Below are 277,130 nucleotides of genomic sequence, written 5' to 3' on the forward strand. Positions count from 1 at the left end.
GCTAGCCTGGCTTGGGTCATGGCTCACCCTTTCTGTACAAAGAAACTGCGCTATTGGGTTACATTCATTTGGTTTGGGTGTTTCTTCGTCCCAAACCGAGCTTATTCATTTTCAATAAAGGTATCATAATATCCTGGAGGGCTGTTGTCATTGCTGTGCTAAAGTACCATGACCAAAAGCAACCTGGGGAGGAAAGGGTTTATTCTGCGTATGTTTCCGCATCACAGTTCATCACTGAAGGATGTCAGGACCTGACCCCTGGAGGAGCGCTGCTTACTGGCTTTCTACCCATGGCTTGCTCAGCCTGCTTCATATAGCACCCAGGAACACCCGACCAGGGATGACTCCACCCACACTGGGCTGACCCTCCCCTATCGCTAACTAAGACTTGTCTACAGCTTGATCGTAGGGGCGCAGTTTCTCAGCTGATGGTCCTTTCCTTCAGACAACTATAGCATGTGTCAGGCTGACATAAAACTAGCCAGCACAGCTGATGTTTCCATTTTAGAGATGAGGAAACTGGGGGTTCTGAGATATTAATGTCACACCGGAGATCGTAAACCAGAGGAGAAAACCTAACGGTGAAAACCCACATCTCCCCATGCCGAAGGCTGCCACTTCACCAGGCAAGGCTTCAGCCCTAGGAGAGGTGACAACAGATGGCAGGGAGCACGAGCCCAGAAACTGTGCAGATGCCAGCTGAGCCTGGTGGCACAGACCTGCAACCCCAGCACTAAGGCAAGTGGATCACAAGTCCAAGACCTTTTTCTGGGCCTCTCGAGAAAGTGGGTTCAAGGTCAGCCTGGGTAACTTAGTGAGATTCTGTCTCAAAGTGGGAGGTAAAAGAGGAAAGGTTGGAGGCATAGTTCATAGGTACAGCATCTGCCTAGCCTTGTAGGGTCCTAGACTCAACCCCCAGGGCCATTGAAAACATTGCCCAGATCCCAAATTACCTTTAAAAGGAGATGGTGGGGGCTCTCCCCTTTTCACTTCGTGTGATCCTGTAGAGCCCTCCAGTAGGGAAATGTGGTTTTATGTCTCTGGTCCAACTCTGTTCTTCCAACCCCTGCTTGCAGTAAACATCCCTATTTACCTGGCAATCACGTATAATAACATGGAAAGTATTTGCCGTGAGGACTCTGAATAAACAGGCTAAATGGAGAGGAAAGTGAGCGAGGGGATCGGGTGACAGTGGGAAGTCAATTTCTTGGGGTCCATTGTTCCACTAGTCTGATAGCCAAAGTGAAGGGCACAGGTGTCACTTATGATAGCCTCATTTCTGTCAGGCCATTCACAATACCCAAGGGCTTGGCTGTGGCTCTGTCTCTGGAAGGGAAAGAGTATCCCGCCGGGTCATGCGCAGTTCATGGGACACACTTAGGCTCACCGTCATTCGCTCCCTCATCAACTCCCAGGGTCTCCATCACACACCTTACAGGTGAAGAAAGCAAAACCCACAGGGAGGTGTGGTCACAAGGGCAGCTATCGGCCAAGCCTGGGTCCCACTGACGCTGTGCCAGATTCATTCCGTTTATACATCCTCTCTATGGTGGATGTCTGAAAGATCATTTGTCCTCTGCCTGACCCATGGCTTCAAAGAACTCAGGCAAGCACAAGGAGAAACAGAGATGCTGCCTGCAATCAGCAGAGCTACCTGGTGAGCCCCATAGCCTTTGCTGAGGCCCTCCAGCGACTCCATTCCCTGAACCGTGAGTGTCGCCTGTCACACACTCAGCCACCATGTGGTCATGCACATTAGCTTCTTACTGACACCCATCTCAGGATGTCATTTGGGCTGCATAAGGAAAACAGGCACTTAAAGACTCTTCCCAGCTCTGTGTTTACCTTTGAAGTCGCAGCTGTGAGCATCAAGGTCTGAGACCAGCTCCGAGGGTTTTATGTTACTGGGAGAGATATATCTGGGGAATGGAGGCACCCTAATGGCCATTCCTCCTTCTCTGAAATTGTATGAGATCAGTGTGGCTGTCTGAATGAAAATGGCCCCATAGACTCATCAAAAATGGCAGTACTGAAGGTGTGGCCTTGTTGGAGTAGGTGTGGGCTTGGAGGAAGTGTGTCACTAGGGGGCAGGCTTGAGAAGCTCAAGCCAGGCCTAGTGGCTCACTCTCTCTTCCTGCTGCCTTCGGATCCAGATACAGAACTCTCAGCTACTTCTCCAGCACGGTGTTTGCCTGCATGCCACCATGGTTCCTGCCATGCTAACAATGGCTAAAACTCTGAACTGTAAGCTAGCCTCCAATTCAATGTTTTCTTTTGTAAGAGTTGCTGTGGCCATGGTGTCTCTTTACAGCAACAGAAACCCTGACTAAGACAGTCAGTAAATTCTACTCTGCCGACGTGTATCCATCCCTTGGTTCCAACCTAGAGATGGGCTTGTTTGTGTTTCACAAATCGGGTGGTGCATGCCTTTAATCCCAGTACTCAGGACACAGGGGTAGGTGATCTCTGTGAGTTCAAGGCCAGCCTGGACTACAAGAGCTAGTTCCAGGACAGCTAGGGCTGTTACACAGAGAAACCCTGTCTCAAAACAAAACAAGCAAATCTCAATGGTGAAAGGTTACCTTGTGAGGCCCACAGAGGCTCCTCAGGTTTGTTACGAAAGTTCTGGAGTTTGCTGTTACAATATCAGTGATGCTGACCCATCAAGAGCTGAAATCTCACTAATGATAAACTGGCTGTCGCCCAGCCACATCTGCCTGGATCTGACCATGTAACCGGGGCAGTTTCTTTGTGGCTCCAGGCTTGTTTCTAGCCACCAATTCCTGTCCCTTCCATTGCTCAGGAGCCAGGCTCATCACTCTGCCCTGCTCCTCTCTGTCCCACTGTCCCCTTCTTTCTTAGTCTCCATCTTCCTGACGGTTCTCTACAATGGTCCTGGTAAAGACATGGATGTGAGCTATGTACCCTGGAGATGCAACCCACACCCTCTCCCTGGTCCCTTGAGGAAGCACACTTCATCTCTGGAGACCAAATGCCCAACATCTTCCTCAGCTGTGTTCTCAGTTTACAAGAAGTTGCTGTCTGTGTAGACGGTGACCGAGACCTCCCAGAAAGCCCACAGGCAGAGAGGAGTGTGATGAATAAATTCACAATAGCTGGTGTCAACTAGAGCATTCCTTTACGTTCACCCACTCTAGAACATTCTGTGTTATTTCTCTCCTTACCAAATCCCCTACAAGAGGAACCTAAAAGAGGATTTCCTTTACGGGAGAATTGTCTGTATTCTGTCAATCATATTTTAATAAAATGCTGATCGGCCAGGCAGGCAGTATAGGCGGGAAAGCCAGACAGGAAATAGGGGTGGAGCAAAGAGACTGGGAGTACTCTGGGAAAACAGGAAGCTCCCTCCGCAGTTCTGCCCAGACCACGGGAGAGGAAAGATGTAAGCTGCCCCGCTGGAAAAGGTACGGAGCCATGTGCTAACATAGATAATGATAATGGATTAATGTAAGTTACAAGGACTAATAAGGAGCCTGACCTAATGGGCCAATCAGTTTATAACCTTATGGAGTCCTGTGTGTGATTTTCTTTGGAACTTGCCAGCTGTGGGGTACTGGGCAGGATGGATACCCCAACAAGCTGGCCCTCATACTACACCTTTACCTCATGAATTGAGTGCACACAGCATGTCGTGGTAGGAAGGATACCGCATGGGGGCAGCTTGTGCCCGTGGCAGCAAGAATATGGGGCACTTGTTCACATCCCGGCTTGGAAAACCAAGAAGTATAGAATACACAGAAGCAAGACCAGAAGAAAACCCCCAGTAACCCATTCCCCCTACATAGGAAGGGTCCACAGCTTCTTCAGTCAGTGCCACTGGGGATCGAATAGTCAAACACAAGCATCCACCCGACCATATTCATATTCAAACGATAACAGAGCCAAACTCTCAGAATCAAAGCTAGTCTCTGGGGAACTCACATCCCAAACGGCTCTGCCCCTTCTAACCCAGTTAGAGACTCTTTGGAGTTGGCAGCAGAGAGTGAACCACTTGGAAATACAAACTCTGGAATGAGGGATTTCATCTGACTCACGGCCCTAGGCACTGCTCAGCCAGCAGGGCTCAGGCCTCAGCATGGAGGACTGGGCAGGAAGGTAAATGGAAGCAGGAGCACTCCAGAGGAGGGAAAGGCTCGCTCTCGGGGTGGCGGGGGGGCGCACAGGATGCCCCTACTCCAGTCACTCATCACTGCCAGGTGGCCCCTTGGAGGTCATCTAATGCTCCAAAAACCAATCAACAAACATGCATTAAGCACCAACTGTAGTTCCAGACCCGTCCTTGGCAGAGTGGGACCCAGAAGGAAAATGCAGGGCCTGATCAAACAGCACTTCCCAGCAACCAGCATGGACACAAAACTGCTGCAGCATTTGGGCCCGGTAAGAGACTTGTAAGATAAAAAGGGCCGTAAGGAGGGAAGACTGCCTGGCCCCAGGAGTCCTGTTATAATCCTGCCTCTGGCCCAGCCTCTAACCTATTGTTCCGTGGGCAGCGATTCTCTTGCCTGAACCCATCTGCCTGCCTGCCTGCCTGCAGGTTTTTGCCATCTGACGCCCGAACAATTAACTGCTTCTTAAGCATCTTCAGATGGCAGAGTGCCTGGAAGTCTTGGTCCTTTTTGGAGCACACCAGGAGCTACTTGTCTGTGTAGTTCTAATAAACAAATTACGAAGCGTTTTGCAAGCAGGAAGCATGTCACTGCTCCGCTCAGACGGACGTGCAGTTCAGAATCAGAGCCACAGGCCCACAGATCCAAGGAGAAGAACGGGCTATTGAACTTAGCATGCCATTACTTGCTGTTTTCTCCCCGCTCATTTGTTTCTTCTGGGGGTATGGTGACAAATACATTGCTTCGGGCATCAGAGATTCAAGAAAATTTGATTGCAGGAAGTTTTTAATTGGAGAATTATGTTGGATTTTCTCTTCTTCTGAGACCCAGGGAAGACGCCTGCCATTCCCTTTCTGCTGCTGTGGTAAAGCACTCCATCCAAAAGCCACATGGGGGGTGGGGGAGGATTTGCTTCAGCTTACACTCTGAGGCCACAGTTCATCACTGAGGGAGGACAAGGCAGGGACCACAGAGGACCACTGCTTGCTGGCTCAACTCTCTCTTCCTTATATAGCCCTGGACCACCTAGGGATGATACCGCTCACAGTGAACTAGGCCCTCCTACATCAATTAATAAGCAAAACAGTCTCACACAGATATGCCCACAGGTCAGTCTGATCAGCAACTCCCCAACCCAGGCTTCCCTCTCTGATGTCTCTAGACTGTGTCAGGTTGACAATTTAGGCTGATGAGGCCAAATATTTGTTATTTGATTTGATTTGAATGCTCTCGCTTACTTAGTCCATCCCTCCTCTAGGGACAAATCTGAAAGCCACTCACTGTGGTACTCTCAGAAGTCACAGGGACAACTAGGCAGAACAATAAAGATACGCTGTTTCTGAAAGGAGGTTTCCTACACTGCCTGAAGCCTTTATAGCTTTGTCTGCTAGGGATGGAGAGAAGATAAGCACCCCCAGGACCATCAGAGACTTCAGCTTAGAACTGATGAGGGAAAATCGTGGCTCTAGAAACTTAGAGGGGTTCCCCCACTCCCCCGCATGTCAGGGGCAGCAGCAATTACCTTCCTCAGGGAGGATCTACACGCTGAAGTTCCTGCCTGTAACTTAACTTTGTTTCCTGTGACTGTATTAAAACACCCGACAAATCATCTCCAGTGTGGAAAGAATTCACTTTAGTTCCCAGTTCCAGGCTCCAGTCTGTCACAGCGGGAAGTCAAGGCGTCAGGGACGTGAAGCAGCTAGTCACTTCACGCCCATGGTCAAGAGCAGACAGCAATGAATGAACGCGTGCATGCACACTAGTTTTCACCCTTAAACAACCCAGAATCCTCAGCCCATGGAATGGTGCCAAACACAGTGAGCGAGGTCTTCCATACCAATGGCATAATCCCCCCATGGACATTCTTACAGACCTTTCTTTCAGATGACTCTACACTGTGTCAAGCTGATAGTTAAAACTAAACATCACACTTTCCCAGCCCCACACTCCCAGTTTATGCTAGTTGAAGGAAATGAATATCTTATTTGAAAGCTGTCTGCTTGCTCCCAAACCCCTTCTGGGGCTGAAAAAGACCCACACATGATTTCAAAGCAGTACTTCAGGAAGAAACAAATCCTGCCTTCCAAGGGTCCTGGCCAAACATGGAATCCAGGCAGATATCTACTGAGACTTCAAAAGTATAAGACATCAGGTGCCGTGTGAGACAGTAGATGCTATGACTTCCCAAAGAGCCACAAAGAGCAGTGAGATTTCCCAGAAGGACAGCCAGATCTCCTGAACCCTTCCTGATCAAACTACTCTCAGGAACAGAACCCAACCCCACCCACAGCCCCACCCCTAAACTCTTGAGTGAAGGATGGAGCAGCCAATGAAGGGATTTTCCTGAGCCCGCCTCCCTGTGGCTACTTGCTTCTCACCTCTCCTGTCCAGTCGTCTCTAATAAATCCCAGTGCTCACTTCCTCAGCCCCCAGGCTTCTCAGTGGCTCTGGCTTATAGGTCAGAGCTCTGGCTCTTCTCTTCTCCACCATTTAAGTAGCTTGCCTGCTGTTAAATATTCCCACCTCCCACGAGCATCCTCGGGTACCAGTGAGAAGATGAGATGCCTTGACTGGGTTCTGTTTATCTTTGAGATACGGTCTCCTGTACCTTAGACTGACTTCAAACTTGCCATGTGGCTTGGGATGACCTCCTGACCCACCTGAGAGTACAGATGTGAACCACCACGCTTGATATTTCTGTGATGCTGGAGACTGAACGCAGGCCTTGCACCTGCTAAGCAAGCTCACAATTAACTGAGCTCCTAGTTAGGCTTTAATAGTTAGCATTTGCTGAACCAGACCTCCCTACCCAATCCTTTAGTTTCTGCCCCAGACCACTGATAGACGCTGATAGTACTGTGGACACAGGCAAGGCCGTGGGGCTACGTGAGAGAATGAGAAGTGATGAGTTTGGTTCTGAGCATGCTCAGCTTGAGGCTGAAGAACCCGAATAGAGATCTGACATCTAGGACTCACAGAGACCTCTGAGTTGGAAACAGATACTGCGTAAGAAATAGTTGTCATGTGACTGAAATGAATTTGTTCTGCAAACACCCATTTAAACAAGTAGAGACATGAATCTAATTTAAGTCTCCCCATTGGTGAGAAACGTACCTGGTGTCGGATAAGAGAGAAGCCTTCGCCCCTCTCTTTTTCTGCTTCCTATTTCCACCCTTCTTGTTACAGACTGAATTGTGTTGCCCTCCCCAGATTTATCCGTTTTCATTCAAGCCACAAATGTGAATATTTGGGGATAGAACCTTTCATCCTAAGGATGGGGGCCTGATCTAATGGGACCAGCATCATTGTAAGAAGGAGAGAAACCTGGGATGCACACATGCAGATGGGGGGGGCATAGAGATGGAGGGAGAGAAAGAGGGGGAGAGGGAGGGATAGAGGGGGAGGGAGAGGAAGAGGGGGAGAAGGAGGGGGAGAGGAAGACAAGGCCATGAGAGGACAGAACAAGGCAGCCACCCATAAGCCAAGGAGAGATGCCTTGAAGAAACCCACACAACCAAGACCTTGCTTGATTTAGACTTTCAACCTCCAGACTGTGAGAAAACAAAATTCTAAGGTTAAGTGTGCCCAAGTGGTGCCTTTTGTTATATCAGCACCAGCAGAACCATATACTTACTCAGGAACAAGGTGGGGAGTTCTCCCATCCTCTCCTCGTGGTGTCCTGGCTATGAAATAATCATAAAGCCATCTCTTTTGCCCTTACACTATGTAGGGAGGAGCAACAAACTGGGGATCAATCAGAAAAAGGGGAGTTTTCCTCTGTCCATGTTTCTCTAAGTTACTGGGGTCACAGGGAACAGAAGCACGGAAGGAGATAGCTCAGTGGGTAAGAGCTCAAGTTCTGCAAGCACGAGAACTTGAGTTCAAATCCCCAGCACCCACATAAACAAAAAAACAAAACAAAAAGATCCAGGCACAGCTACACATTCCTGTAACTGTAGCATTAGTAGACTGAAACAGATTTTGAGAGCTCCTGGGCTAGTCAGACTGGTCAAAAAGGCAAGCTACCATTTAGATAGGAAGTCTGTCTCAAGGCAGTAAAGGAAGTAGAGGAAGACTCTCTGATTTCCTGCACACGCACACACCACCACCACCACCACCACCATCAACAAAAACTCATGTAGTTAATAATACAGACTTAGTTAACGCTGAGAGCTTTATAACCCGGAAGCAGAAACTATCCTTTCTCTTCAAGCTACCAAGAGAATAGACATGACACTTGCCTGTACAGAGAAATTTAAAAATCCCCTAGATTAAAAATAATCCTCAGACCCAAGTGCCACAGAATAAATATTGATGACAAAGCCATAAAACAAAAGATTCTGCTTCCCAGAAGTGCTATAATTTTCACCCAGATGAAAGAGGAAATGAAGCCAAGCAAATGGGTAATGTCTGTGGAGGCTGGGGCGGGGGTTGGTGAATGGGGGGGGCATCTGGAATGAATTAGAGAGAGGAAAACATCACAGCCTTAAATAAACGGTAAACAGGAAAAGACACTAGCAGATGAATTAAGTATCCAAATGAAGATGTTACTAAAAGAGTAAACAGACTTCAGGAACGCACAAGGGCAGAATTAATCAAGATCAAAGGCGACAGTCCTACATCAGCAAAGCCAGCGAACAGAAACCAGAGTATGGCGCGGGAGTGAGCTGAGGTGAGAGGAAGTGTAGACAGGGAGCGAAAACAAGCTTTCAAAAAAGCCTAGCTGTGAAAGACACGGGGTAGCAGCTAAAAGTGGATGAGGCTTTGACAGAGAAACACTAAATATTTTGACAGGAAAGGGAAAAGCAAGGACGGGTGCCAAAACAAGTCAAATTTGTGAGGAGATGCAGGAAACGGCATTCACAGTTGGAGATGATGTTTTTCCTGAAAGTAGGGATGGGAAGGGGCAGGTAGTCAGGATGTGAGGTGAGAACCCTGTTGCCAGAGAGGGGCAACGAGCCACAGTGCAGCCGGCTGTGTCTAGACCCACAGGTGTTAGGAGCATTTGCAGGGGAAAGTGTTGGACGGAGCATGTATAGACTTTTTTGCTGGTCACCGTGTCCACTATTTTGTATAGCGTTTACCACATGTCACCGTATGTAGGCTAGAGAATACTGAAAGTACAACGGGGAGGGCTGGAGGGATGGCTCTGTGGTTAAGAGCAAGTACTGCTCTCCCGGCCCTCCCAAGTTTGGTTGGTGCCTAGAATCCACATTGGGCAGCTCACACCCACCTGTACCTCCAGTTCAAGGAACTCAAACGCCCTCCGCTGGACGTCCGCACTCATGTGTACAAACCCACAGACGACACACAGGCACATACACATAATTTAAAAATCTTTTTTAAAAAAAAAACCGTTTAAAATTATTCTTTTCAAAAATACCCTGGAAACTGTCTGGGTTCTGTGCAGACAACCATTTTATAAGAGAGATTTGAGCACCCGTGGAGTGTGGGATCCTGGAAGACCTTCCTGGAATCCACGGCCCACAGGGAAAAAAAGGAACAAATGTGTCCGATATTGTGACTCAGCAGGAGCCCAGTCGGCCAAAGGCCATGTTCTCCAGCATGCTCTACGGTCCGGGTGAGGGAGAGAGGTACATTCTGGATCAATGTAAGTTTGGCATTTTCTCAAGCAGGTGCATCAGGTTAAGGGGTACGGAGGTTGTTCTTCCTTGGCAACAGCCACCCAGGAGAGAAACCTCGGACTGAGCCTGTGAGGCGTTTCCCAAGAAGACCGAGGAGGGGAGATTCACCTTGGATGTGTCCTGTGCTATTCCGTGAGTTAGCGTCCTGGACCAAATAAAAAAAGAAGAAAGAAAGGGAAGCCAACATCCCTTTGTCGGCTTCCTGTCTCTGTACAATGTGGCCAGTCTGGCTGACCCCGCCTTTCCACCATGAGACCAAGTTTCACGCTTGCTGTCCCACCTTCTCCACCAGAGGGCACTGCACCCTCAAACTGAGAGCTGAAATAACCCTTCCTCCCCTACTTTGCTTTTGTCTGGTATTTTGTCATGGTAACAACACAGTAACTAATGCACCACAAAGTATACAATGGGCCACAAAGGTGGAAGAGATGGGGAGCGATCTGCACATCCATATTTAGTGCACCCACGGAGTTCCCACTACTGTAAGATACTCAAGAAGGCAGAGTCTGCAGCTGAACTGCCTAGATTCAGAATATGATTTGACCGTCTACATGATCCGGGTGTTTGAATAAATGGTTTGGTTTCTTTTTGTCTCCATTTTCTTCTTATTTATAAAACATGCGGATATAATATATCTTTTAGTGTTGCAAAGCTGTAGTTTGGATCCTAGACACGCCCCAAAGGCCATGTGTTGAAGGCTTTGTTCCCAGCCCGTGGTGTTATGGAGAGGTGGTGAAGCCTTTAAGAGGTGGGGCCTCGTGGAAAGAAGTCAGCTCACAAGGGACGTGCCTGTGAAGAGAACTGGGATGTCAGTCTATTTCTTTCTCTCTTTGCTTCCAAGACCCGTGAGGAAGCAGCTTTCCCCTGTCACACTCCCTGCCCCTGACGTGAATAGAATAAAGCCTCACCTCAGGCCCTAAAGCTAAGCAACCAATTCACCATGGAATAAACTCTCGGGAGGCAGGAGAGATGGCTCAGCTGTCAAGAACAGAGGATCTGAGTTCAGTTCCCAGCACCCAAGGCAGGCAGCTCATAACCAACTGTAACGCCAGCTCCAAAGACTCTAACATCCCCTTCTGACCTCTGTAGGTGCAAGAGAGTGTGCGTGTCTGTACGTGTGTGTGTTTGTGTGGATGTGTGTGCATGTGTGTAACAATGAATTCATATGGAGATCAGAAGAGAACTGTGTCTCTCTGCCGCTTTCAGTCTCGTTCTCCTGAGACAAGGTCTCTCCCTAAACCCGTAGCTTGACGTTTTTTCTCTTCGGCTGGCAGTCACCATACCCCTGTAGCCGCCCCCCCCCCCCACCCCGTCTTTGAAGCTCTCAGTCAGCAATGGGGTTACAGGTGCAAGCAGCCACGCCTGGCTCTTTATGTGCTTCTGGAAATCTGAATTCAGGTCTTTATGTTTGCACATTGTGCTGGATAGCTTTTGTCAACTTGACACGAATTAGGGTCATCTGGGAAGAAGGAACCTCAGTTAGGGAATTAGCGCCATCAAACTGGCCTGTGGGCTTGATTAATGGTGAACGTAACGGCGGCGGACCCCTTACACTGCAAGCGGCACCACCCCCGAGAAGATGGTTCTGGGCTGTATAGCAAGTCGACCAAGCCAGTAAGCAATATTCCCCCATGGTTTCTACTTCATGTCCTGCATCAAGCTCCTGCCTTGGCCTCCCTCAATGATGGACTATAACTTGTAAACCAAATAAATTCTTTACTCCCCCAAGTTGCTTCTGGTCATGGTGCTTTAGCCCAGCAAAGGAAAGCCAACTAAAACATATACCGAATGCGTTTACTTGCTCAGCCATCACCCCAGCTCCTGGATTCTAGTTTGCTTTCTGTTTTTGTGATGAAAACGCTGACCCAGAATGGCTTTGGAAATGAAAGAGGTTGTTACACCTAATGGGTTGATGGGTTAATGGTCTGGGTTAACAACCCAAACTTTCTACACCATGTCACCGGCCATTCCCAGCCTCCAGGAGAAAAATGCTAAAGATGTCAAGAAATAGGAAAACGTTGTCTGTAAAATGACAAGGTGTCAATGGAAACAGACTTCTAGGTGCTAAAATGAATGGAGCAGGACTTCAAAGTCATTGTGCATGTGTTCAGGGAGTTAAAGAAAAGGTGATTTGAAGGAACCACAAAAAGAAAACCTTGACAGAGAAAGTTTCTTTTTTTTTCTTTTATTTTAAAGGAGTTATGGATTGAAAACTCAATGTTCAATGTCTGAAATAAAAAGTTCGCAATATGGCATTAACAGCAGGCTGAGGCTTCAAAAATAAGAATCCATAAACTTGGAAACAGATATAGAAATTATCCAAGCAGGGGGATAAAAAATGTGAAACACACAGCTATGAAGTTTTACTCAGTTACACTGAAGACAGAAATGGTGCCGTTTTCTGAGAAAGAGAGGGAGTAGAGATCATCATATTTAGCCAATAAGCCAGACTCAGAAAGATAAATACGCTGCTTTCTCTCATACACGAAATCTAGACTTTAAAATACAGATGACATCAGAGTAGAAAGGGGGAGGGGAGTGGAAGTACACTGTGGGGAGAAGAAGATGGAGCAAAAGAATATGATGGGAAAGAGACAAATATCACATCTTTTTACCCATATGAAGTCTAGATTTAAATATATATCTTCAAATATACTAAATGCGCATATAAAAGCAGAACGAGAAGCAATAGAGAGAGGGGAGACATGCGAAGGAAAATGGGGGGGCAAATGTGAGCAAAGTATGATGATCATGTATGGTCATGTATGAAATGTAATGCAGTGTGCTAAGAGGATTAATAACAAAAGGAATTATCCAATTAGCGAAGAGGGAAAAATTGTACCAAAGCACAATGAGCGGCGTCAGTAACCTGTGGGAAAAGTAAATAGTGGGCAGCACACTTAGAGATCGATTACCTAAAGTAAGGAAGGGGGCCCGGCAAACACAAGACCAGATCATCAGAAGTTCCTAAGAGTCGGTGGGACACACGAACAGCCCACAGACCCAGGAAGCTCAGTCAGACTCCAGCTAAGGAGGCTCACACCCGAGCACATCAGAATTCAATTTTTGAAAAATGTGAACTCAACCTGTAGGCAGGAGTTTCAGCCTGCTAGCCAGCTCCCCAAATAGCCATGCAGAAACTTATTATTAATTATAAATGCCCAGTTGATAGCTCAGGCTTGCTACTAACTAGCTCTTACATTTTAAATTAACCCATATTTCTTATCTACACTTTACCATGTGGTGGTACATTTCTTTTTTTAACACAGCATGTTCTTTTTGCTTCTCTCCGAGTCTCCTGGTGGCTCTGCTCTTCTTTTCCCCCGTGTTCTCTTTTGTTCACAAGTCCTGCCTGACCTCTACCTGCCCACTAATAGCCAGTCAGCTCTTTATTAGCCAATGGAAGTAAATTATATTCACCATGTACAAAAATATTGCTCCACAGCACTCAGATAGAAAGGACATGGTCTTGTGGGAGAGGAAAATGACGGGCATCGTGGCTGAGTTCCCATCAGACACAGTGGAACCTGGGAGACAAAAGTGGATACGCTAGACAAAATCAAACGGCAACAGAAATTGTCAGCTCAGAATCCCACATCCAACGAGAACACCCTTCAGAGTTGAGAGAAAAATAAATTTTCAGGTGAATAAAAACTGAGGCCGTATGTTCTGAATAAACCTACATGATGAGGAATACTAAAGGAAGTGTTTCCAGAAGGGGTGGAAGCAGAGATCTCCAGAAAGGAGTAAAGAGCCAGGGAGGGGGGTAGAGTGGGATGGGGGGCTGTGCACTGCAGATTCCATCTTCCTTACCTGAGTTCACAGCTGCTTCCTTCAGATCCTTGATCTCGTCTTCTCCCCTTGCCATTTAAGATGCCCATTAGGAAATGCCAATGTCCTGAGCCCAAGAGATCTAAGATAGTCACAGGAGGAACAGAAAATGTGGTCCTCACGCAACTCTGCCTGCGAAGTTACTTGCTTGCCTTCTCCATAGTTAAGTTAGGAAAGGCTCAGGGCAGGGTACAGAATAAAAATTCAACCCATCTGTGATAGTTGCTCTTCATCGTCAGCTTCGATGAATTTAGAATCACCAGGTAAACATATCTCTGAGTGCATCTGTGAGGGCGTTTCCAGAAATGTTTAGCTGGGAAAGGAAGACCCATCCTGAATGTAGGCCGCACTATCCCTTGGACTGGAGCCCCAGACAGACAGAAAACTGAGCTGAGTACCTGGTTGTCTCCCTTTGCTTCCTGACTGTAGATACAATGTGTCCATGTTTCCACCTCCATGACTTCCCCACTGTAATGAACCATATCCCCCGAAACTATAAGCCAAAATAGACCCTTCCTTCCTTCCTTGAGCTGCTTTTGTAGGCATTTCGTGGCAGCAGTGACAAAGTAACTAATACAGGAACACAAAAATGTGTTCTGCTGTGTTTTGAACCAGCAGGACAAAAACTCTGTGAGCTTTGTGGCACAGCTGGTCTGGGAACCAGACTAAGTGGTGCATGGAGCCTGACCCTCTCCCAGCAAGCTCCAAAGGATGCAGATAAAGAGGCACACTTGTAAACAAGAGGGAGGGTTGTACAGATGTTCTGGCCATCTGGGAGAAGCTAGCCGAAGAACTGAGACGAGAGGTGCAATTAGCTGTTCTCTTAACTATTGCCTCGATGATGGCATACAGGGAGCTAGGCCACTGGCTATTTCAAAGCTCTTGAGCTTCTTCCAGAGGCCCAGTCGTCTCCACTCTGCTGACTTAAAGCTGGGTCAACCAGATGAGTGCCTTCCACAGGATCTCCCCAACCCAGCCCCGGTGCAGGCTCTCATAATCTCACACCTGTCCTCAGAAAATTAACAGCTCAGGAAACAAGACTTCAAGAAATACATAGACCAACACAAATAAAACTTAATAAAACAAATAAACTTCAACAAGTTGTTAGGGTTTAGTTACATTTATGTGCATGAATACTTGTCTGCATGTGTGAATGTGCAGTGGGTATGCAGTGCCCACAGAGGCCAGAAGAGGGCATCGGACCACTTGGAACTAGAGTTACCATCAGTTGTAGGCCACACGTGGACGCTAAGAATGGAACCTAGACTGTCTAGCCAAGCCCTTAGCTGCTAAGAATGGAACCTAGACTGTCTAGCCAATGCCCTTAGCCGCTAAGAATGGAACCTAGACTGTCTAGCCAGTACCCTTAGCCTTCCCTCCAGCCCCTCCTTTCTAATCTTTAAAGGTGTCCAAACGACATTGCCATTAGAGAAGAAAGTTTTTGTTTCTTTCTTTTTCTCTCAGACATTGTCTCACTGTGTGGCTGTAAAACTTACCATATGAACGAGACTGGCCTTGAATTCATTGAGATCTATTTGCCTCTGCTTCCTCAGTGATGAGATTAAAGGCTCCATGTTCAGCTGAAAACTCATTATAAAAACAAATATATGAAAGTATATAGAAGCAAAATGACATGGTGACCAGGATAGTTAAGCACATGAGCTCATGCGTGCACGTGCACGCACGCGCACACACACATACACACACACACACACACACTACAAAAAAATGACAAAAACAGAGAAAGATGGAACAGGGTTGACAAAAATCTTTGTTAGTTTGAATCTAGATGATGGGTTTTATGAAGTGTCGATATTTTATTCTCTTAGTTTCTGAGTACCATTGAAAGTGTTCATTTTTAAAATGCTTCCAATAAAGGCCTGAAACAAGAGAAGGTAATGGGATGGGGGATATGATCAAAGCATATGATGGTTAAATCTTCATTGTCATCTTAATGAACTTCGGAATCACCATGGAAACACACCTCCTGGTACACGTCTAAGAGGTGTTTTCGCAAAGGTTTAGCTGAGCAGGGAAGACTCATACTGAACACAGGCAGCAACGTCTCACGGACTGGGGTCCCCGGACAGAATGCAAAGAAGAAAAAAAGCTGAGCGCCTCGTTTATCTGCCTCTCCTTGACTACGGTTGCCATGTGACCATCTGTCCCACACACCTGCCACTGCGACCTCCGCACCATGATGGACTGCGCCCTCAAACCACAAGTCAAAATAAACACTGCCTTTTTGTAAAGTTGCCTTTGCTGGGTATTTTATCAAAGCAAGAAAAATAACTAACACAAGCTATAATATATACATGCAGAACCGTCCTAGTAGAACCCATTACTTTGTACAATTCTGTGCAATTTTTACATCCATTTATTTGTGTACTTGGTGTGGGGGATGGAGTCAAAGGACATCTTGTGGGAGTAGGCTCTCGTCTTTCACCTGTGGGTCCACGGAGCTGAACTTAGGTCATCAAGGTTTGGCCGCAGGCACCCTTATCTAATGTGTTCACACACTCTCTCTCTGTACACTTAAAATAAAATACTCTAATGAGAAAAAGTCAAAGACCTAAGACAGCGTACGACACACAATGGTATAGGATAAATATCAGCATTGGTTGTAATACCAATGGAGTGGCAAGCACATTTTGTAACTAAGCATATGGTGGCAACAAGGCCAGCAGGGCTGTGAACACAAGAGGAGCATGCCATGTGGTGGTATATGTTATGAAAAGCCCGTTTGGGGTGGTAGGTCAGGCGTAAGTGAGCTGAGACCTGAAATGAATGTGAAGGGGGGAGCCATACGTAGGTCGGTGGGGTCAGGGAAATCTCGGCAAAGGGGAAAAGGAAAGCCTTCATCCAAAGACTTGCCCTGTCCTTGGAACAGGTGGGAGGCAGTGGAGCTGTGCACGGAGGTGACAGGAAGAAAGTGTTTCAGAGAGGTAGACCATGGCCACACTGTTTAGGGCCTTTCCTGGCATCCTCTGCACAGTTTAAGAAAAGCTATCATCTATCGTGGTAAGGAAGACATGGGGGTGGGATCAGGAAGCAACAGTTTACATTAGGGCTGCAGTCAGGAAGTGGAGAGTGGGCGGGCAGAGGGGCTGGAATATGAGATCTCAAAGCCTTCTCTCACCTGTGCCTTTCTCCCTCTGTCCCGCTGACTCCCTTCCTTCCCAAGTGCCTAGTGGTTAGGTCTTCTGGCCAGCCTGACAGCCATGTGTGCATTTCCAGTTCTGTCCACCTGGTGTCACTGGAAGCTCGCTGTATCCGGAAGACATCCTCCATCAGGTGAGAGTTAAAAATCCAAGGGCGGTTTTAAAAGAAAAGGGAAAAAAGCCAACAGGTGATGTGGAGCCACTGATTTTCTCTAAGGCTGTGTAGACTAACCAGAGCCTTAGGCTAGAAATGCAGTATTGGGAGGGGTCTTCTAACCGTTCTAATGCGACTAAGGTGACCAGAGGTGCCAAGGGACAAAGGGAAAGAGACACGGCCTATCATCTGAGGATCCAGGTATCCAAGTGAGGGAGAGACACTGTCTTGGAGAACTGAGATCTATCCTGCCAGAGACGGGCAGGAGAAGATGGGGCAGAGATGGGGGAATGCACTAGGCTTACCCACTGCCCTGGAAGAAGAGTCCTGCCAAGGCTTCAGTCACTTCATTTTTATTCTAGGTTTTCTGAAGATTCTGGAACACAGGACATAGTTTGCTGTCCTCATACACAGTCTCCTGTCATCATCTCTTATCAGCTAGCCTGGAGTTGATCGGTACCATTGGCTAGCCTGGGGTTGATCGGTCCCGTTGGCTAGCCTGAGGTTGATCGGTTCTGTTGGCTAGCCTGGGGTTGATCGGTTCTGTAGGCTAGCCTGGGGTTGATAGGTTCTGTAGGCTAGCCAGGGGTTGATTGGTTCTGTTGGCTAGCCTGGGGTTGATCGGTTCTGTTGGCTAGCCTGGGGTTGATTGGTTCTGTTGGCTAGCCTGGGGTTGATCGGATCTGTTGGCCTGCCTGGGTCTTTCTTGGTAGAAAAGCCTTGAGGACCAGAAGTTCATCTGAATCTGGACTCCCCCTCAGTGTGAGGTGAGGGCTAAATATGAATTAGTGTTTTGGGCAGGAGAAGAGTAGGATCTAGACAGTCAACAGGTTAATGGGAGGAAAGATGGAAGAAAAAGTCAAGAGTGAAGAAAGAGTGACTCCGGAGGACTTCCAGAAAGATCCCTCTGTACCCCCACCTCACCCTTACCAAGTTATGTCCTTTTCCTGATGTGAGCATAAATCATAGTTCCTGCTTTACCCATTGTTCCTCTTGGCCTATATATTATTAGGGGACCCATAGAAACCAGGGCAGGTTCAATAATATCCCAGTTACTGTCCAGATTGTCCGGGCAGCAGAAGGAACTTCAGGCACTATCCAGTAGGTGGAGACAGAGTCCTAGTTTTGCTTCTAGCCAGACATTGTGGTGGTCTTCAGCACTAGGATCTTCCGGTCTAGGAAGCAACCCCTAAGCCTCCAGCTCCCCTTTCAGGCCATCTCATGCCTTCCCTGTCCCCATATAGCTTACAATGTCATGGGTGTCTTTAGAAAGCTGACCTGGGAGTCTTTCTCCAGTTGTCAGAACAAGTGCGCTGAGAGTAGCTGGGCTAAAACTTTGCTGTCCCATCTCACAGTTGAAAAGAGAGGCCCTTGGAGAGTCTTCGTATGCAATCAAAGCCATACAGCGCATAACAGGGCTGGCCTGAAACACAGGGTCCTTTTGACTTTGAATATCAGGTTCTTCTTGTCAACCCAGTTGTCCCTTTTCCTCAGCCGTGCCCTGTGTGACAGCCACCAAGCTAGTCTGAATCATAGTGAAGGCTGGATGGTTGGTTCCGTAGGTCCTATTGGTGCCATTCTGCTCTTCGGAATATTTCTGTCTCGTGACTAGAACCCAGGATTGCCTAGAGGATGTGGGCACATCAGAGAAGCTGGCAGGGACCGTGCACGCACAGCTGTAAACCCACTGAGTCACAGAGCGGGAAAGAGGCAAGGCACCATGTCACAGATAGTGTAGCTTCCCCAGGTATGTGAGAGGCCAGGATAGTGAGACTTAACTCAGGCATGCCCTGGAATGTCTCTTGGGAATGTCCCCTGGTTCCAGCAAATTCTGGCCAAGTACATGCATGGGACCGTGAACACTGAGAGTCTGTGGGGTTTGATTCAGTCCATTAAGGAATTCCTCCATGGTGACAACGGGTTGGTGCTGTGGGAGCAGGCATCATGATGAAGACTGTCAACCCTGAGAGAGTGAGAATAGAGAGGAGGCTACGCCCTTAACAGGGCACACTGGAAAAAAGAAAGGGAAAGCATCCCAGCCTCTATTTAGTCCCCTGTAAGAGGAAACCAATGGCCGATACCTCTTCACAAGAGCCGTGAGGCTAATAGGAAGCTTGTTTATGGCATGCCCAGTAAATGAAAGGTGCTCCCACCCTCTGCCCCACGCACCCCTCCAGCTGGGGAGCTCTGGCTACTATCTCTCCCAAAAATCAGACAGAGAAGGCGCTCAGCATGTCAGAAGCAGGGTCTGGACAAAACTGAATTCTCATAGTCTGGCTTCCAGGGTTGGGTTAGGGTGGTGAGCTTGGGAGTCTATGTCAGGCATAGAGAAGCAGGGTAGCAGGGAACAGTCCACAGTCACAGTCAGGAGAAGCTGACAGCCGCTTGTCTTTGCTATTAATGTAGTCAGTAAATAAATAAAGGAGGGCTTAAGCTTAGTGTACAGCAATCAGTTTGGAACTGCAGGGTAATTAGCTCTGCAGGGGGCTGCAGGGCTGCAGAGTCAGGTTTAAATGAGCCAGTTCACTTTCTCTGAGGCACCCCCTGGGGCGCAAAACTACCAGCCCAGGGGAGTCGGCACTCTGGGTGGGGAGAGCTTTAGTTCTGGGCCTGGAAGCATAGAGAGAGCTGGGCCCTCCCTACAGGGCAAAGACCTGGGGTCTACATGAGAAGATGCCCATCCTGGACAGGCCAGAGCCAGGTAGTCCCCAGCTATAAAATGCCACCATCCTGAGTTTGCCACACCTTCTGCTTTCTTCCACCTGGCCTTAGGGACAAATACAGGTACAAGAACAAGGCAGCAGAAGCCCACACTGAGCCCCACCTAGCCTGCATACTGGTCCTTGATGTCATGGGGAGGTGCCTAGATGGGCATGTTAGCAGCTTCTTCCTATGACCTTCATTTCCCTCAGGCTTGACAACTGCATCCTCAGTTCCAGGGAGCTAATTGCCTCGCTTCTTCCCTCCATCTTTTTTTCCATCCGTGTATTCAACAAAGATTTATTGAGCACCTGCCAAGTGCAGTGTTAGGCTCCGGGAACATGAAGACACAGAACACATGGTTCCTAACCTCAGGGAAGTTGATGTCTGAAGATGGGGACAACGGGGAGCTGAGGTGACTCTAATGCACTGTGCCAAACGGTAGGGCGTAGGGTCTGCATGACAGGGCACCTAATTCAGTCGCAGGCAGCTAGGAGCTAGGCAGTGTGTTTGAGATGCAGGAACAACACGGGGAAGCTGAGAGGATCAGGTGGGGAGCGGGGAGCTTGCTCTGCGCTGTTTTCGGCTGGCGAAACAGTACAACACAGGACAGAGACCCTAAAACCATCCTGGTGATCAGGATGACCACGGCAAGGTGGGAGTGGGTCTGGAGGACAGATGGGGGTGTCAAGCAGGGACTGCCACTAAGGATCTCACTGGGAAGCTTGGGCCCTATCCTAGGGTAATGAAGAACCACCAGGCACTCTTCAAAGCAATGATAAGCTATTTGTATTGGGGAAGGGGCTTGTTACGTTCCCTGCAGGCAAAGTACAGGATAGAAGAGGGAAGAGATGTACAGGACACAGGCAGATGTGTATAGTTGCTCCCACTTCTAGATTCTGGGGCAGCCAGGCGGAAGGGAGTATGGCTGCAGAAAGCCCAGTGGAAAGGTGGGTGCTAATTGGTGGGTGGAGCCCTTGGATTTGCCCATCTTTGTTTCACCTGCCACACTCATGTGAGTTGTCTTCAGACTTCTGTTAGCGATGGGCTTCAGCTCGGCACACCCAGAGCCATTGGATGGGTCTCCATCAAGGGTGTACCCAAACTTAGGCAGTAGTGACAGGGAGCTCTGGACAGGAAGGAATAGCACGGGTGTGTGTGTGTGTGTGTGTGTGTGTGTGTGTGTAGGACTTCCAGTCAACCACCCCAAAGAACACAAATGAGAAGATACCTATCTGCCCAACCTGGTGCTGTATCTTTCCAGCGCTGCTGCCTGTCCCCTCTTCTGACCTCAGCCTCGTGCCCCACCCCACCCCCACCTCGGGCGAAGCCTGCCCTGGAGGAGGTTGCCCATGCTGTGGGCTGGGGCAGAGGGCAGCTGCTGCCCGCTGCCCAGCGAGGGAGGAGGGGCTGCAGCAGGCCTCAGAGGAGCGTTCTCAGGCTGGCCTGACCAGGCCCCTTTCTCTCCATGAGATCATATCTGGGTCAAAGAGCATGTAAAGCAGGCAGACCCCGGCAGTCACACAAAGCCCATTCAGCCAGCCCCTATTCACTCACCTCCTCTCCCCCAGAGCCCGCGCCGCCAGGACCCCAGTGCAGCGCCTAAGCCCCAGCTTTGATGTCCAAGAACAGAAAACGGCGATTAAATGTTGTTTTAAAGAGGGAGTGCCCACTGCCCTCCCATCTGTCAAAGAAAGCTGAGGCCTGAGGGAGGGGCGGGGTGCAGGGGGGAAGGGCGGGGGCTGGTCAAGAGGGGCAAGGGTTGAGGGGAGCAGATCCCAATCAAAACATACACATCTTTGGCCAAGTACTGTTTTCCTAGAGGGGGAACCTTGACATGGGACCGAGGTAGAGGGCAAAAGAAATCTCCCAGAAATGAGAGACAGAGTGAGGGATAGGAGAGAAGGAAGCAGAGGAATGAAGAAGAGATGCAAACCTGGGTGGAAGATCAGGGGAAAGAGGAGGGAAGGAAGGCAGAACAGAGCAGAGGACAGAAAGGCTCTGGAGGATGGGGGGCTGCCTGTCCTGAGCTGGACCTCTCCCTGGGAGGGTTAGGGTTAGTGTGACTTAAGTGTCTCTCAGCTCAACAATTGCAGAGCTAGCCAAACCCAGGCAGGACCTGGGAGAATAGGAACTGAAATACACACACACACACACACACACACACACACACACACACACACACACACACGAGAGAGAGAGAGAGAGAGAGAGAGAGAGAGAGAGAGAGAGAGAAAGACACAGAGAGAGACACAAAGAGAGAGACACAGAGAGAGATTTTCTCTAAATTACATGGCAGGGGAAGCGCAGGGACACGGGCTGGTGACTCAAAGTCAGCTGTGGGCCAGGTCGATGCTCACCACTGTTAGCACTGCAGTGACCCATTGTGGCGACCATGGTCTGAGTCCCATCTGGGTTTCAGTGGGAAGGTAGATGATGCTGGAGGAGAAAGGCTGAAATGCTGGACTATGCATCCAGGATTTAAGCAGAACTAAGTGTAGGGCCAAAGATGAGCTGGGTGGGGCTTCCATCTGCAGCAGAGGAAGGAATGGAACCACAGACTTGGTACATGTCAGGTGGGCGCTGTATCATTGAGCAAAACGTCCAGCTTTGCAATAGCCCTTGGCTGCCACAGAATGAAACTGATGACCTTCAACTGGGTGGAAGCTTTGTGTTGAGGCAACTGTGAAGTATACTTAACTTTGAGGGTGACTAAAGACCCTCTGGAGCCTGGGAAAAATAACCTGCCCTGGTATCTGATCTGGATGTAAAGTTTCATCACCAGTTGCCAGTGCATGGTCCTGAGCAATCACCACACACTTTGAAACTCTGTGAGTGTTGTTTCCTGAATTCCCAGTGCTTCTTGAACCCCACCCCCAAAAGCAAGGTGGTAGGGCTGGTAAGGGAGCTCAATTCCCAAGACTCACATGGTAAACAGAGAACTGACCCCCAAAAGTTGCATTCTGGGACGGAGAGATGGTTAAGTGGTTAAGAGCACTTGTTCTTGCTGAGGACCCAGGTTTGATTCCCAGCACCCACACGATGGCTCACGACCATTTCTAACCTTGGCTTCAGGGGATCCGAGGTTCTCTTCTCACCTCAGAAGACCAGGCACACATATGGCGCACATACATACAGACAAAACACTCATACACAAAATAAAACAGTTCTTCAACTATTTTAGAGTTGTCTTCTGACCTCTATGCATGTGTTTGGCATTTGTACGTATAGACACACAATAAATAAAATGTAACAACAAAAAAAAAAGGGTTTAAGGCAAGCACGGGGGCCAGTAAAATGCTGCCAGGCCTGATGTTACCAGGGATGTTACATCCCTGGGTATGTGACTTACACACGTAGCATTAAAGTGTATGTAATTAAGGCTGAATGTGTGGTTGCTGAGATGGCTTACTGTGAAAGGAACTTGCCACTCGAGGATTTGAGTGTGATTCCCCAAGCCCTATATGGTGGACAGAGAGAACTGTACATCATAGCAGGTGTCTGTGTGGATACCCATGTCCACATCCATGCACAGACATCTTATGCCAAATCATAAGAATGCAAAAGAAATCGAGACTTAATGTTAACACATAACTTCCTCTTCATCTCCAGGCAGAAATCCCAGCTGTGTTCCCACCCAAGACAGAAAAAAAAAAGAGGCACATTTTTTAAAAGGACACTTGGAGCCAGAGACAACTGAATTAACTTTATTCTCTTCTAACTGCAGATTCAAGGTATACAACTGAACATCGCTATTTTTCTTATGAGACTTATAAATAAAAATACAAAAAATGTTCACTACAAAAAAATCTACTGTTAGTAGGATGTAAAAAATATTCTCTTTGCTATAGAAGGCACAAACTTCACTTAGTGACACATGAAGAAAAAAACCTGCAGCAGGAAAGTCATCTTTTTCCTTATTTTTTTTTTAAATCTTGTCAGAAACACTGAAGTTACAAAGAAACGCATCAATCTACACGAAACGAAGGCAGGTGTGGGTAAGCGGCAACTGGGAGCAGACTTCGAGCGGGCAGAAAGAACTGGCAATCTGGGCTGGGGGAAAGTGAGGCAAGGGGAGGTCGAGATGGGGCTGACAGGAGGGAGGGGGACCTGAGGGAAAGAGAGGGTGGGTGAGGAGAGAGACAAGGATCGGGAGAGTGAGGAAAGGAAGGAGGAGGAAGAGATCAGGGTGGGGAGATTGATTTGTACAACCATGAAAAGAACCAAGAAAGCCAAAGAAACAAAATTGGGCAACCTCCCAGAATTAGGCTAAGAGGAGGTGCTGAGGTAGACATTAACTAGAACATTGATGAATTAAAAACCACGATTCTGTGATACAAAGCAATTGGGCTGGCACTTGTGCTCTCACATCAGACAAGCAAAAAAAAAAAAAAAAAAAAGGAACAAAACATAACACCCAAACCAAAAGGCTTAGTTTTGCTTGGTCCAGCAGGGCCACAGGGCCCTCAGTGCTATAACTTACATACATATATATATATATATTTATCTTTATATATAGGGCGATGGCATGGTGCATCATGACGGTTCTTCACCTTACAAGGATGCATGCATAACACTATGTCAACAAATACTATGATACACGTGGGGAGGAGGGACCCTGTCTGCAAAGTGGGCCACCCAGGAGCCGAGGACTCAGAGCTGCTGGCAGGCAGGCTTGCTGGGGCTTCTACTCCTTTTTCTTCATCCTTTCCCCTGATCCCATCTATTCTGTTTGCCCTGCACCCTTCTTTTAGGCATCTCTTTCCCCTACCCTCCACTCATGAGTTCTGCTGTTAGTCCTCCTACGGGCATCTTCAGATAAGTCGCGGCCACAGGAGCCAAGCCGGAAGTTCCAGGAGAGGGGGAGACCGGATGGAAGGGGGTGGCAAAACAAGCAGAAGGAAAAATAAACCAATAGAACCCCAGCTCTTCATGCATCTGTCTTACGTATCAGTGTCCCCAGTGTCCACCCTAGTGTGGCTTGCTAGAGGACTGGCCGAAAGTCTACCCACTCTACTCCCCCCCAATGGCCCAAGACCAAAAGTGCTTCCTGCTTGCTCCCCTCTAAGAAAGGGCCCTGGCCCTCTCACCTAGTCGCACCCATTGCATCTGGAAGCGTACCATACACTTGTAAAAATTTGCAGCAGTTTTTTTTCTTTTTTTTTTTCTAAACATGAAAAAAACTGTTCAGGCACAAAGATTTAAATAAGCCCGTGCGGCATCCCTGGATTGTACTGAATCACTGGGTTCCCCCAGCCTTCCGACCCACCCTTGTACCCAGATCTGCCTTCCTCTTCTTCATGTAAAGCAGCCGAGCAGCAATGTCGTTTTTTTATTTTATATCTCTCTTGCTATATCTCTCTCTTTCTATCTATCTATATATATATATTTGTCTATCCCATATACACATAGGATTTTAATGCTTTAAATGTGTAAAGGAGCGAGGAGGGGAGGAACACTGAGGGAAGAATCAAGGTCACCAAAAGCATTAAGGATTCATTCGTAGAAGCTGGGCAAGGGGAGGGACCAGTGAGCAGCTTGGATTTGCTAGGCAGGAGAAGGTCACAGAGCCAGATAAGGCAGTAGCAAGTTGGGGTTCGGTAAGAATATGACCAAAGGCAGAGAGTGACAAACCCGAAGTCTCAAAAAGGAGTGGAATAAATACAGTTCCAGTTTCCCTGGGAAGGAAAGTGCCACCACCTTCTTAGCTTCCCCAATGGCGGGGGCTCCAGAAAGCTTCCCAACAGCCCCCTACCTGCCCAGTGGCCATCAAGCCCAGCAGAAAAGGCCCTAGCAACCTGAAAACCGTTTCCTCTTTGTGAGTGGGAGCTGGGGGAGAGGCATGCTGGAACATTTTGGGGTCTGGGCTGTAAGGGAAACAAGGAAAGTGTCCTTTCTAAGCTGTCCCGGCCTCCACTAGGATCCCCAGAATCCTCAGGGACAGACAGGGCAGGTAGGTGCTGAGTGAGTACCATCCAACACTGAGACAGCAGCACAGACAACGCAGCATGGATTCACCTCGAGGTGCACAAGCGCGCGCACACATAAACACAGGACACAACACAAGCACGCACACACACACACACACACACAACACAAGCACATACACACATATACACATGCACATACGTACAAAGGGATATTTTGCTATTGATGGTGGTGATTTTTTTTTTTTACTTTTTCTCTTTTTAAATCTTTTTTTTCCTATTCACATTACAAAAGGAAAGAGCAAGGTCCTGCAGAACTGAAGAAGGAGTTAACCAATACTACAAAAATACTACAGTTTGCAAAGAGCTGCTCAACCGTCTCAAACTTTTATGATTGGGCAGAAGGAAGGGTGGGAGGAGTGGGAGGGGCAGGCTGAGTGGGAAGGTCTGGGAAGCAAGGATCAGTCAGTTCTACGGAACAGTTGGCTATTTTTCCCTCCTCCACCAATTCTGAATGGCATCTTACTGCTAAAAATACTGTTTTCTGAGATTTACAGAGCCCCCAAAGGTCAGCAGCTCCCACTTTACCCCCCTGGTCTGGGGGAGGAAGCCACAGTGCAGAAGAATTTTTACAGATAGCTCTTCCCTAGAAAGTATCTCTTTTCACATTATAAACATGACAACGGTTCTGGTCACATGTTTCAAGTTTAAACTTTTTGCCTCCCCAAAGCACTAAGTCATTGCTAACTATAGTTCTGAAATAGTGCCCCCTGTACTTTACCATCCCTACTTCACACTGGAGGGGCAAGCAGCCGCAGACCACACCCTCCCAACACACAATGTTTAAGGCCTTCAGATATGGCAGATGAGGCTGAAGGGGAAGATGGGAGGGATAGGGGTTGGGCCGAGGGACAGAGGGAGTGGTTACAGCAGCGCCCATCCCTCGGATTCTGCTATTCTTCATGGGCCTTTACCCCTGCCGATGGCTTTCCTAAACCACTTTTTAAACCCTAAGATCAAAACACAGCTATGACTTTCTCAGAGAAAGAGGAGGAGGAGGAGGAGGAGGAGGAGGAGGAGGAGGAGGAGGAGGAAAGCAACAGTTATCTTATACGTAGAGCATGAAATGAAAGGGAGGGCTCATCCCAAAGCAAAAGGGATTATTGCAAATGTGCTTTCCAAAATTCAGGGTGGGGAGGCTAGAGGGTGGGAGGAGGCTGAACTGCAGAAGGAACGAAAGACTGGACAAACAGAAGAGGTAGCTTTTAGAAAAACAATCCCCCACCCAGCACAAAAAACAAAAACAAAGCAAAAACAAAAACCCAAAACAGGCTGATCTGCTCCTTACATACATACCAGCCATGAAAATATACCAATTTTGGCAGTGGTAACAGCACAAGGAGGGGACTGTGTGGTTGTATAGATCTTAATAACAGCCCACCCTCCGCCCCACCAAGCCTGAACAGCCCAGATAATTCTACGACCAGTGGGACTTTCCTCTAAAGTGTTTCAGGCTGACCTAAAGCTGGGCACTGATAATCTGAGCCCTGGACGGCGCCAAGAATGACCTGTAAGTGACACTACAGGGGCCCAAGAACCCACCCAGTTCTCTCCATCCCGACACCTCCTCAGCCCTCCTGGCCTTCCATTCAGATCCTGAGTGGTCCACTTTTTCTGACAGCTCCCCGCCAGAGAAGGGGAGGTTTTCTACCAGGTCAGATTCAAAGCCAACTATTAACTTCTGCTGGAATAGAAAGACACACTCTCCCCATTCCTTCAACAACCCTCCCCACCCAACCAAAGGGGGGAAAAAGAGATAGGGGGTTAAAAAGCTCATGAGGTCACAAAAAATAAAAACTGAGGTAATTCAAGTACAATGTGCTAAAAGCAAACGTAACAAGAGGCCAAAGCGCATTTGGCTCCTCCTCCCTGCTCCCTGGAGACTGCAGGGACCCAAGCCAGGAGTTCAGTGCTAATTTCCAGATCTGGGGTTAAAAGATCCTCACTGTGATAGTAACCCCACCACCACCACGCCCGGTGGCTAGTCCTTCTGCCATGCTCTGTCAGGACATCCATTCCCTCCTGCAGGTAAGGTTCACCTGCAGGAGAGCATCCACTCCTTCTCCTGGCAATGGGGCCTTTCACTAGGATGATGGCATTCCTTCCCCTAGGGGCCGAAGTGGGGTTGCGGTGATGTGTGCTTGTTTGGATGGTGGGATGGAATATATTTAGTTGGTTTTTGTTTTGTTTCCTTTTTGCAAGCGGAAAGCAGGTCAGCAGGGATCTTGCACATGAGGGGGTTTGGCTGGGGTTCAGTGCGGATTTATTTTGTTCTGTGTTCTCTGAAAGCTAAGGGAAAGAAGGAAGGGGTTTTGGAATCTGACACAGTTTTCCCCAGGAGAGACCTAAGAAAGACATAGTCCAGATCCACACAGAGAGTGAGCCCCTTGTGACCAGAGGACAGCCATCAAGCAGGTGCAAGGGGCTGAAGGGTGAGGAGAGCCATGGGGCTCTCGGAGACCATGAGGGGCACCAGGCAGGGCAGGAAGCCCCTTCCCTTCCCAGTCTGCCCCCAGTCTGCCAGAGCCACCACACTGAGCGTCAACAGAGACACCACCTCTCACCGCCTCCAGGTGCCCTCTCTACCTCCTTCCTGCCCTCTTTCGAGGAGGGGAAGGAAGAGTGAGGGCAGAGGCTCTGACCCGAGGACCTCGCACTTGCTTTTTGGTCTCCATTTCTGGACACAAGAGGAAGGTCTAGGTTGCGGAGAGGAAAAAATTTTGCCACTGTGTGAATGAGCAAAACCACCCCACCCACCCAAGAGAACCAAGTTGGGTAGAAACCCCAAGGAAGGGGCAGCGATATGACAGCCAGGTTGCCTAGAATCCCAGAAGGAATCCAAGGCCAAGCAACTACTTAGTTTCCTTCTCCTTTTCTCTCTCTCTCTCTTTTTCTTTTCTATTCCCCCGTTTTTTCTCTGCACAGTCTTTCCACTTTATCTTTCTCTAACTCGTCTTTGCAGGCTCCTGCCCCTGCTCTATTCTATGTTGGGGGGGGGTCCCCGCTTCACACATAACACAGGTAGAGGTACGTCTTCTCGATCCTCCAGTCGGGTGGGATCTCCTCCGGCTTGTGGCCTTTCATGTGCTTTTGCATGGAGGAGAGGCTGGGGCAGTACTCCGTGCAGATGGTGCACTGGTAGGGAGAGGCACCGTTGTGCGTTCTCAGGTGCTTGATCATGGCCGAGTAGTCTCGGGAGCGCTGGTGGCAGAGTTTGCACTCGAAGGGCTTCTCACCTGTGGAGGAGACAAGACAGGACAGGGGAATGTGAGGACCTAGAGGGCCATGGGTCATCCTTAGGCTTGCTGGAGAATGTCCATCTGACTAGCCTTGCCGTCTCATCCAACTTCCCATTCAACATGGTAGCCACTGATCATACAGGGCTACTGGTATGGTTATAAGGTTATATAGTATGGTTATTGGCTAATGTGGCTAGTAACTGGCAGCTAGAAATGATCTATGGAGCTCTGGCCCCTTGTCACATTATTTCTAGGCAGGGAGTTTCCCTTCTAATTAAGGAAACATACATGGACTGAGAAAGGAGGTAGTAAGTCTCAGAAGTCCTTTGGGATGCTTCTTCATAGCAAAGCTCATTCATAGGAAATGGGAATGGGTGGAGTCCTTTTAGAGCTACAGATAGTAAGGAGGGGTAGGGGCAATCCAAGGAACCCAGTCCTTCAAACACATCCCACCTGGGGCCATCTACCCAATAAGGCTCTAAAGCCCTCTCCTAGACTTCACCTCCCATTCTAGGGCTGGTGGGGAGGGGCTGTACAGAGAACCTAGGAGTGTACAATGACACCCTAGTCTGCTTTCCAGATCTCCCTTCCACTAGAGTGCCCTGGAGCTGAGCAGAGATGTAAGGGAACCTTGTTTCAATACAGTAATTAACTGGTCAGCTATCTAGCTATCGATACTCCTCCGTGCTGAGGCCCCGGCAAATAATGAAGTAATGAACAGCCAAAGTGATCTAACTATCGACCAGCTATTTACAATAGTCACTGCCAATGCATTTAATGATCTGCCCACTAGGTCACATCCCACAACAAGGGACTGAGGAAACCCCGGGACTCTGGGATATTCCCTGGGCTACAGATGCTGTCAGCAATGAACATCCCCTCCTCTCCTGGGGCTCTGAGCTAGGGGCAAGAAAAACAGAGCTCAGGAGAGAAGACAAAGTTCTGAGAACAGGTCTGCCTTCTGCTGGTTGCCCACCCCTCCCCAGGCTATGCCCTCCTCTGGACTGGGTGCTGTCCCCACTGTTCAGGAAGGGCATCTTTCTTTGCTCTGTTGTACCCTCAGCCTCACAGAAAATGCTACCTCCCCTCAGCTGGCAGACTGCAGGGGGTGGGTATTTAACAGCCAGCTCTCCAAAGACACATAGCTCTATTGCTATGTGGTCAATACTCCCACTGGGGCCCCTTTTAAGCAACCAAGGTGATGTCATTGAACTTGAAATGGGGAAGAAATAGGTTTTCCAGTTAAGTAGATGCCAGCTCTAGCTGCCTCCAACTCTAAACCCTGTCTGCCTGTCTGTCTGTCCTGAGACCCCAGTGGAAATGAAACTCACATTTATTCTATGTGGAAAGGAATGGGGATTCTCCTGTCAGAGACATGGGCTCCTTTCTTTTCAGAACAGACCAGAACCAATGTCACAATTTCTGACCCTTATCATAACTTAATGCCCTCTAATTCTGCCTCCAATCATGAATGGAACAAAATAAAACCACTCAAATTTCACTTTTCACTAATCTGGCCGACTTAATCTTAATTTAGGCTTTGGAATAAGCATCATATTGCCTGGCACTCCTGGACGGCTTTTTGGTGTGATTACTCCGGGGGACTGCCTGGGCCCATGAGACACATGCTGCAATTGATTACTATTATCTGCCACGCCTGATTAGTAATGCCTGCCTTGGCCTTGAGAGAAGGGTCATGGTACATGGTACCCAGAACACGATAATCTCTCTCTCTCTCTCTCTCTCTCTCTCTCTCTCTCTCTCTCTCTTTAAATATTCTTATTTATGTGCGTGTGTGCATGTGTGCACATGAATGTGATGCCCTCTGAGGCAAGCAGAGGGTTCCGGGAACCAAACTCTGGTCCTCTGGAAGAACAGGAAGCACTGTTGAACCACCACGCCATCACTCCCGTCTCCATATTATCCCCTTTCTCTCTGGTTGAACCTTGAACCATGTTTACCCGGGCTTCTTCTCTCAGAACCACCCACTTCCAGTCACCACCCCGGGTCCCAGAGCCAGCCTGGGGCCCATGCCCAGCCCTCGGTACCTGTGTGAACCCTGTAGTGCGTCTCCAGCTGGTGCTTGAGGCTGAATTTCTTGCCACATCCGTTGCACTCGTAGGGCTTCTCCCCAGTGTGGATGCGCTTGTGGCTCTTGAGTGTGCTCTCGTCCCGGAAGCAGCTGCCACAGAACTCACACTCGTATGGGTGGTCACCTGTGAGGACAGGGAGCTGACTCAGATCCTTGCTTCCTCCTGCCTCTGTTTCAGGGACAGCAGGGTACTCTCGGTGTCCTGAGACTGCCTCTGCTTCTAAGGTGATTTGGTGAGCCCCCACCGCACCAACAGAGTGTTGTGTTCCTGTGTTCGCACCCGGATTTTACTGTGGCCCCAAAGTCGTTCACGGGATAACAGCCAGTCTCAGGAAAAGAAAACCCGCGTAGCTCAGCAAAGAGCTGCAACCCTCAGAAAACAGGGTCCCGTGAGCGTGGAACAGAGCTGGGCTTTCAGACCTTACCTCACACTTCCGCTTTCTTCTCCCTTTCCTCCAGCTCAGAGCCAAGGGCCACCCCAGCCTGGCTTCCCCACCCTCAAAACGATCCCTCCAACTCAGAGAACTTCTCCTGCTCCCCAAATGTCATCTGCTCCTTTTCCTACTCTGCCAGTTAACCACTATTCTTGCTGCCTTGTTTCCACATCTTTCCCTGGTGAACCCCTAGTCATCCTTCAAAGTCCAGCTCATCCATTGCCGCCATTTGGATGCTCCCCTTCAATGCTCCCCTTCAGTGCTCCACGCAGACTAAGCTACTCTGCTTTCTCTGTCCCCAAAGAGAAGAATATTGAACGCTTTTGGGCCTTTATTCATGGAAAACTAATAAGATTTTTAAAAGAATTCTTTCCCATTTAATGGCCCGTATTTGCCGTATTCTTACTGCTATGCTGAGGAACTCATGGAGATGATGTCACATGGTCATGGAAACTATCTGAGGAAAAATACGCTAATTTCACAAATAAGGGGGAATAGAGGGTTACTTAGAGATATTTAACCACTGTCCCAAGGCCACCTAGCTAGAAGCAGCTAGACTGGAACTCAGGCTATGGTCTCGTCCCAGGGTCTGGACACTGGTCACTTACCACATGGCTAAATGACATATTGTATTGTACTGACTAACGGGGCCACCAAGAAGCCTTTCCACCCTTATCCCCTCAGTGCTTGCCTAGGAATAACTCAGAACCAACTCTTGGAGAATTCTGGGTATTGGGCTGGGAAGAACAGCCCTTCCTGAGTCTAGAATCATGCCCATTAACTTACCATTCTCTCCCCGGGACACTCTACTCTTCAATCTCTGTGGACTGGGCGTGGGGGGGGGCATTTGGGAGTGGGGTTAACCACCTTGCATTTTTGTAACCGAGGTGTCAAGCTTGGGGGATGAAAGGTGAGGACTTGAGCTACTTATTTATTACAGGAGTGAAAGCGCAGACAATAAAGATAGATTGATCACCCCAGACTTCGTTCATGAATATTTAAATATCGCTGATTCGTCTTGTCACTGTAATTACAATCTCTCTGGGCTGCATCTCCAACAACCACAGTTTATGGTAAAGAATGGCCCACTGTATTTCACTTGTTCCTCTGCAGATGTGCGAGGCTGCCAACCGTGTAATGTCCTCTGCATTTCATACATTCTCTTCAGCTGCTGAAGGCTTAAGTCATCCACAATGACCTACGTTTTTTCATTATCCCCATGTCAAACTGTGCTCGTGCCTGGGCATAAATTGTCCCTCTCCTTATAGACTCGCGGGCCTGGGCCTTCACTTCCTCTTTAAAAGGGTATTTTACTCTCTCTGCCTTCTCCCATCCGGGGGCTGATAACCGAACATCCTACTTCCCGAATGCAGGCCCCTGCCCCCACATAAATTCTCACCTCCTCTGATGACTCGGAACAGTTCCTGTGCCTCTGGGGAGTGGCTGCTGGGGCCTGTTCACTGGCCGACTCTCTCCGAGGGTGAAAGATGTACAAAAAGCACCGAGGGCATGGGGGTGGGTGGGTCTCCATCAAAGAAGCACAAAGAGCCATCTCTATCCTCACCATCTAAGGGGCAATGTCCTGGCCCAGGGGCCTGGCTGGCCAGTGATCTAGAGATGGACTGAGTCCTGGAATTCTGAACTGGGGAAACCAACCCTTGTCTCTCACTACTGGACCTATACCAAGGAACGGTTCCCAGTCCTGTCAAAGCCAAGAAGAAGCTAGCCTTCACTAATACTGGTACTAATTGGCTATGGGTCTACCATAGTAGGGGGCAGTTTATTTATGAGACTCTCTCTCTCTCTCTCTCTCTCTCTTTCTCTCTCTCTCTCTCTCCCTCTCTCTCTCTCTCTCTCTCTCTCTCTCTCTCTCTCTCTCTCTCTCTCTCTCTGCACACGTGGCCCTGTCTGGTCTGACATTCAGCTCCCCCTCCTTCCTGAATCGGCAACGATTACGACTTTAATCAAAGATTCAGTATCCTCATTAAGATATAAATAAATAAATAAAGCAAGGGCCACATGAGACTTCAGCTGAAGCCGGTAATTAAAATGTACATCGGCAGTCACCCAGCCTCCCCCCACCCCGCACAGGAAGAGGGGGCATCAGTGAGGGAGGGCTGGCTGACTGCCTGTGTGTGCTTCTTGCTTCCAGAGGGGGGCCCTAAGAGTTTAACAAACAGCAGAGGGGCTTGTTTGATCAGATTTTTATGAATTTAATTACGAAGTGGATCACATGTTAAATGAGTTTAAATAGGAACTCTCTTGAGTCTTCCCAGGGAAAGAATAAAAAGCATTCATGGAATGAGAGGGGGATAAAATGACAAGTCACCAAGTCACCAAGACACCCCACCCTCACCCCACTCAGGTTTCACAGCCCAGTGACCACCAAACCTACAGCCCTCGCCCTGGGAACTAATCGCGTCAGGCCAGGCTGGCCATAATGTACATAGAACTGGTGACAGAAGTAAAAATCCAATTTGTGGTATGTTGATTAACTCTGTAGACGTGTTAATGAGCTTGACATTAAGTGCAGGACAAACGAGACTAATTAGAGCCCCTCTGGCCTGCCCAAGGCACCTGTGACCCTCCTTCTTCCCCAGTTTGTCATTACCTAGTGGCTTTCTTAGCTCCGGCCAAGCCCAGTGTCATCCTTCCCACCCCCCATCCCAGCCCCTGGGCTCCTTCGAGCCCTTTCTCTTGGCCCCTCCCTTCAGTGCAGCTGAGAGTTTATTCTATGATGAGCCATGTGAATCAAGGATCCATCAATGCCAAGAGCACGGCTGGACTAACGTACCAAACACAGCTGCTGATGCTAAACACCGGCCCCAGCAGCCAATGGGCCAAGAACAACAGAATATTAATGAGGCATTGTGTCGGGGGTGTGCAGAGCCTGTGCTGAGCTGGTGTGAAAATCAATGGGTGCCTGAATGTGTGTGTGCAAGGGGCACACATGTCTGTGTTTCTAGAATAAGCAAGGGTTTCTCCCAAACTGTCCTTGCAGGGGATCTGACGCATGGCTGACAGGGTAGAACAGGGCTGACAAGGGCTGACTGAACTCTGAGAAGGTGGCAAGGACAATGTAAGTTACATCCTGGGTGGACCCAGTAGGGCCCAAATCATCATGCCATGTGAAGGCAAGGGACCTGACCCAGTGGCATACCTGGAAGTGGCTAATGGAGGCTCACCATCTTCCCGAAGACTGAACTTAGGGACCTACTGAGGGAGATTGAGGGAGACATTGACAGATGGTGTCTACATCTTACTGGGAGATCCTTATGCAGACACTGTAGTGTCCTTGAGCAAATACCCCTTTCTCTTTGCTGGACCTTAGCCGCTAAGACCTCCTCCTTTCTACTGAGCAGCCTTAGGCAGTCTTAAGCATCTGGTGAGCCATTCACATTTGGTAATGATACGGCATTGTGCTCCTCTGACTAGGATGAGATCCAGAACCTAGAGCCAAATCAGGCTTCTTGGTGAGAATGCCTACAACTGGCAAGACAGTCCAGTGGAGCCCCTGAGAGGAAAACTTCCTTACTCAGCAGCGCCTGCCACCCATGTAAGGACCAGGCACATATTCCATCCGTGAGTTATGAAAAAGGCTCGGAAGAATGAGAAATTCTTCTGACCCTCTATGAAGCACGCAGGGCATTTACGCCTTCTCTAGCAGGCCTGTGTATGTATGCACTCTACTACATCCTTAAGAGATGTAATCCCAGCTTCCTCCCCACCCCCAGCCCCCAAGAAACAGATCAGGAACATACACACAGACAGACATACAATTCAGAAACTGGCACTCTTTCACCAAGGGACAGTAAGAGATGATCTCATTTTGCTTTAGGGCAGAGAAAGGAATCAAGTCATCGATTCCTCTGCTAGGAGAAGACCAAGGGCTCCTTCAAAGCCCTCTGACACTGGGTGGCCTATCCCCTAAAGCTAGCAGGTAGTGGCAGGGATAGGCCTGGACTAGGCAACTAGCCCTGCCTCCTTGACTCACACATGCCCCATCTTTCACGCCATCGTGTGAACCGGCCAAGCAGGGCTGTCTCAGGAGCTGACTGCTCAAACGCTCTCATTGTCTTCCCTAGACCGCAGTAAGGCCAAGGCAGAAGCCTCCTGTCTCTGCGGTGAAGGCGGGACGAGTTCTTCAGCATGCCCTCTGGAGCCCTGAGCCGACTTCTGTGCTCTTCTTGGAAGGACTGGGCAAGTGGTGGGACCGTAATCACGTTAGGTCAGTTATTCTCCAAATGCACTTTCGTATGTCCTTCCCCCTCCCCACCCCGCATCAGAATCCCTTAGGGATCCTTCCTAGTGGTGTGATCTAGAGCCCACCCTGGACCCCTGAATCAAAGTTTCTGAGAGTAGAACTCAAGGGTATGGTGTGGTTTTTTTTTTTTTTTTTGAAATGACTATTTTCTGCGCTGTGTATGGAAAGACTGAAAACAGGTGTGAGGTGGGTGGTGGATTGGGAGAACTGTCAACATTTAAACACTCTACAGGAGCTCTTCAATGTACAACTTCAAGCAGAGAAAGGCTGTAAACATCTGAACCTGGAACTGCCCCCCCCCTCGCCCCGCAACACACACCTTCTATTTTTGGAGGTTAAGCCCAGATATAAGGTCTGGAACTGCCCCCCCCCCCCCGCACACCCCTGGGACCAGCTTACCTGTGTGTGAGCGAAGGTGGCGCTTGAGAGCTGTGTGACTGGGAAAGGTGCGGTTGCACTCGCTGCAGATGTAGCTGCGCACGCCTGCGTGGACCTCCATGTGCTGCTGGAGCGCGCTCTGTGCCTGGAAGCGCTTCCCACACAGGAGACAGAAAACAGCCATGTCCGTGCCTGTGGGAGACAGCAGCGGGAAAGTCAGCAAGGTGGAGACTGAAGGCCAGAACTTCACCCCTGAAAGCTGGAGTAGGAGGCAGCACTGGGGCTAGAAATCCTCCCCCGCCACACACACACACATTAGGACAAATGCAGGGGCAGCCCAGGTCATGCAATGTTGACTGAGCACCCTGAATGTAGCTAAGTGGTGTCCAGCCTCCATGAGACCTAAAGATTAGTGGAGAAAGGCATAAAACCACACGAACAGTCAAATGCATTTCTGCAAGCGTCTTGAGTCCAGTCCAGGAGAAAGTGGGTGACTCGGGGGGGGGAGGGTCTATAATCACAGGGAATTTACAGAGTTTGAGGCAACGGTGGGAAGATGGGTAGAACCTGTGAAAGCCAACAATGACCTGGATCCTACGGACTAACTACTGTTGTTAATATAACTCTTAAAACCGCAAACCACACGAGAAGAGGAGGGAAGCCCAAGAGACCAACTCATCCCAATCTCCATGGAGTTCATAGATGGGAGCAGCAGAGGGATTCATTCATTCATTTCCTGAGCTTAGCTTGAGCCCACATTCTCTGTTCTTTTCTTTTCATCTTCCCTCCCTCCCTTCCTCCCTTCTTTATTTCCTTTGTTTTTAAAACAAGGCTTCTCTGTATAGTCCTGGATGTCCTGGAACTAGCTCTGTAGACAAGGCTGGCCTCAAACACAGATTCTCCTGCCTCTGCTTCCCAAGTGCTGGGATTAAAGGTGTGTGCCACCATGCTTGGCAGATACTCTTATAACCACTTTCCCACTTTGCAAATTATGAATTCTGAGGGTCACTTCATTCCACAAATACTATCGTGATACTTTCCACAAGAAAGGCTCTCTCTGAGGTTCCGGGGATGGGACAATGGAAACACCTACCGGTACCTGTTCTAATTTCAATACCACCTAGCACACAGTGTTCAAGAGAACATTCAAGAGCATGAATGGAGTCTGTAAACACTCAGGGGTGGCAAAACCAAGTGGAGTAGAATGAAAAGTCCTAACTGTGGAAACAGGGAGAAGGGTGAGAAGGGGACTGAAGAGGAGCTGAGAGCCAGATCATGTAGCCTGACCAACATGCTACGAGCTCTGGGTTTCATTGTAAGACCAATGGGAAGTGGCCAAAGGATTTCAACCTAGCGAGTCACAGGAGACATTCGTTCAGTTCTGCGCTGCCATTCAGTTGGCTGGCCCAGCAGATCAGATGCCCCATTGAATCCCACAAAGGTGGATTGCTATTTTCTCTTCATCAACCCCTTCCTGATGCCACACCAGATCCATAGCCTTCCAGCTCAGTCTCAGTTCATAGCTCCTTGTCTGCCATTTTGGACTTTATCTCCCCAAGACATTAGTCCTGACACAAGCCCATCTGCTTGTCTCTCTGCCAATGTCCGCGCAGCACTGCCTGAGCTCAGTCCCACAATGTTGTCCCTTGTATGAGGGACATAAACAGAAAAGGTGGTCAGGTCCGTCAGTTTAGTCCAAAATGGAGGAAGTGCCAGAGCATTTGGGCTCCTGAAAGTCATGGGCTCTTCAGTGTGCTATGAGGAAGCTTCCAGGGGCAGGCGAGAGAGGAAGGGAGGGGGCGATGAAGAGCCTTGCTGCCTCCCTGACTGGAAATGGTGATAGCGAATTGGAGGTTGGTTCCTGCCTCCTCAGGACCATACATGGCTCAGCTTGGAGTAAAAGGCAGGGATCAGCACTGGCCCACCATCCTCTCTCTTCTCACTATTACCCGTGTGCCCTCTCTTTGCAGACACTGAAGTCTAGGTATTTGCAGCCATGTTTTATCTCCCAATAACTAGGAGGGCTGCGTGTAGGAAGAAGATGTCCTCCAAATCTCCAAGAGCAGGATGGATGAAGGGCTAATAAAGGCCATTTTAGCTGGGTGCTTTATCTGTGCTGCCATCTTATTTAAAACGTTCATCCCTACAGGGTGAGCGTTCACTGCCACCTTCTCACGAAGAGAAAAACAGCGATTAAATAGCTTGCCTAAGGTCACACAGTAAGCAAGAGGGGCAGAACCAGGAATCTAGAAATGTTTTGATCTGTTTGATTCCAGAAATCACAGATTGAACCCTCTCTTTTTATTTTTTAGTGTGTGGGCGTGGGCGTGGGCGTGTGCGTGTGCGTGTGTGTGTGTGTGTGTGTGTGTGTATGGTGTACCTTTTGGGAAAGCAGACCTTGTGTGTGTGTGGAGGGGGATGGTGTTTGGAGGTTTGGAGGTTGACATCAGGATGACTCTCCATCCATTTCATCAAGACAGGATCTCTCACTGAACAACCTCTACGGCTTTCTATCTCACTTCATTAAGACAGAATCTTTCATTGAACAGTTTTGGCTAGGCTAACTGGCCAGAGAGCCATGGGCCTGGGTTGGGATTACAGGTATGCACAGCCACGCCTAGCTGTTATGTGGGTGAGGGGCATCCAAATGCAGGTCCTCATGCTTGCTCAGCAACCACTTTACCCATGGACCCACCTCCCTAGCCTCTGAACCCCATCTTACCTCTGGACTAAAAACACATGTCTGTCTGGGATTTCCCCAAAAGAGATGCAGTCAAGGCAATAAAGAGCAAGCACCAAGCATGTGAGGAGCACTCCAGCAATGGTCTGGGAGCGCAGGCAGCTGGTCACAGGCAAAGCTCTCTGAAGCCTCCCAAACCCAAGCCCAACAGGAAGGAGTCAATAAGATCTCTGGGAGAGATCTCAAGTCCTCAGCCCCATCTGATAAAGGACGATGCGCTGAAAGAAACAGTTTGTCTGGGCAGAAGCCACTGCAAACACTGACACTGAGTCCTTCACGCCACTGGGAGCAGTGACACTGTCCCTCAGTGCCCTGTCAAGCCTGGTAAACAAACAGAGGCTGTCCACAACACATTCTAACACACAGCACAGCAGTCCGAGATTCTTCAAGCGGAGGGTTCCCAGCACCTGCACCCTCTTTACCCTGAACTCTACCCCACAGAAAGTCCCAATTAGGCCAGGTGTTCAAACAGCTGCCTGAAATCAGCCTGAGGGAGCTTCCTGAACAGTCATGCCTCTTACCAGTCAAAACGTCTTGTCCTTATATCCCCAGGATGGAAGGTAAATGAATGGTAACCCCAAGAGGAAACCCCAAAAGGTGCTACCTAGCAGAGTAGACTGAGTTTCCTGGGGCATTCGGTCCCCTTGCTGTCTTAAGATGCCTGGAAGCTGCTCTCCTGGGTCACCTCCACCGGTGTCCATTCTTCTGTCTCATGCCATTCCCTGGTGATCACGAACAGGCTGGGATGAGACAGGGAATCTGGGCACCAAGTCTAGGGGGTGGAGGGCACTGGTCCTGAAAGACCACCCAGAGCAGGGACAAGTCCAGGGTGAATCTGCGAGTGCCTCAGGGGAGACTGTGAGTTCTGCTCTGAGAAACGGAATGGTATCTGAGAAGCCAAGGTAGGAAACGGGGCACCCGTCCCTGGCTAAGGAAACACCGCAGACGGATTTCAGAGCAGGTAGCATAGAGGATGGAGAGAAGTCTTCAAAACCAGGGAGGTCAGATCACAGAGGACCAGATGTGCCAGGAGGGACAGCTCAGATGCCATCCTACAGGCAAAAACGGGGCCACAGAACGACTGGAGGAGGACAAAGGTCTAGATGTGTGTGCCCCCTCTCCCAGTCCAAAATGAGTATGTTAAAATCATTGTCCTCTAAGTGGGGGGTATCAGCAGGTGGAGGCTTCACCAAGTCTGATTACAGGAGTGGAGCCCTTCTCAACACTATTACTGTCCTTATAAAGAGAGTCCCTTCTCATAGTCAGAACACAGGACACAGAAGTCTACAGTCTGCAACTAGGAAGAGGGGCCTCCTGGGAACCCAGCCACACTGGGATCCCTATTTCAGACTGCCCAGCCTTCGGGACTGAGACATTATTTTCTAGATACGAATCCTCCACTCTACGATCACATGTTACAGCCACTCAAAAAGCATGAAGACAGGTACAAGTGTCCAACAGCCTGATGGGCAGAGCCTCTGGAGGTGGCAAAGGTGTGGATGGTCCCAAGTGGCTGGAAGCAGGGAGAGATTAACAGCTTTTGTGCTGCTCCAGAAAGAAGGTAGAGACAAGATGATGCCCGGGGCTCTGTGGACAGGGAGAGAGCACCCTGATTGGAACTGTGATCTGGTCGGGAAAAGCGGTACCCGTGAAATTCCAAATGGCCAGCTCTGCACACTGTTGACAGACTTAAGGTTCCATGATTATTAGTTAAGAAGAAATAGTATTATGACCACAGCTGTCTTTCTCTCCTTCCTAGGCTCTCACACAAGCATAAGTAAGCTCCCTCCTTGGCCACTTAACCACCAGCCAAGACTCAGGGTGAGAAGACGGTTTAGAGGGTTTGTGTCTACTTTTGCCACTCTTCTGCTTGAAAACCAACATTCACGGTCAAAGAAAAAGACTTCAAAAAGAAAAAAGAAAGAAAGAAAAAAGAAAATCAGGGAAGGGTTGAAGAGTGAATGAGACACAAGGAAAACTATCAGTGCGTGCAAGTTAAAAATCTAAAGACTAGATGTGAGTTATTAAACAATTTGCTGTCGTTTCTGCCTAGCTGATTGTCTGCACGTATGATGAGTCAGGGCCGATTCTATTACACTGGGAGATTAAGCAAATAAATGCTAGCTTTTGGAAACACATTAAAATGTGGGGCTATGGAAATAAAATTATCTAGAAAATTGTATTAGCAATTCATTAGCTGCGGTGAGATGTGTGGCATGGCAAGGGACCCGCTGCGTTGGCACACTCTGCTCTCTGCAATGCCTGAGTTCTGCCCTCCACCGAGGCGACGATCAGAAGCAGAGGCAGTCCCATCAGGAAGGAGGTAGACTCGGACTGTCAGAAGATAGTCTTCAGAAGTCACGGGCCGAGAGATGGAGAGAGGAAAAAGGAGCAGGGATTCTGGTCCTGCCATTTCCATTACCCTGGGGTCCCACGCAAGCCCCTTAACTTCCCTGGATTGGGGTGTTCCCATCCTTTTCCATATTGCTGTGGTTGCTAAGAACAACAGATGAGATTCCTACTTGAGAACTCTTCACAGAGTGGTTTAGTTGTAGAGCTAATGCCAGCCTAAATGATGCCTTTTTCTAAACTTGAAAAGCCTGTCTCCTCCCTCTTGGTAGACATCAGATCTCATTGTTGGCTAGTAAGAGAGAGCTAGATTTTAATCTCCACCTCTTCCTCAGCTAGACGCCTTGTGCCACGAACAACCTGGATGGTGACTCATGGAAGCCCTGAACAATGACAAGCATACGTTGCTTTATTGACTCTGGGTTGCCTCTTCTAGGAAGCTGACCCTAGCAGTGGTATCTTGGATGACTTGTACTATTTTAGACTTGGTGCCAAGGACACCATCTTCCTCTGAGCACTCATTGTTACAACACATGAAACCCTTTATTGGGCTTACTTTTGACGTTCAGTCCTGCCTATGAGCCTAAACTGCCAAAGCAGGAACCAGAGCAGTCATCTCTATCTCTCCCCAACACACAGCACAGGGCTCATGCCAGTAGGCCCTAGATAACTGTATGCTGCGGTGACAATACTGAGGGACTGTGGGATGATGACAAAAACAGATGTGTGCGCGGGAGGGGGGTCAATAGGTCATGGTACAGAGATAGACAGCTTGGGTTGGTGAGACCTCAGAACTGAGTCTATAAGCAAGGCCACTACCAAAAGACTCCCACACTGTCCTGCACTATCTCTTTGGCAACCACTAATGCCAGGTGACACACAGATGTCAAACTCACTGGGGCCCTGGGCTGGATAGTTTTATATTAACTTGTCACAAGATAGAACTGTAGGCAAGACTGTAGAGCATTTTCTTAATTAGTGATGGATACAAGGTCAAAGGCAGCCCATTGAGGGTAGGGCCACCCCTGGGCTGGTGATCCTGGGTGCTGTAAGAGAGCAGGCCGAACAAGCCATGGGGGCAAGTCAATAAGCAGTGCTCCTCCATGGCCTCTGCATCAGCTCCTGCCACCAGGTTCCTGCCCTGTTTGAGTTCCTGCTCTTCCTGCTTTTGATAATGAGCTATTATATGGAATTGTGAGTGAAATAAACCCTTTCCTCCCCAAGTCCCTTTTGGTCATGAAGTTTCATCACTAAGACACCCCTACCACACCTGCCATACTACACCACTGTCTGAGCTTTACTTCTCAGAAGCAAGACCTCTGACCATTGAAGTCACTCCACATCATATTGTAAAATAGTACAAAGGCCCTACACTTCTGGTCCGGAAGTGTGGCTTTTCTCAGCTTTGTGATCCTGGGGCGGGCAACTACTACCCTTGCTGTAGTCAGAGACTGGATCAGAAATGTTCTCCTGTGACATGGGCCAAGGTTTACTGCCCAATCTGGGCAGAGGTGGAAAGTCTCAGAAGGAGGTCTTCTGGTCACTGCAGAATACCCTTGAAAGTGAGAGGTGGACTTCCATCTTTCTGTTGTCTCCCTCACTTCCTGTCCAGGCAGAGATGAGAAAGTTTTGGTCCTTCTCATGCTCCATGCCAGGGTATGGTGCGTCATCACATGCCCAAGGATAATAAGGGACCGTGAGCTACAGCTTTTGAAACTGTAAAGTGAGCTAAACCTTTCCTACCCACAGGTTCATTACCTGTTGTTCGATGCACTGAAGACACAAACTTCATAACCAATCTGTAAGCAGAGACTGCGCCTTCATTTTCCAGTCACCGAGCCCCAAATAATCACACAGAAACTTTATTAATTACAACACTATTTTGCCAATGGCTCAGGCATATTCCTAGCTAGCTCTTATATCTTTAACTAATCCATTTCTACTAATCTATGTATCACTATGAGACTGTAGCCTATTGGTAAGGTTCCAGCATCTTTCTCCTTCGGCGGCTACATGACGTCTGCCTGACTTTGCCTTCTTTCTCCCTGCCTTCAGTTTAATTTTCCCACCTAGCTCTATTCTGCCCTGCTATAGGCCAAAGCAGCTTCTTTATTAATCAATGGTAATAAAACATATTCACAGCATACAAAGGGGGAACCCACATCACCAACCTGTGCTTCCAACATTCACTTCCTAGTGTTGTCCCGAGACAACTGACAGACACTGTCAAGCTTATGCCACAAACGCATTGTTTTCTACAATTTAGGAATCCCATTATGAATCAGATTTGAAACTTAGCCTTGATTTAAAGAGAATTACTTCACCAGAAAAAAGGACCCAACAACCCCTCCCCCCATGTTTCTGGAGAATGAGAAGATGTGGCTTATTCTAGACTCTGTAAATACTTGCCCAAGGGGATTTGAACTAGAAAGAAGAATGGTAAGGATAAATTTAGAATGTGGGTTGAGGCAACATGGGTAGGCTCCCAGCGAATACCTGGGACCTGTGTGCATAAACCCTACTGAGGCAGAAAAGAAGGGGAAAATTAAGGGGACACGGGAAGAGGCAGGAGCCCCTCAACTCATGTATGTAGCTAAAGTCTCTTGGGGGTTAAGGGTCAATAGTTCTAGCACAGAGGCTGGAAAGACAGTGTTGCGGTTGGGAACTCTTGTTGATCTTGTAGAGGATCCAGCTTTGGTTCTCAGCACCCACCTGGGGGTTCACAACCATCCATAACTCCAGTTCCAGTGGAACCAACGGCCTTCTCCAGCCTCCACAGGCAATAGGCACACACATGATGGACAGACACGCATGCAGACAAACATACACATAAAGTTTTTTTCTAAAGAAAGAATTCCAGCATCATTTGCTGTGAATGGGTGTCAATATTCCTTCTCTGTGACATGTCTTAAGTGTTTATGACCAGCCATGCCATCTTTTCCTTTCCCAACTACAAACCAACATTTTTCTAGGAGCCTCTCAAGCAAAATTAGAAACTCCATTTACAACGAAAAGCGTGTCCAAACTCCCTCGTGAAGCTTTAATGACCCAATGGTCTCATCTTACCAGATTGTAATCCTGTCCAGTGCACCTCGGAAATCATCCTATGATCTCGTTTGTGGGGCATTGCTGTTATCAACCCTTGTGAGACATAACCTCAGGAGACACCAAAATCACATACTGGCTGCCATGAAAACATCTAAGTTCAATTCCCTCTCGAGACGCTCACATCCATATGTGGGTAGTAGGTTCCTTTCCCGAAGCATGTCTCATTCCATTAACACTCAGACTTAAATTTATGTTAAAACCTTTTCTTCAAAAACCTCCAGCTTTGCTTCATACCGACCTCTCCTGAAATTCTTTTCTGAAGAATTTGAAACTCTTGGCTCTATCTGAGTAGAGACCTCTGAGAGGAACCCAGGATGCTGCAGGCAGCTACAGGCAGCAGCAGGGAGCTACGCCAAGCCGCTATCACAGGAGAAAGGAAGTCGTACCATGTCCCCTAAGGGCAGCACAACCAGTCTGGGGTACAACGTAGGCACAACTTACAGGTTCCTGATTTTAAAACAAGTATAATTTTAGCAAAAATTGGGAGGAAGCCAGGCTGGGGTGGAACAGGAGGCAGGAGGGATGGCGCAGGTCTCAGGCCTTTATCTTGTCCAGGTGACGATGGGGACTGAAATCAGGAGACACAAAAGCCTTGTGTTTACACCGGTGCCATTTCCATGCCAATTAGCTCTTGAATGGAAAGGAAGGAACACGATCGGAGGGGCACACAGCTGGCGAAGGCGCTCAGGTGCTACACTTTCTTGGAGCAAGGCTCTTATTATCTCCCTAGACAAGCAGTTTCTTAATCAAAGGAGCAGAGGAAGCTAAATATACTTCCATTTCTTTTGGTAAGCACGCTAGGACTGCTCCATGTGGGGTGTACATGTAGTGGTGTGTGTGTGTGTGTGTGTGTGTGTGTGTGTGTGTGTGTGTGTGTGTGAACACAGGTGGGTTTCTGGTGTCCAATCCCGCTCAGCAAAGAAGAGCCATCTCTCCTGCTACCTAGAGCAGCTGCTTCCCCGGATGGGAATGAATATCAAATTGGGGATAAGTAAAAAAAAAAAAAACCTCATTTAAACTGGAAACACTTGTATCTCCATTCCCTTCTTCTAACCCTGCAAGGAGGTTCTACCGCTGCCTCTGACCCCTGGGGATAATCTTTCATGAGACGCCAGAGTCATCAGTTAAATCGTTACCTCTACCTTCCTTTCCCCAGCTTTCTCCTTCCACGTATATGTGCCTCCAGGTTGTTGTTGAAGAAGGTACAGAGATGCATCACCCACTGCGCCAGAGACAGACAGACACAGCAGCACAGCTGACTCACACCAAAGGCAGGAGGTTCTGTCTGCATCTTAAGAGACCGAAAAGACGCAGGAGTGTGGATGCAGGAGGCAGACAGAATGGAAACAAATGCCCAGAGCCTCACATCTGCTGAACTTCTCTTTGACTTCTCCACGGGAGGAAGGACCACAAGCTGCCCATGCACGTCTCCGATACCTCTCTGGGTGCTGAGTGGCAGGAACCTCTGCCATAAGAATCCAGTTCACCTGGCTTCTCTCACCAGCACTTCTCAGTCTGCCTGACCCTTAGGTACCATCATCTACCATCGATAAGTCCACTCAACCACTTTCTGCCTGGGACTGCCCACCCGGTAACACCTTGGAAGCACTGCCTCCAGCCAAATTTGCATCAAACTAAATTAGCATGGGTATTTGTATCTTACCCATCACTTACCGCTGGCCATATTTTCTCCAACCTACGCAGGAAGCCCAAACCTTAGCCTCTAGCCTTCCTGTCCCTTTCGACCTTGTCAACCCAGTCCTTCCTCCCTCTTCCTACTTTTCTTCTTACAATCTTAGAACCCTGGGAGGTACCTCTACATTTCTCTTACCCTCTACGATTTCTACGACAGGGAGAAGGGACGTTAGGGTTTGGTACCGTCAAAGGAATAGAAATTACTCAATGAGTAACATAAAAGGGGGAGGGTTCAGACGGCGGAATGAAATTTGTTTTAAAACTAAGCAGCGGATGGGTGAGTGGCTGCATTTTTCAAAACACAAGTACACACCCCGGTGTCAGCCTCTTGGGGAACGCGGGCGGCTGCTTGGTCAGGCTGTGGCAGCTAGCAGAGCCGGCTGCCTCCCTCCCGGAAACCGTGTATTTGTTTAGCAGTGAAGCCCAGACACAGCGCATTTCATTACCCAGCACCTCCAGCTACAGTAAACAAATTTGTCAGCTCACTAGCTCATTAAGGTGTGCCCCGGACACTCGGGATTTATTGAGACCTGCACAATAAAAGTAACATGAATGGATTTACTAATTTTGTCAATCACTCCAACAAACCTACCCAAGAGGGGGAGAATATGTGGGAGGGGACTACAGAAAAAGGGTGGAAAAGAAACGGGGGGGGGGGTAAGGGAAGGCACGAGAAGTGTTGGTTTACAAGAGAGAATAAAGGGTGACAATGGGACCATTGCTGTCAGCCCACTTCACCTACGCCAAGTTCCCTTTCCTAGGGGACAGGGACCCCGACACCACACATTTTGGTTCCCTGTGGATTACTCTGCATCTCCCACTTGTACATAAGACTTGGAACTCATGAACTTGAGGAACCGAATACACGTCCAGAGAAGCAGCAGCCTCAGCAAGGAGGAGTTGCCTCTTGTGTTCTCTCCACCTGCTCCAGCGGCCCCTGTCCTTTTGGCTTCCCAGGCTACTTATTGGACCCTTTCAGACATTCCAAGATGAACTTAAAACCTCTACAGTCAGAGCAGGGGGGAGCCAGAGGGGAAGTGGGAAGGGGGGTTATGGAAAGGGGGATCAGGATGGAAAGTAAATCCGGAGAAGTATGCAGTCCTCTGGTCTGTAACTTTCAAAATGACAGCAGGACTGGGGCAAAGGTCAGGGAGTCCAAGGCCTTAGCACCTCAGCCAGCTGTGGCAGGGAAGCCTGGAGCCCGCAGGACGCCTGCCCGTATAAATCAACAGTAAGCAGGGCCTGCTGGAGAGGGGGACAATGGGCCCACACGGGGGTGGGAAGCAGGACAATGGGGCCTGGCCAGTGCGCAGGCCTGGAACAAATGTGCCCTGGCACCACGGGGGCCCCCATTTGTGAAACTAATTGGCCCACGATTGAAAAACTGGACCAACTTCAACAGTCCTGGAAGGAAGAGCAGGCATCCACAGGCGCCTCACCTAGCCTTCCTCTGGCCCAGTCCTGTGGGTGTGAGGCAAAGGCCTCTAGGGGACTTCGTTCTGTCAGGGAGGTGCCTTGGTGACCTAGTCGGTCTGGAGGAAGGCGTGGAGCCTGGCACTGATGGATGGCATGCCAACTTCTCTCAGGACCTAGAGGAAAAACCACCTTTTTGTTTCCCTACTGGACTTGTTCCACTGGAGTAAGGCTTCAAGGTGAGAGACTGCCAACTCTGAGTTTTCAGAACCTGAGAGTTCCTACAGCCCTCATCTAGGGTAACTCAGTTCCTCCCTAAGTTCATCTGCATCACGGATCTTCAGGTCTGCCACCACCATGGACAGTGGGTGCCAATGTTACTCTCTGTAAGGCTGCCTGGGGACTGGAAGAAAATTGGGAGTCCAGTTCATGTGATCTTGGGGGCCTCGGGGAAGAGAGGCTTCAGAAGTGCGTGGTGGAGTCAGGATGGCATGGGACAGGCGGGACCAGGCCATTTACGCCAGTTTTTGTCATCTTGCCCCAATCCTCCAGTGACCTTCATTGTAGACACCCCATCTAAGAGGCTGGACAGAACAGAGAGCAGTAGCAGCCTCGGCTAGAAGGCCTGCCTGGCTCAAGGATACACTATGCACTCCTGGCTAGATGCCAAAGGCTCTTGGGAAAATGATGGGAAAAACGAAATATCTTTGAAGAATTTATCCATCTCTAATATCCAGGGTTCTAGGCCCAGGAAGGACAGTGTTGAGTGCTTCTGAGTGAATTCTGTTGTCCTTCCAAAATGAACACAACAGCTTTTTACTTCGGGAGAATCAGTAGACTTCAATGGGAGTCATCGTCACAGGCTGACACAGTCATAGGCATGGCAGAGAAAGGACCTGACGTTGACTAGGTACCGCTAGGTGACAATCCAGGTCTTAAGGACCCCGTGAGATAGGAGTTCTTAGCAAGAGAAAGAAGCAAGGCCTTAATGGAGCCACTCCTAGAGACCTAATGAGCTACTCCTAGGACTGGCTGTGCATGTGATAAGCCCGAGGATCTCTCCGAGTTAGTCCTTTCTGAGTTAGGCAAGGGCTTGGCTGATTGGGTGAGATTATAGCAAAGCAGGGCTAGAAAGTCCCACATCCCCGCATCAGGATGATAGCAAAGTGCCCAGAGACTACACAGAGGACAGGGTGAGCGGGGCCCTCTGAAGACAGTGGCCTCGTGTTCTCAGCCAGGTCCCAGTGCACAGTAGGACCCCTGCATTCTCAGCAGAACATCCAGAGCTTGGCAAAGAGCATGAAGCTTCCAGTTAACGATGGGACTAACTTCTGTACCACTATAGAAAATAATTCCTAGGTAATTCTTCATGTACATAGGACATTTTCCATGGATGCCATTTCTCTAGTACCCATAGGGTCATCACCTGAGTCCTTCAGAAAGGGATGGGGTCCAGAAGTGGCATCTTTTGGGAGAAAATTATACTTGGGCACAAAAACCAAGTAGAAGAAGAAAGGGATACAGGAAAGAGACAAAAGAAAGCCCCAGGGGGACAGAGTGGAGGAGAGGGAGCAGGGGAGATGGGAACAAGAAGTGGGTGAAAAACTGATTAGTTGAGAGCATTTGCAATATCTGACAAACACTGGCAGGGGGAAGAAAAAAAATCCCCTGTAAATAAACAAAGCAAAACCAAAAAAAAAAAAAATAGAATGAGAAGATGTATTTATTTTACTGACATTTTAATGGTTCCTTTCCTTCTCCCCAGAAGATGATTACAAATTAAGCAGCATTTAAATGCTTTTTACTGTCAACAATTAAAAAGAGGACTGTAGGCCCGAGAGCATGGCAGGCCATTCATTCCCACGGTAACCAGGCTATCAGAGACACCGCGAGGCTTCGTGTACTGTACAGCACACAATGGGCCAAAAGGGAAAAGCCTGTGTGTTGATGCTGCAGGACATTCAAAAGCAAATTAACACATAAAAAGCGCCAGGCACAAAGACAGACACCAAGAGTGAGGGCAGAATGGATGAAACTCGGGACAAAAGTCTCAGAAATGGCAGAGTTTAAGTACAGTCTGATTACACCCCACTCAACACGCCCGGCGTTTATTTCTTGTGGTGCACGAGCACGTGCCTCCTCTCTCTCTCTCTCTCTCTCTCTCTCTCTCTCTCTGTCAATTTTTTTCTTTCTTTTTTTGGTGTGTGTAGCTCGTGGAGTGTGTGGGTGTGGGTGTGTGTAGGTGTGTGTGTGTGGAGTGTAAATGTGTTTGTGGGGGTGTGCGCGTGTGTGGAGTGTGTGCGTGTGTACATATATGTGTGCCTGGAAGAACCAGAGACAGACACTGATTTGCTGCCTTAAAAACAAAGGCAGAAAGAAGTAAGTGGCAGAGCACTTGGGCAGGCAGACCCTAGAAGCAGCCAATCGGGGGCAGAATCCTCACCACACCCAGCCCACCTGTAACCGCAGCAGGTCCTGCTCTGCTGGACCACAGGTCTTAGAGGCCCCGTGATCCTTGTTTCACTTTGTTCAGAGTGAAGGATGTCGGTCATTGCAGCAGGGACCGACATAATGCATGTACATTTTTAGAAAATCTCTTCCATCGCCGTTGAACCCATGGTAACCGAATGGAGGGCCAACCTCTCCCCCCTCCAGCGCACTGCGACCACTACTGACATCACTGTGTTGGAGCGTCTTCTTGTGGAACCCTCCCAGCTAAGTCAGTACAGTTTCTATCCCGATCATCTCAAGGAAATTTGAAAATTCCTCTGAAAATCACAAAAGAAAAAATAATAGAAGAAAATTCAAGTCTAATATAAAGGGGAGAGAGAAAGGGACTAAAAGGAAAGCGGGCGCAGGGTGAGGAACCACAGACTGTAGCACCCACCATTTTCCTCTCATCTCAGACACAAGTGGGGCTACTCGGGGAGAGAATGAGAGGCCGCCTCGAGTAGCTGCCCGGTCCATGTCTGTGCTGTAAAAGTTTAATATGCAAGGGGGGTAACGGTGAAATGAAAGAGACACGTCCCCTTTAAAAGGAAATATAATTTACAGTGTGCAGCCAGGCGGCCCATAGTTTCAATCTCGTTTACTATAGAGAAAACTCAGCTAGCTGCTCTCTATCCCACAAATCCGATTTAATCAGACAAGCCAGCCAGCGTGGCTTGGAGTAAAAACGGATAATTAGTAAACAGAGAGCTACTCCAGCGCTTCATTGGCATTCGAGTTGGGCTACTGTGTCGCATTTAAAATGCAGTCTGATGAAGTTTACAAAATCAAACCATTTGTTACTCCTATTGAAGAGGCTTCAGGCCACTTGCAATTAAATTGGAATTAGTGCTCGGAATGAGACACAGCAAATTCATACTAAAAAGGATCTGACTTTGAGACATTTGACTTCACTTCAACTGTTTTCTGTGTGGGCGTGGGTGTGGGTGCTACCGAGACACTTCTCACCCTGACTCCAAAGGGCTCCCCGATTCTGTGAGCTTGCTGCCCCCCAACAACAACTTGATTCTCCCCAGGCTAGTGTGGGGAGGGGCAGTGGGGGGAGGGGAGGGGCAGCTGACTCTGGGGCACTAGGTCCCACATTCACACCAGGAAGATACTGTACCCAGGGAAAATGTGTCCACAAAGGGCCATATGGCTCCCTTCTGCATGAGGCCTTTGGACAAGGGGGTGGGAGGGGGGCGGAGGAGCTGCCAGAAGGCACACTTCTAGAGGGCACTGGCCCCACCCCTCTCAGACAGCAGGCTGGCTTCCTCTAGGGAAGAATGGGGCACTTTTCCTGTTGGCTGGTCTCCTGTGATGCTGGGCATGAGGAGGGCTCCATTTGCCACAGCCTGCTCATCGGTGTGTGCCCCCCACCTTCTGCTCTGCCCCTGCGGGCAGGGCAAACTCAAGTCTCAGCAACCCTTCTGAGGAAGAAGTCTGTGAAACTCCCCAACTGTCAGGGCTAGAATTCAGGATGTTGGTGAACTTGGATGGAGAAATAGGGCATCTTAATTTTCACTAAGAAAATTTGCAGTTCTTTGAACTAGGGATGCTAGCAGCAAAGCAGTGGATTCATGGTGCCTGGTGCACCTTTGTCATGGGTCGCTATTTTCATGCCACACTGGAAATATTATTTATGAAAGCCACACCGACAAAAATATGACAGTTATGTAAAACCATGTCTTGTTAGTTCATAGGATAACAATGAATAACAAATGTTATTGTATTAAACATGATTTTTTCCAGAGAAGGTTTTTCTATTTAGTCCAGCCTTGCCTCAAACTCATTATGTAGCCCAGGCTAGCCTCCAAACTCATTATATATATCCTAGGATGGCCTTGGGCTAGCAATCCTGCTTCAGCTCCTGCATACAGGGATCAACGATGTTTGCTACTGCACCCAGCCTACAAATGATTTTTCAAAAAGTATTTGACACCTATAATTTAGGTTTCTATTAAAAGTCTTATGTATTTTACTTTATACATTCATAGACATCGTTTTTTCTTTCTTTTTTCTTGTCTCTAATAGTATTCGGGATTGAGCCCAGGACCTCACGTATGCTAGGCAAGCACTGTAGTATTCTGCTCTATCCCCACTTCGCACAAACGTCATTCTGAGGATGTGTTCAGAGGTGCTCGCCTTTCTGAGGAGTCCCAGGGTATCAGTGTTCAAGGGGTTGGAAATGGGGGTGTGTGAAGGTAGGGTATACTGTACACAGTTTCAGTTCTGCAGGATGATCAGAGTCCTGGCGATGGATGCCGGTGATTATTATGGAACAGTGAAGATGTGTTAGTACCACCAAGGGGTACTCTTATTACCAAATTACCAAAATTAAAATAATAATAATTAAAAGCCATGGCCCAGGCTTTTTTAAAGTTCCCTATACTCTCCAACCCCTCTACTGCCAAGAAGCATTCAATCCAAAACCTGGGTTCCTTTCTTTTTAAACCTTCTCACCCGCCACAAAGAACAGAAGAGATTCTCAGTTTACCGCCCAGAAGAGCTGTGGCATGAGGCTCCTTCAACAACACTGAGTGAGGACTAAGTTTGCTTCTCAGCTCAGACATCACTGGGTCCTAAAATCTGAGGCTGTTTCTCCCTTCCCTGTCAGATGATTGCTACTTGAGAGTGGAGTTTGTTTCTCTTACACACCGGTGTATCACTTGGTCCCAACAATTGATCAATGAAATTTTACAGGATGGCAAAGAAGACCAAGCAGTTGAATGAAAGACTAACCAAGCGAATTTCTCTCTCTCTCTCTGGACTGCTACAAAATAAAGAAACTAGGCTGCGACCCTGTAAAGCTTCGTCTCTCCTGTGGGGCAGGATGTCTTTGAGATCTTCCCTACTACCGACCTCATTCCCTCCATCCCTCTGCTGTATGCGGAGCCCCAGAATTAAGCAGAGGATGTGAGCACACAGCACGAGGGTTAGGAAGGGCACACCAAATGTGGGATGCCAGCGGTGGCAGGCTACTGTCCTCTGGGGCCCCAGGACTTTCCTGGGTGTTTCAGTCCTGCCCTGTGTTATATACATTCCCTTCTGTTATCTTTGGAGGATTCCAAGGACTCTCACTTGGCCTCTGTCCTAGTGAGGAACTGAGCAGGAACCATGGGGATGGGTGAGCATGATGCTGGGCCAGAGGATAGTCAATCTAAAGGTTCACTGTGCAGAACAATGGAGAGGCAGCTTTGGAAGCCCGAACAAGTGACTCTAGTGCCGTGTCTGGGTCATGCATGGACTTTAAAGCCTGGGGAGAGGAAACCATCTATTTTGCATTTCAGAAGGGTAGGAGAGGAATTGGATTATAGACGAGAAACACATGCACACACCCACACACCATACTGCCCCTTACAACTTCCCCGATTAGAGCCATCCCAGGAAAAGGAGGTTGGATGGCTGGCACATTCTGCAGACAACTGGTGTGTAATATGCTCCTCCATGCCGCATCCTACGGCCTGCACACTCAGGATGCTACAGAGAGGGGCCTGGAGGGAACCCAGCCTCAGCTCCTAACACTGGAAAGGAAAATACAATCGCCAAACCGCAAGTGCTGCTGCACACCTGAAATCTTAGTACTAGGAGGGCTGAGGCAGGAGGACGCACACAAGTAAAAGACTAGCCTGGACTGCACAGTGAGCCCTAGCTTAGCCCGGGTTACAGAGTGACATCGTACCTCAAGCAAAACAAAAACAGAGAAACAGAAGGCAGCGTGAGCATCAAGCTCTGAGACCACAACGCCAATAAAGCATTCCCTGTCCCCAAGAAGCTCACAGGCTGAGAAGAGCAGAGTACAGAGCCTCCGCTCTCCAGGCCTATGCTCTTCAGGCAGACCAAGCCTAGGCAGACACCTGTCATTTATTTCCGGGTTATAGGATCATGTGTAAGTGACCTAATGTCTCTGAACGTCAGCTTCTTCTTTGTTAGCGTTGGTCACATTACCCAGCAGGCAAGGCTGCTGAGTCAGATCACATATGGAAGCATCTCTCATGATGACATACAGTAAAGGTTGAACAGTAGCTGCTTAGATCACAGATCCAGCGGGCTGCATGAGGGTGTTATGGGGAGGAGGGCAGTTAGGCACATCATAGATTGTGATGTTCTAACTTAGGTATTACAAGGATCTGAATGTGCCCTCCCCACGCCAATCGGCTGTGTTAGGAGGTGGGGCATAATGATGAGTTGTGCTTCTTGGTCTTATTTCCTCCACACCACTCACTAGCCTGACTGTGTGTGCCATGGGATAACCCAGTGAGAAAGCCCTCAACAGATGTTGGCACTTTAGTGTGGGCTTTCCCAGCCTCCTAAATCATGAGGAAATATATTTGTGTGTTTTTTTTTATTTATTTATCAAAGACTTAGTGTCAGGAACACTGCTGCAAATGCGTCAACAGACTTAAGTCTAACACACTGAATTAGTCAGGGTGCCCCAGGAGGTACTTCAAGGAACATTCCAGGCTTTCCATCATGAAAGGGGCAGCTTCTCTTTTGTTCAGTTTAAATCTACTGACATGTTCTCCGGTCCACTTCCTCCCACCAGAATGGCTCTTGGACTTTCCAACACCTCTCTTTTGTTCCCTTGTTTCTTGTTGGGTCTACACTCCAAGCCTCTGGAACAGTCATCCTCCGACTGCTGGCCAATCCCTGCACTTCCCTGTCCACTATCCTCCTATTGTGCCCACCCCACCACCCTGACCGTTGTCAGCTTAACCCCCCTTTGCCCTAGAGCCATTCACACACATGCTACCTCTGCCTCCCTCCGTGCACTCCTCAGTCCGGCACCGTTATCTGCCTGCCTCTGTCTTCCCACCCACACCATATGTGCCCACCTCTGACAACCAGTGGTCGCCATGCCACTGCATTCAACAGACCTATCTCGTCCCTCTCAGGGGGCTTCTGGGCAGTATTTAAAGCTGGCAGCCTCTTTCGTTACCAGCAACAGCATCCCTTACAGTAAGTGTTTCTAGTTTCTACCGTTTTGTGTTCTCTCCTCCCCCCACCCCCAGATGCCTTTTCAACCCCTGACTCTGTGTCTAGTCTTAACTTGCCTTGGAAGGGCTGATGTCTTGTCTCTTTCTATACAGTCTCATTATGTAAAATTTCCTACTTCCAGGGCTCTGGACAATCATTTATATGCTGATGAGTCCAGAATAGTCAAGCCTTTCCTTTGTCAACCTCTCCACATCCAAATGGCTCAAGTCTTGCTGTTATAATACCCAAACTCTTCATTATCTTAACAATGAATCCCCCTTCACCTCCATTTCTGTTTCCAACTCCACCATCACTCAATGACGCAAGAAAAATGAAATCAGGCACGCGCTTAGGTTTTCTCTCATCTCTCACTGCAAATCAGCCACCCTTCTCGAGCTTCCTACGGGCTTCTCAGGCACTTCTGCCCACCTCTGCTGCAACTATCTGAGCTCATGCTTATTACCATTCTCTTGCCTAGACGATGTCAATCTCATCCTACATAATCTCTCTGCCCGTGGCAAAAGTCTTCAATCTACTCCTGCCTGGCCCTTTAAGTAACTGTCCTTGCTATCATGTAGTATCATAGCCTTCATTATGACTCCTAATAGCTCCCTCCTGTCCCTAGAATGAGGGCAGCACACTTACGATGGTCTGGAGGAGGCTTTCACCATGGAGTGCTCGTTTTCCTCTCTAATGGTGAACCTTAGCTCTCTCCCCATGGCCACTTTCAGTTCCGTGAACTTGCTCTAACTCTCCCACCCTTGGACACATGCCCATGTTGTCCCTCGGTCTACCATTTTTCTCTTTCTCCCACTACCCAACAGTCTCAACCAAATACTCTTCATTCTTCTGTTGAAACCACCCTCGGTAGACCCCCCCCCGCCCAAAGCTCTATCCATAAGCAGGGAGTCCCTCAAACATAATCTTTGACATTAAGCATCACAACGCTACAGTATTTACATGGTTCACCTAACGGTTTAGCTGTTTTCACATGAAGACAGGGACTCTTGTTTTTCACGTCACGAAAGTCCCAGAACCTAATAAACTACTTGCTACATCTCAGGTACTCAGGGGATTAACATACAAATGGATGCATGAACAAATGAACATAGTACTATTTCTCTGTGAGCAGGAGCCAGAGTTGCTACTTACGATTTCCAGAGCCCAAGCCATTAGTTTAGTACTTGACTCTCACTGTCCTCAAGCAAACATGCCTTCCTACCCTTTCCAGCCACCTAGCCTAATCCCCTGTGAGCTGCAAGCTTCTGGGCTCATACATCCCTTAACACATTTGGCTTGTATTCATTGACCTATAGCAAGACATTACAACATAGGCTCATTTGAGCCTAGACAGGAGTCCTCCAAAGTCTTCCAAATCCCCAGGATCATGGTGGGAAACAAGAACGAAAAAATCTGTCATCCAAAGATGCCTGTATGAAAAAAATCCATCTACACAGCCCTCACCTTGGGCTGCCTGGCCTCATGCAGTACCTTTTATTAAGGAAACACGGAGCTGCAGTGAGCAGTCCACACTGTCACCTTGATCAGATTCAGAGTCACCTGGGAGACTGGTTAGGCACACGCTATGGGGGTTTCCAGTGAAGATTTAATTGAGAGGAAGGATCCACTCTGACAAGAGGTGTCACAGTCCCAGGGACACTGACGGAGTAAAGCTGGGAAGGGAGACAGCGAGTGGGGGCGCTGGCGTGCACTTCTCTCTGCTCTCCGCCCATCCAGAAGTGAAGACTGGCCTCACGTGGGCCCAGAAGTATTCGTTGGCACTGAACTGCCAGGGGCTTCTCTGTGATGGACAGCGGCTGATACCAGTTTAACAACAGGGGGTGGGGTAGCACAGCCGCAGGACTGGCAGCCTCTAAGACTTATCCATGGTCGCACCTGCAGGTTGTAGTGGTGGAGCACCAGACTTTGGGGCCTGACGTCAAACCTGGTAATTCTCCTTGACTCCTGGTGGGAAAAGGTCCAGAAGCTGTATCTCTCCTTACTGCACGGTACTAACTGCTTTTTTTTCCCTTCCTGCAAGAGCTGTCTTGAGCTAACCCCAGACACACACTTGGCCTCAATGTCCAACTCCACTCAACTAGGGCACTAAACCTCCAAGTTCCATCTTTGGTGGGTTTTCCTCCCTCCTCACATAGTGATTATGTAAAATATATAGTTTCTAAAATTCAATTTCTACTGCAGAAACAAGAAACAAGGCTGGTAAATGGAAACGCCAAAAACCATGCAATTAACATGCACATAAATTATAACCTCCGGTACCATCCTGCTGGGGGAATAAAGATTGATATATGTATTTTAAAGAACTGATCAAGCTTTTGTCAGATTTGAGTTGTTGCTTCGGATGAAGACCCCACAAAGCATCCTGTGGATTGAGAGACCTGTCAGCTGTGAACACAATGCTAGCTGTGAACATGCCAGCTACGCTTGTGAGCAAATGGGACAAGCCAAGCAACCTCCAGAGATGTGCTGGTTCCCAGGCAAGGTGTGGCCCATATCTTTCCGCTTCCTTCCAAGTTCAAAGAACTCTTGAAAGCGAGGCAAGGAGGTATAGATCTTATCATCTTTACTCCTGTTTCCTAATATATCCTCCTCTTTCAGGGAAGGAGTGGACGTTTAAAGCTTCTTGCCCCCCCCCAAAAAAATAAAGAACCAGAAAGCATAAACGGCTTCTTCTGTTCAGTCAGATCGGAGTAATTATGGATTTGAATGATCTGTGCAATGATCATTGAAAGGCATGCGTCTGATAAACCTTCAGAACCTTGGCAGTTGAGCCTACATGGAGACACCCCCGAGTTTTCCAGTCCCCAGATCCATGAGAAATGTGAACGAAGGAACCCATCATCCACAGAGTCCTATATGAAAAATCCCTCCACACAGCTCTCACGCAAGACCAATTTGTTTCATGAAGCATATTTTATGAAGGAAGTAATGCAGCGGTAGTTGGGAATCTGCACTGTCACCATGATTGAACTTAAGAATCACCTGGGAGACTGGTTAGGCACACTCCATGGAAGTTTTCAGCAAAGATTAACTGAGTGAGGGGGGTATTCACTCAGATAATAGGTGTCACAATCCCGTGGATTGAGGACACTGACAGAGTAAAAGAGAAAAGCAGACAGCAAGTGAAAGAACTGGCATGAACTTCTCTCTGCTTTTTATCCATCTAGAAGTGAAGCTCGGCCTCAAGCCTCTGCCATACACTCCTGCCTCCGTGATGCTCTGTCCCAACACATGGGGCAATGTGATCCCAGGCTGGACCTTTACCACCGAGAGCCAGAATAGCTACATCCTCCTCCTTATGTTGTTCTATCAAGTATTTGGTGACAAAGTATTTAGCACAAGAATCAAAGCACGAGTCATGGCCAGCAGTCCTTTTATCACTCCTTGGCACCTCCACTTCCAAACATCCTGAGAATACACAGCAAACCCACCTCCATCCCCTCTCATTCTCCAGCCTTGCGCTATTCAGTAGCAGTTGCTAGCTGAACGACAGCTTGGTGAGGTGTCCTCGGGTAAATCCAGCTGCCAGAGAATGCTAATATGACTGCCATCCCACCCTCCCAGCCCCACTCCACCCCTTTCTCCAGGGCCCCTAGGGAAGAAAGCATTCCTGAGACAGCCCTCAGGACTCTGCAAGGTCTTAGGTATGGATGGGAGAGGAAAACACCCCCCACTAGACACGGTGGCAAGCTAAGCTTTGGGTCTTCTGGAATATCACGAGGTTGGTGGAAACCAGAATGGAGTGAAAGAAGGTGAGAGACGAAGGCGGGGGTGGCGGGTGCCCATGGGGTATGGGTAGAATTCATCTCAGCTGCAAGTCAGCCTGGGAGGTCTTTATCCACTTCCTCTGTGCACTCAGTTTTACACTGTAAGACAAAACCACTTACTTAACCTCTAAACAGGTAAGATTTGGCTTGACTCTCTTAAGGAGCTACATGCGAACGGATGAAGACTCCAGGAATACAGCTTGAGCAGAGCTGAATTCTCAGCTGTACGCAATCTGTTCGGAATGGATGCCTTAGAATGTGAGGCTAGTACGTTTATATTAATTAACATCTTCATGGGAAGAAAAGCCTCTCAAGGGAGAATCCATCTGATCACTGGTGTTTGCTCAATGCTCTTACGGCTTAGCTACTGCCCTATGTGCTCTTACTGCCTAGCTACTGCCCTATGCTCACTCTTAAGCAGCCCTATGTGGATTCTTGCAAAGGAAAAGGAATTGCCACAACCTCCGGAGAGAGATCACAGGCAAACAAGGGGAAATAGACACTCCGGTTTCGCCTCTTGGTTTCCTTGTTGACAATACAGCCAGAGGGCATGATGCTTGCACCCAGTTTGTGTTCTGCAGAAGCCTGCATATGTCTCCAAGTAGGGACCATAGTGAAGACACCTACAAGGAGACATGTTCACAGTGACACCACCTGTGTGATGACTATAGTGAGTGTCTCTACCCTACCTCACCTAGTCCTCAACACCTTAAGGTGGGCGCCATGTAAGATGTAGCAAATAATTACCGATCCACTCATTTACTTAGGTACAAATGGATTGGTGGAGGGTGGAATACAAGCACCTGTGCTTTGACCATTTTCATTCCTCTGGCACCTCTTGTGACCTGTCCCTGTACAGGTAGGGCCTAGGAACACAGATAAAGGAGACTCCCACAGGTCTTGCCCTCAGAGGGCTCTCCTTTGCTGAGACAAAGGGGAACAAGCAGCCGCTTATAAACCTCTCAGTATTGGGCTCCAAGTTAAAAACTTCCCTATGTTCCTCACCCCATAAACACCCACACTTGCCTGTGAGAATGAGAGGCTATAAAAGGACATGTTTATATGCACCATACGCACGCACGTGCACACACACATCCTCTCTTTCTGACACCCTTCGTAGAGAAATGAATGGCTGCCATTCAGGGCCAGGGGCCTGGGTTGTGTCACTGAGCAATGGCAGGCGAGCCCCTGCTCCAACTTCCTTGTACTGGAAGTCTGCTTCTGCCGGGGCTGATTTATTCCAAGGACCATCTGGGCCCGGAGAACAATGTATTCTCCTTTCTCAGTGACCTCGAGTTAGTCATACCCTCGTTACTCGACCTCTCTGTCCCCTGATCGTCACACTTTCCTTCATTCTCTTTGATGGAGGCCAAGGCCCACTCCTTCCTGCCCTCTTCCTGGGCTAGAGAAACTCATCACGGACAAAACGCTCTCGCCTCATGCCTGTGGGTCCAGGAGTCAGACCCACAAACAGGCCTGCGTGGTCTCCACTTCCCTCTTCCCTCTTCCAGCCCCACAGCTCTGTTCAGACGTGGGGGGTAAATTTACCTCACCCATCAGCACTTCCAGGTCCCAAGCCAGATGAACTGTGTAAAGAGCCCAAGGCAACCCAGGTTCTGAGGAAAGCCACCACTGGCTCCTGACAATACTGCATACAGCTTGGGTCGCACCAACACAGCCCTATGAACTGTTACCCTAAACTGTCTTTTATATTGTTAATGGAGGGCATTATTTTTAATTAAAATATGTATTTTATTATTGTGTGTGTGTGTGTGTGTGTGTGTGTGTTTGTATGCATGTATGTGTGTCAGAAGAGGGTCTCCAATTCCCCAGAGATGGATATAAGTGATTGTGAGCTGCCTAATGTGGGTGCTGGGAACTGAGTCCAGGTCCTCTGCAAATGCAGCAGGTGCTCTTAATCACTGAGCCATCTCTTTAGTTTAGTCTCTTTCTCTCACACACACACACACACACACACACACACACACGAGAGAGAGAGAGAGAGAGAGAGAGAGAGAAAGAGAGAGAGAGAGCTCCTCCAGAGCAGGGATGAGAAAAACTATCTACTTTTAATCTTCCTTACTGCCTAGAACCTAGCTAGGCCCAGAATCACAAATCTATTTTGCAGCAAGAATGAATGACCCTGATACAGAAACTCAATCTTCTGGCTAGGAAAGCCAGGCGGTGTGGCATTTTCAATCGCACACATACACACATGAGTGCACACACACGCGAACACACACATACATGCAGGCATTCATATGCACACACACACACACACATACACATGCAAAAGACACATGCACACAGAGGCATACACACGCTCCGAGCTCTCGCTTTATGCCTCGCTTTGTAGCAAGACAGAATTGATGGTGATGAGCAGAGGAGACAGGAAAAAACCAGAGCAGGCGATTAGCTGGGCTAGGTTTATGGCAACAGGCAACAGACTCATTCATTTCATGTTTTGCAGAACAGAAAAGCTTTGCACCATTTTAATTTTAAATTCTTATCATTGAATTTACTGCTTTTTCTCTCGCAATGATTTGTGTTGCTTTTTAATTTTTACAGTCTCTACAGAAGCCAGATGCTACCGCCTGAGGACAAAATAATAAAAACCCACTGCAGTCATGAGTTACAGAGCAAAAAAGAAACAAGCAGTTGACAGAAGTTAATATCTCAATTTAACAGTGCTGCTTTGCTAATGATCCTTTGATATGTGTTTATTTAGAAAGGTCTGATCTTGACCTTGAAGGCAAACTCAACCACAAAGTCTTTATGAGAAAAGAAAAAGACTTTATTTATAGATTGGCTTTATGTCAATCACTCTGGCAGCTGGTCCCCAAGTGCCACGCCACTGAGGGAAGGGTCTGGACACACATCCCAAATGAAGTGCTCATCTTAGGATCTGGTGTGGGAAGTGGGGACCTAAGAACATACAGACTGTTTGAGGAGCGGCCCAGGGATCCTGTTTCTCTGCTTCCTTTGGAAGGAACCTGAGTGTGTATAGCCCCTCCCAATAATGAGATGGAACCAAACCTAGACCATCTGAGAACAGAAACGCATGTATATGGGGATGAGGCAACAGAGCCACTGTGAGGCTTCACCTGGACTAGACTGCCCAGGAAGGCAAGAACAATAGTGTAGGTAGGTTCTTCTCTGAGAACTTACCAGCTGCAATATGGAGGACAGAGTGTTCAATCCCTTGGTGCCAGAAGCATAAACCTGCAGTCCCTAGAGGCCCCAGGGGTTCTGATGGCTCACCTTTCCGGTTTCTTTTCTTCAGTAGGGTCAGATAGACAGATACCCAGGCGGGAGCTGGGCCAGCAGGGGGCCTCCTCACTGGTAGCCACTTCTAGCCACGCCCTGAGGATGCCAGCACCAATTCACTCCTCCAGACCCCTTCAATCAGGAGCCCCTTTTCACCTTCCTAAACCCCGAGACGTCCCATCTCTGCTGAGCACTATCCTCCACCCCCACGCACAACCATACTGTGCTTGGTCTTTGATTCAGAGGTTTCATCCCCACATCTGTGTCAGGAGAACTCAATTCTCACGGCCTCAGTGAACACTGGGAAGTTAATAACTGCAGCTTAGACGTCTCTTTTGAGAGCAAAATCCACAAATCCATGTGTTCTCTGGACGGTTCCCCATCTAGGGTTAACATTCAATCGTGAGATCTCTGATTTTGTCTCTCAGACCTTTGCCTAGGTTGTGGTTTGCGGTGCTGACAGCCCTCCGTTGCCCACCTAAGACACCCTGTTGTAGCCTCTGCATTATCCCATCCTCCTCATCCAGGCACCCAGCACTTCTCTCTCTCTTCCTCCTCACTCCTGACAGACACCAGCCAATCAATCCCGAGCCACCTGTACCCCCCTCCGGAATCCAGCCCACTCCACCCCAGACTCCTCAGCACAATGCCGAGTGTGTGTCAATCTATGCATCAGCACCAGAGGGAGCTGGGGTAAAGAGCGCACCCTGTTTAAGAGTTTCCAGGACTTCTATGGATACAACGTGGTTTGTCCGTGTCGCCTCTAGCCACATGGAGTCTCCACCACGACAAGGAAGCCTCCTTCTAGCAACAGTTTTCAAATATATGTGATTCCATGTAGCTCTCTGCCTCACCTCCTCAACTCCAGTTAACGCCTGCTGTTTCTTTATAACCTCACGGTCTCTCCTTTCCCGGAAGCCTTACCTGTCTCTTGGGTGTCTGCACCCTTCCTCTGGCCCTCACAATCTTCTGTGCACCTTTGTCTACCTTAGGGAGCTTGGCACTTGGCATGAATGTGACCCATCCTCATGTCTGTCACCCCCCACAGCTGAGAGCTCTGGATCAGGAGACCAGATGTAGTCAGCAGTTCGACCCCCCCCCCCCCCCCAGCCCAGGTAAACCTGGAACAGAGAAACAATAAAGGCCTGGGTCCTCTAAAAACTCGAGGAAACAGGGCTCATTCAGTGACATGCTGACTCACTGAAAATCTTGTGTGTGTGTGTGTGTGGGGGGATGGGTAGCTTCTTATTTCCCATGGTCCCCAGCCTTGCAACAGACAGGAGAACTGTGTGCAAGGCTCAGGCCGCCTCCCCTATGGGAATTTTGGGCAAATGGCCAGAAGTCTTGACAGAGGGTCTCCTCAAGTCTCTAACTAGTTGGCTGAGCATTTCTCTGGCAAAGGTTATCAGTCTCCACATGTCAAGATTCAGCAACAACCCTCTCTCTCTGTTACCCGGTTTCATTCTGACCCCAACAGCAGCTCGCTGCCTGGGGAGGAAGGGGAAAGGGGAAAGCAGACCAGCAGGCAGGCTGGGCGTAAGAGCAGAGGCCAAGTCTCATTCCCAACCCACAGCTGTGCATCTAGATGGGGTGGGGGGAACTTGCCCCAACCAACAGCCTTCAGAGGGACGGTGAACACCAGGAAAAGAGGGGCCAGAGCCCCTAAAACTGTTTGCTATCCTCACAGCGCAATAGCCTGGGGAAAGGTTCACTCGGGCCACAGGGCCTGTTCTCACAAGTGGAGACAGTGACAAACGGTGACCACAGCTTTGCCCTACCAGCACTCCCAGCCTGCAAACCTGGACACTCTATCCAAGGGCTTCCGCCTGTCCAAAGCCTGCCTGTCTGCTTCCCAGGCAGCACCATGGACCCACTGGATCCAAGCCCCTGCGCTGACTATGTAATATAGAAAATAGAAACAGACCGCCCTTCTTAAATGACATTCATGGAGAAGACTGGAATTCTAGAGCCAACCTGTGCTATTTTTAAAGATTTGTGATCATGGGTCTGGCGGGACGGCTCAGTGGTTAAAAGCTCAGAGGACTCAGATTCAGTTCCCACCGCCCACACCAAGAACTCACAACCACCTGGAACTCCAGTTGGTGTGGGGAGGGGGACTGGATGCCCCCCTCTCCTCAGGCTCTGCACCCCCGTGCGCAAATCCACACACCTATACACAACGTTTAAAAATAAAATCTTTCAAAAAGCAATTCAAAGTGAACTTTCAAAACAGGCAGGCTGATAAAACACTCTAAGAAGCTAAGGACATATGCGTGCCCACACAACACAAGCGGGGACATCTTTGCAACTCAGAAAGTTCTCACCCGTGCCTCACCTAAGCAGTTGCTCCTGTTCTCTGTTCTCGCTCTCTCTCTTTCTCCTTTCTCCCTCTCTCCCTGCCCTCCCTCCCCCATATCCCTCTTCTCTTCCCCTCCCTCTGGTTTTCCTCTCATTGTTGGATAAAGATGAAAGGAGTCACACTCTCGGTTTCTAGTCTCCCGCTGAGCACACTAGATAACCTATTCATAGCATCAATACCTTCCACCAGACATCTGATACTGTGCCGCATTTTCCCCCTCTCATCCCCTTCTCAGTGAGAACCAATTCGGAGCCTCAAGTTCTTGGTCATATGTGTTGTCAGGCCAAGTGGCTCCTTCTTCACTGCCCCCATCACGGTCAGTCTTCATTTTCAGCCTGACTAGGTTTGGAATCACCTAGGGGACACATCTGATCACGTCTGTGATCACATCTGTGAGGGTGTGTCTAGAGAAATGAAGCTGAGACGGAAGACTCACTCGCGAGTGGGCGGTGTCATCCGACAGGCGTGAATAAAGAAGAAAACAGGAGGAAGTCAGGTGAGCTCCAGCAGTGATCTCTCTCTGCTTCCTGGTTGCTGACACCACGCGCTCCTCACCCTGACGGACTATAGCACTTCCTAAACCTTGAGCCAAATTAATTCTTCCTTCTTTTAGTTGCTTTTATAAGTTCTTCAGTGCATCAATGAGAGTAATACCACAACCTCCCCCAAATGAGGAACCCCAGCTTTATGATCCACCAGAAAGAGCAGTGTTGGAACACCTGAATCTAGAGCTTTCAAGTCCAGTGCCAGGTCGCTTGGCTTCGAGCAGCCAGCGCAGGGCCAGGCTGAGTTATGTGTTCTTTGTGCTGAACCGGTACTAGTTTTCAGGTAAGGTCATAAAGGATCATTCATAAAATTAGATTCACCACTTATTTTTATAGCGCTCATTAAGGGGCATAAAAGACCATTCTTTCTGGCATTTGGGGGCTGAATTATCAATTCAATCAACCGGACACAGTTAACTTCACAGATCCAGAAATCCTTCTATCCAAGAGGCGACTCCCAGCTAGGAGCATGAAAGACCAGCTCATGCGGGCAGCTTGCATGGCACGTGCCCACGGCCCTCGATTACTTTGGCCATTGTGCCTCCACTCCTGCTTCCTGTCATTTAGAGAAAAGGAAAGGATTCTGTAATCAGAAAAACATACCTATTTTTATATTTTAATTTTGTTTATTCCCTCTCTTTCTTTCTGTGTGTGTGTGTGTGTGTGTGTGTGTGTGCACGTGTTCTATAGCTATGCAGGTTCCATGGCATGCAAGTGGAGGTCAAAGGACAACATGTGGGAGTCAATTTTGTCCTACTGTGTAGGTACCAGGAATTAAACCCAGGCCATCAGGCTAGGTGGTAACTGCCTTTAGTTGCCGAGCCACTCTCCTAGCCCACCTTTTTCTTTTTTTAAATAGAAAAATAATCTTTTGATAAGCCTAAAGGCTTTGACTCCTTTAACAAGACACAGGCACCTCTCTAAGCCTCAGTTTACCTTGAGGATATTAAGATCCACAGGGATGCTGGAGGAACCCCTGGGATCTGGTAAACACGCAATAAGAGATGAATCAATAGTATCATCAAGAACACAGTCAGTTCGAACTCCTAATTAGATCTTTCTTAGTCATTTCATCCTCATGTTATCAGCCCTGAGATGGCCAAGGGATGGAGGATGGGTAAGACATTGCTCTTGGGCTGGAGATGTGGCTCAGTGAGTAAGGGCACTTGTCACCAAGTTTGGAGTCCTGTGTTTGATGTCTGGAACCTCCACGGTGGGAAAGAAAGCTGACCACAGTCGATAGTCCCTTGACCTCATGTTTGCACAAGCATGTGCACACACACACACATACACACACACACACACACATACACATACACGGGGGGGGGATAAATGAATGCAATGGAAAAATAATATTAAAAGAAGATACTGACCTCCTACTATGGGAGTCCCAGAGAGAAGCCTGAATACCTGGTCTTGCTCCACATTCCTTCCCCCACACCACCCAGGTTGGTGTGTAACTTCACAGTGACCTGTTGCTGGTCCCTGGCTGATTTATATGTGTCTCTGTGTAGTGTCTCCCAGCAAATGGATGTCAGGATAGTGAGGAAAAACACAGCTACAGCTGAGAACCAGCCTCAGAAAGCCCACGGTTCCCATCTTGTTTGCATCATTCACTGTGAATCAGATCCACCGACCCCTTTCACTCCCCCCACCCCCACCCCTGCTCTAACCCTTGCTGTTATTGTGTGACTGTGACCTGGAGGAAGTTGCCTGACTCCTCCGTGCCTGTCTCGTCTTCAGAAAAACAACAATAACAGTAACTATCTTGCAGGGATTTTTAAGTAACTCCAAAGAGAGGGTGTGTTGGAAGTGTCTGTTCCTACTTAGCATAAAGCACATTGCGATATTAGCTATGCTGGTCATTATATGACCCCAAGGAAGGCTACTTGCATTCAGTCTGAGTTTTTGGTGCTTAGACACAAGAATGTTTACCTTGCCCAGTGGAGATGAGACTAAGAAAATAATCCAAGTCAGGCATTCAGATGGCAGAGGGCACAGGGCTCTGGGTGACACTGGCAAGAACGTGGACTGCCGTCGCTTGGTCCTTTCCTGAGCAGGAGCCAGAACCCCAGCTTCCTCACAGTGTGTCCCATCAACCCAAATTAGCATGCACTAATTTAAAGCGAATGGGAAATGGAGGAAATAGAAGGGACTTGGCATTTCTAAAGCTATTCGGTAGACAACAACTCTTTGTTGTGGAGGATGGTGTGTGGGTGGTAGAGAAAGGACACAACTCTGCACTCCGAGGACATCAAATGTTACAGCAAATTCATAGCTAGCTCCACGCAGCTGAGCTGATCCCTCTGCTTGGCTTTGCATGGAGGATTAATAAGCTGTGTGGCAGACAGAACGTCCCAGAAGGCCTCACACTTCACCATCATGGGTACCCCAAAGCCAGGAGCCTGGCTGAGTTTCAGCCGCTGATACTTCCTCACAGCAGCAAGGCCACTATGGAATAGCACCCCCCATACTGGTGTTCTGGCCTGTCACGACTCTCGAAGGTTCCCTAAAGGTCCAGGGGCAATAGAGATGAATTCTTCTGTGGCTGAACTTCAGCAGAAGGAGATAAGTCAACGGGTATCCTGACTTTTCTAATGACCCAGGCTGGAAAGGGTACTAGTCCCTCCTACAAAGTTGGGGAAATTACTCTGAGCTACAAACACACACCACTGGCTCTCAGAGGCACAGAAGGGAAGCAGTAGCCCCTAGGGACCCCTCCAACACAAGGAAGAAGCGAGTGGTTTCCAAGATCCAGATACCTGAACTGAATAACAACCGCGCTGACATGATGTTTATCTCCAGGTGGCCCAAAGCTTTGAGTGATGAGAAAACACTGGGGAAGGGGTCAGAAGGAGACCCCAGGGCCAGGCTGCTGCCTCTAGGTGACAATGCTTACATATCCAACTCAGGGTCTCCATCCCAAGCAAGAAAAAGCCATATAGACCATATAGACAACAAACACCAATGTAACCCTGCTTGGCAATGTGAATAAAAATGGCCTTCTTGTCTAAGACAGGATCCATATAGCTCAGCAAGTGAAAGTGACGTCAGGGGACTCTGAAAATGTTTGGAGGAGGAAGACACCAAACTTCTTACTCAGTTTCTTTCCTTTTTTTTTTTTTTTTTGTCACTCAGCTTTCTTGGGACACAAAAGTATCTATTAAGGTGAGTTAAACCCTTCTAAGATGAATTTTCCTGCTACTTTTAATTAAATGCTCTTTAGAATTAAAAGGGCACATTCAGAAAAGGTTGAAAAAATTTTTCATTGACGCCCCCCACTCCCCTCCCCCTTTTCCCAAGGAAAAGAAAAAGCTGTTTTGTGCCCAGTGAACCCGGCCCACACTGTACAAAAGGGGGTGGGATGGCGGCAAGACACACGAGATGACCCCGTGACCCCAGACCGCTGACAAGTCCTCAATGGCATAAATACCAGATAATCAATCACATGCCAGGAGGGCAAGTCCCCCTGCCCTCGCCCTGGCGTTGGGGTTTATGAGACATACACTGTAAATAGATACTCGCTTCTTGAGAGAGGCCCCTCAGCATTCCAGGGCTGGCCTTAATCCCGAGCCATGGCCGGCCAGACCCTTGACCGTCTTGCTTTACGGCTTTCATCACGAGTTTATAAAGAAAGTGCTTTCCCCTCCCAATCCTGCCGGGCAAGTTTCCCTGGTATGAAAGAAAGTCAAACTTTAAACTCCATTCAGGAAGGCTAGGTGTCTCTTTAAACAGCTCCCCACACGAAAAAAAAGGAGGAGAGAGGAAAAATAGGAAGCAAGAAGTTCAAGAAAACAAACCAACAAGCAAACAAACAAAAAAAACAGTGAGGCAGGACAACCTGAAGAGGAGCCAATGGGGACCTAGGGGCTGTGGCTTGGATACTGGTAACAACAGGATAATTATACTGACAATGAAAGATAATATTCACTAAGTACTGAAAAGTATCTCATGGTTATCGAACCTCTGATACAGCCCCGGGAGGTCTTACAGTCACTGTGTTGTTTCAGAGAGGAAGGTGGAAAGTGGGGTTCAACTGGCCCAGGTCATGATGACAGTCAATAACAGAGACCATGAGGTTTGAACCCAGGAGTAAGTGACGTCTAGCCATGCCTCCACCTGCAAAGGGACTGGACTGCAGGATGGACAGAGGGATGGATGGAGAAGGTGCTGGAAACCAGTCCTTAAGATCAACTCATGATTTGAACTCAAATGGCCGTTGAGTGTACATGGCTGTTAAAAATTCTGAAAATATGGCTCTAAAATTCAAGAGATCATCTTAATAGGGCCGATCTTCGATGTCAGAAACAAGGCTGATTTCAGAGCAAACTTTAAAGCCCAATCCGCACATGAGCACAAGACCCCTGCTCTGTCCTTTAGCCCACATTAGACAGTCTCCAGAGTCCAGGCTGTGAATGAAAAGACCCTGAATGTCTCCAAGGCAACCATGGCCTTCGAAACCTTTGCTCCTGCTCTGAAGCTTACCGAGATCCTAGTCAAGCCCTGCAAACAGGGAAGTTGGGGCAGAGAGTAGAAGACGGACTCTCTTAGTAACTAATTTTGATGATGCCTTTGTCTCAGGGTCAAAGGTTAAATATGGCCACACTAATCCACTTCTTTCAGAATTAGAGCACAAGAGAGAGAGAGAGAGAGATTTCTGTAGTTAACGAGCTACTTTTTTCTCTTTCCTGGAGAAATGGTACTGACCCAGCCCATTGAATGTGGCTGCCTGGTGGCTGGCAAGACAGACTTGAGTTTATTTGGGCTAACTGGCTCCTGGCTAGCCATGCAGTTAAGAGTTACTGAGACCAAGGTGAAAGGCATGCAAAGAGGTGCTTGAGAGTTTAAAGGGCTCTCTTTCCCACCCCACCTGTTTTTGAATCATGCTTTTAAAAGGGCCTAGATGAGACAGGGGGATGGAAAAGCTTGGGAACTCCATCCTCCCAGTAAGAATAATACTCACCAGATACTAGCCTGGGCTTTAAGGGAAGCCATCAATAACCCACGTATGCATTTGCCAAGCACTCTGCTGTGCGCCAGGCCCTCCCTGACACAAACTTCTATTTGTGCTTCACAGTAGGCCCATTAGGCAAGTAGCTTATTTGACCCTCTTCTGCCAAAGAGCAAACCCAACCTCTGAAAGGACAAATGACTTCCCTGAAGACGTGCTCCTCACAAGCAGCAGCAACAGGGCTAGGCAGCTCTTTGTTCCCGTGACTGCAGAGGACAGACACAGAGATCCTTCATGAAGAAATGTGGGGGACCTCACACAAGTGAGACTCACAAAAGAAAGGCTCCTCCTGAGCCATTTTCCTGTCATGTACTACTGGGTTCCAAGAGGCTGTGGCGGGGACTCACGCGGCTGCACTGGTAGACTGGGAAGCTGCCCCCGGGACCTGAAACCGGGTCCTCCCCTTCTTCTCTCCTTCTCTGACGGAGAGATAATTTCCTTCCTGTCCAGCTTCTCTTGCCTTCCTGATTGGGAAAAGTCACCACCCCAATACAGAGAGAGAGAGAGAGAGAGAGAGAGAGAGAGAGAGAGAGAGAGCGCACTGGGGCGGGAAGGAGAGAGGGGAGGCCTGTGATTTGCAAGAAATGATTGTCCATGTGTCAACAACCTGCTGCTTCCCAGAGCCTCAGGGTCAGAGGTCAGAAGGGAGCACAATGGCTTTTGGAGCTGAAGGGTCTCGGGAGAGGGGCCTCTGGGGATCTCCGGAATGTGGGAGGCTGAATCCAGGCACCAGGGTCTCCTGCCTTACCCTTTTATACCCATCCTCCCTCCACAAATCCCAGACACTCCTAACCTCAAAAACCAAGGAAGGGGATTAGTAAAAGTCTGTACACACACACAGACAGAGAGAGAGAGAAAGAGAGAGAGAGAGAGAGAGAGAGAGAGAGAGAGAGAGGTCCACACCCTAAGAGACGGCCTGTAAAATAAGAAAAAATTCTATTTGAGCACACCCTATTATCAGCCCTGCTTGTTTGTCCCATTTGGGTTGGGTGCCCACCCTTTTTACACTCACCTTGTGCAGTCTCCCACAGGGCACCTCCGGCCCAGCCTTTCATCATGCTTGCCAGCTCCTGGAAAGCCAGCAAGGTGCCAATGTTTGGTGCTCAAACCGCATCTGATAGAGGAAAGACTTGCAGGTGTGAGCAATCTCTTTAGGCACTCAACCTAGCAGAGAATGCGGGGCCGTCTCATGCGGCCATTCAGATGACAAAGGGTCACGGTCCGAGGAAACCTCTCCTCCTAACTTCTGTCCCCCACCTGACACTGGCTTCTTCAGTCTTGAATGGCTTAGCCTATTTCCCTCATTATTTTCCTCACCATTCAGAACATAATAGTGGTTGGATTTGCCTTTGTACAGCCTTCATCCTATGTACGGGGCAGAGCGTGGCAGGTGCAGGAAGTGGGCCACAGGAAAGAAAGGAGCAGAGGGTTGGGATGGGAGGGCGCGTGCAGGGCACTAGCACCGCAGAGCACATGGAAGCCAAAGCCCCTGGAAATCCTGAGAAGAGACAGCATGGTTGCCACTTCGAACCTGAACTGTGTTTTACCACCTACGAACAGTCTACTTTGTTCTGAGGTAATATTGGTCCTCACGTCACTCTCTTTGAGGTTTAAGTGTTGTGCTCCAAGTATGGCATCCTATTTGTGCATGTGTGTATGCGTGTGTGTGTGTGTGTGTGTGTGTGTGTGTGTGTGTGTGTATACAGGGAGTTCAGAAGTCAACATGGGGTATCATCCTCAATTGCATTCCACCTTTTTTTTTTCTTTGCTTTTCCAGACAGAATTTCTCTGTGTAACAGTCCTGGCTGTCCTGGAACTGGCTTCCTGGCTTCCTGGAACTGGCTTTGTAGACCAGGCTGACCTCGAACTCACAGAGATCCACCTGCCTCTGCCTCACGAGGACTGGGATTAAAGTCTCGTCTGCCACCACCTAGTTATTCACGTTATTTATTTATTTATTTATTTATTTATTTATTTATTTATTTATTTATTTATTTTGAGATAAAGTCAGACAGAACTCACCCCTCAGCTAGGCTAGCTGTCCATCAAGCCCAAGTAATCCTCCTGTCCCAAGCCCCACCCTCTGTGATGTCCCTGGACTTTACATGGGGGCTGAGATTCTCATGCTTGCACGACAAGTTCTTTACTGACTGGCCAATCTCCCTTGACCCTGGCGTTCCCATTTCTCATTTAAAGATTCTGAGACTTGTGAAGGCCGAGTGACTTGTCCAAGGCCCTTCAGTTAGCAAGAAGGAAGGTGAAGTCTAAATCCAGACAGAAGAATCTTCCCACCAGGAAATGTGACTCATTGCCTTTGGTTAAGCACACAGCAAGTCTCTACTGAGTGACTACCTGAAATAAGACGGCCAAAGGGTTAGGATGCCAAATGGTCTATATATCACCCTCAATTTGCAGGGAGGAAACAGAGGCAAAAATTCCATGAAGGTGCATTACAGAATGGCAAAAGATGAGGCCAAGGACTAACTGGGGGTGGGGGGCTTTCCCGACCACAGAGTGAAGTCCGATCTTAGCCCTCTCAGAAGTTCTGAACTCTGGGGACATATAAGAATCTTTTAAGGATCTATGAAAATAACTGGTGTAGATCCTGATTCTCAAGACTCTCTTACTATCATCAATCAGCAGCAGCAGCAGCAGCAGCATCGATCACCAGTGTGTACGATGTTTGTGTGGGTAGGTGTGTGCCTTTTCTCTTACGTGGATTCCGGGACGAGCTCTTTATCTACTGAGCCATCTTGCTAGCTGTCCTCACAAGATTCTGGCAGGTACATGGGATGAGACCGGGGGATACTTTGAAGGAGAGAAGTCAAAGGTGAGAGAGGAAGCACGTACCATGGATGCCGACATTCTTTACATCCAGAACTCGGCCTGTGATGCCACACACCCACCAAAGCTTCACGTCGACTCCTCCACTGACACCAACCTCTAATAGAGATGAAGCTGGCATTCAGAGGTTACTGGGCAAGCTAGTGTACTGGATGGAGCACGAGGGGCAAGCTCTAACCTAGGTTCCTCTTAGGCTTCAGATCAATAAACCATAAAAACATACATCTATCAGAGAAGTAACACAGGAGGTGCTGCATGTAAGAATGTGGGTTTCTGGCCATCGCAAGAAGGACCGCAGGCAAACTGAGAGAACATGGAAAATACGCCCCTCGATCACTAGATCATGCATCACATCCAATAGCCTTATTCTGTGGCGTGTTGTTTCAAACATATGTGTGTGCTTTTCTCACTAGCAAAGGTCGGCTTTCTGAGGGTGGGGTTGTTTAAGGTTGAAGCCTGGCTTTCCTAGTTTGAAAAAAATGCCCAGGACTTAGGACAACAGCTAAAGGACAGAGCGCGGGTTTCACTGAGTTGCAGAGTGTCAATGTCACGCTTGTTATGGGTCCCCGGAGACCCTCAAAGCTCCTCAGGCTCTGTGAAGCCCCTCATCCTCCAAAAGTGACTGTGGAGGGTGTCTACTGCTGTTATGAAACATGGCAATCAGAAGCGACTTGGGGAAGAAAGGGTTTATTTCCGTTACACTTCCACATCACAGCCCATCTTCAGAGGAAGTCAAGGTGAGAACCTGGAAGCAGGACCTGATACAGAGGCCATGGAAGACATTCTTCCGGGTTTGCTCTTTATAGGAGAACTCGGCTTGCTTTCCTATACAACTCAGCTAAGGGGTGGCTTCACCCACAGTGAGCTGGGCCCTCAAACATCAATCATGAATCAAGAAAATGTCCCTTGGGCTTGTCCACAGGCCAATCTGATGGGGACATTTTCTCAACTGAGGTACCCTCTTCCCAAATGACTCTAGTCTGTGTCACACTGACAAAAAACTAACCAAGATAGACAGCACACAGGACAGAATTCTCTACCCTGGAAAATCGCAGGCAAGCGGGGAAAAGCACTGTTTGTTTGTTTGTTCGTTTGTTTGGTGGTTGCAGATACATTAAAAGACAGGGCGAGCGCTCTAAGACCGGGGATTTCTGCCCCGAGCACAGAGTGTGTCTGTCTGACTTGCTGTGTGATCATGGGAAAATCACAGACCATCTTTAAGGCTCGGAGGTACATTCTCTAAACCCCCTGCTCCAGGTCTATGACTTAGGAGTGTATAGATAGATTTTAGAATCCTAGGACAACTGATATCTCCCAATTGAGTATACCCTAAAGCCAGGCCAGGTATATACAAATGCTAATTCCAGGCCCCACTTTTGGGAGGTGGGGCATGAAGCACCATAGTGCCCTTTAAGGAGGCAAGTCTTCTTTCTAAGTAATAGCCAAGTCCCCTCTGGACATTCAGGAGCATTCGGGGACCAGGAACGTAAGCTGAAGAGTCAGACAAGGTCAGCACCAAGCCCTCACCTTTGAGACCAGCTCTCTGGAGGCGGGGGACCTATGAGGCATTTCAAATTCAAAACCTCTTGCTACTGATTCATTTGTCAAAAACATTTCACCACGTTCCCCAGAGAGATGTCACCGTGACTCCAGGGCCCAAGGGGCAACTTACAGATGTCATCTCCCCCTTTTCAATTCCTGTAACTAAAATGAATATGGAAAAGATAATTACCTTTAAAACATACTTAATACTCGAACACATTCTCTCTACCTGCAGAAAACGAATGTTATCTGATAGAATCTTCCCCATAAGCTTAATCAAATTGCTATCTTAAAACTCTCTGGAGTCCCGTGAAACAGTAATAGAAAATCAAGGCAGAAGCTGGAAGCATTTTATATTTGTTTGGCTGAAGGGAAGGCACAGCCCATCTGACAACGGGCTCTTAGAGACAAAGTCATTTCCAATCTGTAATGGATCTTCTCCTGGTACGGACAGGGAACATTTCATCTGACCCAAACTCACAATCGCTCTGTGAGAAAACTTTCCCCTAATGATCACAAGAAAACATTCTAGAACAAAAGCCTTTTGTTATCCCCCAACCCCTTATCACCTGCCTGGAGTTTATCAGCCCTATACACTTTTTTCCCCTAGTTGGGCCTTGGGTATGTATGGAAATGCTTAATTTTGCTACTTAACTACAGATTTTAAGTTCGCAAATAAATGGATGCTTGGGTGTTCCTCCATTTGCCCAGCCTTGGGGCAGTGTCATTTGTTAGGTGCGGAGAAGACATAAATCACCTGCCTAAATCCTGCCCAGGGCGAGTGGCCATTTGCAAGGCTGAAGAATACAGAAGGAAACAGCTTCAAGAAAGATTGAAGGTGGGGACGAGATGCGTTCCCAGCATCCTGAGCCTGCCTGGAACGGCCGATGGAGAGCAGCCACAGCATTGCCCAGTTTGCCCAGTTTGTCTTCTTGACAGCAGCCGGGATAGGGAAGCAACGACAGCCTGGTTTCTGCTACCTACTGTTTCCACCGTTCCAGAAAGAGCATTTGGGTGGGGAATATGGCCCCTCTCTGTCCAGGTAAGGCACACCGGGTTTTCGGAAGAAAATAGATGGGGCCGGGGGAATGTGAGGAAGCCACCCGAACAGCCGTTCAGGCACAGGTTGGTTACTAAGCAGCATGCCTTGCCTCTCACCACCCTACCTGTGCTTAAACGAAGGATGGGAAGAAGCAGGAGGGACTGAGGAGCACAGTCCTGGTTTCAGTGGGTTTTCTAATTTCTCCCACGTTTGAAGCCATATTATCGATGGGATTTATTCATGTCCTGTCCTTGACAGGTGACTCCTCCAAGGCCAGAGGTGGGCTGACTTTCCTGCTCCAGGTCTTCCCAGCACACAACTGCCCGATCTCCTGACTTTGTGGCTATGGTACCCATCCAAAGGCACTGAAATAGAGGAGTGGGGGCAGCAAAGAGGCATCCCTGGGTCATCTTGCCCTCCAAACAGAGACAGTCTGCTTGGCCACAGTCTCCTGCATTCCCTAAGTGTTTCTATAAGACAAGTGCTACCTGTCTAGTCAGTCCTGTAATAGAGCAGAAATGTGAGATTATGATGTCTCTTTAAAAGGGACACTTGAAGCTGCCTTTTATTTTAGTTCAGATGTAATTCACATACCCCAAAATATCTGCCCTTAGTTGAGATGTAATTCACCCCCCCCAAATTTTGCCCTATTAATGGTTCTTAATGAATCCAGCAAAGTTGAAACCCCTCACCACCACTAATTCCAGAGTGCTTTGATCCTCTCTCAGAGCAAACTCACAGCCATTGAGTAGTCACTCACCCCTAAGTCTCTCCTCGCTCCAGCCCCCGGCTCTAGTAGCTCATTCCCTCTGGGGCCTTCCCTATTCTGCACATTTCAAATCAAGGGGATCGCATGACATATAGTTGTTTTTGTTTGCATTCTTTCATTTAGATGTCTTTCATGGAGCATGTAGCCGTACTTCACATTTTTATGGGTGAATCCTATTCCATTTTATGCCTATACCATAACGTATTTATCCATTCACCCACAGATGGAAATTGGATCGTTCCCTCCTTTGGCCTGTGAGGCTGCTGCTATGAAGTCTCTTACGAGTTTTTGTGTGAGCATATGCTTTTCAATGCCCTTTGGTTGAAGCTGCTTTTGGAATAAATTCTTAGTGATAGGAGGGAATGGCTCAGCACTTAAGAGTATTTGCTGCTCTTCTGGACTCTGGTTCCCAGGACCTATGTTAGGAAGTTCACAACTGCCTGGAACCCCAGGTCCAGCAGCTTAAGTGGTCTCTTTTGAACTACACAGGCACATAACATACACATGGCATTCGCTTACACACACACACACACACACACACACACACACACACATTTTAGAAAATAAATTCTTGCTATTATTCCATCGTTTGCTTCTCTTTCATATTAGAAACTAGCAGTGTTGTGTGTTTAAGACACAACTTTTTTCCAGTTGGAAACGAATTCAAAACTCCAAAATTACCTACAATCCTTTACTTGGGTCATAGGAGGTGATAGCTGGCTATCTTTTACCAAGCTCCAGCCTTCTATTTTTTTATTGAATCCCTGCTGCCCTCCTTTCTGGCCTCCACGGAACCCTCATCCTCAACCTGCAGGCCTCAGCAACCGGCTTCATCATTTAGGCAGAAACCGACATTGCATCATATAAAATATTTAAGTTGTTTTTCTAAAAATATGCATTATTTAGCTTACAATCTATAAGATATTTATATTGTTTATCCTCTTACCCCCAAATACCTACATTATCTACAATAAAGTTGGGGAAATAGTAAACTGTTGGTGTTTGTTTGTTTGTTTGTTTTCCTCTTTTCTCTGTCACCTGGATACACATAGGCTGACCCAGACAATGGTGGGGCTCCTCTTGCCCCCGCACAGTGTAGGCTCTGGTAATACAGGACATGACAGGCTATTCAAAGCTAGAGACATACAGTCACAACTTCCCTGCTTTAGGTCCTTCTGATACCAGCAGGTTTACCCCATTTCTGAGGGGTACTTCTACATTCTTGTCTTACTGCCCTACTATTATTGCTGTGGGGCTTGTTCCCATAGTCCCTGACCTTTTGAGGCTGGCACAGGCCCATGACAGGTTGTTGAGTTTTCCATTTGGCATCTGTCTTTGCAGTGAGGAAACTGAGGCACCTGTCGCGGTGACCAGGGTGTTTATATCTCTCAGGACTTTCTCTTAGCAATCTCCCTCAACTGGAAGCATGTGATGGAGAAGTGAAATTTTCCTAATTTATAAAGTGATTTTAGAGTTTCAGCATTATCTAGGTGATAAATGTCTAATCACAAAAATTACTAAAACATAGAGACAAGACAGAAAATAAAATGACCTCTAATCCTGTTTCTAAAAATACTCTCTGTTAATATAGAGCATTCCAGACTATTACATCATAGCTCCTGTTTATATTAAGGCAGGTTTTCAGGTGGATGTTTGGAATCGTTGAACTTAAGACACTCATGCTTAGGCAACAAAAGCACTTTACAGACTGAACCATCCCCGAGGCCTCTTCAAAATTTTTTTTTAAATCTGCTAAAAAAAAAAAAAAAACCTTCAAAACATCACAGACATAATTCCAGGTCAGGTATCATAGTCAACAGATTCTACAGCCATTTAATTCATTCACAATGCTTTGTAGTTACAAGTAATGGTGCATTCAGATTTCCTGACAATGTTGGAAAATCAGTCCTCGGTCCATAAAAGCCAAAGTTGGGGGACAAAGCACCAAAGACATCTGAGCATTTGCCACCCTGTCCCAGGGGTCAGCGAACAGCAGGCCTGACTGTCACGGCAGTATGGTTGAGGAGGCGACCTGCAGGGAAAACCGAAGGCCTATCTGTGCGGCACACACCTCCATAACTCAGGCACCTCGGACGACACAGCAGCGTGTGTGATCGATTCCCTCATCTCCCGTGATCTAACTCCAAAGAGGTCCCCTCTTCCTCCTCCTCCCCCACCTCCACTCCCCTTGGATACCTCTACTTACCCTGCCTCTGTTTTGAATCTCTAAAATAATGTGACAAGTTAATGATTGTACAATTATCTAAATGTTTAACAGACATGTTATCTAAGTGAGTCGGATTGAGATTCCATCCCGCTGACAATAAACATCAATGGCGGAGCAGCAAGCGATAGGCAAATTATAGCGAACCCTGCAATTTCGATGCTATTAAATTTGGAGGAATAACAGCCTTGAGGCCTGTAAACTCTGAATAAAATAGGCCCTTGTGTTTGTCCAACTATTAAATCAAAATGCTACCAACACTCTAGAAAAAACAAGGCGATTTATGGCTTTTCAAGTTTCGGTTACACATAGGTTTCTACTAACTCCTTTCTGTCAGCAACAGCAGGGGTGACATGGGGGAGGGGGCAGGTGTCAGAAAGGAACGAGCAAGAGCAGAGAGTGGCCATGGGAAGGGGCAGAGAAGCGTGGGAGGACTAAGGCTAGCCACAAGCACTCCGGACGGTGGGGCAATCTGCATGGAAACTCTGGGCAGAAAGGACACGGGTAATCTCCAATACCATCTTATTCACTGCTGGGAATCCACCTGCATCTGGCTTTGCCACCTGATCAGTCAGATTATTTAAACTTCCTGGGACCTGCGCTCTCCCCCAGCAGTGATGCAGATGTGCTGAAGATGGAAAACCCACAGAGCGGCGACTGTTTCACTTCCCGTTCAGCTCCTAGCGCAGTTTTTAAATGGCAGAAGGTCTTCTTTCTAGTCTCCTGTGCAGACGTGGTATGAGTTTAACGCAAAGCTACGAAATAAAGCAAACGCGATCTACAGTTGAGGGAAAGAAGCTGCAGACCTCAAAGTAGAAGCAGCAGCAGCCACTCCAAGACACATACTGTTCTCCAGTAGTTCTGAGCCAAGCATTTTCCAGATACTGTTTTATTACTTACAACAAATGTCTATTAATACACACATATTATCATTATTATATTACATAGTATATATTATGTAGCCCAGGCTGGTCCCAAACTCACCATATAGATAGCTGAAGGTGACCTTGAAATTCTGATCCTTCTGCCTCTACTTGAGTGCTGGGATTACAGGCTTGTATTACTATGCGCATTTTATGCAATGCTGGGGATTGAGCCCAGGGTTATGCAATGTCAGGGATTGAATCCAGGCTTTGTGCACATCAGACAAACAGACAAACTGGGCTACACCCCCAGTGCCGTTTACATATTTCTAAACATAGTTTTTAAATATGAAGACAGGCTGAGAGAAATTCACACTGAAAACAGGATCAGATCTTAGGCTCTGCCCTGGATCACAGAATCCCTAAACAGCGATTTTTTCTTGCCCAGTTCCCACACCCTACATGTGAGAGTCAAAGAAATGAAGTCATTTTTTTTTCTGTGTCATAAGGTTTGTCTGTGGCAGAAATGGGATAAAAACCTAGTTTTCCTTTCTCCTAAGTTATTGTCCCTTTCAAGTATCCTGCTGTCTCCCTCCATGCCAACAACAGTGTCCAACATCATTTCTGTCATGGTAGGAGGTGAGGGACAAGGAGGCCCCTGTGGGTCCTGCCCACTGCTACTTCTCTACCCCAGAATCCCAAGCAGAATGTCTGTCACAGAGTGGTTATTCAAGGTGAGCCTCAAGTCGAGAAGCTTGAGACTTCTCCAAGCTGTCTGGCTCAAGCCTTATTACCAATAATCAAATCCCACTGATTGGTTTCAAACACTGCCCAAGACAGAGATGCTTCACAGAACAGTGTGGGGATCCAAATGTGGAGGTTTACACCCGCACTACTAGTACTGGGGAGGTAGAGGCAGGAGGGACCAGAAACTGAAAGCCAGACTCAGCAAACATAGGTGGATTTGAGACCAGTGTGGACTAAGTGAGGGAGGGGACAGAGGGAGGGGGAGAAAGGGAGGGAGAGAAAGGAAAGAAGAAAAGAATCATTGAGGTTGTCAAGATGGCTTGTCAGGTAAACGTGATTGCTGCACTAGCCTGCCAACTTGGGTTCCCAGTCCCAGGGTGTGGGAACATAGCTTAGTGGTAGAGCACTTAACGCAGCACACACGAGACCTCAGGTTCAGCGTCCAGTGTCACACAAACAAAACCCAATCTTTACAAAGGCAAAAAAAAAAAACCAGAAAAGAGAAGTACTTGGGGTGGGGGTGGGGCTGGAGAGCTGACTGACTCAGCAGTCAAGGGGCGGGGCTGGAGAGCTGACTCAGCAGTCAAGGGGCGGGGCTAGAGAGTTGACTCAGCAGTCAAGGGGCAGGGCTAGAGAGTTGACTCAGTAATCAAGGGGCGGGGCTAGAGAGTTGACTCAGCAGTCAAGGGGCGGGGCTGGAGAGTTGACTCAGCAGTCAAGGGGCGGGGCTGGAGAGTTGACTCAGCAGTCAAGGGGCGGGGCTGGAGAGTTGACTCAGCAGTCAAGGGGCGGGGCTGGAGAGCTGACTGACTCAGCAGTCAAGAGCATGGTTTGCTCTTGCAGCAGACCTGACTTCAGTTCCCAGCTCCGGCACCTGCCTTTTACTCCAGTTCCAGGGACCTGACACATATTCTGGCCTCCTCAGACACATGCACTCCTGTGGAATACCCCCCCACACTTGCAGGCTACCCACAAAAGTTTACATTTACATAATGTAAAGTAACTCTCTAAACGTATTGGGGAGATGAGAGGGGAACAAAACCACTCCGTATGGTGGACACATGTCATTATATACATCTCTAAGCCTACGACGCGACCCATACCGAGGCTGCACCGAATATCAACTATGGACCATGAAGTGACATGCTTAGTTCACGTAGGTCCACCGGGCTGGGGTGGGGTGGGTGACAAATGAGCCATGACCCTGTAGGATGCTGACAGCACCGGAGGCTGTGACGGGTGAGGACAAGGGCTTCCTGGAAAGTCTATCCCTTTTAGGCAATTTTGTTTCCAGCCTAAAATTGCTCTAATAAAGAGCATTAAAGCTGGGTTAAAAATCAGTTGTAGGTGGTACCTCCAGAAGGTGGTTGGAGGGACCCCGGGAGCACACAGGGCAGAAGGCAGCTTGTATAGACCAGCAAGTGACAGCTGGGTGGCCCCTCCCGGCTCTACAGCAGGCAGCTTCCGCAGAGCAGAGAGATCTGTGCTTGGAAAATAAAACTCTATATTAGGCATCAAGCATGCCTTTATAGTAACAGCATGAAATTAGGTCAAGAGTAAATCTATGCTGGAGCACTGACTGTACAAACAGCAGCACATGACCTCCCTCCCAAAGTGCCTATGACGTTCTGTGGCCATTCTGGGGTTTGAGCTTCCTCGTGTTAAATTCCTTGGCACGGCATGTGAAACGCTATACGAATCACCTCTGATATTTATAAAAGTCAAATGCTATTATGCTTTCAATGATGAGGGCCTGCCAACCAGCCCGGAGTCTGCCTGTCCTTCTGATGACTCACTGTCCTGCCCTCCCCACTACCTTCCACCTTGGGCAGGGGCCTGAGGCCCTTTCTTCCTTTTTTTTATTTCATGTAAAGTATCAGGGAGATCAAGGTCATTTCTCGTCATCTGTTTTCTCCTGTCTCTCTCCTGCCTCCTCTGGGGCTGGGCCCTGGAAGACAGAGACAGTGCCTGAGGCCTGGATCCTGCCACCCTGACATGGCTTCTAGGTGTCCAAAATGTCCTCTAGCCAAGCTCAGGTCGGCAGATAAACAAGGCTGGCTGGCAATGGTCCTGAGGGAAGGACATGTCGGTTTTACTCTCTTGACTCTGCCTCTACTTATTCTTGCTTTCCTCCCACAGCCAGCCTCCACGAGGAGCCCTTCAAACAAGAGCTTTCCCTTCCCACCTGGAGATCAGTCAAGGGCACGCCTCGTTCTTTGTTAAGTGTCATTGGCATGTTAAAGGTGAGACACGGGCCAACACACAAAGATGGAGTCACCGTTTGCAACACCCAAGGAGTCAGACAGCTGCTGGGCACGTATAAACCTCTGGGATGGTTAATCTCAATTGTCGACTTGAATGGGACTGGAATAACTCAGAAGACACACCTCTGGGCCTGGGTTTGATGGCATCTCTAGAGAGGATCAACTAAAGGAAGATTTGCCCCAAAAGTAGGCAACATTATCTTCTGAGCTGAAGTCTTGAGGGCAAAAAGGGGAGGGAAAGGTGAAAAACATATGAGTACCTCGTTCCTATATGTCTGCTTCCTATTTCACTAAGATGCCAGGAAGCAAAGAGTGCCAGCCCCACATTCCTGCCAACAGGAAGAGCCACCTGATGTCATGCCTTCCCCACCATGACGAACTGTCTGCCCTTCAACTGTGAGCCAGACTCAGTCCTTCCTGCCATCGTGGCGCTTCTTGCCAGGTATTTATTTGGTCACAACAATGAGAAAAGTGGCTGACAGAACCTTCTTCCTAAGACAGGATGTGCCCTTTGGGCCAGTGTCCCCTAGCGCTCACTCCCTGGTGGAAGGGAAGGGCAGAGTCCATAGTGCAGCCATTGCTGTTGGGTATATGTCTCAATCCATGATCCCCGGATTGACAAACCTGCTTGAAGCCAGTTTTAAGTCCATGAAAAGTACTGTCTAAACATTTGAGTCTGGTTGAGTGGCCTCCCCTAACACACAGCAACGTGGAAACTAAACAGTTTTTTTTTTCTAGGTCAATGAAAGAAAGTCCTTCTTATGTAGTCAGAGGGGAGGGAAGCTTGGGCAGAACATGAAATCATGTGAGTTCTAATTCTAGTTTGGAATTTTTGCTCTTGACTGACTACCTTTTCCAAACATGGATTGTATGCCTCTGGCATGCGTATCAGATTCAATGCCCATACCACACAGGAAGAGAAGACAGTGCTTAACGAAGGGGCTCTGGGAGAACCACGGGACACTCATTCCAGCTCTGTCCTGGACTGGTGCTTCCCCACCCCCTAGGTCTCGGCATTCTTCACCAGAGCCGAGGGAGAACTAATGCCTGCCTTAGTCCCAAAGAGCTGCCAACTACCCATGAAGGCCAGCTTGTCAAGTGTCCACATCTAAGGCCAAGTTCAACTTCCATACTCGTGTCCTTCAAGTACTGTGACCTTCAGGAAAGTAGGATCCAAGTGTAGTCACCATTGTGAGTGACATCCACCCAGCACCTGCCATATCAAGGATGGCGCTCCAAAAACTCAGCGTGAATAAATGAATAATGGGACACACCGCTGGATAACCTCTTCCGATAGACAGCAAATGAGACTGTCAACATGGAGGATCTTTTGGAGCAGGCTGTGGTAGGGGCAAGTTCCTGGTCTAGTTCCGGGTACCCAGGGAAGGCAAACCCCAGGAATGATCTCCAGCCACCTTTTGTCTGTGTTTCTTTCATTATGGGAATGGGGAAAGAGTGGGAGGGGGTAGAAAATCTGATGAGAAGGCGGGAGACTCTGAACATCTAGGTGTCTGATAGTGGCAGATGTGAGAGCCCACTGGCAAACTCTTGTCCTCCTGTGCCCTCCATGGCCCTGGCCTCTTCTAAGATGTGACGGGGACACGCCTGGCGCTGCTTGAGGCTGGAACACCAGCTTAACCCTGGCCCTGGGGTCTGCAGTGGTTCAGTCATATTTAGCTATGGCAGGGCAATGGCAGTGTGGGACATTCCAGGCCCTCGCCTCTTCATATCTATCAAACCTGCCACCTGAGTTTGTTCAGAGCACAGAACCTTTTGTGTACTTTCTACCCTCAAGTGCACCTGAAGGGCTAAGGTGATTGTGGGCTTGGCAGGCATGTTAGAGTTGATGTTTCGACTGGAGGACAGAAGTGGGATCCCAGAAGCCCCTACCCCCCAATTTGGGAAGCCAGCTGGATGTAGTTAGGGTCCATATCACCATCACCGTGGACACGGCCCTTCCATTATCCACCTACCCAGTGAGGGGATGAGGGCTCTCTGTCTCCAATAAGGCTTGGAGGATGCAATAACAGTGCCTATAAACCATTTCCTGAACTCATGCTTCGCACAAGGCCTATCTATGCCTAGGGCTTCCATGGATTATCAGATCAAATCCGTATGACACCCCATACACCCAGGCACCACACGTTTCTGATACTGTGGTGAGCAAACTGACTTGAAGTTAAACAATCCGACCTAGATGATAAAATAGACAAAGCTAAGATTGTGTGACACCAGTTCCCAAGTTCTGGGCCATGATACACTGGTACCCAGGACTCTACACTCTCGACTTAAGGTTCCTGGGGTCCAGAGGCTCCCTTTCCTTTGCAGTGTGCTACATAACCCTAAGTCATTCCACTAGGACCCACTTTGTAAGGAAGCAATTTTTTTTTCAGAGATCAACCCACCCACTTCTCTGCTTCTAGAATCTTGATTCTCCCTCAATGGCCACGAGCATGTGTGCCCATGTCCACCCCTTCTGCTCCCCGACGCTGTCTCTCAGCCCGACTGCCACACAGACCAGCCTTGACCTTAATTCTCCCATAATCACAATAAAATAAGCAGTTGCCCAGAGTTCCATATGGATGGCCAGATCTGACGGTTCCCACGTGGGACTCTTCAGGGCCTCCTTAGTGTGCCTGCCTTCTCCTTGGGACGTGATGAAGACTGTCCCAGCCACTCCCCTGGAGCCCAGCAGCCAAGACAGTTCCTCTGCCCTCGGACTGCCGCCATCCGGCACCGTCTGCTGCCCCTAGGCCTGTTCAAGCCTCAAGAGGGAATGTACAGTGGCTTGAACAACATTATGATTTGTAAAACCCACTCCTAATTAGTTTGACTTTGAATAAAGAGGGTAATTATTTTTAAATTTATTAACTGCTGCCTGGCCAGAGAAGTTTCCAGATCAAATGACAGGAGAGGCTATTTCTGCTCAGTGATGTAGCAATTTATATTACTGATCGGTCATTAAAACCTCGGGCATAAAACCACTTGCGTTTCTTGAGCCAAGATAGTGTCCGTGTGTCAAATTTCAAACCCAGAGTATAAATTAAGCCATTAATGGTATTTATCAGTTTATCTGGACTTAAAGAACTACTTATTAATTTAAGATGGCCCTGCTACTGAAGCCAGGAGGTGCCCTGGGTGTGCACAGGCATGTGCGCCACACATGCCTGTGTTTTCTCACTCGGGTTTGACTGAACAGAGTAAAAAAGGAAGGAAAAAAAACCCTTCTGATGTGTAAATGAAGCACGAGCCTCTCAGAGCTGCCTGGCTGTTAATTCCTCGCTGCTCTGCAACCCAAACATTTTGGAAGCAGCAGTGTTCTGCAGTATGTATCTGTCATAATATAAAAGGTGTAAAATGATCTCTGTTTATCTCCTCAAAGTCTTTGCTGTACCCAAACAGAAAACCCGAATGTGACAACAAAGCCAGAGCCCAGCCCCGCCATAAGGATGGCCTCCCTGAAACGCCAGCCTGAGCCCATGGAGATCTCGGGGAGGCCTGGGGGGGGGGGCGGGTGGCATGTGCACCAGGATAGAAATCCAGGCTAAGTGGAGTCAAAGGGGGAAGAGGTGATGGTGCCATCTGCTTAGCTGATACGGGAATCGCAGCTATCTCCTACTAGATTCAGTTGGGGGCTCAATAATAACCTGCAAGACAGCACCTCTCCCATCCCGTGTAGTGTCCTGTGCTAGATGTTACCGTCCCGTGTGGAGCCCTGGGTCAGGGAATGCCAACCTGAATCAGGGAAATTATATCTTTGTCCAAGATGAAGATGTGGGCATCAGGGTGTTGGGAATCCTTAGTTAAGTGGGTCATGAGGATTGCCAGGACAGGGCCATGAGTTAAATGACAGCACAGGCTCTCTCTCACCTCTCCAGTCCACAGGCTCACAGACAGTGTGGCAGGCCACGATGTGGGCAGCTGAGGAGTTATGGGGAGAGCACTGAAGTAGGAGTTGGGTCAGGTTTTAGTTCTGCACTTTCTGATGGGTACCTTCTAGGCCTCCACCTTCTTGTGTGTAAAATGGGTCTGCTAAGGTAGGTGATTGATAAATGATGTATCAAAAGTATCAAATAGTACCAGGAGGACTCTACTCTCCTCACGGTCTCCATTTCTTCTCTCCAGATCTCTTCTCTGTTCTGTTAGCTTTCTGGTGACACCTGCCACCTCACTTGGCTTGTCTGTCTCTGGTGGCATTATCATTATTATTATCATCATTATTGTTATTATTAATTATTATGACAGGGTCTCTCTATGAAGTCCTAATTGTCCTGAAACTCACTATGTAGACCAGGCTGGCCTTGAACTCACAGAGATCCACCATGTGTGCCACCACGCCCAGTCAGTATTATTTTTAATGTTCCCTGGAACCCCTCTCATGGGGGTGTGTGTGTGTGTGTATGTGTTTGTCTGTGACAGGGCCTTGTGTACTACAGGCTGACCTCAAATTTAGTTAAGTAGTTGGAAATGATCCTAAATTTCGGATCCACCTGTTTCTACCTCTGGAGATGCTTGGATTATAGACAGGTACCACCATGCTCTATGTAGGCCATGTTGGGTGGGGATGGAACCCAAGAATTCTCACTGCCAGTAGGCACTCCAGCAACTGAGGCCCAACAGAGATGGGGAATGGAGTTTGCAGGGTCTTTCACTGACATTAGGGCAGCCTGAGGGGTACAACGGGTTTTTCAGGAAGTACCACCCCTAGTGATGCAGGAGTCCTGCTGTGCATCAGGAGGATGCTCTGGAGCAAAGCAGGCTGCCTCACTGAGTGCCCCTTCTGTTCTAGTAGGCAGCTGATGCTGTTCTGGGGTAGTTTTGCCAGGCCCTACACCCAGCTTCTACCCTGGCCTTTTATTCTATTTTTTCCACTCTTCACCTTTGCCAGATCTTAGTTTTTCTCAATCTCTACCAAGAAAGTCACATCTGGTCCTACTAAGCACCCACCACTTTATCTCCACATAGGCGACTTCTCTCAGACCAAGCCTCTCTCTGTTGCTAGAAAGTCACACGGTCTCTGAGAGAAAGTGAAGTTCACAGACCAGACATGGGTCCCCAGTGTTCTTGGAACATGGCTATGCTGTTATCACCTCCCAGACACAAGGCAAAGACCCAGTAGGTAATCAGTAAGCACCTGGGTCTGTCTCAGAGCAACCAGCCTGATGCTTCCCCTCAAGACTTCCTCAGCCTCTGGCTTAGAAGGAAGTTTGCTTCCCACTGTTTCAAATTTTGTCCAGATGGACAGAGTGAAGCTACCTGACAAAGTTGGCTCAAAATTCCCCTCAGTCACCCCAGGTCAGAATTCCCAGAGTGGGATTCCTGAGTCTGTGTGGTCTAGCAATCAGAAAATGGTACCACAATCCCACTCAGTCTCCCCTCGATCCTCCAGGCTCTGTCGCTGCTTGTGTCCAAGATGGCTGCTACCAATCTCTCTTTTCCTATAGGTTCTCACCACTTACCCACTGAGAAGGGAAGTCTGGGTTTCTACTCCTTTAAATCTGGGTCTGACCTGTGACAATGTTGAACAGTAAAATAGAGCAGAGGCAAGACCATATGTTTAGAGTTGTCTTCCCAGCTTGTAATGGGACTGGCATCCTATGCTTCCTGGCTCCTGTAGCCTGAGGTATTGTCTTCTATAGAAACAGGCAGAGGCTGCTGGACTGCTGAGGAGGAGTTCCCAGTCAGGTGTGTGAGTGGAGAAGTCACCAGACACACACCCCAGTGGACTATTCAGAAGGTGCCAGCCCCAGCTATGGGTCAACGACAGCCACAGGGGAGTCCAAGTGAAACCCACTGCTGGAGCCATGTTTCACACAGCAGCTAACAGTTGAAACATTCTCTATGGACAGCTCCCAACACAAGTGTTCTTCCCCAATCCTCCAGTGGAGCTTGGGGGTTTAGCTCAGTGGTGGAGTGCACACAGAGCAAGCGCATGGCCCTGGATTTAACCTCTAGAGTTTTCCCTAAGCCTCTCCCAATGGACTGTTTTCCCCTTCTCTATACGTTTGTGTGTATACAGATTACATGTATTTATAGATCTGTATTTATCTATCTATGAAAATGCATGAGGTGGCATATGTGGACGACCAGTTTAGTCTTCCTGACAATGACAGATCACATACGCACATGCTTACATATTCACTCAGCTTTGAAAGCTATGATACACATGACATACAACATATCTATCCATACTTTCAAAGTATACAGTTTAATGGATTTTAGTATAACTGTGCTATAATCACCACAATCTAGTCTAGAACATGTGTGTCTCCCCCCAAAGAAACTTTGTATCCTCCAGCTGTCAATCCCTATGTAACCCCAATATCTTCAGCTTCTGTTATCTACTACTATACTCCAGGCCTGTACAGATTTGCCCATTCTGGACATTACATATGAACGGAGGCCATATAACACATGTCTGGCTTCTGTCAGTGATTGTTTTTTTTTTAAGCTTTAGCCGTGCTATAGTATGTGTCAATACTTAAGTCCCCCTTTTTTTTTTTTTTTGCAACCAAACCCTACTCATTGCCCTTGTGTACCTAGTATTTTGCTTGTCTGTTCATTGATGGACACTGGCTTACTTCCACTTGACTGATGCTATGGATAGCCACATTCAAGTTTCTGTATGGACACGCATTTTTATCTCTCTTGGTAGAGCTGGTGATTCTATGTTTAAATGTCTCAAGAGCTTCCAGGGGGTTCTCTGAAGTGGCTCTGCCCCCCCCCCCACCTTCCCACTGGTAACATTTGACGATTTTGGTTTTTCCGCATCCTCAGCAACATTTTGCCACTACCTCTCTTTGTGAAGAGTCACATCCTGGTGGGTGAGTGGTATCTCACTGGGGTTCGATCTGCATCTCTCTGGTGGTTAACGGCATGGAGCATCTTTTTATGTGCACTTTGGCTGTGTCTATTATTGGAGTTATGTGACATTCCCTTCACTTATGTTCCACTTTAGCTGTCTGTATTGTATTTCCAGCTTGTAAAAGCTCTTTATGTTTTCTAGCTATAAATTTAACATGTGATCTGCAGATATGTCCTCGCTCCCTGTGATAGTTAATCTTCAGTGTCGACAGAACTAGACCTGCAGTCCCCTGGGAGACACACCTCTGACTGGTCTGAGAAGGTGTGTCCAAAGAAGTTTAACTGAGGAGGGAGGTGCCAGACTGGTAACCTCAAACAGTGAGCCAAAACCAACCCTTCCGTCCTTAACCTGCCTGCTGTCACAGTGGTAAAATCAAACAACTGACCTGTGCCTCGGAAGTCCTCTTAGCAAACACAAAATAAGGTCACAAGCTAGGGCTGAGAGACCTGCCTTGTTTTCATGCTCCTCGGCCACTTTACTCTCTGTTCTGTCCATGCTCTTCGGAACTTACGAGGCCCCACCTGGCCTCAAGACCTTCCAAGTGCAGGTTCCTCTGCCCAGGCTCTCCCCCCAGGGGCATCTGAGTGGCTCACCCTTCCCTTCAGGCTTCTCAAAGAAACCTTCGTCCATGACCATTTTATCCAAAATCCTACTTTCTCCCTCTCATTTTCTCCCGCCTAGCTGCTTTGGTTTTCTTTGGCTGCCACTGTTGCCTACACTGTGGCTCATACTATGTCCCAGCAACAACCTCAGTTCCATGAGAGTCAGAATTGTCTGTCTCATATGCTACTATGTCCTAAATGCCCCCAGCAGCCTGGACGCACTGCAGGAAAGCAATAAATGTTTGTTAAATTGTATCAATCAACTACTATTCATTAAATGCTTACTATGAGTCACTCTGTAAAGCGCTTCAGGTAAAATATTTTTATTTAATCACCACAAAGCACTGTTTGACAGATCCATACTATCATTCCTACACTTTCCTAATCGATGGGGAAACCCAAATGGAAAGAGATTAAGTAATTAATCCACTGTCCCACTCAGGATGAAACCTGGGCAGTCCTGCCTCTAAACTGTCACACTTAGCCCTGCTTCTGACTTCAGTAGGCTCCTGCTCTCTTTATGACTCCCTTTCTTCATTTGTGACTTAAGAGTAGCTTACGGGGTTCCTAAAAGAAGAGGGATCGTGGAAAGCAAAGAGAATAAGCTTGGCTCCAAGTGAGCAACCAACCAGTATGAACCCTGGCCAGGATGGCAACAAGGCTGTCAATCATGGTCATGAGTTGATGTTGATACTGTGTGATCTGCACTATGGAATCCAACAGAGCTCTATCTCTGTCAGTTAATATTGTTCAAATACATTCCTGCGTGTAGATGGATGTGTTAGAGATGATGACTCAACCTGTTACGGCAGGGAGGATCAGACACTGTGGCGACACCAGAAAATCCGAATTTCACCAGAGAGAGGGTGAAGAGGTTTCTGGTCATCAGCTAGGGGAATGGGTGCTTAGGCAACACCCCAGACTCCTAAAGGCTTCAGCAAGAGCACAAAGACACCTGGAGAAGATGGAGGCTCAGTGACTTGTTATGGACAGAATCTTGGCCTAACTCAGAAGAGCTGTTCTCATGGGGACTGTCCTAGCTGCAACCCATGTCCAGCCCCACAGACAGGAATCTACACAAGACCATTCCTAGGCACAAAGACCCTGGACATGATGATACCGTTGCCGAGGGATCAAATTCCCTGGACCTCCTTTGTACTAAAATACTTGTTAGTCTGGGAAATGGATTCAGGGACACTCACCAGTATGGGTTTGTCTGTGTGTCTCCAGAGCATCCTCCTTTGAGAACTGGGCACCACACTGATCACACACAAAGGCTTTGGCACCCGCTGAAAGAAAGAAAAGACGGTTAATGTTAGAACCATAGTTCATAGGGTGGGAAGCATCCTGGTACTAGGAGAGTGGCTGGGATAGAAGGTTCTGACCCAGTATGTGCAAAATTAACTCCTCAGTGATCTCCTTACTGCCTCTTGTATCTGGCCACTTAACACCCTTGTGGAATTTCCCAGTACTTTAAAGATTATGTCCAAACCTCTTCTTAGTACACTCGGCTCTTGTTGGTGTGCTGTCTCTCATGCTTCATTTTTCCACACCTACTCCTGCAGAGTAGGCTGCTGTGGCTCCCCCAAGGGGCCGCCTTCCATCCCATTACTGCCCATTCTTCTACACCTCCTCTGCCTCTCTGCATCCTTAGACCCTCAATCCATAGTCATCACTAGGGCCTCTGCTTTGATATCCGTGTCTTCATGACTGGGCAAGGTGACTCGTCTTTCTTTGGCCACACCATTCCTTCCGTGAGCCTGACTCCCTGACCCTTATCATCTTGTCTACAGCGTTATCTGCCAGACTCATGGTGGAAGCCTATGAAAACCCAAACTCTATCAGTATTCTTAGAGCCAGCATGAGCAACACAGTCACCAGGTCAATGTAAAACAACATCACCCCACTGACTCAATTGTCTTCTGCATCTCATCTCAGGGTCATCACTCTCAAGTCTAGGTGCTTTTTCTTCAAAATGTCTTCACTATGCATCTCTCCATTGTGTAGGGGAAATCTTCACCTACCCTGACCTTTGCAGTATTATGCTTGGAACACTGGACGACTCAAGGTTGGATTTAGGTTGTCTGATCCTCCCTGGAAGGCCATATAACCCCTTAGACATTTTATGTAAGAGACTTGTAATCTGTATCAGTTCTCAATTCCTTCATTTTACCTCTGGATCTTCCATAACCTGATCCAGCAAGTCAAACAACTCCTTAGCCAGACTGTCCCTCAGCACCTTCTTGAGGCACTGTCCAGCTCCCCAGGTATGTCTGTCCCAGGCTCACTCCTGTTTATTCTGTGCCATTTCATGTTCAAGACCATGCACCAAGGCCACACCCTCCAGCCCTCACTGCTCTGCCCCTTCCAACCTGCTCTGGGCCATCAGTGGGTCTGAGCTCTTCTCTATTTGAGTCTGGGCACCTTACCAGTACCTCATAGGCACAGAAATGTCAGACGATGTTTTGCACATTTGTAGCCCCTACTGCTATTTTCAGTCCACCTAGGATTTCCCATAGATTTACTACATATCAGGGACGGTGCTAAATGCTGACTATGCATTACTTCGTCAAGTCCTAACAATAACATTTGGAGTACACACCCCTACTACCCTCCACTGAGCAGATGGATAACCACCGGCTCAGAGAGGTTACGAATGTGCCAGCTGCCACACAGATGGAAATCTCAAGAGCCTGACTCCAGAACTCTAAGCCTCCCTACTTTCAGCTTTTTCGGGGTTCCATCTGCAAAGACGCCTTACGGATCGCTAGGCAAGCTCCCCTCTTCCTTCCAACGACTCCACAAAACCAAATCCAGTTTCCCATCTTATGTATCAGGACTTCGTGTCAGACTGCATTTAGAAAAATCAGTCGAGGACTTGTTTTTAAAAAACTTGAGGGTGGATATGACTGTGCACAGCTGTAAGCCCAGTTACCCAAGGAAAACGAAACAGAAGGATCACAAGTTCAAGACCGGCCTAGGCTACATGGTAGGTCCCAGGTCAGCCTGGGCTACAAAGGAAGACCTGGTCTCAAAAAAAAAGTAAGTTTGAAAATCGGTGCCTCAAGGAATACAGATCAAAATACAAAGACTTAAACACCAAAAAAGAGTGTTTATCAATAAAGAGTGTGAGGACTGCAGAACTCGAGGACCCCAGCCTCACTGACACCTATAATCTCAATGGCGAGCAGGCTACATAAACCCTAGTGTATGTTCAGAACAGGAGCTGGCTGAATGAACGGGAGGGAAAGCACTCCAGGGCAGATATGCTTTTGATATGAAATCGCTTTTCCTGAAGAGACTTCAAAATAATTAGTCATCTGCCTCTAGTGACTGGGGCTGAGTTTCACCTGGAGGCGGGAGGAAGCCCGCGACAACCTCGGGGTGTCCCTGAAAGCCACAGGATATCCTCAGGCCAAGCACCTGGCCCATGACTTACAGGGCTTTGAAAGTGAAGCCAAGAAAAACTCTACGGGGATGGTGGCAAAGCGATGTCTGTGTGTTTGGAGGTGACAGCTAGGACCACTTTCATCCCTGTTCAGGAGAAGGGGTACACAGGAAATGCTTCACAAAGCAGAGCAGGTCAGGATTGGGGGAGGAGCTGGGCTGGATGCAGTTCCAGCTCCCTCACAATGAGCAACTTCCCCTTGGCCTGAATCATTAACCAGCAATGATTTCCGGTGGATTTGCGAGGGATCTGATTCTCTTTGGTTCTATCTGTTCTCTCAGCTTCCCAAAGAAGACTGGGAGGGGGTAGGTACCTCACGGGCTCCAACACTGCTTTGGAGTCCTGTAATCATGATCGAGTTAGGACCCCAATGGTGCTGTGAGCTTCAAAGGGATGTGGTGTGGAGAGGTTCTTAGAAACAGCCATCAGTGAGGCTTGCGAGTAGCATCTCACTTTCATGGCAGATGAGCGTGTAAAGGGAGGAGGGAGGAAATGAAGGGCGAACATACATCATCACCCGGGGTTCAGCAAAAGATAAAAACAGAGCAGCAAACACCATCTACCAAAAGACTGCTTCCTTAGTCCCAGCCTGACCACATCTGGTGGCCTTCAATGTCACCTTCACTCCACACATGCTGAAGTCACGACATTAAGCTCAGTGTGTGAAAAGTCTCTCTCCCCAAAGGACTCTGGGTCAACAGCCTCCGTGTTCCACTTGGCTCCCACGCCTGACTCCCATTCACCAATCCCCGGTATTCCTTCCACGCCTGCCCAGAGACACACACATCCTCAGCCTCTGCAGGGCGAGGAACCAAGAGCAGAGCAGACACCAGATGAAATCCCCTCTCTCAAGAAGGGCATACATTACACCGTCTCTGGAATGGCTGGCTCAGAGGCAGAAATATTTGGCAGCCCTGAAATTAAAAGTGATAAATTTCCTCGCCAAGCTTTGGTCGATAATAGAGGCCTCATCTGTTAATCAATAAGACAGCCTCTGCCTGTTTACTGTGCATGCGTTGTTCACTGTCGCCTTCGGGATGTTACGTTTGCATTCAAAGCAACTCAGATGTGTATCAACCACACAGCCACTCCTGAAAGGGATGGCTGTGACATCATCCAGCCCCTGAGACATCTAGGAAGCATTAGTGGAAAGGCTTTGGGGTGAAATGTCAAAGGTGGCCATGCCACCTGAAAGAGGGTGGGTGTATATGGGCCTGGCAGAAACAGTGACTCACACAAAATGTCCTGGGGCTCACCACAGAGCCAAAAAACAAAGCTCCAGGGACATAGCTTCAAGATGATTATGACTGTCCCAGTCTTCCCACATGAGGCTGTTTCGTGGGTACCCATCAATAGAGTCAAGAGGCGATGACACCGTCCACATGGAGCTTATAACCAAGATACAAAGGGAGTTGTATTTTTAAACCCAAACAAAACAAGCCAGGCAGTCGTGTGAGGTAGAGAGACAAGCTGGTGAGGAGGGACAAAGGGCGGGGCTGCTGGTTTAGGTGGGGCCAGAGGAGTGGCCTCCGATGAGCCGGCATCTTTGTGGAGAAGACGGAAGAGAGGAGGCAGAAAGAAACAAGACCACTGTCACGGAATATTCTCTTGGCAAAGTAGGAATAAGGAAACCAGGGTGGATAGAAACAGGGGGCAGTGGGAGGAGCCGCAGACAAGAGTTGAAAAAGAGACCACTTGGAGACAGAGATGTTAAGCCGAAGAGGGAGGGGAACAGGAGGGAAGGAGTGGGAGTCTGCCTCATCCAATCCTTTCTGTCAATCACAGTGATCCAAGGAGAACTGGGGCCCAGGCCTAAGTCAGACACTGGATGCTGTAGACATCACACAAGACTCAGGTCTTCTCACCTCAATGAACCTATGGCTCCCTGGCTATAAAAGGGGATTGGCCATTATCTGTCTACTACTCTTTACAATTCTCAGTTACATCTATTTATTTATTTACGTGGGGTGGGGCATGCTATGGCAGGAATGTGAAGTCAGTGCTCTCCTTTCACCGTGGCCAGGGATAGAACCCAGGTCCTCAGGTGTGGTGGCAAGTTCCTTTATCCAGTGTGCCATCTCGCTGGCCCCTGTGTTGTTTCTTTGAGGCAGATGCCAAATATTAATAAATCTGAAACTCTTTGTTGCTGGGGGCTCACTGATGTTATTAATGCCCCTGAAGGGGTTTGCATTGTGATTAAGGGCTTGGGAACTGGGTCCAACAGAGTAGTCCGGATCTTGGCAGAGGAACTCACTAGCTATAGCACTCAGGAAGCTATCTAACCACGAGTGTGCCATCTTATCTGTAAAATGGGACCCGGAAGAGTAGTCCCCCAGAGAGCTAACCAGGAAGTCAAGTGCACAGCCTCCTGACTGGGTGGAGGCAGAGGACCAGTAAATAGTAGCTCTCCCATCGGTGCCACCCAGCATTCCTTTAAAACACTGGCTCTGTGCAATTAAAGTATGATTGATTTTACTGAGATTCGATGCACTGTTATTTGAGGGCCATTTATCTTGTATAAAGTGAGTCTCACGTTTGTAAAGACATATTTCAAAACACACACGCACACATGCACACATACACACCTCCCTTGTCCTGTTGATTTAAAAATGAGTGATTGTTTTGTTGAGGGGAACAGAAAAATCTGCCATAGGACCAATATGTCAGCATCAACAGCACCTCAGCTACCCAGCTCTTAAATCTTCTGGGGATGAGGCCCTGGAGCCTCCTGCAATGGGCCTGCTTCCAGGTTCTGCCCTGTCTTCCCAGCACATTGGAAGCTCTGTGGGAGTAAACTGGGGTATAAAGTCAGTCAGTCTGGGATGGAGACAGGGGGCATTCAGAGCTCTGTCAAGCTGTAGCTTGGGGTGTAATACTCTAGTTCAGACTCTACACCTTCTGGGTTCTCTACGGCCCTTTTGTAAAAACTATAGGACATGCTTTCTCCCTGAGACTGAGGAAGCTCATGGGAAAATAAAAGACTAGAAAGGTGGGGCTCCCATTCCTCTTGGGAATGGGGCAGCAAGCCCCTTCCCTTTAGTGCACTCTGAGCCACCCATCTCCAGGTAGGCTGCTCTCAGGAGGCAAGGATGGACACTCACTGGCTGGGGCTGGCAGTGGTTTCCTTTGCGGGACACACTTAGCTCTAGGTTTACCTGAGGGTCAATAAGCCTGACTGTTAGTGACAGACAAACAGACATCCTTATCCCTGCCAGATTCCCAGGGGCCCTCACATCCCAGCCCAAGAAAGTTCTCAATATCACACTGAGGTACAGAGAGTTGCCTGAAGAAAGCCACTTTCTCCCGCTGTGCCCTGACTTCCTGGTGCTACCTACAGGCTAGAAAAGAGGCCACATGTGGATGAATGCACCATCAGGCAAAGGTTTGGTGAAAAGAAAAGAAATAACCTGGCTGAGGCTGGAGCTGGTCTAAGGTTTCACCAGGGGGTGGGGGGAAATCCCACCCTCATTCCCTGGCTCACAGAACTCAACCAAAACCAGCCAGAGGCACTAGCAAAGACATGAAGCTCTATCTAAATGTCAGGATTCCAAGGACAACATAGCTGCGTCCCAGTGGAAGCCATGATGCTCCCCACAGTGGCCTCCTCCTCTGTCCTAATACAGAATCTCCTCCCTTGTCTTCTAAAGCAGAAATGGGACTGGGAGTAGGAGTGGGGGTCCTAGGCATATAGCAATTAATACTACACACAATCAGATGCTGAGAGATGTCTCTCTAGGGAAGCAAGGCAGAAGCCAAAAGAAAGAAAAATATTTCAAAGATCCCTCCCTCTTTAAAGCCTCCCCAACCCCCAAGCTAATACTAATAAAAAAAGGAACCGCTGCTGGGGGGGGGGGCCGCGGCGGGGAGGAGGGAGACACCTAGTGCCTTGCCAGCATCTGATGTCGAGTGGTGTGTCCTTTTCTTTTTAATTCCTCGCAATTTTAAAATAAACATCTTGAATGTTCTGATGAGATATGCATGCCTGCTTACATAAGGAAGTACAGAGTGTACCAAAACAGCAGACCCAAAAAAAGCATAAGCTGTCAGAACAATGAGTACAGACTTGGGCATTTTACAACAGGCCACGGTGTACAGTTTTATTTACAGTGCCTCTTATCAGACGGAGAACAGCACACTGGCTGCCAGTTCCAAAGGCCAGCACTGTGTGTTCCTTCCCTCAAGGAGTTGTGTACTCCCAGAGAGAGCTGCCTGCAGCCTCAGGCCCTCTTTGGCTCTCCCTAGCTCTCCTTTTCTCCTTTATCAACAAAAATGAAAGTAAAAAAAAAACAAAAACTGGGAAGGCTCAGTTCTCTAAGGGACAGGAAAAGGGGAACAGGTAGGCAGATGCCCAGCAGTTCCAGGGGTGGCCCCAGGAAGTAGCTCTAAGGTGTCACAGCTCTGACTGCACTGGCCTCCCTCGGGGTAGAACAGGAGGCAGAGAGGCCAAGGATGCAAAGTCCCAAATCAAAGACAGGGTGCCAAAGGCCAGAGATGTATGGGCATGGGGGTTGTCTTGTGAACTGAGGGTGGCCATGTGTAGGCTCAGCTGTTGACTTGGGTATACCCAGTACCTTGTGTATGGCTCAGGGTCCACTCCACACAAGATGAGACCTTGGGATGGGTTCGGGGCAAGAGCAAGGCATTGCTAGATTTGGAAGCACAGCACCCGACTTAGGCACTGCAGTAGCTGGAAGAGCAGCATGGTGCCCAGTGCCCTCGGGTTTTGCAGGAATCCCACAGTCTCTGTTGCAGGACCCATAGGAAGAACAATACTTTGTTCAGAATGCTTCCCACCTGAACCAGAAAGGCCTTAAAAGAGCTCCTGCCAACAGTTCTTAGCACCAGAGTCTGCCCAATGGTGCACACCATGATCTAGCACTTTGGAAGTAGAGACAAGAGGATCGGGAGTTCAAGCTTAACTTTAGCTACCTGAGACCCTGTATGAGGCTTAGAAACATAGCCCCCACCACATGCACAGTGGAAAGCTGAATAGTAATGCCATTAAAACATGCCTTCTAGAATCAAAGAAGCGTAGGTTTGAGTCTCAATTCTACCCCTCCTAGCCATCACCCTGAATGAGGGAGTTGTTTCCCGCGTGATTAAGCGATGGTTAATTTAAATAATGCATTTAAAGCCTTTGTCCCCACACATGCATACAGTAAGTCTATGATAAATGTTAGATGTCATTAACATCAACATATCTTCCATTAGATTCCCCAGAGTTAATATATGATAAGCACGAAACAAACAGGTGCATGAAAGGGGGATAATAAAATATTTAGGGTACATTTTTCACCCCCAGAAAAGTGAAAAGAAAAAAGAAAGGAGAAAAGCCATTCACTCCGTTAACTCTTCATTCAGCAGAAGTTAAGGAAAGGCAGGTGCCACTAAGCAGTGTGCCCCTCAGGGGATCCTGGCACAAAGCGACAGTTACAAGGACAGAGCAAGTCTGGAGGCCAGCGGCAAGACGTCTCTCCGGTCCTCTCCCATCATCATTCACGGGCAATTTTCAACAGCATCATTATCTTCTACTAGTCACCCAGAAGGTAAAACACAAATCCATTGATGCTGAATTATTTCAAGGAAAATCCAAGTCTGATGGTAAATTGATTACAGTTACACACACACACACACCACCACCACCACCACCACCACCACCACCACCACCACCACCACCACCACCACCATCCTCAAATCTACAAGTGTTGATTTGGAGGGTCTTACTTGACTACAGGCTCCCCTTCTCCCTAGCAACTTCTGTGACTGGGTAATCAAAGCACGACAGTGACGAGTACAAGAACTCACAACTGCCTCCTACTAAAAGGGCTGTGAATGAAGTGACTTCCTTCCACACACGTTACCCTGATGGGTACCAAGGCTAATGATCAAGCCTGGGGGAGTCTTACAGTGCCGTGGTGCTGGGTTCTTCTTGCAGTTAGTGGTGCAGTATGAACTCTAGAGCCTCACAGCTCTCTTTTAAAGGGCACTGTTCATCCAGCAGCGGATGGAACCAGATGCAGAGATCCACAGCCAGGCACCAGGCCGAGCTCCGGGAATTCAATCGAAGAGAGGGAGGAGGGAATATATGAGCAATGGGGGTCACGATCATGATGGAGAAATCTACAGAGGCAGCTGAACCAAGCCCGTGGAAACTCACGAACTCTAGACCGACAGCTGTGGAGCCTCCATGGGACTGAACGAGGTCCTCCATATGTGGGAGACAGTGGTGAAGCTTGGTCTACCTGTGACCCTGGCAGGAGAACCAGGATCTATCCCTGGTGAATGAGCTAGCTTATTGGAGCCCATTCCCTATGGTGGGATGCCATGCTCAGCCTTAATGCGGGGCGGGAGGGGCGGCGCTCGGCCCCGCCCCAACAGATTTTGTTGACTCATCATGGGAGCCCTTACCCATTGGGAGGAGTGGATGGAGTTTGGGCTGGGGAAAGATATGGGGGCAGGGGTGGGAGGGGGCAGGAGGAGGGCTGGGCGTGAACTGTGAATGGAATATAAAATGAAATCAAAAAACAAAAAGTAAAGGGCACTGGTCACCTCCACACACTAGTTTAAATAAGAAACTGTATGGAGAACCTGGGGTGCAGAAAGTGCCCAAGCCATCATTAGTAGGGTGGTTATAGACTGAGTTCATGTCCTAAAGCTGAGGAAGAGCAGCCCCCCAGGTTGGTGCCTCCCCTTGAATCCCCAGCTCCTGAGAGAAAGGCCCACTGTAAAAAGAGTATGGCCTGGGTACATGAGACACTCCCTATCTCAAGCCCTTGGATACATACCCCACTGCTTGGAAAGGAAGGCAAGGCCACACTTATACAGAGTATCGTAAAATGACCAGCTCAAGAACAACTAAGATGTCCCCAACAGCAACAAAGGAAGGACACTCAGGGTCTTTGATTGTCACTACCTGAGCTGGGGGACCATGGGTGAGCCTTGCCTCTCCCTCTGTAAACAAAAGGTTTCAAAGTTTAAGAGAGAGAGAGAAAAAAAAAAACTGAATGAAGCAGGGCAGGCAGCTGGAAGGTCATGGCAAAGAAAGCTTCCGTGATTACAAAAGGGAACGTAATGCTCACCACCTTGGCACTGGGAAGGCTGGCTCTGGCTGCATCCAGCGAGGGCTAGGGGCCTCCTTTCAGCAGAGAAATCTCTCTGGTGGAAACACCTTGTTCTATCAGATGGCCCAACGGAGCAGAGTCCGGTTCTGGAGCAATCATTAGCCAGGATCCACGATCACCAAAAAGGCCACACTGGAGGTTGAGCCCTAAGCCCCAGGGACACTGGACTATTGGGTGCTCAGAGCAGTTTGGTCTATGTGAGTTGGCATTGCCATCTTGGATAGGTTCTTTTTTAAAGCCAGGGAAATAATAATGGGAATTTCAGCCATTTTATGTGATACAAGAACCCAAACTCTGGACATCTTCCTTCCGGACCTCCTTGTGGGATGTTCAGAATAAGAAGAGGGATTCCTCCTTGCATCAAGCAACCTCAAAGCTCTGTCTGTTACCTGGAGCTCCTCTTATCTTTAAACACTACACTCCTGACACATCTCCAGATGGCTTGGTCCCAGGCTGACATTCTAGATGCATGTGAGCAAGCATACAAATACACCTGCACACATGGACTGCTGCTTCCAGGGTAAGCTTTACAAGGCTTCTCGGACAGTAGAAAAAAGAAAACCAGCTTAATATGGTGGTATATACCTTTAATCCCAGCACTTGGACGGAGAGGCATTTGAAGGATCTCTGTGAGTTTGAGGCCAGCCTGGTCTATATAGTGAAAGCCTGTTGAGGGGCGAGGAGACAAACTAGAGCTACTACAAAGACGCCATACTGGGATTGGGGTTGTGCCTACCCTTTGAAACTTCAAGCTTGTGCCTGCCACTGCCACGGTCCCATCATCCCCTGACACTCTGTTGAGTTTGGGCTTCTCTTCTGAGAGTGGGAAGCCTCCCTCCACCAAGAGCATTCTGTCCTCCCTTCCTTCAGGCAGTTCTTGTTTTTCTCACCAAGGAGAATGCCCCTGTCTTCTCAAAATGGGTAGATCTCTCTGGAATCGCCATACAGGTAATTCTTTCCTCTCCTCGATTTCTAGAAGTCAGCACATGACAAGACACAGCCTTCTGGAAGATGTCAAACGCTGTAACAAGGGTGACCAGCATAGCACATAGAGAGAAGCCATTTGTCAAGGCTCAGCAGGCCAATTCTACATTACTCCCTCGAGAGTGAGCTGTACAAGGCCCCAAAGATGGGGCTTCTCATCTAGAAATGCCACCAGGAAGCAATACCCAGCTCTCCGAGATGTCAAGGCCAGGCTGTCTCCTCTGACATTCTCCTTTTGGCATCTATGGAAACCAAAGGCCCTGTCACAAGAAATAACAGTATTCACTCAAAAGAGAGAAATGGACTCTCACGTTAGCCCTCAAATGACTAAAACAGACATGGTTTTCTGGACTGACCTTCAGTTACCAAAAGTCCTCTGTTTCCCTCCCCCTGGGCATCCCCCTGGTACAGTAAGGCTTTGCTTCATTTCCCCCTGGGCGTCCTTGGTACACTAAGGCTTTGCAGAAAGCAACCTCTTCCTTGGTTCCCCCCCCCCCCCGCCCGCAGACCCCTCTGAAAACATTCCCATTACTCCTTGCCCTAGCTGAACCCCTTTACCTAGAACAGCAGAAGATTCCCAAAGGATAAGGGCTAAAGAGCCTAGGAATCCATCGTAAAATCTGGACCTGCTAATCATTTAAAATGAGTATCTTCATTCTCTCTCCCCACCCCCTCTCTCCTGGAGGATTCTTCAAATATATAGAGAAGCAACCCAGGCAGCTGATCTTGTGGCACCGCTTTTGACGGCAACTGAGAGGTCCCTCAACCTCTACTCTCACCACCCCGTCTCAGATCCCACACCCAAGGCCCTGCCATGATCCCGTTCCCTTCCTCCGACCCCCTCAGTGGCACCTCAAGGCTGCCAGCCTCTCCAGGCCTGCTGTGGCTTTCAGAAAACAGAGCGGGCCTATTTTTAGCCCTTCTCAGCCTAATAATACTCCCCAGCACCCATTCAGCTTAATCGCTTTATTGAGGACAAGAAGCGAGCTCTCCAGCCCGGGTGCTTCTGATGTTCGGAAGTAGTAAAATGTTCAAACTGGTTAAAAACGACACTCATTGGCTTGCCTTTGGTGTTTCTGAAACCCTAATTGTGGTTCCAACCACGGATCTAAGGAACCTTGTAGGTTGCAGAGTCTGGCTCCCTGACCCCCTGCGCCATAATTGAGGTGTTACATTACAATCCCAGCACTGCCGGCTTCAGGCTCAAAATTCAGAAGGCTCAAGGCGCCACACTTCTCAAAACAAAAATATTGCCTGTCACAATTAATGCCCATCTCCCCAACGGGGGGGAAACAGGACTGGCTGTTTCTGGTTCACTCTCTACCGAAGGTCCAGGGGGTGCAGGGGGCGATGTCCAGGATGAAGCCCATCGTGTTATTAAAGTGCCCCTGACAACTAAAATGACATCGAATTGCTGCCTGAAAGCAGAACGGTTTGTTTGGTGTCATTAGAGGACCTGCGAATTTGGTGTGCGCAGAAAATAGACTGTGGGCAGCACTTCCGCACGCACCTCCGAGACTGTGACTTCCAGAGCGTGAGGGTCAGCATTTGCAAGCGGGCAAGTGGGACCACATGAACTCCACGCCACACAAGTGGTAGCTCGTGAAGCTCAGACAAGCAGGAAACATGGCATTATCCATAAAATGGACACAGCAAAATCGACTCAAAACAGGTCGTACGCAAGTCTGAAGAACTCCTTGCCCTCTTTCCTTCTTTATTTGTTGTTGCTATTGTTGTTGTTAAGACACAGTCTCGTCGCTAGGTTGTCCTGGCAAACCTGATACTCATTATGCCATCCAGGCTGTCCTCAAACTCTTGGTAATCCTCCTGTCTCACTGCTTAAGTGCTGGGATTATAGCATATGCCACCTTGCCTGGACCCCACCCCCACCCCTTTTCCTCCTTTCGCAAGGTACCTGAAGCACCTTCGTAAGACTCCTGCATTCTGAAAAGCAGAGGGAGAAATGCCTCATTAACTTTCCTAGCTAATTTTACAATTTAACCAAACACCACATTTCTGCCTCCATTCAGCGCTGACGCTGACAAACTTGCAATTGTAGAGACGGTGGGAACGATTCCATCCAGGCTGGAAACTGAAGGCAGGGGCTAGAAAACACCACCAGGAGATGGTTCACTTAGAAACTAAAATAAAAATCCAGTTTTAAAGGGGGCCCCTGGAGCAGAATTCAAGGCTGGGTAGGGCTGAGAAGCGAAGGAAGAAAGCCAGGTCAGCCATGTAGTGTCAGGAAGATGGAGTGCCTAAGTGACAATGACTCTTCCTGTCACCTTGCGGGGCAGGGGCTATATTGGGAAGCCAAGTTACATGCTGTCCTGCTAGGGGCATGATTCAATGCTGATGGGTAGCAGGCCAAAGGCCAGGCAGGGCCACAGAGGACACGATTAACTTGGCCATGCCCTGGGCCAAGTTTGGAAGTTCCTTCCAAAACACACTCAAGGTCCAGTTGGCTACTGAGCCCAAGCCCGGAGGGAAACAGCGCCCCCCGATATCTCCTGATTATGATTTGGCAGAGGTGGGGTTCAGTGGGAAAAGACGCTGTGGCAGAGAATGTGTCACCATCAATAATACAGCCGAGAATCCTCCAGGCATTGTTAAATGCCTAATTGGTCCTAGTCTTTTAGACTCACACCTTGCCCACCCACACTGGACAGACCTCCAGACAGACAGACAGAGACTCCCTTAGCACCTGGGTCAGGCCTTGCCCTCCAGGCCTGTGGAAGACACCACCCTGGGACTCTTCTTGTTCCTCTGTCAGCCTTCTTCCTCCTGGGGTAACCCTTAAACATCCACCTGCTTCTCTGTATCCTCCATTCCACAGCGTGTGATTCCAGACCCCAAACCTCAATCAAGACCAGAGTAGCTCACAGCAGGGCTCTAGCAGACACACTGAGCTGTCTCCCTGGGAAGACTTAGGCTGGGGAGGCAGTAATTACCCAGGACAACAGCTTGTCCCCAAAGTCTCACCTCCAGGCTTTTGTCTGTCCTGGGCTCATTTCAGGAAAGCAAGCGAGGAAGACTCCAGCGAATCAGAAGTTTCAGAGCATTCTCTCTTTACCTGGAGTTACCTTGTTACTGAAATGACTGTGGCCTTGCATAATTACGCCAGCAGAACTCAGTGCCAATGAGCTCTAGGTGCTCAATTAGTTTCTAATAGCCAGCGAGAGAGCTGTGAGGTTTAATCCGCCTACCCCAGAAGGCTTTTTATCCCAACTACCTAATGAAAAGTTTAGAACTTGGGATTTTTTTTTTCTTCTTTTTCTCTGGCAAGTGAAAGAATTCTGTTCCAAATGGACTTGGCTGGGTGAAAAGAGAAAGGAGTGTGCCAACTAGTGGGGGCCAGGATAAGGGGGCTGAGCCTAGAAGAGGCATGTATGCCACACTGAATTCCAGCCACAGCCACGTTCCTACAGCAGCCCTTGGCCCTGCCTTCAAGCCGAGGGAGGCAGTTCACTCTTACTGAAGTACACACGGGCAATTTGCCTTGTGATCTAAGAAGATGCGCTGGGGTTTGGAGTGACGTTCATCTGGGATAAACCCTCAAAGCTGAGGTCCTCAGGGTGGTTCTGTAGATTCGGTTCACTCAGGCAATGCTCTAAGCACTGCTTTCACGGGCTGAGTCTTGTAGCACCCTCTCCCATATTTCCCCATTGTCTTCTCTCGGTTTGCTTGAGGTTGCCCATAGGTTCTTGCACGCTGAATAAGCACGCTTACCATTGAGCTGCAGTTCCAACCCTCAGTCTTCCAATGGATCCCAAGCTGGCCTGTAATCTCAATCCTCCTGCTTCAGCCTCCCAAGTGCTGGGATGCCAGGCACCCTCCCATCCACCCACACCATGCCTGACAGAAGTTTTCATTTTCGTTGGAGCACTTCTCAACCTGCCAATCAAGAGGACCATAATACCCTCGGGTACCTGAGAATCCTCATATGCAAGACACTGGGTTCTAAACCTTTGATGGTCACTATGGACACCAGAGACAGAACCTGGTTGGTTCTAGCTCACAGGTTCTTGCTTCCTCTCACCTAGAAAAGACACACCCCTCAGTCTGAGCTCCTCCGGGACACAACAGCCAGAGGACATCCTCCCCCATTTAAACATCACATACCATCTTCTGGACTACTTTCCTCAACCCCCCACCTCATCCAAGGGATAGTTTCATGACTCTAAACTCCCATAGCATCTACTTGTTGCCCTTGTGGGGACAGTTAAAAACCCTTCCCTTTCTGGGCTCATGTTATCCCTTCAGCTAACTCACTAGCAAGAGTTGTGTAAGGGCAGTAGTGCCAACTCTCGTCTGCCCTGCCTGGGTGGCACACCACTGACCCTCAGTTCAGCTGCTAACTGCTGAGTTCAAACACGATGATGCTCTCCTCCCTCTAAAACAGAGCCACATGTGGGTGGCATCCAGCACAGCCTCTCACATCTCTCTGCTTCTCAACCTTCACAGTCCGATTCACACTAGGTGAAAATCCCCTCCCCACTCTCACCCCAGAAGACTCTTCTTGCTGTTCGACAGTGGACGAAACTAGTCTCATGTCAAAGGATACAGCGCCACTGGACAAGGGCCGAAAGGCCAGGGGAACCACAACCTTACACAAGGTCACAGTACACGATGCTGAATGCCTATGGGGCTAGAAACAGTCCACACGCTTCCTCCTTTAAGACTAACAGAACAAGCAAGTTCTCCCTTTTACTCCTGAGCCCAGGGTGCCTTCCCCAGGAGAAGACAAGAGACCACAGTTAGCTGTCTTTGTCCTTCTTTCGGTGGGGCGTAGTGATGGAGAGGAGTGAAAGGCACAGCACTGCCGAGCTCTCCCTGAAGGTGAAGCTGCACACTGACCAATGATCCTCTAGGGATGCTCCCAGGACCATCTTGCTGCAGCCCTCCAAAGCAATGCAGAAGAGCGACAGCCATATATGGATCAGGCAATCACTGAACACATGCTACCCTTGTGGCCCAGCAGGAAAGGTTAATAAACCGCTCCTGTTCCTGGTGGCTGGCCCGGTGCAAGGCTCTGGAACAGCATCCAATATGGCGCTTCCCGTCTCCGAGCCTCAGAAGAGGCGGACTTCCAGGCCTTTGCTCTCTTAGCTCACCTCCCCAATCTGTAAGGCATTAGTAGCTAGACAAACAGCAAAGCTGGAATTGGGACACTCAACCGTGTGGAACCAGGGTCAGGCACAGGGAAAGATCTAGGTAGGAACTCAGTTCTGCCATCCCTTGGCTTTCTGATCTCAAACAGGCTAACCGTGGATACTTGAAGGCTCAGTGTCCCCATCTATAAACAGCACCAGCGTGTCAAAGCTGTCAGCATGCCAGCACTGCACTATGCCTGGAACACAGCAGGCACACAGCAGATAAGTGCCTTTCTCCCCGTCTGCATCCATTACCATGCACCCAAAGCCATTCATTTATTCAACAGACATTTACTGATTGCCTACTATGTGCTAGGCTGTAGGGAGGCAAGGAAACGGGCCACAGACAAGGTCCCTTCCTCCCTCTCCTGGTCCAGACTGCTGGTCCCAGGGCTTGAGGCAGCACAGGAGAGCCTCCAGTCCGCTTCCTGCTGTACCCCCACCCATCTACACAAAAGGCGGTCGAGTTGTAACCACCATTCAGATTCCTGTGCTAGGTAGTATGGGGAACACAGAGATACAAGAACCCTATGTTCCCAAGAGCCTAGGACCTAGTGCATGAAAGGGGACAACTGAATAAAACAAAAGAAAACAAAACAAAAGGCTCCGTAACAAGGAGGACGTCAGGGTCCACAAGAGGGGACAGGCCAGTGGATGGCTGAGAGCAAGCAGATGCAGGAGGCCTCCTGTGCTGCCCAGCCAGGTGCACCCCAGGGCTGAGCGGGATGACTTGAAAAAGATGGGGAAGAAGGGAGCAGTCTCTGGTCCTGGCACCGTTCCTAGCATGGGAAACAGGCAGGATTTTATTTAGTAATGCCTAGAGGCAGGTCAGAGACTCCTCGGACAATCCCGAAAACTTCCTGGACAGAGTCAGTCCCATGGAAACCCCAGTTGATGGGCATGCGGGACGGGTGAATCGCTGAACCACTGCCCCTGTGAAGAGCCTTGCCACGGAAAAGGGAGGGTCTCCTCCCGAGGAGGGAGGGGCCGGGCGAATGAGGAGGGGGTTGGTGGAAATATGGCTGAGGGGGAGGGTGAACCAGCACAGGGAATTTATTCATTGGCGTTGTTTTACTACCTAATTAATTCAGTCATTTCCAAAACAATTTTATTTATGTTCTGTTTACCACATCAAAAGTGTATGTGGGTGTGGGGGCGAATCTTAAAATGCTAAAATAATACCCCGAGGCATCTATTTTAATCAGTTTTAAAAAAATTAAAAGGGGTAAGGGGAGAGTTGAAAAGAAAAAGGAACTATCTCTGTTTTTTCTATACAGTCTCTCCCAGTCATGAGAGAGAGAGAAAAAGGGAAAGAGAGAGAGAGAGAGAAAAACAGCCAAGCCCTCTCTGAGAGCCTTCCTGGCTGCTGAAAACCGAGCTTGTCAAAAAAAACAAATCCATAATGGCCCGAGGCTCCTCTCCAATCTATTTTCTGCTCAGCTGGTTTTAAATGAAGTTATTATGAGTCATTAAAACACCCGCAAGCCAGTGGAAGTCAGCCAATTACAATTTTAAATTTAGCCTGTTCTCTGCCCCATTCTCTTGTTTTCTTCCTTTGCCCACAGAATGCTGCTGCTGTTATTTTTTCCCCTCCTTTCCTTTACCCAAAGTGGAAGAGACAGTTATGAAAATGCATACTATTGCACACCATGCAGAACCATTCATGGGAAACCCAAATTATTAAATTTTAAAAAACGCAAACTTCAACCCCTGTTTCCCCACCCCCCCAGCAAAGTCAACCTGGAGTCTCAGCCTCAGCCCTCGGCCTTAGCCCTCAGGGATTCCTCCAAGAAACTCTGCTGTGGCCTGAAAGGTCAGAGGTTGTTTTGAAAATGAAAAGGTTCTTCGCTGGGGTCTTGCTGAGAAACACTTCTCCTATCCATCCATCAGTCAACGGGTTCTTATAGAAACCCGAGGTGGGGGGTGCCACCAACATCCAAAAATTAACAAACAACAATGAAGCCAAAGGTAAAGCTGGGTTTGTAGCCAGGCATGAATGTCGGTGAGAGTCACTAGATATCATGAGCTCATTTTGTTTTTAAATTTTCAAGGCAATGGCCTGTGTGGGCCCGCTACAGCAGAGGAACAATTTTGAGTATTTCATGTAAGCACTTCGTCTCAGACTTCTTTTTACTCATACTTGTGCACACAGACACACGTGCATACAGTGTCTGATGACAATACTGCCTCTTATTTTGGTTATCTCTGCAGACCCCCCACCTCCAATGAGGAGTCGCCTTCTTAACCAAACATCTGTCCAAGCCCACCCACCCCTAGCCTGGACCTCTACAGGCACCCCCCGCATCACCTCTAGGTTTCCAGACTGTCTATCTGCCTGAAGGTTCAGGGCATGGTAGAACGCAGGACCTCCATGCCAACCAGCCATGCTGCCTGAGAACGGAGCCTGAAATCCTAAGAAGCACACAGGCTCCTGTGAGCAGTGATGGTTTACCAAAAACAAGAGAAAGACTTGGCCCAGGTCCTGAGGACTAGAAACCTGGGTTCATCAGGTACAGCTACCCCATGCCCTGCAGGTTCTCAGGTATCACTATCTGCTACCAGCTGAGCTACTGCGGGGTCGGGGGTTCAATCAGCTGCTCCTCATGCTGGATATACAGAGGTCTGCCTATCAAAACGGACAGATGTTGCAGCTTTTCTCTCTCTCTCTCTGGCACCTGTCCCTTTCCCAGAAGATCCCAAACTCTGAATATTCAGAATTCTGTCCTAAAGGAAGAACCCAAATTCATGAGCCATGTAAGCTTCAGGTCCCACCAACCCCAGATCTCCCCTAGTAGTACAAAGATTGTATTTACGTATGTATTATTACTGCTGGTGGTGGTGGTAGGGGTGTGTGTGTGTGTGTGTGTGTGTGTGCACGTGCGTCTGTGTGTGTACATCAGAGGACAGTCATGTGAGATAGGTCTTTTCCTTCTACCTTTACATGGGTTCCAGGGATTAAGTTCAGGGCACCAGGCTAGTGCAGCTAGCACTAGTGCAGCTAGGGCACCCACTGAGCTACCTCACTTGAGTTACAGGATCTGTTGATTCAAAAGTACCGATCCAAGCTTTCTGTGTGCCAAACATTTTACCAGATCATAGGTATAGGAGAGTGATTGGCAAGGGTTGTCTGAAGGTTTCCATGTTCTGGTAGGTATTCAGTACACACCTGTGTGAGCATGGGGTCTGAGGAGCAGTGACCAATAAAGGCCTTGCAAAACCTAACCCTGTTCTGCTCTCTACCAGATCCACCTAAAAACAGTATGTTTAAAGAATCCAGGGCAGAGTGCACCCACTCTGGTCCCCCTCAAGGTAAGGAACCAACACGTGTAAGTTTTCAAGTGCTTCGACCTTTCTCTAGTCACGTCCTCACTAGACCTCTGGGCCAGAGTGATCTAAGTTCCCATTCTGACGGCTGCCTGACCTCTAAGCTAAGGAACCCTGAGCGTGGTAACAAAAGAGACAGACAGACCAACAGACAGATGAGAGGAGACAGGCTAAGGAAGACAGCGACTAAGACAGATGAAGAGACAGAAAAGAAGACAGAAAACACAGCAGTGTCAGGCGACGGCTGCCGCTGACACAGACATGGGGACGGTGACAAAGAGATGAAGTGAGCCGGGAGGAGACTCGGGCCAGTGGAAGCAAAGGAGAGAAGAGCTGCAAAATCAGCAGCTGCCCCTGCGGAGGGAGCAGTGAGAGCAACAGCAGCAGTGTGATGGAAGGGCAGGACACCATCTGCAGGTGCAGGCCTGGACGCCACACCACACTGGCTCTACTTGGCTCAAGGACTCGGGAACAGAGGCTAGAGGGAAGGACAGCCGTGGGAACCCACCCAGGAACACATTTCTGTCAGGAGACGGATGCAGGAAGTCCAGCGAAGGTGTCAAGACTCTGAGAGTAACAAAACGCTGTTGCTTTCGGGTCCATCCCATAAAAAATGGCCCTGCCCTGCAGTCCCATCCTCCTCCTCCTCAGCCAAAATCAGGGGCTAGGAAAGATGCCCGAAACCCAGGCAGGATGGAAGGAGAGAAGGAGAGACGACTCCAGTGAGCAGTGTACAGACAGATGTCTTATCCTCTCCTCCAGGGCACCATTCATTCCTAAGAGGAGCGTCACCCGCTAGCTGTGCAAACTCACGCTGCGGTGGGAAAGGAGGTGTGCCACCCTATTTGGGGATGGAAAGATCACCGAGAGAGAGAGCGAGAGTGAGAGACAGAAAGAGGGAGAGGGGAAGGGGATATTACATAATCCCCACTTTCTTTCTTCCACCCTTGAAGTCATGTTCTATCTGACAGGCTCCTCTCCGAGCGGGGAAAAATGACAAATCCAATCCAAAATTCAACAGCCTGCGTTCTGTTCGGAGAGCACACAGTGTACTGTACAGCCCATAAAACTCCAAACAGCCTCCAGACACTGCCGCAATCGTCCTCCATCAAAACACTTTGTCTTGCATACAAAAATAAGATACAGCGCTGAACGGAATACAAAATCAGCCCATTACAGTACAGAGAGACTGCTACTTAGCAACGAGGGGGCTCTAAAGCCTCAGTGCTCTACAGGAAGCAAAATCTGTCGAGCCTGTTGGGCAAATGATAAACATTAGCAGTATTAAAAAACACAAAAGCCATGTAAATGGATAGACATAATGTAGAAACGAATTTATAGAATAAATTGGGAGAGGGGGGCTGGTGGGGTGTGGGAAGAAGCTGGGTGGGATCCAGAGGGATAGACAGAATGAGCTCCCCAGTCCTGCTACAGTACCATATACAGATATGTGTGCACTGGGGGGGGGTTGTGAACCCCATCTTCACACAGGTTATAAGTGAAGGCTGGGAGAGAAGTGGTGGATAGTGCTGTTTAATATAAAGACCTGCAAAGAATTTCCCCAACTTTCTCAGTCCTGTTAGCCTTAGGTGAAGCCTTGCAGGCTTTGGGACCTCAAAGTATATGTGTGCTTAGTGATATTAAGGTGGACAGAAGTGGGGGACTCATTTTCCTAGGACCAGCATGGCACCCTCCATCGCATATGACACTGTGAACAAAACCCCGGGGGGTGGGTGGGATTTCATCCCCCCCCCACCCAAACAACTAAACCCAAACCAGCCCATGTGGGCTGGAAAAAAATCAGTGTATTTCATCAGGTAAAGGGGAAGAACACTCTGGCTACGAGTCAGCGGCAGGGTTTCGGATCCCAGCCAAAACAGGAGCTAAAAAGCAAAACCATATTCTCCAGCTCTCAGCTGAGGCTCTTGAGGCAGAAATGGAGAAGGGGCGGGAGAGGGGAGGGGGCTACAGAGGAGGGGGAGAATGGAAGGGGGCAGGAAAGAAATGTATTTTTCATCAGCCAGTGTATAATTTATAAACAGCATTAAACAGTTTTTGTTTTCTTTCTCCTCTCTCCCGTGTAGGGGCTTGGACCGCAGTCAAGCCTGCATTAATTTCTGCTTTGGGTACAGTGTGTTCTTGGAGACGCATCTGCAAGCGATCATAAACTCTCTGGAATGCTGGCAGAACATCCAGACCTGCCGGCAGGCCAGTGACGACACCACTCTGGGAAAAAGTTCAGGAAGCCTGCCAAATTCAGAGGAGGGAGAGGAAGAGCGAAAAGGGTGTTCAAGAGAGAGATGGGAGGAAGTGCTTTCCCTGCTCTTTCCTCTGTGCCACCCCAGAGTGTGGACCTCTGAGCCCCACTGCCAACAGGAATGCTCAGTGGGTGGGCACCTCTCAAGATCTGGGGAGAGTAAAGAGCATCCCCCCCCCCCCAGGAGAGGGTATTTTCAGGAGTCTCCGGTTTTACCCTGGTGGCAGAAAGGAAAGCTGGTGTCCTCTGGAGAGGAGACAGGGTAAAGGACTGGCTACAGACTCTCTTGTGCCTGGCCAACTCCAAGCTGCGGTCCTGAGAAGCCATCTTTGAGCTCTAAGGCAGCCTTTCTGAAGATCACTTTGGGGACCCCTCATTTAGCAGTCACAGGGACTTGCTAGCTGCCATGTTTTCCCTCCTCCTCTGTCTTTACGAACCCTGAAGTCAAAAGCTAAGTGTTAGAAAGAGGGAGGGGAGAGGGAGGGAGGGAGGGAAGAAACCAGGTCAATTCACTGATCTTTGCCAACTTGTATTTTTTTCCCCCTTGATCACAGGAGCTGAAGAAAACCAATCTTGCTTCTGGTCCCAAGTCCTCTATCACTTTCACCTGCTCCATGGATAACTCAGGTCTCAGATACTGTGCCGGGGCTACCCCATGCCCTTGTCTGAGCTGTAAAACCCATCACCCTAAGCCTTCATTCCTCTGCTGTGGCTCAGAATGGAGACAAGCCTAGTCACAGGGGTGGGTGCTCAACCAGCATGGCTGACATCACCAAAGCACCAGTGCAGGCAGTGAACGCAAGTATGAGGCATTCCCACCCTGATAGCTTACCCTAGGGTAGGAAGCTTGGGATTCCACACTGCAGCCACGTCCAATATGGACTACCTGTCTTGACTATCGAGAGGGTCTCATATACTGTACACTCCAAGATAACTGATAGCCAAAGCTCAACAGTCCCCTAAGGGAAAACAAGTTTGCTCCCTTTCCTATACGTTAGTGGCTCTCCAGTACTGGGGAGTTACAAATCATTTTGCCCATGCATGCCTTCCACCGTCTTGTCTCGTCCCCGTGCTAGGCCCTGTACGCCTTCCTCTGTCCCCACCACCCACACTCTACCCACATACTCCTGTCCAAGCAACACTGTCCCCACAGTCATGCCTCCTGTGACCTCTCCAGAGCACTGTTCTCGCTTCCATTTGGGGTCCACATCTTCTGAACCCCTCCTATACTTCCTTCTTGACACTCGGTACTATTCTTTCACCACTGTCTTATAACCAACCCGACGTCTCCTACTAGACCAAGTTCCCGAAGGGGAAGGGTGCGCTGACATTCATCACTGTCAAAGGCACTCGACCTCACTTGTAATTAGTGCTTATTAAACACGCACTCGTTCCAAAAGTGAATGATACCCCCAGAATGGGACCTGACCACCTAGACACCCAGACCCCTCCTAGTAAATAGCTGTGTCCAAAATAGGGCAAGGAGTTGCAGCGTGCTTACGAGCCTGCAGTATGTCTTGCCAGGGTGTGACAAGTTCAGAACCCACTGAGCCACAGCCTGTGGTCTCTCTAGCCCCACATCCCAGCTGGAAATCACCTCTTTAGAAAAAGGAAAGGTAAAGAGTTGGGGACCCATAAATGCTTCTGGATCTGCTTCCCATGGCAACAAGGCAATAAACGAGCCCTCTGGGTCGTCTCTGGACATGGGTGATGGGCTGAAGGGGATTCCGCTCCCTGCCCCAACCCTATCCCAAATTTGGCAGAAACTTGAATAAAGTTATTTCTCTTCCCTCTATGAGCCACACCCCTAATCCTCAAGCCCTTCTGATGCCGAAAACCATCTCTAAAATCCAGACCTCTGCCAGATCACTCATTAGTTAATGAGTTAGGTTGTTGGTGGTTAATTTAAACTTATTGTTATCATCAGGTATATCTCATAAACATTTGGGTAGTTAACGCATTCAAATCGGAATAAAAACTTCAATTAAACCGAACATTACTACCACCATTTAGGGTCTTAAAAAAAAAAAAAGAAAGAAAACCACAACACAACTAAAAAAGAGAAAGTAAGAAGGGGAGGGGAGGAAGAGCAGGCTCTCAGAAGGGCCTCCTACAGGGCAAACTTCTAATTAAACAAATTGTCAATTTCAACACAATGAAAACTGATTTAAGAGTGTAAATTTAGTATTCTAGTCACTGCAAACAAGAGCTTGCCTTGCCGGTCTCCTACAGCCTGATTTCATCTGATAGGGAAGTGAAAGGGAGAGGAAGGCGAAAGGAAAGACGCAGAAGGGGTAAGGCAAGCATGCCTGGAGAGCCTTCCTTACAGAAACAACACGGAATTCAGTGCACCCTCTCCTCCAGCATCGCACAAACCCTTGTTTTCACCCCACCCCTTCCAGATTAGAAAAAAAAAAATAATCGCGTATGATGACAAACTTGGCAGAGCACTCACTGTACATACTGTACCCACAAGTCTGGCTCCCAGCCAGCCCTGGCTCTGCGCCAGGACTACAATAACAAACACAGCCTGTGCTAGCCAAGAGGGGGTGGGGCGGCCAGCACCAGCAAGCAAGGGAGGAAGGGAGAGGCGTGCAGCTCGGTGGAGCAGAAGAGACAGCCGGGATAAGCCTGGCTAGGGCAACGCTGAGGGAGCAACCAGGACCCGGCTCCGGCTGGGGTTCTTTTCTCCACAGCATGTTCTAAAAACAAAACAAAACAAAAAACAACAACAACAACAAAAAAACAAACACAAGAAAAAAGACAAAAACAGGTTCCCCAGACCCCGGGCAACTACTGACCTTCCCAACTCCAACACTTTACCCTCTTTAATAAAAAAATATGTCCCTTTACCCTTTTTAAAAAACGGGTCTGTACTATAGATCCTTAGGTTGGTCTCACTGTCACCTCCTAACACAGAGTCTTCAAACCAGAGAAGCAAAAACTATGTGCTATCTATAGCATGTTCCAGGCCAGCCATGGTGTGTGTATCAAGATAGATAGATAGATAGATAAATAGATAGATGATAGATAGATAGATAGACAGACAGACAGACAGACAAAACTTGTCTATTGTTATTTAAGATAGGGTATCATGTAGCCCAGGCTGGCCTTGAATTTGCTATGTAGCTGCAGCAGGCCTTGAGTTCCTGAGCCCCTTCCCTCTACTTCCCCGGTGTTGAGATAGATTATAGGTATAGATCACCAAGCCCAGCATAAAACAAATCTCCTCTAGAGCAACAGGGTTCTCTATCTGGTGTAGGGGTTGCTAGTAGTCTGGGAACCCCTCAGCCAAGCCCTGACCTGCAGCAAGCTCAGGTCTCTGCAGGGAGCAAAGGCTGAGGAAGTGGTCTAGCCTCCCTGCCCTTTGGGGCTACTTGAATGTCAAGACAGTCCTGTGCAGGAGTGAGGGATCTGCCGGGCAGCAGGATGAAAAGGGAAAGACTGGGAGTCTCAGACTCTGCAGGCTAGCTGTGTGCGAGGGTGAACTGAAACAAAATGGTGACTCATCGCCAAGTCCTCCTTCACAAGGGCACTGGCAAGTGGATTTCAGAGGGGCCAGTATATAATACAGTCAGGCTTCAATGGCCAATACATCAGCACTGAACTGGGAAGTAAGAAAGCACAGACTGCTTCCTGAAGCTTAGGAAGCATACAAATAAGACTTTGGGACCCTGAAGTGGTACCTCTGATAGGACCAATGTGGACTCCCCCCAGAGACCCACCGGCTTACAGTGAAGTAATGCAAAACCGCTATCTTGTCAGAACTGGGGGCACCAAACCCACCTAACAATAAGAGCTCGGCAGCTCTCAGCAGCTCTCAGCCACACCCACCAACACTGCAGACATGACTTTGACAGCAGAGACGGTAGCCAAGTCATACCTGTGCCCACTGCCTGGATGAGGGCCAGCAGGTTCAGTATGTCCCCATTCCATCCAGCCCCTCAGCCATGAAAGGATTTCTGCCGCTGGCCAGACCAGCCAAGACCTTAGAGTTCTCTTGAGTGGTTCATCAGATGCCCAAGCTATATTCATTCGTTCAATAAGCACTTGCTGATGGCAGGCAATGCTCTACACATAACATAGGCCCAATCCTGTGCCCTAACACTTCACTGTCTGGTAAGGAGAATGAAGAGAAGTTGCACTTACCAAGCGTCTGCCACACAGTGGACATAGTGGGGAAGAGGTTGCGTGAGCCTTACAAGGTCTCCGAGTTCAAGTTAAACATTCTTGCTTTATGGATAAGGGTGAGGAGACTCAGAAAGGTCAGGGCACCTTATCAGGAGGTAGGTGACCAAGTTTCTTACGCTGCATCTTCCTGCCTTTCAAGATGGGGAGATAAGGCAAGCCCAGAAATAACAGTAACACAGGGAAGAAAGATTGTGCTCAAAGACAGCATCAGATAGAGAAACACGGGCACCAGAGGAAGGCATGATTACTTCTGACTACAAGTCGGGAGTGGTTAAAGGTGGTCACATTTTGGAAGGGGTCTGGAAAAACCTGGAAAGACGGGAGAAGTTCTCTGTCCTGCAGAGAGAAAGGGATGAACAGAGCAGAGTGCTTGATAGGCGATGAGCGAGTGAAGTCACGTGGGCTGCGCAGCAAAGTTTCTGTGGGGTACCACAGAGCTGCCAATGAGAACTTACACCATCACCCACCCACCAAATGGGAGGAGGAATAGTGCGCAGACAGCCCACCAGGCAGGCAGTGTCTGGGGTGAGGTGATGAGGCATGCCCTGGATAAGGAAGAGGGAAGGAGGTCTAGGTAGGGACCATGTTATCTGTGAATCGCCAGCTGCAAGCCAGGGAATTTGCTATGGATACATTTAGTATTCTGTCACCTAATTCTCAAAACAGAAAAAAAAATCACTTCTGTGGGGGGAGGGGAAGTGCAGGAAGCATCTGCACTGACGAGAGAGAAAGAGAGAGAGAGAGAGAGAGAGAGAGAAAGAGAGAGAGAGAGAATAAATAAATTTGACCATAGTCACATAGTCAGTGTCTGTCACGCGAAGGGATGGATCATGTTAAAACTCTGGAAGGACATATTGCTGAGGCAATGTGGCCAAAGCAGAGGCAGCTACTGTTAGTCGCCCACATAAGGGGAGCAAGACCAAAGCAGACAGCCTTCAGCTTTCTTTTCTCCCCGAAAATATGAGTGCAAGGTTTAAAAGCAAAGCTACTAGGGAGAGAAGAACCGGAAGGGAAGTTCCAGCCTTTACAGTAACAGGCAGGCTGTGCCCTCGGCTCCAAGGTTGCAGCGTCAGATCTGCAGGCTCCTTCCCTGTACCCACCCCACCAGGCACGCAGGGTGTCAAGGGCTTCTCCCCTTTCCGCACACCTCTTGGGGCATAACAGTTTTGCCCAAACATGAACAAAATTACAAGCAGCCACATAGTCAACCCCACTAGAATTGGATAAAATTAACTTGCAAAAGACAGCATGCTATAACTAGCTTTGAGTTCCAACCTTTCTATATCTATTTAATTAAAGGCTCTTGTATAATGTGAGCCCAATAGTCAGATTCATTAGACAGCAAGAACCTAATTCCACAACTGTTTCTGCTAATGAAACTGCAGTCTACTTTGGAAGGTAGATCGCACAGGGCATGGGTACCAGTGATGGCCTGGGAACCCCAGGGGAGAGAACGGGGATGGGTTCCTTTGATTGGGCACATTCTCGGGGTGGCTTTTCTGTTCCGTGAAACTGGAAGAAAGATCCAAGGGACAAGGTGGACCGAAGCCCTGGCTGGCAGTGAAGACAATCAGACCATGGCCAGCTCCAAGCTGAGAGGGAAAATGGGCAGGAGGCAGTTGTCTGTACCAACATGGGGCCAGGGAAGGAGGCCTTGCCTACCTGAATGAGCCAGTAAATGCATTCTCAGTCGCAAACTATCCAGGAACCGTTTTCCGCAGAGCTCACACCCATACGTCTTCATCCCGCTGTGCAGTTTCCTGTAGAAGAGAGAAGATAGGTTGCCGCTGCTCCAGCTGGACAGAAGGCAGCTACCCCCCACCCCACACACACCTGCAGGCTTGCACAGCCATTCCCAGCGGTGGGAACAGGAGGAGTCTCATCCCACCCTGATTCTGGGACACAGTCTCCCTGTGCCCGCACTGTCCATGGACTGTTGTACCCATTCCTAATATTGTTCCTAGATGTGTAGGGTACTTCTTATCACTTTAAACACTGGTACTCTGACTCAGAAATCAAATCTGAGTTCAGAGGGCTGTCAATCATGAATAGAACCCTCCTGGCCTTTGTTTACCTCCAGGCAGCACTAACTAACCCCCCCACCCTCACACACAGACACAGACACAAAGACACTAAATTGTGCCTGACTGATGCAAGCAAGCTCTTGCCACCTGCTAGACTCAGAAGGTTGCAACAGTGTCTTATCTTTCTCCTCATTCCCAATGTCCAGGAACTTTACCAAGAATCCTAAGGAGCATGGAACATGTTCTGCGGACATGGATGCTTCTCTTTTAGGATCCAGATATTCTTTGAAAGGCTACGACCTACCTCCCACACCCAGCAGACAGAAGAATTTAGCAACACTGGATACTTTCAATCTGGAATGAGGTTCTTTAGCCTATCAAGGTTCTTCCATATGTGCCGTCTCATTCACCACCATTAGGATTCTATGAAGTGGCATGTTATGACCCTGGCAATAACTGGTTACAGACTCCGAGACAATGCTACCTCTTAGCCTAACTCCCGGTTGGGGTGTTTCTTTCCAGACCCCTTGCAATGGGGTTGGTCAGCTGCAAGGAACCCAGTGGACTAGAAAATAGAGAGCTGAGCCCTGGGGAGGGACCCGAGCTACTATGCGAGCTGGCCCTATATGCTGACTGCCCCTCTCTACCACACTCCTGTTCTCAAGCACCAATGGCCACTGCTGAATCCAGGATCCAGGTACAGCTACCCCAGTGTCTGTGTCTTCCCTGTCACCAAGGACCAGGGCAGAGAGTGGCAGCCAGAGACAGGATGTGAGGACAGTGGGGCAGGTGTGAGGACTTGAGCTCTTTCAGAGCCTGGACCATTGCTAGTCTAGAATGGTCATGTGCTCAGACCACAGTGGACTTTGGAGCTGGTGCTGCCCATGCTAGAGAAAACGGGGTAGTATGTGCTCAGACTGGCAGTGCCCATATCACAGTGGCAGCCAAGCACACACTGCTACCGACTTGCAGACCCCACATCGGTGCTAAAATCATTCAGTGCGCCCCCGTGGAGTCTCTGTAGCGTGCCAGACAATGGGCCACCGTAGCAAGAGGACAACACCCGACACCATGTGTGCAGCCTTCTGATAGGGATCACAGACAGTTCTCTTTGCAGAACTCTTTCTCAATCACATTGTTCTGTTTGCTGCCTTCCTCTTCCCCCTTGCCAAAGACAAATGATTTCCCAAGCACAAACACATAAACACACACGGTCTCCCACAACACTGCTGGGCGCCCCACCCATCCCCCACGTGTTATCTCACTCCTGGCTGTGGCTGAGCTATCCAAATTGAGAAAGAGTACAGAACATTTTAACTGAACATTCTTTACTCTGATTATATTTCACAATGTCAGGGTACTGGGGCATGTCCTAATAGTGTTTGGGGCAAAGTATGCTTTTAAGTAGGTATCCAGGAATCACACACACACACACACACACACACACACACACACACACACACACACGTGGTGTGGGGAGCGAGCGCAGTGGCATACTCCTGTCGCTTGCTTGAACATGATAAATGTTTGTCTTTCTAAGAGATACCTACACAGCACAAAGTCTCTTCAAGGGTAGATTCCCCGGTACTTTTCTGAAAGTTGGCTATGAATTGGGTTCAGCTGATTTTCACCCTTGTGATTTGTTAGCCTCCATGGGTATCCATGCCTGGGAGCGTGGGAGGACAGACCTCATGTGGCTTTGCTTTCCCAAAGGACCGTGGAATGGTCAGTCTTCAGATCTGGGGGACGTTCCCCACCAACCTTCCTTCGACCCTCCCTCAAGGGTTCCAGATCAAATCTCTCACCCCAATGAACACTCCTAAGGAACAGCATTGCCTTTTCCCTGGATATGAGGAGATTTGCTTAGCAATTGCTGAAAGTGGTTTTTCTTGTAGCTGCCAACCAGACTGGCTCCATGTGAAAGGTGATGTTTTCTGCATATAGCAGGGTATAGGGAGGAAAGCCTAGCACCCAAACACAAGGCCCACACTCTCATCCTGACCCAGCCCAGGCTGGCTTAAAGACACTGAACAAGTCATGTTGTCATAATTACTTGAAGTTTATTTTATTTTCTTGAGACAAGGTCTCACTCTGTAGCCCTGATAGGCCTGTAACTTGATATGTAGACCAGACTGGTCTTGAACTCTCAAAGATCTGCCGGCCTCTGCCTCTCAAGTGCTGGGATCACAGGTGTGCGCCGCCACACCCACCAATCAAACTCTTTCCAATTTGTAAAATTATACAGCTTATTAACTAAAACTTTAGGTAGAGATAAGCTTTTGTTATTCAAAAGTCTTTACCCATATCCTTTTGACCTGCCCTCCAAGGAGTTCTTATAAGGGACATTATTATTATTTTCCTGGGCCATGATCTGCTTGTCACCGTGTATTGTGATATACTGGGACGCCTAGGCCATCAGACTATATGATACAGCAAACAAAACTCTAGACTCAACCCAGCAATCTGTTCATTTTAAAACCTCCAAATCCACAGGACCCGTATTTTCTCTTTCTTCCTGTGAAAGAAACTTCTAGAAATTCACCAGAAGCCTCTCTTCAGAACCGTTTCAGCCACCCTGAGTTTTCAAGTCTTTGGTGATCCTGGTGCTGTGTCTTGCCCAATTCCCAGGGGAAGCACACTGCCCTGAAACTGACCTACTAACTCAGTGCCCCACACAGGTTCCCAGAGACCAGCATGGCACCCATGTGAGTCCACATGTAACAAGGACAAGGGTCAGGCTTCATTGGCAGGGAGAGCAAGGCCAAGCACACAAAGTTCAGAAGAGAAGATGGGCAACCTCACAGGCCTGCCTGGGACTTCAGGGAAGCCCTATACAAGGAGCTTGTTCATTTAAAACAAAATCTTAAAAATTATTGTTTACACAGCAAGGAAGACAGTCTGGAGCCGAGCCATCTCCCACTTCTGAGAAAACTCAAGTGGCAGAGAAGAAGCAAGAGCGTTCTACAGACCCAGGAACCAGCAGATTCTGTCACAGTCTTCAGAAGAGCCCCTGTGGTAGCAGACTCCCAGCTAAAGCAAGACGACAACTCCGAATGAGGTCACTGTCGCCCCTCTTTACCCACGGTCACCACTCTCTGCAGAGATTTAGACCAAAATGCCAATCTACAGGCCTCTCCCCTCCCATGTTCAACAGGCCTCCCCGATCCTGCCCTGTCTTTTCACAAGGCCGAAGTTCTCATTTTCCTTTACGCTGCCTCCGATGATGATGGAGTCCCCACGCACTATTCTCCGAGAGAAAGACACACCGATGGACACCATTTTGAAAATAACCTGGCTCTAGAGTCGATCAACCCACTCTACAATACCCTCAGTAGAGGATATGCTTCAGGTCCCCGCTTACTCTTTATGGTGATCTGTCTCAGACAAATGCCTGATCTAACAGGAAAAATCCCCGTACAGGGAACAGATGCTCACTGATGTCCCAGAAGGTAAAACATTCATTCCTGACCATTTCTACCTACCTTCTCCAGGAAGCCAAACCATTATGAGAAACTAGATCGAAGCAAATCTGAACCTTTTAGCAACACAAGAGAAGGACTCTTCTTCTTCCTCATCAGTTACCTCACCACGCCAGTCTCACTAACAAAGCCACTGCGGCCAGGTTGTCACTGGAACATGTCCGTGCTTGCTGAATCTGAAACTCATGAAGACCAGGTTGTCACTGGACATTTCTGTGCTCACTGAACGGGAAACTCATGAAGACTTCGGTTAGGACTGAGAGTTGCTCAGTGATAGATGCTATTTCTAGCTCGCCTTTGCTTCCGACGCCCCGTTCTAAAGTAACTGTTCAAGATTAAGGAAACCCCTCTAGGTAAAGGAGGTATAGAACACTCCGGGACACTCCTCTGCCTGTCCTAGGAATAATCTGAGTGCCACAGCCACATCGGCAGCCTCCACTTCAGAACCAGACCCTAGCTCGTGGCTCCTGACGTTCATACAAGGAAGGCCCATGGCTATTTCCTGGAATAATCAGTGTTGAGCTTCGGAACCACCTCACACCTACAGGCTAGGCTTTCACCAACCCAGCACAAAAGGGACAGCACAAGAACATGCAAGACAGCAAGGAGTGACTCCTCCTGTCTTCCCCACCTCAGTCTCCAGAGACAGCTGGCCCTAACATTAAGGGAACCCTGCAGGCCTGACCTCTATAGCAGTCCACTTCCATCCACTCAGCCAAGGACCAAGAAGGCAAGTGGAGGAGAAGGGCTCACGGCGTCACTAAGAGAAAAAGGCTAGAGTCTCTGGCTTCTGGAGTGGGGGGCTGAGGGAGCCCAAGGCCCAGCACTGCCCTGCCTCCTATCTTCTCATGTTCAGTGTAGGGACACACAACAAAGACGGGACCTACCCAGAAGCAAGAGCAGTTGAGACAAGCTCTTAGTTCTAACAGCCCAAGGGATATACTCCCCAACTCTGTTAACACGAAGCTGATGTTACCTGAACTGTGAGTTTTGGGAAAGAGACCAGTGCAGGGAATTAGAACCTGTTAACTGGGAGAACCCGGGGTGGGGGAAGAGAATGTAGAACTGGACCTTGGATGATGTTTTACCCATTAGTTAACCGATGTATCCTCTGAACCAATATTCAGACGAGGCCAATGAGGTCCTGAAGGTCCTTCCTACTCACCTAGTACCTGATCAGAGGCTGGCCTGCATGGCAGCTCCCTGACGCTGGTGATTTTACCCTCTTCTTATTTGCTTTGCTGGTTCTTGGGACTAAACACCTGAAGTTTGCTCACCATGCTCCATATCCCCCTCTTAAGTCTTTTTCATCATGACACAGGCTCTCTCTAGGTCATCAGTTGGTCCTGAACTCCCTCTGCAACCCAGGCAAGCTTTGAACTTATTATAATCCTCCGAGGACCTCAGCCTCCAACACACATGGGATTATAGGCTTGCACCTCAAACCCCAGCTAGGGCTTTTGCCTTCTAATCTAATGACCATGTGTTCTAATTTACCTTTTGTCACTAGGATAAAATACTCGGAGAAAAAGTATATGAGGAGGGAAAGTAGTTTACTTCATCCTAAAATTTCAGGTTATAATCCATCACAGTGGGAAGTCACAGAGGCAGGAGCTGGAAGCAGCAGGTCACGTCTACAGTCAAGAGCAGAGCGGGGAGAACTGAACCATGCATGCTCACTTGCTTGTCTATGCTCAGCTCTGTTGCTCTACTCTTAAACAGTGCAGGCTCCCCTGCCTGGTGCATGCTGCCACTCACTCTGAAGGGCCTTCTCACATAAACTAAGATAGCCAACCGCGGACATGCACACCAGCCAACCCAGTGTAGATGATTCCTCGCTGGGATTCTTTCCCCGGGGGATTCTAGGTTATGTCGAGTGGACATTTAAAGCTGTGCACTGCATCACAAATCTGACCTAATCAATGGCACCTTCAGAAGGAGACAGGAGCTTCTGTGAATAAAATCCAGACCAAGGTCTAAACGCATTCTCAAAAGCCTGCAGTCCACTAAAACAACAACTCTCTCGAAGGTCCTCTACTTACTCTGGAAGCTAGCCGCATGCAAACCGCCTGGGCCTCTCTGGAGAGGGCTACATCAACCAAGGCGGACACTCGCCCAATCTCTCCTTGTGGGGACACCATGAGCTGGGCCAAAGCCTCTAGACTCAAAAGAAATAGGCTTTCAGCTCAGCTGTAAAACCACCCGGCTGGGCTCATTCAGCTTTCTAAACAGATACTAAGCAGAAAGGGGAGAGCTCAATATTGGGCTATCTCACCTTCCTTAAGACTGCTGTGGTTAAAAAAGAAAAAGTCCTAACTCTGAGATCCACAGACCTTTATTTCAGATGACACGACAAAGGTCAGCCAGTAGTCAACGGTAGTCTAAGATAGAGCTGACATAAAGATGAGGCCATCGGAGATTTCCTCCCCAAAGCCAGCTTCTGGGGAAAGGAAGGCTGTTTAGACTATCCATTCCAGCCTCCTGCATTGTCTGCAGCTTCGGTGCTTCTTTTCCCTTGGTTTGGTTTGTTTCTGACAGAAAACCGACCTATGTAACCCTGACTCACTTGGAACTCACTCTGTAGCCCAGACTGACCTGACGCCCATGATCCCCCAGCCTAAGCCTCTCCAGTGCTGGGATTACAGCATGTACCAACATACTCAACCATCTATGTGGATCTTCACGGGAAAGGCAATGGCTGAACAGTGAGTGCTACCACAGGCATCCACCTTAGACCAAAGCGAGCTCTTCAGGCGGCCCGAGGACACTTGATAAATGTTCCCTACCTTCTGTGGGTGACATTGGTCTTCTCAGAGAATGTCTCTTAATGCCACCAACAGTGTCCTATTCCAGGCTGGGCAGGTCATTAGTCACAACCAGTGTCACTGTACCATATCCATCATTTGAGATATTTGTAAGTTCCTGCGAACTTAAAGCTCTTTAAGGATGGGAATCCTGCCTCCAGCTCTGCCATCAATGCCTTTAGCGCAGACTCAAGAAGACAGAGACACGAAGAGGAGACATTTCTAGAGAGGTGGTCTCCAGCTGCTCTAAGACCAAGGGACACACCTGGCCACTGTCCTGTAGCCCCAAGCACCTGCCCAGAGCTGGAGAGGGGTTGAGCCGCAGGGAGAGAGAAAGGACTGTCCCAATCTCAGCTAGGAACAGGTCACTTTCATTTTCTCAAGACAGAAGGGAGATTGTCCTTTTACCCACTTCTCTTTAAAAATGTGGCGATCAGACACTCATTTGACAAGCTTCAAATGCGTCGCTGATATTACCACAAATTATCCTTCTAGCAATATAGTTCGTGGCTCTCTGACTAGTCGATATTAATAAACATTACCCAATGCTTTTTACAACACAATTTATTTTTTAATACAGATCTTTATGTACGCCATAAAGTAAATATACTAATAAAAGCCAAGGATTTCAAAGAAGCGATTTAAAGAAACAACTGAGAACTAACAATGTTAGTTAACACCTTCCCTGCTGCAGGTCTGGGTGGGATCTAGGGACACAGAGGCTGCAGAGGAGGAGAAACAGGAGGCCACTTTGGTTGGAGTACACACATGTTGACTGGTCAAACCAATCTACCAGACTGGGTGCAGGAGATGGTGTTTTCACTCCGGGTCTGCTCCCAGTTAGCAGACAACCTTGGCCAAGCTTCTTCTCTCTCTCGTCTTTGCCTTCATACCTTCGCAGCCAGGCCAGGCTAGATCAAGACGATCCCTTGGGTTCTTGCTAGTCAGCTTCAGAAGCTGCAAGGCGGAGGGGGCTGATGCAGTCTACACTGGCTATACTCTAACCCCTTTGGGAAGGATCCGCACCACATTCATTCTCTCGGTCTTTATCACTGAGCCCAGAACACACAGAGGGTTCCGTGTAATGCATAATACACCTCATTAAAAGATAGAAGCAACCCCAGAAAGGAAGTCTGAGGAGAAAAATGTGGGAGAGGGAGAAACCCGCATTCCCTCTATATATATTTCTATATACTCTATACAGCCATATGCTTCAGTACAGGATAGCTGCCCCTGTTGCTCGAGAAAGAAACCTCTCTTGCCCTGTTATGGGCTCTCAGAAAGAAATTCATACATACATCATTGGCCTGGGATTAAGGCCAATCTGGCCAATGAATGAGTCGATGGGATAATCCCATGTTTCAAAAAAGCATCAGAGGGGGGCTGAAGAGATGACTCAATGGTTAAGAGCACTAGTTGTTCCTCCAGAGGACATGGGTTCAGTTCCCAGCACCCACATGGCAGTTCAGAACTGCATGTAGCTCTGGTTCCAGGAGATCTGACACACATGCAAGCAAAAATCATCAATATACATAAAATTAGAATAAATAAATCATACAAATGTTTTTAAAAAAAACTCAAAAAACATCAGAGGGCTAGAGTGGTGGCGGCATGAGGACCACCTGAGTTCAGCTCTTTGGCTCCTCCATGAAAGAGGGGTGTGGTCTTGTATATCCATGACACTAGTACCGGGAAGGTGGAAAAGATGGGCCCATCCCTAGAGATCACGAGCCAATAGTCTAAGCAATTGATGAGCTCTGGATTCAGTGAGACCCTGATTTAAATGATAAATCCTACTGAGAGTGGAAGACACCAATGGCAGGCTCTGGCCTCCACACACATGCACATACATGTGCATGCATACCTGAATGCATCACACATAAATATATACTACGCACACACACATATATTCCTCATATATATTAAAATAGGACAAATAAGAGCCTTCTCTGTAGTCTAACCACACCAAGTATACCAGGTAAGAAGGCTTCCTGGTACTGAAACAGGATCAGGAGCCATGGGTTTTGGTTCACTGGATTCTAGCACCTGGCAGGCTGAAGTCGGAGGACTCCAGTGTGTATGCACTTGGCCTGTGCTACAGAGTGAGGGAAGACCCTGCCTCCAAAGAGAAAAGCAAAGGAGGCCAGGGGTGATCAGGCACATGCACCCACGCCTTTAATCCCAGCACTTGGGAGGCAGGTGAGTCTCTGTGAGTTCAAGGACAACCTGGTCTACAGAGTTAGATCCAGTCAGTCAGGGCCAAATATATATGAGAACCTTTCTTAAGAAAACAAACTGAAGGAAGAGGTGGGGAAGCTGGAGCAAGGGCAACACAGGAAATGACAAAGGCCCCACGCTGAGCTATCTCCCTGAGGAGGTAATCTAAAATGGACCCTCGGGGCATTAGAGCATTATGTGGCCAGGGCCCCTGGCTGTTACATAACCTGCCCCTTGTTTTAAAGCTATTGAGTTCTCTGAAGTCATTTATTTCAAATATCTCTATCAACAAATTTTACCAAGAACAAAAGTTTTTCATTTGGGCTCTGGGCTGTGGGTTGATGGTATCACACGCAATCACATACAGTCTCTTTCAACAAGGTCTTAGCATGCTTATCTGTGAAGTTGCTGGTAGCCAAATATGACTGAAATGTTCTATTTATGCTCACTGGATTAAGGAGATGTTGCAACACTGCACAAAAACCTGGCAGATGTAAGCAAGGTATTACAGCCAAGGCAGTTAAGATCTGAAGGCAGGGATCAATACACGCGTTTGTAGTTTTTCTTTTAACAAAGAAGAAAAGTTGTGTGTGTGTGTGTGTGTGTGTGTGTGTGTGTGTGTGTGTGCACGCGCGCACGTGTGTATGTGTGTGTGTGTGTGTTTTTAAAGAGAACAAGAGAAAAGAAAAATAGTAAAAAGCTTCAAGATTTATAGCTTTCCTGAGCTTTTTCCAAACCCAAAACAGGGTACCATGATGCATACGAGATGATGTCAGCCCAGGGGAAACAGAAATAAATCCAAAGCACTCTCTGCAGATCCTTGCAGGCCCTATAAGGGAATCAGACTATGGTTATGGATGAGCAGGGGTTGATTTTTATTTTTTTAAATCTTTCTCTCTGTCTCCCATACAAGGTTTTCTCCAGCACAAATAGCCAGTTTCTAAGAAAACAGCTTTGAAAAATCTACATTTTCGTGATTTCGTGCTGCCTGCGTATGGGAGATGTCTTTGCGTCTTGGTTACCAAGAATTTTCTTAGGATTCCACTTCAGTCAGGGAGTCAGAGAGCTGCCTTTTAATCCCAGGGACCTGCCCAGAAACTTGGACCATTGTGGAGAAGAGCGGAGGCCTCTTAAAGCCCCCGCAAGCCCATGCCTTTGGAATTAAACTACTCTGAAAACCCTTTTAATGTATATTGCCTCGTTCTTCCTGCTTTACTACACTGAAAATTAAATTACTTTTCTATGAGGATTCTGAGCTTGAGCACCAGGGCTCTCCACATCAGTCATGAACACCAGCGATGAGCTGGGCAGATTATCTGTATGGACATCAAATCACATTCAAACCACAGCAGGAAAATTATTGTCATTTAATGAAGAAGTGGGAGGGGAATCAGAGATTTTTTACCTTTTTTTTTTCTCCAGTTTTTGAGCTCGGGGTTTTTTGTTTGTTTGTTTGTTTGTTTTGCTTTTTGTTTGTTTGTTTTCTCTCCTCAGTTTGAGACAGATTTTTACTTAAAAAACAAGCAAACAAATACAAAACCTGGTGGTTCACCCCCCCTTCTTCTAAAACAATGAGGGAAACAAACAAAAAACTTTTTATCCTAGCACTCAGGAGGCAGAGGTAGAGGCTGGCTGATCTCTTGAGTTTGAGGCCAGCCTGGTCTATACAGAGAGTTGCAGGTGAGCCGGGGCTGCTCAGTCTCAAGAAAGAAAGAAGACACACACACATACACACACACACACACACACACACATGAAACAACTAAGTCACCTCAGGCTGTATAATTCCAAACGCAGAGTGTACCTCATTTCATGTTGAAGGGGTTTCCTGAAAAGACACACTAGGAACCTGCCTAGACTTCCTCCCCGAGCCAGAGAGGGCACAGAGAAGCCTCAAGGCAAAGAAGCAGAACAAAGACCCCCACACTTTTCTTGCAGGCTTGGTCTCACAGGGGCTTCAGCACCTCTCACAGGGAGGACATGTTGACTCCTTCCCTACCAATGCCCACTCCGTATTGTCATGTACCTGGGTGCCAGCTCCCAAGTCAGCCAGACCGCACTTGAGATCTGCCGGGGTAGCTTCCATGTCAACAATGTTCCGTGACTACACTTCCTTAGTCTCCCTTCCATCTAACACGATCTACAGGTACACAGTGGGCTTTTATTAACCTCGACTAGAAGCTCCAGCAAGGCCGAAGCTGTGTGGCACACTGTCAGAATCTGGCGGGGTGCCTGGAACGCAGTCAGCGGGTCGTTACAAACAGAACTTTATTGAGATATTATCCACGTACCCGACAATCTACCCTTTCAAAGTGTACTAGTGAGAGGGTCTGTTTTTGGTACATCCACAGAATTGTGCAACCATCACTACAGTCTAATTCTAGAATATTTTCCCTACTAACAAGGCTCGCCTCATTCCTTTTCTGCTCAAGCCCAGCGTCTCGCAACCACTAATCCACCTGCCTCTATGGATTCACTTAATCAGAACACTTCATAGATGCGGAGACCACACAACACGGACCTCTTTGATCCCATTTCTCTCACGGAACACACGTCTTCCGGCTTCATCCACAGTGAACTGTGTTAGCTACCCCATTCTTCCATATTGTGGAGTCATATCCCATGGTCCGGCTAGACCACACCCTGTGTGTACACCCATCATCTGATGTGTGTGTAGCTGTCTCAACCTTGTGAGTGTCACAGACACGGCTACTGTGAGCATCAGTGCACAAGTCTTAACTGTGACCAAACGTTTTCACTTCTGTTTGGCATGGGCCTAGGGACAGAACGGTGAGGGTCATAGGGCATTATCCATGCTTAGCATGTTGAGGAATGACCATGTTCTCTTCCAAAGCAGTTGCATCATTCTATGCTCCCATCAGCCATCCCTGCGGCTTCTAGCTGCACAATACAGTTTTAGGCTAAATGAACGAAGAGTCCTTCCACCGTGAAGGTGGCAGAGAAGAGGATAGAGTCAGACACTCCTCGGGGGTACTAGTTCTTCACCTGCACAGAGGACAGGCCAAACTGTGGCTCAATGGGAGCCCGAAAGAATCACTCTAATTGCTTTTCAAGGTTTGTGAGATTTTTACTGTATGTATGCATGTGCATCGTGTGTTTGCCTGGTGCCCATGGAGGTCAGCAGAGAGTAGCTGAATTTTCCTGAAGTTAGAGTTACAGATGGTTGGGAGCTGCCATGTGGGTGCTGGCAACTGAACCCAGGTCCTCTGCAAGAGCAACAATAACTATTGGGCCATCTCTCTATCTCCTGAAAGAGCTATTTTCTAAAAGCATCAAATAGAAAAACAAATGAAGAAAAACTTTAAAAATAAACAGCAGATGGCCCAAACCAAGCACCACTTCCACATCTACGATTTCAGACCCTTCCCCACATCCCAAATCCAGACTCAGTAATATAATGATGCCATTCCTTAAACAAATTAGCTGAAAAATAGGAGAGGGATACTGGCTCAAGTACAACCAACTTTGATCTGGTCAAAGTAGGCTGTGTGACTCACAGCCCTGCTGACTCAGCTGTGAGCTCTGAAAACAGACTTCTTGCTTTAAAATGAAAATGCATTGGGACTATGGGGGTGTAATTTAGCAGCAGGACATTTGCTTAGCATGTGCAAGGTCCTGCATTCAGTCCCTGAATCATGGCCTACACGCATGCACAGACATCTCAAAAATGTACAAATAAACAAAAACCATTCCTGGCAAATTCTAAGAGAGGGACCCACAGAGTCAGCAGTGAGCAAGCCACAAGTAAAGCTTTCCTCTGTGCCTGAGCTTGCTCGAAGGGACAGAGTCCTGAAGCAGGCAGCTCAGAGAAGCTCTGTTCACAGGTCCTAAACTTCTTGTCTCCTTATTCTGTCTCTGTAGAAGAAGGCAGCAGGTTCCCTTTCTGCACAGACTCCTTGCAAAGAACAAACAAACAAAGGCAGGGACCAAGCAAGGTCCTTTGCAAGCTGCAGGTAATTAAAACAGCCTATAAATGCCCCAACAGAAAGCACTTCAAAGAGCCAGTAATTCCAGCAATGGCCAGTCAAGACTGTGTGGTGTAAAAATTACGAGTTTTCCCAACGGGGAACTTTGTGTGAAAAGGACAGGAGTTGGTGGTAAAGGCGGGCAGGGGTGTTGGGGGGGGATCTACACAGAGGGGGGTTTACAATGGGTGTCCATGCTCAGGGTGTGCAAGACTGTGTGTGTGTGTGTGTGTGTGTGTGTGTGTGTGTGTGACATACACATGAGCCAGAGAATGGAAACAACATGTGTGTGTGTGTGTGTGTGTGCGCGCGCGTGCGCGCGCACATGCACGCACGTGTGAGTTGTGTGTGAGGGGGAGAGACATGGGGGCAGGGAGAGAGAGAGAGAGAGAGAGAGAGAGAGAGAGAGCACATTTATCAATGCTGAGACTGTTCAAGCACATGGGCAGGGATAAAAGGAAAAATAAAATAAAGGTAACAAATACACATCCTCTTCCCCGCTGGGCCTCGTTTTCATGAGGAAAGAACCAGGCAGCTCGCATGCTCCTCTGCCTTCTGACTTTCGAGGCAGCTCAGAGGCCATGCATAATATCCACCACGAGGGCCCAAGGAGCAGCTGTGGCCCAATCTAGGCTGCTGCTCCCTGAATCTGCCTGCAATGCTTTCGCTCCCAGTATGGTGCTCACCAGTCCACACGTTACGGCAGGTGCAGGTTGTTATCTTGAAAGAGGGGATGAAGAAGGAGATAGATTCTTAACCTCGACTCTGACAACATTCACTAAGTCCCCTGTCCTGCCTACTTCCTGCCCTGGGACTCTGAGTTGAGATGATGTGATCATGGGTCTCTGCTTTTTATAACATATGACAGATCTGAGGGTGTGGCTCAAGGTCCTAGGCTCAATTCATAGCACTGTGAACAGTAGTAATAGCAATAATAATAATAATAATAATAATAATAATAATAATAATAATAATAATAAACACAATACAGAAAACCCAGTGACATAAGTCAGTATTCATCTGTATATCAACGGTATATCACACATTAACAAAATACAGAGTCTCTGGGCATGATGGCACATGATACTATTCCTAGCACTCAGAAGGTAAAGGTAGGTGGATCTCTGTGAGTTCAAATCCAGCCTGGTTTGCATCTTAAGTTCCAAGCCAGCCAGGGCTATACAGTGAGACCCTGTCTCAACAAAGTCTTATCATGGTAGTATAATTCTCAAAACTCAATTTCCCTGCCCTCAGGAGTGACCTGATGCCTTCAAAGGGCTACCTGGGCCAGTATCACCTTCCCTAGTGCCTCTCTTTCCTAAAACCATGCCCCCTGCCTTGGCCTGTGTGTCTACAGTTTCATGAGCGTCACTGGGAAACCTGTACATGCTTACTTCTCTGTCTCTTCTTCTAGAAGGGCAACCCCAAAGACAGCCTTGCCTTGTTTATCTGAGTTCTCAAGTCCAATAAAGGGCATAGGAATTACAATCACTGAGAAGATATGTTGTTGAGTGAGTGGATGAGGGTTTGGTGGGTGTTGGCTGAATAATAAATCAATCAGGACCTGATTGGGGTGCAATGCCCACCAACTCCTTACTGTCTGTCAGCCAATCAAATATTCACCCAATCCACAGGAACTTCAAGCTTGAAGAGGGCATCTGGGAGAAAGGCTGTGCTCACCAACCTAGCAAAGGACCGAACCTCAGCTGGTGGCTTCGTTTTCCCATAAACAAAATCCTCCCCTGCCTCCCTCTGAGCCCCAGTCACTAACTCCTCACTGACACTGCTGGCTTTAAACCCACCCATAAAAATGTCCTTTACTATTTTTATTTAATGAGCTTTCATTTTTCTTTCTCCCTTTCTGTAAATGAGAAAGGAAAGCCTACCTCCTAATGGAGATGGGGAGAGGAAGTAAAGTGGAATCTCTTAAATGGACCATAACTTCACAAAACGCTTTTCCCACCATCCCCCATTTCTGCTCCTCCCATGCCTCTGTGCCCCCCCCCCCATCACTGCCCCTGAATCTTCTCTCTTCTCTCCATTCAAAACAAGATGCATGAATTTTGGACATTTGATTACTTTTAAGTATATATTTTCCCCTCAAATAGACTGAATACAATGGTTAGGAAATGTGACAGAAAACTATTCTGAGCCATTTATTGCCTTAATACCCACCTTTGTCCAACAGGCAGTTTTGACAACAGCGATAAATTCCAAATTTATGTCAACAGAGCATATGTTGAACACCTCATTTCTGAGCTAAAGCGGCATGCTGCCCTATAAATCACCGTTCTGTTTGAAATGAAAGTAGATTACAGGCCTGTGTTATTGAGCAGTTAGAGCTATAGTCATATAAATCAGAACTTTTAACTCTAGGCAATCCGTTGTGCAATTAACTAAAGGGTACTTTGTCATTTCAAGGCTTGTGCACAGGCTTGGCAGGGCACAGAGCTATCGGGAAGGGGGTGGGCAGGAACAAGCTTGCAGGCAACAAGAGGGCTGTGGGCTGCAGCCTCCACACAACCCTGCTATCTTTTACCCAGCCCCCCTTGGCTACCCGAAGAGCCCACGGAGGCTAGACACTGGCAAAGACACGCTTGTGATCAGCATCTGTAGCAAAGACATCACACTGCGGGTTTGTCTCCATGCACCTCCTGAAGCCCCGGCACCTTTGCACTCATTCGTGAAGCATTTTCTAGACACAAGTCAGGTGCACACTGTCTTGTGTGCTAAGAGGATGCAGGAAGGATGACGGCAAAGCTCAGCCAGAGAGAACGCGCCCGGCATGTGCAAAGGGCTGGGTTGTTCTATCCAGAAGATTAGAACGAGGCTAGAGAAAGACAAGAGGTGATTTAATAAAAGGTGTGAAAATAATATTATTTAGATTAGACCAGTAGCAGAGAACCAAGAGAAACTTGTACAACACACAGCCAAGTACTCACAGCGGCCCTATTCTGTACACTTTGTGTTTCTTCCCATTCTACCCTTGGAACAATTCTATGAGTCACAGATAATCTTTATTTCTGTTTTGATGAGAAGAAACACAGGACAAGAACAACCGGCTCACAGCGGTGTAGTTCATCAGGTGAGGGAGCCTGGTGTGATGAGGACAGTGACTTGAGCTCAAGGGGGCAGACTCTGGGGCCAGCTAGCCCTGTGTTCGAACCCCAGGTCTCTATCGGACTGGGATTCTCAGTCTGCTCGCCTGTCAAAGGGGCATGACTTCTCTAGGCTGTGAAGAAGACCTGCGTGTATGCAAGCTCAGTGTTGAGAACACTTTCAGAGTAAGTGGGTTGAAAAACAGAGAGACACGTGTGTTCCCTGGCTGGTATAACGTAGTCCCAAGACTCAGACCTGGAAGAAAAGACTGAGAACAGGGGAAATGACAGAAGGAATCTAAAAAGGAGGAAGTGGTGATGTACCGATCTGTACAAAATATCCAAATATGTCCAAAATGTTAAGGGGGTACAAAAGAGGAACAGAGAAACTGTGGGTGCTATAGCTGAAGATGGCTGAGGAACAGGCAAAGCTGAGCTTGTTTTTCAGGTTTTGCTTTTTTTTTTTTTAACATGGAATGGCTCTATCCACCCAGGCAGTGTCAAAAATGGAAAAGCCTTGCGTGTCTAAGACCGGTGTTAGGATGAAAAAGCCAAGTTGAAAAAGCATTCCAAAGATTAGCCTGACTCATCCCAAGTGGTCTCATGGAAAAGTAGAACCAGAGATGGTAACCTGGGCTTGATTAGGCAGAATCCTGGTCAAGAGAATGGGGACTTTGTTCCCATTGCTACAGCCACTGAAGAGCCCCCAACACCTTTCTTGGAACAATGGAGTTAGTTGGGAACAGAAGGCTGGGTGTGGGAAGGGACCATGGGAGCAGAGAAAGAAATGAAGTGCCCAAATTCTAAATAAAGAATGACGATATTTCCAAAGATAGTCATTAGGTCAGCCTTCCAGAACAAGATGGCAATCCAAGATGCCTCTAGGAGGATGAAAGAGGCAGGAGATTGAAGCAAACTGCTTCTACTGCCTGGTTAAAGTCCCTGGCTCCACAGGGTAGGGAACCCAAAAGAGTGACTGCTACCCTTTGCTGCCTCCATTCAGTTAACCACGTCGTCACTACCACAGGACACAGACGACTGCGAGAATGCACAGCAGAAAGGCTGTGCCATGTTACTTTGTCCCCTTTGGCAGGTGAACTGGCTACCAATTCAATACGGCCGAGAAGCAAGATTACTCAGAGCCCCACACCACACACACACACACACACACACACATCTACAAATTCATTTGGCAACGTGAAAGAGTCGATGAAAATACAAGACAAGGGGCTAGGGATGAGTAACATACTTCCAGAACCAGCCCACAGATAAGACCCTGGTTCAAATCCCCAGCACTCACAACAAAGCTGTGTGCCTGAATCTTTAGTGTTGGGGTTGGAGGATCCAATCACCCAGTCTAGCTAAATCATGAGTTCCAGGTTCAGGTTCAGTGAGAGACCCTGTCTAAAAACATAGGATAAAGAGTGGTTGAGGAGACTTTTGATGCCAACTTCAGGCCTCCACACATGCCTTCATAACACACACTCATACACACATACACACACACACACACACACACACACACACACACACACAAACACACACGGTAGAAACACAGCACACACCGAAGAATGGAAGGAGAGGGAAATCGTTCAGGGCGAGGCATGAAGACTCTATGTAAAATTGAAAACAAGACTCACACACCTGTTCCAGATGTCGTGGGTGTCCTAATGACCACGAGACCCAGATTGAGTAAAAAAACAAAAACAAAAACAAAACCTCAAAGGCTTCCTCGGTGAACAGATACCAAGGATACAGCAGGCACTGCCCAGAAACAGAGCATCACTCTTGGCTAAGGACTGGCACCCTGGACACAAGCCAGCTCGAGCAAATCATGAGCACTGCAGAGTGGTACAAATGGTTCAGATCGCAAAGCTGTGGAGAGAGGCAGGCCCGGAAAGCGCGAGAGAGCGGTATGGAAGGGAGACACCACGAGGGCGGCAGCTCAAGCGCACGGGCCTGACACGCTCTATGAGCGGCATCGCTCGCCTTGCTATCATGACATATGGCGCTACAGAACATCTGGCCTTGGAGACCAGCCAGGCATTTGCTCCTCCAGCCTCCCATTCATGGAAAACTGGATTTCTTGTAAGAATATTGAAGTGACGGGCCCTTCCTGTCAGTCACTCTGTGCTAGGCTACTTGCCAGCACGCTCAGTCTTGTTCTGTGCTTGGAATCTAACAAGTCAAAAAAAATTTACAGAAATGAGGCATCCTTCCTAGGACCCTTACCACACGGGTGGACAAGCGAGCATCTCCCACCCACCCCACACACCATCTCTTACCACCTGGCTGAGCAAACTGCTGGTCTCTGAGGGGGGAAGAAGGAAGCCTCTTGAAGAGAGTTGGTTAATATTTGAAGAGGGGGAGAGCAGATGAAGTAAGCAAGTTTCATTTAGAGAATCATTAAGGAACTATTGTAGTAAAATTAGCTTTTCCCATTTCCAAAGAAAGCCGAAACGAGCACCTGAGCGGACCAGCAGAGCTCACAAAGACAGGGGCAGGATGGAAGTACCATAACAAAAACAATAGCCAGTAGGAAAGAGGAAACCAAGAAATGCTAGGGAGTATCTTGACCAGTCAGCAACAGAAGACCGGAAATCAAAAACGCCAGCCCAGATGCTAGAGAGACGGCTCGATGGTTAGGAGTGCCTGCTGCCCTTCCAGAGGACTGTGGCTCATCCCCAGCACCCCATCGGGCAGCTCACAACCTGTTACTCCAGTGTGGTCTTTCACGTTTTAGCATCTTCTCCATTTCTACATACCCATCAATGTATCACGATCTGCATGCTATATAAATCCTCACAGAATCACTTCCAGAAGATGAAGAGGCTTGCAACTGCCTTTTTTTTTTTTTTTTTTTTTTTTTTTTTTTTTTTTTTTTTTTTTGAGATTCAACTGACCCGGGACAGGCAAGGAGACTGGAAATGAGTGAACAGCTCTCTGAGATAAGAAGAAAAGAATAAGCAAAGGCCTTTCCATTCACTCACGCTTGCCTTCTAATAATGCAAGGCATATGGCCGGTCACAGTGAAGAGCTTCAAAAAAAAAAAGCCATAGTACACTGACTGTGCCTGCTAAGACTGTCTATAATCAAGTAGGGAACGTAAGACACTGTGTATCAAATCCTAGAAAACAGGGCATACTGGTAATGCAACAGGAACAAGGGAGAAGTGACAAGAAAACGGAGACACAAGGCTTAAGGCTGCACAGAGAGTACCAGAAGTTTCGCGTGGAAGCGCCAAGCAATTTATGCAAAAAATAGCCTGTTTTCTATATGTAACGATTATTGCCATCTGGGGTCACACCCACCTCCAAACCTCTATCCATCCTTCTTTCAGCTCATACATCCTTCCTTGGCCTCTGTTGCAAAATTCTCAAGTCTACCAAGATTAAAATAGTAAATCCTACCCACTCCTTACTCACACGGTCTGTCCCCCGACTCCCACAGTTAAAATCCATACCTGGTCCTAGGAGCCACCTCCTGCCCTCCCACACCACTGTCTTTCTCTCCTCCTTAGGAGCCCAGGCCCAAGGAACGGTGCCAGCCAGCAGCTGCCATGCATCCTTTTATCTTAGTCCCTTCAGGCTCCTCAGTTAGTGCTCAAGAGACCACACCTTGCTTGCTGCCTTCTTCATGAACCCACCTGAAGAACCATATTTGCCCCAGTGGTCCTTTTTCTCCCTCTCACTAGTTCAGAGGGGAACGCTGACTGCGTTTCTCACCAGAACAAGATGATGCACCTCATCCCCACTCTTGCCTGTTTCCTGGGGCCAGGAGGGAAACCTCAGCAAGGACTCAGAACACAGTCCTCCAATGCCATTGTTTACTGTCTGCTCCTCGGAACCCACCCTGTTCTCTCTGACCAAGTAGAGGGGCATAATTAACCTCAGTGAAACAAAGTAACAGTGGACAGAGAACTACATCTCCCTCTCAAGAGACACAATCTAACTCCCCCCTGGGTGTGCCTTGTTCTAAGCCTCCAAACCTCTCTCTCCACAAGCACACAGGAAGGATTTAGAAGCCTGAAAATCCTCCAGTCTCATCATGAAAATACTTAATTGCCATCACAACATCCTCTGCATCACTTCTGTGTACCCAACAAGCATTCCACCAAGTTCCTGCGCAGTGAGGCTGAGCAGGGCAAAGAACCTTACACAGACTCCACATCCCTGCAGTGTGTGCTCTCCACTTCCCGCTCTTTCCCAAGGCACTTCCACCTGGGGGGTCTCTGCCTCCAAAGAGCTGGGAAGAAGGGGACAGAAGCATAATGACATCTTTAACTAAGGCTGTTAGCAGTGAGTGACCTTAATCGGGACAATATATTAGGTTGTTCCTCTTTTGGCGACCAGGTGACAGTAACTGACTTCAGAAGTAAATCATAGAAGTCTCCAAAATAATGTACCCCAAGGGGAACACTCCTGAATGTAGGCCACGAGAAGACACAACCTTCTAACCCTTAGACAGTTTAGAAAGTCTAAAGGTACTTCTAGGTAACACAGAGTACATGAACTCAAGTATCTCAGACAGATCTCTTTAAAATGTATTTTGTAATCCCTAGCTAAGAAATTCCATACAGAACAAGCAACAGAGGTAGAGATCTGGGATGTTGGAGAATGGAACAGTAAGCTTCAGTTTAGGAAACGGTCATCCAGGAAAGACAGCTATGACATAACTCCCCAGAGACTGCATGACGCTGCCTCTAATGTAAGAGATGCCATCTTCAGTCAAAACTATACTTACCCTTTCAAGATTAAACTACACTGTGCAAGACAAAGTCTTCAACAGACACAATCCCTGGGTTCTGCAGCACGGAATGAGGACTTACAAATCAGCCTCTGCCTGATTGTCAGTGTCCTTTATCTTCTGGATGGGGAGGACCCACTGCGAGACGATGGCTGTAGCTGCCTCAGAAATCAGCAATAATCACCACCGGCCACCCCAGGCATTATTTCCTAGAGTCGGGCAATTGCTACAGCTAAGCCCAAAAGGCAGATGTTTAAAAACACAGAGCGTTGTCTGTCGTATAACAAATACTGATCAAAGTGCTCTCGCTCTTCTTTTCCTGGCTCTGTTTTTTTAAGCTGTCTGCATTGTTTAAAAGATGGTGGCGCAAACCTTTAATCCCAACAGGAAGCAGAGACAGGTGGATCTCTGTGAGTTCAAGGCCAGCTGGGTCTACAGAGTGAGTTCCAGGATAGCCAGGGATACACAGAGAAACCCTGCCTTGGGTAAGAGGGGGAAATGACTTCCAATGAAAAGGGCCAATAATAATAATAATAATAAAGATTCACAACATTTGAGGGTCCTCTTCTTTTTGTTGTTTTATTCTGTTTGTTGAGATAAATCTCATATAACCCTGACTGGCCTCAAAATCTCTATGTTGCCGAGGATTATTTTGAATTTCTGATCTTCCTGCCTTCCCTTTCCAAGTGCTGAGAATGGGCCACAATGCCTGGTTTATGCGGTGCCAGGGTCTAAACCCCAGACCTTGTGTATGCCACACAAAGTCCCAGTTTAGATTCCCAAATCATTAAGCCTGACGTCTATCACATTCCTCTCACTGGTAGCTACATGGACACTGACTATCAACAGGCAGCCTAAATACTCAGACACTGAGGTTAACCCTGGGCATAATATGCTATTAAGAATAATAAACATGGTGTTGGGGGTAGTGGCTGCTCCTCCTTGACCTTTCCAACACTAGGGAAAGCAAACCTCTAAACCCACAATCCCGTAAGTTTTCTGGTCCCCACCTTGCCTTTCGCTACTGCTGAGTCTGAAGACGAAGAACTGAGGCGGTGGAGGAAGCACAGAGCTCTCATGAGCCATCAGAGTCCTGCTTCTGGGTCACATAACCACCGAGGGTGCGCCAAACACCGTCTCCCTCTACCTGCTCAGAAGCCAAGGCAAATGCCAAGGGCAGTCCAGGCGGGAGTCCCGGAGTCCAGACGACAGAGTGAAACTGAGGTCCTGACTATCTTCAACTCCCCACCCCAACTCGGTCTTGCTTAGAGACTTCCTGGGAGGCTAGAAGGATGGTTCTGTGGCTATAGGTGTACAATGCTCATCCAGGGGACTGGCTTTGGCTCTCAGCACCCACGTCAGACAGCTCAAACCCGTCTAAGGTAGCAGCCCCAGAAGCATCCAATGCCTCTGGCTTCTGCTGGGACCCGACATATGAGGACACACACATAACCAAAAGTAAAATTACATCTTTGTAAGATATATGTCTTGAACAGGCACAAGGGACAATCAGTTGTGCTCCTGGGCGTAACAGAAGCCATGCTGCATTCTTGGGGGTCTGGAGACGCTATTAAAAAGATGAGGCCGCTTAGCTCGCCTCCCCGGGAAACATTTGCTATCTGCGTGACCCTCCAGAAAGTCCCACTGGGCCAGTTACCTGAGGTCCAGTGTCCTTGGATGCTGTGATCTGACCCACCACTTAGTCTGGAGCAACTGTAGTCCTAACAGGTGATGGAGGGCTGTGAGTCCAAGGCAGATGACACCTGCTTCTGGGGAGCCCCAAAAAAGGCCAGCAATGAAGAACTCCCTCTGTGCTCACCCGCCAGGGGACCTGTTTTCCTCTTCACTGAATCTCCACTAAGCCAGTCACAGCGGAAATCACAAAGTCCCCATTTTCCTGCATTACATGTGGGTCACTGAAGGGAACAGAGAGAAAGCCCAGGAAGGGTATCTCACCCACCTTTAACTATGAAAGGAGAAGCCCCTTGGGGCCTGCTAGACTTAAAACTTAATCCGTTACTGTAGCGTGTGCGTGCATGTTTTGTTTATTGAGACAATCCTGAAACTTGAGGTCTTCTTGACTCAACCCCCTCCCCACCCCCAAGTGCTGGAATAAAAGAGGGACATCACCATATCCAGATTAAGCTGATGATTTTATGTTCCAAGACCAGAGGAGACTTGGGTGATTACAGCCACCTCTTCCTGAGCAGAGATGACTGACAGAGAATGCTGAGAGGGACCTAGAAGGGGTGAGTACTCCACCTGCAAGCCAACCTGGTACTGACCAGTACACCAGGCCCAGCAGGATTGGGTAGTGCTGACAAGCAGCCCACCCCTTCCGCCTACTTAGGGCATTTATTGGACTGCAAACTGCACCCCACATGTTTCACAAAGGGGACCATTCACCTAGAGAACCAGACACCTCTGTGAGGTGGAGCGCTGGTGGATTCTGAAAGGGAAGTAGAGGGATGGATGGACGGGCAGTGATTTTGATTTTTGGCAAGATCTGGAAGGTTCCCAGCCCTGTGAGTAGCTGTACTATAAAAAGAGTCAGACACTAAGTGTTTCCTTTCCCATAAAATATTCATGGCCGCGTGGAAGAGCCAAGAAGCCGAAACCTCAAGCATTTCTAAGTTGGTACTGCAGTAAGAACAGCGTTTTATAAGAACCTTCTGACTGTGCTTGTACCCAGCTATAAATACTCTTCCATCCAGAGAAGGGACGGGAGACACATCCACCCTGGGTCTACAATATACCAAGGAAGACCTCAGGCATGCCTCTAATGCTATTAAGCATGCCAGCCAGCTGACAGCAGGTTGAGTGTCCCAAGACACACAACAACAGCAGGAGTGGTTGGGAGAAGCTCTCACACCCCTCAGGAACAATGCTTAGGATGTACCCCAAACTTGTTCTGCACCCTGGAATCAATCCACATAACAATCAAGCATCATCCAGAGTACCTGATAGATACACAGTCCTTTTCCATTCTTTAATTGAGAAAGCTAGTCTGTAGAGGGTCTAGAGGGCACGCTACATCCCCAACAGGCTCAGCAAGGGTGAGAAATCTGCACAAGGTCACACAGCCAGAAGGCCACAGAGCCAGGGCAGAGTCCCATCCTCCTGAGCCCACCAACAGCCCTCTCTCCTTATCGGTTCTGCTGGCAGAAACTAGGACAAGAAAAGACAGCATGGGAGACAAGCCACACTTCCGCAGCATGACTCTGCCCTTTGAAAGAGACTTGGAAAACCAACCTCACAGGGGCATTTCCATTTCCTTTCCAGTGTGTCTGAAACAACGAGGCCCTTCCAGAGGTCGCCATGACAGATGGTTGGCACACGAAATAAAAAAAAAAAAAAGGGACACTTCATCTCTTAACTATCTTACTTGTGTTCACCAGAAGTGCAGATAGACACACAGACTTCACTTCTCTTTCACGGCATGTAAGAGGGCTACGGAGAAGGTCAATAAAGAAACATACAAGGGTTCCAGAACATTCTACGCTGAAGCTTTCTTCACCTGTGATTCCATCCCAAAGCAAAAGCTTTCCCTTTACTTCAATAAAGGAAGTCCTTTATGTTTCCTAACCCCGCCTCACCTGATGAGATTCTACTTAAACAGACGGATCCTATGGGACTCAGTGACTTCCAATGACATCGTCCAACAACCAAAACACACAAACTCTCCACTCTGGCCCTCTCCTGTTCTTGTCTCACCAAGACCAAAGCATTCTGCCCAGAACCCACATCAGGTCAATCAAGAAGCACTGTCAGCTCTACACCCACTGAAGATGTTTTACACACACACCAAACTGCCTCTGGTCCATGATCAGCTCCATGCACCTGGTATCTCTGGCAAGTTCTAGCAGAAGCCTCTGAAAATTTGGTAAAAGTTGCAAAGAAAACAAGGGTGCACTATGTCCCCATGTGTGACCATGCGCTCTCAAAGTCCAACTTAAAGCTCACGTGATCCCTGTGGTTTTGAATAGCCCTACATGAGTCAATGAATTTGGGCATTCACTGGGTGGGCCATCTGGGGACAGGCCTGCTGATCTGCACGCTGGCAGGCTTCCTTGTTTGTTCTCTGGAACAATAAATGCCAGTGAATTAGGAACTTCAATTATGTCAGAGCATTTCCAACACCTGACTCAAGAAAAGCTAGGCCTGTGGGGAGAAAAAAAATATTTTTGCATGTAAGAATTTAATACAAACTTTTGAACAAAAACAAAAGAAATACTTACAGCCTTGTCTCAGGGCGAGGATTCTCCACCCAGCACTGTTGTCATTTTGGACCAAGAACATTTTTGTAGTGGGTGGGGAAGAGGAGCGTGGAGACTGTGAGTTGAGGATTGTTCCCAGCCCTACCCAGTATATACCAGCAACAACTCTCCTACATATATCGCAGCAACCAAAACTGTCTCCAGATTTTACTAAATGCACCCTTGAGCATAAAGCCGTCCCTGGCTGAGAACTACTGACTATATTCATCCAAGCCAGCTCTGTGCTTCCCCATGCTGTGACGCAATGGCTGAGAATCAAGATACCAAGTCTCGAGTGCCACAAGATGGCGGGATGTCAAAGCACTCAATGGCTTTGCCTCCAAAACCAGAGGGAGACTACTCCACGCTGCAAGGCATTTCAGGAGAGCTCATAACCAAAAAGGTTTTCCAGTTAAGCTAGAAAATGCAATGAATTACCACAGCTATTTCAATCGACTTAATTCTCTTTATATGAACACAGGCAGGCACACAGCATCATGTGAAGCCACGCCTCCTTTCTCTCATCACCTCTAAGCTGAACAGTTGCTGATAATGTCTACACAGAACTTGAGAGGAAGACCTGGGAAAGCAATGGCAGAGGAAGGCAAATCAAGCTTTGATTATGTCTTGACACTCTTCTTTCGGTTGTTCGTTGCTTGGTAATTAAAGCCACTAAGGCAGGAGACCATTGTCACATTTGCAGCCTGGAAACTCGAGACACACAGGCCTGTAGGTGTGTGTAGCTGCAAGCACACATTCCGATGCACACCCAGCCATCAGGGTCAACACATCATGAATTATACACATCCCCTTAGGGCAAAGCATCCATCGGTCCTAGTGCCACATCTCAACTAGCCAGAAAAAGGAAAGAGGAAATGACCAGGGGGAGGGTGCCAGCACATCTCCCCAACCCAGAGCCTCCATGCTGCTTGGGTGCACATGGCCTTCAATAGCGAACTTGATAGTTTCCTAGGTCTCTCTAACAGCAAAGCTGCTGGAAATATTGAGATCATATTTCTTCCAAAACCCGGGTCATGGAACACAGATTTAGTATGTTTCTTTCTCTTGGGTTAGACTCTATGCCTTCACCACCTTGGCACTTCACTCCCTCAAAGAGGGAAACCACAGAACACAATGGCCTCTCCCGGGTGCTAACAACCAGAAAGTTTTCTGAGGCGAACAGAAAGCAAAGCCTGTTCCTCCCCAGGCAACCCTACCAGTCTCCAGGACTGTCATTACAAGACACTTGCTTCCCACATACACACACCTTGCTGGTCCACGGAAATCAATATGAAAATCAATTCATGCACTGATACATTTTATCAAGATCCATGTGGCCATGCCACATTTCATTTACTGTGCGGCACTCGAGGAAGCCAAGGTCACTGGATGGAAAGCGGGGATTCGGGAGCCGGGGAGGGGCAGCAGCCCATATTCTGCACTGGCTGCAAATAGAAAAATGAATGAAATAGGAGCAGAGATAGAAAAGGGAGCCTAGGGATGCAACAATTACTGTATGTAGGAGGTGCGGCTCCGCTCCAGCTTGCCAGCTTGTTTAAATGTGAAATAGCAAGGAGATTTAAAATTCTAAGTATCCTCCTTCTTGACCGTGGCAAACCAAAAATGGTTTCCACTATCGTGTCGGGTAGTAGAATAGAAAACATTTCTGAGCCGGAGATGAAAATGGGGAGGGGGAGCAAGGAATAGGGTGGAGGGCAGCAGAGGCCAGACAGCGTGTGGGCATGAAGGCCAAGAAAAAGAATGAACGGGAGCAAGCGGGCGAGCCAAGGAGAATGTGCCGAGAGCCAGCATCAGGCAGGAAGCGAACAGAAATTTCAAGAAGGCTTGGGGAGGAAAATTATGATATCTACATGGCTGCAGAGGGGCATATTTTTAGTAAATTTGAAAGCGATTTGCCACGCATGGCACCACCCTACTCGGGAGGGTTCTCCTCCGGCTCCGGCGGCTGTGCCATGGATCAAATGTACTCAGTAATTGTAGATTCACTGCTACCCTCTCACCTCCAAACAGAGTAGATTAAAATAGCACGAACGGCTATAATAATGGGTTTAGGATTCAGCTTTTTTACAGCGGGGGGGGGGGGGGACGCTTATAGAAATAAGGATTTTGCTGATTATTTTTCAAATGAAGGAAAGGAGAGAAAAACAGCCCCAGGAAGTAAAGGACAAAGCTATCCTGGGGGGCCAAGTGGACTACTGAGCACTACCCAGACGGAGGTTACAATAAAGGGATAGCCCACGTTGCCAATGCTCCAGACATCTAGATACACACAGGGACGTGACCCGCTCCCACAACGAGGCCAATTTCCCACCATCGCTTCTTGCTCTAGGGACTGAGGACATGATGTATGTCCCCTATTTCGTCTGCCCCCTACCTCCACCCCACACTTCTCCAGTGCCCCAGGAAGGGAATCTATGAAACGTTAAGGGCACATGGAAAGGGGAGCAGGTTACAGGCACATGACCACTTCAGGGAGAGGTAATTTGACTGGACTAACTCACAACCATTCTAGACTAGCCCTGGCTCTCCCTAGCCAGAGCCAACACTCAACACAGCTCTGTCTTTGAAACCTTAAGTTCACTTAGAAAGATCGCAATGAGGCTAGAGAGATGGCTCAGTGGTTAAGAGCACCTGCTGATCTCCGAAGGGCCAGCGTTCATTTTCCAGCACCCACAGGATGACATTGCAACTGTCCGTAACCTCAGTTCCAGATGACCCAACGCTCGGCTCCTCTGACCTTCACAGGCTTGAGGCACACATGCGCGCATGCCTAAACCCAGCATAGACAACAGAATCATCCTTCTGCCCCATTGTGACCGCATGGATGGTACATGCTCTCTAGAACCAGGCCTGCTCGCTTCACCTCTCTTCACGGCAGGAGTGGCTTGAGGCAATCCACTGGTAAAGCTAACCCTAGGCCTCGTTCATGCCTCTGCCTCAAGATGGGAGAGGTTCTCCTGAAGAGGAGCTTCGAGATGCTCAGGCAGGAGTGTGACAGGTATACAAAAGGTCAGTGCCTGTCTCTTGGGGTCTGCCCTTCCCCGTCACCAACATCTAGAGATCCTGAGCTTCTCATGGTTTCCCACACCTCACTGGAGCCGTCAGATGGGACAATGACAAAAGGGGACTCAAGGTCCCCCAAAATGGTTCTCCACTTGCCTAGCTGAGCAAGAAAGGCTAAGACCTGCACAAACCTGACCTCCCACTGGGGAACCCCACTCCCACTGCCAGCCAGGCCTTCAGGGACTCACCTACACCATTAATGATGTGTCTGGGGGCTGGAGGGAGGGAGGAAGACTTCCCTATGCTCAGGGCCCAGACCCTCTCTGTATTAACTTACTTTTCTCCCTGCTACAACAAACGACCTAAGGCGAGGAACCTGAGTTCATTTGGACTCACAGTCTGAGAGTGCAGTCCATCATGCCAGGAAGACATGGTAGCAGGAACAGGAAGTAGCTGGCCATGTGGCATCCACAGGCAGGAAGCAGAGAGAGACGAACGCTGGTGCTAGCTCACTTTCTCCTTTTTAGTCAGTCCGGGACCCCAACCCATACAGACACACACACACACACACACACCACACACACGCACACACACACACACACACACACACACACACACACACACGACTATTGCAACTCAATGAACCTAATCTAGAAACTCCCTCACATACACACACACAGTTTGTTGATGGTGATCTAAAGCCCATCAGGTTGGTAATCAAAGAGTAACCCCACACTTGCCTTGCAGGAACACAACCTATATTCTGCAACTCTAACTCACATTCTTCCAGACGCAAGAGCGATCACGTAACCTTTCCCAAAGCCCCGCTCCCTGACTGTAAGGAGAATCTGAGGCCTGTGGTCTGGCCAAGTGGGTGAAGGCTTTGGACCTCATGGGTGTCAGAGTGAGCCCACCCCTGAGCCCTTAGCCACCCAAGTGGCCCTATAAAAACCCCATTCTAGACTCTCTCCCGATCTTTCCTCCTCTGACTCTTGTCACCTCTAGTCATGAGCCCAGCCTCCAGTACTGTCCCCACTTACCTACAGACATCTGGACAGCAAGCATCCTAAACAGCAAAGGAAGCAGGCACGCGTGTGTGAGTGAGTGTGCCTGTGCACGTGTGTTTGTTTGTTTGTATGTTTGTTTTTAGTGCTGGGGACTAAACATCAGAGCCTTGTGGATGCTAGCTCTTCACTGAGATACATCTTTCAGACAAAAAATAACCACTTCATAGGTGTATGTGTGTCTGTGCTCATGACAGTAGAAGTATGCAGGGGCCAAAGAAGGACAGTGGTCCTCCGGTCCATGTTATAATTATCTAGGAGGCTTTTTTCATACCGGTATCTGTTTTCACCCCCCAGGGATTCAGATTCCAGTCCATCCAAGCAGGATGAGTTTTAGACAGGCACCCCATGGGATTCTGGTGCTCGTGGCTGAGCAGGTCACCTTGGTTTTCATTTGTGGGCTGCTGTGAAACAGGGGGGTGTAAGCGGGGCTTCCCATCAGAGAAGCCACACAAACCAGTGCGCTCTTGCGGGCATTTGAACACCCATCCACCACTCCTGCCTTCCTCCTGGGGTGAAGACACACCACGGGTACCAGACTCTGTGACTCAAGGGAGCAGACCCAGTCCTCTACAGGTAGAGGAGCTGGAGAATGCTAACCTCAGGTCACGAGACAGGGCCAGGGGGCCACATTTCCCTGCCTGCTGCTTGCCAAAGGAAGAAAGACAAGGTCTGGACCTTCAGAGATCCCTAACCTGCTGGGGAAGACAAGGTTGTTGCACCTTAAGCCACTGGGAACTACTGATGGTTTCCAGATGTTCTCGGGGAAGAACAATGCTGTCACCAGAAGCAGAGAATGGTAAGATGGAGAACACTTGCTTGCTGGCTGAATCTTCACATCACACCTGGTCACCTGATCTAGGGCTCTAATAGCACTCATGGGCAGAAAGCACACCTCACTTTCAACTCAGCCACTGTCACAGCAGCCTGGCTCTCTGACCAAACCCCTAGATGAAGACAATGCCAGGCCACCCTGACAGCCTCATGAATATCCCTCCTAAAGGCTCCCGAGGCCCCACTGCACTCCACAACAGTTCAGCTCCTTACAAAATATCACACTTCCTGGAACCGATCCAGGGACGAAGAAACCAAGCAGAGGGAGTTCTCAAACTCCTGTTCTGTGGTTACCTCCCCACCCCAGCCCCTGCCCAGCAGACACTGTTATTGAGGAGGGAATCGCAGCGACTTCCTCACAGCTGCCAAGATGTGGCTTAGTTCCTCCTGCTTCCTCATGCCTGTCCTCTCTTTGATGAACTTGAGCATCCACTTGTCCTTGGCCATCTTGAGCAGCTCTCCTTGCCACACCGCTCATAGGGTGCACACATCCCACACGAAGTTGATGTGTTCGGTGAGGCATCTGTGGTGCCACTGGGCCTCTGTAGTTCTTCATCACCTTATGGCCCTTGTTGAGGCTCATAGTCACGGGGTAGCTTGGGGTTGTGGCTGCTGCTCTTTGATGGTGACAGGGATAGGAGGACTTTTTCGGGGTTTTTTGAAACAGGGTTTCCCTCTGTAGCTCTGGCTGTTCTGGAACTCACTTTGTAGACCAGGCATTGTCTCCAACTCAAGAGATCCCGCCTGCCTCTGCTTCCCTAGTGCTGGGATTAAAGGCGTGCGCCACCACTGCCTGGCTACGGTTAGCTTTGTAAGCATGTGTGTGTATTGCTTCTCAAACTGATGTCACCACTGTCATCATTTGAAACTGTCAGAAAACAGGTACGATAGAGAAAACGAAGTGTCTGGGGTTCGCCTGACTCAGCCAAAAAGCCCATGCCCAAGGAGTGCTCACCCTGAACCTCCTCCCTTCAAGGGGTAAGCCGTGCCTGCATGTGGCTCTCCAACTGCAAGGCAGGTTCCCGAGGCTCACGGATGACCCTCCTAGACAGGGCCTCGTGGAGCGCTCTGCCTTTGGTTATTTAACACCTGTGTCTGAGCAGCAGTGAGAGGCTGGAACAGGTGCACCCTGCCCAGGCATTAAAAACAGGGAGACTGTCATCAGCTAGGTCTGGTTTAACTCTCTTCTGGTGTGTGAAGCTCGGGTTTCAGGGCTGTGTCCATGAGATGCTGGTATGTTAGGGCCTGAACGGTGACGGCTCTTGTATGTTACAGAGTCAATGAGTTAACACTGGGAGGGGAGTTTTCCTCTTCCACTGTCTCCTTCCTAAATGGCTGGCCTTAATCCCAGAGCTTAGTGTCAGGGTGGAATTCCAGAACACCTCAGTTCCGGACCTTGTTTGGCAGGGGTGTGGGGGAAGAGGTGCAGAGAGGGGCAAAGGGAAAGGGTAAGAGAGTACGTGTGGCGAATCCAAAGCCACGGCTTCAGGCCACAGCTTCTTCAGTCGTAAGAGCCACCCTGTCTTCTCACAGCACCTGGTAATGCTGGCATATCAAAAAATAAAGATGGCTGCTTGTTTCCAAGCGTGGCCCTGACCCAGTGGCATCACACTTAGAGTATAACCTTGCATGGTACTCTCAGAGACTGGTCCATCCAGCAAACACCACGCGAATGCCCTACGAGTCGCAAGAAGAATGGGCTGGACTTGGCTGCCCATCACCCGCGACCATTTCCCCAGAGCAAAGTGACCTTAAAGGCAGAATGCATCTGCTGGACCCCTGTTGAGATTATTCATATGTTTTGATTCCTAATTCAGAAATAATAAGTGGTTCATGGCTTCCAAGTTTAAAAATATATTTATCATCTGGTCTCTGTCACAGCACGGATCCCACTGGCGCAGGAGGCTCCCTGGAACGGCCTGGTGCCCACATTCCCATTTAGCCATTGGTGGCAGGAGTCTGGGGTCCCCAGATACTGTCTATCTCATTAAAAACCCCATCTTAAGGTCATTGTCAGGACTCTTCAGTCACAAAGCACTTAGAGGCTGCAGAATGGCAAATTCGAGTATTTCTCAACAATTCCTCAGAAAGATGGGGAACTCATGATAAGTGAAAAACATGTACTTTATTCAATTTCAACTTTACGTGAAAATAAACAGGTCAGCTGGCATCAGGATAGAACAGGGAATGGAAAGCAATCCTCAGACAATTTCTTTCTAGAAAGTCGTACATTTTTGCTAATGTATATACAAATAGATATGCATACATGAGTACACAATGCATGTATACACATGTATACAGATGTAAATGCATGTATACACATGTATATAAATGTATACACATCTATGTTGATGTATTATTGTGTATATACATGCATTTATGTGTGTATATATGCATACGTATGTATATATACACACACAACCTAACTATTAGTTTTAAATGCTGTACAACCAAGAAGGAGGTTGAAGCCAGACATAGGGACACATAGAGGCTGAAACAGGAGGCCTGCTGCAAGTACAAACTAGCTGTACTACACAGTGAGTATTGGGCCAGTGAAGAGTACAGGGTATCTCAAAGGAAAAGAAATAGAAGGTAGTTGTGACTCCAGTCTGGCACGCAGCCTTCTCCTGTAGCACATTCATCCTTTCTATCTGTGGTAGACTCCTTTGAGAGGGCATGACCAACCCCTTCCAACCCACAAAAGGCAAGAGTGGATCCCAGCAGCCATATGAAACTCTGGAACTGCTATGGACTGCACTAGAGCGTATCCTTAAAAATCAACCCATTGAAAACCTCACCTTAAATATCACTGGATGTAACTTTCCTATAAGGAAGCAATTAGGTTAAACAAAGTCATAAGGATGAGACCCTAATCCCATAGGATTAGTGTCCTTATAAAGAGGACCCCCTCCTAACAAGCCTGTATGGTGGTATGTACCCATAATCTCAGTCACTGGAAGACAGTGGAAGGGGAGTCTCTGAGTTCAAGGTCAGCCTGGTCTACGTGGCAAGTCTCAGGCAAGTCAGGGCTACGTAGAGAGATCCTGTCTCAAAAAGAAGAGGAAGAGGAGACCCCAAGAGACCAAGAGAGCCCTTGCTGCCTCTTTTCTCACCACAGAAGACAAATCAGCAAGTGCATCCTTCAGCACTCTGGTCTCAGAAATCCAACCACCAGAACAGTGAGAAGTACATTTCTGTTTAAGCCACACCGCAGCATTGTTGTGTATGTCTGAGCAGATCAACACCCACGGCCCTCACAAGAAAGCCTCGGTGAGTGACTAGCCAGGCATGGACACTTAGCCCAGCTGCACAAGACGGAGTGCCTCTCCGGAATCTGAGATACTGACACAGACAGCTGAACCTAGCCTTGTCGCCTGTCTACCTGGGAGTCTGGGGAGGCAGTTTTTTAGGTTCACTCTGTAAAAAGATGAATTAAGCTGGTTGCGAAGATTGAGCAGGGATACAAAGAAAACTTCCAACAGCTAGATGGTAATTCTCTTCTCCCACCTTTCAAAAGAGGCCTGTTTTCTTGCCCTTGGGCTGCAAGAAGCTCTTGTTTAATGACAACAAATTATTGTATTTGGCTTCAGCTGGATATATGTATACATATATTACAACCTACAACCAAGAGCCTGGGTATGACACAGTCTGGTAGACTTTGTGATCTTTAGCTACTGAGCCTTCCACATTTATTAACCACCTTATGATAAATGTCTACATTTTGCATAAACCAAAGTGACAGACATTCATTGAATTGGAACCAACGGGAATGCCTGCCAAAGAAAGTTCCAGCACCGAACAGTGCAGCTTAAGCAGCAGACAGAAATCAGCCCGAAGCAACGTCCTTTGTGCTGGGCCCTACACGTTATACAGCTAAAAGGATGCCATGGTTCCTCCTCCCGTTTGCCTCACATACAGGGCACACGTTCAGGAAGTGAAGAATAAAAGGCCGTTTCCATTTTTGATCCCACCCTCCTTGCCAACCATACCAGGCACACATCTGCTAGAATAAATGGTTGCTATAGAAATCACCATTTTTGGAACAGGCAAGCCCAGTGTCTATGAAGAATGCAGCCATTTCAGTCTCTGTGAAATCTGTGGACTCGGGGCTGAGGAATCATCCTAGAGGACAGCCAGTACCCCATAGCCAAACTTGCCCTGGACAGGGGGGTTATGAAACTTCACGCCTCAGAGAATCCTTGGTGACAGTCTGAGGTGAAGAGTTGCCAACAGGAATAAAGGTCATGCTGGAAGTACCCACTTTGGGAGGAAGGTTAAAATGTGTACGAGTCGGTGTAATACTATGGTGTGATGCAATGGGAATGGTTTGGGATCTGGAATCAGGCAGTGATGACTTCAAAGCCTCACTCCATGACTTCAAGGCTGTGTAACTGTGCAGAAATGGCATCCCTAGCCTGTACCTCAGTTTCCTCACCTACAGAACAGAAATGGAAGGTTCCTCATCTCTAGGACCATGGCTATGGATAGATGAAACCAACCAATGCATGTCAGCAATGGGGATATAACACTGTCATCCTACAGCTTGATCGGGTTTAAAGGAAAGTGTCCAAATATATTCAAAGAAGGCATGGAGAAGGAGCAAAAAGCCAGCACCATAGGGAGAAACCTGAAGCACATGGGGCAGATGAGAAGAGAAACTCTGCTGTAGCAGAGGCAGCAACAGAAAGACACCAAGAGGCAAGGTCCTCCAAGGATGAGACACCGACTGTGTTAAAGTCAAGATATGATGAATGGCATTGTGGTGTGGGAGAAAGCAGTTGGCAGAAGGAAAAGGGGAGAGCTGGAGAAATCTGATCAAAGTTGGTCTTGAACCCCATTGACTCCATGCCTACTTCCCTGTTCCTGGTCCCTCTCTGTACACAGCATCCACTGGCTTTGCCTTGGGGTCTATATACACTCCAGAGGCCTGGTGTGGCTCTAACAACCACCTGGATCCTTGGGAAAGTACAGGCAGATGCTCACTGGCCCCAGGAAGCCACTTATACACGATCAGATGGAATGGGCCACTTCTCCCCTTACAGAATTCCCTCCTGGGACGGTCCCACCTAGAAATGGTCCCTCCAGGCTCAGCCCCTCCACAGTGCCTGCTGAACTCTGTCCTTTTTGTCAGATTCAGATAAACCTGGCTTTTGAAGCCCTTATACAAGGACTGACATATATAGTGCTCAAGGAGAGCTACTCACCTCTCATTGCTCTGCAAAACCCCTAAAGCAGAAGTGTTCCTTTTGTCTAGGAGGGACCCGGAGTCTGTCACCAAGGTTTCCAAGTCTAACTTTCGGGGTCCCATACTGCACAAAAGCATCTGCCTGTCAGTTATTTTCCAGCATTAAAAGCAGAGGGTAGTGGATGCCAAATTATAGGGGACCTTGGAGGGGGTCCTTGGTGAGAAATCCAACAGGTAATGCCAGAGTTACCACAGGGGGATGGCAGTGGTAGAGAGTTGCCTGCTGGTCACACAAGCGTGAACACCTGTACAACCAACCTTAAATGCTGTGTCAAAAAGGCCAACCTGAACCATCCATCCGAGCTCTAAGCCACCATCTGCACAGTGGGTACACCACTTATTCGTGTTACCCAGTCCAAAGCACACCATTTTGAGACGGTATTGAAGCCAGGACATGCGATCTCATCACGGAGCCACGACCCCCTCCTTGTATCATTATATCGGGAGCATTATTCTCTTCTTAATCCCTCACTCCAGGCTCACTTTTCTACCTGATCTCCCAGCAAAGGGGATAGAGGCAGGAGCATATGAAGCCAAGGCCCAGGTTCCAATTGCCTTGTCCCTCTGGGTAGATACTTTCCTCAGGGAGGGCATTACAGCTAACTACACAGTCTCCATTGGCCAGGATTACAAGATATACATTTGACTATTAAGCAAGGCTACAGATATAAAAACAACCTTCTGACACCCCAGCCTATTTCCTCCAGATCCTGTGGATTTTATAAGGCAATCAAATATGCAATAGATTCCACACACTAATTTCTGACACACACCTGGGGTCCTGTGATAAAGTCAGTCTGCATGCATACAGCCAAGGATTAAAATTTCATAGAGCCATGATTTCATCAGTCACTAACTACAAAGGATTAATTAGGATCGAGGGAGGAGCTCATGGCTCAGGAATCCAGACCTAAGGAAAATATCTATCTCTGCTCCCCAGATATCAGCACACCCACGAATAAAGAGCTTTGATGAAAACACTTCTCATGATTCAAGGAACTCCAAAAGACCGTTTTCTGCTGTGGAATTAAGATACTTCTGATTCGTATTCACTTGAAAATATCGTCTGAAGTCGGTGAATACAACTGGATTTCTAGGCTGACATCTTCTGCTTGTCAAATGTCTTTCCTGGGGCTGGGAGGAGGGCTCAGTGGGTAAAGTGTCTGCCCTGCAAGCATAAGGCCCTGAGTCCAGATTCCCAGGAAAAAAAGTTGGGTGTGGTGGCCCAGTCCCGTAACCCAGAAGTGGTACAGAGTGAGAAAGTCCAGGCAGTCTGTCTGAACTGGTGAGCTCCAGATTCAGTGAGAGAATAAAGTGAAGAGCAATTGAGAAAGTCACACACACACACACACACACACACACACACACACGCACAGCATCTTTCCCTCAAGTCCTTCTGTAAGTACACAGGTTGCCTCCGTGTAAAGTTTTTCTAAGACTTCCTTAAATACCACGTCCCAACCCAAAACCCAGTGTCTCCTACCCAGAAAATCCCCATTGCTGCTACCCTCCAGTCATTTAGCCAACAACTCTTACGTCTCTCAGCCCACTCCCTACGACCCCCCCACCGCGCCCATCAACCTGCCCATCTGACCTCTGCCCTCCACCCTCCTCTCCCCACCTCTGCCACTGCCACCATTCCGTCTTTTTTCTTGCTAACCCAAACCACTCAGCTGGCTTCCCGGGGATGCCCCCTATAGTCTCGCATACTCATCCTCACATCAGCTCTCAGAGTGTTTCCCGTTACGAGACCCTTCCTCTTATTTTACTTTGCTCATTAACCCCTTTCAATGCCTTCTCCAAAACTGACAGAATGAGGTGTAGGCTCCTCTGCTGGGCAAGGAAGACCTTCAGGTGAGGCTCAACTTCACGCCCAGCCCATGCTTCTCTCTAGGTCTCAACCCACAGTGAGGACACAACATTTTAATTCTCTGTCCCCCTCCAGGACCTTTGTACATGCAGTCTCTTCTAGACTGTCTTTCCCTCTTGTGCCATCAGCCTTGTCCATTTGTCCTTTAAAGCCCTACTGAGATAGCATTCCACTGCAGTTTTGTCTATGGCACCTCCCCAAACAGACAAGGCTTCCTCCATTTCGGTTCCACCACACTTTATTCCTCCTTTATTTCCACCCAGATTATGCCACCTTGTGTCTATTCTCTCTGCCAGATTAATATATCCTTGGGGACAAGGACCAAGTCTTTAGATTTTTATAGTTCTACTGCTACACAGACAGGATTAAAGAAGTGCTCATTGGGCACTCTGGTCAGATGAGAAGGATCGTGTCTCTCTTCCCCCACTGACTTCCTTAAATGCCATCTTTTATGGTAGCTGTTTGTGTAATGGTTCTAGCCCCTAAGAGCTAAGAAAGAAAGTATTCCTCACCAGCACGTATCCCAACAAAGCCAAACATATCTAGTGGGTACTGAGTAAATATTTGACAAGTTCAACAAAGTGAGTTCAAAGCTATTTCCCGCCCCTCAAAAAAAAAGGAAGGAAGGATAGAGAGAGAGAGAGAGAGAGAGAGAGAGAGAGAGAGAGAGAGCGCCAATACATGTTCTACCATCTACTCTGGAGCCTCTGAAAGGTAATGAAATATCCAGATAGCCACATCCAGAGCAAGGATTACAGAGGGTCAGATGCCAGCCTGCATGTGAGCAGCCCTGCAGAGCAGTAAGGAAGACTGTACATTTCAAATCAGTGGCTCCTAAGCCTCACTGCCCCCCTGACCCCAAGTGCCCATGACACACATGCGCCCATATGGTCATCCCAAATTCAGCACATCCTGGGGCTGGAAATCGGAGGTGGACACTTCCTTGCAAAGAAAAATGACACAGTCGGCCCATCTATTGTCCCTGGAGTAGTAGATCTGGAGTGGTTTTGATTCCCTGCTGTGTGGGAAAGGGGATGGGGCTGGCTGCACGCTGCTTTGAAGGTATACGTGAGGCTGGAGCGCAGATCCCTAAAATCAATTTGTGAACACACACGTGCACGCCAGGAATTGGCATAGGGATCCCTTCTAGAAGTAGGACCCCCAAGTGCCTCTCCCCTCCCTTCCTCTGGAAAAGATAAATTATCGGGCTGTCAGCAGAGGACAGCCAAAGTAGTTGTGTTTCTGTAAAGGGGCCATGGAACTGTCTTTGATTAATGAAATCTTAATATGCGGTTGTTAGACGACCTCCCTTCAGCTGCTCTGAGGCTTGAAGGCAGACATCCCTTTGGACAGGCTTGGAAAGGAAGAAGGGACCCTGCACCACCCACTCTCCTGACCCATGAGCAGCAGAGGCCCTCTGCAAGTACACCCAGGGAGAGGGACGGCGGTGGGACTTCTGCTCTTGGGGTGGGAATGTGGTAGGATCCATTTCTTTGCCCCCAAGAATGTGGAACTCTCCGCCCGCTCACTAAAACCAACACCTGCCGACGTGCTAAGAGTCCTCTTGAAGTCCCAACAATAGACATCAAAGCTGACATTTGGGAGTGGGGATAACAAGGAAAGGGAGTTTAAGGGCGGGGGGGGGGGGGAGCGGGGGTGCCACCAACAAAAAGTCTATCTCACCTTTGACCTCTAGAGAGGCAACAGACCCCAAGCACTTTTAACTGTTTGAGGACATGCACACTGCCCCTACCACGCTCGCTTCTGTGCAGCGAAGTAGTAGTTCCATTCACTAGAGGGCTTTTCCCAGGAATGGACATATGAGCTTCAGAGCTGAGGTAGGGGAAGTGGAAACAAAGGGATGGGGAAAGCTGGAGCAACACAGAATTACTTCCCACACAACCTGTTTTCCTACCTCCCACCCAACAAGACTCGAGATGAAAGAAGAAAATGCTGCCCCTGAACGCTGTGTTTCTGGGCCCCGAGAGCCAGTCTGGTCTGCACAGAGCTATCTCCAGAACCTATGTGAATGAGAGCTCTGGCCGGGAACATTCCGGGGACACATTGACTTCCACCCCGACCTCTGTCCCATGTATTGGAAATTGTGTTCTGTTCCTGGAAAGAATTCTGAGAAAAAAATGAAACAAACTCAGAAACACTGTGACTGAGATGAGAACAGGCTCCCAGCACGGAACCACAGCCAAGGCACAAAGCCACCACATAAGGGAATTACAAGAAATTTCAAAGATAATCCAGACATTCAACAGGTCTAGAAACGAAGCTAGAACTGAGCGTGGTGTCTCAGGCAGAACCCCAGCCCTTGGAAGGCTGAAGCAGATGTGCCCTGAGTCTGAAGCCAGGCTGCAGACGAATAAACAAACTAACTTTTTAGTTTAGAAATTAAAGACAATTATCCATGTACACAGAAACTCCCTGTGTGTCCCTAGATGACCAGATGGCTTCCCTCCTGTCCCCTTCAACCCAAAATAACTTTTCTACCTCTAATATTTTGGGTTAGAGACAGGCCTCGCGCTAAGTGGTCAGAGCTGGCTCAGAACTCACTTTAGCGGTCCATGCTAGCGTTGAACTTGTCCTTCTCCTGAGCTCTGGAACTATGCAACCTCCAGCCTTCATCCAGGATTCTATCTTCCAACAGACATTCACTTTGTAGTAGACAGGCATCTACTTTGATGCTAGGATTCAGGTTATTTTAAACTTGCCTACTTGTAAATAGAATTAAAATTCAACTTATTTTCTGATTGCATACTCTAAGGTAGAAAAGTGCTAGCTAGCTGGGTATGGTGGCACACACCTGTGATCCCAGCACTTGGGAGATAGGGGAAGGAGTTAAGAGCTCAAGGCTAGCCCTGGATACATAGTAAGGCTACTGTGGACTATACAGAACTCTGAAAAGCAAATAAGAGCAGGCAAGATGTCTCAGTGGGTAAAAAAAAAAAAAAAAATGTTTGTCACCAAATCTTGATGACTTGATTTCAGTTAATCCCCAGGACCCAAGGGGACTTCCACAGATGATACTCTGGCTGCCACCTGGCTACTATGGCACCTGCACACGTGTTATCCCATGTGCGCCCACACTCACATACAGACATTATACACACCAACATATACTAATCATAATAAATAAAAATAAAACAGGAAAAAAGAAAATACTTCTATCACCTGGAGGTAAAATGGCAATACATGGGATAATTTTTTTTATTTTTTTCTTTCAAAGTCTGTAAAGAATTTTTATAGCAATTTTATCCCTACACCTTTTCCTGCCACTAATTAATAACTCAGTTCTCTAGCAAGAAAGGAAAAGATTCCACTAATCCCATGTGTGTGAACCATTTAATCTGGCTACGATTAATTGTGCAACTTTTTGTTAATGACTGACTAGATGAATGAATGGATGGACACACACACATAAGCAGAAAAACGAAAGCCAAGTTTCAGATCAAGATTAATTGAGTTTTTATCTAGCCGAAATGGCTACCTTAATATCTGCCATGGAGTCAAGTCTGGGAAAAACTGTGCGGAGAGCAAAGAAAGGATGAAATGGGCAGGCAAAACAGAATGACCAAATAACTCAAAGGAGACATTTGTAGAATGTGTTTTACTTATCTCCCTTCCTGAACATTTTTTTAAGCTCCATACTGGAAAATAGTTTCATAGGAGTGAAGACACTGACTCTCATTCCGCATGGCCAAACTCTAGTCAAAAGACATGGCAGGTACCCAAGATAAACTGCTGATCTCACCTCTGGAAAATGGTCACCATGACATGGAACTAGGGGGTAGGGGATGAGACATTGCTAGTCACTTTTGAGTCCTTGCCTGGTACTCATCCCTTCCTCCTTCCCACAACTCCATCTGCCTTCCAAGCCAATACTCAAACCTCACTCATGACCAAATAACCTGCAGTGCTGACCTCTGAAGAAGAGAGAACGGGAGAAAGGGTGCATGCGGCGACCTGTTCGGCTGCTTAGTTACTTATCACTGACAGAGATGGTGGAGAACCTAAAGACAGGAGAGATGGCAAGCAGCCTTCAAAGGAGGAGAATTAGACATGCAGAAGTATTTCTGACAAGATCCAGAAGGCAGAAGGGACCCGCAAAAGCAAATCTGAAGGGTGGGCCGAGCGGTGACTTCAGAAAGCCTGCATTTCAGGAAGGCCTCAGGGTTCAAAGGGAGTAGAAGTAGCAGAGGCAAGAGTGGTCTTCTAGCCATTCAACTCAAGAATGGGTCTCGGAATATGGAAACTCATATGCTTCTGATGCTTGCGAAACTCTGGCTGGGGGTCCACAAAAGCCTGAGCTGCTCTATGGGAGAAAATGATCTTCTGAGATCCAGATTCAGAGCATGCTCTCTCGCCCCCATCCTTACACGCACACTCTCTTCCCCCTTCCGTTTGCATCCCTCCCTTCCTCTCATCCAAATACTCTTCTCATATTCAGATCCCAGTCATCCAAGGCTTTATATTCTCCATGCTAAAGCCATCATCATGATACTTTTTAAGTCAAAAAACAAAAATACTATCTGATGAGTAGACTCAGAATCAAAACTGCAAAGCAAATGACAAACCCGGAAAATACTTTCCTAGTCAGTGGACACATGATAGACTCATCCTTATTTATACAAAGAAGCGGTAGGTATGGAGGTTTGAGTATGTAACCCTGGTATTCAGAAAACTTAAGCAAAAGGATGTCTGTGGGTTCAAGGCCAGACTGGGCTACAGCATGAGTTCAAGGCTCATCGAGGCTACAGGGCAAGGCCATTAAAACACAGGACAGGACAAAATCAAGCAAGCAAGCATAAAGAGAGTGAGGAAGGCAAGGAGGGAGAGAGGAAGGCAGACAGGGAGGGAAGAAAGAAAGCCAACAAATGTATAGGTAAAAGGTAAAAACACAATAGAAAAATCATACAAAACTTTTTTGATTTTGACGTGATCAATTTTGCCCATTTCCCTCCTCCCCTATATTCTTTGGGTTTTGTTTATAGCTTTTAAAATATACACTATCTAAAATACTTTCACCTCCTTCCCCAAAGTAACACACATCTGACAGATGAACACAAGGCTCTTTCTTAGAGAGGACTAATGAGCGTGTGTGCATGGGGGCTGTCTCAGCAGCAGCCAACAAAAACACTCAAGGCAAATAAATTCAGCATTCTGGCATCTACAGACCCAGGAAAGGTAGATTACACATTAAATTCATTACAAAAACCACCAACAGCACCAGGAGGGGACGGGAGGAGGAGGGCATGTGAGAAGAGGGGAGAGGGGTGAGACAAGGATATGCTGTCAAAACGGGGGTGTCAGGACAGCACGTGTCAAATAACCCCCGGAGGAAGTGAGGCAGTGCTCCAGCATCCCTAGGACACAGTGGTCTCCTCTTCCCATTCCCAGTGTTTGTTTTGGCTAAGGTTCTCAACCACAGGAACATCTGTCCAGAAGGAAGCAACTGAGGTCAGGGGACTGTGCAGATTTCAAGATATTTGGAGCGATTTCGTGCAAGAACACCCAACAGACTATCCCCAACGGGAGGATCGTGTCATGACTGGCAGCGCTGGACAGGCCTCTCTCTTCTCATTGGTGCGGGCACAAGAAAAGGGTACGAAGGGAGTTCAAGGACGTAGAGAAAGAATTTAGGGAGCTCAGCCAGTTATATAGGTTGGCTTTCATTTTGAAACTGGTGTCTAAATAGCAATGATATTGGCTTTAGCTCTCCGAAACTACAGTGTAATTAGGTTCAGTTAACTTAACTTAAAACATGCCCAGTCATTAAAATTTTTCTTGATCCAGTCAATTTCTCTCTCTCTCTCTCTCTCTCTCTCACACACACACACACACACACACACACACACACACACTCCCCTGATCTCTAAACTAAAAAAAAAAAAAGTACATGATATCTCTAAGAAATAGCAAACACACACACCATTGCTTTTCTGAAACTGGCCTAGAGTCTGGTGACCTTCCTTAAAGATAATGTTCTCACAATTAATTAATTTATGAATAGTTCCCCCCCAACATGCACAACAGGTTCCATGCAAATTCTTGAGCTTTTAAATTATACTGTTAATGAAAGCAAATAAAGGCAGTTAAAAGGCAATTTGCTCAATTGGTGTTAATATTTAAGCACAGCATGTGTAAAAACAAGATCACAGAATTCAGTTTTTACCAGGAAAACTTGAACCCAACTTCATTTCCAAAAGATCAAACACGTTCCCAAGAATCTTTTTTCCCTGTACCCTTCAGCATCAGGTAATGAGGCTTTTTATTAAGTAAATATTTCACATTAACCTCATCCGTTTCTATCACTTAGAAATTCCAATCTGTAAAATCAAATCAGCTTCATCATGTTTAGATTAGAGACTGCTTCCTGGAGGCAGTTGGAATGGTTTACATCTCTCCTCTCCTTGGCACACTGGAGCAGCAAGATCCGGAGGTACCAGGAGAGACCCCTTCGCATTCCCATGGCCTCCTCCTGACGCCTGTCCCTTTGCTTAGAATCTGTGTCAGCGGCATCAACACAGCAACCCTGGTGTCTCCACGCATTCTTTCAAATGAGACTTGCACAAATGTCCTAACAGTTTGTTGGCCTGAACTTTGTGAACTCTAGAGCATTCCCTGAGTCCCTAGGAGAGAGAATGTCATCTAGGTGGGATGAAAATCAAAATGGAAGCCCCTGCTCTTTTGGAATGTGCATGCAGGTTGCCCCATCCTGTACCTCAGAATCACTGAGAAAGCCTGAGCCCTTCCCAAAGGAAAAGAAAAAGGATGAAAGCCACCCAGAATGAGAGCCCAGTGTTCCATGGCATTGGGGTAGCCCCACCAAGAGCCCAAGTACCTCCCCAGCACTCATAAAACCCTCCACAATGCCTCTCACACTCATCATGACCCTTTTTCTGAGAGTCCAAATTGATCATTTTTTTTTTAAAAAAAGTGTTTATTATGAGGGAATAATGTTGAAGGCCTTTGAAGTCCCTGGGTACATGTGCTTTTCAGATGTACTCATGCATGGCCCCTACACAAGCATATTCTCTCTCTCTCTCTCTCTCTCTCTCTCTCTCTCTCTCTCTGTTTGTCTGTCTCCCTCCCTCTCTCTCTCTCTGACACACACACACACACACTGACTTTTCAAAGACACACCAGTTTCCCTAAAGATTCAAATTCGTAAGCCAACTAAACCTTGATTTCCATATTTTATCCCAATACATCAGACTGCCTGCGAGCCCCTCTCAGGGAGAAGCAGCCCAGTTCATACTGCAGCATCTCTGTTCACACTGCACCATCTCTGTTCACATCTCTGTTCACACTGCACCATCTCTGCTCACACTGCACCATCTCTGTGAAGCCCATTTTCTGCTGAAACCAGCGGAAGACACAGGCTCTGGGCAGCCACATCTCGAAAGCCAGTCCTTGCCCCTCCCCCACCCTCTACTCCGCCCTGCCTCTCTCCCTGACTCTTAAGTCATTCTCTCAAACCATCTCCACACCACTGTTCCGATGTGAAACAGTCGGGGCAAGGATGTTTATCTTAGACTCACTTCCAGGCCATAACCCATCCTGAGGGGACACATTCCTAATCCAGGCAATGGAAAAACTATGCAAAACATCTGTGTGTCCCTGTGCTCCCCAACCCTGGCCTCAAGCAATGCCATCACCCTCAAGTTCCAAGTCTCTCCAAATGAGGGTCACTCGTCATGAGGGACAGGCTGGGTTAGAGGATCTGAAATGCCGGGAAAGAAATGAACATACCCTACCTAGCCAAAGAACCGGCTAAGTCAATGATGTTACACCTCAAGGCACAGCTCTCTGATCTCACCATGGGCCAGCCATGACTTCTAGAAAGTCATTTTCCACAGGACAAAAGAAACCCAGGAGTGGAAGAACAAGGGTCCTTGGATAGTGGTCACACTTAGATGGGGAGCTACTGATCGAGGTACCTCTCCTGAAGGAGAAAGCAGACGTGTCAAGGATGAGAAGGGAGCTTAATCTTTTCTCCTTCCTGAGCCCACCCTTCCAAAGTGCCAGGTCTTAGTTAAGTTAAGCTGGTTATGGGTCAGGACAATCTGTCTGCCTTCTTGCCATATAGCAGGCCTACTGATGAAGCCAAGTGACAAAAGATTAAAACGATGGGGAGTTAAGGGCACATGGGGAAGGAAAGCATCCCCCCACCCCAGAGTCTGGATAAAATCTCTTTCCATCTGAGAATCAAGGATTTGAGCACAATTAACAAAATTTGCTGTGAAGACTGCCTACCTAAGACAATATTCTTTTTTTTAATTATTTTTAAAGATTTGGTTGTTTTTACCTTTTATGTGAACAAGTCTGTTACCTGTATATCTATATGCATGTGCATCGTGAAAATATCTAGTGCCCATGGAAGTCGAAAGGCATCAGATCCTCTGGAGTTAGGGTTACAGTTATGAGCTATTGTGTGGACACTGGGAACTGATCTTGGATTCTCTGCAAGAGAATCAAGTGGTATTAACCACTGAGTCATCTCTCTAGACTCAGACTTTTCCCATTTATCTATGTGTATGCGTGGGGGTCTGTGGGGGTCTGTGGGGGCATTGGGGTGAGTCTGTGTGTATCTGGGGGGTTGGGTCTGTGTGTATCTGTGAGGGTGGGCCTGTGTATGCCTATGGTGGATGGGCCTCTGTATGTCTGGGGGGGGTGGGTCTATGTGTGTCTGTGGGGGGCACTGGAGGTGGGCCTGCATGTGTCTGGGGGAGTTGGGTCTGTGTGTGTCTGTGGGGGGTGGGCCTGTGTGTGTGTGTGTGTGTGTGTGTGTGTGTGTGTGTGTGTCTATAGGGGTGGGTCTGTGTGTATCTGGGCGGGTGGAGTGTGTGTGTGTGTGTGCATGCAGGTGCCTGCAGAAGCCAGAGGAGAGTGCCAGAGCCCTTGGAGGTGAAGTAATACGCAGTTGTGAGCCACTCAGTGTAGGAGCTGGGAACTGAACTGCAGGCATCTGCAAACACAGCAGATGCTCTTTTAACCGACTGTGCCATCTCCCCCGTTTCTAATATTACTTTTATAAGGAGATATTCCAGACGTAAATTTTAAAATAGTAATGAACATGCTTCAGACCCAAGCATTTATGATCAAGTATGGCCTTTCTCCATGATCGGCTGGAAATCTGGCATTTTCTGGGACTCTTGACAAACAAGACTATGCACTTCACTTATAGTAAAAGGCTCTTTAACTCAACTCTTTGACCTAGGGATTTACCCTGTCAGCTCTAATCTTAACCAGTGTGCCTCAGAGATCATCAACACTCTCATTTACAAAAAAGTGGGGCAGGATAGGAGGGCAAACTGTAACATAGCTACTGATAAAGCTTTTACATAAACGCAACTCTTGAGAAACTGGATGCCTTACTATTCCCCCAATTCCTCCCTCTATTAATCTCCACACTTAAGTCTATCTTAAAATGTGTTCTTAATTAACTTCAATTCTACTTTCTTCTGACCCATTCTGAAATTCTTTTCTGCAAGAAAGTTAAGAATCCAGACTAACAGAGACCCCTAAAAAGGATGCCTCAGGCTGCTACTTAGTGGCAGCAAGGTATCTAGTCTGCATCCCACTGTCCCCAACAAAGGTAAAGAAGAACCACAATTTGGTGATAAAAAAAGGCTCTGCCTTGGTCCTCTAGCCTTGCCCATCTCAAGACCAACAGAGAGAAAACAAGCATGCATTCCACGAACAGACAAAGCAATCAGAAAAAACCTGAGTCTCAATTCCAGCTCCCAGCTTCAAAGCATAGGTTAAATATCTCATGACTTTGAACTTCTCATCGGTGGAAATGAAGCGTCTCGTGTCTCACACAAGGATGCCGAGACCTGTCCTAGAGACTGAATGAAGCCGTGTGTCTCATTGCTGAGATCGGAGACTGTCATACCGTGGGCAGCCACCTCCTCAGGTCTAAGGAAAAAAGGAGCCACCGCACTCATGTACCTTCATCCAACCACACTGGCGATTTCTTAATGGCCATGAGTCTCATGAGGAGAACCAAGATTCACCATGATATGAAAACTCCCTCCCGAATAAAAAGTCAGAGCAATACAGAGACCTGTGGAGAAGTGTAGCCAGCAAGTTTATAAAAACCAGGTACTGCCCACCACAGCAGTCAGAGACGTTAGTTCACAAATCCACACTGGGCTTTTTTTTTTCTTTTTTCTTTTCTTTTCTTTTCTTTTCTTTTTTTTTTTTTTTGGACAAAGACAAGAAAGAAGAACTCTAAGAAACTGCAGATGATGGGCATTCTAAGAACCAAGCCACAAGACTCGGAAACAGTTTTCTAACGGCAGGGAAGGTTTTGTACAGGCAGCTACCCTGTGTCATCTCTGTCAGAGCCTGGGGTCTCTGAGCAAAAGCTGGCGCCAAAAGGCTCATCCAGGGCTGTTGTCTTACACACCCAAGTTTAAATAGCTCAATGAAGAAACCTCGGAAGCGATGAATGATCGAGCAGTATGGTTCCTGTCAGCCTCTCTACTCACAGACAACAAGCAAAATTCTCCCTTCTTCTACAATGACTGTTTGCTTCGGACAAACCAGCAATCACTGGTAGGTAGATGGGGAACACGTTACAAGAAGGGCAGACTTTAGGAGAACACATGAAGTGAGTCTTAAATCTCCCACCGTGTTCACTACAGGCTAATCTGAAAGTCCACTCTCCACAAAGCTTGGACAACAAAAAACATGCTGTAAGGCTAGGTCACCTCTAGCCACCACCACCACCCCTCAGCAAAGCCCTAATTCCTCATCAGAAAACATTTGGTCAGGGCCCTTTTTACCAGTATAGCATAAAATACAGAGAACAGGATTCTCCCAAGGCATGTGTGTATCTGTAACTCCTAGTTCAGAGAAAGCCAATGTTTGCCAGACACCTATGCTGGCAAAAGAAAATAACTGTGTAGTAACTCCTACCAGCTGCTCAGCTGTGCTTCCTGCAGAACACTACAGCACAAAGACCACAGTGGTTGGCCGGGAAATGCCATGCTCTTTAAGACACCATAGGAGAAAGGGGCTCTTTGCAAAGTGGCCCCCACTCTGGCCTGAATTTCCTCACAGGGGACACAGAACACAGAAAAACGGAGTCCACATCGAGAGTTAAATCAGCCCGAGCTGTAAAAGGTTTTGCAGGGTGTCTTCAGGTTTAGAAAGTTCTTCTCTTGGTATCATCAGAAACAAAATGCAACTGCTGCAGGCCGCTGAGTTGGTAAGTCTCGAGTCCATCTGGGCCCTGGGTGCTCTAGCCAGTGCCTACCTCCATTGGGCAACAAGATGCCATCTGAACCCTCGATGGCAGGGAGCATGACTCAGGGCAAGTCGCTGGCTCATCTCCTATTAAAAACTGAAAGTGAGGAAGGAAGGAAGGGAAGGAGGAAGCGAAGGAGTGAGGGACGGAGGGAGGGAGGGAGGAAGCCAGCCAGCCAGGGTGAGCCAGGGTGGTCACCTCAGGACATGGGATCACTTCAAGTCCAAGAGTCCACTCGCTCTGCACCTTGCCCTTTCCTAGGTTTGGCTGCAAGATGCAACAATTGAGTAAGGACAGAGAAGGGAGGGCTGGGCTAGGCTCCACGACAGCTGAAGCTCAGATGAGGTAAGTGTGATGGAACCCACCTGTGAGTCTAGAGCCGAGGGGGTGATGGATTCTAGAAAGGAAGGTTTGCAGGCTCTGGTCTATAATGAGTTCCAGGCCAGACTGGACCAGAGTGAGATTTTGCCTAAAAAGGGGGGCAGGGATGAGGAAGAGGAAGATGAAGAGGAGAAAGAAAAATAGGAAAGACAAGAAGGAGGAAGAAAAGGAAGAGGGAGGAAGAGGTTGCAGGCAGGAGTAACAAAGACAATGACTAATGAAAAAAAAAATTTAATGCCAGGGAATGAGACATTCCCAACATTTGCCGAAGTGATAAGGAAACAAGAAGAGACAGGAAAGAGACAGGTTTCTATTCCATCAGAAACGAGGAGAAGAGAACAGGCCAAGAGGAGATAGATGGCTCAGCACGTAAAGGCACCTGCCACCAAGCCCGACAACCTGCGGGTTTGATCCTTGGATCCACATGGTGGCGAAATGGTATGTGCACCTAACCACATGCACACATACAGATAAATAAAAATGTAGCAATTTTTTTTTTTTTACTTTAAGGACGGTGGACATGGAGACGCCCCACCATTGTTGGTTTACAAACCGGCTTCTTCTAGTTGTACGGCCTAAGAAAACCAGATGTAAGTCGAGGTTTTCTCCTTAACTTCTCATATAGCCATTCAGAGCATCAATGTTTCTTAAAAGTCAGCAGAAGGAGCAGGGGCCACAGTGACCCCCTCCAAGATGACAAATTCTGAATTGGAAGGGGCCACAGGAGGACATGAAGTGACACCTCTACTCACAGAAGTGACGAAGCGCTTCAGAATGGGTGCCAGCACCGACGTGGCACTGTCTAGAGGATTCCCCTGGTGGAAGGGAAGGCGGGGAGACACCAAGGAGAGGGGCAGCATTTCCTTCTAACAATCCTTCACTGTTAAAGGTTAATGCAGACAGGAGGGGTGGAGGCTGGGGGGGGGCGGGTGCTGGGAGAGGAAAGCATTATGCAATATTAGAATGCTGCTTTTATTTTAAAAGCTATCATGTGTAAAGCATTAGTGGTTTTGAAATTGCATTCTTGAGTTAATTAAATGGACAATCTTTTATACATAAAAGTGAAAGAAAGCAATTAAAAGCTAAATGAAGAAAAACCGTCTTCCCCCCTCTGGTGATGGGGCTACCCCAATCCCTTTGTGTTAGCGCTGAGCAAAGACAAGGATCCCCGCGGAAGCGCTGTCCAAATGTCTCTTTTATGGCACCCTCGGTGACAGTTGGAGAAGTATCTGTCTTCCTTCTAAGTTTACCTATGAGACTGTTAGAGAGGAAGAGAGATGGCCAGGGGAGGGGGGAGAGCGGAAAAATCCTCACCTAAGCACAGTTTATAAACAAACAAGGAACTCAGAGACAAGCCAGATCTCAGCCTTAATTGAAACCTACACAGATATCCCACACCTTTTTTTTTTTTTTAACCACCTCCACCCAAAGTACAGCCCCACCCAGGGTTTCAACCCCAGGGAATTAACTCAGAGTTTTGGGCTGACCAGTCAGCCTTGGCTCACACACACTTGTAAGACTCTAAAATACATTCAGATAACAAGATTAAACTAGGGTTGATTACCAGAAGGAGCTACTAAGTTCACCTTGCAGGTGCCAAATTCACCAACGACTTTAACTCTTTTGCAAATGTTCCTCCCCTGTGTAAGCAGACTCCTGCACTCTGGGTTAGAACGCTGGCCTGCTCTGCAAACAGGCTACAGGAGGGAAACACGGCTTCCAGGGCAGTAAGCAGCCTTGATCTCAGAAGAGCCAGCAATAAGAAATTCTCTTGTGCCTAGATGGACTTCTGTTTGGCGTTTGGTGTGGTTGAGATTAGTCTGAAGTCCAGATGACAAGAGGCACACCTTTCTCTGTGGCTTCAGCCATCACTAAGCGTGCAATGGCCAATAGCCACTGAACGGAAGGGGTTTACACAGAGCCCCGTGCCAAGGGCCAGCAACTCAGAACCATTTTCCTTTCTCTTCCTGCTCCAGAGAAGCAGGGAAGAGTGGCCAGCAAGATAGAAATGGCCTAGCTAAACAAGTGAGAACTGAGAATGGCTCAAATCATGGAGCTAGAAGTGAGGGCTGACGTGTTTCCTCAGGTATCTGGGTCCTGCCCAGCCTAGCAGCCCATATCTACAGGCTCAAACCTGCTCGGTGCCTACTTGTAAAACTTTGTTAGACTACTCCCTGCCCCACTCTGTCCTTTCTGCCTCCCGAGTAGAACCTTTCACAAGACTGGAAAACAGAAGTAGTTAGTCCCTGGTTTTCTAAGCATGTTCGGCTTGTGATGAAAACAATCAGAAAAATCCAACCTCCTATGCAATCCAAACACAGCATTTTAGAAAAGTGACGGTCCAGGTGTCTAAAGGGGTTCCTACTCTTCCCTTCTGCCTCTTCAAAAACAAGCTGAAACTCGACCCCTTAGCCATAATGCTAAGAAGAGGCACAGGAATGAGAAAAGAAAGAAACCCGAGTGGATAACCCACAAATTCAACTATTTAGCCTCCACCCCCGGAAAGAATGGCTAGTGAATTTCTCTTTGATTTGCTGAGCTGGAAACCCACGGTGGCGTTGGTGGGTGTGCTGCCGGAGCAGGCAACCTGACCGCTGGGCCCCTACACCGCCTTTCAAGACAGAGAGCCCAATCTGTTTTTGCTGCTGTCAGAGCCTCCCTCCGCTCAGTGGTTAAGTTGGTAATTCAGGATGAGTTAATCGTTACCTCTATCTGCACCACGCATCTCTGGGCCATCTGATAAGCTAGAGAGGAAATATCCTGTTTGCAGAGAGTGTTAGAGACTGCTGCCGGTGGGGGAGTACCAACGACCCTAGAGCCACAAGGAGTTAATCCCCCAAGAGATAGGGGCCTCACTTCTCTGGAAAGTTCAGAGAAAGCAAAGAGAAGAAAAGACTGCACTGGCTGTCACGTGTGGTCACCAAAACACACATGCAGGTTGAGCCTCTTCTGCCCAACGTGAAGAAAGCAGCCACCCAAACTTCTTTAGTCCTAGCAGACAGTACATACTAAAAAAGAAACTTGCTGTCTTTCTGTCTTTTTTTAAGAGAAAGTGAGTATCAGCAGACTGTTCAGACACTGGCCAAGTCTGACACCATCTACTCTCTTGAGCATTCCTCACTACCCATCCCCCACTTAGGTAAACTCTCCCTAGCTGGACCTGGACTCCCCACCATCTCCATTCTCATCCGGGCCTCCTGCAATGTGGGAGGAGGCTCTCGACGACGTCAAAGTTCTCCTTGCCCCTAGCCATCAATAACCACCGTGCTTTGGAGTAAAAATAATGACGAGTGCGGTAAAGGGCCACCGGATGACCACTGGTTCCGGCATCACTCACATACCTGCCTGAAACAATGGTCTTTTAATGCTCCAGCCATGGAGAAAAGCAAGCCCTAACGGCAGGCAGGGGCACCCGCTTCAGGTGGGACTGGTAAATACGGGCGCACATAAGGAAGGAGCTATCGGTGGCTCACCCGTCACTCCGTGCCAGGATACCTGGCATGCTGACATGAGTCAAAGCACTGGACTGAGGAGATGACGGCTCAGAGGTTAAGAGTGCTTGCTGCTTCTTCAGAGGACCAGAGTTCAGTTCCCAGCACACATGCCAGACAGCTTACACCTGAAACTTCAGCTCCAGGGGATCTGACACCCTTTTCTCTCTCTCTCTCTCTCTCTCTCTCTCTCTCTCTCTCTCTCTCTCTCTCTCACACACACACACACACACACACACACACACACACACACACACACACAGAGTATTTTAAAGATAAATCTTTTTTTATTAAGTGTCAGTCTCAAAGAGGGAGCCACACAAGAAGCACCAGGGTTTACCCTTTTTTCTGCAATTGCCCTAAGCTCTTCTGCCTATAAAATCCTCCAGGCACCCAATAAATAATTAAATGGGTGTTTACCTCTTACTTAACCACGCCGCAGGATGACAAGACCAACTAGGGGCTACCAGCAACACATACCCCTCTGCCCACACACACCAGAATGATTCCCTAAACCGAGGCCTATGCACTCCTCCATAAGAAAGGGGAGTGGGTGGGGTGGGAAGGGGGACTGGCAGGACAGAGCGGTACCTGGAAGAAAGAAAAACAGCATCTAACCTTTTCCCTCACCTCCCCACCAGCGTAGGCAGCGCCTCCCTGGCTGCTGTGATGGATGAGAAGGGTGATGACGAATGACAAACCTTTCTCCTGAAAACCCGGGAGTGAGAAATTTGCCCAGGAGCTGGAGGACAGTCCATGCATAAAAAGCCAAACACATATTAGAAATAGCGGCTCCCCAGCTCCTAGGACTACAACCCAAAGCTGCCAGCAACTCCCCAGTGCCTTTCAGCCAGAGCAGGAAAAGTCTCCTCCAAGTGTGTTTTAAGGATTTTTTTTTTCCCCTATGAAATGTCACTGAGAGGTTGCAGGGCAGAGCAGCTGGGGTTGGTCTCAGAAGTCAGTGAGCGCGCCTGTCCCCGCCTTCGCTTGGAATCCACACAGATGCTAAAGCCCAAAGGACCATCCAGCAAAAGGGGTTTCTCGATGGTGAGGCTGTAGACAGGGAAACTGAGTCAGCTCAAAAGATGGTGGGGAGAGCATTACCAGCTTCATGAAGAAAAGGCTTTGCAAGGGGGGACACCTTAACACCTTAACTCCTCCTCCCAGGGGCATCAAAAATTCCCCCTTCATTACCACAGGTATAGCAACTAAGAAACAAATGAACTGGATACCTACATTTGTGCCACAGTGTGAAAAATACAAAGAAATAAATTCAGGTCCTCTGCTGTGAAGATTTGGAAAACTAACATTTATTGTGTACTACAATAACAGCGAGGAATATAAGCATGTGCATTATTTGAGATTTGTCTATTTGTGTGTGTGTGTGTGTGTGTGTGTGTGTGTGTGTGTTTGCATGGGTTTCTGCGTAGCACATGGATGCCTGGTGCCTTTGGAGGCCAGTGGGCATGGATCCGATGAACCCGGAGCTACCAGCAGTTTACAACTGCCTAGAATGGGTGCTACCGATCACTCTGAAATAGCGATAAGTGTTCTTAATCAATGAGCTATCTCTCCAGCCTATATATGTAATTTTTAAATGTGATCTTCACAACGACCTCACCAATTAGGCAGTACCATGCCCGTCTTACAGGGGCAGTGTCTCATTCAAGCAGTGTGACCTTAAGACACGTGAGGGACGGTACAAGAGGCAGTTTCAAAAGTAGCCAAGCTCTTGATGAAAACACAGTTTGACTCCAAAATTTGTAATCTTGCAGCTCTACCAATGACACACAGATTTCTGTCACGCCTCTAACATAGACTCGGTTAAACAGTTGAACCAATCTCAGACCCAGAAACGAAGTATTATGGCTACACTGGTGGATGCGGGGAAGAATGAATCACAGCCAAGTGTTCTAATCCCTGCACGAGAGGAGACGGCCCAAAACCCAAACCACCACCACCACAACAACAAACTCAATTTATAATATTTCTTACTGCTGGTGTCCTCCGAGTCCCCAAAGTGGTGGCCCATGCATCTCATTAAAAAGGACTTCAGGTGGCCCACCCTCCAGGGATTTGTCTGGGCTCCCAAACCAGCTCTTCTGAAAGCAGGGAATGTGACATCCCCTGGCCTCTCTGGAAGTTGATCGTTATCCCAGCTTCAAGAATGTTAATGATCCCATGAAGCACAGTGCGTCCCATCTCATAAAAGGGTCCATCAGGAAGGTCAGTGTGGGCTTGGGACGCAGCTCAGTTGATAAGAGTGCTTGCACTCGCTGCATGAGGCCCTGAGTTCGACTCCCAGCCCAGAAAGATGAGAAAGAACAAAGGGGTGGCAGGGAGGTAGCGCCTCCTCGGTTCTCAGTAAATGCAACAATTACAGATCTCCCCCAAACACTAAGAACTATGCGGATCCTCATTGGGTTCTATCTGTTCACAGCATTCCCTGAGTAAACTCAAGAAGAAACGGGCCACCTTGCTGACACTCCAACACCCCCACATCGCTCTACGGCTGCATTCCCCTGAGGCGGAGCATGTGATACTTGTTCAACTCCATCTTATGTTAAACACCTTTGTCACCTAGTTAGGTTAGAGTTACAAATTGTTTGTTTGTTTGTTTTTTGAGACAGGGTCTCTCTGTAGCTTTGGAGCTTGTCCTGGAGCTAGCTCTTGTAGACCAGGTTGGCCTCGAACTCACAGAGATCTGCCTGCCTCTGCTTCCCAAATGCTGGGATTAAAGGCGTGTGCCACCACCCCGGCTAGAGTTACAAATTTTAGACAAAGTATTAAGTATAGACTAATCTTCTCAAACTAAGTCAATTACTATGCCTGCTGTCTTGTGGAAGAATAGGAATGAATACAGTAGCGAAGGTTGAGGGAGTTCTCTTTCTTTACTTCCTGGATCCACAGCTATGCAGGCCCCAGCGGCAGCACAACTCACCAGGCTCTCCTACCTCACGCCACCTCCATCCCTATGTTAGTGTCATCCTGGACTCTGCATAAGCAGCGCAATGACTGGATAAGCCATTTGCCATCGCGCGGAAAGTAGAAAGAGACGAGACATTTTGCCACTATTGATTAAGGAGAACCTGCCAATCTGGATTCAAAAACACACAAACATAACCATGAGGCCTCAGAATGCATTAGTGTCATTAGGAGACCATGTCCCCTGTCCAGGAGACTTCGTGCACAGGGCATCCACCCAAGCTGCAGTTGCCTCTGGGGTGCTCTGTGAGGAGGTCATGTTTCTTTTTAAACCTCTAAGCTTTACCTTTGGCAAAGCAATGCAGAGAGGGCTTTCTGTTCGCTGGAGTGTCAGAACGCAGAAAGTGGGGTGCAGGGAGCACCTTCTCTTCTCGGAAAGGTGCAGAACACAGTGGGTGTGTGGCTGGCACCCCCAAGTACACAACACAATACAGAGTCTCTGCCTAGCATCCAGGGGCTCCTGAGCAGTATGTTTAGACACAGATTTGTTCCTACTGAATCACTTGGATGAATAAGGGGAGGTGCACCAATGTTACTCTTTTACAAAATGGAAGACGAAGAAGCAAGGACCAAGGCTGCCATCTTTCTCTTTCCCAGGCTGTCATCCTCAGGCACCCTCACCCTCCAACACATGCACAACCTACATGCACACTCACACTGATGCTTTGCTCACTTAGGGTGTGATTCGATAGCTTTAAGAAGCATCTCCTGGTGAGCACATGATGGCTCACTCTTATAATCCCACTTATAGAAGGTTGATGCAGAAGGAATACAATGAATTTGAGATGTTTGGGGCCAGTGTAGCCTATACAATTTCCAAGACAGCCATAGCTATATAACAAGACTGTATTTTAAAAAAATAAATCAATAAAAAAGCAAAAACATTTCCCACCAGTAGACTCAGTTACAATACTGGTCTTATCTATTGTTAAACCCACTAGAGCTAGGAGTGGTGAGACACGCCTTTAATCACAGTACTCTAGAAGTAGAGGCAGGAGGATGGATCTCTGTGATTTGAGGTCAGCCTGGTTTACATAGTGAGTTCCAGGACCGTCAGACTTACATCATGCAAGATCCTGTCTCAAGAAAGAAAGAAGGGAAAGAGGGAGGGAGAGAAGGGCGGGCAGAGGGAGGGACACTGGAGAGGGGATTTGGAATTTGGCTGAATTAAAGTGGTGCGCTTGTCTAGCATGCATGAAGGGTTAATCCCCAGCACCATAGAAATCAGATGAAGTATTGCATAGCTACAATCTCAGCACTCGGTGGGTAGAAGCTGGAGGGTCAGGAAGAGTTCAAGGTCAATATTAGTGTGCGTGCCAAATATGACCGGTTTGGCCTCCACGAGACCCTAACTTGAGAAGAGTTCTCTTCTCTTCTCTAACTTGAGAAGAGAGGAGAGGAGGGGAGGGGAGGGGAGGGGAGGGAAGGGAAGGGAAGAAAAGAGATGCTGCTAGCGACAGGTTGGCATGCTTATTTCCCAACAGCTATGTTTTCTTGTTGCTATTTTCTTTTTAAAAAATGGACAGATCAGGGGTTTGGAGGTAACAGAAGTGCAAGAGAGAAAGCTAAGCAACAATCACACTTCCGTATCCCCCCTGCTCACCTTCTGTTAACTGACCACGTTATACCATTATAAAACAGCTTATACACAAATAGCTTTTACACACACACACACACACACACACACACACACACACACGGAGGACAGAGGATCTATCCCCTCCCCCCATATGGGCGATGCCAGGGGCTCATGGGCTGTGAGCACTGTTTCCGAGCGTAATTCCACTCTTGGAAAAACTAAAATCGATATCTGTGCAGCACCTCTCTCTCCCCCGTTAAGATCTCGGGTGTTTTAGGAGGATGCGGGCTTCTGAAATGCAGCCTTAACAAACAGAACATTGCTCAACTGTTCTAGAGGCAGGTGTCATAAACAAGCAGCCACATGGCAAACATATTGATTTCCCAGCCCTTATCTCACAGCAACCAGTGCTCAGTTACCAGGCTACTTTAATATGTAATTTACTGCAGGGAGAGGAAAGCAGAGCTGAGCATGTCTGAAATATTTACTGTAGAATTCGCCAGGGCCACAGAGGCTTGCAAGCAAACATGGAGAACCCTGCCTCAGAAACCGCAAATGAGCCTTAGCAGTCCCTGAGTATGGACAGAAGGGTCCACACCCCTTTCTTCTGATCGAGACCCCATTTCTCTGGCATGATGGATCATCAACCGGCCATGGTGTGAGAATGGGGCTCTTCCTCACTTTCTTTGCTGTACAGGTACTTAATTAGGTTCTGAAAAGGTAATGCCCTCTGCCCTCTTCCCTTGCTCGGCTGCCCACACAGCTCAAGATGACAAGAAGAGGCAAGGAGGGCCTTGCCGACTCTGGTGCTGGTTTCTGTTAAGACTCAAGAGACTGTCAAGAGTTAGCTGCTTCTTTTTCTTCTTCTTTTAATTTAAATCAGACTTTTTATATATCCCAAGCTGTGAAACACCAAGAAAGATCCAACACTAATTAAAAGCAATCAATGTATAGTTACATTAAGTGGGAAAGCAGCTATGTGTCTGGCGTTAAAGGTTGTAAGATTAAAATAAACCCAGAAATGCCAAATGATGTTTTTTCAGATTCCCCACAAGTGCGCCCACACGCCTGGTACTATATATATGGTAAGCACCATACCTACACATGCTGGCCATTAAGCCGCTAGCAGCAGAGAATAAGGTTGCTCCCCTGCCTGAGTCGGGGGCTGAAGTGGGACACTTCGGTTTTCATCTAGCCATTCTAACCTTTTGGGGCATGGGGAGGGTTGCTATTGTTTTTCTCTGCATTTCTTTGGGAGTGTTGACATTTTCATTTCAGTGGAAATCAAATAGAGAGGAAAGGAAACAGAGCAGCGGAAGGGAAAGTTTATTCTGCTCTGAAACGCACAAGATCTCAGGTCAAATCTGCAACAGGTTGCAGGGTAGGTGAGGCCCATCACGGGAGATGAGAGGAAGCCCTCCCAAAGTCTGTTCACACTGGGGCCGAGTACAAACTCTCCCAGACCTCTCTGGTAAAAGCTTTGCAAAATAGATTGAATTTCCTTTCTAAGTCAAGGATATGTTTTTTAATTATTTGGGGGGGGGGGAGGCTGACCTGGTAGATCCCTGCACTAGGAAGACAGAAGCCTGCAGATCTCTCTGAGTTCCAGACCAGTCTGGGCTACAGAGTGAGACTTTGTTTCAAACAAACAAACATGTTTCATCAAAACAAAACAACACCAAAACAAGGATTCTACACAGAAGTCCAATTAGAATTTTGCTAGAGGCCAAGTTCATACATAGCGTGCCCTGAGTCAGAATATACTTTACTATGAAGTGAGCTTTGAATGTTTGATAGACATAAACACAAATGATAGCTAAAATGCTGTAACCAACATACCTGATAAAACTGGCAAAAAGAAAAGGGCTGGAGGCCCAGCTTAGTGATAATATACTTGTCTAGAGGTGCAAAACCACAGGTTCAATTCCCAGCACCCCAAGCAGTAACAACTAACAATGTTTCCCCTGTTCTTGGCGCGGAAGAAAGTATAGCTCTGTGATAGCACATTTGCTTACCATGCATAAGGCCCTAAGTTCAATAAAATACCATAAACAAGTGGTTTAAATTTGCTAGACCTGGCCAGGCATTCCTATAATACCAGCACTTTGGAGGCTCAGGTACAATGGTCACAGTTAATTAATTCAAAGTCAGCCTGCCTGAGCTACACGGCAAGACCCTGACTCTAAAAAAATAAAAAAAAATGAAAATAAATCATCAACATCAGAGGGAAATAACGTGTTCATAACAATGATTAGAGGACAGTACTGGGTTGCAGGGAGTGGTGTGTGTGTGTGTGTGTGTGTGTGTGTGTGTGTCTGAGTGGTGTGTGCGTGTGTGAGTGATGTGTGCATGGGCTCCTGTGAACTAGCAAGAAGGTTTTTTTTAATTTTGTTAATAGCATGATGCCCTAAGTATTTTCTAAGAAACTTTTCCCTCAAGTACCAGGTGTAGCAATTAGCATCAAGCACATTTTTTATGACAGTAAAAATATACACAACATAAAATTGGGAGTTTTTCTGAACTGTTTTAAAGTGCACAGTTCGATGCCATTTGGTACACACATAAAACTCCGAAGCCGTCAGCAGAAGCTTTCAACCAAAGTTCTGTCCCCACTAAGCACGCACTGCTCTCGTCTCTTGATTCTACTTTGGGTCTCCATGAGTTTACGTCATACAGGGCTGGTATCTGAGATACAGGGAACCACACAAGATGTGTCCTTTTGTGTCTGGCTTACTTCACTTAGTATCACGCCTTCAAGGACCATCTGTGTTAGAGGATGTGCCAGAATGCCCTTCCTTTTTAAAGCTGAATAGTATTCCACAGTCTGTCTGTGCGCCCATGTGGCAGTAAGCGTGCGTGGGTTGCTTCCACCTTCTGGCTATTGTGAATAGCATTGAGGTGAACAGGGGCGTGCAAGTAGCTATTCAAATTCCTGCCTTGAGTTCTTCTGGGTAGATATCCAGAAGTAGAATTGCTCACAAAACATATTTTTCTTCCTTTTAAAGAATTTGTCTTTTTTCCCTTCTCCTTTGGTATCCAACACTCTCAGAACCAAAAAAGGACAGAATTAGCTAGGGAACTCGATGACGTTACTAGAACAGAAAGCCACGCAGGAGGTAGGTGGTCATAGAAGCACCGCCACCGCCACATGATGGGGACATTCACTGAGGCCTCACCCTACCTGACTCGACAGGAAAACTTAAGAGTTCACACCAGCAGGGCAATTTAATAAAAGATTCGTGGAGCACAGAGAATATAGCACGCTGGTTAATGGACACTTTCCCCGGCCCTTACTGCCTAGTACCTTTCTGAAAAAGGGCTAAAAACACTGGTGTATTTTCTAACACAGCCTTCTTCAAACTCCATCGCTTGTTCAGAGGAGCACAGTGATATATGTAGGATGAATGGGTACAGGAGACCCCGAAGATAGGGTCTCCCAACAGCTCTAACTGCAACTGCCAATGTAAAATCCGTGTTCATTTCTTTGGTGGGTAAAACACTGGCCACATAAGGGTGAAGGCCTGCACGGGGTGATATTGTGTATTCCAGAACTCAGTGGAGAAATGCTAAGCGGAGACCTGAGAATCCTGGATGTTCTCGGGCCAGCCAGTCTGGCATACACAGCAGCAAAGGACAAAAAGAGGGGGGCATCTCAATCAAGGTGGAAGGCAAGGTCTCACGCCCAAGCATGTCCTCTGACCTATACACACACGCACACAAAGCAAGACAAACACAGAGACACATGCACAGAGACATACATACAGACACATACACAAACAAACACACAGACGCACACACAGACACGGACACACACACACAAATAATTTTTATTTAAAATGCATGCCTATCTCTTTAAGATAAGAGGTTTATAAATCTCACCACAAGACAGAGATAACAGATCAGCCAAACTCTCCGAATTTTAATGAAAGCTGAGCCCCGCCACTGATCAAAGCCCGGCAACATATTTCAAATGCTCAATTGGAGGAAAAAAAACAAACAAACAGGCATGGGAAGAGGCAACTTTAGGTTTCTTCATGGGAATTTTGGAAATACAGCATTAAAAATGCCCATGGATTGCTCAGACCACAAGGAATTTGCTTTTTGGTAGAATGAAATTGTCTTTTATGGCTATTTCTCTCTTCTCTTCTCTTCTCTCTCTCTCTCTCTCTCTCTCTCTCTCTCTCTCTCTCTCTCTCTTTCTCTTTTTTTAATACAGTGTCTTAAGTAGATCTTTTGGAATTTACAAGATAAATACTGGTAATTTGATTCTTATCTTCTCCAAATCCAATTCTAAGCCAATTTTGTGTAAAGGACACTAATTATAGCCTACAGGGAGAGAAAAGGTAACCTATCAGAGAGAGTACACTTGAAACACTTAAAAGGCTAGGGGACCCTGAAAAGTTAAATAGATTTCAAATCTATTGGAGTAAGAATAATAATTAGTTAAATGGAAATTATTCTCAGGGCCTGGTCTGCTTCCCATGGGCACGTCAGTAGCTTTGTCAGCGCAGTGCCCGGGCATGCTGTGGCATAGAGACCAGGGCTTATGCTGTGTGCTCACCCACCCCTCAGACTAGGCCCAGTAATGGCTTTTAAAAGGCTCAAATGGCCAGGCAGTATTGACGCATGCCTTTAATCCCAGCGCTTGGGAGGCAGAGTCAGGAGGATCTCTGTGGGTTCAAGGCCAGTCAGGTTTACAGCGTGAGTTCCAGGACAGCCAGGAGTACACAGAAAAACCCTGTCTGGGGGGGGGGGAGGCCCAAATGATGTGAGCTGGGGAGATGGCTCAGTTAGTAAAGCACTTGCTATACAAACATGGAAGACCTGCATTTCAGATCTCCAGCACGCACACATGCGCGCGCACACACACACACACACACACACACACACACGTCAAATGAGATCCCAGCACTGTAGCACTGTGTGTGTGTGTGGGGGGGGGAGATGACAGGAGAATCCCAGGAGTGTTCTAGATAGACAGATTGACAGGCACCAAGCTCAGTAAGAGACACTGTCTCAATAAACATGTTATTACATGGAGAACAACTGGAGAAGTCACCTACTGTCAGCCTCTGGTCCCCACATATATATGTCCTGTTTGCACATATCATCACTCTCTTTCTCACAGACACATGTACACATGTAAGAACCAGACTTGATGAGACAAATTCAATAGGAAAGGAAATTGGATTTCCTTGCACAGACCCAAAATTTGCCCAGTGAGCAGGTCTGGTCATTGCTGGTTACCGATGCGTGAGAACCTGGTTACGTAAGAGCTGTGCTCTCCCAAGCTGAGCCTAAGGACTGTGGCACTGTGGCTGGGAGGCGTGGGCACATGTCTTCGTTCCTCACCACTCCTACCTCTGTGCTATTTTTCTTGGCCCTGGTCACGAGAGACAGCCATGCTAAATGGAAGTCACCAACTCCATGTGACATTCCCAGACTGGCTTCAGGACACCAGAGCGGCCAGAGACGCCCCACATTTTGTCTACACATCTAGCTACGGTGGCCTGCAGCCTGGTGCTGCGTACCCTGCAGAAGCTGCTTGCTTACCTGAGGGCCCGACCTGGCTGAGGGATTAACAAAATGGATTCTGAAGGCCATGATCTTCAGAAATTTCAGGGAATCACGAGTTCAAAACATCTCACACAGAGAACAGCTTTTACTTCGGGACCTCTCTACCTGCAAAAGACTCTTGGGCCATTGGCAGGGGTCTGACGGTCGGGAGGGTGGGCAAGAAGATATAAGATCCAGCCAGGTCTAGTTTATCACGTCACAGGACCTAAAGAACCACATCCTCCCACAAAATGGGCGCCTTTTCTAATTCACACAAAAGCACCAAGAGGCCTACTAGCAACGGTGCCTGAGCCCACATGGAAACTTCCTGAGCAGCGATGGCCCCATCTGGAGGCCTTCAACCTCTTGCCTGAGAGCTCACTGACCCCTAGACACGGGTACCACCCAGACAGCCATAGCTCTGTAACCCACAGGAATGGTCAACGTTCTTCATCATCCACGAGTGTAAACCTTTCTAAGTGTCTGAGTGAACCCACATCTCAGATTAGATAAGTGGATCCGCTGGGTTTGTGTTTTACCACACGACCCAAACAGCAATACTTATGAGTGCCTTCACTAAAGAGCTAACCAGAGAAAGGCCGACAGCTGAGCTACTGACGTCAATACTATTCCAAACACATAAGCACAGAGGGGAAAAAGTCTCGATGACACCATTTAGAAACAGCCCTTGTACAGGACATACCCCAGAGAGCTAGCTAGAATCCTTTTTTACCTTTTATTTTTTCAGCGCTACTGGTAGATTTAATGTACAAAGAAAAAAATTTAAAACAAAAGATAATACAGAATGTCCCTGTGAGGGATAGGGGACTGTCTAGGGACCTGCTTTTGTGGATAAAGAAAACCCAGAATCTCCTCCATTGCTTATTCCCATGATGACGCGCAGATCATCCAATGAAGCGCAGAGGGTCTGACGGGGGGAGGGGGGGGCAAGATCAGCACCAGCCCCACCCCATGTCTGACGAGAAAGAGGGTCGAGGAGTAACCTGAGCTAGACAGGTGTGTGTGTGCGCGCGCATGCACACAGGTCTGGACGCTCCTGGAAGTTCAGGTCTGTCTTTCAATGGCTCTTGTTTCTCAACCCGAAATGGCTGTGACAAAATGCCCAGAAACACAGCCCCTCGTCGTAGCCAGCCCTGGAAGGCCTAACTGTATGAATATAGTGCCCTTTCACCAAGAACCAGGGCTGTGAAGAGGGCTCTATGGGCTGAAGGCACCTGCTTGACTTGCAATGGAGCTGTCGCTCAGACCAGCCCTCTGCCCGGCCCACTGGACACCAATGACCCTCAGGTCCCTTAGGTCCGGCTGGTCTAAGGGTGCCAGTGAAGAGGGGGTACGTGACCTAGTCAAGACTTAATAGAGTTACAGGGAAAGATCAACCCAGAACCCCACAGCTGGGCCGCTGGGGAGAGAGAAAGAGAGTAAGATAGTGGGATTTTTTTTTCTCTTTGTTCAGCCAACAGGGCAGAAACCAAAGAGTCCACTCTCAGTCACAGACACAGCAGAGGAAACGGCCCTAGTGAGCCTTGAGTGCATCAGAAGCCATGTCATGTGAGGTGCCAGGGAGCAAAGGAGGGAAATTTGGGGTGAAGCCAAACTCATTAAACACAGAGAAAGAGCCTCCACATCCAGCCTGCAGCTCAGCCATCTACCCCTACCACGGCCGCCAGCACCCATCTTTATAGAGCCTGACCCACACAGGCTAAGAGTTGAAAGTTCACAGCTGGAGTGGGCAGACAGACAAAGACAACAGGAGAAGGCTCCTTATAAAATTGCATCACTTTGTGTCTACGTTCAGCAAGGACACACAGCCCCTAGCCCTTCCTCTGTACCATCCAGACAGTCACAAGCTCTGTGCAGGGAAGGGGCAGGGAGAAATCAGACAAAATCTTCAATTGAGAGAGGTAAGCATGCTGGATCTGGGGTCACAGGACTGTGACCCTATCTACATATAAGGCTCATGAGATCAAGGCATGCCTATGCTACAGTGAGTTCAAGGCCAACCTAGGCAATTTAGTAAGATCCTATCTCAAAACAAAATATATTTAAAAATACATATGTGTATATATATTTATTTATTTATGTACATGTACATATATTCATGTGGTAGTACATATGTGTGTGCAATACTGAGTATCTTCCTCAATTCTCAACACACATTTTTTAAGACAAGATCTCTCACTGAACATGTAACTTACTGACTTCTCTACTGATAGGTCCATGAGCTTCAGGAGCATGCCTATCTCCACTTCCCCAGGGCTGGGATTACAGGCCGCAGCTAGCACTACACCAGCAGAACCATCTCTGAGCTCACGATGGTTTTTAAAACTGGTCTAGGTATGCAGCTTGATAGGAGAGCATGTGCTTAATATGTACATGGTCTTGATATCATAACCAGCTCCACGAAAAGAAAGGGACAGGAAGAGAACTTAATAAAAAGTCATTAACAAATTTCTCTAATGTGCCACTGGAGATAAAATGCTGCTGAAAAACATAAACAAACGAAGGCCTAATCTGGTCTTTTGTATCTTATGGGAAATGGGTATCTGAGATGCCAAGGGACCCAGCAGATGGGCATGACCAGGGGAGGAGAACAGACCTGACCCATAAAGCAAACAATGAGCCCTTGGGATTCCCAGAACTGGGAGGCCCAAAAGGCGGGACTCTGAGCCAAAAATTCAGAAGCTCTGCCCAGACATGGCCTAGGCCACACAGGTCTCCAATCTGCCTCGTCACCAGCAGAAAACCAGGCATGACCACAAACGATATTGGCCAAGGCCTGAGGAGACTCCTATGGCTAAAGCCGTCAACTCCTACTCACCAAGGGCCTCTAAGGTTGGGCCAGTGAGGCTTCAGTTCAGGCAAACTGAGAATCCAAGAGGCCACACTCCCTGCATTAGGACTCTGAGAACAAAACACCACTATTTTCCCACACTCTCAGGACTCAGATGCTGGTGTGACAGATGAACCTCCGGTTCAGGGAAGAGCCCTCTCCTGTCCTTTCAGCTCACTAGCAGCACGTGAAAGCAGAGATCAGCAAAGCAGAGCTAGGACGTCACCTGGAATGATTAGAATTGTGCTGGACAGGGCTGGGGGCCCTTGGCCACTCATCCATAAAATGGATCTCAAAGCAGTAATGCAACTTGTCTTACCCGGATGGTCATGGGCCAGATGAGCTCCAAGTGTCCCCTTCTGAACCTCCCATCTTAATTACAGGAACAGTCTCAGCAGGGAGCAAGACAAGCTAAGTGTCCCAGAATCCATCCCCCATCCCCCTCTTCCTTGCTGGTCACCCCAGAGTGGCCCCAAGCACCTTCCATCTGGGTGTGGAAGGAAAGGAGGAGGGGGAACTAGCCTCCTCACACTCCCCACCCAGTTTCCTCTCATCTCCGTCTCTGGTTCACACGTACATCGGGTTCGCAAACTGCAAGCTCCAAATGGTCTTTGGCAAGACTAGGTGAACAGACTAATCCCCAGTGCACAAGTCCCCAGTGGGCACATTGGGTCTGCATCGAGAGCTTCTTCTCTTTGCACCCTAACATCTGACAACCTTGGTCTCCCACTGTTCCAGCTTCAGGTGGGCAGGGAAGATCTCCAGGCATGGTAGACAAGACTTGCTGCTTCCTGGAACCTTTGGAATCAGAAGTTACTCCCTGCACCAGGCACCCCACCTGATACATCACAGGCCATGAATCTATGCCCTCCCAAACAGTGTTGGAGCAGAGCAAAACCCACAGTCCTTGTCGTCTACTCTAGAGCTCTACCATCTCCACCCCACAGAAGAGGGAGGATGGACACCAGTCACATCTGTAGCACCTCTTGAAAGGTAAAGGCGGGAAGACTCAAAACTCAAGGTCATCCCTGGCTGCATAAAACATTTGAAGACACCCTGGGCTACATAAGACCTTGTCTCCAAAAGAGAGAGAGGGGAGGAGCAGGAGGGAGGGAGGGAGGGAATGAGGGAGAGAGAAGGAGGGAGGGAGGGAGGGAATGAGGGAGAGAGAAGGAGGGAGGGAAAAAGGAAAAACAGCTGTCAAGCTCGCTGCAAAGAAGGAATGGAAAATGAAAGGCAGGAGTATAGCAATAGGATTAACCAAACCAGCAGGTGCTGAACCCAAGTCCTTGCCTTACAAAAACTCCCAGGGAAAAAAAATGAGCCCCAGGAAATTGACAAGCAAGGAAACAGGCAGCACTCACACCTCCATCTTGGCTCACCCTGAAGGCCGCCATTTTGGCTCACCCTGAAGGCCAGAACCCATGGTTTGGTTTCCACTTAGAAACCAAACGGTGGAGGGGGGCAAGAATATATTAGAAAAGGGCTGCCAGAGGAGGTGGCAGCATGCATGCTGGGCTTTGAGGTCTGTACCCCACAGCGGGACATGGAGGACAAGCAGGTGAGACAAAGAACATGCACAGTACTTCGAGGCAATAGCACAAATGCAAAAAAAAAAAAAAAAAAAAAAAGATAGAAGATGGGAAGATGGCCTCTTCCCTGTATCCAACAATACAGGCAGGGTAAGAGGGGAATAGCACATAAGCAGCTGGGATCTAGGCTCGCCAATGGCTTGGACGCTGAGCAAAGCCTGCGCTAGTTTCTTGGTAACTCTGGAGTGGAACACTGCTTAGGAAGGATGTGGTGAGGGGAGCCTAGCAGGGAGGTTGATTAGACTGGGTCAAACCTGGGTGGTTACCTGAAGGTGAGGAAACGGCTTCAAGAGGCTGATGGGGGATATGGAAGGCAAAACGGTTGGACAAGAAACATCAAAGCATGAAGACAAGTGCCTAGGACAGGGCAGAGCCTCCCACACAGATAAAGTCACAGAGAAGATTCTAGAGAAACAGTGTTAATGCAGTTTTGAGAGACACTGAGTTCTGTTTCTTGGCCTGATTGTTATACCCGGCAGGCGAGGGGAATAGAACACACATACACACACACACACACACACACACACACACACACACACACTGCATGGGAAACAACAACTAATACTAGGAGATTAGATTTCCTGCAGTCAGCATTAGAGAGGCACTCAAAGAGACCACAGGACTGCCAAGGAAGAGAACTGTGGAGAGAAGGGAGACAAAGAGACATTTCCTTGGAAGCACCCTCATTCTGAGTAACAGGGTCTCCTTCAGCACCTAATGACACACTGAGAGCACTCCACCTTCCTCTTTCCAAGAAATGCTTGGGACCAGAGTGCTTTAGATTCTGAAGAGTTCTATATTCACTCAACATTCATTCTTTCTTTTTGGTGGGAGTTGGTGTGTCACAGCGTGTATGTGGAGGTCCGAGGATAACTTGCAAGGAGCTGGTTTGTTTCTTCCAGTATGTTAGTCCCAGGGATTGAACTCAGGTTGTCAACCTTGGTAGAAAGCACATTGACCCACAGAGACACGTCACCATTCCAGACCCCAGGACTCTCTGGGATTTGGAACAGGTGCTTTCAGCCCTACAGGCTGAACATCTCCGATCTGAAATCTGAGATCCTTTGCTTTTAGGAGTTTACAAAGTTTCAGATTTCCAGATTAGGGATGTTCAGCCTGCACAGGAATTTCATGCCTGGAGGAATGGACTCTAGGGACCCCAGAGATGGCCACTTAGCAAGGAGACGATCTGGGAGTGTCCCAGAGGCCAGAGTTCCCTGCATGAGACTGCCCTGGATCTAGGGAGAGAGTTTAAGGGAATACTAGGGAAGTGGAGGAAGGGGCAAGAGCCCCACAGCAGAGGTCAGCAGTCACCTTTGAAGGAACAGCATCAACATCGTCAGCTGATGAAGTACTGCACCACGTGATTCTAGAAATCTGAGTTCGCAGAGAAGTGTGTTATGGGGAAAGTAGGTCCGAGCATCACTGGTGGCTGAGTGTTTACTCTATGTTCTGCATGCCATCGCCAGGGAGCGTACGTAGCAGGGGACCAACCTCGGTTGCTGTCTTCACAGACATGCTCTCCTGTGCAGAGAGCAGGCCGCTCTGACAAGTTACTAAGGCAGTTGAGCTCACAGGCAGATGTCATAAGCTCCAGTTGCTGCCAGGGGGAAGGCCCCTAGCTCCAGGGCGGTGGCACTGCTCTGAAGAGCTGGCCTGGAACAGGTCTTGAAAGCTGAACAGGACAGATACAGAGAGGGGGTGCTCCAGGTGCCCACGAGGTGATGGGGAGGAATGATTACCACTCACAGAAACTCTTTCAATCCAAGCCCTGCTCTCCAGAGACCTGAGACGGCGCTTGCACGGCTGTGAAACATCTCTGCAGAGTGATTATGAAAAGGAACACGTGTGCCGCCAGTTTAACGTCTCCATGCAGGGCTAAGAATGTGGTTCAGTTGAAAGAGCGCCTGCCTAGCTAGCATGGCGTCCTGGGTTCACCACATAAACTGACTGTGTTGGTTCACGACTACGATTCTGGCACTCAGGAGATGGAAATGGAAGGATCAGGAGTACAAGGTTATCCTTGGCGACATAACAAGCTCAAAGCTAGCCTGGGCTACATGACACTAGGCCTCAATAAAAGTATAATAGCAATGTCCCCATTCCGTATCATTTAGAGCTTCAGGTGCAATCTGGAGAGGTAAGAACTTCAGAGAAAGCCAGTATCTAGAGTCCCGGCCTCCTAGATGACCATTTTCACCACCCAGTCCGGCCACTAGACCTGCACGGAAGGCAGGGAACCAGAGAGGACCTAGCATCCTGAGCAAGCATCCATCTATCTCACCGTATCTGCCCTCTGCTGATATCTGTAAACCAACCCCAGCCAGTCAGACCGTGCAAACAACCTGACTGCTAGCCTAGTGCCCAAAGCATCCAGGCCTGGCCCTAACTCACTCCCCCTCCTGAGGCTCCCACAGCCCACACTCATCCTCCACTCCAGCACATGACTCGCACAGTGGCCCTAGCTCTGCTCTCACATTGCCGCACCTCTGCGGCCCTCTAACTACAAACGGCAGCTACTGAGGAGAAGTGCTTGACCAAAGCCTAGCTGTGTCCTCCAAGGGCCAGCCAGGTGTCACCTGTTCCATGAAGCCCCTCTGAGTCTCCATCAGCACTGTGGCCCTCTCCTCCTCTGCTCTCCCCAGTCTCACTCACGGGATAGTTGAGCACATGCCCAGAGGTACGAATATACACCACACACACACAGCTGTCTTTGCTGTCTTGCTCCGGGTTCTAGCTTAGGTCTTTTTTTGGTCTCCATAACATGAGCAACCACTTGGCATACAGTAAGTGCTCAATAAATGGTTTTTGGCTTAAATATCCGTGGCTTTGTCCTCCCTGTCTTAGTGAGTTCTTCAAACATAGAGTGTCCATCCCTGAGTGAGTTTTTGTTGGGCTGATTTTCAGTTTTGCAAGACAGGGTTTCTCTATCAAGTCCTGGCAGTCCTGAATCTGGCTCTGTAGATCAGACAGAACTAGAACTCACGGAGATCCACCTGCCTCCATCTCCTCACTGCAGGGATTAAAGGCATGTGCCACCACAGCCAGCCCCGGGTGGATCTTGATGAGTATTTGAAATGAAATCAGGGAGACGGTATAAAACGAAAATGGCACCGTGAGTGGGGGAAGAACCAGGGGCTCCCTGCCTGCCTCGGCAGGCACCTGCCTCTTCTACTACTTCCCAACACCCCTCCCATGTTCAACCGCTACCTGGGCATCTTCCAGCAGGCCCCAGATTTCAGCTACAGATCTCTGTAGCAAGCTCTAGAACCTTCCTCCGGGTGCTGGGATCCCTCTAAATAATGGATTTTTCAACCTTAATTAACGCAAGGGAAAGGCTGGCATATGTTACATTTCTCAGTTGCTCTAGCTTACAGCCAAGCTGGACACTTTGAGGGAAGGGCAGCCTCAAGCTAAAGGGTCAGATAAGCTAAAATCAATATGAGTCACTGCCTCTGAAGGCTTTAGATCACCACCTTCCTGTTCCTGCCCATCCCTGAGCCAGAATCCTACAGGGGGCACAAAGCAACCTCCAACTAAAGGGACTATGCATTCAAGCTAATGGCAAAAGACAAAACATGCCTACCCTCTCTGGGGAAAAAAATATATCAGCTAAACCTTGGGGATCAACCAAACAGCTCAGAGATAACCAAGAACACATAGTAACCATAACAGGAAAGAGACACTCAGGGGGCAGCATATTAATGTAAGCCTCACGTGTTCCAACAATGGAGACGAGTCTAGTTCGCCTCTCAACTAGGCAAATCCACCTGGTTGCGTCACTGAAGAGAACCACCCTGACGAAATCAGAAAAAGTTTTACAAATTCAGATATTTAGAGAGGGTTGTGAGGGTAACCATGGGAACTGAAATCATGGTTTAAGGGAAACCACTGCCCCCATAGGAAAGACAAAAAGCCACCTTACAAAACACAGCCAGGGGCTTTGGCTGAGTCCCTACTGCTCCCTCCCAGGAAGAATTTCTGGAGTGCATTAAGAACCCTGGAAACAGAGCAAGTTACTTAGAGACCCACAAAACTTTCCCGATGGGGATATGGAGCAGGTTAAAGACAGAAACGAGTGGCCACATGGCCCTGTTCAGCCTCTGCCCGTCTCGGATAATCAGGAGACACCAGGAACCTTGTCACTTCTGAAAGTCAAAGGACACATGCTGGTGTTCACATAAGCATCCATTCAGGGTTGGAAAGAGAGGGGAAGCAGCAACACAGCCCCCTCTGCTGCTCCTACAAGCATCTGCTAGCTTCTAGAAACTTCAGCCATTTTTCTTTTCCAGCCAGGGTTCCTAAGTTTCAAGGATTCAGGGCCCAGGAGGCTCCCAATGAGGCAACATTCATTTCATTTTCTACTAAAATGAAGTAGGAGATGCCCAGAAAGACTGTGTCCCTCTTTGGGTCTCTCTCTCTCTCTCTCTCTCTCTCTCTCTCTCTCTCTCTCTCTCTCTCTCCTACCCCTCTCTGAACATCAACAACAAAAAAGACAAAGAAGAGAGAAAAGCAAGGCATGCCAGCCCTGTGGGCCAGGCCTCCACACTGCAGGCGGCCTACATGAGCTTCCTTTATCCAACCACAAAAAGGCCCCAGCAAGCCGGCGAGGGGCCTGGGCGCTGCCAAGCCGGCCGCCCCTCCGTTGAGGTTAGCAGTTACCCAGGGGCCAGATCCATCGGGCAAACAGCCCACGGCCCTCATTACACAACGGGGGGCCCTTATCTCCCCTGGCCACTGTCGGTTTGCAGACATTGCACGGTGTGACAACCACAGCCCAGAATGGCCTGTGAGAGATAGCCTCCTGCTCTGCCCCTGCTGGCAGTGTAGGCGAGAACAGAGGCTTGACCGTTAGGCTCACTTTGGGCCCTCGCATTGCTATTAAGAGAGAGATGGGTAGCACTCTGGAGGACCAGTGCCATGGTGCCACGTCTCTGACCCTGCAGGCTGAAGCTTCTCTTCCTCACAGCTCCTCTCCTTGGCTCTCTGCCCATAGACATGAGGTGACGAGGGTCTATTTTATTTCTCGCTGTTGGGAGTGCCAGATATGAGACATGGGGAGGAAGTCTCTTTAAGGGCAGTCAGCCACCCTCAAAGTACCTTCTCAGACCATCGCTAGAAGACAGGAGAGAGGCTGCAGACAGAGAAAAGCATGTTCGGGGGGAAGTGACATCAGTGTGGGGTTCTGGCCAGGCTCCTTCTCAAAACAGCTTCCAAGGTTCACAGTTAGCCCCAAACTGAGCGATAGTTACATTCATCGAACAATTACACTGCTCCCTGTCCTGTGTAGTGGATGCTAAGGGCATGCCCAGAAATCCTCAGAATCCTTCACTGAGGGGACAAAGTGGCCACAGTATACAGGGGTTTCTGGCCATGATGTCTGTAAGGGTCAGAATCTGAATTTAGGCTTTACCGAGCGTCCAGCCCCTCTGTTAGTATGGCCACACCGTGCCTTCTTTAAGCCTGTCCCAACACTTAGGGCAGCCCCAGGGCATGCCAATTAAGCATTCCAGCACAGATGACCCCAGCCTCGGCAGATGAGTGACTTCCTCCTCTGTCTCCCGGGTCAGACCGCATGTTCTCACTTTCTGTTTTCATCTTCAGATCCTACTTACAGATGCCAGACGGGGTGGCACACTCCTTTAATCCAGCACTGGGGAGGCAGAGGCAGGCAGAGCTCTGAGTTCAAGGACAAACTGGTCTACACAGCAAGTTCCAGGACAGCCTGAGCTAACCAGAGAAACCCTGTCTCAAAAGAAAACAAACCTGACTTTTGGGTCTGAAGATGTGGTTGAAACAGGGTTGGATTCAGTAGCCTAGGTCTCCTCCCACCATGATCACAGGTATGAGCCACCATGCCCCAAACTCAACTTGTCCTTCAACAGCCCACTCAAAGGCCACTCTATTCAGGATCCTGGCACGACCTATTTTCACTATATAAGAGTTATTGGGTAGGGGTAGGGCTACTAGGTGGCTGTCTCTCACCCATTTGCAAGGTCCACCTCAGTGCCAATCACAAATGAACTCAGGACATGTTTAATGTGCCTCCAGGGGGAAAACGAGTCATCCAACTGTACATACCTAGCCTGTGTCATTGTTCCGTCGCCTTCCACGCAGTCCCAGGCACCACTACATGCAGGGTTTGAACTCCGCTAAAATGCTAAGCTCAGGGGCCAGCTCCATATTTTAGGAGTCTTTGTGTATCCAGCCCCCTAAAGGAACATTTCCAAACAGAGGCTCCTCAAGACCCTGACAACCCTAACATTCTATCATGATACTGTCACCCCAAACACTCGAACACCCCATTCATAAAGCAAGTGGGGCGTCTTCCTCAGCAGCAGGAAAGAATATAGACAGAGATGAGCCACAATCTAACGACCCCAAACTGTTCCTTAACATTCCCAAAATACAGGTGACCCACACCAAGTGAGCCTGGTGGAGCCTGAAGAGGGAGCGGATGGCAGCAGAGGAAAGTGGGCAGACGTGGAAGCAGATTTTTCAGTAACTAGCTTGAACTTGAACTTTCCCCCACACGTGGACACCTTCACAGATCCAGTTTGGGAGTGTTCAAATTAGCACAACCTGCCCTGAAATACTGCATAAAACACACAGTAAGCATTTTGCTTGTTTTTATGTCATCGATGGCTTCAATGGGTGACTCACTCTTCCTCTTTAGCACTCTGTGCTCATGGAGTTTACTATAAATAATGCAAAAGGAGGGGCCCAGAGGCCCAGCACAGGCCCTGCCCAGCCAGGCTGCTGGGCCGCTGTAGAGCTAGGCAGGACAACCAATCAGCCCTAAGGTGCGTTCAGCTTTCCACCCACAGGACAGAGAGGAAGCAAACAGCCCCCTCTCCGCGCCATGACCTCAAGGGCTTAGGACAACAACATGGTTAGGAAAGGGAACTGAGACCATAGAGTTTGTGCTGGGTACCAGCCTAGAATTTGAACATACGTGCTCCTTAGTCTTCTGGAGCCTTCCCAAAAGGTACAATCTGGATTCCAAAGCAGGCTCTGCACCTCCCTTAGGATAGCTTAGTCAAATCCAACTCTGACCTTTATTATTTGGTGATGCCCAAGTTGTGTGTGTGTGTGTGTGTGTGTGTGTGTGTGTGTGTGTGTGTGGTGTGTGTGGTGATTTGATGTGACTTCCGAAGACCGTCACCTCACAGGTGGCTGCACCACGAACACAGAAACACTACAACAGCCCGAGGGGTCTTGGCCAGGCCATGTCATCACAATGGAGGCTGCCTCACTGGGATTCCAGCCACAGCAGCTGAAGGCATAAGCCCTTTGGACTCATTCACTTCCTAGTTGAGACGTGAAGTCAGTACTCACGCTGCAGGGGTCGGCGGGGAGCTGAGCTCCTTCTAGGTCCTGTCTTCCCAGGCAACCCCACACCCACACTCATCATCCACAAAATTTCCAGTCATCAATTCCCCTCCCAAAGGCAAGGCAAAAGAATGTAGTGCAGACTTCTGAAAAGCCCTAGATATGTCCCAAACATGAGGGGTGGTAGCAACATTGGTTCATTAAAGAGACTTTTATGATAAATATGGCCTCTTTACAATAGCTGCTTTCTATGGACACATCTTTATTTGGTTGCTTACTTGCTTGCTTTGTTGTTGCTGGGGGGTTTTGTTGTTTTGGTTTTTTATTTTGTTTTGTTTGGGGGGGTTGTTGTTATTGTTCTGAGGCAAGATTTAATGTAACCCAGGCTGCCCTCAAACTCACCAGGTAACCTGAGGCAGGGTGTGAGCTTCTCCTTCAGCTCTCTCCATCTCCCACACACCAGGACTCCAGCCAGGAACCACCGTACTGGGGCTTATGGAATTCTGGGGAATCAAACCCAGGGCTTCGTACACACTAGACAACCATGAGCTCCAGCCCCAGCCCAAGTGGAGAACTTTAGATTCCTGATGCACTTGCACGGTCTCCTACGATCTCACAGGGCTGACACATTTAGCCCTGTGTTAGCAGGGATTCCTATCCTAGCCTCTCCTTTGCATCAAAACAGCAGCATTCAAGGAGTCCGGCTATATAACTTTAGAATACTTTCACTGAACTGAACATCTTAAACATAACACACCCTCAAGGCCATAGACAAAGAGGGGCCATGCAGCTTGTCCAAGGCACACAGCTAGCGAATAGAAGCCATGTTATGGTGACTTGGCTTCCCAGCCATTGTACCTCTTCCTAAAGCCTTCATTCTTGTCACCAACTCAACAGTGACTAAAAATTAACACTGCCACCATCTTCCAGAAACCCTTTCTTTTGAGTGAGGAACTCAGCACCCCCACGCATGCCTGATGCCCGACTGCACCACTCTATCTCGGCATCTCTTGGACTTTGTGCTTCCCAGTAAGGCTGCCCGGTGGATACCCCCTGCTCTAAATAGCCCACTTTGTGATCTGCAAACACTGCAAGGACATAAAAACAAAGCTATCAGCTGGGTACCTGCCTTTAGCAGCCAGTCCAAACTCTTTTGTTTGAGTATCAGGCAGCTTATTGACCAGGGTTAGGGTCAGAAGTTTTTCCTTTACCTAGAGACTTTGTTTCAGCAAGAGAGGCATATTGGGGGTGGGGACAGGGGCTCAAACCGACATCTTTAGTAAGCCCATCGCTTTTAAGACCGGGAAGGGACTGTAGGAGGGTAGTGGCAAAAGTGGCCGGTAGCTCCCCTCTCTGATCTGAGCATGAACCTGAGTCTCTAAATGTTCCCTTGAAGCAGGGGGACAGGAGGTGAGGGCAGGAAGCTGGGACATCATGAGATCAATGTGACCGCCATCTCTTTCTTCCAGCTCTCCCCTGCAACTGCACATCATCTGACAGCCTCCGCTGGTCCCTGCTGCCTAACTCACCACCCCTCACCTGACCCCTACAGTTTATCTTCACAGACTGAGAAAGGTGGCCCTTATCAAGCCATCTACTCCTAGTAGATTGTTCCACAGACCACAAGGGTTATCAGCAGAGCTGATGCAGGTTGATAAACAGTCACCTCTTATGCAAATAGCACCAAGAATGCTGGCCACAGAGCAGAAGCCGTGTTTAGGAAAGCTTGAATCGAATGTTCTTTTCCTCCACTCCAATTCTGGGGACCCAGACAACTCGACAGAAACTGCTCAGGTGGGCTTTCTCCTCCCTTTCCGGCAGGGTCCACCCCTGCTTTGTCAGGCTTGGTGACTTTGCATGGGACTTGTATAAGTTCTCTCTATGACTACAGCTTCACTGCCTGCCAATAACCATATCATTTTTTTTTCTGAGATTCCTGATCATTGTCATGTGCCCTGCTTGCTGAGGTAGAGAAATAAAAGGATTAAGGTTCTGCTGGCCAGGAAGGAGCATACCTTTAATCCTAGCACTCAAGAGACAAAAGCAGGTTGAGTTCTAAGTCATCCTGATCTTCATAGTGAATCCCAGCGTAGCCAGAGATACACAGTGAGACCCTAACAGACAGACAGATGGTGGGAGAGGGCAGATTTACAAAGTGCGTGTGGAGAGGTGGTCACACACACACACACACACACACACACACACACACACACAAATCTATTAAAAATATAAGGGGGCAGGGCGATGGCTCAGTCAAAAATTGCTTGCTGTGCAAGAATGGAGATTTGAGCTCTATCACCAGGAGAACGCTGGATGTGGTGATGGACCCTTAGAGTCCCAGCACAGGGCTTGCTGAATGCCCATTCTAATCACCTAATCAGCAATTTCCATGCCATTGATAAACTCTGCCTTAAAAATAAATAAATAATCAAATGTGGAGGAACCCTTGGCTAACTGGCATGCACCCAAACACACATGCGCCCATAAACACGTATGCACATTCATATACACATGTACTTACACACATATGTGTACACACACATGCACATGCACACATGCATGCACACACACAAGTACTGATTTCTAAGATGCGGCCCACATGTCTGGGAGATGCTCTCAGGCCAAATCTGTGCGACAGAAGCAGTCGGGACACCAGTCAGAGCCTTTTCAAAGGTTTCTTATTCCAAGCGCAAACTCAGAGAGGCTAGTGTCTCTAGGTGACAAAAGAATTGCGCTCAGAGGGACAGAGCAAGCCGTCTCACCCCCAGGGCTGCAGGCTGGGAGGGGGAAAGCGGGAGAATGACACAATCCAGGACTGGCCAGAATGAAAGACAGAATGGAAGAGGCTAATTTACACAGGAAGTGAGCACTTACCAGGCCCTTCATCTCAACACACAAAACCCTCGGCCATATCTGGAAGTAATTACACCCAGTTAACATGATCTGCTTGCCACTAAAATTAACTGCAAACAGAGATATTTTTCACTTTTGCAACAAGGAATGCCAAGATGTGTTCTGGTCTGCACCCCACACACACCACTGAATCTGGCTTGGGGGAGGTGGTATTTATCTGTGACTCGGAAAACAGGGGGGAAAAACATATCTCTTAGAGCTGTCAGGACACGAAAGTAAAACAGAAGATAATTATGAAAAAGTGAATGGTGGCCCTGAAAATCCACCGAGCTGGAAGCCCCACAGAGTCTGTAGCCCTCACAAGCCCAGTCGGTTTTCCCACACGGAACTTCAAGGAAAGAAGTGTTTTTAGAGTCACTCGATTTAGCTCCCCATTGCATTTAGGTACCATCTTCAGCCCTTCTGGCAAAGGAGCGGGGGCGGGGGGTGGGATGCGGGGAGGTAGATCCACAACTGTTAGCTGAGCCTTGATTTAGCAGACCAGCTTAGAGGACAACTGTCACGGTTTCCCTTCGGCTCTGAGGATTTCCAATTCCTAATGTGGTCAGTGCCCTCGAAGCAGCTTCCACCCGCTCTGAGCTGTGCAGCAGCGACGCACTTGAGAGGTGCGCAGTTTTGCTATACGAAGGAAGGAGAAAAACCTAAGAGGACGTCGTGGTTTGCCTCCAGGGTATGCACCCTGAAACAAGCATGTCCTTGCTTTCCAAAACTCTGGGCTTAATGGCCTCAACCTAGCTGAGCAGTCTGCTATCTCTCTTTGTCCCTAGCTGCACAATCTGAAAAGCCCTTATTTGTATTTTTTTCTGTGAGCTGCCGTCAACGATGCTACAAACACAGAGACAGGTCTGTTCCCAAGGAGGCCTTTGCCTGCACTGACCCCTCTTTTCTAGGCCACACTCCACAAGTTCCCCCTCAAGGTGCAGCTCACTCCTTCATCACCAGGGGACTTTTAAACCAGCAGCGACCAAGTAGAGCATCCATTGACTGGACAACTCACAAACATCTTTTCTCAAAAAAGAGGCAGGCAGAAGTTTTCCTTAAGAATGAGGTCAGACACCACTGTTCTCAGCAAAAGTCACATTTAGAAACACTCCCTCAGGCATTGGGTGTGTGTGGGGGGCAGTACCACAACCGGAGAGGGCTTGCTTTGAGGACCTGGAGCTACGATGGGGTTGGCGGGAGGGAGCATCGGATACACTGAAAGAAACACACACACAAACACACTCTTTAACTCCGTAACTTTGAGTTCATAAAGAAGACATTAAAGAGGGTCACGCGTCCTTTTCAAATCGGCAATCCAGGGTCATGCGAGCACCCAACACTGGCTAACTGTTTATGCTGTGTGCACCATGATCCCACTGATGAGGACAGCACCATGCCAAATAGCACGGTCCTAACTTCCTCCCGCTGACCCAGATGCAAGTGGCTAGGAACGCTGCCCTGTCCACCAGCATCTAGAAGAGCATGGATTCAGGCTCAACCTCACTTCCAGATCCCATGCTCTCTCCACTCACCATGCAGCCAACCACTATAGCGAATTTAGAAGAGAAAGAGGAAGAGACCCTGAAACATTCCCTCCCATTAATAACCCATTGGTATGCAGTGTATCTTCTTAACCTCGTATGTGCACACAGGTGCACAAACAGGCACGCACACACTCACACACAAACATGCATGCCCACACACATGGGCTCACACATGCATGGAATGCACACCCTGGGTCCTATGACTGCATAGCCCTCCGGGCTTAGAAAGGGTTAAGTTACCCTCACCGCATAAATCAAAAGTTCAAGGCTGCACCACACCACAATGATCCCCTTTTTACATATGACGAGAACCAGAGAGGGGCTGCAATCCCAAGCATCCTGAGTGAGTCTCCCCAGCCCGCACAGGTTACACCGCCGGGGTCAGGGCCGAGGACCTTTAGCGGCAACATTCATTTCCTGAACAGGACAAGCCCTCCTGACCATAAAGCTAATAAGAACTTCCTCGCACGGCGAGCTCCGGCTGACAGGGCGACTTGTCACTGGTCACGCAGGAGGAGAGCGCTGGTTCCCATTAGAGGCTTATGATGCCAGGTGCTCCTAATAAGGCACCTCAGTGAGAAACAAGAGCCTGCTAAGTCCTGGCTCCAACTCTGGAAGTAATCAGGCCTAGGCTTCAGGGATTAGGGAGGGGCCTTCCTTGAAATTGGGGGGGGGGGAGGACTCCGTAGACCCCTGGCAGCCGCTAACCTGCTGAATGGCTTAAATAAATAAATTCTTAAGCATCCTTCCACATCTTTCCCAGTCACCATAAAAGACTCCCCCAAATTAACACGAGTAATAGTTCCCCAGTACTCTAGACTTGATGGATTACCCAGAGGGCCATTATGTTAGGCCAGATCTGCTTCTCATGACAGCAAGGAGCGTCGTGCCAACAGATCTAATGGCATTAAGAACGCAACCCTCAGCTAATCCACTTAGCCCAGGAGAGGATAACAGGGGGCCTGGTGGCTCCCCTATCAGGACGGGGTCACTAGGGAAGTAGAAGGTAGGTAGACAACTTTTTACCCCATCCCTGCTGCTACCAGTTAGTGCCGTGTCGCTGCTGCTTAGCCCACCCTGGCCTCTGCAGAGCTAATGGTTTGATGGAGAACGGACCTCATTTTCAGCTCCTCTGGTGGTTCGAGTGCGTGGATGTTGTCTGCCTTTACTTTCCAAGGACTCCTGCTGGCTGTAAAGAATTGAGGCAAGACTAGCAATTTTTTCCCTCTTCATCAATATATCTGTGACTAGGTCTTTTAGTAGCTCCCTTAGCATCACCGTGCTGTCTCGGGAAGTTCCTTCTCTTGCCTAACTTGGGTCCTTCCTCCTGTAAGGCTGAACACAATCTGTTCACGCTGAAGAGAATCAGGTCTCAGGGTCAGAGTGGAAAGTGAGTTCAGAACTGAGACTCAAACAGGATTTGGGGGAGTTTTAGCCAAAGTTTCCATGCTAAACAAGAAAGGGCTGAAGCCCCTCCCCACAGCTGCACAGTTAAGCCTCGCATAGGCAAAACCCAACCAGTTGTTTTTTTTTTTTTTTCCAGACTGAGCCAGCATAATAAGGACATGGGGCTTTTAAGGGAAACAGTAGAAAGGGGGATTTCTGATTAGGCCGGCACGGAATTAACAACGCAGACTTCTTATTTTTGAAAGCGTGTTTCTTTTTTCTCTCCCTTTCTGTTTTTTTCTTTTCCAGTCAGCATAAAAGCTTCTACCTCAGCCTGGCAGTGGTGGAGCGTATCTTTAATCCCAGCACTCGGGAGGCAGAGGTAGATTGTGAGTTCGAGGCCAACCTGGGCTACAGAGCAAGTTCCAGGACAGCCAAGGCTGCACAAAACAAAACAGCTTCTACCTCTAGAAGTCGGTCACTCGTCAGTAATATGTGATGCTGGATTTCCAGGATCTGCGCAATTTGGGCCCCTAAACACCTGTCCACTGTGCCATGGGCAGGTGACTGACCTCCTCTGAAGTCGCCAGGAGAAATGAGAGGACCAAAGCTGGTCACTCGGCTTCAGGAAAAATGAATCAGAAGACTAAAGCGCCAGTCCTGGCGCCCTCTCCTCCTTTCCATAGACAAGTTGACTAACCTCATGGACTTTCCCTGTCTATCAGAAATGCGAAACCAACACCTCCCTTACAGCCCAGCTAAGAATTAAGGAGATCTCATTAGTGCACTCAGCCCAGAAGCTGACATGTAACAAGCATTGAGTATTGTCCCTGAACCACTCTGGGACACTCTGGGAAGGATTCCTAGGGAGGGAGTTCTCAGCTCCTGTCATTCCTATGAGCCCAGCCCATGACTGCCTGCAGTAAGGTGGTGTGTGTGTGTGTGAGTGAGTGTGTGTGTATGCCCCATTCCACTCCTATCAAAGCATTCCTCCACACCCCACGCCCTGTGAATGGAGAGTGGGCACCACGTCTTGACTCTTTGTTTGGGCCGGACGGCAGTGGTACTGTCCAGTTAAATTTAAAGACTGGAATGATTCGCCAGACCCTGAGTCAATGGGACAAAATGTACCTGGGACACCAAATTGCACTGGTCCACTTCCCAGGGAAGACAGAGGAGCACATGGGCCTGTGTTGTGGGCATGGCCTTCAGCACAACATTGACGGCTACCAGCTGGCAAACACCTACAGAACACATGCAGTGTGTAAGTCTAGCAAATACTTACAGGTTGCTACTTACAATGACCCCTTGAGTAAGGACTGTCGTTGGTAACCCATTTTACAGATGAGCAGACAGCCTGTAGAGGTCAAGTACCACAACCCCAGCCACACAGCCGGTAAGTGATATAACTGGTATTCTGCCACTGCAGTCAAGAGGAGCACATTCACTATGTATAAAACATGGGGTTGCAATCGGTAATGGACACTGTGACATTCCTTCCCTCTACCAGAATAACTATGGAAGCGTCACCCTTTCACCTAAGCAGAACGTGTAGTTATCATAGGACATTCAAGAATCCTCTTGTCACCTCTTAGCTTCATTTAGCAAGACTCTTAAGTCTTGAACTTTCGATTGTGTTTTAAAATCACCACACACTCATACACACACACACACACACACACACACACACACTGAGTTAGCAAGAAATCAAAAGTGGGATTTGAGTCTAGCCGTCTGGTTAGGACATTTTAAAGACTTTTTAGAGCTTCCTAGAACTATGAAAGTTCCAAGAGTTCATTCTAGATCTCGTATGACTCAGAAACCTCTAGCAAGTTAAAAAAAAAAAGTAAGTAAAAAAATAATAACAATAAGTCAACACAAGCTGGGTATGGTGGCGCACACCTTTAATCCCAGAACTTGGAAGGCAGAGGCAAGCACATCTCTGGGAGTTCAAGGCTAGCCTGGTCTATGTAGTGAGTTCTAAGGCTATGTGGTGAGAACCAGTCTCAAAAAAAAATCCAAAAGGACACAACTGAGTGCAGACAGAGGGAATTAAACTGATCTCCATCTTGACTGTCAGATCCCACAATGCAAAATCCAAAACCATGGACTAAAGTAATCCAGAAAATGCTCATCAAAGTTAGAAAAGAAAGCTCAGGATGGAAAGGGGACACCAAGACAGACAGCTCAGAGCCTTAGTCTCCAAAGCAGCTGGACACGTGGACAAGCCCCGGGCAAAGCCTTTGGCCATCTCCCTTCTCTTCACAGCCACAGACCTCTCCAAAAGATTGGGTTTCCAGGTACCCAGGAGATTAGGGACAGAATCACTCATCACCCCCAAAAGGATACTTACAGGAAACAGAAAGGGGTTTGAATAGGATTGGGGCAAATCTGTGAATGACATAGTAGCTGGAAATAGCTACGAAGCAAGCCTGGATACACCTGACCTTTAGAACTGACGTCAAGAAATATGGCTGAAGCCTCCAACCCTGGCAGCTTAGGGATGGGGCTGGTACCTAAAGACAAGGTCAGATGGAGCTGAGCCAGAATACCACTGTCCATGTTCTTATAAGGCCTGCTGTAGTGTGCCCAAGGCTTATGAGCTAGAAGGCAAGCATAGTGCCTGGCTCTAGCCATTTATAGCTGCGCGACCATCAGCAAATCATTTACTTGCTTTCAAATCTTTTCGTTTTCTCTAAACTGGTGGGCTTGATACTGCCCTAAGATCACTTATCCAAACCCGCTAGGTGCTTCAGAAATCAGAACTGTGCAGATGGGAGGCTTCTCGGGACCTGTGTTTAACAGCTCCAGTGGCATCTAGGGCAGCACTCTGTAATCAAACACATTAATATTTTTGCAGCAAAACATATGAATATTCAAAATAAAGCAGGATAAATATAGCCTCACATCAGCTTTTGCCGCTAAATGAGTTTGCTGCAAACTTACACAAAACCTTTTAGCTTCCAGAGCTTCTACAACTTCCTAATCACAGAGCTAGGACTGGCGCCCCCACCCACTTCAGAAGGCTGTGAGTTAGGAGAGAGAGAAAGTCTGTCGATATGTTTTACCGAAACATCACAGTGGAGGGTGGGCATTCATGGGGCTGCTGGGGCTCTCATCACTCCAAAGCTTACCTTGTTCTGCATGAACTTGGTGTAACCTCAGAGGTGCCTAGAAGCCAAGCATGGTGGCTCAAACATACAATCTCAGCATCTGGGATGCAGTGGCAGGAGGACCACCAGGGGTTCAAGGACAGTCTGGGCCACAGTATGAATTGAGAGATGGGAGTGGGGAGAGGATGATGGAAGAAGGAAGAGGAGTAAGAAAAAGAAGAAAAACAAGAAGCAGCAGCAGGTAGGGAAGCCTCAGTTGGTAGGGTGTGTGCGCTCAGGTGGTAGGGTGCATGCGCTCAGGTGGTAGGGTGCGTGTGCTCAGGTGGTAGGGTGCGTGTGCTCAGTTGGTAGGGTGCATGTGCTCAGGTGGTAGGGTGCATGTGCTCAGGTGGTAGGGTGCGTGTGCTCAGTTGGTAGGGTGTGTGCACTCAGTTGATATGGTGCATGTGGTCAGGTGGTAGGGTGCGTGTGCTCAGGTAGTAGGGTGTGTGTGCTCAGTTGGTAGGGTGCGTGCACTCAGGTGGTAGAGTGCGTGCGCTCAGGTGGTAGGGTGCATGCGCTCAGTTGGTAGGGTGCACGTTCTCAATTGGTAGATTGCATGTGCCCAGTTGGTAGGGAGCATGTGCTCAGTTAATAGAGTACTTTCCTAGCATATACAAAGCCCTGAATTTGATCCCCAGCACCACAAACACTGGGCATGGTGGCTCCCAGCATTCAGGAGGTGGCAGCAAGAGGATCAAAAGTTCAAAGAAGGCCATCTTCAACTACATAGTAAGTTCAAAGCTAAGTGGAGTACACGAGATCCTGTCTCAAAACAAGCCATCCGATCTCTGCAGGTCCCTCACCGAAAACAGAGTCTGCCAGAGAGAGACTAAGCTGAGAAGACAGAGCTCCAGCATCCCAGCTACATGGAATGCGTAGCCTCTAGCCAGTATCCTCTAGCCCCTCCAGCCGGTCCCAGGAAGTTTCGGGAAGGGCTCTACACAGGTAGGTTCAGGGAGTCAGGCAAGATCGCTCATTGGTGTCTGAGCCTCCCTTGCAAAACTAAAAAAGAGTTCCCACAATGCCGCAGAGGTGGACTAACCTGGGCGCTGTTCAGTATTTGATCTGGAAAAGGTTCCTATAGAATATATAGATCCCACTATGATTCTGCAGCACCAAGGCCAGAAGCATGATAAAGGCTGCCTTTGGTGTGGATAAGACAAAGCCATAAACGAGAACGGAGTCTCCACACAGCCATCTATGTTGTCCCTGTGATGTTGGTGACCTCTGCATAAGGTTGGGAATGACAAGGAGCATCTGACCCAGGTGAGCTGGATCCAAGACCACATCTAGACTAAGCCACAGGCAGACCTGACATCCAAACCAACCCACAGGCAGAACTGCTCCAGTTTTTCACAGAAAAAAGGCAGGTGAGCCTTGACCAGGACAGTCCGATCTTCCAGAAGCCTGAGAGGGTCCCCTCTCTTGCAGACACTGTCCTCTGTATTAGGGACCTGCTGGACAAGATTCCTGGGTCCAGAATTTGGAGGTGACTGCTAAATCTATCATGTCTCCTCACTGGCTAGCTTCCTTCAGGTTCTGTTACTTAAATAAGGCCACCTTATTTAAGTTTTTATTTAAGTTTATTCAAGTGGCGTCTCTGTCTGGTCTTTCCATCCATACATACATTATCTGATATTTCCTTGGTACAGGAATCATGACGCACACATCCCACTACATTTCATTACCACTCTCTGTCCAGCCAAAAGGTGCTCCTATCATGCCACCCCAGGTTGGGATCAAGTTTCAGGAAAACCTATGCATGCAATTCAATAACCAAACCCCTTCCTGCCTTGCTTCTCCAAAACTCTGCCCTTTCTTCATTCCCAAAGCAAGAACAAATGCCAGATACTTCGTCTGTACCAACACTCTAACCTGCTGGCTTAAAATAAAATAAACCTTGTGGCTGTAACCTATCATAGTCATCCCCGTTAGGATTCCAGCCAATTCCCACAGCTTCCTGGCATCTGACTTTTCTATCTAGCCTTTCTGTTTGCACTGGTAGCTGTGATGATTTTTCTTCCACTGAACATTTCTCAGATTGCTGATAGGTGGGAGGGGGCGACGCACAGAGAACAGTGGGGAATGGGGAGATGGTGCATTAATCCTGGTTCCTGGAGAGAGGAGAGGAAAGGTCTCCCATAATGTGCAATGTGCATCTAGCCAGGAGTAGCCAGGGCTACACACACACACACACACACACACACACACACACACACACACGGGAATATCTTCTTCCTCTCTTGATTTCCTCAGACCTTGCAGTTTAGTGTAAAGGGGTCTGACCCCAGATCTAGCCGCTCGGGATGAAGGACTCATTTCTACCCTCAGTCAAAAGCACACTTTTCCTTTCATCAGCCCACAGTGTGGCACCAAGGACTCCAGAATCAAGCCTTGTTGTTACAACCTTATGAGGACAGGGACACAGTACACACCACCTCATACATGCTCCAGTGGATGGGAATGCTCGGAACCCCACACATTTAGAGCTCGATGTCAACAGGGAGATGTATAAAGGAAGCCGGAACTACACAGAGAACAGAACTTCACTTTCATGGTGACTACATGGTGGCCGCAGCACGAGTGACTTTGGATGTCACTTCAATCAGCATCAACCCTAAAACTGACCCCAGAAAGCTTGAAGAACCTCTGAAGATCTCACCCTGCATGTGGCTGCTCTCCCCATCCCAACCCTTTGAGATACAACTTAGCCAACCCTCGCTTCTCCCCAACTAGAGTCCCAGTCACATAATCCAGAACTCTTGGGACAGTTACATCTATTGTGACCTTTTCAAAGAGAAAGAAAATTATGGACACAGACTCACTGGGAACTCTTGGCTCTAGAAATACAAGAACTAGAAAAAGGTCGGGCGTGTGGCACTCAACCTTAATCCCAGCACTCTGACCAGAGGCAGAATCAGGTAGGGCTCGGTGAAATGAAGGGCAGTCCTAGTTCCAAGCTATCTAGGGCTATGCAGTCAGGTCTTGTCTCAAAAGCAAATAAATAAATTTTCTAAAAAGTGAATCAGAAGGAAAAGTACTTTATGTGTGTGTGCACACTGCTGTGCTTGTGGGAGCAGAGGTCACGTTAGGCATCTTCTTCAATTGTTCTCCACTTCGGTCTTTTTTTTTTTATCTTCAGATGAGTCTCTTGTTGAACCTGGAGCTTGTAGATTAGGCTGGCTGGCTGGAGGGATCCAGGGATCTGTCTATCTCCACCTCCCCAGGGCTAGGATCACCAGTGCGTTTTGCTGAGCTTGGTTTTTTGCTCGCGTGCACAGCTTTTGACACAGAGATCGAAACTTGGGTCCTCACGCTTGCAGAACAAGCACTTTATCAACCAAGCCGTCTTTCTAGTCCCATCCCCACCCCAAGAGTGACCTCAAAAAGTGACTTTCCATCATATTGCACTTTTCACAGCGCGTTCTCATCCGGAGATGATAGACCCATCCTGTCAAGTTTGGGAGGGAGTTTCCTCTTAAGGAAAATGTAAGCAAAAAGAAGCACAATTTCGTCAGTCTTTTTCCGAGCAGATCAAGTACCAAGAAGACACAAATCCGCAGTTGTTATTTTGTGTATCACTGGAGAAAAAGTGGCTACTTTTAGCAGGGTGCCTCTTTCCATAGGGTACAACTCAGAGCGGCCAATCAGGCAGTCTCGGAGCAAGCTGTGGCTAGAGGTGACTGTATCAATTTCCCATCCACCATTCAGGTCCCCGAAATGAGCAACAGGAATGGAGGAAGGGGAGAGTGCATGCAGAAGTGGAAAACCCACCCAAGATCAGCAAAACAGCCAATCTAAGTTGTGCAAAAGGCTAGCATCTACGACAACAGAAAACAGGATTTGTGGGCACAATTCATCAGACCCGGGGATGAGGAATGAGAACGATGGGCTTACAGTTTACGGCAAACAGAAAAGACAACCCCACTAGTGACTCCCGCTCTGATGAGCATTTATCAATGGTCCCCCACCTGTTCTGCAGGAAGGATCCTCTTCTTCACAGGATAGCTACAAGGAACCACAATGCGTGACAGATTTAAGTCTGAGTTTGAATCTTTCTGCCTTGCTAGGACTCCGTCTCAGCATTTTCCTGTGTATTGGTAAAAGAAACACTACCTACCTCTTAAGGATATTGTAGCAAACGTGAAATTCCAGGGAAAACACTGGTCCTGAACCAAACACATCACAAGAACTCGGGGGGGGGGGGGGTGTTTGCAGAGATTAAAGCGGAAGCCAGAGGGCAGCCAAGGCTAGCCCTTGTGATCAGAGAGGGGATATGAGGAGACTATACATACAAGCTGTTGAGACCAAAACTCTTACACATGTTCTTGTCCTTGAATTTAACTAGAACCTACTCTGCCTCCCAAGGTGTCTGCCAGAACAGACATTTGGGACCTATGGGTATGTGTAGGACTTAAACAACATCCAACCCATGCTACTGTCCTAGGCTGAAGACAATGCCCTGCCATTACACAAACTGTGGCCAGTGGGGGTAGGAAAAGCCCGATAACATGGCTCGGTAGCTGGCCACAGGAGACCTTCAGCCTGAACCCCCACCTCCTGCACTTTTTCTTGCCACTTTTATTAAACAGCTAGTCACTCTGGGCAAAACAGAAACATAGATCAAACCACAGGAAAAGCAAATGGAAGTCCCAAAAACAAAACAGAAAAGATGGCCTAGAAGCCGGGCCCATGAGTTCCCTCATGTTTTTGGATAGACATCATGTCCTCTCGCCAGCCCCTGAAAATAACTGTGTGCTCTCCTGTGCTTCAGAACGGGAAAGAGTGGATTGTTTGGGGGTTTGTTTTTCAAGGAGCACAGAGGAGTCAGGTCCCCAGATTCAGGATGGGGCAGACATAAAGGAACACCATCAGGGCCAGAAGATGAGCACAGTCACAAGGCTGGCGCTGGGGCAGGGGATTACCTGTGCTGCTCCACGGCCTCGTTGTCTGGAAGCTCGACCCCACACACGCTGCACTGCTCCCCCAGAGGACGGCTCTCGGCCTTCATGCCCACAGCCAGCTCACCCAGCTTGCTGAACAGCTCCCTCTGGATGAAGCCCTGAGGCAGCAGGCCCCCATAGGTGCTGAAGTCCATGGAGACAGCCAGGGCAGGTTGCACATGGAGACCCGAGGTCACTGAAGACGGCATGCTCAACACAGCATCGCCCTTGTGGTTGGGCAGGACTGAGTAAATGCCCAAATGCTTCTCCACTGGGGGTGCCAGGGGCTCCTGTCTCCCAGGGTGTCCCTGACCAGCTTCAACAGGAGGTGACAGCTGCTCACCACTTTCTTCTCGCCCGTAATGAAGCTCCCTGGCGCTGGTGATGACGCTGCTCCTAGTGGGAGTCCCAGGCCCCTCTTTGCTCCTTTCTTCAAGCTTGTCCCCCAAGCCTCCTGAGATGCTGGACTCAGCTGCCCCAGGGCTGTCCTGGCCAGGGACTTCATCCACCTGCATCATCTCTGTCTTCACTTCAGTCACCGCAGAGTGCCGCCCACCCCCCACCAGTGTGGGCTCTTCGGGCCCGGCAGGTGGCTGAAGAGTTCCTTGCAGCAGAGACTGTCCTATGGTCATCAAACTGTCCACGGCTGCCTTGGTAGGACTCATGGCTGAAAGCCCAAAAGAGGTGGAGACCGAAGGGCTCTGGTCCACCATGGGCCCAGGGAGGCTCTGTCCAGCCACGCTGGAATACCCACTCTCCTCGCTGGAATGCTTCGAGATGAAGATGTTCTTGAGGTATCGAGCCTTGCGGTCCTCTTCTTCTTCACCCCCGCCATCTGCCATGGTGGCCTCTGTGTCGTTCTCATCGGATGCCTGAATGGTCTCCAAGATCTTCAGGCACTGTTCCTCCAGGTACTCAATTTCCAGGATCTCGGCTGCATACAGCAGGTCATCGAGGTCCTCTGCCTTGGCTTGCAGTGTGGCCGTGTAGGCATACTCCAGAATCTGCTGGAAGGTCTTTGGCGAGAGGAAGTCCAGAGTATAGTGCTGGCTGTTTCGGTGAAAGAGAATCTCAAACATCTTGCTGGTGCAGGCCAGCACTGTCCGGTGGGCATGGAACTCCTGGCTGTCCACCATGATGACCACATCGCACAGAGTCCCGGCCAGTCGCATCTGATTGGCCTTGCACAGCAGCCCCGTAGGGTGGCTAGGGTTCTGCAGCTGGATCATACCCATCTTTGTCAGATCCATGATGCTCCCCTTGGCTCAGGCATGGGGCTCTCTTTCCTGCTTTGCTCTGCGTGGTGGGGTGGGGTAGGCTTCCTGGGCTAGTGAAAGGAACTAGAGAAGGCAAGAAGAGAAGAAGTAAAAGAGATGAGCAAGTGACAATATTCCCCAGTGTCCCTAAAATTAAGAATTCAAACATTACAGTACGCCTCCACTCCAGCAAGAGGCTCTTGGGGTTTCAATGGAAGGGACTCGGGCTTCCTAGAAACCAATGAATCGGGCTTTGCAACAAGCCCAGGGCTCTAAGAGTAAAAAGAAGGTTATGTTCTCCCATATATTCAATCAACGGCTCAGTAGCATCCGCTGGATGAAGTGATATGAAGATTACAATGAATCCTAGGCATTCTTTAAGCCTGAGAATAGAGACTTCCCATGTAAGACCAGTGTCCACCATGAGGCTCACAGCATAGTTAACATTAACGAGTTCTTAACCCCCTCCTTTAGTCAGCTTAAGCATTCGGCTTTACGGCCAGTCCCCTATAAGTAAACCCTCATCTTTAATGTTTTTCTAGTTCTGCTTCACTGAGATGGCCTTAGGAGACAAATCAAATAAAGCCAGGGCTTCTAGAGGTGATTGGTGGTGGTGGCGGTGGTCTGATATCTACCAGCAACAAGGCTGTCCTCTCCTAACCATGTCCTCGCTCTACCATCCAGTGCCTTCTATGGCCTCTGTCCTTGTACTCTGTAGTCATGGCCGCAAAAGATTGGCAGACCCATTCTTAGGCGGTGACAAGAACACACAAACACACACACACACACACACACACACACCACTTCACATACTAGCTTATCATTTCTACCTACAAGTTCCTCAAAGTTACTGTGCATGACCAAGGTGTGTGTGTGTGTGTGTGTGTGTGTGTGTGTGTGCTAGTCAAAGAGCATTAACATGCCTACATACAATTATACAAGATGCTACAGCCTCCTCCTTTCCCTTCTGCCCACAAGAGCCCAGTGGACAGAACACTCTAAAATGAGAAAGCAGAGAGACACCATAGGAGGGCATGCTCCCAACCAACAGCCTTGAGGGCTCATGCCAGACTGGATACCTCTGAGGTGTTGGCAAGTTCAGTGACAAGGAGAAAAACTGACACAGGACATGGCTCTAGAAGTGACATTGGCACCAGCATCTCTGGTTAAGTCCAGAAGGTAGGGAAGACTGGGCTGGAACACAAAAGCCTTTCACAGAGCGTGTTCTGGATCACTGAGTGACTCCTGATTCTGAACAGTCATTGGGACATGGACAGAAAGACGTAACAGGCCAAGGTCCCAGCCTCTGTCTAGCTGTGGCCAATATCTCCCACAGCCAATGGCCCGGGAAGAGGGGAGAGAGAGCTAGACTTCTTGCCCACTCTTCATGGAGCTTGCCTTCACCCTCAACCAGAGTCTTAAGGACCCTCAGGCACAAAACTCATGCAGAAAAGGTTAACAACCCTTGCTGGCTACTCTCACTGTCCACCCCAAAGTGGATACAGAGGGCATCAACAAGGGTGAGACATAATTCATCAAAGACTTCATGGACACTGTGTGCTTTCGGCAGCGATCAGAGTTTCAAAAAACTAAGAGAGAGAACCAAAATAAAGAAGGTCTGCGGCCCGAATATCTTCCCCCAAAGGAGCCTTTGGGGCTTTGAGGCAAATCAAGGTGCCCTCTCTCTCACCGGCGGATCTACACCAGCGATCGGACCATTGCTAGCTGCAGCGATCAGCCAGGAGGCGCTGGGTAAAGCGCTAACCCGCCAGAGCACCGAGGATCTATAGCGCTCCCTACACACCCCCTCGTTCCCAGCGACCCCCGTCGAGACTTGCAGAGGACTTTGGCAAACTTGGGAAAGCAACTTTTACCCAGGAGTCAGGCGCCTCTGGAAGAAAGGGAACTGAGCTAAGAAAAGAGGGAAAGCGAAAGAAACCAGGGAAAGAAGAAGGTCCGAACGGGCTGGACGGCGGAGCTAGGCCGGCCAGGCGGCGCAACTCGCAGAAGAAGGGGAAGCACAAAAGCCCTGCGGCGAATAGTGGGAGGCCAAGCAAGAAGAGATCTCCGGGTCCTCATCTCCCACCCAGGATCAGGATCCTCCGGAAGCCATCAGCATGGTCCCCAGCCTCCCACACCAGCTGCCCGCATGCCCGAGTTAGACACGCTGGGAGAGTGGCGGGGAGAAGGCGAGCTGGTCGCAGCGGAGCGCTTCTGTGCATTCCAGTGGGTCGGCCGGCTGGCAGGATTGTGCGCATTTCGACCGCGTGCGGGTGCGTGTAAGGGGCTAGGCAAGCTTGCATCCGGCGCGCCAGGGTGGGAAAGACATCCCAAACGCATCAGGTGCAGAGCCCGGGAACCCACCGTGCGCGGCCGGGAGCGCACAGCGAGCTCCGGCGCCACGGCTGCTCCCACCGAGAGCCGAGGAGGACCCGGAGTGTCGGAGTCTCTCCGAAGCTTCCCTCTCTCCTTAAACAGGGGCATCAAGTCTAAGCAAGAAAAAAAGAAAATTCCCACCACGTTTTTCTCTAAAGAAAACAAAAACCCAAGCGGTACCAGTCCCCTCTCCTCCGCCTCCCAGGTCCACTCCTCGGCTCCTTCGGTTCTAGCTCCCCAGCGGGGCAGCGAATAAACACAAATAAATAAGGCACTCACGCCAAGCGCACCGGTCCGCATACATATGAGCACCCACAGGCTCTCTGCTCTTCCGCCAGCCCTTGGCTGTACAAAGCCACCCAATCCCGACCACACGCGCCCACAGCCCCGGCAGACCTCCCGGCTTGCCACCTCTCACCCGGACCGTGCCCCGAGGAGGAAGGTTGGGGAAGCAGCTGCGCCTAAGCTGACAGCCAGGGCTCCGCTTTCTAGCTGACCCCCAACCGGCGCGGGCGACTGCTGCAGCAGCAGCAACCAGAGAGCTCCGCAGGAGCCCAGCGGCCGAGTGGCCAAAGCTAGCGCCACCCGCCTAAACCTCTCCCGCCCCAGGGCGCCCTGGCGGGAGGCGATCGCTGGGCGGTGCGTGTCCAACACACACACACACACACACACACACACACACACACACACACACACTCACCGCTTGCCGAGCCTGGAGCTTGGGGTGGGTGTGCGTGCCTGGGGGGTGAGGGGTGTGCCTGGATCGGGGAAGGGGTGTTGCTGGGGAACTGTTGCTCCGGATCTCACAGCGGCAGCGGCGGCATCGCCCGGCAGTTCGCAGTACCCGCTCTCATCACCCTTAACTCCTCTCTGCCGCTAGGTTAGCAAATCACCACCGGCTGCGGCGCCTCCGCCGCGTCCCACGTCAACGCCGAGCCCCCTCCCCTGCGAGGCCCCGGCGCCTCTCCATCTTTAGTGCTGGCGGCCGAGCACGGCTGCCTGCCCACCCCTGCCCCCTCCCCTCCCCCTGACCGGCCTCGGCCCGCCCACCCCGCCCCACCCCCGCCCTAGCGGAGCCCGTGCGCGCTCCTAGCCCTGCCCTCCCTTGCCGGGCGCTCCCCTCCATTCCCGGCGCTCAGCGCTCCGGGCTTCGCCTGACATCTAGCTGCTGCCCCGGCGCCAGCGGCCGCTGCTCGTGACTAGGCGGAGAGGGCAAAAGGTTGCAAGGAAGAGAAGCCTCAAGGGGCCAGAAGGATGAGAGAGAGGAGTAGTCCCCACTTTAGACTCAGGTTTTTCATTTCCACTGGGCATGCAGTGTATCCCGCGCCCCCAACTACAGTGCTCAAGCGCGGAGTTTCGTACCGTTTTCTAGCATTTGCACCAGCTCAGTGTGTGGTATCTAGCCTTTCACTTTTTCTCAGGACGCGGGTTGCATCCTGCCTTACCTTAGACATTGGTTTTAAATGCGTTGCTTCCCCAGTCCCAAACCAGGCCTCTCATGCCTGCTTGTAGGGGTGAGTGTTCTGGATAGTGGGATTTGGCCAGTCAGATCCAGAGGGGCTGGTGGAGATCTAGTAAGGGGGCAGCGCGTCGGGTTTACTCTATGGATAGTTGAAAGCTGAAGTCAAGGCCTGAGTAAAACTTTTTCACTCTCAATCTCCGGGATCCTCCCCACAACTTTCCCGGCCCCAGGAATCTGAATGGAATATTCTGAAGATCCTGAACTCAGCTCAGCGAATTGAAGCTTGGAAAAGCGCTGGGCCTCTCCAAAATACTTTCTCCCCCTCGGCAGTTAGCCCCACTTTTAAAGGGCATAGAGATGGGTAACCACAGGGTAGCAGAACCAAAGAAAAATGTGTTCTTCCTCCAGCTGTGGGAAACTGGGTCTGTCACCTTTTCACACTGAGCTGGGGGAGGGGGGAGGGTAGAAGGTACTTTTCTGAACCCTGGCCTCTGGCAAAAGCCCCAGAGCATTGGTGTTGGGGGTGTGGTGGAGAGCGCCACCCAGGGGTCTCAGAAAAATCACCCATACAGCCCCACCCTCAAGTCATGAGGTCTTCATAGTTCCAGGCTTCAGTTAGGGGTGCTGTGTCCTTGACTGGTAAAGGCTTCAGCTCTCCCACGGGACTCACAGAATCGTGTTTTGATGCCCCCCAGGCGCTAGAGGAGGAGGAAGGTAAGGGCAGTGAGAGGAGAGAAAAGCCCACGAAGACCAGGTGGCTAAGTTTCCACCCGATCCCTGCGGGGTTGCTAGTGTGGTGTTCAGAATAACCAGGCCTTCCATCCTCGCAAGGGACAGTTCTCAGACTAGCACTGGGAGACAGGAGTCAGCAGAAGGGAGCACTCAGGAAAGTGAAGGCAGAGCGCAGCGATGGAGTTGCCCTCTGATACCATCGCATGGGTGAGGCAAGGGGAGCCCCCGAAAGTCATTTGGATATACAACAAAAAGCAATCCAATTTAAGGCCGATTCTCTGAGAGACAAGGAGGATCAGAGGAAAGTTAAGAAGGAACTGCCATAAAATAAGTAATTTAAAAATAAACGAGAGTGGATGAGCATCAGGGGCAGGAAAGCCCCCCTGTGGATGCCTTGCTAGGGGGATGGAGCCACCGCACTTGTTGAGTTCCTGTCTAAAGAGGGCTTGCTGTCTAGGGTCCACATCCACCTTCCAGCCTCTCTCCAGCAGTCACTGGAGAAGCACACAATTAACCTCTGATCCTATTCTCCCATTAATCCTCAAATAGGAGAAAGAGAATCTGTGGACACAATGGGAAAGAAAGACTGATTCCTGCCTGGCTCTGGCCTCCACCCACCCCCACCCCCCATCATCGTCACTCCATGTGAAAATCTCCCTTGCTTCATAAACTCTGCCCATTAAAGAGCCCAGCCCTTGTTAGTAAGTGTTAAAGAGAGAGTAATGCCTGGATTTAAGAGGTGGGGAAGGTAACAGAAAGGGAGAAGGCAGGCGAGGCTGTGGGCTGAGTGCCAGCGCTGGGCTTCGGAGCATTTCCACTTAGCGATGAAGGCTGGCCGCACAGCAGTTTGATAAGGTTTATTGGGCCCAGATAAAGCAGCAGCAGCCCCAAACCAGCACCATTTATAGGCAGAGCTGTAGAGCTTTGTCCTTGGGTCCTGGAAGGCTGATGAGAGTCCCCAGTTGAGAGATTTCATATGGTAACGCCTAAAACCAAGCAGACTAGAACAATTTTTCTCTCTCTCTCTCTCTCCCTCTCTCTCTCTCTCTCTCTCTCTCTCTCTCTCTCTCTCTCTCTGTGTGTGTGTGTGTGTGTGTGTGTGTGTGTGTGTGTGTGTGTGTGTGTGTGTGTTTTCCTTCAAAGATGTCAAAGATGTGGTAAGGAAAACTGGAAAACCAGCTCCTAAAGAGGCAAAAGACCATGGGGCACGGTGGTGCATACCTTTTATCTCAGCCCTCTAGAAAGAGACAGAGTGAGCTTTGTGAGTTCAAGGCCAGTCCCAGGCACCTAAGTGAGACCCTGTCTCAGAAACAAAGCAAAACATAGAACCTTGATTTAAGGTTTTTTGACAAGATGCAAGAGACCTCAGTCTTAGTCATGCTAGAAGCTGAGGCAGAGACGACCTGACCCTTGTAGTGGGTAGCATCCCACTACAAAATGGTTCATGCTTTCACCCCCTCTTCTCCCTATATACCCCCAACCATGTAGCCTCTCCAAGCTTAGCTAGTGGAAGAGAATCTCGGGTCTGAGGGAAACATGCAGGAAGGAGATGGTGGGAGTAACAATTCACGCAGAGCACTCGCTGTGAATCTCACCATGTTACCTGTCTTGTTTTTTGATTGTCCTTCTAACAGCCCTGCTGGCCTTCTATGACCATCCTCGTTTGGCTAGAAGAGACAGCTCAGTCCTAGAGATTGTTCACATCTGACATGATGCTTTGAATCATGCTGTGTGACTACACAGCTCAAGCCTAGATTACCAAGCCTTGATTGAAAGGAGTCAACGAAACAACCAAGGGCTTTTTGTTTCCCTTCTCTTTCTCTGCCGAGGACAGGGCTACATAGCAGCGCACTCAGCTGAAGACCCAGTGATGTTTTGGATATCACATATAAGGCTTTCTACACTTCCCTTCCTTTCTCAGAATCTCGGACTGCTGGAAGGGAGTTTTGAATGTCAGTAAAACATCTAGCGGACACTCGGGTGCTTGCGTATCTGACTTGCATGTGAATGTAAAGTCTCAGTTCTTGGGGTTGATGATGCAGTTTCATCCATAGGGTTCTTGCTTAGCAAACATCAAGTCCAGGGTTTAATTCCCCAGCACTGCATACACTGACTGCGGTGTGCGTACCCCCATATTCTGTATTCCATAAGTGAATTAAGTGAAATAACTTCATGGGACACATCTTCCAAATGGCAAAGGGTCAAGTATTGAGGTGAAGTATATGTTCTGGTAGTTTAGGCTCAGAAAACCCAACCAGAAGTTGGCTGCTTAGATGATAATTTTCACCATCCTTTTTCACCACGAAACACTGAACAGTGGAGGCCACAAACTTGGTCATCCCCTCTAGACACCAAGGACACCCTTGCTGGCGTCTACGGGAACTATTGTTTGGTTGAGACAGGGTCCCACTTACATAACCTCTGCAGACCATACACCTAGCTAGAGAACAACTTTTCAAAGAGAGACAAAGACCCCAGAAGCCTTGGGGTCACTGTGACCCCAAGATCTTTGTGACGAAGGACAAGAAAGTGTTTCTTTCCTCATTTTCCCCACAGCATATTGCAGATAGTGTGGGGCCTAATGTTGTCAACTCAGATAGCAAATCTGAGTTGTTATTAGTGCAAAGATGCCCTGAGGGGGTAGGCCGTGTGGATGAGATCTGCAAGGGATGTTATGGGGAAGTGTGTTTATAATTATAATGGAATTTAATGTACACTGGGACCAGATGATGGCAGCCATTTCAAAAAGAGATGCCTAATAAGAGAGGTCCCTTAATGACAGACAGCAGGGCTCAGGTTATTAGGGAAAAGTGCAGCATTTCACTGGGTGTCGCAAACCGGGTGCCAGGTCTTATAGGGTTCCCAACAAAGCTTTGGAGTGAGGTATGGCAACTATTGTTATCAGCTGTGGAGGTACATTGTTTTCCTGTTGCTGTTTAGAGACGGGCTGTCCACACACACACACAAACACACACACACACACCGTTTTCTGCCTTACACAAAAACTCACGCAGGCCTCAGGCCAACATTGGGTAGCTTTGGGTGTTTCTGGAAATCTGCTTTGTGCTGAGAAAGACAGCCTCCATTTCAAAACCAAACTTTTGTAGCTATCGAGGGGTGCATTTTCCATATAGTATGCATGGAGGGAATCGGCATGACTCCCATTATAGGTAATGACAGTCCCACAGCTAAGTCCCCAGGCACCACGCTGAAAATTAACCCCCAAGTTTTCATTGGGGAAACAATGGGGCCTTTAAAACAAACAAAACTCTTTGTTTCTTTGTCAAGAGCCGGGGAAGAAGGGAAGTATGTCACATTTCTTTTTAGGTGTTCAACTTTTACTAGGCAGCTATTTAACTCTTCAGACTATCCTTACAGATTTTGATTCCAAGGTTGCTTTTGGGGCTGGAGAGATGCCACAGTGGTTAAGAGCACTGGCTGGCCATCCAGAGGACCTGGGTTTGGCTCCCAGCACTCACATGGCATTTTGCAACTGCCTGGAACTCCAATTCCAGGTCCCAGGGGATCCAGCACTTTATTCTTTGGCCTCTGTGGGCACCAGGCACACACATGGTGCACAGACATACATGTAGGCAAAACACACACATAAAAACAAAATGAATAAATCATTTTTTAAAGAAAAAATGCATGCTTGCTACTTTTACAGAGGACCAGAATTCCATTCCAAGCACCCACATTGGGCAAGTCACGACTGCCCATGACTTTACCCCCAGGAGATCCAATGCCCTCTTGTTACCTCCCTGGGCACCTATACTCACATGCACATACCCACACATGGGCACACATATATACATAATTTTTTAAAAATCTCTAAAAAATGTGTATCAGGGGTTGGATGTAGTAGCACACACCTCTAATCCCAGCACTTGGGAGGCAGAGGCAGGAAGATTTTTATAAGTTTGAGTCCACTCTGGTCTTCAAAGCAAATTTCAGGCCAGTTAGAGCTACACAGTGAGACACTTCTCAAAATAAAGAAATAGATAAATAAAGTCAGACATGGTGGCACATGCCTTTAATCAAGGATGGCTATTTCCATGCCAGCCAAGGCTACATAATGAAACTCTGTCCCCCCAAAAAGAGCTAAACACACACAGACACACACACACACAGAGAGAGAGAGAGAGAGAGAGAGAGAGAGAGAGAGAGAGAGAGAGAGAGAGAGAGAGAGCGCACCAAGGCAGTTGTTTCAATGTGGGTGGGAATGCCATAGCTATGGACAAAACCTGTAAGAACACAATTCTTGGAGGTGCTCTGACAAGGCATATGATGTTAGACATTTCTTTCCTGATCATAAAGAAATTTATGGAACCCACTTTATTCCTCCACTACTGGATTCACCTATGGTTACCACTGTCTGTTTGCAAAACAGGGTCTGACCTCCTGAGCCTAAAGCAGAGTATGCTTAGGCACATCCTAACTACATTTTGGACACTTCTGGGCCACATATATGACAGTGTTCCCATAAGACAGTATCTATGAAACTGTAACCACCCGATAATGTTGTTAGTGCTGTCCTGGCCTGTGTGCGCACACTCACGCAATGACAAAACGACTCCTCAGATGCTCAGAATGGATCACGATCGTTTCTCAGCACACACCTACCTTCGTTCACACCGACCCAGGGAGAAAAGGCGAGTCAGTAGAAAAAGTGAAAGCTCTGCTTCCAGCCACACTTTCAGCAGAGGCACTTGCTGGCAAGCCCGGTGACCAGGGTCCCAGCTCCAGGAGTCACGAGGTAGAAGGTAGGAGGAACTGGCTTCCACAAGTTGTCCTCTGATTTCCACTTCCACACTGTGTCTTGTGTTTCCACACACAGGCAGACACACACCTGACACTTTCTATATGAATGTGTGGGCCTGATGTAGTCATGCATACCTTTAACCCCAGAACTCTGGAGGCAAAAGCAGGTGATCTGTGCAAGTTCAAAGTCAACCTGGTCTCTATTTAGGGAGAACTTGTCTCAAAACAATATATATATATAGCTTTTTCGAGACAGAAACTCACTATCCTTGACTGACCTGGAACTTGTTATGTAGACCAGCCTGGCCTCAGTCTCATGGAGATCTGTTTACCTCTGTCTCTTGAGCTCCTGAGTGCTAGGAATAAAAGTGTGAGTCGCCATGCCTGGCTGAAAAAAATTAAAGAAACTGCATTTTAGTCTTTCACAAACTACAAGATGAAGTTACGTTGTTCAGTGACTGGTAGTTTAAAGCAGATATCTTAAAATTATATATATATAAAAAAACAGATACTAATATCCTACAGGTTAGAATTTAAAATTTACGTCAGTTTTTAAGATAGCCTGAAAGCATATCCAGGGCTTTTTCCTGGAGAACAGCTCACTGTATTGCCCTCTGTACTGAGTGGGTGGGAATCTGGAAAATGCCCCAGCAGAAGCTGCTCTGGACTCCAAGCCAGACTCCTGGTACGCTGCCTCCTTACCAGTCCAGTTCTTTTTCCTCTTTTGAAAGCCACTGCTAGATCTTTGAGTAATTTTCCTCCCTCCACCCTCTGTCAGAATTAATCTCTCCCTCCCCCGTGAGTCCCTTTGCACTGTTTGGACATTTATCAGCCTACTACCATCTGCCTTATATCTGACTGAGTGTTGCATGTTCTGATCACCCCCTCCATGGGGAGCTTCCAGAAAGCCAGGCCTCGGTCCTGTTTAGTGTGGCATTCTCTCTCCCCGCCCCAGAGCCTAGCTGTCAAGTTGGGCAGACATACTGGAAAGATAGACCAAGTGAATTCATGCATATATGCAGAACTAGCTCCTAAAAGACTTCTGCCTAGAGCCCTCCATTGCCTTTTTCTACCTATGACCTGACCCCCATGGCATAGATATTTTGGAAGCAGACCCTTGAGGATAAGAGGAATCAGAACCCTGAGGATCCATTCTGATCAGAGGGACTGAGTACTGTGTCTACCACACGGGATCTAAGTGAAGCCTGCTTTAAAACAATCCTCACCTGGAAACTGTGGGCCATCGAGGGTCCACCTCACTAAAGTCACTGGGAGAATGCACAAAGATCTGAAAGCTATTCGGGTACTGAATGTCTCCAGCTCCATGCTGGATGTCCAGAGTGGAGGAGTTTAAAGTCATCCTAGACCACTTAGTGAGACCTCATTCCAAAAACAAAGCACGGACTTTAGAGGTGGCTCAGTGGGGAAGCATTTACCTAGACAGGCGAGGGTCCGGGTTCCAGTCCAGCACCAAGAGAAGTGAAACATTAGATATTATTAGCATAAATATTTTTTAAAGGAATGAAGAAGTAGGTTGGAGATGTAACTCAGTTGGTAGTGCTTGCCTGGCATGCATGAAGTCCTGGGCCTCATCCTTAGGATTGTAAGTGGGGCTTGCCTATAGCCTCATTATTTGGGAGGTAGAGACAGGAGGATCAGAATTTTAAGGTCATTCTCAGTTCATAGCAAACCTCAGGACAGTCTGGGTCACATGAGACCCTGACTTGGGGGGAGGATCAGAGTGGCCTTTAACTCTTGGGTTCTTCTTGTGGTTGAGCACAGTGGCTTGTGGCCCTGTTCTCACAGTCTGACCCCCGCTATTCAGTAAAGTGCAACCTGGCAAATGAAAAGCAAGGCCAGGTGGGCAGGGGGTGGTGTTAATTTCACCTTGTAGCATTCCGTGTTTATCAGTGTGTACGGACGGTAAAGGCAGCAGCCTGGTTTCCCTGAGCTAAGTAGCAGTCATGCCCAACTGGCTCTTCATGTACCATTACTCCAAGTGATTGAGCCAATTTTTTCCCTCTGCCATGAGTTTAAGTTGTAAACCTCTCAGCCTGATGGGGAGGCAATGATAGGCTGCCTGTTGTGATTATTATTAACCTTTAGCGTCATGTTCACAGGACCAGGGGGCCGCAAAGAAGCCACTGGCTCCCATCTGCCCACTGTGCCCACTCGGCATCTCTTCCCAGGAAAGGAAGCTTGTGAGCCTTTCCCTCAGCCTAGCAAAGAGACTCACCCTGTCAGCCTGCGGAGAGAAGTCGCTGTGCTGGGCAAATGGAGAAATGTGGAGCATGAGAGAACCGGGAAGGCAGGGTCAGAAGGATTGATGTTCAAGGCCAGCATGGACTACATGAGATCGTATCTTTAGAAGACAAACAAACATGTCCAGAATCTAGAGAGAGGTGGCTTGAAGGGGAGTATATACTGTTCTTACAGAGGATTGGAGTTTGGGTCCTAGCACCCATGCCAAGTGGTTCACAGTCTCCCGTAACTCCAGGACCTGCTCTTCTAGATTCTTCACTCGTGTGCACATACACACTTTTCAAAAGAAGAAGAAGAAGAGGAGGAGGAGGAGGAGGAGGAGGAGGATGAAGAGGAGGAGGAGGAGAAGGAGGAGGAGGAAGAGGAGGAGGAGGAGGAGGAGGCAAATCTTAGAGGGGATAAAAGGATATCATCAGGCCAGTACTGGGTGGCAAAGGCAGACAGATCTCTGTGAGTTCAATTCTAGTTTGATGAAATCCAGGACAACCAGGGCTACACAGAAAGATGCTGTCTTGAAAAAATTTAAACTTTTAAAATAAAAACAATACTTTTAATGGTATCCAGTGCTTTCTGTTCATATTCACAAGATCTTAAAACTTTATGGAAAAGGGATCTTCAATGGGTACTTCAATATTCAGGAATGATTTGTCAGCCAGAATTTCTTCTCTTTGCCACCTATTTATTAGCAAGAGGCTGAGTGCTGAGCAGCTGAAACTTGCTGAGACAATGGCTGTGGAGGTCTGAATAAGAATATATGCTTATAGGCTCATATATTTGAATGCTTAGTTACCAGGAAGTGGCACTATTTGAAAAGATTAGAAGGATTAGGGGGCGTGGCCTTTTTGGAGAAAGATTGTAACTAAACAGGGCTTTGAGGTTTCAAAGGCCCATGCCAGGCCCAGTTTCTCTCTCTCTCTCTCTCTCTCGGCCTGTGGATCAGGATGTAGTGCTCAGCTATTGCTCCAGCACCATGTGTGCCAAAATGCTTTTGGCCTTGATGATAATGGACTAAATTTCTGAAACTGTAAGCAAGCTCCCAATTAAATGCTTTCTTTCATAAGAGTTGTCATGGTCATGATGCCCCTTCACAGCAATGGCTAAGACAGAAGTTCATATTAGGGAGAAGAAGTGATAGGCCTGACCATGCTTTTGTTTGGAGGAATATGGAAGGCTTTGGGCCTTCGACTCGAAAAGCAGTTGAATGCCCTATGCAGGGATTAATGGGTCATTCTAGTAGGAACATGGAAGACAGTGGTGCTGAAGGCCGTGTAAATTATAACAGCTCAGTTCAAGAGGTTTCAGAAGCAAAGAATATTAGTAAATTGCCTAGAAACCATTCTTACAATATTTTGGCAAAAAAAAATATGGCTTGTTTTTCCCTTGTCATAAAATTTTGCTCAACTCTAAATTGAAGACTTTTGGAGTAACAGCTTTGGCAGAGATTTTGAGATGGCCTCGTATTGACTCTGTCGTGTGGTTATTAGTAGTCACTCTTATACGGCTCTCTCATGAAAAGGAGAAAGCTGGGCAAAGAGAAATACAAAATGTACAGTTTTGTGAGAAAAGGAGCACCAGGAAAAGTGACATTGGAGCCAAGCTGTGGACCCAAGGAGAAAAAAGGAAAAAGATGATACTAGATGGAATAAAGGGAGGGGTGACTTCAGGGCAAGATCCCACTAATCCTCCAGCTTCTGAAAAGTAATTAAAGTTTGAGCAGTAAAGGAGACCATCATAACCGACAGCTGATTATGATAACGTCATTAAATGAGGAGCCCAAGTTCCAGCTCCATCAAGCAGCAGAACTTGACAGGTTCAGTCATGTGATTCTAGCTTTTGAGTCAAGGATACAAGAAAGGGATCGTGGAATCTCTATGACTAGGAAAAGCTGCAGAGGTCAAGTATGTCAGGGGCGTCCCTGCATGGAGAAGCAACTCCTGAAACTGTGAAGGTGACGCCTGGATTATGACAAAGATGTTACGTTATGTTAGAGATGCCAGAGTTATGGGAGATCTGCCAAGGAGAGCTAACGACCTGGTACAGAACCAGCCCCAGAGAGAGAGGTGTGTTGCAGTCAACAAAACCGGGAGGAGCTGACAATCTGAAGAGTGCTTTGACATCAAGTATAGAGATGCAGACTTTGGAGTTTTCCACGCTGTTTTTCAGTCCTGCTTTGGTCTAGTATTTCCTCACTATAATCCCTTTCTTCCCTTTGGAGTGGTAATGTATATTCTGTGCCATTGTATGTTCAAGGCATGGGAGCTACTTTTGTATTTTATAGGGGTTATAGTTAAGAGATTGTCATGAGTCTCAGAGACTTGAAGTTTGAAACGGTGTTGAGACTGTGATAGACTATGAAGTCTTGACGCTGTACTGAATGTGTTTTTGCATTATGACATGACTACAAGTCTATATGAGCCAGGGAGTGGAATGTGGTGGTTTGAGTAGGAATGACCCCATAGGATCGTGTCTGAATGCTTAGTCACAAGAGAGTGGCCTATTTAAAAGCATTAGAAGGATTAGGAGGTGTGTACTTGTTGGAGGAAGTGTGTTACTGGGGGTAGACTTTGAGGTTTTTAAAGGCCATGCTAAGCCTAGTGTCTCTGTCTCTCAGCCTTTTCATCTGATCAGAATATAACTCTCAGTTCCAGCTCCAGCACCGTGTGTGCCGCCATGCTCCCTGTCATGTTAACAGTGGACTAAGCCTCTGAAACTGTAGCCCATCCCAATTAAAGGCCTTGTTTCATTAGCATTGTCTTGGTCATGGTGTCTTCAGAGCAATAGAAAAGTGACTAAGACAGAAAAAAATAGACATTTTTAAATAAATAAAAATTTAAAGGTATCCAGCACTCTCTGTTCATATTGGTAAGATCTTAAACTGGGTATTATGGGAAATCTGGGAAAGGGATTATCTGTGTATGCCTTGATAGTCAGAACTAATTGTCAGCCAGAATCTCTTCTCTTTCTCATTTATCATCAGAATGCTGAGCTGAGCAGCTGAAATTTGCTGGGTCAATGGCCACTTCTTAAGTGTAGCTAGGTCACCAAGATTATATACTTATGACATTATAGGTATTTATGACAGTCACTTCAGGAACCAGGCTTCCAGGCCTGCAGGGACAGGAGAAACTGTCACATAAGCTCCTCTCTGCCCTAGATCCATAGCTCTTAGTTCTGTCATCGGCTCATAGTCTCCTTCCTCCTTGTGGTGTAATCACAAATTGGCAGGACCGCAGTTCCTCGCCCGTGGGCAGCTTGTTTTGATTTTCTGAACAGTTTGGTCTCTGCAAAATATGAGAAGGAAAGAGGCCACCCTTCCAACAACCCATGGCATGGTGGGGGGTGAGGTGAGGTGGGGGCCACTTCTCTGTTCAAAATTCTGCTGTGCCTCACTGACTGAGAAAGCTAAGGAATGGAGATACCCTACTCAGGAAGCTTACTGTCTGATAAACAAAGACTAGAAATGGGAAGGAGTAGTGGGAGGCTCGGGAGAGGGATACGTTGTAACCAGTGGAGCCCTTCTCTGCCTTCTCCATCTGTTTTCCTCTTGCTTTGGTCAACACCTTTCCACAGACCTTTAGAGAGGACTCTTGTCTACAGGATCCTGTAGTTTCTGTGGAATGCCTATGGATTCAATAGGCTTAAAAACAATGTAGCCATGTCTGACATTTATTTTTGTCATGACGTATTTTTGTCGTGATGTTTATTAAACAGTGTTCACATGGAAGCAACCACCGCTGACACTGTATTGAGCACCAGTCCTCATCCTAAGTGGATTCTTTGTTCCTACAAATCATCCCAGGAGGTGGGTTCTCTTGTCATTCCCATTTCACAGAGCCAGAGAGGCAAGGCGATTTTCCCAAGGACACACAGCACAGCAGGCAGTCTGCCCCAACAAACCTAGTACTCACAGCCTCTTTACCCTAGCTATTGCTGCTGTTCTTTTTCTGCTTTGTGTGTCTTAGCTACTTTTGTATTACTGTGAAGAGACGCTGAGGCCAAGGCAACTAAAAGAAAGCATGGGGGGGGGGGCTTGCTTACAGTTTCAAACGAAGCCCATCATCATCTCAGGGAGCATGGCAGAGGTCAGGTATAGTGCCGAGCATACGTCTGCTCCACAGGCTGGAGGTGAGAGAAAGATGGGACCTGGCTTAGGCTTTAGAAACAGCAAAGCCCACCCCTAGCAACACACTGTCTCTAAGAAGATCACACCTGCTAATCTTTCCAAAACAGTTCCACCACCCAAGGACCAAGTATTTAAACATATGAGACTACAGGGGCCATTCTCATTCAAACCACCACAGCGTGCGGGCTATGTGTGTGGTATGCACACGTGTGGGTATACTCGCTTGTGGATGCACATGTAGAAAACAGATATCAGTTCCAGGTATCCTGTTCTCCTGATGGAATCTGCCACTGAACCGGGAGCTTGTCCTTTGGGCTTGACTGACTGGCCAGCGAGTCCCCCGCTCCCCTTGTCCTGACGTTAGAGGTGTTTCCCACCACTCCTGGCTTTTACATGTGTGCTGGAGATGGAAGCTCACGTCCTGAACTTGCACATCAAGCACTTTGTCCCTGAGCCCCAGTCCTTCATTCTCCGCTTTTGAACGGTCTTGTACCACTCTCGGCAGAGGCGTCTGAGCCTTTCTTAGTGGAAGAGAAAGATGGGAATGAGGCTGCCTTCAAACCCACTGGACTCTTCAGATCTAGCCTCCAGGGCTTCCTAAGGAGGGCAGAGGCTCTCTTTCTTGGGAATGGAATACTGGGCGCCTTGCCAGGTGGCCTTCAAGCAGAAGAGTGGGTGGCAAATGACTTTTGCTAAGACCCGGGTTTCTTCAGTTTCCTACAGGTGGTGAAGAAAGAGTTATCCCAGGGAACCCCCACAAAGAGACTCGAGAAATAAAGTGGAATAGCGGCTTCACCAGGGGCCATGTCTGGAGTGACAGACCCTGGGACTGATGGCCGTGGTACCAGTGGTGACGCTACATGGATTTAGATGGGTGGGCACAGGCTCTGGAAAGAATGGACTCAAAGCCGTGCAAAGAGGCCAAGGAACAGACCCTGGGACTGATGGCTGTGGTACCAGTGATAATACTACATGGATTTGGAAGGGTGAAAGCAGGCTCTGGAAAGAATGGTCTCAAAGCTGTGCAAAGAGGCCAATGCATCATCTGTCTTCCTCTCCACACCCCTTGTATGTCCTCTGGCTTGATAGTGCTGCACACAGTGTCTTCAAAGCCATTCTGGTTCAACCCCGATCATTTTCACAGAGTGGAGGCAGAGCATAGAAGTGCTGTGATGTTCCTAAAGTCATGAGGCTTTGGGACATGAGACCAAAGCCAGTCTGGGGATACCCTGAGAATGCCATAGAAGGCATTCAATTATGCTTGGAAATCTTCTTGATTTGTTTTCCTGGTGTACAGTGTAAAACTTTTAGAAGTCTTTGATTATGGTGTGTGGAACAATTTGAGGTTCAACGCTAGCTAGTTTCTTTTCCATTACTGTGATAAAACACTGTAAAGGGGGAGTTTATTCTAAGGCTACTCCATCATGGTGGGGAAGCCGGGGAGCCTAGAGCTTGAGGCAGCTGGTCCCATTGCATCTGTAGTCAGGAAGCAGAGCACAGAAGTAACCTTGCTCTTTTCATACTGCCCAGCCTCTCTTACTTAGGCTGGTGCCGCCCACAGTGGGAGGATCTTCCCACCTCAATTAAGCTAGCTAGCATCACGTGTGACAGGCATGCCCTGAGGCCCACCTCACATGTAGACTGCAGAGCTTATTCAGTTGACAACTGAGAAAGCTATCATGGAGAGTGATGAAATTGGTGGCCAAACATGAGCTCACAAACAAGTGGAACTGGGGAGGAGTGAGGCTGAAAGTCTCACGTGACTCACAATCCAACACTGATGACCATAGTGTTGTAGGAGATATGTTAGCGTCCTCAGTGTGAACAGGGAGAAGCAGATCATTACATTTGGAGATTCCTATTATTTGTTCTCTATTTATATTCGTGTGTGTGTGTGTGTGTGTGTGTGTGTATACAAAAACATACCAAGGTACATATATCACGTATATATACAAGCACATAGCCAGAGATAGTTATTTTGACATACTCATTTACAGTGGACATATTTTAATTTAAAAAATTCATTATTTCGGTGTATATGTATGTCTGCGTGAGTGTATATGTACAAGTGTCCAAGTAGGCGAGAAGAGGGCATTAGATCCCTTGGAGCTGGAGTTACAGGTATTTGTGAGCTGTTCTTAGACTTGAGTTCTAGTTCCTACGATAGAGGTCTATGAACTCAGCTGCTGAGCCATCTCTGCAGTTAACTTAATAATCATGATTCTGGCAGGCACGGTTAACGGATGTGTTTCTCTAGCAGTAAATGATGGTGACGGTCCCGTGGAGAAGCAGTGTGTCACACAGAAGGAATCACACACACGGTCTCAAATCCAGAACTGCTGGCTAACAGGGACATAAAACTTGGCAGATTTGAAACTTGAGCTTCAGTTTCCTCACCTCTAAAGTCAGAATACCCGGGGTGAAGGTTCATACCCACCATCCTCTTGTCAGGATTCGGGATCACTTAGGAGACATGCCTTTGGGTACAGAAGTGAGTTTTAACAGGGGTTCAACTGAGGAACGAAGACCCAACCTGAATGGGGACAGCACTATTCCATGGGCTGGGGTCTTGAACGGAAGAGAGACAGAGAGAGAGAGAGAGAGAGAGAGAGAGAGAGAGAGAGAGAATACTAACATTCACCTCTGTCTCTGGGCTGCTGGGCTGCATGAGCAGTGTACAGTGTATCTAGCTACCTCAGCTCCTGTTGCCACAGCTGGAGCTGCCATTACTGCCGTACACTCCCTGACTGTATTCCCTAAAACTGTGAGCCAAGAAAAAATTCCTTCCTCCCTTAAGTTGCCTTCGTAGGCCATTTTGTCACGAAACAAGAAAAGTAACTAACACACCAAGAGTCTACCAAGAAGTGAACAAACTTGGCCAGGATTCAACATTGGTAGAGGACAATGCTGGAAGTAAGCCTAGGGCTGTCAGAGTCCCAAACCTGGTTCCCTCCTGGGTCCCCCATCTTATATCTATGCAAAGGGAAGCCAGTGATGATCCTCTTAGATGAAATGTCTCCATTAGCACCACTGGGGCTGCAAAGCCTCCCAGTCTATTTAAAGCTATCATGTAGAGCCCACCTGAAAGAACCATTTAAAATTGCATATAGGTTAATATTGCATATGGCTCTAGTGATATATATGTTAGATTTCAGTTTTTTAAAAATAATCTTCTTCCACCCTCTCACCCATATCTAAAAATAAGATGCCAAAAATATTACCTGAGAGAGAAATGTAATGAAAAGCAGGGAAAACTATAAATTGACTGTAGTCTATTGCAAGATGCGGATGGTTCCGGTTTATGGAGACCCAATTCTGCAAAGTTCCATCATTAAAGGAGATTTTACTTCTAGGAGGACCCATCCAAACAAGCTTTCCCAGTAGCTGTTTGTATGCTGGTGACTTTTTCTTTTCTAAGAAAGACTGACTTACTATTGACTCTTTCCAGGAATGAGTTTATCATTAATGACAAGGAAAAGAGAATTTGGTGGCGAGCTAGTATTTTTTCCCACTCTCAATGCCTCTTTAGACTGTCCTAGAATGTGTACTTGCTGCTTTTTTCCCTCTTCTTGTCCCATTAGGCACAGAATGAGCATGATGCAATGCCATGAATATTGGCTTTCTATTTAGAAGATCTGGATTCATGTCCAGCTCTATCAAATGTTTCCTGTGGAACCCCAGGAAAATCACTTGATGTCTCTGGGCTTCAGTTTGTGGTAGTATAGTCCTATAATTCAAGCTATTTTGGAAGCTGCAGCAGCAACTTATGAGTTCAAGGCCAGGCTCAACTATTAAGACCCTGTGTGAAAATGGAATTAAAAACTCCCAGGCTGGTGAAATGGCTCCGTGGATAAAGGAGCTTGCTGCTATGCCTAATGGCCTGATTTTGATGCCCAGCCTCCAACAATGAAAAGACAGAATTGGCTCCCTTGAGCTGTCCTCTGACCTCCATGCTTGCGCCATGACATGCATGACCCACAAAAGACACACAGATCAACAAGTCGGAAAACAGATGTGTGTGATTTGAAAAGCCTGGGTACGTGCACTAGCTCAGTGGAAGAGTGCTCTCCACCACTCATGAGATCCTGGGTTTAGCCACAGTGCCGCAGAATAAAATAAAATAAATGGAAAAAAAACATCCTGAAGATTTTATATGGAAAATGCCTTGAACTTTTGTGGGTATTGCTTTGTCTTGTTTGGGGGTTTTTGTTTGTTTTGACACATGGCCCTCACACTGTAATTCAGCCTGGCCTAGAACTCACTGTGTATCCCAGGATGGACTAGAACTCACTATGTAACCCTAACTGGCCTAAAACTCACTATGTAGCCCAGGCTGCCCTGGAACTCACAATGTAGCCTGGGCTGGCCTCAAACCCACAGCAATCTTCTTGCCTCCACCTCTCAGGTGTCTCTTCAATCATTTTAAACTAGCTGCTTTCTTCTTTAGACATGCCCTTTAGCCTGTCTGTAAGGCACTTTCTCTCTGAGCAAGGTATTTCCCCTTAAGTTGGGACAACATAAAATGTCCAGCTGATTTTATCCCAGATTCTGCTCTAACTACGAAATTCTCTAGTATTCTGTGAGCTGTATCAGAGTCTCTGAAACGAAGCCTGGGCTTCAGCCAGAGAGATGTGGTGTGTTTTTAAAGCAAGGATTCTGTATTATGACTTTGCCCTGCACCGTGTGGGAGCCCAGGTGCTGGGGGACCCTCACCCCCAGGACATACGAATTTTCTGAAAGGAGGGCTAGCGCGAGCAAGGGCTTCCGCATGGGCAGGAAACGGCAAGATGCCTCTGCCAACGATGTTCTGTGGTTACAGAGAGAAAAGGAAATATCAGCGGTCAAGCTATGAACCGGCCAGAGGAAGGACTACAAGATGAGGGAGCAGGTCAGCATGCTTGGGGAAGACTTTAACAGTGACCCAAATAAAGAGGAAGGAGTGGGGATAAAGATCTGAATGGAGGCCTAGGATGCATCAACTGGAAATGCACCTTGAAATCGGGCCCCGGTGGCACAGAGCTGACCCCAGGCTCACACTCCTGCAGGTCTGCAGCTCTGCCCAGGGCCTCTGCACTTGTCGGGGCGCAAAGCTCTCCTTCCGGCTCCCATACTGTACTCCTGTTTCTGCTGGTCTCTGTTCCCTTGGTGCCCCTGCCCTAGTCACACCTGCCTTGCCTGCTTTCCCAGCACTTGCTCTTTTTAGAGGTTGTTTCCCTTGTTTTATTTGATTGCTCATTTCCTGACTGGCCTCCCTAGAGCCTGCTCAGGCCTCCCCTCCACTTAACCAATGCTTCTGAGAGCAGAGGCTGAGACAGTGGTTCCTGTAGGGCACACAACTGCATCAGGATGATATTTAGCACGTAGTAGGCACACGACAAGTAGTTGTACAAAGAAAGAAGAAAGTGAGAAGTTGGCTTTTTGTTTGTTTTGGTTTTTGTTGTTGTTGTTTTGTTGTTGTTGTTGTTGTTGTTGTTTTGTTCTTCCCTCTCTCCTTCCAGGAAAGCTTACACAAATAGGCAACATGTTTTTGAGAGTGTGGGATCCACGCCCACATAACTAACAGCCAGAGAAGGGAGAGGAATATGTCTTTCTTTCCATGGACCATTTGCACACAGCAGTTGTTTTTGCTGGTACTTCTACAAAAAGAAATGCCCTCAAGCACCCCCGTGTCCCTGCTCCTTAAGGGTGCACCAGCATCCTTCAAAGAGAGGACAAACTGGGGGACAGCGTCTGGTAGATGTGTAGCTCTGCTCTCAGCATTGTCCCATCTCAGATTCTCATTTAACATTTTACAAGAGGAAACCTGAGGCTTCTGAAGCTCTTCCGCTTGACTGAGACCCAAAGCAGAAAGCTGAGAAGTGGACCCAATTCTGTCCCAACACCAGCCAGCCTTCTTACATTTGTGTGTGAGCGTCCGACAGATGAGCTCAGAACTCTTGGCTCTCTGTGGCCCTCCCCTTGGAGAGACTGAAACTGAACCTACTGTTGACAGGTTTATCTTCAGGAATAGGGCAGAACAAGGCAAGCAAGGTGGCTAGGGTGCAGAATTCAAACGGTATTCTTTTTTTTTTTTTTTTTTTCTTGAGACCAGGTCATGAGTAACCCAGGCTGGCTTCTAACTCATTATTTACCTAAGAATAATCTTAAACTTCTGATTCTGCCCTCACCTCTTAATTATTTATTATTATGGGCATGTGCCATTGAGCCAATCTATGGATGCTGGAGAGTGAGCCCCGGGCTTTGTGCATGCCAGACAAGCATTTTACCAACTGAGCCACACCCAACCCTGTTAGATATTACTCTCAAGCATGTGCCCAACTTCAAAGAGAGATGTCTGCTTGCATTTTAGGTCACTCACACCCTCACTTCCCTCCCCTCATTCTGGCCCTGCTCTCAGCAAGTTGCCTTTGCTGTCGGGTCATGAAATATCTTCTTCATATATAAACAGTCTGATTTATGCTAAAGAAGCGCTTTGCTGTCTTGTTTCTGTCTGTCTCTTGACAAGCTCTTCTGCAAATAGTTACTTTAATTATTTTTCTAAAGAATAATTTTCAGTCTCTTTCTCAAAAACCTTCCAGAGGGACTGTAGAGTTGGCTCAGTAGTTAAGAGCACTGGCTACCCTTCCAGAGGACCGGGTTGGATTCCCAGCATTCACATGGCAGGTCATAGTTGTCTGTAATTCCTTTTTCTGGGGATCTAGTGCCCTCTTCTGGTGTCTATGGGTACCTGGTCCCAGTGCTGTACAGAGACATGGGCAGTCAAAACAGCCAGACACATTAAACAAAAATCCTAAAAACAACAAACCTCCCAGAACTCTTCTGGCTACAGTAAGCTGCTTAACACGCCCCTTAAGATCTTTGCATGTTGGCACCAGTCTCCAGCCCTCGTCTCGACGCCCTAAACACCTTGGCACTGTCACGCCTCCCTGACTCTGAACAGGCTGTGCCTTGTACTAGAGCCACCCTTTCATCTGAACTTAAATCATTTCTCCTACAGCGTCATATTCCAAGGTCATTGCACCCAGCTCACAGTCACACCAGAAGTCCTAGTGGACACTTAAGCCAGTGTATGGGAGGAGGAGACTGAACCTTGGAGAGCTACAGAGATGCTGGGGTTTTCTGCAGCTATCAGACTTCCCAAAACAGAAAGCCTCCTGAATACGAAGGAGGAGGAGGAGAGGGAGGAGGAGGAGGAGGGCGAGGACGAGGATGAGGAGGAGGAGGCAGAGGAGGAGGAGGAGGGGTTATGTAGTTAGGAGAAGAGAGGAAGGCCAAGTCCTTGTGTGTATACCTCCATGCATCATCTTCAGATCTACTAGATGTTCATACGGTCAGACAACATGAGAGGGTCCCTGTCCTGTTTAGTTCTGGAAAATCCACATATATGTACCTTGAAATTTTACTCTGGTAACCTAGTGTATTAGTTAATTTTCACCATTACTGTGATAAAATAACTGGATGGAAATCAACTTAAAAATAAAAGGGTTTATTCTGGCTTATGGTTTTAGAGGAACGGAGTCCATCATGGTAGGGAAGTCATATAGCACAGATAGGGAAATCATGGTGGCAGGAAAGAAAGCTGGCGGATTGTATTTTCAACCACACACAGGAAGCAAAAAGGAAGAGCAGGAAGAGGGGGAGACTCTACATGCTCAAAGTTCATCCCCAGTGAGGTATTTCGCCCAACAAGGCTCCTCCTCTAAATGTTCCATAACCTCTCCAAGCAGAGCCACCAACTGTGGACCAAGTGATGCGGGAGAATTGTCTGCATTCTGTCAATCATATTTTAATAAAATGCTGATTGGTCAGGCAGGAATTATAGGCGGGTCAACCAGACAGGATGTAGAGGCAGGGCAATGAGAATAGGAGAAGGCTAGAGAGGAGGAAGCTCCACTCCACCATTTCTGCCCAGACCACTGAGAGGCAACATGTAAACTGACAGCTGAAAAAGGTACCAAGCCATATGGCTAACACAGAGTAGAATTATGGGTTACCGTAAGATGTAAGAATTAGTTAATAAGAAGACTGAGCTAATGGGCCAATCAGTTTATAACCTAATGTAGACTCTGTGATTTCATTGGGACTTGCTGGCTGTGGGGTACTGGGTGGGACAGAAACCCCAATAAGCAGGCCCTCATGATACAACCAAGTGTTCATGAGCCTATGGGAGCCATTTCTCATTCAAATCACCATAGCTCTCCATCCTTCCTTGGATTCCTCTTCTTCCTAATTTGTCTCAAAATTGGAACAAACCTTAAACAAACCCTAGTCACCATTAGAGGCCAAAGGAGTAAGGAGTAGTTACATAGAACACCATTGTTATGTGTAGGGCTACCATCCCTAACAAGCCCTTAGCTAGGGTCTCCCAAGGCTGAACCCCACTTTCCCTGATCCGTAGGGGGTGGAGAGTAGTCTCCAGCAAAGTCTGAAGTGCTGACTTTACAATCTGGAACAGAGTGAATCAACCTTTGAACTCTCTTGTTTCTATTTTCCTGTGACAGTGTGGGTTCTAGCTGTTGGTCATGAGATGAAACCAGGTTCTCAAATGTCCTGAGGTTTTCCCATCTGCCTGGGGGCTCTGGGATCATTTCTACACTTTTGGCATTCCGGCCAAGCCTCCAGGGGCAAGGTGTTGTGACTGGCTTGCAGGTGTCACACACAGTCCCAGTCTTTGGGAGGCAGTCCTCCACTCCACGTTTCTGTCTAAGTTGTCAGCTATTTATTTTCTTGCTTCCCTTGTGTTTAACTTTTCTGCCTTCCTTGTGTGATCTTGACAATGAAGTCAAAGTCAAGCTGACATTTTGAGCTGGTGCCCCTGAGGAGTTCCAGTCTTCATTTCTGGAAAAAAGTTTATGTCTATATTAGTTGAAGACAGACTTCACCAACAACACAGTAACTATTCGCTGACTTTCACCTCTTCCTCCCTCCCTCCTCTTTTCTTTTCCTCCTTCCTTCTTCCCTTCCTCCTTTCTCCCTACTACTCCCTCATTTTTTAAAGCAGGGTTTCCTGCAGTCCAGGCTGGTTTTGAACTTACTGTGCAGCCAAGGATGATCTAAACTTCTGATTCTCCTACCCACCCCTCCAGTGCTGGGATTACAAACTTACTTGACCACATCTGGCTTATGCAGTATTAGGAATCTCACCCAGGGCCTAGTGTATATAAGACAGATGCTGAAAGGTTGGGCAATGACTGGATGCACATGTTAAAGAGGGCATCTCCTATAAAACAAATATTTGCATTACAGAATTGATAAGGCTGAAGCCTAACCACCAATGTGATTGGGTATCCAGAGGTGGGGCCATTGGAAGGTGTGAGGGTAGAGCTTTCCAGATGGGATTATCATCCATAACAGGAGACCCAAAATCCAGACCTAGTGATGAGGACCTAGAATCTCAGCATTTAAAGGGGTTAAAGTAGAAAGATTATGAATTCAAGGCTAGGCAGGGTAGACCCAGTCTCAAAAAAAAAAAAATGAAGGGCAGGAGTAGAGGCAATGGCTTGGTAGAAAATGCTTGCATAGCATGTAGGAAACCTTGGGCTTAATTCCTACTGTCACACACTTACACACATGTGTAAACAGCAATGTAAAAGCAAGGGCTGGGACTCGGTAGAAGGTCTTGCCTAACACGCACAAGGTCTTGGATTCAACCTTGTGCACTGGAAACAAAACAAAAACCAAAAGGGACCTGGAGAGCTGAATTGCCTCTCCCACCATGAGCGACCTCAGGGAGAAGTCACTGGGAACCAAAAACTAGACCTTTGAAGGTAGCGTTCCCTCACTATGACGTGTTTCAGAGGTTTCCATCCACAGTCACTTGCCTAGGTCCCTTTGGGCCTGTGATGACACAGAGCATCATAGGAAGGAGTGTGCATGGTGCAAGCATGCCCATATCGTTGTGACCAGGAAGAGACAGAAGAAAGAACAGCACCCCAATATTTCCTTTGAAGGTGTTCCCATTCCCTGATCTGTTATTTAGCTTCCTTCCACTAAACCCCGCCCGCCCCTACCCTTTGCTTTATTCATTTATTTATTTATATAAGGTCTCACTATGCCATAGGTGATCTGGAACTCATTATATAGATCAGGTAGGCCTCGAATGCACAGAGATCCTCCTGCTTCTACCTCTTAAATGCTGGGACTAAAAATCTCTCTCTCTCTCTCTCTCTCTCTCTCTCTCTCTCTCACACACACACACACACACACACACACACACACACACACAGAGTGAGAGACAGACAGACAGACAGACAGAGACAAAGACATACACATACACACACTCAAAAGATCCAAATCACAGCAGGGTGTATATCATCTAAAGAACTGACCAACTTCCCAATGTCTAAATTGTGTCCACACATAAATCATGCCATTTTTGCTATTGTGCTTATATCAACACAGTAGAAATAGTATCACATCTATTTCCAAAGGGAAAATCAGCTCAAGGTCACACACTTAAAAATAAAACTAAAGGGCATGGTCTCCTTGAGAGGACCAGGTTAGCCTTAAGGTCACAGAGCTCTGCCTGCCTCTGCCTCCCGAGTGTCGTGGCCCTAACTGGCAGTCTAACACACGCCACTTCCTCTCGGTAAGATTTTGTTATCAGTGTTTGTTACAAAAACCAAACAGAGAGCACCCCCCTTCGCTTTATAAAATAGAAAGTCGCATGAAGCAAGGGATATCAAGTGTTCTGCTAGCATCCAGAAAGAGGTTTTGAGGTCAGAAACCCCGCCTATGAATTACTTGCTATAATAAAATACCAGGACCCAAAACAGCACATGGAAGAGAAGGCTTGCTTTCACTTGGGTTTCCAGAGAGAGACTCCATCATGGTGGGGAGGCTAGGCAGCAAGTGGCAGGGACAGGAATCTGGAAGATCACACGTCCACCTGCATGAAGGAAGCAGCGCGCGTGAACCAGAAGTGGAGAGAGACTAAACCTCTCATAGTTCTCCCTCTTGAAGCTCTTCCTCCCATAAGTCTCTTGCTCCCCCAACGATGCCACCAGCTGGGTTCCAATGTTCAAATGCATGTGCTTATGGAGAGACATTTCTCATTCAAGCCATCACACCTAGTGTGACCTGGGCTACGGCAGAAACCAGAAAGCATGCATAAGAGCACTGGGGCGTCTCCTTAGTTTGATTGGAAGTTTCTATTTTGGGAGATTGTCATCCTTCACAATCCAGGTTTGGACACACTGTCAGAAAGAGAGAGAGAGAGAGAGAGAGAGAGAGAGAGAGAGAGAGAGAGAGAGAAAAGGGTGCTGAAAATAGAGCCTCACATCTGCTTTGGGATCAGGCAGGACCAAAAGCACTATCCCTATCTTGCATACAGGAAAACTGTTGGCAGATAAATGTATCTCTCTAGTACATTCCTTCATGGTTCTGTTGAGGACACTGGGCAGGTGACAACACGGGGTTGGGAAGGCTTGGGAACAGGATATGCTCACCCTTTTGGCATATATTTGCCAAAATATGCACATGCTCCACACATACCCTTCTTCAATCCGAGTCCTATAACACTCAGTGACTGGAGAGTGGTCGGGAGCATGTGCTGTTCTTCCAGAGGACTCAAGTTCGGTTCCCAGCATCCACATGGCAGCTCGCAACTGACTGTAACTCCAGCTCCAGGAGATCCAATGTCTTCTTCTGACTTCTTACAGCACTATACTCCACATAACCTCAGCAGTACACACATACATACAAATGTACAAACACGCATACACATACATACATACATACATACAGGCACACACAAGTACAAACAGACTCAAATATACACACACATACATATATACACATACACACACATACAATCACACATACTTTATAAAACTGTTACTGTTTGGTGATTTTTTAAAAAAGGAACTTAGGAGCCCTTTAACAAATATCCCCCAAACATTTTCCAGGTTAGGAATGGGGATTTGGGGACTAGATAGTGGAAGAGCTAGAAAATTTCTCTTAGGATTGATTTTAAATATTGCGCGAGTTAGATTTGAAACAAGATTGACAACATCAAACACTTTGGTTTGATCAATGTTTTCTGTACAGTAACCCATTCCACTATGAAGCAGCTTTGGGGTTAAGGGACCTGTGGGTCCCACAGAAAGGGGGTAGTCAGTGCATATACATAGACCATGGCCAGCCAGGCTCTCCAGTCGCCATTCTGGGGAAGAGGACCAGGAATTAGCGCGCACCTTCCCAGGTCTGAATTCTAAGGTCAGACATTTGCAGCTTTCCCTCCTAAGCTGCCAGATGGAGAAGTCCTTGTTTCCCCTGTTCTGGATATTCTTGGAGATGGGTGAGCGAAGACTCGGCCCCTGGTCTGCTTCCCCAGCTCATCTGAAGCCTGGGCACGGTGAGACCCGAGGCGTGTCCTCGGAGCCGGGTAAAGGAATTTTCTGTGCTTCTCTCCTGCAGCAAAACAGCAATGAGTCAAGACAAACAGCCTTCGGAGTGCAGACACTGGCTCGCCCTATGGGCAACCTCTCTGTTCACTGGGCTCCTCGGCATGCCCCTGCACGCAGATTCACTGCCCCGGTTGACTCACTGTGCACAGAGTCCTGGAACAACCAGGTCTCACACACAACCCCGGTGCAGAGAGGAGGTCAGGACCGTGAGCTTTTAACCAGAAAAGCTTTTTCAAATCTTTAAAGTGAGGTTGATTTTCTGTAGCTCACAGGCCTTAATCCTGTCAGCAGGCCACCTTCGCCCCCTTGCGGTGTCCTCAGCCCCACCTCCGCCGAGAGTGGAGCGCCTGACTCGCGCCTGCTGGAGGCCAGACAGGGAGGGGCTGGCTGTTGGTCAGCTCCCTGGAGCCCGTAGTGTTCTGCAACGCCACCTGCAGCCCCTTCTGCCAAGCCCTGCTGACCTCTAGTGGCCATAAGACAGAACTGAACAGGACATGATTCTCTGTCTTGGTGTCTACTTCAGAATTACCTGGGAGTTTTGAATACTACCACAATCCAGGCATTTATTAAGACAAAACCTCCTTCATGGGTTGCAATACCACCAACCTTCAGAGGGCCATGTCTCCTTGAATTAGTGGGTCTCTGAGTGGATTGTCTGATCAGCAATGTGGTTTTTGTGCCTGGCTGACCACTGTTTGGAGGCTGGTGTCTGCCTACAGGTGGGACAGTGAGCCTTGGCTGCAGACTGCTTAGGGTGAAGGAGGGAAGAACTCCCCGCACAGAAGCAGAGGGCAACAGGTCCCATCAGTATCTCTTCTGTCTTTAACAGCTAAGGAGGATGAAGCTCGGCCTTTGGGCTTAGAGGGGAAGGTGGTACCCATCGGCAATCCTAGCATTTGAGAGGTCAAGGCAGACTGAGGCTAGCATAGGTTACACATCGAGTTCAAGGTCAGCCCAGCCATACGGCAAGATCTTGTTTCAAAATATAAGACAAAAGAAGACAAAAGGAAAAAGACGGTTGGCAGTCGCCTTTGCGTGTTATGTGTTTTACACCCTTTGTTGTTGTGAAGTTCTTCCTACTCTCTCACCCTGGTGCCATCTCAAGAGGAGAAAAGTCTGGATTGAAAGGAAGGAACAAGAGCTGGAGGAGTTGCTTGGCCAGTAAAATGCTTGCTGTGTGAGCATAAGGACCCGAGTTTGAACTCAGAACCCAGAAGTCGCGAAACTGAAAGGGCGTAATTACATGGGTTTGTTACCCCAATACAGGGGAGAGAGAGACAGGAGGATCCCGGGTCTCACTGGTTTGCTCGCCCAGCTTAGCTGGCAAGTTCCAGATCCATGAGAGACTCTGCCTCCAAAAACAAGGTGGACATCTCCTGAGAAAGTCACTTTGACCTTTGGCCTCGTGTATGCACACACACGTGCGCACTCATACCACACACACACAGAGAGGCACACATGCCCTATCAGCTTTCTCCATCAGCTTTGGCAGCAGCCACAGGAACAGAAGTCTGGTGTAGACCCAAGGCTACAGGGCACACCAGCTGCCTGTCAGCCACAGCACTCTGGATGAAATGGGTTGGAAGAAGAGCCGGCGCCAGTGCCATTAAACTGATTTCCAGCAGCTGCGTGGGATTAGCATCACCCAGTTCTCTTCTCTGGTCTTTGTGTATTGTTCCTGGAAACATTCTCCTGATCCTGGCTTTCCCTTTGCTTTTCCTCAGGACTGCAGCATTGGGTGTACTCCCTTCTGATTGCTCTTCCCATCCCAAGCTGCCCTTCCTTCTGCTAGGCTGGAGACCCTGCCCCCACGACTCAGTGGCCTGATAGTCTCCTCCGCAAATAGGGTGGGTGCTGGGCTAGGGTGACTCCCAGGATGGAACCATCTGTCCCAGCACGTCAGCACTCTTAGAGGTCTCAGGAAGTGGAATGTTGAACTCTCCTCGCCTGTCATTTTGGGGAGCAGATGATCCGTATCCTGGATGTCAGAGCAAGCACATGGGCTTAGCGCTCTCTAACCCGTCTACTCTCTCCTTCTCTAACAGAGAGAAGGGAATGGCTGCCCAGGAGATGTTGTGAAATCCAAGAGAGATTGTGTGTAGAAAGCATATTATGCAATAGATGATGGAGGCTGGCTCATGGCAGAGAACCACTAATGATGTTAGAGCTAGCATTTATTTACCGCATGCTGTGGGGTGATGTTTTGAGCTTTTAATATGTATGGTCTAGTAATTTCTACTGAATCAGCAATGAATGAAATAATAACAAATGCTGGTGAGGACATGGGGAGAAAACTCTGAAATCCTGCAGATGGGCGTGCAAGCTGGGGCAACAACTTTGGAAATCATTAAGGAGGATCCTTAAAAAAAGGGAGGCAGGGCTGTGGAGGTGGCTCAGCAGGAAAGAACACTTGCTGAGTAACCAACCATGAGGACTGTCTTACTGGGGGTTCCTATTGCTGTGAAGAGACACCACCACCATGACACCTCTTATTACGAAAACATTTAACTGCGGGAGCTTCTTTACAGTCTCAGAGGTTTAGCCCATCGTCATCCTGGTAGGGAGCATGATGGCATGCAGGCAGACATGGTGCTGGAGAAGTAGCTCTACACCTTTCAGGCAACAGGAAGTCAACTGACACACTGGGTGGTATCTTGAGCATAGGAAACCTCAAGTCCCACCCCCACAGTGACACACTTCCTCCAACAAGGCCATACCCACTCTGACAAAGTCATACCTCGTAATAGTGCCACTCCTTATGAGATTATGGCTGAAAAGCCTACGTGGGGATCCAGATTCAGTAAGAGACACTGTCTCAAGGGACCATGTCAGAAAGAGGTGGAAAAAAATCTGACGTACACACACACACACACACACACACACACACTAAACAAAACCAGAAACTGAAAATAGCCTAGTCAGGTGGGCATGTGGTACACACTTAATCCCAGCATTCGGGAGGCAGAGGCAGACTTCTGTGAGTTCCCAGCCAGAGCTCCATAGTAAGAGTCCAAAAAAAAGGGGGGGGTGCCTAGTCTACTGGAGGGATGTCTTAGTGGTTAAGATCACTTGCTGCCCTTCTAGAGGACTCACTCATGTGGCTCACCATGAGTAACTCCAGTTCCAGAGGATACAACATCCTACTCTGGTCTTCACAGGCACTGCACACAGGTGGTGCACACAGGCACTGCGCACGGGTACTGCACACAGGTGGTGCACACAGGCACTGTACACAGGTGGTTGGTGCACACGGGTAGTTGGTGCACACAGGCACTGCGCACGGGTACTGCACACAGGTGGTGCATACAGGCATTGTACACAGGTGGTTGGTGCACACGGGTAGTTGGTGCACACAGGCACTGCACACAGGTGGTGCACACTGGTGATGCACTAACATGAAGTGCAGGAAAGTCGTACACATAAAACAAACCTTTAAAAATTAAGGGGGACTTTCCAATAAAAATAAAGCCGGCAAAGTCAGGTAGGGTGGTGAATGCCTGCAATCCTTCTCAAAGACGTTTCCACTCTTGGGGAAAACAGAAGAAACACGGTAGTCATCTGGAATCATGGAAGGAAAAGAACAGGAAGGGAGGGAGGCAGTTTGGAGAGAAAGAAGGGATCCTGAGGAGTCTCTGGGCTAATGTTAGAGCCGTCCATCCCTACACCTCACATTGTAACTCAAGCTCCAGAGAAGGACCAGGTTAAAAAAAATAGTATCTTGTATTGTTTTGAACCAGGGCTTCAAACTATTGCCAGGCTGGCCTTGAATTCCTTCTGCAGTCCAGGCTGGCCTTGAATTCCTTCTTCAGTCCAGACTGGCCTTGAACTCATCACCCTCCTTCCACAGCCTTCCGAGCCGCTGGTATTTCAGGCCTGTGTCACCAGGTCCAGCTTAGGGACAGGCTTTCCTTTGCCAAAACTTGTTCTTCTGTCTAAGGATCCTGGAGCTGGTAAAGAACCCGGGCCAGCTCAGTTCCAACAGCGGGACTCAGCTTTTCTGACATTTATCAGATTCAGCTTGAATTTTTCTTCACAGCACTCATTTGACTGAGTGGAGTCAGGGAGGCAGGAATTTAACAGGGATGTCCTTCCACCCTGTTATAGGTGTTTGACTATGACCCCGTCACCTCCTTAGATCACCTCTAAGGTGTCATCCAGTTCAGTGTTTGACTCTGATTCCTAGCAGGTCTCTATCACCCTGTCGCACCACAGTTTTGGGTCAGGGGAACTCACTACAGTTTGAGAACTCAGAGGATACACGGCACATAGAGGAAATGACATGGGAATGGGAACAAATGTCGCCTGCCACTACCCAACTCGTACAGCTTAGCATCAGAACCAGACTCGATTTGGAATGGCATGCAGGGGAGCTGGGATGAGTATCTTCTAAATGCCCCGGAGGAACTGTGCTCGTCCGGTTTTCACTATAGTAACAAACTCCTGGTGTGCTCAACCTAAAGAGGTGAGGTTTGCTTTAGCTCCGTTCTGTAAATGTTTGTGATGAGCGAGCATGGCACGAAGAAGCACACGGCAGAGTAAATCACTCACCTCATGACAACCTGGAAGCAAAATAGCGAATGGAGCCAGGATCTCGATGTCCTTTTCAAGAGCATATCCAAATGACCCAGCCCGCTTCTACTAGGTTCCATATCAAGATGACATAACTTTGCATTAATGGCTAGGGAACAGGCTCTTAGCACATGGGTCTTTAATGACTTCCTAAATCTCAATAGTAGCAGAGATGAAAGGAACCTTCGAGGCTAAGAAAAAGGTAGCCCAATGGTACCGCTGTCATCACAATTCTCCCCTGTATGGTGTCTGACTTGTGTTAGCTACTGTCCTAGGTCCCGAGAGAGTCTAACTCAATTAGTCTTTGGACCAACCATATGGCAATGGGTGTTGTCATTATTGTTCTCATTTTACAGACGGAAACACCCAGCCACAGACAAGTTATCCAACTAAGTGGTTACAGTAGACAGACTCTTGCCTTAACTTACAGTGTTAACCATTGCATTATGCTGCTTCCCAAAAGAGGGTTTCGCGGCCAGACCAAAGAAGTTGTTTGAGGAAAGGTTTCTTTGGGCTCACTGCTTGGGGATGGGGTTGTTTCATCATAGTAGGGAAGGCTTAGTGCGTACGCAGCTCCAGACTGGGGCCGCAGAAGCATGAAGAGACTGGTTATGCTGTATCTGATGTCAGGGACCAGAAACTGAGGCTGGAAGTAGGGTAAGGTGATAATCCTCAAGCCCATTCCATCCAGCTACTCATTTCCTCCTCCAAACAGTGAGACCAGATGCTAACACCCATGAGCCAGTGGAAGACAGTTCACATTCAGACCATAGCAGGAGCACCTCAAGGCACCAGAACCTGCTCACTGAAGAACAGATTCTGCGTGTTCCTTCACTGTAGCTCCAAGACAAATGCCTCTCATTCCAATATCTGGGAATGAGAAGCGAGCAATGCCCTCTCTGGGTGGCTTTCTCAAATGGGTGATTTGGGATGCCTCTCCCCCACCTTCCTGGTGTCTTTACTCCCTGCTCCCTATACCTCTTCTCTGGATCTCTGCTCCACAGTGGAAGCTGCCCAGTCTGGGTGGCCAAACACACCTGTTCAGACGGGGGCAGCCTGGGCTCACGCAACACTCCCCATTTTCACTGACACACTAGCAGAAGAAGGAGCAGGAAACAGAGCCCTGAGACGGGATGAGCAGAGCACACGACTGAGGCTAGATAGCTGCCTGAGGTTTGGATTTTGTATGTCCTTCAAAGGTCCGTGTGTTAAAGGACCGATCCCCCAAATGGTGCTACTGACGGATGGGAGAATGTTTGAGAAATGAGACCCATGGGAGGAAAGAGGTTATCAGAGACGTATCTTTGAAGCCTGTTGTGAGACCGTGGCTCCTGGTTCATCCTCTCGTTTGCTTATTGGCTGTTTTGCTCTGCCAGGTGCTCCCACCGCGACGCGCCACATCATCACATCCTGAAAGCATCAGGAATCGCAACCCTGTGATATCAGCCTGCCCTTTTCTTTCTCTAAGATAATGCTCTCAGGTACTTCGTTAGAGTGATGGAAAGCTGGCTGGTACAGCGGGCACACTGCAATCGGCCCCAGAACAGCTCTTGGCTCATCAGCAACTCACCCCACAAGCCTGGGAGTGGGTCCGCCTGTAGTGTTTCTCTTACCACAGAAGTCAAGAGGCAAGAGTGGGGAAAGATCGAAGGGAAAACAGCCCAGAAAGAGCGGAGGAAGAAGATGAGTAAAAGACCCAACTGATGCAAATATCGACATAACCATTATGAGGGTAAATAAAACTGTAGTTTACGCTATGCGATGAGATACTCTCTGAATACTTCTGTCTCAAGGAAGTTTTTATTTCGCTATAGAAGAAAAATGTTTTCATATTCTCTCCTGCCGCTCAGACCCAGAACCCAGCAAGGCCTTGTGCCCCCGAGAGCCATAATATTATTTGTTAACATTTTTATGATGCCAAATGGTCTGGAGGAGAACGGGCGCCATTCTTTAGCTGGGACACCATATGGCACGGAGAGTAATAAATAAGGTATTGTGATAGTTAATGAACCTAATTGCCAGTGAAGGCTTTAACACAGAGACTGTGCTGCTGAGAATTTAGCACCGCATTAGGGATGCTGCCGAGCTCCCCTGACTTCTGAGGCTTAATTTAAGTTCTATATTGCAAACTCCAGAAAATAATTCCAAACCCTCCTGCTGGAAAAGCAACCTGCTGGTAGACTGTGATTATACCGAATTACTAAAATCGCAATCAATTTTATACACACAGTTAACCCTTGCCAGGAACGCTCCTGGAGCGGAGAGGCATCGGAACTGCAGCCTCTGCTATTTGTGGCTCTGGTCCAAGAGGCAAAGTGAGGAAAGGTGTGCCATGGTCAGAGCAGTTTATTAAGCTGAGAATGGAAGTGGGGGCAGGGTGAAAGGCGATTTGATCACCTTCATAGCCCTCTGGACCTCTCTAATTCTGCCTTTTGGGACAAGAAGACACGGGGTCCTGGAAAAGGGGTCTTTGCTCACTCACCGCTCCTGTGCAGTTAGAATTCCTTGCAGGAAAAGAACAGCCATCCCTGCTATTATTCCATAAGTCAAGGTTCTTAACTGGAGAAGATCATGTTGTAACCTTGCTTTGTGTAAGACGTAAATGTTACGCAGCTGCGGCTGAACTTTCCAGGCATCTCCAAGGGTCCCTGAGAGAGCAGAGCTCACTGCTGCCAGAGAGAGAGGAACTGGGGAAATGTCTTTCATTTTAGTTCAGTTTGGGGGGGTTTGAAACATACCCTGTTTACTTTCCATCCCTGTGGAAGTGGAGGGAACGGGTCAACAGCAGAAATGGAGGTTCCTGGGATCACACAGAGCAGGGTGTGACTCAGAAAGGAAAGGAAGCTTTGGGTCTGTGGATCTCGGACCTCCGTGTGCTTCTCCTCTGCAAGATGGTGTTGCATGGTGGTGCCTCGGCCTTGTACTTTGGAGAGCTTAGAAATGTTTTTCTTCTTCCTTCTGTTCCTCCGCCTCCTGGCCACAGGAATTAAATCTAGAGCTCTTGCTTTCTACACAAGCACTCTACTACTGAGCTATATTACCACCACCACCACCACCACACACACACACACACACACATTAAGGTTTTGTTCTGAAACAGGGTCTAAGTTGCACAGATTGGCCTTCAACTCACTCTATAGTTCCGGTAGGCCTGAATTTATACTGCTCTTGCCTTGGCCTCTCAAGTAGCCCCTGTCATCTGGCCTAGTTCAGAACTGTCTTTCGCAGAGCACCCTGGCTGGATACAAAGATCAGTGGAAGAGCATTTGCCTGACATGGGTGAAGCCCCAGGTTCAACCCCCAGCACAAAGCAAGAGCAGCTCCCAGGGAAAGCCCTGTGCTAAACTTCCCTGCATGCAGAGAGGGAGGAGTGTGCAACCTGAGAGAGGGCGAGTGTGGGTGTGGGACATCATCTCCACACAAGTCCAGAAGATGTGGAGAAAGCTGAGTCTGGGGAAGCCTGTCGAGGCAGAAGTGTACAGAAGGGAAGTTGGTAAGGTCACTGAAACCAGTGAGCTGGGAGAGGCAGGTGTAGAAGAAGGGTCTGGTCCAGCAAAGTGAGATCCCGAAATGTATGGTCACAGGGCTTCTTCCCAAAAGCTAGGATGAAGCCCCACTCCTGCTGTAGGTTAAGATGTGTTTAGCTTCCTCAGTGCATAAAGGAAGAGCTCCTTGCTAGGGTCTGTGAGCCCAGCAGTAGGATTTATAGGACAGAGTCCTCAGAACCTCTGACAAAGCTGGTCATGGTGGTACATGCTTTTAATCTTGACATGCAGGAGACAGAGGCAGGCAGATCTCTATGAGATCAAGGCTAGTCTGAGCTACATGGCAAGTTCCAGGACTGATAGTTCTACATAATTTATGGCTCAAAATCCCCCTCTGAACTAGGAAGCGCTGTCGCTAAGAAGTTCAGTACACATGCACAATAGAGTCCGAGGCTCAGGGTGAATGGGGGAAGAGGCATAGTTGCTGAGGTTAGGTGGAGGTCCGATTTTAGCAGCCATCCAATAGCAAGGAGTGAAGCAGACATGAGAAGAGCGGGGAGGAACCCATATCAGTCCATCACCAGGCAGGCAAGGGAGATGGCAGGTCCTCCAGACAGTGTGGGAAGAATGGGTCACAAAGCTCTACTGGGTATGAAGCAAAGAGTCTTCCCCAGCCCCAGCCTCACTGTTGGTACCAGATTATCATTGCTGACCTGAGCTCATCTCAAGTCTGTGTACTCAGCCACTGCTGTGGGCCTGAAGCAATGCTACCAAGGGCTTTGTTTCTAAGACCTGTTGCTGAAACCCAGTGATAGGGGAAGCTTGTCATCTGCAGAAGGGCGGAGACTGGAGGAAACAGAGCCCAACAAATTCTTCCCAGAAACCCTTCCTCAGACAAAGCTAAGATTCTTGAGTGTGCTACAAGGAACTTCAGGACAAAGTTCAAGTCAGTATGATGCAAAGTTGGAGTTGGTTTGGTTTTTTGGGGGTGGGGACTGTCCTAGAACTTGCTCTGTAGACCAGATTAGCCTCAAACTCAGAGATCTGCCTGCCTCTGCCTCCTAAGTGCTGGGTTTAAAGGTGTGCCACTGTGCCCCGTCTGCAGAACTGAAGTTTTAGAAGAAAGTTCAGTATTGATTTAAATGTGAGCATTGAGAGAGATGTCTAGGAAAAGGCTAGCTCACACCGAGTGCAGGTATAGGCCTCTCCAGAGAGTGACACTTAAGTTTCTTACCGAGAGCCATATGTGTGATTCTAGGAGCATGGCTTCTGAAGTCACATACCAAAGGGTTGCTAGGTGCATTAGCTACCTTTTTATTACACGATAAAATATCATGACTAGAATCCGCTTATAGCAGAAGAAGAAGAAGAAGAAGGAGAAGGAGAAGGAGAAGGAGAAGGAGAAGGAGAAGGAGAAGGAGAAGGAGAAGAAGAAGAAGAAGAAGAAGAAGAAGAAGAAGAAGAAGAAGAAGAAGAAGAAGAAGAAGAAGAAGAAGAAGAAGAAGAAGAAGAAGAAGAAGAAGAAGGTTATTTTTGACTTATGGTTTCAGGGGGGAGAATTCACAATGGCAGAAGGACGTTTGTAGCCAGCTAAAACAGGAAACCAGAGAACAAACCAGAAACATGAAGCAGAGACCAAACCGGAAATGGAGCAAGGCTATAAACTCTCAAAGCCCTTCACTGGTGATGGACTTCCTCCAGCAAGAATCTGCCTTCTAAAGGTTCTATGACCTTCTCAAACAGGTCCACCAACCAGGGACCAGGGTTCAAATACGTGAACCTGTTGGGGACATTTCTCATTCAAAGAACCACACTAGGAAATAACCTGCCCTCACTTCTTTTGGTAAGTGGGATGATAGGGTGGTTCTGGGGTAGCTTAGAAAGGCTCACAATCTGATAAAGTAAAACCATGGCTCAATCTTCACCTTTGCCCTGGAACAGTGGCTCTCAACCTTCCTGATGCTAAGACCCTTCAACACAGTTCTTCATGTTGTGGTGACCCTAACCTTAAAACTATTTTCACTGCTGCTTCATAACTACAGTTTCGCTACTGTTATGAATTGCGATATAAATATTTTTGGAGATAAATGTTTGCCAAAGAGGATGCGGCCCATTGGTTGAGAACCACTGCACCAGAGGCTTAGGACATATCTTCCACTGTCAATGGAGTTCCTTGTGAGAGCCCTGGGAAATGTACAACTAAGGAAGGAGAAAGGCCATATTTGATTGTTTATACTTAGGTTGTAAGCATGGTTCACTGTTATTTTTTTAACAACTCTATTAAAAAGGGACATTGTCTCCATATTGGCAATTCCCAAAGGGTTTTTCGTTTTGTTTTGTTTTTAGTTTTGTGGAAATTCTTTACTCTTCAGAAGAGTAAAAGTTTCAATCAACCAAAATAAATAAATAAATAAATAAATAAATAAATAAATAAATAAATAAATAACTGTAAAAGAGAAAGACCAGCCAGATTCTATGTTGAGGGGCCCCTTCCCTTCTCATGTCCCTTTTTTTCTCAGTCTTCCTATTTTGTCTCAGCTGAGACTTCAAAGATTCTCCCATTCCTGAGACTAATGCAACCTAATGAAGGCGCTGTCTATGAGGGAAAGAGAGGAGGACGGAGGTCCATAGGTTCCCACGGTCCAGCTAATCTTGATGAACCTAGAGCAGCATTTAGAGTATGCTTCTGCTACAGAGCACTGTCTTCTCCTTGGCCACCAATACCATTCCAAGCAGGATGGAGCCCGGCACCTCTGCCTTCATGCTCATCTCTCAAGGGTTCTCTGTCTAGAAACTGCAACACCTCCCTGGTCTCTTCCCCTTCAAGGCTGAAAACACAAAGAGACATCTTGTCACCGGCTCTTACAATGTCCTGCTCCAGATAGGTCTTAGTCATTGCCCTAAACCTGCAGATGTCCTGGATTCCAGCAACAGCACAACCTCTCAGGACAAGCTATTCCCCAGACCAAGGCAATGAATGGTCAATGGAGCTAGGCTGTACCCCAAAGTGGGGCATAATCACCCCCAGGAACTAGTTTATCTACTCAACAATAAGTTCTCCTTCAGGTCACCTTGCAAAAATAGACTTGAGACAATGGTCAACCACACTTGAGCTTGAATAGCTTAGTTATGCATACTTCCTGCTTCCTGCTCCAATTCTTCCTCTAAACCTAAAGATCATGTCAGTATCCCAAACAAGTGTGGAGGTCACAGGACCCTTTTATCTTTTCCTTTTCCTAATGTACATATTGGCTAAATTCCCTTTCTGTGCTTTCTTTTTGTATATGTATAGGTGTGTGTGTGTGTGTGTGTGTGTGTGTGAGAGAGAGAGAGAGAGAGAGAGAGAGAGAGAGAGAGAGAGAGAGAGAGAGAGAAAGTCAGGGATCAACCTCAAGTGTCCCTCCTCAAGAGTTATCCACGCTGTTATTTTAGAAGGGAACAGGGCCTCTCATTTGTCTGTAGCTCATGGACTTGGCTGGTCAAAAAGCCCCAGAGTTCTGCTTGTTACCACCTCCTCAGGGCATCTGGGCAGTGAGACTGAGTGACCTTTACATCTCTAGCTTTTGAATCCTTGAAAACTGTCCTATCATCACCACCGCCACCATCGCTTTTAAGACCGGGTCTCACTGTGAACCCCTGACTGGTCTGGAGCCCAGTATGTACAACAGGCTGGCCTCAAATTCACAGAGATCCACCTGTTTCTGCTCCCCAGCTGCTGGGAATAAAGGAGTGTGCTGCCGTGCCTGGCCAATTTTCCTCATACTTTGTTCATGAGGAACATAAAGGCCAAAAAAAGTCTTAACAATTCTCAGAAGAGTAAAGTCGGAATAGGCTAGACACCAAAGGTCCTGACATCAAATACGTTCTTTTTCTGTAGTATTTTGTGTTTTCTTCTCTCTGGCTGTACCATCTAAGTATGGAGAAAATAAATAGGAGTAAGAAAGAGCCCAGGACCCAGGGCCATACACTGGATGCAATGGGGACAGAGGGACCCTGGAGAGGTCTCAAGAAATAATAGCTCTGTGTATCAAATAAACAACTCAACATGAATATCAAGGAGCTCAGATGAAGATTCTACATAGACCATGGTGCCCTGGAAGTGAGTCCAGACAATAAGTGCTTACAATTTCATATGAGCTAGACACCCAGCCCCATTCCAAATGCTTTGGGCAAAATCAAGAAGGCAGAAGAAATGGCATCTGTTCACAGGGCACAGTCAGTCCAGTTAGAGATGCCACAGGGTGTGAAGGCACCAGAGGACACAGGTCAGGTAGGTCACCGAGCCACAGGGATGAAACCTTAACCCTGGTCCTGTGGTCCCCTACTGAGGACCTTCTAGCTTCTCTAGCTTCTGGAAAGCAGAATTTGGATTAAGGGAGACAGAAATGCACCGTGGCAAAGGGGGCCTTAGTGATGGTCACCAAGGTGCTGGGGCGGGAGCTACCTTCTCAAAGTCAGGGTCATGGAGAAAAAGCCTAACAAACCCCTGAGATGGCTATTTCATGCTACTGGGGCTTGTGAACAAGACGGTGACCCCCAAGACCCCAACTCTCCCCATTCTAGTGGGAGGTGGAGGAAGCTCTCCTAGGCTCAGAGCTCTGTCAAACTGGGCAAGTGCTAAGATGAACAGCCATAGAGCTCCGAGTTAATACTGTATATAAATAAACTTTACCATCATGAAAAAGGCTTGCTACTCAGAAGAGACTATGGGAATATTTTATAGTGGTGCAGACCAGTGAAAAGACGGAGGATAAATAAAAAGGGAAGATAATTATTTGATGGAGCTCTCTTAGGATCCGCCACAGCAGGGAATACTTACAGAGAATACATATTACTGGAGAGACACGGCTCTTCACACATCAAACTGAACTATAAATTGTCAGAAGCGAGCATGGGAGGAGAGGGATGGGCCAGATCCGGGTGCCCACCATGCCATTAGAGCTGGGTCTCCGCTTTCCACCTTGCTCGCAGCAGCTCTACGCGCCAGCCTGGGCACAGTCCCGCAGAAGGGAGACGCCATCTAATAAATGTCTCTAGAAATTTACAATTGTACTGCTACAGTAAAAAGATGGGGCCGTTTATCTCAGCACCATCTGCACAGGCTCATTTGTTGCTCCTGAGGCAGCCCACGCGCACCCAGCAAGTTTGCAAGTCTCCAACACTTGGGAGTGTTTTCTTCGCTAGGATGCTGGAGGACTCGATGTGTAATTTCTCTTCTGGCTCCCTGTGGTCAAGCCAGGGGAGGCCTGTAATTGGACCTTCTGGTTGGCATGTGCCATGGACCACAGCATTCCATCTGGATTTTGGGATTAGGAACAGGGGCCTGTGTTCCTTCCTAGGCAGGTGGAAAGGCATAGGGAGAGTTGGAGAGAAGGCTCAACCGGCATGGCGCTTGCCACAGTGTGAAGACCTGCGTTTGATCTCCAGTACCTGAATTTAAAAAGCCAGGTCTGGAAGCACCGTGGACTTGTAATCCCAGTGCTGAGGAGATGAATGGAGATACATGGATCCCTGGGGCTTGTTGCCTAGTTATCACAGCCTCCTCATGGAGCTCTAGGCCAGTGAGACCCTGTCTCAAAAAACAAGGTAGATGGCACCTGAGGAGAGAATCTTGAAGCTGTCCTCTGGCCTCTGCGTGCGTGCATGCAAACATGCAAGCCTATTTGCACACACCTACACAGCTGTGGGAGGGGTGGGGAAAACACCCTCGTGGCTCATCCATTCTGCTAGTTAAAACAAAGTCTTAGCTAGCTGTGGGGCACTGGTGGAAATGAAGGCTAGCTTCCCAAGTGCTCACACTTGCTGTACTTCCTGCAGGTTCTTCTTCAAATGCCATCTTCTCAAGAAGGTGTTCCATGGCCCCCTCGTCTAATATTGCAACAGCTGCGGTTTGTAGCATGCCATTCTGCCCTGCCAGTGTGCCAGTGCTGCTTCTTTACTCCCACAGACTCCCCCTGTGGGTATTACCAATGCCGGTACCCAGGTCTCTTTGGGGCCTCAGGCCTCAAATCACTAGAAGTTATTGGAAATGCCTGGGAATGCATAGCTTAGCTCCTACCCTCTGCATGTAGTCAGGAGCCAATGATGTTTGTTTGTTTTTCAAGACAGGGTTTCTCTGTGAAGCCCTGGCTGTTCTAGAACCCACTCTGCAGACTGAGCTGGCCTTGAACTCACAGAGATCAGCCTGCCTCTGCCTCCTGAGGACGTGAATTGAAGGCATGCACCCCCACCATCTGGCTCAATGACTGATTCTTGTAAATGGATCACCTCCCCAGGACAGGGCTCCCAATGGCTGTGCTGTTATGTTGTGTTTGCTACTGTTGCAGCTGAAATATTGAGGCTGGAATGAGCAGCTATCAAAGTAGGAGTGCACTTTTTGGAAGGTATGTGGGCTTGTAGAAGTATCCTCTGAACTCCTCCCAAGGACCAGACTAAAGAGGGTGTTGTGTGCATCCACAACTGAGAGGGACTAACAAGGGGCCAGTATGAGAGGATGAGGTCAAGGGCCCTGCTCTAAGCTCAGTCTGCTTTCCAGCTGATGTATTGGAAGGTGCAGGTGGCTCTGACATCACTTATAGCCCCTGTTAGCAGTCACCAAAACCTTGAAGGCCACTGAGATGGCTTGAAATCCCTCCCTTCTCTTCTTTAGAAGTAACACCCTATAGATACTGGCTTGAAAACCTGCCCATTCCCTCTTCCTTGCATTATCTTCATACCAAGCCCAAGAAGAGACACCCATCTCAGCTAATTTTGTTTGTGTTTTGGCAATCTTACTTAGGTCAGGTTAGCCTCAAACTCCCTAAACAGCCAAAGATTAGCGTAAACTCCTGATCTCTACCTACTAAGTTGTGGGATTATAGGTGTGTGTCACCACACTGGCTTGGTCTACTGTCATATCTGTTGCTGTGATAAAATATCCTGATAAGCTACTTGGGCGAGAAAGAGTTTCTTTTAATTCACAATTCTATGTTACAGCCCCTCATTCTGGGGAATTCCTTGACGGCAGGAATTTGCACATCCGTAGTCAGGAGTAGAGAGAAATGAACAAATGCATACTGTCTGCTTGTTTGCTCTCAACTAGCTTTTCCTCTCTTCTATGGTTTAGGACCCCCTGCCTAAGGAATGGTGCTATTCATGGTGGGCTGAATCTTCCTACATCAATTAACAAGTAAGAAACCCCCCGTAGACATACCCCAAAGCCAACCTGACCTAGATAATTCCTCATTAAGATGCTCTTGTCAAGTGATTCTAGGTTGTTGGGTTAAAATCACCTGCTACATAACCCAAACCACTATTCTTTGTGCTATGTGCAGAAGCCCCTCTTGGACTTTGTTTAGGGGTCCACTTGAAGTCTTCATGCCACTGATAGGGATATGGGGACCAGGTTACCATGAAGTTTGGTGGAGCTGTTCTCAGTAGATGACTCGGAAGCAGTGATGGTATTCATGGAGGGACGTGCTAGTCAGGGCTGCAGGTGGGTAGATAATGAGCTGACTGAATCCACTCCTTGGGGGAAGGGTCCACCAAAAAGAATCAGGTGATGGTGAAGGCGGAGGGGACAGTGATGCGACCCAGGGCTGGGAAAGTGGTCCTGAATGGAGGTTGGAACTCGGGGCTCCTTGAGACATTTAGTCAACAGAACGTGCTGACGGAGTGGATGTTTGTGCGGAGGTTAGCTCTGGAGAGGGGCAGAGATTTTTGTGGAAAGGAGAAACAAAGGACAGAGGTAGAATGAAGGGGGAAGGAGAAATGAAGGGCAAGAGACGCTGAAAGGATGACAGCAAGACACAGACACTGAGAGAGGTGACAGTTTTCAATTGTTTGGTGAGTTTTTAGCCTCTTTGGAGCTAATTTTAGACTTCCAGAACATTGACAAAACACTACAGAGAACCCCCTCAGCCCTTGCCCAGCTTCCCCAAGACTAACATACCACATGATCATAGAAGATACTACTGTAGATGGGGTCAGCCACATGGTAGACCTTGTCTAGCAGGTTCTCTAAACTGCTCAACTCCCAGCATGTACAGACTCAAGGAAGGATGGGACCAACAGGGTCAAATTCCTGATTTATGGCTTCCTAGTCCATCTAGGGTCTTGACTTAGCTGCTATGCTCAGACCACTCCCTCTTGCATGTGAGTACGTGTGTGTGTGTGTGTGTGTGTGTGTGTGTGTGTTTCTGTGTGTGAGTGCATGAGTCTGTGAGTGTGTGAATGCATGTGAGAACGTGACTGCATGTGTGCATTTGTGTGTGTGTGCATGCGTGTGTGTGTGTGCATGCGTGTGTGCATGCGTGTGTACAAGCAATCTTGAGAGAGTAGGCTATCAACCATCAGAAGGTACATTAGTTTCTGCTCTCCTGGGGTCATCTGACATGGAGTGTGCTATCTCAGTGGCGGGCAGGTGTGGAAATAGTGACCCAAACACAACTCTACACATGTCTTGTGAGACTAATTGCAAAGTCTACCAAATTGCAGCATGATTAGGTCAGTCTGCTTTCTTCATAGCAGTGACAGTGACATGTTTGGAGATTCTCTTAAGCTTTGGTTGTAAAATGCCACTAGCTTCTTTCTTTGCTTCTTCCTTCCTTCCTTTTTTTTTTTTTTCAAAGTCTCACTATGTAGCCCTTGCTAGGAGCCTGGAACTCAAAGATCTGCCTGCCTTTGCTTCTTGAACACTGGGATCAAAGTCATGTGCCACCAACCTTGATTTTTTTTTCCCCTTATAGGTTTGAACACCTGACTCCCATCGGTGGCCTGTTCTGAAAGGTTGTGGGCTTTTTAGAGACAGGAACTCACTGGAGGAAGTGGATATTGTAGGATGTACCTTTAGGCTATAGCACAGCCTGGCTTCTTGTCTCTTGTGGGCCTCCTGCTCCATCGGCATGTGAACAAGAGTCCCCAATCTACACCACAGCTGGGAGCTCTCCCTCTATCATTCCTTAGCTTCAAACGATGAACTAAAGCCCATCCTTACCACCTTAAGCTGCTCGTCGAGAGCGTTGGTTTGCAACCACAAGAAAAGTCTCCAACACCGTTCCTTTCTGCTGTTCTTTGTTTCACAAAGGGAGAGACATCTGCCATGTTGGCCCTTTAGGAAGACTGGCATTTATTGAAGGTCAGCCGTGACCCTTACGTGGGTAGCGCCAGAGGGGAGCAATCTGAAACCATGATTTGAATCAGATGCCAGAGCAAAGGGGCAAAGCTATGGCAGGTCCCTGTCACCAAACTGAGGCGGGCTAGGAAGACAGGAGTAATTGTGGAGACACGGAAAGGGGGAAAGAGCCTGGTTGACACTGATCACCAGCAGAGAGTCAGGAAAACCGCAGCACAATTAACCGCGTCTGCTGTGAAGGTTGTTGAAACAGAGACAGCATTTCTATTATACAGAGAAACTTTCAAATAAGAATATGAAAATAGCAATGAATCATGCTTACTTCAAGTGTGCCTACTCCTTTCCCAGATATTTCCTGGAAGTCTCACAAATAAGAATAAACTTGATAGTAAAAACATCTTGAGACCTAGGATTTACATTATCGGCTGTTATCGCTCCCGGTGCCTAGAGAACCACCCTGTGACCTCAGTCGAGTTCTGTAGCAGCTTTTCGAGTGTATCTAGGAGCCACCATACAGACAGTTAATGGACACTCTTTTAGGGAGCCCGCACCCACACCTGATTACTTCTCATTCCTTCCCTGAGCGCCCCATGCTCTCACTCTAATCACTCCACTCCCTCCCCTACATGTACACACACCCTGGCCTAAAACCTATGTTATACTTTCTTCCCAATAAATTCCAACTCTGTTTCATACTGACTGGTTCAAAAATTCTTTTCTGTGGTGCAGCCACAAATCCCATCTTCACCTGCACTGAGGTCTCTGCTAACTCGGTAGGCTGCGGTAGACAGCAGTATGGGGCTGTGTCTCAAGCCTGCATCCTGCTGTGGCTAAAAGGACCAGGTCAATACAAACGTTCTTTGTTGGAACTCTTTGGTGATCCTAGAATAAGGTGTGGGGGTGGGGGTAGGGGTGTTGTGGACGGGGAAGGGGAAGAGACTGGGAACAGACATTGCCTTCTAATACCAAGAATGTCTCTTCAAAGCCCTTCTGATGGCCCCTGTCTACTCAAAACTAGGTGATCTTTTATCAACGGGTGGAGAAAGATACAAGGGAGTAACAGACCAAAGAAATGGAGGACTTGAAGCAACCCAGTTCTGGTTAGTCATGATTTCTTTTTCTGTTTTTCTTTTCTGTTTATTGGGACAGAGATTCTCTGTGTAGCTTTGGAGCCTGTCCTGGAACTCGCTCTGTAGACCAGACTGGCCTTGAACTCACAGAGATCCACTTGCCTTTGTCTCCCAAGCACTAGGATTGAAGGCGTGCGCCACCACTGACTGGTTCTTGTCATGGTTTCTTATTAGATTCAATTTCTCAAGCAATGGAAGGAATTGGACAATTTCATTTTTTCTTTTGGTAACAAGGATAAGAAACAGTTGGGGCTGACAAGATGGCTCAGCTGCTGAAGGCACCTGTGGCCAAGCTGATGTCCCTGGAACCTACAAGGTAGAAAGAGAGAACTGACTCCTGAAAGTTGTTCTCTCTCTCTCTCTCTCTCTCTCTCTCTCTCTCTCTCTCTCTCTGTCTGTCTTTCTCTCTCTCTCTCTCTCTCTCTCTCTCTCTCTCTCTCTCTCTCTCTCACACACACACACACACACACACACAGGAGGGGGCAAGGAGAAAGAGAGAGTAAGTAAATAAATGTTAGTAAAGTAAATAAATAAATGTAAGTAAAGTAAATAACTGGTTTGGGGCTGGGGTATAGCTCAGGGACAGAGCACTTGCCCAATGTATACAGGACTCTGGCACAGTTCCCAGCCCCAACAAAGAACAAAATGTTGGCATCTATTGAAGCCAAACAACAGTTTAGCTTTAGCTGCTAGCTCAGGCCCTGGTACACAGTAGGTGTTGGAAGCTATGGTCTATCTGAACAAATAACCGGTGTAAGTATAGGAGAAACCCTGGTAGCCAGGTAATACTATGGAAAGAGTTTGGAATCAGAGAGAACTGAGCAGAACAGTCTAGACATACTCCTTCCAGTGTGCCCTGGACACGTTGCACATCTCAACCTCCATTTGTTTCACTAATAGAAACAGAGATAAGGGACTGGGGATGTGGCTCAGAAAGTACAGTGCTGGCCTAGCACACATGAGGCCCTGGGTTCAATCCCCACTGCTGCATAAGCCAGGCATGCACGGTAGGGCAGGCCTACTATTGGCATCCAGGTGGCAGAAGCAGAGGCAGGAGGATCAGAGGTTTAAGGCCATCTTCATCTCCATAAGCTTGAGGCCAGCCTGGACTAGGAGACCCTGCCTCTGAAACAACAGCCAAAGAGAATCACTCTCTTCTTCAGTGCTTGGTGGGAGTTAAATAAACAGTCAATGTGCTGGACAACTGCCGTGCACAATGCCTGGATGAGATAGACAATAAAAGTAGCCGGGAGCGGGCTGGAAGGAGAGAGTACTGGGAGAAACAACGGGAACTGAGGGGCACTGGTGGGGGAGGGCGGTATGGAAGCCTAGTGCAGCGGAAACTCTCTAGTGCAGAGGGCAACTCTATGAAGTCTCCTAGGAATGGGGGATGTGGAGCCTGAATGGATCAGCTTCTGAAACCAGGCAAGGTTTCTGGTGGTGGGATTGGGACATCAATCCAGCCACAAATTTTTCCACCAACAATTTGTCCTTCCTGCTAGTTGTGCTGGGGTAATGGCGTAGCAGAGCTCATGGGAGTTGCCAACCAATGACTGGTCCAACTTGAAGCCCAGCCCACTCCTAACACTGCCTAGATGGCCTGGAGCCAGGGGCTGGGTGGTCCAGAGACCTAGACCGGTGCCTAGCTTAGTTGTCATCAGAGAGGCTTCATCCAGCAACCAAAGGGAGCAGATGTAGAGACTCACAGCCAAACGGGACTCAGGGAACCCCAGTGAAACAGGGAGGAAGGATTGTAGGAGCCAGAGAGGTCAAGGACACAGAACACGGCTCACAGATCCGACTAAGTTGGGCTCACAGGGGTTCACAGAGACTGAAATGACAATCAAGGAGTCTCTATGGACCTGAGCCTGGCCCTCTGCATAGATGTTATGGTTATGTCGCTTGCTTATCTTGTGGAACTCCTAACAGTAGGAGCAGGGGGCTGTCTTTGACTCTTTTGCCTGCTCTTGAGACCTTTTTCCTTCTACTGAGTCGCCTCATCTGGCCTTGATATGAGGGTCTGTGCCTAGTCTTACTGTATCTGCTATGCCCTGTTCGATTGATACCCCCAGGAAGCCTGATCTTTTCTGAAGGGAAGTAAAGGAGGGGTGGATCTGGGAGAGAGGGGAAGTCGGAGGCGGGCAGGTACTGGGAGAAGTGGGTGTGGGGAACCACAGTGGGGATGCAGTGTATGAGAGAATTAAGAAAAAGTAGTCATTTTTTTGATTGTCTTAGATAGTTAGAAACAGAGTCTGGAGCCATGGCTCAGGAGTTAAGATTATTTGCTATTCTTGTGGAGGACCTGGGTTTGGTTCTTGGCACCCACACAGTAGCTCACTGTGGTCTGTAATTCCAGTCCAACACCCTCTTCTGGCCTCCACAGACGTTGCATGAATGCGGTTTGCAAAACACTCACACACATAACATAAAACAAAAACACTTTTTAACGAAAAATAACAGAAAGTTTGGTATGTATTCTGAACACATTGCTGTTCACAGTGTACAGTAGGTACGGAATCTGAGCCGAGGTGTTCCAGGCAGTGTGCCTCAGCCTTGTGTGGTAGACCCTCAGGCGTGGTATAGACCAGGATCTCCCATGAAGTGTCTGAGTCTGAGGTGCTGGGTCTACCTGGGTCCCTTAGTCTGCAGCACAGCAAAGGTCACCCAACCAGATGAGAGGAGGAGGCAGGCACTGTCATACACCACAGTCTTGTCTAGAGCAAAACCCTACAAAGCAGAATTCCCCCTCTCCTCTGTCCAGAGGTGTGGCCAACAGTGTCGGTCCAGCCCCACGTGGAGGCTGACTCCGCATAATGGAATACAGGGCCCCATTTCTGTCCTGGAGTCAGTAGGTCTGAGGTAGAGCCTGAGAACTGGCATTCGACATGGGTGTACGTGTGTAAGGGATGCTGTTTGGGGGACCACTGACCTCAGAGTCACAGCTGTAATTGGAATGGGAGACTTAAAATGGACTCTCTTCTGACCCCAAGTCTAGTCCCTCCCCGCAGCTGGCTTCCTTCTGTAGAGTGCCTGCCAAAGATCTCTGCCAATGCCCTGAAATCAGTTGCCCTGGCAACAGCATGTGGTGAGTGGAGTAGAGCGAGGAACCAGTGCTCTGAGCTCTGGTACCGTGGGATGGAGGCGTGGACCACAGGAATGGCTCTTGGCCATGTCGGCTGCTGCTACTGTGCCTCCTCCTGCTCCTCCTCCTCAACACAGGGTCTCCTGTACCCTAGATTGTCCTTGAACTTGCTGTGCAGCTTAGGATGACCTAGAAGACCTGGTCCTTCTGCCTCCTTCTCCCGTGTGCTCAGATTACAGGTATGCACTGCCATGCCTGGTTTGTGCAGAAGATCAAACCCAGGGATTCCATGCACTAGGCAAACTCTATAGTAGCTGAGCTACATTCTCAAGCTTGCAGCTTTTACAGAGTGTTTTAAAAGGGGCCTTTTTAGTGCTGGCATTGGGGCAGGGTGAAGGTTTTGACCCTCTGGAGTCACCAGGGCTCTGCCCGGTCGTTGGAGCCCTCCTCAACCCCCGCTGCAGGGCGGCTTTTAATTGCTACTGTAGGTTTTAGTTAGCTGGACTATTGGTGTGGTCATGGACAAAGGGCTAGACAGAAAATGGCAGGAATGGACTGAGAGGCTGAGAGACTTTACATTTCCCCCTGCATTTAGCTCGCTGGGGATTCTGTACAGAGCAGCACCATGGGGCTCAGCAGGAAGTCTGTGTCAGCGCTGTACTTGATGGGTCTGAAGTTTGTGTCTCCTGGTTAGTGGGACCCAGGAGGCCGAGAACCCCAGCTGCTGCCATGAGTTTCTCCTGCCATTTCCATAGGCAGGGACTGACTGTGACCTTTCTAGGTCCCAAAATAGAAGCCAGAACTAGCTTTCAACACCATAAAACTCTGTGACACTACATGCTGTCACTGCTCTTCAGGATCCCTTATTACCAGGGCCGATTAGAGAGAGGCAGGGGGATGGCCACGGAGGCCGTACCAGCCCAAATCCTAAACAACTCCACCTTGTCAACCCTCAGTGTTGGGAAGTGAAAGCAGGTGCCTTTTGCCCTCATCTGTGCCCAGTACAGACTCCTGACCTTTGCCTAATGTGGCTCCTCTAAGAATCCAGGGCCAGCCCTGCCTCATTGTGCCCAGCTCCAGGTGGAAGCAGGAGGCAGAGAGAGAATGCTAATCATAACCATTACTGCTGTCCTTTGCTTGGGGCTCCTCTGTCCTGGAAACTGGCTATTTACACAACGCTTCAGTTAACCAACACAGTGAACGAGGATCTGGGTACGTCTTCAGCTCTGTTTTATAGACAGAAACTGAGGCACTTAGGGCTTGAGTAACTTGACCAAGAACACATAGCCAGAGAGTGAGGCAGGATTTGTATCTATGTGGTTCAAGCCTATTACCTTGACTTCTCCTTTGTCCTGCTTCCCTTTCCCACTCTGATACCCACAGCTGCCACGGATGGCTTGGACACTTCCGGTCTCGTACCTGCCAGTCACATAGCCATAGTCACCTGTGTTCATGTGACACACGCAGATACGTTACTTTGCAAGAATGAAAGGCTAAGAAGATGGCAAGGAGGGCAGAGGACTCTTAGAGGATGGTCTGTGACCCTAGAGACGGAGGTGGCAGAGAGCACGGGGTCTAGGATCAGATGGCAGAGTCCTTCCCTCAGCCTCCTATGTGAATGAACATGGGAAAGCTACTTAACTCCTAGGGACCATTTTCCTATCGACAAAAGTAGGACACACTAAGTGTGGGTGACTCACTTCTGAGATCCCAGTATTCAGGACATAGAGGTAGGAGGACTACTGTAAACTTAAGGCCAGCCTGGGCTACAGTTAGACACAAACAAAAATAAGATCAAGGGGAAGAGATACAGATTAGTCAGTAAAATTCTCACCTAGTGTATATGAAGCGTTAGGAGTGATTTCCCAGTACTGCATAAACCAGCACCAGTCTGTGATCCCTTACTTGGAAATATCAAAAGTTCAAGGAGAGAGAAAAAAGAGAAAGAAATAGAGAGAGAATGATTATTAGAGCAAATGGCACATTTTTAAAGGTTACAAAAAAAAACCTAGCACATATTTATTTTCTAGGTCCTTGGAAGGAATTTGTTGGAATAAAATGTCATGGCGCTTAGATGTCCATAAATCTGCTTCGGCTTGTACAAGTAAACACACATCCATGCCTAGACACCAAGCCAGCACATGACTTATGCAGTGTTCTTGCCAGAGGACTCTCCCTGGAGGTCATTAAATGCATGGTCATCTTGGAGCATGTTGGCCCCTGTTTGCACACAGTACACTCCGAGGGAACTGTCACCGAGCCCTTACACAGTTCGGAGATCCATGCGTGGAACTGGAGCAAAGGGTCATTAGCAGCTGGCTCTGAATCAAGCTATCAAGACCGAATGTGATGCCGAGGTATCCTGAGTGGGAAGAAGAGCTGTGGAGAGTCCCAGAGGCAGGAGGTAGCCAGGCCTTTTTGAAGAGTTATTCTTTCTCAATGATGCTGGAGTTTTTGCACACGGGTAAAGAGGCAAGAAGAGAAGGACAGAGATGTTGGGAGGAGCTGAGGAATCACAGATGCCAAAGCACTAAACAGGAAGTCATTGTAACCAACTAGAATACAGAGACACATTCAGGGCGTTTTCCTGGGAAGACTACTCTGAAAGCAGAATGGAAGAAGCCAAAGCACCTCAACAAGGTGGGAGATCCTTCTGGAAGCTTCTGTAGTAGTCTAGGTGGGAGAGCCTTCTGGAATCTACTGAAGCAGTCTAGATGAGTTGGGAGTCTCCAGAGAATTAGGAACCAAAGAATAGAGGTGGAATGGATAGAAAGACCCAGAAAAATAAAGTCCCAAGATCTGCAAGCAAAACTCCTGGAGATCTAGGAGATGCTATAGTGTGGTTCTTGTCTAATCCTGAAGGCATTAGACTTAGGAGAGCCAAAGATGTGAGCTCAATCTGAAGACAAACAGAATCAAGGAAGAGCTGATGTTTCTGTTTAAATCCAAAGGTTAAGAAAAAAAAAGTCCCAACTCACAGCATTCAGGCTGGAGGAATTCTCTTGTGAAAGCAGGGGTCAGGCTTTTACTTGTTCTGATCTTTAGCTTGACTTCATGAGGCCCATACACTTTGTGGTAAGCGTCCTATGACTTTCCCTGGGAAGACAAGAACTAGCCTTATTTATCCCAGAGAGGGAACTGATGACGAGTGTATTGGAGTTACTGACGGGAACCTGGGGGAAGGGTTACATCCTAGTTGGGTTCGTAAAGTGAACACAGCCTAGAACCACCTGAGAAGAGTCTTAAAGAACTGCCAAGATCAGATTGGCCAGTGGACATGTCAGTTATTAATTGATATAGGAAGGCATTGTCCACTGTGGGCAGCACCATCCCTGGGGAGGAGATCCTGGCCTGTACAAGAAAGGTGCTCCTCCATGGTTTCTGCTTCAAGTCCTTCTCCTGACTTCCCTGAACAGTGGACTGTGGCCTGGAAGTGTCGTCCCAATAAAACCTTTCCTCCCCTAAGCTGTTTCCTCGTGTGATCACTCACAAACACAGTATCACCAGAGCTTCCTGTGCCTTTTATAGACCACTTCACTAAGCATCTCCTCTTCCTGAGACACTCTAACTGCCTCCAGAACCTCAGGAGGGAACTCGTGAGTCTTGTTTCTTGTTTGTTTCCTGAGCCTCCCTGTCCCCTTAGCAGAGCTTCAGAACAAGCAAGGGAACAACAGTGGGAATCTACTTTCCACAGTTCCTCCCATCACACCTCAGCTTTGTCTAAAACATTTGGGGGTGCGGGGCAGGCAGGATAATGCTTGCCCAATTATCCAGCACCCCATGGCCCAGTCAAATTGGCATATAAACTCTCACACAAAGGGAGACGAAACAGTGGCTACCACAAGAACAGCAGCCACAGCAAAGCAACAAAGCTACATGATAAAGCGCTTATGAAGTAGAGTAGGAGTTCATGACCGGCCTCCTTTGAAAGATGGAGGAGCCTGAGGGACCCCAGATTTGGGTTTGCAGTTAAGTGAAGTGGGGTCCTATGATGATTAGCTTTAGTTGTTGTCAGGTTGACACAACCTAAAATCTTTCGGGAGGTGAGTCTATATTGAGTTGACTGTGGTCTTGTCTGTGAGGGGTGTCTAGGTAATAGTAGGGACCAAACTTATTGCCTTTGCTTATGCTAGGCGGAAACTCTGCCTCTTTTTTTCCCCCTAAGACAGGGTTTCTCTGTGTAGCCCTGACTGTCCTGGAATTGTTCTGTAGACCAGCCTGGCCTCAGACTCAGAAGTCCACCTGCCTCTGCCTCCTGAGTCCTGAGACTAAAGGTGTGCACCACTACTGCCCAGTTTGTGGGGAGAGAGAGTGTCTTAATCTTAATTGCTGTAGGAAGACACAGGCCAGTGTGGGTGATGCCATCCCTAGGCAGGAGGACCTGAACTAGGTAAGAGTGGAAAAACTGAGCCGAGCAGTAGAAAACAAGCAAGTGGGTATGCATAGCTCATTTTTGTCGGCTTCTACCTAAGGGTGACAACTTACTGCTTCAAGCTCCTGTCACTAGGCTTTCATCTTAAGACAGCCTGTAACCTGGTCCTGGAGCTAAAACAAAACACTTCCTCCCCTAAGCTGCTTTTGGTTACGGTATTTCATCACAGCAGCGCAAGTGGAACTGGACCATCTCCTCTTCCTGCTGCAGTGTCTTCTGGGTGTCCCGTAGCCTCACCGGGTCACAGGGACAAAGGCTGTCATGGTGACCATAACGTAGAGATCTTACTGACACGAAGTTCCCACCTGCAGATCCTCACAGCCTTCTTCCCCAAGAGCTCCTGGTATCTTCTGAGGTCTCCACCCACAATGCACCTTTGCCAAAGACACTGCCAAGCCACAGCTCTGCCGCGCCTGCCTTTCCACACACATCCACAGCCAGAGAAGCTTGGTCGCAGGTGTGCAGAAGCTGCCGGTTGTTCAAGCATGCCACGGGGCCTCCAGACGGCTGGTCGCATGGACTGCCCCTTCCCTTAGGCTATGAGCCTGTCTTTGTGACTGCATAGGCTTGGCTCACAGAAGAAGCCCTGAGATGCATGGATCTCTTGTTCTTGGGTAACTCTCTCCTTCCTTACACAAAGGACACTAGCTGGTTGGTTTTAGGGTTCACCCTATTCTAAGTTAACATTATTACAGCCAATTATACCTGTAAATGCCTTTTTTCTCTGAGTAAGGTCATACACTGAGGTACTGGGAGTTAAGACTTAAGTCTATCTTAGTGGGAACTCAATTCAACCCCTAAAAGCCCTTCTTTTCTTTTCTTTTTTTCCTTCTCTGCCATTGTCAACTCAGGGCTTGCCTTTTGGCTTCCTCAGATCTGGCTGTCATGGTCCCCGATTCATCTGTTATGATTATGTCAAGTAAACAAAAAGGGACCTCCTCTTCCCATTGCCTTTCCAGGACTCCTTCACCAGCAGATTTTCTTGTATTTCTCCTTGGCAATCAGCATGATTTTATCACATGCTTGCGTCTAACCCAATCCCTGGGAAGGGAACAGGGTCACTCACCACTGTTGACTTAGACCAGTGGGTTCAAGTTGGAGCACTTGAAGGGCTTGTTATAACACAGGTCGTGGGCTGGGAGTGTGACTCAGTGGAAGGTCCCTTGCCCAGCATGGGCAAGGCTCTGGATTTGGTCCCTAGCAACAGAAAAACAAATAACAACAACAAGAAAACCCCAACCCCACAGATTATAAGGCTCTATCTCTCTTCAGTTTCCAACTCGGCCGTCTGTATTAAAGTGAGACTTGTGAATTTGTACTTTTTCTCAAGTTTTATCTTATTTTAATTGACACGTGGTAACTGTGCATGTTCGTGGAATACAATGGGATTTCTGATACAAGTATGCCTTGCAAAAATAGTTAAATCGGCATTATTATCATAGCTGTCACTTCAAACATGTTTCATTTTCGCCTGGGAACGTTCCAAATCTTCTTTTGAAGTTATTGTGGAATTGATTGTGCTTTATTTTTTTCTTTTCTCTCTTTTTTTTTTTTTTTGAGACAGAATTTCTCTGTAGCTTTGGAGCCTGTCCTGGAACTAGCTCTTGTAGACCAGGCTGGCCTCGAACTCACAAAGATCTGCCTGCCTCTGCCTCCTGAGTGCCTCCTGAGGGATTAAAGGCGTGTGCCACCACCGCTCGGCTGCTGATACTCTTCTGTTAACTATAGTCACCCCACTGTTAACAGAACAGCTGAACTTGCTTCTCTGTTGAACCTGTGGTCCAACCTCTCCCCATCCTCCCTCATCTCGGCCTCTGGTGACCACTGTTCTATCCTCTACCATATTAATAGCCTCCTCTTCGACGTGTGCCTGAGCTTTTACAACATCTGTCTTTCTCTGACAGACTTGTTTCATATACTGCGATGTCCCCTAGGCTCTTCCAGAATTTAGGTAATTTTGTTTTGTTTTATTTTGTTTTGTTGTTGTTGTTGTTTTGAGACAAGGTCACAGATATTCCAGCCTGGATTCAAACTCACTACATGGTCAAGGATGACTTTGACCTCCTGATCCTCTTGCCCATTGCTCCTAAGTACTGGGGTTTCAGGTGTGCCGCCACACCTGGTTTGTGTGCTGACATTGAACCCAGGGTTTAAGAACACAAAACAAGTGCTCTGTGTCCTTCGCTCTTGAATTTGAACTTTTAATTTAATTTTATTTATTCTTGTGAGTGTGATTATTGGATGCAGGGGTTGGTGGGGATGGGCTCGTGAATACCAGTGTTTCTGTAGAGGTTGAAAGATAACCTTCAAGAGTCAGCTCCCTCCTCCCTCTGTAGGTTCCAGGATTCAAACTTAGGTGGTCAAGTTTGTAGGGCAAGTGTCTTACCCTGTGCCATCTTGCCAGCCCAGAATTTGAGGCTACTGGTCTTGGAGCACTCTCTTTGAAGTTCAGGACAATCAGGATTCATCTCAAAAGATGGAGCTCAACTCTTGTGAAGTACATTACCACACACGGGAGGATGCCTGACCCAGATCAGGATTCCCACCAGAAAGGAACAAGGTGGAAAGTGGAAAGCACTCAGCAGGTCAAGAGGAGATTCAGAATGGTGCATGTGGGCCACACTGCTAGTGTCACAGAGGTCTTGACGATGTCACCATTGGGTTGGACAACTGCGAAGGTTTTCCTGACCTTGCTTCTCATTCTGAAAACAAAGCAGAAGCCTAGTTCCAGAAAACAGAAAAGTTCAAGACAGGTGAAGGGGCTTATATTTGACAACTGTAATCCCAGTACTCTGAAGACTGAGGCAGAATGATGTCCACAAGTTCAAAGTTAGCCTGGGCTACATAATGGATTCCAGATGATTCTTGGAAACAATGTGAGACCCCGTTTTGGGGTTTTTGTTTTTTTGTTTTTGACAAGCCAATAAATAACATCATCAATAATGATTGATGATATAACATCATAAATAATGATTATAAAGTACATATGGTACAGACTTAATTATATACTGTTGCCTAACAAGTGCTAGAGTTAATTTCCAGAGTTGGGCTTGTGATCCTGGAATCAGATTGTGGCGAGACAGTAGGTACTGGAGAGAGCAGTACCAAGATTAACATATGAGAGACGCTGGGGGGCGGAGGACTGAAACCTTCCCCACCTGGGCTGCTTCCACTAAACAGCGTGTGTGAGAAAAGCCAGCCACTTATAAGCATGAGAAAGGTGAACTCTAGGCAGATGATCGGTAGAGGGGCTAGCAGATGACTAGCAAGGGCCACGAGAACTGAAGTCCAGAACCTTGTCAACTATGCCTTTCCCCACATGTAGCTGCTCCCACTCTTAGGAGTGACTTTCTCTTTCTTCATTAGCTGCCTCTGTTTCTATTCCCTTACCACGTGTCCTGGTGCCGTTCTCTGTCCTGTTAGTTAGATCGGATGTACCTGTAACAAGATAAATAAGAGGGTGCCGTGTGCTAGATGGGTTGGCCCATGCTTTCCATGCCAACAATTAGGATCTCTGTGAGTTCCAGGTCAGCTTAGGTTACAAAGGAGACCTGGCCAAAAAAAAAAAAAAAAGGGAGGGTGGGGGGAAGGCTTTTTATCTGAATAGCAAGATGAATCCAATTAGCTAGTACTGTGTTCTGAACTCAGCAGCTAACAATCCTTTCTGGGTCCTCAGATACAGATGAAAAGTCATGGTTGTGGGGGAAGCTTTGTTCATCTCGTTGAGGTCCCCACATCCATTTCCATGTATATTTATGCATGCCGAGCCCTCTGCCCCCCTCTCTTCCCTACTCCCTCATTGTCTAGCTTTACATCTATGTGACATTATCTATAGCCAAGTTAAGCTTCTGCCTCACTCTGGAAGGCTTTTCCTGGCCTCCCTTTCGGCGTCTGTGACACGGAGATAGTAATTGTACCCCTCGTGGAATAGCTGTGAGGATTAAGTAAAACCACGTGTATAAATAAAGATGTGTATTAAGATAATTGTTGTTGTGGCTACACATCCGTTGCTCTCCCCACGCATAACATCACCACTAATTAGAGATTGATTCCCAGGTGCTGGATGATTATCATTTTAGAACTGTATTTATAGCTATTGACATCCACTCGCCTACATAAATCTATACCTAGGGATATAGGCCTTGGCTTCCAGCATTTCGTGCAAACATCGGCATGCCTGTCTTCCTGGCTGTGGGTCTTTCTAGAAGCTATCTACAGGAGCGAGATGCGAGTGACGCTTATATATATGGCCCCCCTCCTTGCATAAATGAAAGGTACATCGTTCCAGGTCTCATAGGCTCTGATGTCAAGAGGGAATTAAAAGTGCAAGGATTTTATTAGGGGGAATGTCTAATAAAAGGCAAATGAGGACCTCGCTGTGAAGCTGCATGGCAAGGCTGACTTGAGGCGAGGAAGGAGGGAGAAAGTTGGGAAGGCATCTTCCTAGGTTGCTATTGAAGATCTTACAAGTCCACTGGGGAGTCCTCCGGCAGGTCAGGTGCTGGAGGGGTTCCCTGCCCTCCAGCACAGTGTGACAGTGTTCCCTCCTCCTTTGTCCATCCCCCCACCACTTCTTTAAGATAGGTTCGCCTTGTCTCAGGCTAATGTCACATGTGTGCCACCATGCCTGGTCTCATGCCGTGCTGGGCCTGCATGCTAGATGCTAGGCAAGCACCCTACTAGCTGAGCTTCATCTCCAACCAGGAGAGAGCTTCTGTTAGCATCTTCATCCCATTCAGTCTCTGGCCTCCATCAGCCCGCATGAGATGTCAGAGCCAGTCTGGAGCTCTGGCTGCAGTTTGGATGGGGCAAGGGCTCTCATGGCTGTCTTAGGAGGTGTCATCTACTTTTGTGCTTGGCAAAACCACAAAACTGCAGATTAAGTGACAGAAATGCAAATTCAAGAGACTTTCCCCTTAGGACCCCTCCCCTTAGAACCCCTCCCCTTCTGCTTAAACTGTTCTTTAGTCTGGTGTCTCATATAGAGCCTGGCTTGAACTCTGACCCTGGCCTGTCATGGGAAGCTCTGTCTTAGCTTAGGACTGCTACTCTCTAGCAACTTTAGGGGAAACTTTCCCTGTGCAAGAATGGGAGTATCTAGAACATTCTTTGATTGACAGATGGGAGCCCATTCTCAGACCAGGAACATCATAAGGAGAAGGGGGAAGTGTCCACCCCTTAAATCTTTTCCTACTGGGGTCCATAACTTTCCTCAAAGTCTTCTAGTCCAGCTTTGATTGGTGGCAAAGGGATTGATGATGGCAGACCAGGACACGGGCTTGGTGGGAACCACCTTAGGTTCCACTGCCGAGTCCACTGATGGAACCAGCCGGGGCACTCCAGTACTGTACTGATGAAAGTGTTATTTATGTGAAAGCTATATCTACAGAGGGAACAATAAACCAGAAAGCAAAGTATGAAGGTTTGCAGAGAGCGCTGTAAAGTTTTATATTCCTGAAAACTAGGGATAAAAGATATAACCATTTAAGGCAAAGTGGATAAAAGGGGTTTCCACGCGATTGTAAAACAGCCTTATAATAGTTAATTGCTAGTTTCTTATTACAACGGGGAGAGTCAAAATAGGCTTTAAAAACCCCACACTGCAAAGTGAAAGGAGGTAGAAAAAAAAAAGAGACAGGACGGGGTGACCTGTTAGAAAGATTTAAGTCACGTTTTGGTGCTTCTAGCAGAGAGAATACTGTTGTTTCAGAGCGCTGGACATGTCCGATAGTAGTGACTAGCCACTCCCAAGTCTGTCTTCCATTTCCCATCCTTAGTCTACCGCCCAAGGAGTAGAAAGGACATTTCTCCCCAGACTGTAGTGCTTTATGACTAGTGACAGGGCACAAGAGCATCTAAACCTTCCCACGGCAATGCTCAGCTCCCACTCCATCCCAGAGCCTCCACCAGCCTGGCACTGTGCTAGCACCTGGGTGGAAGAGAGTGTGTGGGCAACAGGAAAGCCAAGCAGACCACAGGAATCTATAGGTGACAGGGGAAGACAGTGGACAGGACAGATACCCAGAGAGGACTTGAGGCTTCACAGAGGGCAGTTGATCTGAGTTGGGTGTTAGAGGCAGGGCAGGAACATTCCAGAATGACAAATTCTCATGTGCAAGGGAATAGTATGAGTGAGGTAACTTCCAAAGGTCCATTCACCCTAAATTCCTGTAAATGATGCTGCAGCAACTGATAGTGGGGTTCAGAATGCATCTCCACAGGGGGTTCAGATTTTTGTGTCCCTGAAGGAGAAATTGAGGAGAGATATACAGTTGTAGCAGAATCAGAAACAGTTTATTAGGAAAAGATAGACATACTTCAAGGACCAAGACTGTATAGCCACCATGATGACTCAGTGGGTAGGTGGACTTGCCTTTGACACTTGGTGGTCTGAGCTCAATCTTTAGGACCCACATGGTGGAGGGAGAGAACTGACTCCCATAGTTTGTTCTTTGATCTCTATGTGTGCACTATGGTACACATACACACCCACATGCCACACACCACACACCAAATTAATTAGTCAATTAATTAATTAACAAATGGAAGGGAAAGACCAGATGTGGTCGTACACCTTTGTAATCTCAGAGCTGGGGAAGCAGAGACAGGCAGAACCTAGGGTTGACAGCCAGCCTGCCCAATGAGGGAGCTCCAGGACCAGAGACTGACCATGTCTTTAAAAAAAATGGTGGATAGCACTCATGGTTGATCTCTGGCCTTCACTCTGAGTCTCACACACACCCAGGTGCACAGGAAAACACATACACACAGAGAGAGACACAGAAAAGATACACTTCTGTATTAGCTACTTTCCCATCCCTATGATCAAACACAGTGACCAAAAGTGACTTACGGAAGAAAAGGTTTATTGGGCTTACGGATCCTAACAGAGTCCATAATGGTGAGGATGGCGTGGCAGCAGGTGGAGAGAACAGGAAGTCTGACAGGTTTCGTTTTCAAACAGCAAACATGAAGCAGAGAGAGTGAACTGGAATTGGGGCCAGACTGCATCCCCCTAATGACCTTTCTCCTTCAACAAGGCTGCACCTCACAGAACAGCCCTAAACAGCACCTCCGACTGGGAAGGAAGCATTCAAATAGCCAGCCTGGGGAGGGGGGACGTTCTCAATCAAGCCACCACAACTTCCACCGAAGGAAGTGGGCTAGAGCAGGGAGGGCTCAGGAACTATACAAGGATCAAAGCTTTGCGCACTTCGGTGACAGCTTCGGGACTTGTTCGTATGATGCAGGCTTTTCTGCCCATGCTCCATTCATTACATGGAGTGCTACATACAACTTCACACATCACATGCCTCATTAGCATGTTCAACTCCACACAGGGATGTGTTTTAATATGATAAGGAGCCCAGGTGACCGTCAGACCCTGTGGAGTGCCTCTGTGCCTATGTTAATAGCCATTAGAATTGTCTTTACCACTTGAGGTATTTTTGTCTTTATTTGGTCTTTGTGTGAGGTGTGTGCATGTATACACGCATATGTGAGAGCACAGAACTCAGATGTCAGCCTTAAGAGCAAGTGCTGTCACCTGCTAAGCCATCTTGCTCTTGTTCTGCAATATGCAGATTCATAAGGCTTTGTGGCAGGCATTCCAGAGAAGCACACCCTCTACCCTGCCGTGCACAACCTGTGTGAACCAACACAGACACCCTGTAAAGCTGGCATGTCAGATGCACCGTGGGAGGGCGAGGCAGAGCCCAAGACCCAGCAGGCACCGCCGCGGATCCTCATGGCTTCCCATTTCTGATATCTTCGACTGGAGGTCAGATGGGAGGGAGCTCTTGTCTCTTCCCGACTACAGGGTGACCTCTACTGCACTCCCAACCTGGAGAGGAGCCCTAAAGAGATGCTAGGGGGCTGGGGCAGGAGAAACAAATCCATTTCCTCTTTCCGCCAATAAATAAATAAATATATAAATAAACACATGCTGGGGAGCTTCTGCACAAAGGTAGCATTATTGGAGAACAGATTTTTTTTAAAAAAAATTATTTATTTTTCATGTATACAGTATTCTGTATAGTATTCTGCCTGCATGTATGAGCAGACACTGTTCTTAGCCACTGAGCCATCTCTCCAGTCCCAAGAACAGTTTTTTTTTTTAAGACAGGGTCTCACTATGTAGCTCTTGTTGGCCTGGGACTCACTAAATAGACAGGCTGGCCTTGAACTCACAGAAATCTGCCTGCCTCTGCCTCTCAAATGCTGGGATTAGGGGTATGTGCCATCATGCCCCACATAGAGAATAGGTTTTTAAAACAACAACTCTTGTCAATCTAGTCCTACAAAGCCAACTCTCAGCCCCACAGTGAGAGTCCCCCTGCTGGCAGTGCCCTCTTCGAGCCACACCCACCACGCCTCACCGAGATCATCTCTCAGAGAAGGTAGAGGAAGCTGGTGGAACCATGCCCTTCCTGTGAGTGGTAACCCCCTCTCAGCTCACGGGGACTGCTTCCTGCCCCAGAGTCAGTCCGTCCTTCCTGGGGGAGGGAAGGTCTTGGGATCACCAGTCTCCTAGGAGCTCTGCTGAGTCATATAGCATTTGACCTGTGAGCCTCACAGGAAACCCTTCCAACTCCTTGGTATGTCAGGAGGAAAGCCATGACCCCACACTTGGCAAAGTGGGAGGTTCCTTACACACACACACACACACACACACACACACACACAGCCACGAGCCTGACTTCTCTTGACTTGGGGAGAAGAGATTGGCGGAAGAACCTGGAGCTTCTTTTGACTCTGCAGCCTTGGCTGCTGAAAGGGCTGGAGAGCGCCCATGGCAGCAGGTTCCCCAATGACCCCTCTTAACAACTTACAGCACATGCAGTGGTTTCCAGGACAGAAAGGCCCTGGTTCTGTGGTCATCTTATCAGAAAATACATCCAGTAGGAACCACACTCCTTTGTTAATTGGACAGTGGTGAACCTCCACCCCATGCTAGGCACAGTGCTCAGTTCTGGATATCTCTCTGCCTGCAGGACAGAAGAGGGCACTAGATCTCGTTATGGGTGGTTGTGAGCTATCATATGGTTACTGGGAATTGAACTCAGGACCTCTGGAAGAGGTCTTAACTGCTGAGCCATCTCTCCAGCCCTGGATATCTCTCTGGGTAGACAACAATTAAGCGTGTGCTGTGTGTACTTGTGATTTGGGGAGACACAGCCCCGAAACCAACTATAGCAAAGCACAGAGTGACCCCTGTGAGAACTGTAAGCTTGATGCTTGGTGGGTTTGAGTTTCATCACCAAGAACAGGTCTTAGGAGCAAAAGAAGGGGCATGAGTGCATCAGCCAAAAGGAAAGGGCGGGGCCCTCGTGGAGCCTGAGCCCCTAGTGAAGCATCACCCGGAGGGAAAAGGCATCATTCCCTGGATCTGGAAGATCCTGTTGAGGTCACCACACCATCTCCTGCATCCACCATCCTGGAGAGAGAAGCTGAACCAGGAGATGGCTGGTATCTCGGAAGGTCTGCGGGGAGTAAGTCTGAGACCCATACTGGGGTAGGACCCCTAGCTTAGGAAGCGCTTGGCACCATGTCAACTCAGGAGACTGTCCTGGGAGTGAGGAGAGATGGGGAAAGACAAGCCTGGTCCTCTGTCTCTTGCCACACTGGCACCCTGGCCTCCAGTCCGCTTTCCTGCCCCTTTCTTCTGAGTTTATAGAGCTGAACCATATTATCACGTGAGGACACCACACGTGTTGCCTGACACAAAGCATGGTTTCTCTTTCTGTGTTAACACAGTGTGTCAGTGATGCCCCAGTTTACAGCTCTCCTGTGCTGGAGGCAGGTGGATTTACAAAAAAAAAAAAAAAAAAAAAACAAAAACAACACAAGAATAAACCATGAATGGAACTCACCCACCATCGACTAAATCCTCACCACAATCTCATAAAATGGGTGCTTTATTATGCTGACTTTTACAGACAGAAAGATGGAGGCACATGGAAGATTGCCTAAGATTTCAGGACAGGAATGGTGAGTCCACCAACGATGTCTACCTCCTGTCCTCTTAGGCTTGTGAGTGTGACACAGTGTGAAATAGAAGGCCTTTGCTGAGTTCTGCATCAAGACTTCTAAAGACGAGCAGGTTCTAGATGTTCAGTGTGGATAGGTGATCCACAATGATCTGTGTGAAGTCGAGGCCAGAAGACGGTGTGATAAGGGACCAGAAGATAGCACAGTCCATAGAGTACTTGATGTGCAAGCTTGGGGGTCTGAGATCAAATCCCTGGCACTGGGTGTCGTGGACATGTAACCCTAATTCTGCTGGGACCCAGGGACAGGGAGATCCCTGAGCCTTGCTGGCCAGTAGCCTAACCAGATCAGTGAGATCCAAGTTCAGGGAGAATCTAAGGAAGATACCCAGTGTCGACCCCTGGCCTCTGCACATGCACTTGCACACACAAGTACACACACACACACGCATATACACACGCATGTATACACACACACATATGCATGCACACATACAAAAAAAAAGATGATGTGTAGGGGCTAGAGAGAGGGCTCAGTAATTAAAACACTTTCTGCTAAACCAGAGGACCTGAGCTTGGTTCCCAGCACCCACATCCAGTCGCTCACAGTTGCCTGTAACTCCAGCATCAATGGCGTCTGGTGCCTCTGACTTCTTCAGGCACCTGCACACGCATGTACATGCTCCCCTGAAGACACAGATGTGTGCACATAATTAAGTCAAACTTTTTCACAAAGATGACGTGATAAAGGGAAGCTCGGGAAGGGAAAGACTGAGGGAGAGAGGGGAGGGGGAGAGAGAGAGAGAGAGAGAGAGAGAGTTTGGAGAGGTGGATACCAACATCGAATGAGCTGAGACATTTGGTGCTTGGCTTTGAAGCTGGGAAAGATCGCCCTGCAGTCAGCACAGGTGGCCCAAGTCTGGGGAAGGCGAGGAGGCAGATTCTTTCCTAGATCTTCCAGAAAGCACGCAACCCAACGGCTCCCATTTTGGACTTCTCAAACCAATGAACACCCTCCCACAAAACAACAACAACAACATCAGCAACTATAGCAAAAGTCAGCTTTCATTCCAGGGAAAATAGACGGTTTGTTCTGAGCCAAATATTAGAGGCCGTGGCCAGCAATGTGGATTCAGGCTGTCCTGAATGACCTGCTCCACTGTAGTGGCAGTCCCAACACAAATGTCACTTAGGGCACTTACCAACTACACTCTAGGAGCAGCAGGTAGGCTGGTTATAGTGAAGAAGGAGGTCTCTGCTGTAGGCGTAAGCCACTGTGTGATCTGATGACATGCTTTGGATATAGGAAGCCCGTGTGTGGTCTGTTAATGGTTTTACCCACTAGTCAGAAGGCTAGCTAGATACAGGCATGGCCGATCAATGCCTACGAATGGGTACTAAAGATAGCCCCTGGTAATTTTAGCTCTGGAGCTGCAACATTCCAAGTCTCTGCATTCATGGTTGTTCTGATCAGTCAATTAATATGCAAAATCTTCAACACAGATGTGGCCTTTTCGGGGAACTTCAGTTCACAAGAACGGACTACACGCAGGTGCAGTAGGTTGATGACTTGCCAGCCGACGGGGGGCAAGACTGGAGGTCACGGTATAGCCACACTGTGGACATGGTATATGCTCTCCTGATAAGTAAAGGGATAGACTCTTGAAAGCCCTGCTTAGGGCAACCATATCCTCCTCATCGAGACATTCCTCCCTGAGACAAGCCTGGGGTCAATGAGCGTCTCCCAGGCACTGGAGAGACGCTATCTGCCACCCACTGACCTGTTCCTAGTACTCGTGCCCAGGGCCCACCACTAACCACTTCCCCCAGGATGCTGAGGAGTGGTTTCAGGTTGGCGTAGCATGGACCGGAGTTCAGCAGAAGAGAGAAACAGTCTGCCAAAGGCGTATGCTGAGAGAGCTTTGGTCAAAAGTGTTCTGGACCACCAGCCACCCATATCTGCATCACATGGACAGAGACAGGGAGAACTAGAACCAGCCTTGTGCATGAAAAGATGCGCACAGCCAGAGCCTAGGCAGGAGAGTCGCAGAACACAGGTCTCAGGATGGGCACATTGGTGACAGAATGGTTTGTTGGCGCTCCCTCCGCCTGAGTGCTTAAAGCTCAGGAATGCTGTCCTTATTGTTGGCCCTTATAGAGCTGGTCTTGAAGGAAGGGGGCTGCAGACACCACTGGTGAGGGATGGGGGGTCTTTATTTGGAAGGCACAGCAGGGAAGGGGGCAATAAAACACTTTGTGCCTGACTTTCCATAGAATTTCTGGGCTTTGCTGCCACCTGGTGGACAGAATCTAGAAGTAATAATTGTAGTAGGCCAAATACTGGTGTCTTGCTGGACATTTCTATCTTTCTGAACCATTAGTTGGGGAAGTTCTTCTAGCTTGGGGGAAGGGAGTTCCCGGGTTTCTGTGAGTCCCCCACATGCCATGCTTACAAAACTCCTTCTTCTATGGATTTAGAACCCATTACAAAGGGTCAAGGCAGTAGGGCTGCATGGGAGAGCTGGCCAGGCTCAGGATGGGATCCTCAAGTGCATAAGGCTCTCACACTATTTCAGCGCTGAAGTTTTATGGAGAAACTCTGTTAGAAAGCTGAAAGTGTGGGGGTGAGTAGGAAACATAAAGGGACAGAGAGGACACCAGTGTTTGGGTGCAGCATGGTGCAGGCAGGCTCCTTAGTTGCCTGGCCTTAAGGTAAGTGCCTAGCTCATTTGGCTAGATGTGTCCTTCATATAGGACAGGCAGGACAAAGGTCCCCATCCACCACTTGCCAGGATCAATTCTCACTGGTTTCTAAATGGGACCTGAGCCAGTGAAGACAGACCAGCGCGATGCTAGGTGTCTCTTCTTGAGCCTTGTAGATTCCCTCAACTTTTCTCCACTGGGATCTCAGAACCCCAGTACCTATAATGTGGCAAAGGTGTGAGCCCCACTTGTGGACAGACACACAAGGAGACCCAGGATGCAGAAGATTTTATACTTTGCGGAAGATTTTACACAACACACTCATATTGTTCTCAGTAAACATGGTTCAGAAAGCAGTGGGATGTCTAAGTATAGTTCCGGTCTCTGTCCTCCTAAAAGCTCCATTAGATAGCCAAGGTAGAGCCCTCTTCCTTAGCCACCCTCTCCAAAGCCACACAGCTAAAGGTCGCTTTCGAAAGCCTTCTAGGAAAGGAGTGGCAGTTTGTTCTTTTCCAGACTCCTGTTTTATTAATCATTGTTAGAATTGGCCTTGTCAGGAAGTTCTTCCTCCAGTCTCACTTATACACTTCCAAAAAGGGAGCGAGAGAGAAAGAGAGAGAGAGAGAGAGAGAGAGAGAGAGAGAGAGATAGGAGAGAGAGAGGGAGGGAGGGATGGAAGGAGGGAGAGAGGGAAGGAGGAAGAGAGAGAGAGAGAAAGAGAGAGAGAGAGTGAAGCCAGGCGCCCACCTCTATTTCAGGATGGGGTATTCATATTCCCTAAAACTAGGGTTGAATTCTCTAACTACGACACTGTGACATTCCAGGTTGGCCATCACAAGCCTCAGTGGAAATAGCTTAAATTATAGAGGACTAAGTTAGAAAAATGAAAAGACAAAGATCCAAAAAAAAAAAATATCCCACCCAGTCCCAGCTGATAACGAGTTGGTAGCCAAGTGCTTGCCTTGGGGTGCCCTCCACCTTTCACCAGTCAGGGTACCCAGTGCGGCTGGAGGAGGAGGCCAAGGAGTTGGTGTTAGGCCAAGGCAGTTGCGTGGGGTGGGCTGGACCAGTGACTGCCTCCGGTGCAGCCAGAAGAGCTGCCCCTTCTTGCCCAACATCCCCCTCCCCCGAAGATGCGGAGGGTGGCGGAGGGAGTGATTAGCATGGGGCATTGTCCCCAGATAATGGGCCCCAGCTGCCTCCAGAAAGGAGAGACAAAGCGCCTGGCGGCTCCACGCACATTATCCCCTCGTTAAATCTCTGTTATTAGATTAGATTCAGAATGTATTGATTCAGAGGCTGGGGGAGGAGGGGGGAGGGAGGAGAAGCTGGCTGGCAACGCTGAGCTGTACTTCCCCTCCATCATCGGGGAAACTTTTCCTCTAAGCTAGCCTAGGGGGAACTCACAGTTGTGGCCCCTGCCTCCTAACCCCAACCCCAACCCCAACCCCAACCCCAACCCCTCAGCACTGGCTGATAAGTTCAGCCTACCTGTCCCAGCTCTCCTGAAAAGCCACCAGGTGTCCACTCTAGGGTATGCCTTGAAGGTCGCTGAGCACAGGTGGCCAACATTAGGCACAAAAGCAACTTCCGTCCTAGGAGTCAGTGGCAATCTCCTAGCAACCTGCAGAGCTGCAGACCTAGAGAGCACCAAGGCTTGCAGGGCTACAGAGCACTTCCACCGTTGAGGGGGGGGAGGGTGCTGCTAGAAGCAGGATGGGTGGGGAAAGGCCAAGGAGCACTTGGGAGGTCAGATGGGGGGGGTGCAGGAGTGGCAGGGAGACCTGAAGCCCGTCCGTTATCATAGGACAAGATCAGAGGCAGTGGGACCGTGTAAACCAAAGCAGGCCTAGAGAAGCTGGACCGTGCTAAAAGCCCTTGGCTGCTCACCACTAGCAGAAGGAAAGGCTGGTTCTCTGCCCTCACTCTGGTACTACGGTTTTTACCTAGAGCCCGGCGCGTTTCTCTGTGGGTCTGTTTGGTGGCCACTCAAGGAGTGTTGTGTCTGTCTAACTTGTCTTCCTACTTCAGACTGCCCCCGCCGGGAATGAGGTAAAAATTCCTCTGGGGTAAAAGCCGTTATCTTCTGAGAGCCACCTTGACCCCCTCAAGTCAAGGACCTCTTGGGATGGCCATGCAGATGAGACAGTGATGGGTGGGAATAGACAGGTCCTTATCTAGACTAAAACTGGTCAATTATTCCTACCTCCTGCCACTTGCCACAAGTTTTCCTTCATTTATTCCTAAAGTTCATGTTAGTACCCCGAACCTGAATTTAAGGTCACTGCACCCTCTTATCTGATTTATCCCAATATGACTACATTGGATAAACCTCTCTGCTCATTAAACAACACTACCCTCTCTCCACAGGATCTTGTCGTTCAGACCTTGAACTAACAGTAATCCTCGGCCTCATGAGTGCTGGGTGTACAGGTGTGAACCACCATTCCTGGCTTTACTTGTCTCTTCCATTGGCACACTAGGGATTGGAGGCCCAGCCTCACCTCTGACTGAGGGCCCAGCCTCAGACTGAGCTTTAGTTACGAAGGGAAGGGAGTAAGTGACTGGAGGTGTCCCCAAGCATGGTAAAGACTTCTTAGGGCATGGTCCAAGATTAGCATTGATGAAGAGAAGTTCTCCGGTGCTAGGCCTCAGTTTCCCATCCTTGGGAAGTATGGTACAGATGTCAGATCAGTGCTCCTACTGGATGTGGTCAGTGGACCAGACGATGTTACACGCAGCAGCTCATTCCTGAGGTGGTTAATTGGCCACCTCAGTACTGGGCTCTGTCGCCCCATTGATTACAAATGAAGGGTGAGAAGGGGGAGATGGGGAATCAATAGGCTGATGAGTGTCTTACGAGCTCTCTGGTTGAACACTTTGTCAATAGCTACCCACTTAATGGCCAGTGGTGCATTGACTGTCCATCTTTCTATCCTTGTGGCCTGGGATATGAAAACCTTCTAATAGTGTGTGACTAGGCCCAGAAATCCTAGTAGGTGGGGAAGCTTTTGACTCTAAAACCAGGCTCCAAGTGAGGAATTGCAGGGCCTATCCCGAACAAGGAGTGCCCCACCTCTTGTCCATCCTTGCTCAGCCAAAGGAAACCCTTGGTCCCACACTCTCCTGTTTGCTAACAGAACCTGACCTACACACAAGCAAAACAAAACTAAAGGTGAAATTCTGAAGTCATATCAAAAGTCCATGTGTCTAGGGGTGGAGGTGGTGATGAGACCTCAATCCCAGTTCACTAGAGGAGCTAGCAGGTAGTTGGAATTCAGGAACTCTTTCTGTATAGTGGGGATCCTGGGACAAAAGGCAACTAACAAAAGGTAAACCAGGTGAGCTCTTCTTCAGCCTTGGGCTCTTTTAGATGTGACAAAACTCAAGGCTCCAGATTTCTGCCTTCTGCCCAGCCTCCAGGTGGCTTGTGAGCTGAAATTGCAGAGTTTGGAGGTTTAAGAATGTCCATTCCCAGTGTTTGTATTTACTCTCTTATTGTTGGCTGCTCTGGAATAGCTTAAGCAGTAAGGGAACTGTTTGATTTCATCCCAGACAACTTTTTGGTGTGTCCTGTCCCTGTAGCCTGGCCATTTGTTGTCTAGTCCCCCCCCCCACACCTTGCTTTACTTTGAGTGTCAAGCAACTCTTATAT

The 277,130-nt window shown here is 48.2% G+C and overlaps 1 protein-coding gene across 3 annotated transcripts; it reads right to left on the reverse strand.

Moving 5' to 3' along the window:
- Positions 1-23,303: 23,303 nt before the first annotated feature.
- Positions 23,304-210,184, reverse strand: Zbtb16 (zinc finger and BTB domain containing 16). Of its 3 annotated transcripts, none has more exons than XM_048417552.3 (7): positions 209,927-210,184; positions 205,577-206,934; positions 117,654-117,751; positions 90,716-90,802; positions 36,034-36,204; positions 30,893-31,060; positions 23,304-28,841 (listed from the first exon to the last, which is right to left on the reverse strand). In XM_048417552.3, exons 2-7 carry the CDS (start codon positions 206,842-206,844, stop codon positions 28,612-28,614), a joined length of 2,022 nt encoding a protein of 673 aa, XP_048273509.1. In that variant the 5' UTR covers positions 206,845-206,934; positions 209,927-210,184; the 3' UTR covers positions 23,304-28,611. The 3 variants fall into 3 exon arrangements, with proteins under 3 accessions (XP_048273509.1, XP_048273510.1, XP_048273511.1); XM_048417553.3 differs by lacking the exon at positions 209,927-210,184 and adding an exon at positions 209,645-209,804; XM_048417554.3 differs by lacking the exon at positions 209,927-210,184 and adding an exon at positions 209,506-209,597.
- Between the last annotated feature and the right edge of the window lie 66,946 nt (positions 210,185-277,130).

The sequence above is a fragment of the Myodes glareolus genome, chromosome 4 (genome assembly GCF_982192425.1).
Source record: "Myodes glareolus chromosome 4, mMyoGla1.1, whole genome shotgun sequence".
NCBI lineage: Eukaryota > Metazoa > Chordata > Mammalia > Rodentia > Cricetidae > Myodes > Myodes glareolus.

Excerpts from the sequence above, each read along its gene's own strand:
- Zbtb16 (XM_048417552.3), bottom strand. The coding sequence starts at position 206,844 with ATGGATCTGACAAAGATGGGTATGATCCAGCTGCAGAACCCTAGCCAC. Across the intron at positions 90,803-117,653 it reads GCATTTACTGGCTCATTCAG|CGGGTGCCAAAGCCTTTGTG; the intron begins GTAGGCAAGGCC and ends TCTTTCTTTCAG. Across the intron at positions 31,061-36,033 it reads CCACCTTCGCTCACACACAG|GTGACCACCCATACGAGTGT; the intron begins GTAAGCTGGTCC and ends CTGTCCTCACAG.